The sequence below is a fragment of the Desmodus rotundus genome, chromosome 11 (assembly GCF_022682495.2).
Source record: "Desmodus rotundus isolate HL8 chromosome 11, HLdesRot8A.1, whole genome shotgun sequence".
NCBI classification, from domain to species: Eukaryota; Metazoa; Chordata; class Mammalia; order Chiroptera; family Phyllostomidae; genus Desmodus; species Desmodus rotundus.
Genome location: NC_071397.1, coordinates 83,324,450 through 83,583,594, shown reverse-complemented (window position 1 = coordinate 83,583,594; position 259,145 = coordinate 83,324,450). Strand labels below are relative to the sequence as shown.

Sequence of the window (259,145 nt, the reverse complement as noted above, 5' to 3'; positions counted from 1 at the left end):
ATATTTAGGGCTGAGCACCTACTGTGGGTAAAACTCCATGACAGCTTCGTGTGTATTATGCTAGGTGGTCTTTGTGGGCTTCAGGCTGTTTGGGTGAACACACTCGGAGCGGCTGCTGGAAGCAGCAGATCTTGCAGTCCAGCCACTTGACAGCTGAGAGGCACAAGCTACAAGAATAAAATTATAACTTGTTCAGAACTGTACTCTCCAGTTCCTTTTGGCAGACTGTTTGTTTCTCAGTATAATTTGAGGTATTGACTATGCACCACAAAAATCTAGGTGGTTTTGGGTACCAAGCTGTCTTATGAATTACCTTTCTCTCTAACTTCCTGGTAGCCAAGATTAGTAAGCATCATTTAGGATTGTAATTGCTGGATTTAAACTACAGGAAGAGTGTTCTTTGATGAAAGACACTCATATTTTGTAAATGTTCTGATTTGATACAACTGTAGTCTCCTTACCAACAGGTCATAATGGATATGTAACTTTTTTTATGGCTGTAATAGTTTTTTAAAAAATATACATTGTCTGGAAGGGAAAATCCTGGAGGAGGCATATTATTTTGATCCTTTATGGCCACAGATTCTTAAAAATCTGGTTGTTTCTGTGAAGTCTTAATTAAAGTTGACTCATTGCCAAGTTCTCCTAGTTTATTAGGAAATGAGTTATGATTATATTATGAATAGAAGTTAAAAGATAATAATTGACATCACAGTTGGACTTATTTGAATATTAAAATGCCATTTTTTTCCAAGTTGTATTTCCATATTACTTTAAAAATAGCCTTTATAAATGATCCACATAAGCACACATTCTTTCTCAGTCTTAGCAATTAAAATGGTATCTTATAGAAGAGCACTGTTTTGCTGTAGTTACAGTGTTAATTTGGAGAAAGATAAACTACCATATTGCTTTTCATTGAGATGAGGCACAGATCCAGGTTCTATGCAGCCTGAAGCTAATGCAGTTTGGGGGACCCTCTTTGAGAAAAAAAAAATCAAACAATTGACTTTTGCAAACTTTACAAAAATATGTGACCTATGAACCCGTTGGTAAGGTCCCTGAGGCGTTAGCTTCATTATCTTCACAGTAAATTCACCTCTGACTAAGATATATTATTGTGGAAATTTCTGAGAATACTCCAGTTTCCCAAAGTAATAAAAAAGCTCTTTGGTTTTGACCCTTGGGGGTGGGCAGTATTACAAATAATCAATTACCTGCACAAGATGATAAATTATTCTGTTATTGACAGTGTTTTCTTATCATTTATTTATTCAATCATGATACAACAATGAAAAATTGTAACATGTTGCATTTTTCAAAAGAAATAGCCAGAATTACAAGTAGCCCTTTTAAGAGATGTGGGGAAAATGGAAACAAAGGGTTATACATATCTGAAAGCATTTTTTCCTGCAGTGTAGATTTTTCTCCTAGAGACTTAATAAGTAAAGAAATTATACCTTGCTTATATTTATATAATTAACTTTCTCAAAGAGTGTTATATACATACATTAGGTTTAACTAGTGGTTGAAAATGAAGGGAAAAAAGGAAATCAAGGAGCCTAAACTTAATAACTTCTCCATAATGAGGAAAGAAAAAATTTCTCTGACCATACCTTGCTTAGGTCTCCAAGATGAAGAAGTGGACAATTCAGATGTTGACTGTAGGGAATATAAGCAAGCTCTATAGATAATTCTAGAACTTTTTTTTTTCAGAGCTTCCTGACATAAGAAAAGAATGTCCTCCACTGTGGGACAATGGAGACAGATTGGAATGATGCTTTCTCTGTAAGCCAAGGACCACCAAAGACTGTCTTTTACCTTTTGGATTATCAAGAAAATAATTATCAAGAATACATCAACTATACATCTTCTGGCCAGTTGACATAGTTTGCTTTCTCATTAAGAACGGTTCTTGTTCTCAGTTCAAATAACTGTAAGTCATTCTTCTGACATTTCAAATTTGGTGCCCCCTTTTCTAACGCTCCATGTTCTTGCCATTTTCTCTTCTAAACCTCCACAGCCACTAGATGTTCTATTGGGCCTTCCCAGGACTGCAGGGTTGCCATTCTCCCACTGAACCCAGGCCATTCATTGACTCACTTTTGTCCGCTACTCTCGTTCCACCTCATACTTCATAGTCAGCCTTTAAACGATAATCTTAATCATGACCTTGATCCACCCTCCCCACCCCCGAAAGTTTCCTCTGTGTTAATTTGCAACCATCTGCTATGTGTTCTGGGGCTTTTAGAGAACAGGAAGAGCGAGATCCATAGACCTCTAGCCCCTCCTTACTCAAGCTGTCCGCCTTACTTGAGCCTCCTTCAGTAATTCTTTCATTCACCACTTGTTGAGTCACTAAGAAATTCCCCACCATTTCCTCTTTCTTGTATCTACTTCAAACCGATGATTCTTCTGCTTTCTCCTTACTGAGACCTAGGACACTCGGTAACTTCACTTGTGTTCTTGGTCTCTTCCTTCCATTTTCATTTACTTCCCTCCAGAATCTTCGATCCCTTGGTCATCTATTACTTCTCCTTATAAATCCCTACATACATAAGTAAGTACTAGAAAAGCCCTATCAACAGGAACTTAAACTAGTGCTTCTCAAACGAGAATACATGAGTCCGCTGGGGAGATAGTGGGGGCTGAGACTCTGCATTTTTCACAAGCTCCCCAGTGATGTTCATGTCCCTGGGTCTCCAGGCCACAGGATTTACACCTTAAGTACATGGAGTAATCTTAAAGCGTAAGTTCATCGATTGCATGGTGTTTGATTCTCCTGGTCTGCCCTTCTTGGTCTCAAGATCCTGGCGCAGCTTCAGACATCCCATCCTCACTGAATGCATCCAAAGGCAGGAGGCAGGGGTCCGACCGGAGAGATGGGAATGAGAGAGCCTCTCTCCTCTTCTCCTCTGATCAAGGGAGGCGAACATTTCTCAGAAGCCTCCCACTTCCCCTTATAATTTCATTGGCTTGGAACTGGGTCACACTTGACTCATCACTGTCATAACAGAATGGGGTAGGTGAATTTAACTCAAGAGGCTAGCTATACTGGTTCACAAGTTGAGTTCTGTCAGTAGAAGGGAAGGATGGGCCCAATAGGGTTGGCAGGTCCAGCCATACCGGGTTTTCAAGCACTATCTTGAGCTAAAAAATATTTTTTATAATATTGCTTTATCTAATTACTTTTTGAGCTTCTTTGCATGGCAGTTTTCTCTATGAATGTTCCAGTTCTATCATCTGTATACTCTTCCTGTTCATCACTGAAATCTGGCTTCTGCCCCCTCTGTCATAGTACAAGTGTACTATGTATTACAATTGCACCTTTGAAGGTTGCCAGTAACCCCGTCCCTGCTTACCTCTCTCTGCCTCTATTGACTCTATCTTAAGTCTCTCTAACCTTGGGAGTGATGAAAGTGACCATTCATTTCCTCCTCTTCTGTTTCCTTCAGTGCTCCTTTCTCCTCCACTTGCCCCCTGCTTGGGGGCTTCCCCTCACTAGGGCCTTAGCTCTCTGCTCATCCATCCTGATACTCACCTATTAGCTGTTCTGTGGCTTTAAGTATCACATCAGTGGCTTCCAGTCCTTACCTGAATTGCACTCCAGATCTTCACCAGCCCCAAAGACACTTCTAAACTGCATGCCACACCAAACCTTTTTTCTGCCAAGCTAGTTTCTTTTCCCACTTCCCTTAACTTAGTAGGTAGCTTAAATTCTTGGAATAAGTTGATAGAATGTTTGGTCCTGTTTTGTATATTATTTTGCAGGATGCTAAGTGGGAAGTTGTGACTTATGTACCAAGAAATGACATATATCAGGTACCAAAATGAGTTGTGATAAAGAGTAACTATGGTGTGGAAATTTCAAATGGTTGAAGACTAATTAGATGCTCACTTGTACAGAGGGTACAAAAGACTCAGGGGACTGTAAGAAAGGCTTTGGGAGGAGGATTTTTAGATAGGAGTGGGAGTCCTGCCCTCACTCCCCAAAATGGGCTAGGGCACTGTCATCAACACCAAACCCAGGGAGAAGGGCTTCCTCCCCAGATCCAGCCAGAGAGCTGGATGTATGCGCCTGGCCCACAGTGAGGGGGCAGGGGCCAGACTCCCACACGAGGAAGGTACTGCAACCTCTGGAACCTGTGGCTGCAGAGTAGAGGCCTGTGCCTGAGAGGGAATTATTCTGCCTTTCTTTTTTTCCTTTTTTGAAAAAAATTCCTTACCCAAGGACATTTCTTTCATTGGTTCTTTTAGAGAGAAAGAGAGAAAAACATCAATGCAAGAGAGAAACACTGATTGGTTGCCTCCTGTACACACCCAGACTTGGGAATACATGCACCGGGACCAGGAAACCTGCAATCTAGGTATGTGCCCTGACTGGGGATCAAACCCGCAACCTTTAGTTATAGGACGACGCTCTAACCAACTGAGCTGCACCAGCCAAGGCTGTTCTGCCTTTCAACCATGAGCTTTTAAAAGGTATGTGGACCTCAGAGAACATATGTGTAATCTTCAGTTGGATAGTCGGTCCTGGATCACTTTAAAAGGGATTCTGCTTAAAAGGTCTTACCTAGATTGTTGATAGGACCCCAACAGTGAGAGTCTGTATGGAGTGGGCAGAAGGAAAACCAAGACTGAAGTAGTATAAACAGTTAAAGAGAATTCATTGCTTGTGTCTTGGAAGTATGGTCAAACATTCCCAGTAAGGGACCATAAAAGTGTTTGTGTTTGAATGAATCAGCTTCAAACATCCCCTGGCCCAGGGAAAGTGATGCGACTTTGTCAGAGTACCAGTCCAGCGCACACATTGCTGTCATCTCCTCTTCTTCCCCATACCATGGCTACCAGCCTGGTGGGGGAGGGTGAGATGGAGTAGGACCAAGCCCTTCGCCCTGACTTCTGACCACACAGGGCCCCTGCTGGGGAAGCAGGCTGGGTCTTAATTATGGACCGTCCCCTACTTGTAATTTTTTGAATGTACAATGATTCAAAAACATTACATGTTCAATAGAAACCATACTTCTAATTTTGACCTTTTCCTGGGCTAGCAATATACTGTAGGACGTTCTCTCATAATGCAGGGAGAGTAAGCCATAGCTGCCAGTCATCCACACCAGGAGGGTAAGCAAGCTGACACTCTAGAGTGCAGTATTAAATGCATTTTCAACTTACGATATTTTCACTGTAGGATGGGCTTATCAGGATGTAACCCCATGGGAAGGCAAGGAGCATCTGTACTGAATTGAGAGCACGTCTTATCTCTTAAAGCAACAGTAGGGTTTTCTATTACCTGGGAGAGAACAAAGTAGTTATGGGAGTGCTTGAGTTGCCATTCAGTGGAAGAGGAAGAATAACCTCATTGCACAGGTTCTACAAGAGAGAGTGGGCAACAAAAATTCAGTTGCTTTTGTGGGTACACACCATGAATCCTCTTTATTCAACGTTCTGGTTACATATAGAGTTTGGGTTCAGCTTCTGGAGCAGTGAAATCATTTTATCAAAAAATTCTATTCATTGTGCCCCAGGATTACAAATTTATAAAAAGTCCTTGCTTCCTTTATACTGTATTAGTTTATGTGGTTAAACCATATTTCTTTTCAGATCAAGAAGACAGTCTCAAGGGAAGAGGAGGATGAATGAAGAACAATGCTGTTGAAGCAATTAGTAAGTAAATGTTATACATGACAAAGGATATGTATGTACAATATAGAAAGACCTATTACAACTTAATAAAAGACAGTAATTGAATTTAAAAAATGGGCAAAAAATCTGAAGATATTTCTCCAAATGTATGCAGTCATATTCCAAAGAAGATAAACAGACAGCCAATAAGCACATGAAAAAATGCCCCAAATCCTTGCTCCCAGGGAAAGGTAAGTCAGAACCCCGATGAGATACCACTGTTCAACCATCAGGATAGCTGTAGTCAAAAAGACAGGCAACGACAAGGATTGGTGAGGATGTGGGGAAACTGGAGCCCCCCACATGTTGCTGGTAGGAATGAAAAATGGCACAGCTGCTTTGGAGAATTCTGGCAGTCCTCCCAAAAGTTAACCATAGTTATAATGCAGCAATGCTCCTAGGTATGTACTCAAGGAATGAGAACATGTCCACATAAAACGTGAGCAAGAATGTTCACAGCAGCAGTATTCATAATAGCCAAAAAGTGGAAACTCAAATGTCCATCAGTGGGCCTGATGGGCGGGGCTCAGGGGGTTGGGTGTCATCCTGCATAGTGACAGGCCGCTGGTTCAGTTCCTGGTGCGGGAACATGTCTGGGGTGCGGGTCCTGTCCCAGGTCAGGGTGCATACGAGAGGCAGCCAGTTGATGCTTCTCACATCGATGTTTCTCTCATTCTCCCTCCCTCCCCCTCTCTCGAAAAATAAATAAATAAAATCTTTAAAAAATATCCATCAATGGATGAATGGATAAACAAAATGCGGTATATCCATACGACAGGATATTATTCAGCCATAAAAGGGCTGAAGTACTGATATATGGTACAACATGGATGAACCTTATGCTCAGTGAAAGGCAGACACCAAAAGGGTACGTATTGTGTGATTTCCTTTATATGAAACGGCCAGAAGAGGCGGATACATTGAAACAAATAAACAAAAGCAAGTGAGTACTACGGAGAATTGTTTTTTGGGGTGGTAGAAGGTGTGATTAAAATGTTCTAAAACTGATTATGGTAATGTTTACATAACACTGTGAATATACTAACAACCAGTGAAATGTACCCTTTAAATTGGTGAGTTGTACGGTGTATGAACTGAAGATTGTTTTATGCGGTCCACCAGACTGGCAGCCTCACGATGGCAGGGACAGACCCAGCCAGCTTCGCACGTACCTCCAGCCAGCGAACAGCACACTTTTATGCTGCGCCTGCTGTGTACACAGTGCTGCATACATTCCACAGCCCTGTTCTCACTGATGGCAGCAGCTCCTTCGGGCCTCCTGACGACCCTGAAGGCGGTCAGAGTGCCCATGAGACCAAATCCGCCCACAGTGGGAACCACGACTGGCTGCACAGTGGAGGAAAGACCAAAAACCACTTCTCTACCAAATGTGTGGAGATGCGCTCTCTCGCAGGCCTGTTTGTCTTGCATTTCTCGTGAGGGAATCCACTCCGCAGTGCAAGCAGCACCGCTCCAGACACCGGATTCCCAAACTGCAACCCACCTGTGCAGCAGTTCGGCCACTTGGGGGGCAGAAACCAAACAAGAGCAGATTCCTATTCCGAGCAAACACAGAAATGAGGCCAGCGGGACTTCAGCTTCGCGGTACTGGTCTCAGTCTCCTCACATACTTCTAGCCAGAAGGTGTGAGTGAGTGGCCTGTCCAACGACCACGCTCTCAACAGCATTTAGCCGAACCATCTTCCAGGCACCAGCTTCGGGGTTCTAGGTTGGGGTTCCACCCCTCATCCCGCTCCCACGTTTGCAGGGCAGAAACCCACATTCGGCACATTTCAGCTGGGGCCTTTCCAGCCGGGCGGAGGTGGAGCCAGTTTGCTAAGAATAAGTCTCTTGAGCCCCTCGCTCCCCTCCCCAATGCCAGGAGAGGGTTTTTTCGGTTGGGAGGACTCCTAGTCAGCTATAGAACCCTTAGTTAGCTACCGGAGGATTTAATGTCCTCTTTTAGGTCCACCGAAGCGACCAGAAGCTTTGGACTCCTTCCAGAGCCGGACAGGGAGAGACCAGGTAGACCCACTGAGGCCCCCGAGCGTTTCCCGTGGGGCGGGGCGCGCCGCACCAGCCTCCCGGGCCCCCGACGACCTGAGCGCAGGTGGGCAGCCCGGCGGGGCTCGCCTTGGCCGTCCCGGCGCCTCCGCCTCCGCGGCGCCCCACCCCTCCTCGCAGCGCGCACGGAGGACGGGCGAGGACTCGGCCCAACGGCCGCTGGGGCTTTGGAGGGGAGCGGGGCGGCGACGCGGGAGCCCCCCGGACGGTGTGGCCGAGCCCACCCCGGCAGGGTGCGCGGCGGCGTGGGGGCCACCACCTCCCCCGGGCGCGGGGCGCGGCGGCTGCGGGAGCCGCAGGTGGCTCCTCGGGCCGGCCCTTTTCTCCTCCCCCTTTCCTTTCTCTCGCCTCCCCTCCCTCGCGCCCGGTGTCGGCGGCACTTCCCCCGCTTCCTCCTCCCTCTCCAATCCCGAGCGAGGGAAGGAGCTGCCGGCTCTTTCCTGCCTCCCTGCAAACTTCGGCGGGACTCACGTCTCTCCGCGCCGCCGCAGCCCCCGCCCGGGAGTTGCTCCGGGAACTTCCTCTCGCCGCGCGGCCCGAGCGCCCCGGCGGCCGCGGCTCGGACCGCCCGGAGCTCTTTCCCGCGGCTCCCGGGCTGCCGCTGGCTCCCCCGCCTCGCTGCCCCCTTGCCCGCGCGCCCGTCGGTCCGTCCTCCCCGGCCGCCTCGCCTCTCCCAGCGGGCGCCCCGCCGCTGCCCGGGACTTTTCTTTGTGTTGGATGCGGACCCGCGCCCCGCGCCGACGGGGGGCGGCTTGAGGGCTTTGCTGGCCCCGGGCGGCCCGCGGCGCCCCGAGCCCGAGCCGCCCGCCCCCGGCCATGCCCTTCCACCAGAGGACCGTGGAGTCCGCGCGGCTGCGCCGGCCCGAGGCGGCCGGGGCCGCGGGCGCGCCGCTTTTCCGCTCGCTGGAGCAGGTCAGCTCGCACGCCCTGGTCTGCCTGCTGGCGCAGCTCGCCGACCTGTCGCGCTGCGCCGGGGACATCTTCGGCGAGCTCGAGGGCCAGGCGGTCGCGCTGGGCCGCCGCCTCGAAGCCGTGCACCGCCGCCTCGACGCCCTGCACGCCGCCGCCGCGCGCCTGGACCACCGGCGAGTGAAAATCCGTGAGTGGCAGGCGGGTCGGGGGAGGGGAACGAGCGGGGAGGCGCCCGCAGAGCTGCTCCCTCCCGCCCCCTGGCGGCCCCAGGCCGCCTCTGGGCTGCGCTGCGAAGCCCTGGAGCTCCGCGCCTGTCGGGCTCTTGGGCGGAGACCGACTGACCCGAGACCAGGTGGCCGTGCAGGTGGCCGACACGTGCAGCGCTCTCCGACTTTCGGGTTCCGGGAGGTTCTTGGTCGCCTAGATGGAGTGGGACGGAGGGGGAGAATTGGACCCGCCCGGTCCCACTGTCCAGCTTCTCTCAGTGTAGGAAGGACACTGAGAGGAGACCCTGGGCCTCTGTAGACAGAAGAGGAGCCACGGGCCTGGGAAAAGGCTCAGGGGAAGGTAGCCTGTTCCAGAAGTCAGGGTACGGTGTAGATATTGATGTATAATGCTTACAGTTCTGGAGACTTCAGGATGTAAAAATCTCCTGGGATCTTATCTAGCGTTGGGGCTGCTTGTCTCCCCTCTTTGCCCACCAGATACCAGTGTTCTTACCTACCAACAAAAGTATGCAGACTTCTAGTTGAGGCTTTTCTTTTTTGGTGCTAATTTTTGTCTCTCTCCCTGACCTACAAGCTCTTTGTGACTCAGAGGTCCTTGACCTTGAGCTCAGACTCAATCCCATTCATCTTTGTCTGATCTCCTCCAACCCCGAAAAGCAAGTCTAAGTTCCAACGCAGTGATCTCTCCAAGCACCCATTTCAGCAGCTTAACTAGCTCCAGTGAATGAAGTAACTGGAATTTCCTGCTGGCCCCAAACAGAGAAACTTTCAGTAGGATGCTCGTGTGTTTTCTCCCCTTTGTAATACTTCATCATGATCCTAAGTGTAGAGTACATTGAAGCTGGTTGATGGGTTGCAGGTGGGAAGGGAGGTGCAGGTGTGAAACCCTCGGAGATTTCAGCAGCTCTAGACTGTCGTTCTTAGCACCACTTCATATTCGATCTTGAATCGCTGGTTTTCCATGTTTTTCCTTGCTAGAAAAACTTATCTCTACTTTAACTAATTTACAGCTGGGAGAGTTCAAGTTTACAGTACTTTAGTATCAGTGAGATTACTTGCTAGAATACATCTTTCTTCCAGTTGTGAAGTTACTGCTTGGTGGTTTTACATTTTTACAGTTCGTCTCTTTGATTGTGCTGTCAACACTTCCTTACACCAGGAAGTTGTGGACAGTTCCCAACTAGGGAGAGTTTTGCTGTCGGTCCCTCCCCCTCAAAAAAAAAAGAAAGTCAAAGAGGAGAAAAAATCAAAGTGGTTTCACAAAGTTGTTGGACATGAACAAAATATATCCGCTTAATGTGAACAATGATCTCATGCATGGGGATGCTGTCCTAGGGGAATGGTGTGGCTGTCTCGGTGATCACTCGTTGCTTCTGTGCTTTTTCTGTGTAGAGCGTCTGTGTGTGTGGGTGAAGGAGAATGTCACCCTTGAGCAATGAGGTGATGAGGCAGGTCTACTAGGTAAACTGATCTATTGTGGGAATTAGGAAACAAGAAGAAACTCCCCGAAGGTCATGAACTCTTTCTTTTGCCAGTGTTGTTTCACATGTAAACATATCGCTGTTCTCTCTTTGTGTACATATGCACCAATAGCCAAAATCCCCCAAATTCCCTAAATTAGTTAAGGTTGTCCTAAGGGACTGCAATAACTCTTTTGAAAACTTTTCACAAGTTTTAAAATCTTTTGAATCTTAAATGGCTTTGATTTCTTACCACAAAACCTGGCTCATCATTTTTTTCTTTTTTATGATTGAGGAAGAAGGCTTTTATTGAATGTAATTATGTCTGAGAGTAGAAATATATGTACAGAGAAGAAAGTTGAACTATAAAGACCTAGTTTTTGTGGTTTTACACTTTTTTATATGCTAAAATGCAGTGAAACACATATGTGTTTGTTTCATTTAGCTTCTGTTAGGATTCTTTTTAGAAGATGCGTCAAACCCTGTTCCTGTAAAAGCTAGATTTTGAAGTCATTTTGGTGTCTTTTTAGGCAGGACTTCAGAATAACATACTTCTTCATTAGAATGGACGTGCAGAATTTTAGATTTGGAGTTGTCTGTAAAGATCATCTAATTCATGAACTCCTTTTACAAATTTTTAGTTTTCAATTACAGTTTACACTCCCTGTTATTCGGTATTAGTCTCAGGTGTGTATTTCTTGCACTTTTAACAAGAGAGGAAACCGAGTCTGAGAGAGTTGAGGTGATTTGCCCCAGGTTATGTGGCGAGGCTGGCTCTCCGGCTGCCCGTTGCTTCCGCCCCTTCCCTTTGGAATGGTGTGGAAATGGGAAACAGAGTTCAGATGCATTTAGTAAACAGTCCCAAGGATAACTGCGACTGTTAACGTCACCCACCCCTTCTTGTCAGGTGGACTTTTTAATAAGTCTCCTAAGGAGCAAGCAGCAAAACCGAGCAGCTTCCAGAAGCCCGAGTGCAGCAGGAGACTGTGTATTTCATTGCTTGATGGGTTTCTATGAGTAATAAAGGACGTGAGGGGAGCTATTTAAAAAACCTATGGACTTTATCTTCGCAAGATAGAAACAGCATTTAGTCCCGTGGGCCCCGTGATTCTAAGAAGTATTTCATCAGGTTTGCCATTCCTCAAAATCACATGGATAGAAAGTCATTCAAAATACTTTTTTGTCTTCAGTTGGGGAGAATGCACATTACTGTTTTTCTCCTACTTACCCTTAAAGCCTCCCGTAATGCTTTCCCTGAACCCCAGATTGGAGGGAGTGCTCCCCCCCAGACCCCCAGCATGGGCATCACACATGTACCTCTATGGCTGCATTTACCAGTGTGGACTGAAATCATGTATTCACTTCTGAGGTCCACCATGGCGGCGCCTTTGTTTTTCCAGAGCTCACAACAGTGCCTAGAATGGGCTAGTTCAGTAGATAGTGGAACGAAACTAATATATAATTTCTTAGTGCTCAGTGGAAGGAAGAATGACTACAAAAATTTTGGGGAGAGCCCTGGCTGGTGTGGCTCAGTGGATTGGGTGCCCACCTGTGAACCAAAGGGTCGGTGGTTCAATTCCTAGTCAGGGCACGTGCCTGGGTTGCTGGCCATGTCCCCAGTAGGAGGCACTCAAAAGGCAACCACACATTGATGTTACTCTCCCTCTTTTCCCCCTCTCTCTAAAAATAAATAAATAAAATCTCTAAAAAAATTTTTGGGGAGGAATTACTATACTGACTGTTGAAAATCTAAGTGAGCAAGACAATTACTTTAAATACAAATAAAAAAAAACTTTCCACCTTTAAAGTTTTTGTGCTTAACCACCACTCTGCTCCTTTCTATAAAAGTCAAACTTCATTTATTTTGTTGACACAGTAAGTTCTCACTGAAAGTAGTGACAGTAGCCAGAAATGTAGATAGTTACATCTTGGTTCTGTAAACGATCCAAACAGACTTTGCTATGTAGAAATCAATAGACACCCAGCCTGAGAGCACTGTTTGATTTTCCAGCCCCGTGTGATTTGTCTCTTTTTATAATTAATAATAACACTATATTTATGTAGTGCTTTTATGATTAAAAAATATTTTTCATATTGATTAGTTGACTCAACCACCTTGTATGGTAGTGAGGCCAGGCTGTGTCATATCCATTTTACAGACAAAGAAATGGAAGTTCTGGAACCAGGAAGAGGCATACATAAGACAAATACTGAATTTTCTGATTTTTAGGCCAGAACTCTTTCCACTTCATCTTAAAAGCATTCACCCACTTCTTGGGTGAACATGAAATGTAATTGTTGAAAGAGAATAGGAGAAAAGATGACTTGTTGGCTTTTTTTTTTTTTTTTACAGTGCCAGAAAAGCGGAAGATTCTCCCCCCTAGATTCTAGAAGTGTTCCAAGTTTAGGGAGGTGTGTTTTGGTTCTGCTAAAAGGGGGCACCATTCACATGTTAGTGAGTGTGAATGGCACTCCTATAGAGTTGATAGGGTCCCCCCACCCCCACCCCGTGCACCTGTACATGACAGCTTCGGGAGAATGTGAACAGTTTATATAGGTGAGATCGGTAGTGTTCAAGACAGCTGGCTGGCAGTCCAACTGTGTGGCCACTCTCTGCATGAGCAAGGCAGACACTGCAGCCTTAGCACCTCTGGGTCGTGCTCAGGCTGCACTGTTGGGCCTCACAAGGGGCTGTCCCTTGGCGGGTCCTGATGTCAGAATGTATTTGCCTCTTCCTCAGAATGAACCTATTATGCGAGGTGCTTGTCAGCATTTCAAAGACAGAGTGGAGACTTCACTGCACTTCCAGAACAGGTTGTGCCTCCCTGCTGATAAATGTTTGTATTTCTGCTGAAATTGGCACAAGACTTGCTTTCATTGAAACATACCACATAGAACGGAGGAGGTTGGTGTTTGAATATGGTCTCCACCCTCCTCTAATCCCTGGAAGGCCCCTAAATGTAGTAACAGAAACTGACAGCTGAGCACTGCACCTCAGGTTAAGGAGGCCCCATGAGATGAAGCAGTGTTTCCCGAACTTGCTTGACCTTAAGAATCTCCTGGGACTCGTGTGAAAGGTATGGATTCCCAGATCCTTCTAAAGCCCTGCTAAGCCACAGCGTCCAGTCTGTGTAACAAGTGTGGCCACCATCGCCACTGCATTCTTCCCGTCATTGGCTTGAAAATCGGGAGCCTTGAGTCTGGCTTCACGCCTGCCATTTTCTAATGCAGATTTCCAGCAGTTTATTCACCACCTCCAGGCCTGAATTTCTTTATCTGTAAAATACAGGCTTTGAGTAAATTCTCCTTTATTGGCCCTTTTAATTTTGGCATTTTATAATTCTAATGAGGGGTTACTATTTGATAACAGCAGTAGCTCAGGTGACCTTGTATATATGACTTTGATCAAGAATCCCTCTCTGATTCCTATAATTAAAAAAATTTCTGTGTCTGAAGTGAGCTCTTCGTGGTCCTGTGGCCTCTTTCGACTCACATTTTTACCAACATGGAGTGCATGGGTCGTCATGTCCAGAGGGGTTAGTCACTTTCTAAATGGAGCGGGCGGGTGCTTGTTTGTGTATAGCCTGCCCACAGTCCACTCACGCCCTCCTTGTCATCTTTAAACAGTGCTAACGTCGTTACGAAAAAAGAATTGTTTAAATTCAGTGCCATATGTCAGACGTCCAAATATTGAGAGTTAACTTTTTTAACTACAAGAGTGTATCATTTAAGCCAAAACATCAATTTGCTCATAGGCTCTTGGGTACTGAAATTATTATTGCCCAGTGTATAATGCTACCTACATTTGTAGCATTATACTACCCAACCTACATTTGGGTTGAAATAACTTATCTAGCAGTAGTCTCATTTTCCTTTACATCAGAGGAAAAGTCAATATTAAAATTTCATCTGTGTGTATTGTTTTAGGATTGAAATTAGCAAATGAAAAAAATTGATGAGAGATATTTGAGATTCTTAATATTTTGGAAGAAAATTCAGAATCAGAAAAATAGTGCTGTGATTTCTTTCCTATCATTTGAATATCTTTTTTAAAATTAGGTTTTAAATATAAAGTAAAATGATTTGCACCAGAGTAGACACCTAGTAGTTGATTTAATTATTTATTTCTATTTTTCCTCAAATTGGTTCATGTCCTGGAATGAATTAATTCTGCAGGCTTTGAAGTGCAAAATCAACAGCATGGTGCTGATGGCTATCTTGCTTTCACATGTTACATTTGTTAGCAGCCCTTGAGACAAATGTAGCAAAAGAGATGGAGCTTCTGTTTGAGTGAAGGCTCTTCTAAGAAAAGGCCCTGGAGGTCCCAGCCTTAGTAACTTTCCTTGTAGATTAAATGACATGTCTGTGAAAGCATTTAGTATCACTCAAAAAGACAGTGACATTACTGATATCAATATCTGGGCAGCAGGACATTCCAATTTTTGACATTGGGCTGTGTTTTTGGTGACTTTATAGTGCCTAATAATACAGACAGCTAATGAGCATTTGCTATAAGCCAGGTACTTTATAGTGTGTAACAGCTCTATGAAGTGGATACTGTTATTATTTTTGTTTGACAGATGATGCAACTAAAAATTTGTTTGCTCACATTCACAGCTTGTAAGCAATAGAGGTGGGATGCGAACCCAGGTGGGCTTATGTGCTGACCACCCTCTGGTACTGTCTCTTCAAATTATGACATTCCGTAGTCACACAAGCAAACCAATGCCAAGAAGATATGGCACAAGCCTGTCAAATATATATATGAGGGGGAAAAACCTTAAGTCTTTTGGTCTTTTCCCTTTTTCTTCTCTTTTTGTTTTGAAACCTCTCAAACTACTAGCAGATGGCCAAGAAATTTGAGACATACATCTAAAGTAGTTAGCATAGTGCCTGGCTCATAACTATCAGACACTTAACGTACACTGTTGTTTAGATGACAGAGAAGGCTGAGTTAACATCTGTGTGTACATTGATGTCCATATATTGCCACAGATGGCCCCGTCTGTGTAACGCTGCTCAGCTGAAGCCTGGAAGGTGAAAGCTGACCAAGCGCAGAAGAGAGCTTGTACCAGACCTACACATAAAAATACTACCGATTTGAAAACTGGACCGTTCTGCCAGGGGTCCTAAAGTTTATCCACAAAGTCTGTGTCGTTCCTGACAGGAATGTGTGAAGGGTGGTTCCTTCTACCTCTCAGGGGTTTGGCTTGCAGGGGTTGGGGGAACTGGCCCTTCTCCTGGGGTCTACATGTAGATGTCCTCTTTCTCAAAGCCCTTTGGGCCTCCATTGCCTCCTGTTGTGAGAACTGCAGGCCCAGGCCAGCTCCCACTTAGCTTCCTAGGTTTCCCTTTTGCCTCAGTTGTCCAGAGGGCTCTCAGAGCCTTAACCCTCCTCCTGTCTGATTTCCTGTCCACCTTCAGAAGTGAGCTCAGCTTCGACCTCAGCTTTCCTTGGCCATCTTGGAACTCGGCAGTTGTTCGCACTGTTCATTCATGCTGTGTTTCCCACAGTTGCTGAGTCATCAGATGCACTGGGGGCTTGTTTAAAAACAGATTCCCAGAGATTCTGGAGACTGTGAGTCAGCAGGTCTGGGGTGAGGCCACAGCAGGCCTGGCTAACAGGTACCCTCCGGTGATCCTGATTACCTGAGGTTTGGAAGCACCAGTTCGTGTTGTGTGTGAGGAATCCTGTGCGTTGAGGGTCACAGGATTGTCATCCGTGAAGTATATTTTGGCTCATTCTGCTAGTGCTGAGTTGTGAGGATTATTGGGTGAATAAAACAGGGTCGTTCCTTCAGGTTCTTTACAGTTTAACGATTAAATACATAAATAAACGTTTATTAGAAGGAATCATCACTCATAACAATTTTAGGACAAAAATCTTCTGAATTCCAAATTGCCACTTTAAATTGGATTTTTAGAAGCTATCTAACTTCTGAGACCTACCTGTAAGTTTGTGGGACAGTGGTAGTTCCACACATATGAAATACTGATTTTAAATGTTTAGAGCATATTTCATCTACAAATTAGGTTCTAAAAAACAAATGTAATCATTTCCGGAATAAGACTTTTTTCCTCCTGTGGGATGGTAGAAATTTCCTTCTGTTAATATTGCTTTATTTTCACTTATTATTCTGATTTGTTTCACAAGAAATTTCCCTCTTGTAGAAAGGCAGTGTCTTGCCTTGGGAGGACAAACAGCTGTTTCAGGTTATTCCTGTAGGGAAATCCTCTATTATGCTTTCCCCTGGCCCCCGCCCCGCACCCCAACTTCAGATGAAAGGCTGGTAAAGGTGTTTTCTGTAATATAGAGAAGACTGTGTAATACTCGGTTGATTTAAATTTCAATAACACGTGGTAATACATAATGGGGGCTTTCTGTCTGGCAGCGTTAGATATCTGATGTGTAGCAGAGGAAATTGAATTAAGCAGGGGCTGTGCTATCTATGCATAATCCAGTTATGCCTGATTATGTTGGCAACTGAGAACTACTGTTGAGGTGTCCTGCAGTTTCCCAGCTGATGGCCTGGCTGCCCTGACTACATCCAGGCCAGGACACTGCCCTGCATCTCTCAGGGTGTAACAGTTGTACTTATCAGCTGGTTGGCGGCGTCTCAGAGAGCTCCAGGTGGCCTGGCTGCACAGCCTGGGTTCGTTACCTGCTGGCTCTGACGGAGCCCATACCACTTAGCACACATTTCCGTCCACTCTGTTGGGTAGGCAGTGCATTCACATTGTTAAAAAAAATAAAAGCTGTGCAGAGAAGTCTCATTTCTGCTTCTGTTCCCATAAGCTTTGTCCTCTGCTTCCCCCAAAACACCCACTTTTATCAGTTTCTCCTCATCCTTCCAGAATTTCTGCATGCAAACATAAAAATACTAATTTATGTTATTTACCCTCCACTTGTTGTATATCCAATTTCTGATTATTCTTTGCTCTTCTTTATTTGTATATATTATCCAAAGTGATTATATTTTTATTTTTATTATTTTTCTGTGTTTTTCAGCCAGTTTCTTTCCTATTTGCCAAATCCCAGTTAACTTTTATTTTGCCCAAGAACACAGTGGATTTCAGAAAAAATCAGATTAACTAAGACTGAAGTAGATTGTTAATTAACATTTTCTAAAATTTTTTATTGCTAATGCTTTGATTTAGCAATATTTAATTAACTTATTTTAGATTTTATTTATTTATTTTTAGAGAGGGGGAAAGGAGGGTGGAAGAGAGGGAGAGAAACATCCATGTGTGAGAAACATCGATTGGTTGCCTCTCATACGCGCCCCGACTGGGGACCAAACCTGTAACCCACGCATGTGCCCTGACTGGGAATCGAACTGGCAACCTCTCAGTTTTCAGGATGATGCCCAACCAACTGAGCTACCCCTCTCAGGGTGATTTGGCTGTATTTTAAATCTGAGCTACCCAAAGTATCATTAAGCCTTTTCCGTATTAAAAAAAAAAAAGAAAATGGAGGGGTATTTCTATTAAATATCTGTAGTAACACAGTGTAAGTTGTTTATATAAAAGCTGGTATTTTCTGTGTTTTGTCTGGATATCCTGCAAGCCGAATGTGAATTACTTCTTGACTTGGGCTGGGGGCATTACTGAATTAGGGCTGCTTTTGAATTCTAGTGAGGAGTGTTTTACTCTGAGATGGTGACTTCATTAGCTAAGTACATGGATTGGATCATGAGGTCAGCTTGGCATTTTGGTTTCACTGGGTCGGTCATAACCACAGTGACTGCAATGCCAGCCATGCTGTGCTAGTGCTGTGCCATCTGAATGGCACAGACATCTGAATGAAGCAGCTGGAGTCATTTGAGTTATTTTTTTTTTTTCCTGCTTGTTACCTTGCCCAAGACTAAAGGTTGGTACTAAGTGTAGAAATGACTAAGGAAAGCATTATTTGTGAATGTAGACTCACAAATGTACTCACTGAATTACACACCCTACGGTGTAAGTTTTATGTAAATAAAAGTACATTAAAAGGCTTTCAGTCTTGTCCTGGCTGGGTGGCTGTCTTGGTTGGAGCATTGTTCCTATAGACCAAAAGGTCGCTGGTTCAATACCTGGTCAGGGCACATACCTAGGTTGTGGGTTTGATAGCTGGTCATTAATGGAAGGCATATCATCACTGTTTCTCACATAGATGTTTCTCGCTCTCTCTCTCTCTCCCCCCCCCCCCCCACACACACTTCCTCTTTCTGTAAAATCAGTGGAGGGATAGATCCTGAGGTAAGGATTAAAAAACAAAAAAGAAAAAAGGTTTCAGCCTTACAAAGTATGTCATAAAATTATAAAATTAATGTATATTCATCCTAATTTTTGAACTTGTGGGGAAAAGATAAAGTATCATGACCTGGGGAGTGTCCATTTCCTCCCCCCCTCGGTTAATCTATTGATAGGTCTGGCAGTATGTATGTATTGTAAGTATGGTAACAGTGTTTTTAACAGAATGGGGCACATCCTTCTCTGTATTTCATTTTGTGTCTTGATGTTTTTAAAACTGAGTGCATATTGTGTGGTTTCCCCCCAGGTCATAGACATTCATTCAGAGGCATTGGGTGTATCTGTCTGACAAGCTCTTATTTTACTTTGGCTCCCAAACAAAGTTCTTTCGATGTTTTTAGGAGCCTGTGAGCTCACAAGAGTTATCACGTGGACAGAAGTTTGTTATTCTGGTGCTTCCTAGAGCTTCTTCTCTGTGTATAGTTATTTGTGAATCTCAGTTGCACTCACAAGGTGGTCTAGGAGAGGATGTGGGAGTTCTCTCAATTAGTCTAGTAGATTGCTAAGTCTTCAATATTATTCCCATCTTCTGAAAAAAATGAATCGTATTTTATATCTAAGATTGTTTTCCCACAATGGCAGTTCTCTGTGCCTTTACAGCAAACAGGTCACTGAGTCAAAAGGTAGTTGTCTCCTTCCTTATTTAGTCTTTAGTTGAGCAGTGCACCTGTTATACTAATAAATTATGTTCCTTTTTATTCTCTGAATTTATATTTTTGTTTTGCTTTAAAAACAAATAAACCTTTCCCTCCCCCTGCACCAAAATGGCAAGCAGACATCTATCTCAAGATTTCTCACCTTGGCAGGTGCCTGCCCTTGGCAACATCTGTTTAGATTGAGCTCAGCAAGCTTTCCCAAACAAAGGTCTGCCAACTCCCTCTTGCTGTAGCCGTGGTTCTTGTGGAAGGATGAAGATAAAGTTTATTCCTTTTATTCTAAATGTTGGCTGGTTTGATTGAGAACTAGATAGTCTATGGAAAAATTGGGAGACTGGGCAAATTTGTCCGTCGTAATAGTGCAGCAGAGGAAGGTGTGAACTTGGGTAGGAGAAGTGTCTTTGAGTGCCACTAGTACTTTTTACATAATCTGAATACACTGTTTGCAAATTGCAAGGTTTGCTCAATAATAATCTTAATAATAATTCGTTAACATTTATGGGATACTTACAGCTAACATTTATTGGATAGTTACTATGTGCAAGTTTCATTTAATCCTCATAAAAACTGTATGAGAGACATACTATCACCCCATTTTTACTGATTTTACCGAGTGGCCCAGAGAGGTAAAGTAAGGGCACACAACTGGTAAGTGGGAGAGCAAAATATAGTATAGGTGAGTTCTGTGTTTAAGCGCTTTATTTGTAATTGTAATTATTTTCTGTGAATTTTTAAGTTCATTTAAGATCGAAAATTTTCTGAGTTTGGCTAGGGGTTGATAGGCATTTCCCATTTTATTCTGGTTATTTTAAATCATGTGCCACCAACCCAATAGCATGGCCTGTGGCAGTGAATTAGCCGCCCATGTGACCAGGCTATTGTGAATCTGTAGAGAATAATGTTTGTCTGGTTCTTTGAGCTGCACTGATGAAAGGTACTCTAGTTGCTGAGTACAAAGTCTTTTTGTTTGCACGTTCCCATCATTCTGGCCTCTTTTCCTTTGCCAGCCACTCAGATCAGTGTCAGAAGATAGGTGATAGAGGACCACATTGAATTTCTGGCTTATTTTTATTTGATGTGTCAGGGGACTTTTTTTCTTTTTTTCTTTTTTTCTTTCCCCTCTCTCTCCAAGCTTGTGGTATTTTAATACTGTGACAGTGTAAAATGCTATCCCAAGTGTATACCCCCAGGATATTGCTTAGTTTATCAATACTAATAAGAGATAGAGGATGAGAAGCAGTGAGGAGCCGAGCTGGCTGGTCATCCCCTCTCTATATATTTTTACCTTTATTGATGGGGAATACCTTTGACTACTGGTGCTGGTCAGCAGCACCAACCAAGACGGCTGTGACCCATAACATTAACTTAAATCAGCAGTTCTCAAAGTGGAATACGCGGGCCAGCAGCATCAGCATCTCCTGGGAACTTGCTAGCCCTGCAGAGCCTTGGCCCCACCTCCACCCTACTAAATCAGAATCAGTGGAGGGGGACTCAGTGGTCTTTGTGTTAAGAACCCTCCAGGCGATTCTGACGGGGAAGTTTGAGAACCACTGTCTGCAGTATCAGCTGGCCTGGGGCCAGAGGAGTGCGTCTGCTTAGAGACCTGTAGCCCGTGTTGTGCTTGTTGGTGGCTGGGGCTGCCAAAAGGAAATTCCCAGAGGGTTCTTTAAAAAGCTCCTGCCTCTGGTTCAGGACAATACAGGTTTATGAACCAATGCTTCATTACCGCACAACAATGAGAGTCTGGCTGTAAGAGTCTCTGAGTCTCTGCCAGTTTGTGCTTTAGAGACACACTTGCTTGTGGGCCTCCGCTGGTTGGAGATTAGTAACCTGGCCCCTGGATTGTTCTCATCCTCAGGGCTAAGAGCAGCCTCTCTGATTTCCCTTTTCCCAGGCACTTTAAACAGCATCCACAGAGCAGGGAGGTGACTCACCACAATCACAGGGTAGGGGCATACATTCTAAACAAAATATGAGGAGAGAGAGTTATTTCTTGTAAACACTGATTACATAAAACCCCTACTTTGACATTTTAGTGAGTGCCTCCTAAAAATGTAACTAGGAAAACTTGAGGCAGACATGGGAAATTTTACTTGTGGATGGGACATAAACGTTTAAATAAACAGGAGAAAAATGTACAAGCGTGAATGTACTAAGTAGTTGGTGTTCATCTGAATCCTGTTTTTCTTTACCTGTATAATTCAGCTTTTCAATTGGTTACTTTCTTATTTATGTAATCTACCCATAAAGGAGCTGTTAGTACACTATCATTCACTATAATTTGGAGAAGTCAAAGATAATTGAAGTAGGTGATAAAAGGCAGCAAAGCATAGTGGTTAAAAGGCAAGATTTATTAGTTATGTGAACTTGAATAAATTACTTCTTTGTGCTTAAGTTTTCTGTAAAATACACACTGAACTTACAGTTGTTGTGCAGATAAAATGAGATACATAAAACGGTGGTTGGCCCATAATGAACAATAAGTATTAGCTGATAGATACTTTGGAATGGCCCTTCCTATTAAAAAAAACAAAAAAAGATTTTTACTTTTTTCCTTAGTACATATTAAAATCAAAATGTAAATGACGTTAAGACCTTGGAATAAATGATTGGACTTAATCATTTGATTGGACTCTAATAGTGTAAAATTTCCTAATGAGTATACTTGTGTTCTGGTTAATTTAATTTCTAGATAGCTGATGTTAGGTTTGATAATTGGGTTTATTATGGACTTCAGAACATTGTTTTGAGCATCATGCTAATTCAGTTATGAAGGTCTAGAATATTGGGTTAACTTTAATCAGCATGCTCTCTAAAAACAGTGTTTTGATCACATCTCCGATATGAGTTTGTTTTGATGTCATTTTCCTCTTTTTAAATTGATATTGGATAAAATCAAGTTAGGAATTTTGGCTTATTGAGTTCCAGTGAGTTGGTTTAATCACACATGTAATCTCTCATTTGAAACCTGTCAAGTTATAATAATATGTAAGTTGTTTTGAATTTGTAATGCATTTTTTCTTATAAACCATGTTTCTAGAGCATGGCCAGGTGCAGGGTAGCCCCTCAAAGCCTGTCCAGCCTGAAATAGAGGTCCCCAGACCTATAGGGCCACAGGGCCTAATCATCATATAAGACTTTGCTGTAGGAAAATGGCTGATACATGACAGCCAGGGTACAAGATCACATTTTTCTGTCCTCTCAACCCCTTCCCTAAGCTGTGTGATCTGGCTTCATTATAGCTGGATGTGTGAGTAGAAAGCTTTGGACCTCCGGTCCAGATGGAGGCACAGGTAAACATGCTTCTTCTCCCACAGCCATAGAAAGAATTACAACTAGATCTCAAAACAAATACACCCAGAACCATCAGAAAAGTGAGCTGTATGGAAGTCTGACAACTAAGGATTTAAAGAAACAACATTCATCCAGATGGGTAGGAGGGGTGTAGTCACAGGGATGGGTGAAGAGCCGGTGGTGGCAGCCGAATGGAAGATCCCACATTCATGTGTGGTGGATAAAAATTGTGAGGGATACCTTGGGAGTGAGCAATCCTGGCCCCAGGCCAGACCATACAGCCCAGGTTTCCAGAGCTGGGGAAGGTGAGTTCCCATAACTTCTGGCTGTAAACACCAGAGGGGGTTGGGGTGGTAGAAGAAACTGCCAGATCTTTAGGAGACTCTGTTTAAAGGGCCTGCACAAACTTAGAACTTAGGCAAACCCACCCACTCTGGGATTCACCACTTGGGCGACAGTTGGAAGGGCACCAGTCATATATGGGAAGTGGGTGAAGTGACTGGAAAGGGAGCAAGTGCTGGGCAAACCTCCAGAATTCAGGCAGCAACATTGCCCTCACTCTGAGCCCTCCCCCAACGCAGAGCCACAAGCAGTGAAGTGGGTTGCCCCTAAGCTCCACCCCACACAATTTACAGGTACCTTTTCTACAATAGGCCTTGCTTCTAAGGGAGTCAAAGCAGCTTTACCTAGCACACAGAAACAAATACTGTGAGGCTGCCAAATTGAGGAGAAAAAGAAATATGTCCCAAATGAAAGAACAGAACAAAACCCCAGAAAAAGAGCTAAACAAAACGGAGCTAACCAACCTATTGGATGCAGAGTTCAAAACATTGGTGATAAGGATGCTCAAAGAACTCATTGAGTATGGCAAAAACATAAAGCAAGAAATGAAGGCTACACTAAGTGAAATAAAGAAAAATCTACAGGGAACCATCAGTGGATGGGAGGAAGCCGGGATTCAAATTACTGATTTGAAAGATAAGGAAGAAATAAACATTCAACCATAATAGCAAGAAGAAAAAAGAATTAAAAATAACCAAGTATAGTATAAGGGCCCTCTGGGACATTTCCAAACATACCAACATCCAAATCATAAGGATACCAGAAGGAGAAGAGGAAGAGCAAGACATTGAAAACTTATTTGAAAAGATAATGAAAGAAAACTTCCCCAATTTGGTGAAGGAAATAGACATACAAGTCCAGGGAGCACAGAGAGTCCCAAACATGTTGGACCCAAAGAGGACCACACCAAGACACATCATAGTTAAAATGCCAAAGGTTATGGACAAAGAAAGAATCTTAAAGGCAGCCAGAAAAAGCAGAGAGTTACCTACAAAGGAGTTGCCATATGGGCTATTTGCTTATTTCTCGAAAGAACTTTGCAGGCAAGAAGGGGCTGGCAAGAAGTAGTCAAAGTGATGAAAAGCAAGGACCTACAGCCTAGGTTACCCTACCCAGCAAAGCTACCACTTAGAGTGGAAGGGCAGATAAAGTGCTTCCCAGACAAGGTAAAGCTAAAGGAGTTCATCATCACCAAGCCATTATTACATGAAATGCTAAAGGGACTTATTTAAGAAAAAGAAGATCAAAACTATGAACAGTAAAAGGGCAATAAATTTGCAACTATCAACAACTCAATCTAAACAACTAAGCAAATAAACAGAACGGGAACAGAATTATAGATAAGAGATCATTTGGAGGGTTATCAGCTGGGAGGGGGAAGTGGAAGAATGCAGGAAAAGTGCAGGGATTAAGAAGCATAATTGGTAGGTACAAAATAGACAGGGGGATGTTAAGAGTAGTTTAGGAAATGGAGAAGCCAAAGAACTTATATGCACTAACATAGACATGAGGTAAGGGGGATGGGATAGCCGGAGGGAAGGGTAGTACCAGACGGAGGGGTGCAAAGGGGTACAAATTGGGACAACTGTAAGAGCATAATCAATAAAAATGTCTTAAAAATAGCTTTGTAAGCAGGGGGACAGGAGAGTGTCCAGGGTGAATGAGATGAAGCTCTTCAGGCCCTGCACTCATCAGAATCTTGGCTGTGCATATTCATTGCAGGTGAGAGCTCAGGGGAAGGGGAGCCACCAGTGCCTGTGGTTCAGTCAGGCACTTTGCAATTGTGTGCCGAGCACTTTTATCTGTTGTAAGTAGTGGGCTGCTTATAGTAGTGCCTCTTTTAATTTTTTTTCTAGGAGAGTTTAAATGGATGCAGGTCAGCAGTGTTACCAGTTTTAAAAGGCCATATATGTATAAATGTATAAATATGTATATACATTTAGCTTTTAGTTATCTCTGTTTTTATATGGGCATGCATTTACACTTGATTTCTGTTCAAAGATTGTGGGTTTAAAAAAAAAACAATATGCAAAACATTAAAGATCCTTTCACTTCCTCTGTGTATTCTCTGTAAAAAGGATCTGAATTGTTTATAGAATCCAACAAGCTTCTGGTCAAGTACATGTTTTTAAATTGTGTTGAACATGCAAAGAAAAGACAGACTTGAGCTTGTTGAAAGTTATTCCTGTCAAGTCCCATGTAGCTTCGCATGTCAAACATGACTTGAAAATGTTTTCCCCAAGTGACCATGTCTTAACAATTTATGTTCTTGAGGGAGTTCCTTGGAAGGAATTAAATTCTGTGGAGGTCACATTTTTCTTTCAAGTTTGATTTCCAAAGTGAAAATGAACTTCTGTTTTTTAACTTGAACTTTGAAAAAAATTCAATGAAGAAGTTTTAGAATTATGCAATAATTGTGTTATATAGAACTGGGCTTCCCCATCTCTGCAGCCAGAAATGGATCTTGACAGCTTTCTCTGTAGCTGGAAGAAGGAAAAGAGAATGAGAAGAAGAGGTAAAAAATGCTGAGTCTGGGAAACTGTTCTAGTCACTTAAATCTTAGTGACATAAATGCCTATTTGTATTAATGGAGCAGGACCAAATAACAATAGTTTTTTTTTAGTTAAATATTTCCTCCCCTGGGAAATCACTTGCAAATTCCTCAAGATTTCTCACTGAAAAATATGAATGGCCAAAATTTAACAGCATAATTAGGAAATACATGGTTTTTACAGTGAAATTCCAATCAAGATGGTATGTTTGGTTCTTCTTTTTTTTTTCTTGATTATTTGGGCTAATGGAGAAGAGGTAATAAGAATACCCTAGAAATATTTATACTATACTAAGCCTTTGAAAGGAATATATTTCACATTTTGAGTCATAATGCAGTACTTTAAGTTGAGCTATGGTGAATATCTGTTTCCAAAAGGCTTGGAAAATGTGTTGTGAATTACCTATTATGTCCCTTCTGTTCAGATCTCTCTTATACCCCATTTCATATTGGAAACAGACCCCATCACCTCTCAGGTGGCACTGTGGATCTAGACCAAGTTGAAGTACTCTTTTAATATACCACGGTTTTTATTTTTCTCAGTCAGAGATAGTAAATATGTTAAGTGTTACTGTTGAGTGATGGGTGGTCAAAGGAAAAACTGTAAAGGGGAAGGAAAATCGAGGAGACAGTGACAAAATTCTTTATTGACTAATAGTCATTGTAACACATCGAAAGGTAGTGTATTTTCCTTAGCATTCCAAGATGTAACTGCTAGGGGACTGTCAAACTACCCGCTCTGACTTTTCTTTAATGTCTGTAGAGGCTTCATGGTGATTCACTTCATCTGTGTGCACTTTCCTGCATGAGGAGCTGGCTTCATGGCCTTGGAAATGAGCAGTGGGGATTGGCTCATGTCAAAAACCTACAGACATGGGTTGTCATTTAAAAATTTTAGCTGGTTTTTTAAGAAATTTGCTTTCATCTCTCTAAACATCATGCTGGTTTTGTTATTCATGTTTTTTTTTTTTCTAAGTTTTAAGGATTATCTATTATCTAAATTCTCAAGTTGAGGCCTTTGCTCTTTCTCCTTCTCTCCATTACCCCCACCACACACACACTTCCCACCGCACATTCCCCGTTGACAAGACAGGGTACCGTTCAGAGCAGAGCCAGCCCGTGACTGCTTTCTCCGTACTATAAACCTTTTGTTTTCCCTGACATTAGGTTTGTTTTTACAGATCACTATCTCATCTTCCAACTCTGACCAATTAGTACCTTCTTTTTGTCTTAAGAATTCTATCAATTTCATCTTTTTAGGAGAGGTTTCTCAGAGTGTTCTGCTCTAATCTAATCTAGATTCCCACCGCTCCCTCGCTCCCTCCGCCCAGGGCTAGTGTGTGATCTCCTTTATTATCATCCTCGAGATTTCCTCTCTTCTGGTGTTTGTCTCCTCAAACACCTTCCTCTTGTTGGCACCGTTTGGGTGGAGCTCAGCCTCTGGGCTGATTTTAGGGTCAGCTGTTTGATCCCAGTGGTCTGAAATTTGAAATATGAAATGATATCATTAGGTGTATATGTGTATTTTAATTAATATTGCTGGGTACTTCATGAGCTTTCTGAATGTAGAAACTTTTTTCTTTAGTTCTGAAAAAAGGTTTTTGAATTAATTCTTAATTTCCACTCCTTAGTTTTCTCTTCTTTGTAATTTCAGATGTTAGATCTTCTGGGCTGATCCTTAAACTTTATGTTTCCTCGGTGCTTTTTCATGTCATTGTCTCATATTACTTTCTGAGATATTTCTCATACTTTTTCTTCCCATCCTTCTATGGAGCTTTTCATTTCTGCCATCAGGTTTTTAGTTTCCAAGAGCTCCCTTGTTGCTATTCTGACTGCTTTTTAGGTAGCGGCCTGCCCTTACTTCATTGCCATCCTGTCTCCTCTCATCTCTTTGAGAATATTAGTGAGTTTTCTAAGTTGTCTTCACCTTGGATAGTGTTTCTTTCAAGTTATTTTTCCTGTTTTGTTTTCCGTTTTAGTGATTTTTTTCTGAGGTATCTGGTAGTCTTCAGTTGTCTACTGTTTTCCACGTGGAGGCACAGAAAGGTTGAGTAGGAAGATCTGAGTGTTTGGACTGAGCTTGTCAGGTGGGTGAGCAGATTTTGTGGGGGGCCCCTGCTGCTGGTAACTTTAGGTCCTCTGAGGCTGGTCAGATCTTCTGGAGAAAACTCTTTTAATAACTTAGTTGGCGGGCAAATCCTGGCTGTCAGCTTTCCAGGGACTGGAAAGAAGGTTGGAGTCTGAGCATTTAGAATGCATTTATTTACTTAATCCCTCTGCTTTTGGTAGTTTCTCAGCTGTGCCTTGTATTCCCAAACCAGAAGCCCTGTTCAAACCTCTTCTGAGAATTAACCTCCAGTCTCCAGTCCTCTGCTGGGCAGGTGAGGGATGGTCACGGTGCTTAGGAGAGTGGGATCGGGGGATGTAGGGTTCAGATCGCTTAGGCAGTTTTCAACCAACCGCGGTTTTAGCTCTTCCCTCTTTCCGGGAAAATCAGTTCACTGCTACTCCAGAAGTGCTTTTGGGCACCAGTGCCTGCACTTTGAGAACTCTGCAGGGTAAATTGTCTAGGTTCTTAGCTTTCCCCCAAACTGGATTAGAATTGGTTTCTCAAGTCTTCAGTTGGATACTGCTAATTATTTTCCTATTCCAGCTTCTAAAATTTTTCCTGTTTTTTCTTTTCCCATTCTCTCCATCTTCTTAAAAACAATTCCTTTGTTGCAGTGGCACTTTGAGAGGGTTCTAGATTTGATGCTTGTGTTCAATTCATCCCCTTTGCCTAGAGCTCCTGGACACTTATTTTCCTGTCTTTTCCAACAGAACATCCTTCCTGCCTGCTTCCTTCACCTTCCCTATTCTGATGGGGAGAACACCATCCTTCTAGCCACCAGACTAGAACGTGGGGTCAGCTTTGTCTTTTCCATGTCCCTTGCTTCCCCCATTATATTTCCAACCAGCAAAGAATTTCTTCCTGAACAAAGCGTCTCTTTTTCTGTAGCCATAGGGCCACTATGTTCCTGGAAAGATCGTAAGAGTAGCAGAGTGGACAGCAGCTGGATTAACAGCCTGTCCTAGTGAGCCTTAGTCCATTCCTAAATGAGATGCTTTATTTCAGGAGTGTCAAACTCATCTTCACCGTGGGCCACATCAGCCTCACAGTTGCCTTCAAAGGGCCAAATGTAATTTCAATTCCTTAACAGTTAAGGAGTAGTTACATTTATACAGTCCTAAAATTACATTTGGCCCTTTGAAGGCAACTGTGAGGCTGATATGGCCCCCTGTGAATCTGACGCCCCTGCCTTATTTGGAGCATCCTGTCTGGTTCCTGGAGGAGAGAGAGAAACTGGGTCTTCAGGTTCTCTCAGTTTTTTCTCTCAGGGTTGAATGATGCGTTTTGGGTGAAGTGGAAACTCCACTGAGGGCTGATAGAAGGGAGGAAACAACCCTGTTTCTTTACTTGTTTATTTTTTCCTGCAGTTCGGCCATGTCACCACCAAGACTAGGATACCAGCTGCGTTTCTGACGCCAAATGCGGGGGTTTCCCCTCACATTAGGCAATTCAGACACTAACTCCCTGGAGCTAGTGAAGACCCCACAGGTTAAGGGCTTAGTCTTACAGGGCTGCCCCTCTACTTCAGGCACCAGTAGCAAGTCCCAGGTAATCGCCTGTATTTCTGACCACCAGCTCTAAACTGGGGGTTCTTACAGCTCCCTCCTGATGTTTGATAATTTGCTATAAGCTCACAGAGTTCAGCGAGATGCTTACTTGACTTATATTGGTCTATTAGAAAGGACGTAATAAGGACACAGGTGAACAGCCAGATGAAGAGGTACATGGGGCCAGGTCCAGAATAGTCCTGAGCACAGGAGCTTCCGTCTCTGTGGAGCTGGGGTGCGCCACCCTCCCGTGGATGCGGTCATCAACCAGAATCTCTCGGAACCCCTCATGTACTGTTTTTAATGGAGGTCTCCTACATGGGCAGCATTAATTAAGTCATCAGTAGTTGTTGATTGAACTCAACTGCTAGTCCCTCTGTCTTTCCCAGAGGTTGGGGTGGGGTGGGGCTGAAAGTTCCAGACCTCAGATGACGTGGTTGGTTCCTCTGGTAACCAGCCATCTCATAGAGTCACCTCATTAATGTAAATTCAGATATGGTTGCAAGGGGCTCGCAGTGAGTAACAAAGGGTACTCCTCCTCTCCCCTTTATCAGAGGGAATTCCAAGGGTCCTGGAAGCTCTGTGCCAGAAACCCAAACCCAGTGTGTGTGTCCTGGTTTCTTCCTCTGCCACAGGGGAGGGTTGTGGTGTCCAGATTCCAGCGTTGGGTGAGGATCAAATGAGGTAAATCTTGAATGTAACAGTTTTATGAGCTGAACATTTTACAAAGATCTCACTTTTTAAAAATTTAAATTAGTAAGCGTCAACGTTTATCTCCTACTTTTCTCTGGCATTAACCTTTTTTTCCCTTAGCTAGGCTAGTTTGTAACAGTTCTCTGCATATAACTTGCTCATTTTTGCCCCTACACTTTTTCTCTATGGCAATATTTAGAATTGATAAACATCTGGGATAGTAATTTACACCATGTCAGTAATGTACAGTGTCGATTTAACGCTGACAGCTGCTCTGCTTGGTCAGGGTCCCAAGCGTGGAGTCTGTGCTGAACGTGTTGTTGAAGGTTTCAGTGACCCTCGAGGTTACGTTCTCTCCCGGAAGGATCTGCCCTTTGTACTGTACTCTCTGAATCTGAAATGGTACCTGCATTTCTGGGCTGAGTTCAGAATCCCTTCATTTCCAGATGTCTTTCTTTACTACTGAAGTAGTGATGCTTAGAAGATGGTTTGCACTTCATGTTATATATGTCTGAGGTCCAGTTAAAATACCAACTCCTCCGGAATGGGGGCTGCCGGTGTTTCTCACGATTCTTCATGTGCACACGTTCAGCAGTATGCAGACAGAGATCCAAGTGTAGTGACAACCGGGGATGCGGAGAGTTGGAATTTTGAACATTTTTACATTCTAGTGTTTGACACTGTGACACTTGGGCAAGTCATGTCCCCTCTCTAGGCCTCTGTTTTCTCATTTGAAGCATAGGTGAATGAGATGACAAGATCTCTAGAATCCCCCCCCCAAAAAAGGTGTTTGTTTTTAAATTCCTGAGCAGCTGCTCGGTATGAACTGTGATCGCATGCGCTGATGTCATATAGAATGGATGGGTAGGGCAGGAGCTAGATTTCTGGTGAGTTCATTCTGTAGCATGACGTTGGTTACTGCATGCAGCTGACGTTACTCCATTTTGGGTAATGAAAGGGAGTTTTTCCTCAGTGTCCTGCTTAGAGACTACCTGTGCGAGTTTAATATCTGGATATGTGTGTCCATTTAATGAGTTCTTTCAGAGTCACCCTAAGTTTTTCACACAGTCTGTAACAAAGATAATAGAGTATTTGTCTTCCGACTTCAGAGGAACAGTCCAATATTAAGTGTTAAAACTGTAGAACTACATAAGTAAAGAACATTCTCCAGAGTCCTGTTTCACAGCTGTTAACTACTATTGGCAGATGGTGTATAACAGAAGGATTTGAAAATTACAGATGCTTGCCGGTTATCAATTCCTCATTTGATACTTTCCCTTCTAAATTAAGGTTAATGAGTAATGGTAAGGATATGAAAATAGGGAAGATAATGACCAAATGAAGGTATACATTCCTTGAACAGGCAATTAAAGGGTCTGAAATTTGTTCTGTTAGCTGTTCTGCATTTTGACTTACTTGGGATTTGGTGAGTGAATGAAATTCTAGACGAGAACTGAAAACATTGTGGTTGACCAAACATTGACATTTTATCTGCCTTTTCTTCCTGTTCTTCAGAATAATGTCTCAAGTATATGCATTTGCATTCAGTCCTTCCTAAGAGAAATTACGGAGTGTTGAGTGATGATCGTGCTGGCCTCTTTAATTTTTATATACATTCACCTGAGTGTGTTTTGCATTTCTCAGATTGACATAACTTGAAAATCCAAAATTTTGGTGTAGACTACAAGATAGACGTATTGAAGTTTTCTGCTATTTCAAGCTATTTTTAACAATGCCAAAGGCTCCTTCCTTGTTTTTTTGTTTTGTTTTTTTTCTTTTGGTTTCTTTCCTTCCTTTTACTTCCTATTGACCTATTGTAGAAAGAAATATTCTTTAAGTTCAGTAAAGACATTGTTATATGGCTGAATATACCTTTTACTGCCTTAGAAAAAGCCTTCAGCTAAAACATTGATGCTGTAAAGTGGTCTTGGATTTGAAACACTGAAACAACCCAGGAATAGGCATTTTTAAAATTCCACCTTGTTTTCTCTTGTTATGCTTGTGCTATTAATTAAGTTCAGAGACGAGACTCTGCTTGCCTGTTCCTGCATATTGAGCTCTGACTGGGGCTGCGCTTTGTCGGGGAATTGCCATATTAAAGGGATGTTGACAGCAGTAGTAATGAGGGCCCCACATTTTCCCATGGGACACAGTCTGGAACACTAATGGTTGCAAATAGACATAATTTGACATTTAAAAAGCCCGACAAAAATATTATTCTATACATTTCAGTGAAAGCATTCTTTTCATAATAGTCATGTTGAGAGAGTATGTGTTTAACCCAGTGTGGCTGATGGTGCTAGAAACACTGTTGGATTAAAAATAAATCGGACCTGGAATGTGTTAGTGCGTTTAGATTTTTGGTGTGTAATCATGCATTAGCCACGTGATTAGATGTGCCTTCAAAGGAGTCCAGCTCCATAGCACTTTGCTCCCCACACTCACCAGCCCCACTCTCCTCCTCGGAGTTAAATAAAATAGTTAGCGTGTTTGTGTCCGTCCTCACAGCCCCAACACATTGTTTAACCCTCCTCCTGCGGAGAGACAGTGGGTTGTTTCTCAGTTTTTACTGCTCCCCACTCACTGTGTTGCAGGGCTGGCCATATCTGGCATTGCTGTAAAGCTGCCCTGTGAAGAGCATGGGTTTGGTTTTTGCCAAAGTTGTATGGCAAAAATCTAGTGATGGAGTGTGTGCTCAAACTCTTCAGGTATTCTAATTTTAACATAGAGTGAGAGTTTCCAGACTTATTCCTGGAATAAGGGATTCAAGATCATTAATTTGAGAGCTGATATTGGTCTAGATCAGCGATTTTCAACCTGTGTGCTGCTAGAATTTTTAAACATGTGTTACCTGACTAATTTAGTCAGGGGCACTGACCTCTTTTCCCTTAGATTGTCAAATTAAAAAGAAACAAAACAGCTAACACAACAATAGCTATCTGGTGTGAATGGATCAAAAATATACCTATTTTTTTTGTCAGATAGGCAAAATATATATTTTTTGGTGTGCCACCGAATTTTAGTAATTAGTTTGTATGTGCAATGAGATGGAAAAGGTTGAAAATCTCTGATCTAGATATATCAACTTCTTACTTTCTAATCAGACAATTATAGTATATATGGCTTTAGAATTGTGTTTAGTTCTAATAGATGATTTTTCTGAACCTTTAGTGAAAGAGATGTATTTTGATTCCTCATTTTCCTCAGTGACCCCCCCCCCAAAAAAAAAAAACCTCTTTTTTTTTTGGCTGTCATCCTGGCTGAATCTACTGAGTCTTCTTAGGAAGTGGCAGTTGAGCTATGCTGTGACCTATTCCCTGATGCCTCAGCGCCTCCTGCGTTCTCAAGGTCACCTCATACCTACCTGTGTGTTAGCATCACATTATGTTGTGTTCACTCTTTACTGTTCTGTCCTTGCAGACCAAGTGTGTTTGAGAGCTGGTGTTGATCATTTCATCCCCAGGTAGACATAGTGTATGTTAAATACATGTCTGAATACAGTAGTGGGAATACCTGCAGAGAGAGCCTGAGGCTTCATTGGGAGCGACCTGGTCACTGAGTAGAAAAGCCTGGCGCTGAATTCAGTGGGCAATGAGATATTAAAGGTGTTGGAATAGAGAGGCGATAGGGTTATAGCTCTAATTAAGAAGGTTGGTGGTAGTAAAGTATAGGATGAAATAGAAAATTGAGACAGGAGTTGAAAGACAAGGATATGGTTAAAATTATCTGGCTTGTATTTGTGTAATAATAATAGAAAAAGAAAGGGTGATTTTTGAAATAGAATTTACCACAATTGACAGTTCACTGGGGACAACATTTATTCATTCACTCATCTTCTTTTTGCATAGGAGCTGTGTCAGGCACTGGTGGTAAGGTGCAAAGGACAGGCACCAGCCTAGGGTGCTAAATGTGTTTGGAGAGCAGATGACCTGGAGAATAATGATGGTGGCTACAGACCATTGTAAAGCCAGGAAAGAGGAAATGGTTTTGTTGGGAAGTTTTGTTAGCTTTTGGACTCGCAGAGTTTAAGCTGCCAGAGGACATTCAGCAGAATTTTGCAGAGTGGAGGTGATAGTTGAAGCCATAGAAGTAAAAATTACAAAGCGCTAGATCGTGTGTCTTAGAAAGTTAAGTTGATCTATGGTATGGTGTGGCTCAGAGGCCAGGGTTTTGGCAAGTCCTCCTTCTCTAACAGCAAGGTCAGTAGACACCAGGACTTACAGAGATAAACACTGAATTTGTGTGAGAAAAAGGGAAGATGGGAAATAGACAAAACCGAATTGAAGATGAAAAACTGAAGAGAGCTCCTAATCTTACTGCATCTGTCTCTTACTCTACTTTTGTGACTTGGCTTTTGTGATGGTTGATTTTTGTGTGACAACTTGACTGGTCTCTGGTGCCCACATGTTTGGTCAAATTCCAGTCTGGATATTGCTATGAAGGTTTTTGTTTTTGTTTTTGTGTAGATATGATTAACATTTAAATCAGGTGAGTTTGAGTAAAGCTGGTTATCCTCTTTATTGTGGTTGGAAGGTGTCATTCTACCAGGTGAAGTTCTTAAGATAGGAAAAACTGAGGTGAGGAAGCAGAAACTCTGCCTTCTTCCTGCCTTTGGATTTGCGCTGCACCATTACCTCTTACCCGGGTGTCCAGTCTGCACGGACTGGACTTGCCAGACCCCCACTGCATGAGCCAGTTCCTTAAAATAAATGTCTCTCTCGATGGATAGACAACCCCCCCCCCCCACACACACACATCCTATTGGTTCTATTTCTCTGCAGAACCCTGAGTAATACAGATTTCAACTTAACTGGAATCAAATTGTGTTTTCTATTTACTGAGCTTGTTCTTAAGGACTTAGCTCCATCCAGATTCTTTGAGTCTTTTGACAGACAATTGTCTTCCCAGGCAGTTATCTGATTCTCCTCTTGCTTAGTAAGTACTCTGTAAGTAACTTGCCTGTGCCATTACATTGCCATAATTGTTGGCACGTGTGCCTGTTTCTCCACAGGACTCTGAGCTTCTTGCAACCTGAGACTTGCTCCTACTAGCTCGTGTAGCTTGGGCAACTCACCTGGTTAGCATGGAAGAGTTTATCACCGCGAGTCTGTTGAGCAAAAGTTCAGCCCTGACACTAAAAAGAAGCTGAAAGAAGCACTAAAATGGGAAGTGTGACCCCAAAATGCCAGGAGAGGTCGGCAGCCTCTTCCGGAGAATAGTCTTTTCTTGGTTGGCAGGTGTGAAGTGTGTTTTGGTGATTGGGACACCACAGTGGGCCATTATCTAATCAGTGTTTGTTTGTTTTTTATTAGTGCAACATTTATTCAGATGTGACTTCACCAGTCACGGCCAGATAAAGCTATACTTTAAAATATTTCATGGAGAAGTTTTCAAGGCAACCCAGAAGCATCAAGAAGGAAAAAGAAATTAGTGTAACCTTATTACCCACAGATATCTGAACATTTTTTGTGTAGATCTACCTAGAATTTTTAATATGCTCAGATGTAAACAATGATAGCATATCATATATATATATATTTTAAAGATTTTATTTATTTATTTTTAGACAGAGGGGAAGGGAGGGAGAAAGAGAGGGAGAGAAACATCAGTGTGTGATTGCCTCTCACTCACCCTCTACTGGGGACCTGGCCTGCAACCCAGGCATATGCCCTGACTGGGAATCGAACCGGAGCCCCTTTGGTTCACAGGAAGGCCCTCAATCCACTGAGCCACACCAGCCAGGGTACATCACAGGTGTTTTGTTAATTTCTTTTTTCAAGTAAACATGTCATGACATCTTTTGCTGTTACTCATTACCTGCAGAGTAGGTAATATTTTTAATACCTGCAGAGTATTCCATTATGAGGAAATATATATTACTTAATCCCCTTATTATTGGACATTTAATATATTTTTTTCCTTTTTGCTATTTTAAATACAGGCTCAGTGAACATATTCTCACAATGACCCCTGTCTAGGTTATTTGGCTATTGTTTCCTGAGAATAATTGTTAGAAGTAGAATCTCTGGGTCACAGGTAGCCAACTTTATTTATAAAGGAGTTTTTTGCTATGTGTTACCTAAGTGCCCTCCAAAACTGTTTTACCAATATACATTAATGCCAGTGGTGTAGAGAGTGCTGTGAAATGCATTCTTAAAACATGTACTAGTATGTGAATGACTGATTTTTCTTTTTTCTTCTAGGCCAACTTGCTTTTTCTTAAATCTTGAATATTCTACATAAGATCTTGCTCAACCTGTTAAGCCTATTAGTGATTCTATCAGGATACATTCGCAGTCATCATATATCCATGCTTGTTTGAACAGAATGTTCAAGCATCCAAAATATGAGTAGCCAGTCTTGCAGCATTCATGTGTGACTCACTTGTTTGTTTGAAATGAGAAGGATGGGAGGAGGCAGGTCAGATCACTGAATCTTCTTTAAAGGACCCATGGTGTAGATATTATGTAAGAGCAGAAGACTTGCTCCAACCCCAGCCCTCGGGGAAGAGAGTATAGCACACGCAATCAGGCGTATTGTCGTAAATTTCCAAATGTGACAAATGATGTAACTACCAGTTACAAAGAATGCTTTCTGAAGGACCAGGATCGTCACATTTTAATTCATATCTTAATGTGTCTTTGTAAGAAATGTTAAAAGAGTAATATTGTAGCCTCAAACTGAATCGTATATAGATTCCAATTAAACTATACTTGTAATATTACTTAAAGATACTCCAGAAATCTTTTAGAACAGAAAGGAATCAGTGAAAGCTATGGTACTTATTCCTGTTTTTTGTTCGTTTGTTTGTTTATAAAACTAAATTTATTTAATGTATAGGATTACCATTTGTTCTCAGATTATTTTGTTGGAAAACAGGTTTATTCTAGGAGTAATTTGTTTCCTTGTTTAAATTATTTCAGACTCTTTTTTTAAAACCTAGATTTCATTCTCCATTTAGTTCAGGGACATTCTAGACGCTTTGGAATTCTAGCCTGGAAATGAAGACACGGTTTCATGGGATCGGTCCTGGTTTATTTCATATTTACTACTGTCCACTAATGGGGTGAGAGTTAAATCTGCAATATGAGAAATGAAATGTAAATTTTCACATGTTCAGACATTTTTATTTTTGATTAAATCCTACTAAACAATAGTGGAAGTTTGAAAATGTATGGACAAGTTTAAAGTAGTTCCCGTGGCACTTACAAATTGAGGGGGCACGTGGGAGTGAGTAAGTCTGGCTTTCTGTGTCTTTGGTCGCAGTCGTGTATTTTTCTCAGAGTTCAAGGCAGGAGTATTTTTATAGAAACATTTTAGTGTAATCAAGTTTGTGTGTTTGATTCCATGAATATTCAAATGGAAGCACTAAGACACATGTTAACCTGAATCTTCTGTGCCCTGACTTTCACAGTAGGTCACTGACACCTTAGTTGTTCCAGTACAGCCTCGTTAAGAGGTAGAGGGAGTGTAGAAAGCGAACAAGTGACTGGAAAACACAGCACTTGCTGATTGTGGCCGGGCTGCTGCAGAATGGGAGCCCTGTGGGTGCGGTTCCTACTGCGCCTCGGATTAACTGCTCTCTTCAGTTCCCTGGGGCTCCTGGGTCTTCAGTTGTGCAGGTTTTTTACGAAAGATGTAGTACTTTGAATCAGCAAAGGAATAAGGCTAATGGGAGGTGTTCTGTGAAGGAAGGACATCAGACAAGTTATGTATTTTAGAAAGGGTGTGGTAGGGGAAAATAATTCTTGCTCTCATAATTATTACTTTATGTTAGTTGCCTGACTTTAGATTATATTTAATTAATGTAATAAGTCAAAATGTCATGAAATGTCTTTACTGCTGGGTTTATTTTATAATTCCTGTGCTCTGAAACCCTCAATGAATCAATTGTTAAATGTTAGAACATCGTTCTCTTAACTCCAGATCCCTAATTTGGTAAGAGATGCCCAGGAGTATTTTGGCTTTTCATTGGTGGTAGACAAATGCAAATTCTTTTTCACAGCTGCCATTCAGTCAGCAGATGTATGAGAGTTAATTTTATAAGATAAAATTTAAGGATTACTTAGTAAGTATCTCAAGCAACTTAGGCATATGCCACTTCCCGTCCTTTATCCCTTTGTCAGTACGTGTGAGTGTTGAGTACGGGTTCCAGTCCTGTCTCGTGTAAGTGCAGCTCAGTTTACCAGGCTGTAGATGCCATCTGCGTGTAAATTACAAACCCAACAAACACAATTGTGTAAACTCTGGTCTCCCACAGAACAAAACCTGCCCTGAGTTTTCACATATCTTGATTTAGGTACCTTCCTGTTGTTTCCATAGCTTGGAAATAAATCATGCAACCGTCTCAGAGAAGCTCGTTCGTGGGTGAGATTGACTAATTACTCACGAGCATGGTCAGCATGGAAACGCAGTCCAAATAGTAGAAGAACATCAACTGTGAGATGCAACGTGTGTGTGACCGGGAGTGGGACAGGGAAAGGGAGAGGGAAATAGTTCATGGGGTAAAGGATAAGGCATGCAGGTTAAATATGTAGTAACTAACGCAGGCTGAAATCCACTATAAAATGAGAATTGATTATTGCAGCTGATAAAATGTGGAAATGGGTAATGAAAACATGGTGTGTATGAAAATCTAAAGTTTTCTTCATAGATATCTTTTTAGGATAATTTATGATGTTGAGAACCTGCCTCAGGTTTCTGAAAAATGTTTTCTTAGGCGGTTAATTAGGATGTGGTGCTGCTGACGTGATCTAAAAAGTGTTTGTTTCCAAAAGAGGTTGCCATAAAATGGGAAGCCTTGGTGTACACAAGTCTGGGAGTGGAGTTTGGATTTTATTTTGGGGTGAATGGCAGAAGGTGATCACCGGTGTGCTTCGTACGTATCATCATGGTGTTCGTTAGCTGCTTTGTCTTCCCTTCTTATTTGTATATGGTGTTATTCCGGGTCTTCTGTGTCCCCATAGTATCCTAGGTTCTCTTGCAGTCTCATCAGCACGATTCAGTGCTGAGTGTGGTGGTAATTTTCCCCCCATAGACAACGTACCACTAGGAATGCTTTTGTCTATGATGGAAAACCCCTGCGCTGGGCTAAACAGACATTTATTTTTCTCAAGTAGCAGGTCATGCAGGTAGGAAGTCCAGGGTCACGCAGCTACTCAGCGATGTTGTTAAGCACCAGGCTCCTCCTATATTTTTTTGGTGGTAGGCGAGGCTGTTTGTCACAGCAGTTCCTTTTTAAATAGTTGCAAGTTGGCTGTTGCATCTCCAGGATTTATTTACAGCAGAAAGAAGAGGAACAGGGGAGGGTTTTCTCCTGGTGAGGCCTGGCGAACACTGTGTGGCCAGCACTGGCTGCAAGGGTGCTGTGTATTTGCCTGGGCACGTGGCTGCCCTTGGAAGTAACTGGTGCTGTGTTAGAAAGAGGGGGACTGGGCACCGTGTGCCACAGGATGCTGCTCTTATTCCGCTGATTTTATTGGGGTTGATCCTTTTGAATAACTGCTCACACAAAATTGTAGTACTTCATGTAGCTTTGCACAATTCTTGTCATAGTTTCAAAGTTATTAAAAATGCAAAAATCCTTAGTATTCAGTGTATCTAGAAGGACCAATTGTAATTTTGTAACTGTTTTCAACCAGTGCTATCAAATGTGATCCATTTTTTTCCTCTGACTCATCTCATCACTATAAACTAGTTAAAACACGTGCCAAGTTAGGTATTTGTTTCACAGATTGTTAAAAACAAAACATCATTTAATAGCCATTTACTGACAGCAGCTTTTAGAGGGAAGGTGGAGAGTGATCAGTGGATGGGCCCCGGCCTCTGACCCGCCTTCCGCTCTGGTGGGGCAGGCGGGTAGACCAGCTGACTGGAACACGGGAGAGCATGCAGTACAAACTGGGTGTGGAGGGTAGAGGTGATAATTTTACGTGCACTGTGGAAAGAGGGAAACCGTTGGGGCTCAAACCATAAGTAGTGTTGCTGTTTAATTTCCACATTTTAAATTCTTTTTATGCATGTCAATTGGTGTATTAAAGAAAGAGTTTATCACTTTTATAAGGGAGGAAAAGAACTTTTATGAGTCAAGCAAGTCATTAGAAACATGTCCATTCCTCTTATTCCCTCTCTTTCTGTGTTGCATAGCTCTTTGAATAGGCACTGCTCTATGACGGTTCTCAAAATACCCACTTAAGGTTTGTGAATATATTACGGATTTTAGTTTCCCCAAATAAAATGTTGTTAACCTAATAAAATTTAACCACCAGTACAGAAAGAAATAGTTTTTGTTGTTGTTGTTGTTTTTTAATCAAACAACATCCTTACCTGGCAGGGGAGATACCGTGATCCCGAAGGTAGTTTTCCCAGGGCAAGGCTTATTCATTGCATTCCGGATGTACTGACCCTGCGATTTCCCCAAGTGTGGGAAACTCGACTGCGTAATTTGTGGTAGTGGGGGGCTGCGCTTGCACTCTCCCCTGAGGAGAAAAACAATCAAACAGTATCAGAGCTCACAGACCAAGACTTGTAAATCTCTCCTCACGTGTCTCCAAGCTCACTGCATTTGTGAGCACACACACCAGAGTGTGGCTGATTTATTTCCTCATAATTACCGTCATACTACGTGTATTGTTCTGCAGCTCGCCTTTCCCCCCTGTAACAGCTTTTCCTGATTGTTTTCTTCACAGCACACATGGAGTAGTGGTTTTCTCAATCAAGGATGCTACCACGCTACCCCAGGGAGTATTTTTATTTTATTTGTTTCAGGTAGTGCTTAGTAAATGCTCTTTAATTACTGCTCCAGATAAAAACAGTGCAATGACCTGGCATTTGTTAGGGACTTGCCTACTGATGGTCTTTTCATCAGGTTAGACGGATAACTTGTTGTACTGATAAGTTTTGTCAAGGGTCCTGTAAACAAACAAAAAAAGGTAATAATTATAAATGCTCTTGTAATGGAACATGGATGAAACTCTTCAGCAGAAATGGAGAACTCCAAAAGATGTATTTATTTGTCTGTTGGTTGGTTGGTTGTTTTATTTTTGCCAGATTCTTCATATATTGAGGTCTGTTGACATTAAAGTCATACAACAATCAGAAATTACCATGAGTAAAAATCCTTTCTTCTTTTATAGTTTGGTAACCTGGAACCGTGAGTGCTGGAATACTGTTTTTCCCAAGGTCCTTCTTTCATGGTGCTTTGGTCAGAAAAAAAGAAAACATTTGAGAAAAGCAATTTTGATCACGTGTAGCTTCACCATTAAGTATATCTTACTAAGTCTTTTTTTTTTTTTTTGTCCCAGGGAGTATTTTTAAATGCGAGGGGATTTTATGAAGAAGTCTGCTGCTCAAAATGCCAATCGCGTCCCAACAAGAAACAATGATATGGAAATACCTTGTCTTTTCGACATTTCTTTATATAACTTTAAAAAAATGTGGTCGTACTATAAATAAACATTTACTCTTTAGACACATCTCTCTGTGTGTCTGTAAAAGCCTAGGATAAATTATTAGAAGAACTGCTGGTTTAAAGGGCATGTGCATTTAATATTTAGTTACATGCTCCCAAATCCCTCTCCAAACAGGCTGTACAAATTACAATCCTAATAACATTGCACACATTTTCCCACATCCTTTTCAACACCAGATATTATCAGTTACAAAAATTCTGCCTACATAGTAAGAAAAAATAAAGTCTTGTTTAAATTTCCATTTTCCTGTCCAAAAAGGCCTGTTACAAAGCACTTTGAGTATAGCGATAGGGGCTCATGCGCTTGTAGAGCCGCGTCATCAGTGCTCATCTGCTCTGGGTATCCTGCTGCCTGTCTCATGCATGTTCCAGAGACAGGCCTGTTTCCACATCAGTCCCTCTTCAGAGTGTCTGTGTAGTGTCATCTGCAGGGGGTGTCATACCAACACTGATCAGCAGGAGGGACTTTCTTATAGAGAACTAGGAATTGGTATTTATATAGAAGGAGCTGTGTTTTCCAAACTTTGGTTGCTGCCCAGTTAGTGGGTTGGTGAAACCAAATTAGGGGTCATCAGAGCATAAAGTAAGAAATAGAATAGAAAATAACGGAGTGTCTCATATTGTTAAAGGTAAGACATAGTTTGTGACTTATTTCATATTCATTTTTGTGTGTTTATGGGTATGTATGTATGTATATATGCAAAGAATGTCTGAGGGGTGCATTGGGGTATAAAATATACCTCTTTGGGTTGAGAGGGTCACTGGTATGGATAATCTTAGCTTTAATATTTTATTCAAAGCATAGTTTATTTCTGTCCTAACTGCGGCAGCAGTTTCATACTTGGTTGTGGGATTAAAATAAGAAAAATTTCCCAGAGTACCAATATTTTGCAAAAGGTTAAAGACTAAGGCTTTCAGAGGGGCTGAAATGCTTAAAGACAGATGTCACCTAATTGAACTTGGAGATGTAATGGGTGTGGAAACCCCATTTGGCTTGGGTGCAGGGTGAAGAAATGATGTTACACCCTACTAAATACAATTTCACCGAGCGATGTAATTTATCTGGGCTCCAGTGCAGTCCCCACACTTGACTCTGCAGTAGCTGTGTTGCTGCCCAGGCAGGAGAAGGTGGAGGAAATCATGATTCGCCCTTTCGGCAGGCACAGGCACAACCGATCATCCAAGAGCCATGGCTGAACTCATTTCAACGTCTTAGCTCCCCTCAGTTCCAGTGCTGATCTTACATTGCTTAGAAAATTACCTGTTGGTGATTATAATAAATGATGGTAATTAAAAAGAAAGGCCATGGAACACTGCATGTAGGTGTGTTTAATCACCTGGCAGGTGTTCATATTTCTAGAGTGTGGAACTTATGCATAAACAATGGCTTTTCTGTTAAAAATTCTGCCCACACTTTTGTGTTTCTTCCCTTTTATAGTCGGGTACTTTCCATCACGTAGAGAGCAGTAGTGGTGAGTACGCCAGCTAATTTGGGGTGTACTGTGTGCTTCCCACATTTGTTTTACCTCAACCAGTTCTAATTTTCTTACTTCAGGTATTCTTATTGAATAATTGCATCATGGTAAAATATGAATGGAAACTTACAATCTTCTGGATTTGTAAATAACAATGTTGGAAAATGTGTGCTTTTAAAGTTCTATGATGTAAACCATAAGTTAATATCTTTAAAATTTTATAAGGTATTACTGATATATTTTTTTGGTAAACATAAACACTAAATAATAAGTATTATTTCATAGAGCACAGGTGGCAAACACAGAGCCTGTGGACCGAATCCGGCCTTCCACCTTGTTTTATCCAGCACGGAACCTTCTTTCTACCTGGTGGCCGCGCGGAGCTCTTGCTTAACTGTTAAGGAGTAGTTACATTTACAGAGTCCTAAAATTACATTCAGCCCTTTGAAGGTAACAACGAGGCTGATGTGGCCCCCGATGAAAATGAGTGTGACACACCTGTCATAGACCAAAGATAGAAGTGCAAGGTTTTTGAAGATGGTCAGGCACCACAGAACATTATTGGGTACAAATATTCTATATTGTTAATATGAAGCATAGAGAGGCAGTGTTGACATTGAGTATACTTACCATGCTACTTTGAACTCAGGTAAAACTGTTCTGCCCCTTCTTCCCCCCGCAAAGTTTAATTTTATATATTCTCTAGTCAGTCTAATTCTATGAGATGGCATTCTGGAGACAGGGCATGAGTTTCTCTCTTCATCTCAGTGTCTGCTCAGTGGTACCAGGTTATCTGATGATGTGTTGTGATTTTGGATCAACATCTCCTATCTATCCATATAAAAAGTGCTCTTATGCAAGTACTTTGCGTTCTTTGCCTGTGGTGAATATAATGACTGATAGTTTTGTCCAGTGTCTTATGGAACTTAGTTATGTAAGCAGTGATCTTTCAGATTTGTTTATAGTTATTCTCTGCATACATTTTATTTCTCTTCTTCCTCCTTGAAAAACATTCCTTTCCATTCACAGTTGGTCTAAAGAAGCTGCAGCCTCAGGAAAGAGGAGGCACGGTTTAGATGGTTTCCGAGTGAGTGCTGGAGCTTCACTGTTTCTACTTCAGCCTTTCTGTTTTGTGATTCTGAGTCCTAACTTAAAATGATGTCAATGCTAACTCAACCAATTGACTCAATGAGAGAATCTTGCATATTGCAGAAAGAAAGTGTTATTAGTGCATCTTGGAAATAAAAAGGAAAGCTAATGGTGTAGCACTTGATGCTCTATATGTTAAATTGAGGAAGACATATTTTGTGAGTTTCTTTGAATGGAATTCCTTGTGTTCCTCAACAACCTTTTTGCTTTTCCTCTTCTTTTTCTAATATATGCCCTCTCCAAATTTAAATAATTGATTAAAATAAAAGGACTAGTCAACATTTAGAAAAAAAAACAAAAGCAAGTAAAAGCAATGTCAATAAAAGTCAATTTTAATATACATGGTTTAAGAAAATATTAGATATTGCAGTAAGTTGGTTGGCCTGTGTTGTTCAAGATTAACAGATGAGTTTTATGGCATGTTATCAAAATATGAGGCAATTTAAACAACTGTGTTACAAATCTAACTTGTTTTAATTAAGCAAGACCCACACAAAGCCTTTCAGAAATAGAATTGCGTGGTTTCTTCCATGGCCTTGTAGAAGAAAATAATGATCTATATAGGTCTAATTCATGGAAGGTCCCTAGAGTATCAAGTCTCAGAATGGCTTCATTGACTTACTTGAAGAAGTAAAGCAACTAAATAGAAATGGTGTATGGAGTGAGGGTCTAGAAGAAGTTTGCAGAACCCACACCCTCCCAGAGCCGTGGTCAGTGAGTTTGGGATATAAGGTTAAGCCACTCCTTGCTATTTTCTCCCCACTAATTCTGCTTGGTAGCCTGACAGTCGTTCTAATGACCAAAGAGGGTATATGTATACACCTTCCTATAATAACCTGGTGTATCATTCTCCTTGTTCAGCTTCTTGAGGGTTGCCTACATGGTACATGATAAATAATGGCTAAGCTTCTGTGTAACTCCTTCTTAATTTTACCAATAAACAATTTAACAATTTTGAAAACCCATATATTTATGTAGGTACAGATTTTTTACATCAAATCTGTTTAGTTATGTTATTTTGTGGTTCATTATATTCATTTTACCAGTAAGGATTTTCTCCTTCCCTTCTACCCCACTATTACCCCAGTCTATTACCTGTTTGAAATTTTTTACCTGAAAACTCTTTTTATTCTTGCCAGTTCCTTGGCACTACCCAAGAAATACAGTGTAAGTTAGGAAGGTCGAATATAAACTGCCCTCACGGTCTGTTCCTTTGAGGAGCTCCAGAAAACTGCTCCACCCAACATTTGCACCATGGATGGATTGTGTAGGCCCCTCCCTCCGAATGTGGGTTGGGTCTGAGAGTTTAACTGACAGAATCAGCAGAAGTGACACTCTGCAAGTTCTAGGCCTAAGCCTTAAGAAATCCAGAGAGAGAGAGAGAGAGAGAGAGAGAGAGAGAGAGAGAGAGAGCGCGAGCGCGAGAGCGAGAGAGCGCGAGCGCACTTGCTCGCCAGCTGAGCCTTGCCTAGATTGCAGAATTGTGAGCAAATAAAACAATTGTTTTTGAAGCCATTAAGTTTTAGGGTGTTTTGTTATATGTGATAAATGAAGCCACCACCAGATTAATAATGTACATTGACAAATACATTTTACTAGCTATTTAGCACCAATTCGTATTTACAAGGGGGACCCAAAAAACCCCAGAATCTCTTTATTAAGAATTGTGTATTTATTCTTACATGTTCAAACTTCAGTCACCTTCACAGTACTCTCCATGTGATGCAATACACCTGTTGAGACATTTTGTCACTGCTCAAAACAGTTTTTGAATTCGTTGATTTTGATGCCTTTTAGTGCTTCTGCCATTTTTTCTTCCCTCTTCCACATCTGCAAAACGTTTCCCTTTGAGGACTTTTTTCATCGGGGAAACAAAAAGAGTTGCTGGGAGGATGATCAGGTAAATAGGAAGGGTGGGGCATGGGGGTCGAGCTGTTTTTGGTCAAAAACTGCTGAATACTCAGCAAGATATGGGCAGGTGTGCGGTAAGTCACCCACCATGAAATGGGCAAAGCACTGAGGCTTCAAAAAAATTTACTGAAACCAAACGCAGCCTCTCACAGCAACGCCAGCTGGTGCACTGATACAGATGGGCTAATAGAACACTCACCTAGTGGGGGAAGCCTGTACTACAAGGGGCCCTCCCTCCAGAAGATAATTTCAACTTTTTGGGGTATCCCTCCTCGTATGTGCTGGAAAAGTAACATATAAATTACTGCTAATCAGATATTAAAGTTGATTTATCAATGTATTATGTACTATCTCCTAATGTAGTTATATTGAGAGGGAAAGAAATAAAGTGTAGCCATTGAAAAGATTTTCTATCACAATTTCATGAAGTAGTGATGACTTAAAATTCTGGCAACATTTTAGACCCAAACGTTGGAAGAGAAATGCATGTAAGAAAATAAAAATATTAATTTTTGATGGGATGAGTTTTTAAGTTCCTTTTCCTCCCAGAATGTTATTTTTCCTTTTTTCAATGACATTTCGAGCTAAATGCCTCTGTAGGTTGACTGATTACAAATGTTTTCACTCAAGCACACTAGTTTCTAAATCCATCTGTAAGCTGCTTTCTTAAAAAAGTGAATAAGCTTAGGAAATAATTATTCCTTAAAGTACACAAAACTCCCGAGCAAACTTTTGTTCTGCAGACGGATCTGATTCATCAAGAAACATCAAGATAATTGTCACGATTTAAATTTTTAAAAGAAACCAAGAAGCCTTTGGCTCAAGAATAAAACTTTCTGCTGCTTTCTTGGCATGCTGCCTTGAGTTGAATATTTTGTGCTGTACGTTGCTCCATTTTTTGTTGTGTATTTTTGCCCCCGGGACAGGAAACTACTGAACAAAATAATTCATTTTGGTAACCAATGCTGGTCCTTTGGTGACTCACTATTCTTGAGTGATTAGTACAGAAAGGAGAGGCTGACACTTGAATGCTGCTCCCTAGTGGATGCAGATGATGAGCCAAGATTTTATTCTTTCATCACTGCTGTTTTGTAAAACTGAGGATCACTGTTTTGACACAAGGAGGCCCACATTCACATTAACGTACTCTTCCGTCTCATAGACTGTTTCTTTCAGGCAGTAGAATGCTCTGTTTAGATGAAAGTTCTTAATGGACTCAGACAGCTTGCACATAAATACGCCAGTGTTCCCTCCCTTCGGAGATTAATTTGTGTGATCGTGTAAAAGTAATTTTATAGAGAAAAACGAACATTTTCTTCTATGACTGTGATCATCACAAGGGCAGAATCATGTCTTACCTGCTCCAGACTATAAAACCCAGAATCTAGGACGTGTCTTTGTTTTTATGAGTCCACATTCAGAACAATTTTTGAGTTAATGATTGTAGCTTTTAATCAACAACATTACGGTATTTTCCAAGGGTGTTGCCGGTCAGCTAGAATGTCCACGATTCTCAGATTGGCAGATTATGTTGGAGTCATGTTTTCTGACATCTTCCTCACTTCCTCATGGATACTCACTGATTATTTTCCTACCCCAGTTGTATGAAGTATTGTTGCTAATTTTTAATTCAGTGATCTATAGTATGCTGAATCTTTTCAATATCTTATTTCTGATTCTTACAACAGTTTGTTTGGAGTTAGTTTAAAATATTGGTGTAGTTGATTTTCTTTAATTCCCTATTGAAAACTTGTATAACAAGGGATTTGTGTGGTATGCTAAGAATGTTTAGATGTTCCTGGCATTACTGAGTTGGAAGATGCTTGAGTGAGAGATGCAGTGGAAGGGCTTTTGTGTTCCTATAAATGTATGAAAAGAGAAAGTTCTTGGGAACTTTACTAAGATTCTGTGGTAACTGCTCATATTTAAATTTTTCCCTTACCTGAAAGGATACAAAGAAATCTTAGATCTAGGTTTATCTTTTTGCTCAGATTATAGCACCTCTATTTTATGCATTCCTATGAAACTTGTGTCATAAGCTAAAGTGGCATAAAGAAGCTGTTACCATTAATTTGTATGAAAAATTTGAGCATTTCCAGGTACACCCCCAAGTAACCTATGAAATCATACCAAATAACACATGAACCTGAAAAAGACACTAACATAGTAAAAGCAGTGCCACTCTCGCTGCTCGAGGTGCCCCTGCCTTTATAATGGGTCCCTGCAAAGCAAACCCTGAAAGCTACTTCTGCAAAAGTGAAAATCCTCTTTGGATTTCTTTCAGTTAGCAAAAACAGGTACCTGTGTAGGTCTTTTGTAAAAGCAAAGTGGCATAACTTGAACTTTGGAAAAGTGGGGGGTGCCTGTTGTTTATAGTGAACGCTTCTTTTATGCTAGATACCTCTGAACTTTTTGAGGTACCTCAGGGAACAAAAAGAGGCCAAAATTCTTGCTTTGGGAAAGTTTGCCTTGCAGCATAGGGAACAGACAAACAATAAAAGTAATACCAAAAGGTAGGTAGTATGTATAGTAGGTTATAGGGTGGAAACAATAAAAGAGGGTAATGGAAATCAAAGGTGAGAAAGTGGGTTATTTTAACTAGACCTTGCAGGCTTCATTAAGAAGGTGACTTTTGGGCAAAGCTGGAGGAGGTGAGGAAGTATCAGGAAGATGCTTGGAAGGAGAACCTTCCTGGCAGAAGGAGGGAGAGGGGCAGGGAAGGGGCAGAGCAGCGTCCAGGTCCTAGGCTGCCTGCTGCCTCTGAGGAATGCTTTGATGGTTAAACTTGGTCCAGATTGCTGCTAAATCATTCTGATGTTTGTGAACTTTATTGGATGATCATTGTGTATCACTGTTATCTTTTTACCAAATCATAAAATAACACCAAAAAGAGAAATTACTAGAATAGAACCACATAATAAGATGTGACCTTGAAACATTTCTTTTGTCCTTTATGGTTTTGAGGGCCTACAGAGGCCTTTGAGATGTTGAGGGTTCAAATCTACTGACTTTGCAGTCAATATTAGAGACCATGTAAATCCGATAATTAGAACAAAAGGAGTTGGAGTGTGTAAAATTCCGTAAATCTGTAGGCACTCTACAAATATTAACTTTAATTTTCAATTAAAAAAGTAATCTCTGTTTTACTCTTATCACCTGTTTCTTTATATTAGTCTCTGCTTCTCCAAATTAAAATCAGAGTTTGAAATAACACAACAATGCTTCTGTCTCCTTTTGAAAATACTGTTGTATTTGTGATGCATATTTTCCAGCTTTTCAATACAGATGGATTTTTAAACTGATTACCTGACACTTTGGGAGGAATTGGTTTTTACTGAATATTATAATATGGAAATAAGTGTTTTTAGATAATTTTTTTTGCTGTCTTCTTGTTCTGTGATTTCCTCTTTTAAATGACTAATACACATAAACTTGAAAAGTAGGTTTTATCACTAGTTGAAAGTGTAAATTCTCTGAATCTGTTAAAATGGTATGTAATTATACTATAATTTTGATGACCCAGATATATTTATTTAGGGCAGACTGTGTGCCAGGTGTTCCCTAGGTGCCAATACAGGTTTAATCTCCCTCTTATGCAATACATGCAGTTTTTAAAGATATGTAAATGAGGGTGGGTTTGTAAATATGTAAATATGGACGCTGCTGGTTTTAAAGATGTGCCTTTACTCAGGTTTGTTACTTAAGTCAGTTTCCCCATTTAAAAAACAGAGCTAATATTTACATCTTCAGAACTGTGAGGAGTAAAGATGATGTCTGCAGATGCCAGCATAGGACTTCGTACAAAGTGAGCCCTCAATAAAAGGTAGCTGCCGTTCATCTTTAAAAAGATCATCTTATTAGCTTGTGTTTTGGATTGATTTGTTTTCACCTTTGAGATGTCTTCTACCTAAATTACAAGCTTACCTATTCCTACTCAGTCCTTCAGCCTTTTGAAAAGAACCACTTCAGTGTTTGATGCACATGATTATGAAGCAGATCCAATACTTAAAAAAGAATCTGAGAGTAAAATACTTTGAGAATGACTGCCCTTTAATTATAGTGTCTTCTTTGAACTCTTGAGTTCCCTTTTTATCATCATTTTTCCTGTGACCCACAACCCTTATCTCCTTGTACTTGGTCTCCTTTTCCTTTTCCCCTCTAATTACTGCCTCCCTCCCTCCTTCTATTCTACCCTCTCCATTGTTGCCAAACTAAATTTTCTAAAATGCTACCATACCCCTTCTTTTATTTTCTTAAACATTTTTGCATTGGCCATTTGTATTTCTCCTTTAAGGGAGGATCTGTTCAAGTTTTATGCCCATTTTAATTGGGTTGATGGCTTTTTATTATGAGTGGTAGGATTTCTTTATATTTTGGATATAAGTCTTTGTCAATGGTATGACAAGGAATATTAGCTCATATTAGCTTTTTGTTCTTAGCAGCTCAGGAGGCAACAATTCTGGAGAGCCCCTGTGGCTTCAGACGTGACATCTTCACAGGACTGTGTAAAGGCAGGAATTTGGGGGGAGGGGTGGAGGCCAGGCAGCCAGAGAGAACTTCTATCATTTGTTTTCTCCTTTTATCTTCTAAGAAGTATTTTTCTTTTTCCCAAAGACCCTCGCCCAAGGCCCTCCCAGAAGACTTCTGTGTCTTGTTAACAAGAACTGAGTTATTTGGCTATTTCTACCTTCAGGGAAGGCTGGAAAAGTGTCTTTAAAAAAATTCTCAAAAAAAAAAAATTTCTCTCTGGTGGTAGGTGGATGAGCGAGAAGGAGTTAGAGTGCTTGAAGTGTGAATTACTTATATGTCAGGGTCATGGGGTCTCGGGAAAGGACAGCTCACAGAGGCACGAGAGTGTAGCCTATTCAGGGAACCAGTGTTATTTTGAGAGAAACACGAAGTTATTTCTTGAAGAAACTTTATGAGTGTCTGTTTGAACGTGTTGGTAGCCAGTAGTCAGAACATCCGAGCTAGGATTTTGATTTGGAAGCACTCAGGGAGTAAATGGTACTTGAAGCTATGGTGGTGTTGAGATTCCTTGGTGACAGCTGATAAAACTCCAGGAAAAGGCAGACTGTGGGCCCTGGGGAAAGCTACTTTCAGGGACAGTCAGAGGAAATGGGTCTCCAAAGGCAGACTGAGAACCAGAAGAGCAGACAGACAGTGGTCGTCTAGCCATGGGAGGTGGTTCAGGGAGGAGAGAGGGTCAGTGAAGTGGAAACCCCAGAGAAGGCTTTGCCAAGGTGTAACAGATAGCCATGTGGGTTTGGCAGTTTGGCAGACATTATGAGTGTTTTCAAAAGCAGGTATTTGGAAGGAAAGGAGTAGAGGCCAAATTGTAATCAGCTGAAGGAAGTTTGGAGGTGAGAAGGTGATGAGTTACAATTTAATCGAGGAGCTTAGCTGTAATTTCATTAAAAAAAACATTTTCTATGGAAGCAGCATGAAATGTTGATAGAGGTTTATGATGTGGGAGAAAAGTAGGAGGTGATGGATGGCCCACCTCCCCTTTGGAGGTGGGAGCAGGGAGAGGGGGATTATCTCTTTTTGGATAGAGGAACTTGGCAACTAGTAAGGGACACTTTTTTAAGGGCAGAGGGAAGGATGGGTGCACTTATTTGGGGGAAGGCAGTGATGGGTGATCATGGTTTGGGTGGATCCATTGGAAGCAGAAGTTGCTCCTTTGACTGCCACTGTTTTCTTTCAAATAAGAGGGACAAGAATGGCCATCGGCTGAGACTGGGTTTGGGATAGATGGGAGAACTGTTTTATTTCCCTTTTGCTTTTCATTTCTGTGTTTGACCAGGTCTACAATATTTTGGAAACATTACTCACCAGTTAGAAACATTGCCCATTGATGTCAGCAAAGCTGATGGTGTGTATTCGGAGAGTTTAGTCTGGTAATACCTATGTCATCCCATGAGCTTAAATGTACTTAAGCCTGAAGGTGGCTTTGGTTTTATCAACCAATAAACATTTTTAACATGGCTACCATATACCATGTATTTTGTAGGTGGTGCTATGAAAATATTAAGGAGTACTAAGAAGTTACAGAGTAATTCTGTAATTCAGTAATTCTATATGCTATTCTCTAGCCTACAGGTTCTTTTCACTTGTTAGCAATGCCACTTTGAAATGCAAGGGAACTTCTGGGCCTCAGAATTTTCTTACCTATGTAATGGAAAGTGTGCACTAGATGAGCACTTAAGATGCCATAAGTAGTAAAAAAACAAACAACTAATAGCTACTTAATATAGACAATAAGACCTGTTAAGACAATAATAGATACACAATATAAAACAGTAGGAGCTGCAGACTGTTAGAAGGGAGAATGGTTACAAATGTGTGTACTCTGTCAATTTGCATGAAAACAAAATGTCAAAGGTAGGACTGCTTAGAGTTCTCCATGAGTTTACGGTCTGTGTAGCACATACAATGAGTCTTACTACCGAGAATTTTGGAATGCTGATAGGACTCTGTCAGATATTTATGATGAAACAGCATTCTGGACAAAAAGCTGAGTTTCTTAAAAATGTATAAAACTCAAAAACTGTGTGTAAGGATAAGAAGGTTGTTTACACTAGTGTTTTAAGCAGCTGATGAATAAAAGTTATTATATGGCAATTACTTATTTTGTGGTGAATAAAATATACTTACGCCCAGTTCTCAAGTTTTTATATAATGTGTTTTATCCCGAAGATATTTTCAGGAAATATCCTTAACTGCTCCCAGGAGTCAGTGGAGAGAAGGAGTAATTTGACAGTTTCCAGATGTCCATTAAGAAAATAATAAATTTTCTTCAAGTTCCTGATAACTAACACTATGAATTTTGTTGTATCTCCTCTCCAGACAAATCTGATTGAGTAGGAATCGGCTGTAACCCAGATTTAACTTTATTAAAACAGATGGTCCGAAAGAAGAAGAAAAGTCTTTTACCATCCCCTGTGGGCAAGACTCAAACTTATTTATCCTCATTCAAGGGCAGTTTCTCTCTGTTTTGGCCTGACTTCTGGGAGCCCAGAACTCTTAAAGGATGTTTTCTTAAAAATAGTGAGCTCTTTTCTTGTCTGTCCTAGTATTCTTGGCTGAGCTTCCTATATTCCGGCTGCTTTTACTCATTAATATTCAGCTTGATCCCTCGTGACTTGAGAAGGCAGCAAAGGGCTGGAAGTTAGTGCATGAAAGGCCTTAGGAGTGCTTTCTGAGGAAAGATGCAAATGTCCCCAGGAATAGTGTAACCAAGTTTCATTTTCTCAAGTAAGTTGAATGCTTAAGGCTTTCAAATGATTTAAATAGAAAGTTTTTCTTCCCCTTTTCCTTTTGATGCAGGTTCAATTGGGACTTAACTTTTTTCAGCCTCCTTTACAGTAAGTATGCTTTTCGCCTAGAAAATAAAATAATGAACCAGATTAAGATAAGCATAACACGTTTTTAGCTCAAGTGTACTTACACAGATTGACAGATGTGACGTTGTTTAACAATTGCTGTCAGCAGTGTGGCTGCGATGCAGTTGGTTGTAAAGATGGAAAGCGTAGCACCTCAGAGTGAGTTGTTTCCCTTTCGGCGTACTGAAAACACATTTAGCCATTCATCCAAGGGAATGATTATTTCTTTCAAAGACAGCTTTGAAAGGAATAATCAACATACATCATTTATAAAGTTTTACACTGTAGAATCTTTTAATAGAGATTTTGGTTTGTTTGTTTTCAGGAGAAAGTGTGTTCTGTTGAAGGAAATCTGAAAAATACATAATTAAGGAGTATGGTCGTTATTTCTCCAGACCATACTACTTTTTATGAAGCCTGCTTTCACACAAATCCAATTGTACCTGTTTGCTTATTAAGGTTTGATACTTTGTATCAGGTTGGAAGGCAATACTGTTACCACAAATGCTATTGTAACAATTCCCTCTACAACTAAATGTGTGCCCTTAAAAAAAAATCTGGCAATTGCTTCTCTTAAATTTAATGCAATAATGATGTAAAAATTTGGGAACAACAGATAAGTGTGGTACTGTTGAGTCATAGTGGGATTGACCTTTTTTGAAACAATGAGGGATGAAGACCTGCTCCTTCATTTATAGTTCAGTTATCCAGCGTGGCAGTAGCTTCCGGGCAGGGCGCGGATAAGGGGAGGTGGGAACCATCATCTCCCCCGACAGAGCCTGGCTTTCTTCAATATTTATGAGGAGAACATTCCTACAGGTACAGGCTCCTTAAGATGATCTCAGTATTGAATACTGGTGTTTGACGTTGCTGCCAGGGAAGATAACTGTGCTTATGATTACAGTTCTGCCAGTGCCTCTCAGAGGCTGATGTGGGACGATTGGAAGTGCTAGAGCTCCATAATGATGTGTCTAATGTTTTCTTCTCAAACCTGTCAATGTTTAACAAAATGTTGAGTGCATTTAAAGGATTAATTTGAGCCCCGGCCAGGTGTTTCATTTGGTTGGGGTGTTATCCCGTGCACCAAAAGGGTGTGGGTTCAATTCCTGGTCAGGGCACATACCTAGGTTGTGGGTTTGATCCCTATTGGGGTGCTTAGGGGAGGCAACCAATCAATGTTTCTCTCACATTGATATTTTTTCCCTTTCTCTTCTCCCCTTCTCTCTCCCTTCTTCTCTCTCTAAAATCAGTAAGTATGTCCTCTGGCAAGGATTAAGAAAAATAAAAGATTAATTGGATATGATTGCTGAGTGGTAATTTTTAAAGTCATTCCCCACTCCTCACCCCAGCTATATCGTTAGTGTATAAGAATACAGTTGGTCTTTGTGGATTTGGAAAAATTTGGGAAAACGTACTAAAAGCTAGGAAAAGCCCACATAGCTCCACAGGGACAGAGAGGGAATATTTATTACATAGACTTCAATTGCCAAGCCTGGAGAGTAGGAGATAGAGCCAGAAATAGGGACACTCCACTGATTTCTGGTCTCCTCTCTCTCTCTCTCTCTCTCTCTCTCATTCACACCCACACATGTACACACACACAGACTCTAGAATGGAGAGAGACGTTTGGAGATTGGAAGGAGTGCACTCAACATCTGGCTGCCCCTTGTCCTACCAGGTTGTCAAATGCAGGAGGGAAAGAGGACTATTTTACTCAAGAGGCCCCTTTCCTGCGGGGGTCACAGAGCAGAGAAGCTGATGCTGAAACCCTAGAGGGCGACTTGTTACAGAAGAGGACCTGGTTTCCCATTTTAATGTGCCCTCAATTCCAAGCGGCCTGGAAAGGTGTTTTTATTTTTAACACTTAGTTAAAGCTTTGCCTTCACAGGTATGTCTAGTATGTCAGAATCAACCCTTTTACCAAGTCGGTTGTGAGAAAATGACTATAGCTGTGTGTGGATTTTGCCTTAAGAGGGAAGAGATTCCTGCACTAACATCCTACCTAAATGAATTGGTTCTCTAAGCAACTCTAAGTTGGTTCTCAGATCAACATTGATTTGTTGGCTAAGAAGTCAAATGGGATAATTTGGACCCCTCAGTGCCAGGGATCATGTGATCAATGAAAAGCAGACTGGAGACGGCCTCCTGCCCAACCCCGATTGTAACAGCGGAGTGTGGCAGCGCCGGGGCCTCTGCCGGGACAGGACACAGGACTCGGCATGGGTGCCAAAGGCGGAGGGAGCCTCCCTCAACAGTAATTTTCCATGAAGGTGAGATGAGGAAACAACACTCATTCATCAAGTACTTCTGAGCTCCCACGGTGCCCATGGCACTGTCTTCTCCAGAAATGCGGGGACAGAAAGAAAAGCCCTTCTGTCAGGAATGTCTTAAGCCATCCCAACCTGAAGGGATACAGAGCAGTTACACGTAAGGCGTGATAAGTTCTAGGTGGAAGTGTGGAAAAGACATGAGCTCTGGAAAAGAAATGTCAGGCTATTCTCCTGGTCGTTCATGCACACTCATCTGGCAGACCTTTAGGAAAACCGGGAATTCAAAGTAGGAGAGGCAGGTACAGAGATTGTAGAAATTTGGTCCTGATGAGAAATCCTTCTAAGGGCTTGCCAGAGTTTGTGCAAACATCCCTTCTGCTGCCAGGCATGGTGACAAGCGAGTTAATTCACTCGGTCCTCCGAACAACCCCATAAAGTAAGCAATACAATGAAGGTCTCCCTTTCCTCTGTTTACGCAACTTGAAGGCAGCAGTTACTATTAACTAGGAGTGGTGACACTTGGCATCCTCACCTTGCTGCTGTGCGTGTGTGTTTTGTGGCTTACAGTATTTCTCTAGGAGGCTTGAGGGTGACTCTGGGTTTGAAACCTGTGACGTCAGCACCTTTAGACAGACTCTTGCGTCGCTGCATCGCTGTTTTCCTCCCCCGGGGTTTGTTTTCTGCACGGCTGGCGTTTACAGTCTCCTTGCCATCTACTAAGATAGGTGCTGTATGATCTGGAATCTCTCCTGTTAATGTGAGAATTACTGATTAGTAGTAGTTTTAGATTTTATTTATTTATTTTTGGGGAGAGGGGGAGGGAGAAAGAAAGATAAGGAGAGAAATACCAATGCATGGCTGCCTCCCACACCCCCCCAAGAGGGGGCCTGGCCAGCAACCCAGGTGTGTGTCCTGACTGGGAATGGAACTGGAGACCCTTTGGTTTGCAGGCTGGCACTCAATCCACTGAGCCACACCAGCCAGGGCATGATTGTTATTTATTTGTAAAAGTCATGTTGAGTTTCTAATCCTAAGAAAAAATTGAATATGGAACATAATTTTTCTGACAATATTTGGGATCAAAGTGTTATTTTCTCCTAAGTTAAATTAACATGTCAGCTTTATATTTCATCATAATTTATCTGATAGGTAAAGTGATTATATATTAAATTAATTTGGTGTAGAATGGGATTTGAAAAAGTGTACTGGTATAATACTGGAACTGACTATTTGAAATTAAAACTATAAACATCATAGGGGTGACTTGTTTTTTAAAGATTGTCAGGTTTTTCAAGTTGAAATTTTCTTGGGAAATGGGATTTTCTTAAATTTTAAAATTTCTTCTTTTTAATATAAATTTTCTTTCCATTTATCAAATTCAATAATGTATTTTCAACTCATGTATATTTAGTTATAGTTTTCTTCCGTTTCTTCTTTTTAATTTTATTTTGTTTATTCTTCTTGGTTTGAAAAAAATCTATTAACTTTATTCATTGATTGTTAATTTTCTAAAGAATCATCTACTATTTTGGGTTGTCAGTGGCATTACATTTTCTTTCTTGCTCTGTTTCTTCAGTGAGTTTGCCTTATACAATTTTATTTGAAAGGTTTGTTACTTTGTTGCTTTTCTAAGTTCTTTGTCAAGAGGCTTGCTTTATTATGCTTTTCTTTTTTCTTTTAATTTTGTTACCAATTTAATCACTTAGCCTTAGAGCAATAAACCCTCTTTAGTACCGCTCAGCAGTTTGTCACACATTTTGTTGTCATCTCATCTACTAAAAAGCGTTTTATTACAGTCTGACTTTTTCCCCCCTGGTTCAGTCTTTAAGATATTTTGTTTTTAGTTTGCATATATTTGAACATTATTCATAACTGTTGAATAATTTGAAACATTATTCATTTTAAAAAAGCTTTGTTATAATAATTGCCAGTGTAGGCCACATTTTTCCTTAGTACATGGTCAGTTTTTGTAAGTGGTTTGGTTAGAATGAAATACATTGTGTTCACTTATCCCTGTGAAGCAGTTAGATTATTCAAGGCTTATCTCATTGTCCCCATGGACTATCATGTACTGTCCGGGGCCTTTCAAGTCTTGTTCTTGTAGTTCTCTGTGGCCACGTCATCCCAGCCCTCCCGCTTTTGTTTACATTGCTGCTAGCTTTTCATTTGTACATTTATTTATTTTCTGGTAGACCAGAACATGTAAAAATAGATTTGCTTTAAAACGCTTGGAGGTTCTTTGTTCGATTCTCTGCTAGATAACTGTTTTGAGCACCCACTTCCCACTATGGTGTCACTTTTACACGCCTTATCTCATTCAGTCTTCACAGGATCTCCGGCCAGTGGGGTGGTGTGATTCTCAGTTTGCAAAGGAAGAAGCTGAGGCATTTAGAGGCTGGACATGTTTCCTGAGTCACATGCCTTGTGGGAGAAGGACCCAGCAGACACAGGGCTGTCTCTGCTGGAGTGAGTCCAAAGCTTGGCCTTGCTGTGAGAAGTGATGGTGTTCCTGTGCCTGCTTTTTGTGTGCCTGGGGTATGTCTGAGAGTATCACCTCACTCCTAGTAGGCATGCATTTTTAGGGGGGTAATCAATTACATTAAAAAATTAATAGTACTTTTTTGAAAACAGGAAGTTCTTTCTGTCTGTATTTTCTTTTACATTTGAGACAGTTAATAAGATAAGGTACCAGATGTGATGGAGACATTTGTGCTATCCTCCACCACTCTTGTACTGCTGAATCCTTCTGGAATGGACTTGAAAATTTTGTTTCTCCATGGAACTAAATTGGAAGATGATGATACATGCTTATTAAATATATATGCAGCTCTGAATTTTTCATATATTTGACTTGCATACCACTTGGAGTGTAGTTAACCCTTCTCAACAAGCTTTTGATTCGCACAAGATTCAGTCCTCTTCAGATGTCTTGACTCTGATGTTAATATATCAGCAGTGACTTTAGGGGAAAGCCTGGGAGAGGGTGGGGGTAGGCACTCCTTCTGGTGTGGCTATGGCCTCATCTGTCCGACACTCCCCTCCTTCTCACTGCTCCCTTCTCACCCCAAAACTAGCTCCTTGGGCCAGTCCAGAAGGGCTGCTCCTATGGTGGCAGCCCCCAACTCAGCCCATCTGTCCTCCCCAGTCGTTGCTTGTGTGTGGAGCCAGTGGGAATCATCCTTCGCTCTCCCGTCTCTGCTCCGGACTTCTGCCCTAGGTCCCCAGAACATCAGATGGTATTTGAGAATTGGAGGCTGGCTCCCAGGGCTGTGAAGGGTAGGGCCCTTGGGAGGGCCCCCCTCTTGCCTCTGCAGCTGTCTCTCACCCTGAGGCACTGGTCAACCTTGTCACCAACCGCCCAGCTGAAGGAGGCTGTGATTGCTGAAACGGTGTTGGGAAATATTAATACATGTTTTTTGGTTCTAGAATCCACTCCCCTCACAATTCAAAAATGTATTCGTTCTAATATTAGGTGTTTGTGTTTCGGCATACTTTTAGAATAACAGTATAAACAGAACAAAACAAAGCAAAAACAAAAGAAATGCTTATATTTCCACTTGTCCCATTGGCATTTGTAGTAAAATTGTTTAAGTTAATTCTTATTTTATATTCATAGCCAGCATCTTGATCTCTTTTCTGGAACTGATGTAGAGCTTAGCTTTTTGAGTAAGTCGTATTCTATCATTACAATAACGACTCCTTTGTGAAGTTTGGTTGTCAGCCCTTCTGAAAACAGCCTACCGCTATTATTAGTAAATACAACATTTTGCTGACATTAACTTCGTTGGGGCGGGGCATGAGCGTCTTCCATTAACTCTACCTCCTCTGCTGCTTTCGCTGTGACCTCAGATGTCGGGCAGGTTGGTGAATTGTTTCAGATCTTTCCGGTCATGAGACACTGTCTTCTGTCTTCAGAGGAGCCCAGGGTTTGGCCTCAGTTCCGGGCCTGTGGTGATCATTTCCTTGGTTCACAGTTTCTTTCAAGCTCTTCTTTCTTTTCACTTAAATCTGAAGGATTCTTCTCTTTGCATCTTAAATGTTATCTCATCTTCTTCCTTGGCAGATACTAAGGCATATCTTGTGTTGTGTTTTTTTGTCTTTTTAAATACGGTTTAAAAACTTGACCATTAGGCTCTGGTGGGTTTTGTTTGTTTAGGTGGCTTTAACCTGAAGATTGCATCTTAGTAATTTATCTAATAGTCCCCTTCAATTTTTAGAAATTTTAAAAAATATTTCTGCAAGTTTGGTTCACATTGTCCAGTATCTCAAACCTTTCCAGTCTCTGTGGTTTTCTTGGTCCTTGAATTTGTCTTTCATTGTTATCATTCATTTGTGCACATTGAAGTAGTATATTTTCACATCAATTAATTCCTTGAAGAGGGACATGGTTTTGATTTTGTCAGATCATTTTTACCTTTAGTTTCTTTCTGGAGGAGTAGTTCTTAAACATTTTGGAATAGTGGACTCCTTTCTGGACTGAAATGCAATTACTGACAAGTGTCTTACCGAAAAACCGTGGACTCCTTCCCCAGAGAAAGGGGAATATCGAAATTCAGAGCTTCCTGGATCCCAAGTTTCTACAAGACTCTCCCCTCCTTTTAAAAAGCTTCATGGAGAGCATGGTATATATGTACTACTTGAACTTGCTTTTTCGCTTAAACATATATTGTGAATGTCTTCGGGAAGTCTTTCAATTAGGTGGGAATGGTGGATGTGAAAAGCAACAGCCAGTCAGTCCCGTCTGTGACTGCTGGAGTCAGTGATTTTTGTTGTAGTTCTAATTCAATCAGCTTTTAATAATCACATCTTTATGTTTTTTTTTCTGTAAATATATACTTACCTTGGGAAAATTTTGGTGGACCATTTGGTATTTACATATTTTTCATTTCATTTTTTAAAAATAATCTGTATCCTCCTTTCTCACTCATAGACCTGGACAATGCAGAGGAAGTGGGAGGGGCTCCTGAGGCAGGTGCAGAGTCACCCAGGCCCAGGGTCTAAGGCAGGCCACTCCAGAAATTGAGAGGGTCAGAGCCCATGGACACTGGATTCTTAGCTGATGATTTATATGTATCTTTATAATTTATTTAAAGAATGTCCTGCAGCTTTGAGATATAATTGGCATGTGAGATTGTGTAAATGTATTGTTAATATCAAACATTAAAAGTTAGACTTAACACGCAGCCAGGTGTCAAATAGGCCTCCTGATTCATTTACATGTGATTGGAGTGGTACCTCCTTATTGGCAGATCACCCTGGGCAGGTCATTATTTCTTTCCTAAAGAAGTGTCTTAGAAGAGCATAAACTCTGTAGAAGCAGAAGAAAGAAGGAAAATATCCCTATCATAATAGTGTTTCTTCAGTTCTCTTTATATCTTCTTCTTCTGAGTATTATAGTTAAATGTGTTATTTTTTAAATTTAATCTTTATTGCATTTTTTCCATTACCATTTAGTGTCCTTATACCTCCCCCCCAGCAATCACCACACTGTTGTCCATGTGTCCTTTTTCCTTTTTGCTCAATACAGCTATATGGTTAAGTATGCTATTAAAATGATTTCATATCTTGTTGTTAAATATCCTGTACCTTTTAAGTCATATTAAGCAGGTGAGTGGTTTCTCTGCAGTGATCTAAATGGCCAGTCAGAATAGAGATTCAAGCAATGCTTTACTCTCAGTTTGCTATGTTATTATTTGAAAAGTGTTCCCTCTTTGTATTTATTTATTTAATTGTATTTATTTACTTTTTAGAGAGTGGGGGAGGAGGGAGAGAAGGAGAGGGAGATAAACATCAATGTGTGGTTGCCTCTCTCATACGTCCAACTAGGAAACCTGGGCCACAACTCAGGAATGTGCCCTGACTGGGAATCGAACCTGTGACCTTTTGGTTTGCAGGCTGGCACGCAATCCACTGAGCTGCACCAGCCAGGGCGTGTTTCCTCTTTTAAATTGGACAGGGCTTGAAGACAACTACTGATGAAGGTCCTACAGATTACCCAAAGTGTTATAAGTCATTCAAGAGCATGGTTTGGAATAAAGGTTTTACCTATGTGTTGGAACCAGTTGAAGGAACTTTTCCAAAATGTGCATGTCTGAACATCACTCCCATCCCAGTGAATCAGAACCTGGGGGTGGGGCCTGGCCATGTCACTCTTAGCAAAATCCCTCTGGGTGGCTATTGTACGCCCTTGCCCAGGAAATACTGATCTAACAGGTGTTCCTCCTCTGGCATTACCAAGAATGCTTGCGTAGCTTTTCCCTATAGGAAGAAGTGTCTGTAAACTAAGTTTCTGTAAATTAATGCTTATTCAATAATGGCATACAAAACCACATCCATCTGAAAGTATCCATATGCCCCTAATTAATGAACTTGCTAATGGGTGATTTCTATTGTTAGAACTTCTCCTTTGTTCTGCCTCTGTGTACCTACAGAGTTTTAGTCAAAACCTGAGCGTGGCGCAAAGCTTGACTAGGAGTGTTTGGTGGCCAGAGTCCAAACCTGTGTAGCAGCGATGGCGCAGATGTGAGCATGAGGCTGTCGTCGCCTGCAGTTCACTGCGCTCCACCGGGCACTGGGCAGTTTGAGCAGCGTGGGGCTGGGCCGAGATCCATAGTACTCGACCTGTCTGTCCTCTGGGAGGAACCTGAAGGTGACACCTGCAGTTCTGTGGAGTTCCTGATGTACTTGGAAGCGCTGTCAACCTGAGCTAATAGCTGCCTTGTATCTTAAAGACAATTTTTTTCATTCTCTCTTTGTTTCACCAGCATGACTTTCTCTTCCTAACTGCTCCCAGCAGGCAGACCCCGTGCTAGAAAACAGTGTTTTCTCTATTAACAAAGAGTGAAGGGAGGGAGGAATGAGTAGCTGAATGGAGGGATGGGTGAGTGAAAGGTGAACTTGAGGTCTCTGAGTGGAGAAGGGTGGCTCTTTGAGGGGGAGGGGAAAAAGAAGGGGGAGGAGGTTGGCTGATTAACCTTTCCAGGGAGTCTGGGAAATATATGGATTTCATCAGGGTGGGGTTTGCACTTTGTCTTGTTTCCTGTGAAGTTCTTGTAGGAAGCCAGGACATGAACTTTACTTCGTGTCCGAGTTGCCTGTGCTCCTTCCCACTGCCTGAGAAGATCTCCTTTCCTGCTCTGATTAGCCAACATTTTCCATTGTAGTTAAGTCTCACCATCACCAGGCTATCATCCCTTCCTTTAGAGTCCCTAGCCTTCCTCCTCTCCCCTGAGTTACTGTAGCATTTGACTTGTCCTTCCCACTTTTGCATTTAATTAGAGTCTCCCTTGATTTGCTTCTTGTTTTATGGGACTGAGGTAATTTATCTTCCCAAACAGATGGTAACCTCATGAAGAGCAGCGCTGCATTTAGGTCACTTCTGCCTCCCTGTTGCACCTCGGAGAGCAGTGCTTGTGCTTCTAGGTCCTGCACAGACCCTCCCTGAGAGCTTGAAGGATCACTTCCTTTCCACTTGTGGCGTGATGGATGATGGATGGATGTACCTCTGCCCCCCAGACTGGGTCAGCCCTAAGAACAGTGACTTATGTGACTTAAATTCATCGTGTTCCTTTGACCTGGTTCTAGCTGACTAGACTGTTTTCCTAGAGAGTTCACTCCCCTATTACTAATAGTATTGGTGGGAGGAGGGGGAAATAGAGACTGGCTCCAAAATTCTAGCAAGACCTGTTCTAGGCCCCTCCCCTCGGGTTCAGGTTTTTGTCAAGTGGGCCCTATGGTCTGGCTTGTCCAGACTTGCAGTGGCACCTGTGCACTTGCTCAACATTGACCCAAATACTTGGGGTGGGAAGGGACACTGAGTGAACTTTGCCCTCTCTTCTGCTTTCTCTTCTTCTCTGTCTCTCCTTCCCTTATTCCTTCCCTCTTTCCCTCCCTTTTGCTCCAACCTCTCTCACTAGAGAAGTTATAATATCAAGAATTGGCCTGCAATGCCCTACCGTGAGTTTTGCTACTCTGTAGAGTATCCTCATTGACTAGTATGTGGGCGTTCAAGAAAGGTGGTATTGGAATTAAGTGTCCACTGTTTATGAGATTACACTTGCAAGTTTTTAACCTGAGGTAGCAACTGTACGGTAGTAACAATAGCTGTGCTGTGATGTGTGGAGTCTGCCCGTATTTCTTCAGCATGTATTTCAGACACAACAGTGACAGATAAACCTTGTGTATGAATTTGATTATTCTGCTTCAAAAAAAATAGCAAATCAGACTTTAGATTCATTATTTCTGGGACTTTGCTGAATTTGATTAGAGCAGATATTTTGAAAGAGAGTACTACGTGTGCCTCCCCGTCGGTAGAGACGTAGCCAGGAGCTTCAGGGATCGGCGTAAGCTCGGGCATTGCACTTCAGGCCGGTGGACTTTAATGTGAATTTACATATTCTGTCTCCTCTTCCTCTTATTCTTTAAAAAATTCTGAATTTTATTATTATTTTAAGAACCTGACTTGGTTGCTTCAATTATTGCTATATTGTAGAGTTTTCCTAAACTGGCCATCTCCATTCATATATAACTTGAATGTCTTTTTGTAGCTAAAGGTGATTGGCAATATGTTTATGAACAGAAACATCATTTTCACCAACAAAATAGCTCCATTGATAGGAAGGGACTAGACGGTGACATTCAACATACAGAGAGAGGACCTCGGACCACGCAGCAACATGGTTTTTGTCAGGTTGCTGCCAGGAGGGCACGGGCTGGAGGGCTGTCCTCCTGAGTGGCCAGAAGGTGTGGGCGAATGTCCCTGGCCTGGCCACACCCTGCAGTAACCAGTGGGGTTCTGCAAGTCGGGAGGCTGAGATCTGGGGAGGGCTGTGCTTTCTCAGTTTTCCCAGAGCTATTCCGTCTGAACTCAGGTCCCATCTTGGCCATTTTCTACATTTGTGATTAGGGGATACTATTTAAATTGACTGTGTCTCATATGCCTCAGCTAGAAATGGAGATGTGGATAGATAGTAGCCACTTCATCTGGTAATTGAGAAGATTCAGTGAGTAACTCATGTCAGAACCAGGCCTGCTAAATATTAGCAAGCACTTGTTTCATTTAGTCGTCATTCACCTACAAGTAACAGATCCCAAACAATGGTGATTAGCACATGTGAATGTTTATTTTTCTCCTGCGATGAGAGGTTCAGGGCTGGTGAGGTGGTTTTATGAGGCCGTCATCAGACTCCAGGATTTCCACTCTGCCGTCAGTAGTGTGTGTGGTTGTCACCTCACAGTCATAAAATGGCTGCTTCATCACCAGCACCTTTCTTAGGTTCCAAGCAGGAAGAAGAGGAAGGGCAAAGGGCAAAAGGTGATCACCAGCGCAGTTGCCTCATCTTATTAAAAGATTTCCCAGAAGCCTCACCCACAGTTTCCAACTATATCCTCTTGGCCAACATTATATCATGTGGCCTTATCCAGATGGGAGGAAAGGAAATGAAGCTTTTTTAAATTGGGCACATTATGATCCCCAACAACATCCAGGTTACTGCTGGTGGGAAGGAACAAGTAGGACACGGATACTGGACAGGCATACTGGCAGTGTCTGCCACAGCACTCAAGAAAACGTCCTTGAGTGGGGCTGTCCCCAGAGAAAGGAGCCTTGGAGGAAGAGGGTGTCAGGATGCTGCGTGGAATCAGGGAAACACGCAGACCTTGTGGAATGAGGCAGCAGCACTCATTTCCAGCCTGTCTCAGGTGCGAGCCTTGCACTGAGCCTTGCACATCGTTCTCCTGCTGCCCCCCCCCCCGCCTTGTCCGCCTCCCTCCCCCATTACTTCTCCAGGGACTTCATGTCCTTATCAGACATTTTCCCTTTCTTCTATTGCCCCCAAGTTCCAGGCTGCTTGGGGGGATCACCTGGAGACAGTGGCAGTCTGGTGGCCCCACCAGCACTGAAGCCAGGATGCAGGGCAGCTGGTCGTTCATAAGGGGTGGGGAGAGGGCAGCAGCGTGCCCTTGGGGAATTTTTCAGTGTCCACCTGTCTGCTTGCTTTGCTCTTTCCTCCTCCCATTGAATCCATAGGCCTATGTACTTCCTTGGTTTTATTGGCATTCCATTCCCATGCTAAGTGCTGGTGAAATGGAAGAAGGGCCTTTGCCTGAATTCGTCAGCAGGGGAACACCTGGCTCATGCTCTTCGGACCCGGGCATGGTGTTTCCCATCTGTGGTGGCCGTCCCCGGAGGGCCATGCTTACAGCACACGCCAGTCAGAAATAATAAGAGATGTCGCAGCCCTGGGAACAGCGACGTCAAGCTTAGGCTTGGGCTCCGTTACAGGCTGTTTTATTAATAGCCAATATTTTGGCCTGCATTTTGTTAAAAGCGCAATACCAGCCAACAATTCAACAGCTTTCATTACCTGTTTGCGGCACTCTCACTTCCCCTCTAGAACCAGTAAACTTTTCATTTAAAAAACAAGGTGGTGGTGGGGGGTCGTGGTGTGGTGTTTTCTAAGGATTTGCTTTGAATCTACTCCTAATTCCATGGGCTCAATAGAGAGCCAATGCAAACACAATTAAGGACGGCTCATTATGAAGGCATAAACATGCTTTGTAGTCTGGCCAGAACTAAAAGTGGCATCTCCAGTGCCCTCTCCTTGAAATAGGAGATTTCATTTTCTCAGTCAAGTGGCGTGTACATGCGGTGGATCAGCAAGGGAAGACAATTTTTTAAAAGTGTGTGTTTAATTTGTTTAATGCTGTTTAAATTCTGCAAACCAGCTCATGTAGTACAGGGAAGATATATTTACAGTCCATAAGTGGAAGGTAAATGCTTCTGTGTCAGAGTATGTAAAAGGGACGATGACCGAAAGACTAGTATGTCAATTAAAAATATATTTTTTGGTATATTGGAACTTATAATAAATCATTCAAACATTACAGTTCTCCTTGACTACCCTACCCCCACATAGTACCCTACTCAGAGGTAAACACTATGTATCTTTACTCTTTTATACTGTGCATCTGTATTTACCCCTGGAAATTATCCTTAAAACTGCACATAGTAGTACAGTATACGTTATACAACTTCCTGCTTTTATCAGAACAACACATCTTTTTAAATTGAAATATATTTGACATATAACATGTAAATTTGGGGTATACAGCATTTATATATATTGTATTATCATAGACACTGAAGTAATAATTAGCACCTCTATCATATCATATAATTATCACTTCTTTTTTTTTTAAGGTTTTATTTATTTACTTTTAGACAGAGGGGAAGGAAAGGGAGGGAGAAAGAGGGAGAGAAACTTCCATGTTGCCTCTCATACACCCGCTACTGGGGACCTGGCCTGCAACCCAGGCATGTGCCCTGACTGGGAATTGAACCGGCAACCCTTTAGTTCACAGACTGGCACTGAATCCACTGAGCCATACCAGCCAGGGCTAATTATCACTTCTTTTTAGTGGTTTAAATAATTAATTTCTAGTCTCATTACAAGTTTGACGATTAGAACAATATATCTTGAGGATCATTACAAAGCAGCACCTTTATACTTGTATCTCTTTTTTATTGCTACATAATAATCAGCATTTTAGATGTAGCATCGTTTCAGTCATTCCCTGCGGTTGGGCATTTAGACGGTTGCCAGTGTTTTTGTTTTGGGCTTTGTTTGGGGGTGTGACAGAGTATGATGCAATTCCTTGATCTGTCTTCCTGTACATGAGTGAGTTTCAGCAAGACAGATGGTGAGAAGTAATATTTGAGCCATAGAGTGTGCACACTTAAAATTTTAATAGCTCCTTCCAAATTGTCTTCTAAAGTGGCTGTACTAGTGTCCCTCCCAGCAGTATGTGGTAGTTTCAACATATTTTATTACACGGCATTTTTTTCTATGTTTTTAGGCAGCCTTTAAAGTTTAGCTTTTATGTACATTTTTATTTTATGACATATGTTCTGCGGCTACAATTAGTACATATGTGTATTTAATAATGGTTTGAATTTGAAATGATGGTAAATATGAAATCACTCTTATTCCAATGAAGCAGCAGAAGTACCCTGAAAAATTGTATCACTCTTAACTCTATTTTAGTGATCTCTTTTAGTAGTAAGATGCTACCTGTTGATTTTTATGTACAGTTGGCATTGTTTGTGGCCCACCAAGCATCTATCCTCCCTCTACTTTCCTTATTAGCAGAACCTCATTTTTCTTTTTATTCTTCAGGAAAGTGGCCCTGATTCAGGAGTTACTCATTGAAATTATCTTTCTTGCCACTTGAGCTAAGTGCAAGCGTATGATGTAGTTCTAGCCTACAGGATAAGGCAAGAACCTTGTTGAAGGACTTCTGAGAAGGATATCCTCTTTTAAAAGAGACACAGGGAGAGAAGAACTCTTACTTCTCATGCATCACTTCTCACTGTGACACCACTACGGCTGGTGGCATCCTCTGGTAAGAGCTGCTGTCTGCTGATAGAACGTGATGAGGCCACCTGGGGAGATGTTTGTCCTTGGTCTGCCAGACCAGTTAGGCATGCTCTCAGCTGCACGTAGCAGACCTTCAGCTGAAGCCACTTCAGTTGCAGTTTTCTTTTTCTCATTGATCTTGGCTCAGCTTCTCAGTGATGTCATTGAGGCTGAGGCTCCATCCATGGGCTGACTTCTCCTTATGCCTTTACTTCTGGTCTCAGCTCGAGAGAGGAGCCCCATGTAGAAGAAAGCAGAGGAGCCTTGGAGGCGTGTCTCTCTCCTCTCATTGCCAGCACTGGGTCTGCAGCGTCTCTGCCCCCAGGCTAACTGGGAAGTCAGATATCAAGTGTAGGGGAGAACGGTTTTCAGGACTGGCTTATTACACCAGTCCTGATTTATGTCCTCGTGCACTAGTCACGTAACAAATTATCTTTCAGTTTGAGCCATTTTGAGTTGGGATTTTTTTTTTTGCCATTTGTAGCCAAAACAGTTCTAACATATATTTAAACAAATGGGAATATAATGACAAAATTACTGGGTTTCTTTAAGGCATGAACCTAGTTCCTTGTTCCTTTGATGGCTATGTACTTCTGCCCCTTTCCCAACATTTTTTGTTAATGTATTTTCTTTTGGGAGACTTCCTATCCTTCCTCCGTGTGTGTTGCTTTGCAGCAGTGGTGTTAAGTGAGGGTACTTGCCCCAGGCCTAGGGCAGAATTAGCATCTGAGGTTCTCGGAACCAGCCAGAGCCCACCGTGGGTCTTGGGCTGGAACTGAGGAGAGGATGAAACAGAGGAAAGTAGAAAGAAAAAAGACTTTTGTGATCTCATCTTTTGAGCTATTTCTCTCTGGACACTTCCCTTTTTGCTCATGTCTTTAAGCTGTATTTCTAGTATTTGCTACTGTGTGCCTGACTAGTACAGCCTCCAGGCCAAACTCTTTGTTATTCTCAAGTCTTAGTTGGCTCGAAGCCTTGTTTTGGGCTCTCTGGGAGGAGATATTAGTAGAATCCTGTGGGGACAGACAGCCCACTTGTCTCTTTTGTCCCAGTTTTGAGTACCTGGGTGAACCCTCAGGTCAGATGTAAGGGAGGAGGATGGCATGACGCCAGAAGCCTAAGGTGCCTCGTGCAGCTGGGTACGTCTCTCCCTCTCGGTGGACGCTCCTGCGGGTGGTGCGGTGCTGGACAGCAGTTGTGATATTGGCGAGAACAATGACAGTTACTGAGCATCTCTGTGTGCCAGGTGCTGCGCGCAGCACTTTATACCCGTTATCTTCGTAACAGCGTGTGAGGTAGGTGATACCAATATCACCATTTTACGGAGGAAAATGAAATTAAGAAACTTGGTCAAGGTCATGCGGTCAATGGCAGTAGTGGGACTCGAGCTCGGGCGGTCTGACTCTTGGATTGTGTGTAGCCCTTGTGTATTTCCAGCGGGCCTGAGTGGCCTCCACTGTGTCCTAGGTACTTCCTGGCATTGACGCGATGCCAGTTTTGGCCCCCAGCTCCCCCAGCCACCATCCAGAAGTGCACCATTTCTATTAGCGTTGGCCTGTGAAGCTCTGCCCCCTTTGAGGCCAATAGAAAATCTACTTCCTCGTCCGTCTTTCTCGGTCACTTTATTTGGAAGTAGCATATTTGTTGGGAACTCACCAGCATGTATTGTCTGTATCAGCAATTTTTCATCTTTTGGGGATTGTGCACTCTCTAGATAATCTTTATTTTCCCTACAGAAAAATGCATATAGGTATGTAAATTTGCAGAGTTTTGTGGGCTCATAAGTATTCTGAAAAGCACTGTTTTTACATGTCTGGCATTTAATGGTCATGGACAGAGCAGATGTACCATATTGTGGGGATGAGTGAAATGCTTCTGTCATGTAAATGTCTTTCCTGTGTTTAAGGTTTTTTCCTAATCCCCTGGAAGGCACTGATAGTCTCAATCTTCTACTCAATGACGTTGTATATTATGATGTAACTAACACAGTTATTTGTCTTATAAGCTATAGAGTTTTGTTGATAGTGGCAGTTGAAGGAGACCCCTCTGCTTTATTTTTTGCCAAATTATCCTGTTTCAAGTAGTAACTGCAGTCTCTAGTTATAGTAATGGACCAGGAATTTTCTTTTTTTCTTTCTTAAAGATTTTATTTATTTATAGTGAGAGGGTAAGGAAGGGAGAAAGAGAGGGAGAGAAACATCAGTGTGTGGTTGCTTCTCACATGGTTCCCACTGGGGACTTGGCCCACAACCCAGGCATGTCCCTCGACTGGGAATCGAACTGGCAACCCTTTGGTTCTCAGCCTGCACTCAATCCATTGAGCTACACCAGCCAGGGCCTGGACCAGGAATTTTCTTTAAGGAAAGTTAGCTGCAATTAGAAAAGTTATTAGAAATAAAGCTTTCACTATAGGTAACAAGTTTTATCAAACCTAATAGACTCAAGAAATGAGTTTGTGCTATAGACCTATCATATTATTAACAATGCCTCTTTTATAGAAAAAGTAGGAGTCTTGGATACATGTTGCCTTGAAACTTATATAAAACTTCCAATTCTACTCTTTTATCAGTTTAAGTTGATTTGCACTTATGCAACCTGAAAATGAGCTTTTGTTTTTTTAAAAGACCAAATTGCTGAAATTCTGTTGCATATGTGAATATAGTTTTTGTGTTGGATTATTAGTGCTAAGACTTAAAAGTCTTGAGACTGTTTGCTGTTGAAAACGGACTTCCTTTATCTCAGAAATTACTTGGTATGAAAAACATGTTATTCAAAGTAGTTTCCATGATTTTCATGTAGTTTCATGGAAACTACATGTTAGTGCCTTTCAAACAAACTTAAAGCCTTCGTTTAATATGATTTTCACTCTTGTGCTTGGACAAAGCAGTACCTTGGTCCAGAATTCTTTTGTTGGGGCTCACTGTTGCAGAACAGACTTCCCTGCTGAGCCGCTGCTTTGCCCTGCCGCTGGATAGTGCATGAGGCTGGCAGGGTTGAAGGTCAGTGTCGGTAGCTGAGGAGGAGGCAGCTCTTGTGTTAAGATGCTCAGGTAGAACCACAGCATTGCCAGGAGGACCTCAAAAGGAATTGCACCTCTGAGGCCGAAGGATGCATACAGTTGTCCCCCATTATCCACAGTCTCCCTTTCCATGGCTGCAGTTACCTGGGGTCAACCACAGTCTGAAAATATTAAATGGGAACTTCCAGAACACAATCCATGAGTGTGCAGTTGCGCCCTGTTCTGAAACTCTGTGATGAACTCGTGGTCCCGACCTGTCCTCCCCGGGAGGTGACTCATCCTCTTGTCCAGGGCACGTTGTAGACGTTCCCGCTTGTTAGTCACTTGGTAGCCCTCTTAGTTTTTAGATCGACTGTATCACAGTGCTTGTGTTCAAGGCACCCTTATTTTACCCCATAATGGCCCCAAGCACAAGAGTAGAGATGCTGGCGATTCGGATATGCCAAAGAGAAGGTGTAAAGTGCTTCCTTAAAGTGAAATGTATGTATATGTAGGAAGACGCATAGTATATGGAGGGCTTGGTACTATCCACCGTGGCCTTGGAACTTACCCCCAGTGGATGCGGGGGACTGCTGTGCTGCCTTCTCTTGTAGTCACTTCCTGCTAGAGTCTGGATTGTGGAACTTTTTGTTTATTTTATAGAACGTATGAGTTTAAAGACATCACAAAACATCCATTTGGGTCTCCCGAGTATGTCCCTTGAAGTAGCTGTTCTTCAGAAGCAGACCTCAGCATTTAACTTGAGAGCCATGCAGGGCGGAGGGGGCACAAGGGATCCCCCACTGTGTGGTCGGGACCATGGACTGTCCTCGTGCTTAGGAGGCGTCGCCACTGCTTTTGTTCTGTGCAAAGTGACTTGTTTTTCTTGGGTTCCCCAAGCTTTTGTACACTGAGGCAAGACCCAGAGCGTCAACATTTTAACCCGGGCTAGATTCCATCTCACTTCCAACTCCATGTCAGAGGAACTTGCACAATTTTAAAGTTTAATAATACGTAGATTGAAAATCATTGCTATAAATAAGAGTTGCTTAAAAATAAGATTTTTTTTTTTTTTTGCTTCTTTTGCTTATGGACCAGATGAGGTGTTTTTGTCTTCTGATCTGTTTCAGGGCTGATCTGTGTGAACACTTTCTTTTACTTTTGGTTGGTTGTGTCAGGTGATGGTGTATTTAGAAGTGATGTTCACTGCTGTAATGTCAAAAACTTAAAAGAGAGACTATGGCAGATGCATCTCTGTTCATAACTTGCATTAACGCTGTGGCTTGCATTCAGCGAACAGATGAATGTATTGCTTTAGTGCTCACTGAGTGCCAGGCGTGGTGCTAGTTTCTGGAGGTACAAAGTTAAATAAGGTACTATTGTTTTTTACGAGACGGAAGAGAGAGTTAAAGAAGAGGAAATAATTCCTAAACAGTGTGGAGCATGGCAGGCCAATGTGCAGGGTGCAGGGAAGCCCTGGAGACTATTTTATCCAACTCTGGGGCCCCAGGTCTGGGAGGAGGTCCTATCTCAGATGTTCCAGAAGTAGCACAGGCCAGCCAGATGAAGGTGCAGTCACAGAACACAGAGGGGCAATAAACAGCATCACTCATGACAGGGAATACAGGCGTTGGGGATGCTAGCCAGCTGGTGGCAAGAGTCTGTGAAGAAGATGGGGCGCTGAGCATAGGAGGGTTTGGTCCCAGCCTATAGAGTTGACCTGAAGTGACAAGGTCATTATGCGGAGTAAGTAGGTGACTCTGTAGGCATTTGAGCAGACATTTAAAACATCCATTGTGATGGATAGATATTTAAATGAGTAGACATTTAAAAACATCCATTGTGATGGACATTGTGGTGGCAAGTATCATTTTGTTGTTTTGAAATTCTGTGATGATGATTGATAACATCAATTAATCACAGTCTTAGCAAATGGGAATGAGGCAGTGGTAACAGCTCCTTCTCTGCAGGGAATGAAGTGTTTCAGCTGCAGGAGGGGAAAGAGGGGGAGGGAAAGGAGGAGAGAGAAGGTACAGCCTGTTTTCTTCTCTTGGCCGGAAGAGGACTCCGAGGAACGTGCATGTGTAGGTTGTGATTTGTAGGCGGGATTGGGGGTGAGGGTGGGGGGGTGGGAACGGAGGGCTGTGAGAAAGTCATAGGGACTTGCATTCCTGAAGCTCTTTGCTGCTCTGTGGAGCCCTTTCAGCTGTGTTACTAATTTCGAGCTTGCCAGATCTCTGTTTAAGAAGCAGAACAATAATACTTCTCTTTGAGTTCAGAGAAGTTAAGTGAATTGCTTACAAATATGCAATTAGGAATTGAAAGGTATGGCATAAACCCCAATTTCTGGCTCCAGAACTCATATGCTTTCTACATTAATGCACTTCTGTCCTGCTGGGTGGCAGTGCAGAGTCCTGGCCCTTTTCCTCCCAGCTTTGCAAGCAGCTTCCTTCAGCGGAGAGAGTACGGTGTGGACAGATCCCTCCCAGCGCACAAACCTGCCTTCATCAGAGGAAGGTGGTGTGGAGCTCACTCTATGTAAGTGTCATTTTGGTTACATGATGGACATTTGCTTTGTGGTTGTGCCTGATGTCTTAGAGGTACCCTTCTAGTCAAGTAATAAAGTCAAGGTGGCGACTCGGGGTGAGTGTTGCTGGAACGGTGCCAAGAGAACTAACACCTTTGTCTTTTTTTCCCTGCTCAGTATTTCCTTGCCATGTACTCAGGGCTGATAAAAATCTGTTCTGTTTTTGGTCGCTGCAGTATTTTAATTCTGGAAAACTCTTTTGAGGTGAGAATATGAGTGTTTATATTTTGGTTTATACAAAGGTTATTAGATGAGCACATGCAAAAAAATGGTAACATCTAAGTTAGGTCTGTGCCCATCAGCTTCCTGCTTCTGATAATGTGCTGTCGTTTTGCAAGATCTCACCATGGGGAAGCTGGGTGACGGGTGCTCTGATCTCTGTGCTATTTTTGCAAGTTCTTGTGAGTCTGTAATTATTTTAAAATAAAAAGTGAAAAAAAGGTAGAGCGGATGTGTCAGTGAAGTTAATATTAAGAAAATCAGATATTTTTAGTACTTTGCAGCAGTTTGCCATGACTAAATCATAGTGCAAGCAACATGATCATAGTTCATTCATTCACCAGTTCTTTACTGAGAGTTCTTAGCGTCCGCATTGTCCTTGGTGTGGAGTAACAGAGATGGGCCCTTCCACAAGGGCTTAGCCAGGAAGAGCACCCCACCCCCACTCCTCTCCCAACTGCTTCCCTGCTGTAGAGCTGGGGTTCTTCACCTGAGGTCCATGGATTTCATGGGTAATATTTGTGTGTATGTACTTTCTGTGAAAAGTGTCCTTAGTGTTCATCAGATTTTCAGAGGTTAAGGACTGGTGCCATGGATTATTGCTTCTCTTGTGTGGATTTTGAAGAGAAATTTCAGTGTATAGGGACATCCTGAAAGCAGTTAGCATCCTGCTCAGTCGTCTCTGGGGAACTGTGTAAGATTTCTAGCAAACCTCTCTGTATTTCTCTTTCGTTGACAGAATGGGGGAGGCGTCAGAGTTTTGGAAGAGTTTGACTTGCTAAATTGAAATATTTAGTGCTGTTGAGTCGATCGGCACAACTATGATTTTTGGGGCGGTCAACTCAGTTAACAAAGTGTACACCGATAAAGAAACTCCCACAATCCTTCCGAGGGAGCCTGTGTTTGATGCCTGATCCTGAACACTGTTGGCCCTGAGCAGCTCTCTATTGCCCTCTGCTCCAAGTGGCGAACTTGCCTACGTATCCACTATTCCGAATCTGTGTGGTCTTCTAAATTAGTTCCGGGTTCAGCTTAAAATGCACAACATGTTTTACATGTTCTCTCTTCTACAGGCAGTTGGTACAGTGATGCAGTTTTTCTCTCAAAGAAAAATTGAAATTGATCAGGAATTTGTATCCAGCCAGACTTCACTATGTATCTTGGTAGCATTTAATATGTATGCCATGTTTCCAATTTAAGGGGTTGAGATGTTCATAGACTCAGATTCAAAGTGAGAAAATGGGATTTTGGACTAAAATAGATGTGATTATACCTGTAAGAATTTACAACGATGATTGTTAAGTTGGTCTCCCGTCTTTAGACTGTGGGCCACCGAGAGCAGGGGCGCCACACCTGTTCATGTTCCTTCCTCAGCTCCTCGCGTGGGGTCTGGCACACAGGCATCCAGTGACTAGCCGTCTGGAAAGAGACCTTCTCACAGAAGCACTGTGTCTGCTGTGCAGGTCCCGCCACGCTTCATCCGAACACTGTTCACCGCACCCTGCGGGCCAGAGCACTGAGTGCTGTTCTGTTTTTAAAATGCTCAAAATCCTCAAATGGTTTCCCCTATAAATTATTGTTCTTCTTTCAGCAAAATATTTCATTTCAAAAGCTTAAAACTAATCGTGACATTTTGGTCACTTGCTTAAGTAGTTAATTTTGAGAGTGGAAGGCATCTTTCCTCTTTTCATAAAAGGAAACAGAGGCCGGGGAATACCAGTGTGAGCTGAGCTAATTTTTGTTCATGTTGGCAATTTCTTTGTCTTTTTGGAGGGATTTCTCTGTGCTTCACATGCTTTACCATGATGACGTCCACTGTCTAGGGAGGAATTCTGCTTTAGTTTCTCACAGCACAGCAGTGTCTTGAATGCATGGATTCTTAACACATCTCAGGACGAGGGTGGATTCTGAACATTAACACATGCTGTCGATGAAAGGAACAAGGAGCACGCCCTACTCAGCTCAAGTGCATTCTCCTTGCTACGTCACTCGTGAAGTGATCAGTGCCCCAAATTGTTTGGATAAAGCTGAGTAGATTGAGTTAATATTTTAAAATAATTCAATCAACATGCAGAAATCATTTGCATTTCTATGGAAGCTGAAATTTTAAGTGCAATGCCCTTATTTGCTCTGAAGAAAATGAGATAATAAATATAAACATGTATAGGATCTGTGTGATGAAAATTATAAAACACTGATGGAAGAAATCAGAGAAGATCCAAATACCTCCCATGAAACATGCTACGACTCAAGAGACATACCCTGTCTATGGATTGGAAGATTCGCCGTAGTAAAGATGTGAATTCTCCAAATTGATCTTAGATTTAACATAATTTCTATCAGAGCCTCAGCAATTTTTTAAATAGAAATAGACACATACTGTAAAATTCATATGAAAAGGGAAAGGCTATAGAATGGCCCAAACAACTTTGAAAAATAAAAATAAAATGTGGGAATAATCACTATTCCTGACATTGGGGCCGATGTAACTACAGTATTCAAGACGTCGTGGTATTGGAAATGGGTAGACAGTCGGTCAGTGGGACAGGATAGAGAAGTCAGCGGTAGATCTACCAAGTGTGCTTAATTTCTGACAAAGGGGAAAAGCAGTTGAAAGCAGAAGAGAGTCTTTTCAATAAATGATGCTAGAGTAACTGGGCATCTATAGGAAAAAAAGAACCAGGATCTAAACCTTACACCTTATACAAAAATTAGCTCGAAATGCATCATGGACTAAAGGTAAAACATACCACTATAAAACTCCTAGGATAAAGACACAGGAGAAAAATCTTCAGGACCTAGGACTAGGGAATGATATGCACAGCACTTCACTAAAGAGGATATACAGAAGCCAAATGGCATATGAAAAGACGTCCACCGTTGTTAGCCATTAGAAAATGCAAATTAAAACCGAAATGAGATCCCACTACATACCACTCAGAGTAGCTACAGTACAAAATCACACCAAGTGCTAGTGTGGGTATGGAGGAGCTGGATCAGCCCTGTGTTGCAGTATAGCCACTCTGGAAAGTAGTTTGGCACTTCCACTTGAAACTAAAAATGGTGTTGCCATATGACCCAACAGTTGCACTCTTACACACATATTCCAGAGAGATGAAAACTTGTATACGATTTTAATAGCAGCTTTATTTGTAATAGCCAAAAGCTAGAAAGTATCCATATATCCTTTAGTGGTTGAACAAACTATGTCAAATCCATACCATGGCATAATACTCAGCTCAGTAATAAAAAGAAATGAACTATTGATGCACAATACAGAAATGAACCTCAGATGAACCTTTGGATGAACCTCAAAGAAGTACTGAGGGAAAAAAATAATATTCATGAAATAGCGTAATTACAGAGTTCGGGAACTGATTAGTGGTTGTTGGGTTAGGGGTGGGGTGGTGGTGGCTATACAGGTCTTAGGGTGACGAAATACTGATTGTGGTGGTGGCTCTGCAAGGTGACACGGGGAAATTGCACAGAACTGTGCACACACAACAGTTCCATATACAACTGGCGGAATCTGAGTAAGATGTATGGATTGTTCCGTTGTCAGTTGCCTGCTTTTGATACTGTGCTACAGTGATGTAAGATGTCGGCATTGGGAGGGGCTGGGTGAGGGGTATGGGACTCCCTGTACATTTCTTCGCACCTTCTTGTCAATTTTTAATGACTTTTAAATAACAAGTTTTTAAAAAATAAATCTGATCATTTATCTTCACATTTTGAAAAAAATGCAGTTCAATTCTCAGTTATGTTTCAGTGTATGTGTGTTGCTCTCTCGTAGCCAAAGGAATAGTGACACATTTATGGTGCTTTAAGGGCTTGTGATCTAACAGATCTTAAGAAAAAGTTAAAGAATATACATTTCCTTCTTTTTTAACCTCAGTTTTGTTTCTGTTAAAAAAAATGAATTGCAGAGTTTTTATTGTGCTATTGCCTGATTTAAGAAAAGCTCTGTGATCGGTATTACTCATCAGTTTCTATGTATCAAAGGGTAATTTCTTAAAGAACAGTGTTCTTCAGGTGCGTTTTTCCTCAGACAGGTGCACTTGAGAAATAGCAACATGTGTCCAGGGAGGGAGCTGGATGTGTGACAGAAGGTTACAGTGTTTTCCAACAGACTACAGAGAATGTTGTGTGTTTCCTTAACGACCCAGGTGTTGGTTTAGCTGGAGACTGGGCATACATAAAGTGAGAGGATATAACATATTTTTAAAATAACAGTGGATATGGTTGCTGTGTTAGAACGAAGGAGTTAAAATCAGGCAAAAGAATATAATGAAAAGATGCCTAACAATCCTGGTGAGGTTCACTTTAGACCAAAGTTCCAGGATAAATGGTTTGGATGTATAAAGAAACAAGATTTTATGGTCGCCCCTTTCCAGGCCATCAAAGTTATGCCCTATACTCATAATCTCTTAGAAGTTAAATAAAGACACGATGTTGGAATAGAATTCTTTCTCTTCTATTGAATTTAATGTTTTCCTAATTATGACGCCAGAATACTTTCAGGTGGTTAACAAATGATTTAAAAACAGGGGCAGCGTTTTCTGAAGACAGTTGTATTGTGATGTACAGTGGTGTGTGCGGCCATACCATGCTACAGAAGTAAATTGACATTTTTTTTGTGGGGGATGAATTTTCTAAAAACCTTTAAAAATATTGGGGTTTAGGATTATTGTAAACATAATTTTCCTTCTCACAAATTAAAGTTTTTGGTCCTCATAATTGCCAAATATATAAATTGTAATGAGGATATTAAGATCTAAGTGTCTGAATTCTGTTTACCAAAACCATTAAGATAAAATTTTAAGTAAAATTATGGATTTTTAAAGGCACCAAAAATTATTTTTCCATTAAAATTTACTGTACTTTAACAAGAAGCAAATGGTCTGAACCCAAGAGAGCATGGATTGCAGTTGATTTTGCTTAGCAATATTCCCTTTTGATTAAAAAGTAAAGTTTAAAACCATTTGGGAAAAAAGTTCTCAGGATTTTATCACTGAGCCACCTAGAGTTTAATGACCCTTTATAGTGCTGGTAAGCACTGTTAAATTTTTGCACTAGTCTCTGCTAATTCAAGTTGAAAGAAGGCAGCAAGAGAATATCAAAACACCTCTGTATTACTTCGTTTAAAATTTGCTATAGTTTCGTCTAAGTACCCAGAGTATTTTAGCCTGAATTCTTGCAGAACCAAGCAATAGGAATGACATGTAGGTGACGTTGGAAAGTTACTTTCTGGTTTTTTCTACAGGTACTACTAACCTGATCCAACCTGAGACCTGCCTTGAGATCAGATTGGACCAAACCGAACCTCTGTCATTTGATAGTCTCAAGGTATCTCAAGCACTCGATGAGAAACTGGAGGTTTCTAGGGTATCTGGGTTACACACTTGATTAGATAAGCCAATTTTAGTTTCTTTAGCACCGTTATTTCTGCGTTTATTATAAAAGAAAAAAAAAACAACTTTAAAGAGTTCCAAAATCTCTTTCATACAGGTTACCATAAAGCACCATCCCGTGCAGAATTTGTTTGAAAACGGTATGACAATTCAAAACAGTTAGGTAGCTCAGAATGTTTTATTAGGTTATACGGTGTGCCTGCGTTGGGAGGTAAACAAATCTGATCCTGGTTTTACAGCCGGATAAACTTGAACACACAGAGAGTAGGTGAGCTGCTGCTGATCCAACAGGACCTGACGGGAAAGCTGGACTCTGAGCTCTGAACTTTGACTCCTGCACCTTTCGCAATCGAGTGATTGAAAACACAAGTGTGACCTGAATTAGAAAGAAATGTGCAGAAGGTCATTTACTGTAATTTCATCTTCGTTATAGTGCTTAGGGGGTGAGGATGCCGTCGTCCTAGAAGGAAGAGAGGCAGGCTTTAGCACTGGGGGAGCCCTGTAGTTTCCCCCACCCTACCACAAGAAAAAGCTGCTGTCCTTTCAGTCTGTTCAGTCTGGATCTGTGAGCGTTGCAGAGAAAGCGTCCACCTGCAGGGATTTTTTAAAGTAGAACTTAGAAAGACAGATGATCTTTAGATGGTTTCTCCCTGTGCTGGGCATTAGGAGTCACCAGCGAGGTTCGGAAGAGTAGGGTAGGCAGGCAGCTACGCTGAAGGGTTAAAAAAGTGAAGAGATGATGGTCCTCATTAGAGGATTTTAGGTATGTGATCAATGATTCACTAGCTCAATAAAATAAACACTACTTTGTTTTTGTATCTGGAGTTGGAAGACAAAGAAATAGGAACTCTTAAGTTTATATTAGGTTTTCACATTATTAGAAATGTTGTCTATTATCCCTTGGCTTTTGGTTACAAATCTGCATTTCTCTTCATTGTCTTATTTGTGACCTAAGATGACCTATTGGGAAACCTAGCAGATACCTTTATAGTTAAGTGTAACTTTGTCAAATTGATACAATGATATACTATGTATTACATGAGAGAACAATGTTATATATCCTTGATTTCTTTTAAACTTTAAATTGAAAGTTAACAAGTGTACAGGGAAGTACACATACTTAATTGCTTTTTAACTTACGGATACCTTTGGTATTTTGAACAGTTTCACAGTAGACTTAGTTTGTCCAGCTTCTTGCACTGACTTTAATGGATCATCCTGTTCCTTTGTGGGTTTCACTAATGTTCAGTTGCTAATGGAAGGAGGGTAATGTTGACATTAAAATACCAACACAGAAAGGAAATGTATTGACATAGGGCCTTCTAGAAGTGCATATTAATTAGGGGGGGAATCCTGTGCACTGGAAACTTTCCTTGAGGGATTTTTATTTTCTATTTTTGAAGTTAACTCATGCAAGGTAGGAATGATTTGCTGCTGCTTCCCCTAGAAGCTGTTTTAAAGGGTTATCTCACTGAAGCTCTGAGAACCTCCCTCTCCCCCTGCCACCTTGAATCTGGGACCTTCAGGAGCAGCTCTGCTCACAAACATTAATTGCAGCAAACTCTTCGGGATGTCCTTTTGTGGTACAGATTCTTTCAAGAACGTTATTTATTTCACCAAGTGTATATCACTCCTTTATAATCACGAGCATTTTAACACATAAAATACTATTCGGTTTCTTCACTTGATTTTAAATTTGTTGTGATAATTCAGCAATCCACTTAGTCCGTCAAAATCCTGTTTTTACTTGTCCACATAATCCCTTTAGTCTATTTTTAGGTTTATTACTGCTTTTCATTAGTTGATGAAAAAGCTTTCATTTAAAAAATGATTTCCACATGACCCTGGAGGCTTCCCATGGTAGTTTGACAAAAGTGGAGATGTTGCATTGTTTGTTGAAAGCACGAGGCAGTCAGTGCTGGCCTGTCAGGGAAGCCTGGACTTGGAGCTGGGGGAGCCTCAGGGGCGGTGATTCAACCTTTTCATTTTACATCCGGTGCCCGGAGTTTCAGCAGCTTATCCCCACTTTCCCCACCGGTCAGCCCATGTCAGTCCCGATTCCTCGGTGCTGTTCTCTGGCCTTCATCAGATTGACCCTGGAATACCTGAAGACTTCCAGGCTTTTGCCAGAGAAATGGCTTTCTACTTGCTTTCATTAGAGCTACAAAGGAAGAGGTACTTTTGTCTGAATATTTTTGGTTTAAGCTTTCAAAGAGAAGTAATGACCTCCCCCCCCCCCCCCGCCCCCCCCCTTTTTGGGAAGAAGGCACTATTAAAAAGAAGAGAGACCCAGCAACGCCACCATGCTGTTAATAAGGAGCAGAGAGGCGGACCATGCCGGAGCTCTGTGTCGACCACATGGATCCCTCAGCACGAGTGTGCGCAGGGGCTGGGCAGCAGCCCGGGACCTTGGCTGCCTCTGCGCTGCGCTTCTCTTGCCCGACCACTTGTCAGCCATCTCTTCATGCTGGACTCTTCTTACCCACTTAATGTGCGTGGGCACCTTTTCTGCTGATTAAAGAAATTCAGAGAAGAAAGCGGGAGAGATTCTTTTTATAATCTTTTCCAAGGTTTCCTATTATAGTGAAGTTGGCTCTTTAAAACATTAAAAAAAAATGTCTTCAATTTTAACTCTCTTCTTCCCTATTCTGACATGCTCTGCTTAAGGCCTGTGTGTATAAGATAGGTTGAATAAATTTAATTTAGGAAGAGAACTGGTTTTCAAAAATCACTTTTTATCTTACGCCTGTGATGGCCCTACTTATGGGATGGCCCCCTCCCCACTGCAGAGGCCTCTGCCCTGCGCTGTGTGTTATACAGCAGTCTCAGCTTTAACACAGTGGGCATTTCTGGTTTTGAGTTTCTCAGGTGACCCCCACAGGTTCAAGACATGTAACGAAATGTTGAGTCCCGAATGAGGGTCATGTGCTGGGTGGGCTATGTAGGGGAACTAAGGCTTAGCTCCTGTGTGAACCAGCAGGCACCCATTCCCAGCCATCTGACCTTGAATGAGTTTTGTGGAATACTCTTTGTTCTAAGTATTTCTCTCAAAATAATACATTTTTATTTCTTTGTAAAAATGGCCTACAAGAAAAAGAAAAGGCCACCTGCAAATGCTACCGATTTGCCTGGAAACTTGGGGACTCACAGAAATCTTGCCCTGTAGCCCTTATCTTATTAATGTCAGTGTGTGCGATTTACAGGACACGCACGATTAATTACTTGTCTGTTGACCTCATCTTCCTCGGAAGCAGAGCAATGGTTTTGAGCCCTGGCGGCCGCTCCTTGGGAATTGTGTTGGATTCTGTCGGTCTGGCGTGCGGCCCAACATCTGTAGAGTTAAGTGCTCCCTAGGTGATTCTGATGTACAGCCATGGTTAAAAGCCACTGAAACAGACTAGAGCACGTAGATCAAAGAGTTCAGGGAAAAAACAGAGCTACTCTGAGTCATTCTGGAGGGACAGGTATAGGGACTAGTTTTGCTTAGAGCCAGGCAGCGGTCTCGGAAGCCCAGGGGGATTGGTAGTGCTGCTGGCTACAGAAGTTGAATTTTCAGGGCCTTAGCTCTGTTTAGACTTCTCCTAATTCGCATTTGACTTAATAGAGACTTCCTCCTTATCCTGAAACCATTGCGAATGGGAGTCTGACTGTTCCCTGCTACTGAGGAACAAAAGTGCAGGATGCTTTCAGAAAAGCCAGTCAGTCCTCCGCTCTGCTGCTTGGAAGCTACTGGACCAGCATAGTGTGTTGCTCATATTTATTCCCAGCCCCCTTGCAGAAAATAAATGTGATCAAATAAACTGAAATTTCCGTGCTTGGAAATTTACAGCCTCGTTAGCATATCAAAGGCTGGGAAAGTCCTGTGGTTAACAAAACAAAAAACCTTTTAAAAACTTTGTTTGAGTTAAACAAGCTTATTTGCATAGGAAGAGGCTTTTTACTCCCATACTTACAACTGAGCCTTTTTTTTTTTTCTCCCTTAAGACCATTTTGGGAAAGACTGGCCAAGTCAGTTTTTGATTCAGTAATTTTCTTAGGGTTAATTTCTGACAGCTGAACCTTCTTTTAAAATCCTCTTTGAAGTTGGACTGAATTAACAAATGGAAGGCTTGGCAGAGCGGTTTACTAATTCATAACTACATCCCTCTGCTTTCTTTGTGTTGCTAAGTACTATAATCTTTGACCTGAGAGGAAGAATACTGCTAACAAGTAAATATTTAAAAGGCCCCATGAAGTATAATGTGCTTGAGTTTGCGCCTGGGGAGCCTGTCTGTTGGATGAAAGAAATGACTCACTTTTCATCTCCTAAATAGGCCGTTGTTTTACAGTAGGTTGAAAGGAAGTATTTTAAGTGCTAAGGGTGAGATTTCTTTTTATTTTTAGATTTAGTTAGCCATTGGCTTCGCTGACTTGAAGGTGGCGTGTTAAGTCATAATTCCTGTGTCAGTTCTGTGTGTGAGTGAGTTAGCAGTGTTGTGAATGAATGAACTCTGTGCTACCAAAGACGACTTGGAATAGTGCGAGGAAACGGAAACATGACTCACTGATGTACTTGAAGAGTGTCAGGGGGGGCCTCACTAACTTCAGAGCTGGCCCTGAAGTGTGGTGGAGGAGGCAGAGTCCAGATGGGGGCCGGGCACCCAGGGTTCTAGTCCCCAGAGTGCCACTGACCACCTCAGGGACGGTGGTCTCATCACCAAATGAATGTGCATAATGGGAGGTGTGAATTATCTGTTCCCAGGATAACTTCCAGCTTGAAGATTAAATGAGTCTTTGAATTCTCATTTTCTGGTTTGTGTGGAAGTGGGTGTGTGTGGCTTAATGGGCTTCAGGTGGGATTTATCAAGGATCCATGAAAGGAACCTTTATTTTTAAAATTGGAAGCGAACTGCTGTGACAGTTTTGCTCGGGGAATCCATAACAGAAAGTGAGGAAACAAGCAAACTTTGATATTTAAAGCTGCGGGGACTGATTCCCTGTGGCTGAGCCATTTGCTGTATAGAACGATGTGTATGTAATACTGTTGGGGAAAGGTTTGCTATGGTCTGTAGGCAAAAGTTTCCCTCTGTATCTGGATTTCTTTTCCAAAGCTATAAAATAGCCCCTGGGTGCCCTGTTTGATATGCTCTACTATTTTTAAAGAAAATATTGAGATCACCCTATGAAATACCTCCACAGACATTTTTTCTTGAGAACAGCAACCTGCATACCTGATACCTTCCAGTTTTTAGTTTTTGCACAAAAGAGTTTTAGTTTTGGCACTAAAATAATTTTTAGTTTTTTATTGTATAGAATAATCTTGTGTCCTAGTATTTTCATTTGGCGATCTCTCACATAAGCTGGATTGACAGGTACCTTGAAGTATCAGTGATCTGCCTATCAGAAACTACCTATGCATTTTTTAAAAGTGAGATTCTGGCTTATTTAGTTTAATATTTTGGGGAGCAAGGGGGTAGCACAATTTTCTTGTGGGTCATGATTAATTTGCTTTAGTTTTATTATGGCTATGGAAACACATTAATTGTCATGAAATAATTGTAGAAAGAAACCAAAATATTTTCAAATGATAACTTTCAAAGTTAAATCATATATGAAAGTGCTACCAAATTTTATCCTTTTTAAAATTTTATCCTTTTTAATTTAACTATTATTATTTTTTGTTTCTATCCTTTTTAATTATATCCTTTTTTTCCTGCAGCTTAAGCTAGTGTAAGATTTACTACCAGTGTTTTTATTTCTCCTTGAAAAACTGGCAGCAATAGCCTCTTACCTAGTCCTTTTTCTAAGTATGAAGTGTTACAAATTCTCAAGTTAAAAAAAAAAAAAAAGTTTGACAAGAATAATTTCCAGGCATTGAGAGCCTCCTGCAGTGCTACATGATTGACTCATAAGCCCACTAGGTGGCAGTATTGCTATTCTTGTTTTTTGTGTGTGTTCTCTCTGTGGTTCAGAGAGGCTTGTCCAGGATCAAACTGTCAGTAAATGTGTTGAAATCAAGATTGGGACCCAGCTCTGCCTGATTCAAATATTTGTGCTTTTCTCTGTCTTTTGTCAGCATGTTATTTTTTGGTGGTGGTGGTAGGCAATGATAAAACCTTACTACTTACATTATCTATTACGTAAATATTTAGTGAACACCCACAGAGTCAAAATTTTTCTTCTCAATGAATTCCTCATCATAGGCATGCAGGAGAAGGGATAATCTGGGTGGCTAGACTTCCTAAGTTACCCAAGGCAAACTAAGGAATTTTGTATGACCAGCTTCATGGCACCATGCAAGTTCTCAGGGCAGAGGGAGTAAATATGTAAACAAATATATTTGGTTGGCCTCCACTGTGGGAGCCTGAATTGAAGGCTGGGAGGCCTGGCTTTGATTTGCAATGGTGGCTGGTGAGCAGGGTGGCAGGGTCAGGCTGTGGCAGGTCAGGTGGGTGCTGAGGCAGGACATGTAGCCAGAAGGAAGTGCAGAGAGGAATCACTTGGAGGCCAGCTGCTTCTGGAGCTTTCCTGGGGAGAGGGAGACGTCATGACTTTTCTTAGCTTTGTTCCAAGGGAGGTTATTGTTGAGTCTGAGTGTGAAGGTGGGGAGTGAGGCTTAAAGGAAAATTGAAAGGTGTGGAACAGCCAGGACAATGTGAAAGGTGAGAACAGAAATATGTGGGGAAAATGAGGACACAGTAGGGATGGGCACTCAAACTGTTTGGCAGGCTATTTTCTCCATTTAGCAGGGGTTAGGTTGGAACAGAAGGGTTAGAGTGAATGCCAATTTGCAGGGGCCCAAGGAAGTTAGTGCTGAGCCGGGACTGTCTAGACTCCAGACAGAATTTGTGCTGAAGACCAGAGCGACTAGCGGGAGGCACTTTGTTTGAAGCCGAGGGGATCAGAGGAAAAGGAACACCATATCTAGACAGAGATTGAAAATGCAAAGGGAGCCCGTTCATTCATGCTGCAGACAGCAGTTGGGGGGCAGGAATGAACCAAGAAGGGGAATATGGGAGAAATGGGGTTTTGAGGAGAAAAGGAGGGTCTGGTGTTGATTGGGGCGCCTTGAGGACCCCCCAGATGACCGGAAGTCTTGCTGGGCAGTGGGGGGGCCTGCCCTGTGCTGATCGGTGAGAGGTTTATTAGTGACATTCAGCTCCTGGTTGCTTACCTGACCAAAGCTTGGGAAGTGGTTTCTCACCTGAGGGCAGGTAACACCAGTACCCATCTCACATCACACATTAGGTGGTAGAACCCGTACCCTCCAGGTAGTTAATGCATAGCCACTGGCCCCTAATCTTGTCTGATAAGTCCCCCAGGTGACTGATTCCCCGTTCCTTTGAGGCATTCTGTGCATGTGGGGTGAGGCCCTGGCCTCTGTATCTCAATAAGCACCCCCAGATCATGTCACTGATCGGGCGAGTTTGGGAACAGGCTGGACAGTGCCCTCTGCAACACTTCTCTTTTATCCCACCACCCTTGCCAGCACTTCTGGATTTTACCCTGTAGGCTATTTTAGGGAATGGATACTTGACTTCTTATTTTATAAGGTACCTTTCAGGATCCTTTGCTGGTTCCTCCTCACCCAGTCTTGGCCAGTGTCTGAGTATAAATACTCCTGGTGATTCCCCCAGGGATGAATTGTTCTGTTCTGCCACCTGCTGGTCAACTACAGGCAAAACTGTGCACTTGAGGATGGCCCCAGGTCTGAGACAGGATTTCACACACAAGTTTCAGAGGAACGTAGGTGAGGCGAAGCTCTTACTTCGATAGAGCCATCTGCTCTAAGCTTAACCTTTTACACTTAACATTGCAAATCTGACAAAGTTAATTTCCTCTTGTCTGGGCCTTGTTTCCAGCCCAAGTGTGAAAATGTTGATAACAACGTATTTTGAGAGATCTGTTTGCCGTGTTAGTCTCTCAGAGGCTGTTTTTTATGTGCCTCATGTCTATCCTATGGACAAATGATGCTGGCAATTCCAGGCAGCAGTGAGGACGGGGGGATTCAGGCTCCAGGGAAGATGTGTGATCCTGGGAAATGGCTTTATCTCTCTTAGGGCCTGTGGATTTTCAGTGCGGTTGCCCCACATCATCATCATTTCATACCATGCATGGCTCTGGGTCCTAACTTTGCCAGTGACCTAGACCTGACAGTTTCTAGAAATTGTGCAGAGTACCTGTTAGGCCACTCCGGGGTAGAGTGCTGAGGTGTGGCTCCTGCGGCCGCAGAGCCAGCAGCAGGGGCAGTGCCCAGCCAGCCTCTCGGGCTCTGTTTCCCCGTCCGTGGAATGGAAGTGCAGGACAGGTAATCTCCAAGATCTCCTTTGGGCCCAAGTTTTTGGAGCTTCAACAATCAGCATGAAGTAGGTTTTCCTGACCCATCGTCCTTTTGGGCAGTGCTAGGCCATCAAACCTTTGGGAACATACGTGAACACACAGTACAGTGCTGTGCCTTGTCGATGAGCACGCTGGTGTGTGGGAGAAGAGTGACGGGGGTGTTTGGGAATGATGCGCAGCAAATTCAGAATAAGGGTGACCGCTGGGAGACTGGGACAGAAGGGAAGTTTATCTGTAACATTTTATTTTTAAAAAACTGAAGCAAATATAGCCAAAAGCTAACTATTTGGTGTGATGATTTCTCTTCTGTATGTTTAAAATAATTCTGAATGAAAATTAGACATTAAGTGACTAAAAATTTTGGTGTAGGCTTAGCATACACATTATGGAAAAACAAAGGCCAAAATAAAAAATAAAATAAGTGTTATACCCTGCTTGCAATATCCACTGATAATATTTTCAGTATATTATCCCAGTCTATCATTATTCATTTGGTGTTACATACTTGGGATATAATGTTTGCATTTTTAGTGAAATTATGAGTAGAGATAGGAACTCTGCATATCTACTTGAAATTGTAGTATAGTGGTGTTGAAACTAGTGATTCTCAAACCTTAGTGTACCTAAGACTTGTCTGAAAGATTGTTTAAATGTGGATTTCCCGGTTTCTCACCAAAGGTGTGTACTAAGTAGGATTCCAGAATGAGCATTGTTCGCAGCCCTCCCCCACCCCAGTCCAGTGTTCTGTACAGGTGCCCCTCGGGACACGTTTTGGGAAGCTGGTTTGAGCTGCCCGTGCTGTGTGGTGTGCACAACTCTGCACACCCTGTTTACTCTTCCTAAGCCAGGCTCAGTGAACTGTGGTCTACGGGCCACATACAACCAGCCTACCACCTGGTTTTGTAAATAAAGTTTTATGGAAACCCAGCCACCCTGATTTGTTTGCATGCTGTCTGGCTGCTTCTATGCCACAGTGGCAGACTGAATAGTTGGGTTGGAGACCATAGAGCTGGCAAAGCCTAAAGTGTTTACCGTCTGGCTCTTTCCAAAATGGTTGCTGACCCCTGCATGTAATCCAGCAATTTGTGTGCGAGAAGATCAAAGAAAGTTCAGTGAAGAGACTGGAGTGCCTTTAACAGGGGAATTGATTATGGTGGTGAAGGGCATATCGTTGACTGGTTCAGCTGGCCGAGCATTGCTTTAGTCCTTACTGTGTGCCAGGTACTGTGCACACTGTGTCAGAAGCCTCAGTTTCTCCCCTTGGGCAGTTTACAATCTTCAATGGCACATGGCGTGGCTTCAAATGCGGTAAGGTAAGGGCAGCATCTCCCTGTTCAGGGCGCTAGGGGAACATGCGGCAGGGGCAGCCAACACAGTCTAATTCCTGAGGTCTGGAATGGAGTCCTGGGGGTCTTTAGTGAAGATACTGCCCCGCCCCAGTCATGTTGGGCATGACCACATGACTTGCTTTGGCCAATGGAACGTTAGTAGCTGTAATGCAGAAGAAGCTGTCCAGGTGAGCTTTGCTCCTTTATGCCATTGCCATGAGGAAGATAAGCTTGCATTGGCCTGCTGGTGCTGGGGGAATGGGGAAGGAGAAACCTAGAAATCGCCCTGGTGTGCTCAGGACTGTCCCTAGTTTAAGCAAGTTCCATGTCCTGGGAAGTTCCTCAGCCTGGGGCAGGGTGGGACAGCTGCCTTAGAAGAGAGCAACCCTGAGCCTGGTCCAGCCTTAATTGGCTGACCTCCAGACCACCCACAGAGTTGTTTTAAGCCACTGAATTTTGGGTTGGCTTGTTACATAGCAATAGTTAAATGATAGAGTTTCCAGTAAACATTTGCTTATTTGAACTAGACAGCTCCTGGTAGTTTTGAAGGGCGATGAAAAGTTAAGAAGATGAGAAGTGTTTGGGCAGGCGGAGTTTGGGGCCGAGGGACTTAGAGTGTGGTGTGAGCTAACCTGTAGAGGGCAGCTCTGATGGGGCACAGCCGAAAGCATGGTGGCCCATTTCCCAGGGGATTGCAGTTGCCCAGGCGACAAAACCAAAGTCTGTGACTGTCACCACAGACAAGTTTGGAGAGTTGGACAGACCTTCATTCAAATTTCAGCTGTGCTACTTTGTAACCTGGGGACCTTAGAAAAGTGCTTTGATCACCTTATCCACGGCGTTTGCATCCACACAGTATGTAGGATAATGTACATGTCACAAGATTTTTGGTAGAGGTGAGAAACTAACAGGAAAGTTTGTGCTTTCTTCATTCTGACTTGACGCTTGCCAGCCAGCTGCGGTGGTGGCGCGATCTGGCTGGGCAGTGTATCTAGAAGCAGGTTGGACATCGTGACTAATTTGCTCACTGGCTCCCAAAATTTTCAGTTTTCTTCCCTTCACTTCTTTTTTGTGCTTAAATTTCTCATTAGTTTTCACTCAGTTGTGCCCCTTGGGAAAAGGGATACTTTGAGCTTAAGGAGGTAGAATATTTTGAAATAACTAAAGATTACTTATTGCATTTATCGCCATATGCTGCTCAATAATTTAAAAATTTCTTTTCAAATTAATGCCACTTTGGCAAAAAGAAAAAATGAAGTACACTTTTCATCACGTCATGACCTACCTCACAAAACTAAAAAGATTTTTCTGTGTGGGGACAGAGGGATACGGGAAATCTGTAGCTTCCTATCGATTTTGTTTAAATCTAAAACTGTTAATAAAGAAATTCCATGAAAGAGGGAAAGAGAGAGAGAGAGAGCTGAAAGTAATTTCCAAATTATAAAAAATTTTTTTCCCCCAAACAACCAAAGCAGAAGTGGGCTTAGAATTGGATTTTTATGAAGCAGAACCATTAATCTTTTGAAGCTTTTTTTTCTTATTATGAAAGCAAGGTATACTAATGACAGAAACTAAATGGTTCGAAAGTGAGAGCATAAGGTCTCACCGAGTCACCAATTCAGTGTCAACAACTCACACTCGGTGTATGTACTTCCAGATCCTTATTAGGTTTTTTCCTTCTTTTTTGGTCAAATATTTCAGTGTCATCAATTGTAGGCAATTTAGGCAGCTCCACTAATCACTGATTAGGCCAAGTTTTTCCAGCTTTTGCTTTCATGAACAACACTGAATACATGCCTAAAAAGAAGTTAGAAATTTGGAAAAATGTTAAGATTACAAAAAAAAAAAAATCTCAGAAGAATGCTTACAAAATGAACAGAAATGCTTAAAAGTGTAACAGATTGCAAACTCCCCTGGGTGTCCCCCTGCATTAATTTCCTATGATTGTGTAAAGAACAACCACAAACTTGGGCACCTAAAACATTGAAAATCTATCCTCTCACAGATCTGGAGGCCAGAGGTCTGAAATCAAGGTGCTGGCGGACTGCATTCCCCCCAAGACTCCAGCGGGGGACCCTGTTCTTTGCCTCCCTCAGCCTCTGGTGGCTGCCGGCATCCCTTGGCTTGAGGCCGCATCACTCTAGTCTCCGTCTCTCTGATCACGCTGGCTTTTCCTCTTCTGTCTGAAGCCTCCCTCTGCCTCTCTCTTAACAAAGGACATTTATAACATGCATTTAGGGTCCACACAGAATAATTGTGTGGACCCTAAAGTCACATCTCCATACCCTTTACCCATAATGTTTACAGGTGCCTCCCCACCCCCATTACTAATACTAAACAAAGTTAGTGATTATGGAGCTATTAATTTCTACCAGGCCATTGTTTTTACCAGATTTTCATGTTGGCCCGATTCAGTGGTATACTGGAGCCGGTGTGTTTAGGCTATGAGAGCCAGTTATTAAAATTTTAGGATTCCAGCAGGCTGCTTGTGAAATTGTTGCTAGCTTGCAATTTGGCCTCAGTGGGGAGTCTTTATACCATGGAAATGCTACGAAATCATGGCCTCCCTCACCTTGACCCCCACCCCAGGAAGCTGGTTTACCAAGACACCATTGATTGGCCAGACTTCCCCGGAACTCTAGGAAGCTCACCTTAGAGTTTTCGCTCCCTGAAGAACCCTCCAGTACCCCAGAGGATTGGCTGAAGGTCCCTACTTGATGCTTTTCTTTCCTTTTTTGTACTTCCTTAAAAATAGCTCTGTGCACATCTGTGTCCTACAATAAAATTTAAACTCCTCATGGTCAGGGTCCTGTCTTTTGTGCTTTAGTATCAGCCTGCCTGGGTGGTTGCCTGGATCAATAGATGTATACTGATTCCTTTGTCTGGGCGCTCTCCCCCTTCTAGGGATGCTTGGGGGGAATTGCAACAATTCTTTCCTTTCTTTCTTTTTCTTTCTTTCTTTCTTTCTTTCTTTCTTTCTTTCTTTCTTTCTTTCTTTCTATCTATCTATCTATCTATCTATCTATCTATCTATCATTCCTTGTTTGAGGACATACTTGAATTTGGCTACTGGGTACCACCAATAAATGCATTTTAAGTACTTTATGCCCAATTCTGTTTACTCATTTCTTTTTTTTTAAATTTTTATTGTTATTCAATTACAGTTGTATGCCTTTTCTCCCCTTCCCTCCCCCCCACCCCAGCTGAACCCACCTCCCTCCCCCACCCCCACCATCCCCCCCCCCCCATTTTGTCCATATGTCCTTTATAATAGTTCCTGCAATCCCCTCTTCCCACTGTCCCCACCCCACTCCCCCCTGGCCACTGCTAGACTGTTCCCAACCTCAATGTCTCTGGTTGTATTTTGTTTGCTTTTTTCTTTTGTTGATTATGTTCCAGTTAAAGGTGAGATCATATGGTATTTGTCCCTCACCGCCTGGCTTGTTTCACTTAGCATAATGCTCTCCAGTTCCATCCATGCTGTTGCAAAGGGTATAAGCTCCTTCTTTCTCTCTGCTGTGTAGAATTCCATTGTGTAAATATACCATAGTTTTTGGATCCACTCGTTTGCTGATGGGCACTTAGGTTCCTTCCAGTACTTGGCTATTGTAAATTGTGCTGCTATGAACATTGGGGTGCACAGGTTCTTTTGGATTGGTGTTTCAGGGTTGTTAGGGTATAATCCCAGCAGCGGAATTGCTGGGTCAAAGGGCAGTTCCATTTTTAGTTTTCTGAGGAAATTCCATATTGTTTTCCACAGTGGCCTCACCAGTCTGCATTCCCACCAACAGTGCACTAGGGTTCCCTTTTCTCCGCATCCTCTCCAACATTTGTCTGTGGATTTGTTTATGCTGGCCACTCTGACTGGTGTGAGATGGTACCTCATTGTGGTTTTAATTTGCATCTCTCTGATGGCTAGTGATGCTGAGCATCTTTTCATATGTCTCTGGGCCCTCTGTATGTCTTCCTTGGAGAAGTGTCTGTTCAAGTCCTTTGCCCATTTTTTAATTGGGTTGTTTGTCTTCCTGGAGTGCAGTCGTGTGAGTTCTTTATATATTTTGGAGATCAGGCCCTTGTCTGAGGTATCATTGGCAAATATGTTTTCCCATACTGTTGGTTCTCTTTGTAATTTGGTGCTATTTTCTTTAGCCTTGCAGAAGGTTTTTATTTTGATGAGGTCCCATTTGTTTATTCTTTCCTTTATGTCCCTTGCACTCATTTCTTTTTTAAAAAAAATATTTTTTCTTTCCTTGATTCTAGAAAGAGGGGAAGGGACGGAAAAAAAGAGGGAGAGAAACATCAATGTGAGAGAGAAACATCAATCAGTTGCCTCTTGCATGCGCCCCAACTGGGGATCAAACCCACAGCTTTCTGGTTTATGGGATGCCCAACCAACTGAGCCACACCAGCCAGGGCTGTTTATTCATATCTTTACATGTATGATTTGTCTGGTTCAGTGTACTCACCGCAGGTATCAGCAATTTTAAAAAATTTTGTATATTGGTTTCGGGTGTACAGCTTAGTGGTTAGCGAATTACATACTTTGCATGGTGTTCCCCTAGGTATTTCCAGCACCCCCGCTGGCACCATACAGTTATCACAACATTATTGACCGTATTTTTCTATGCTTTACTTACTTCCACGTGACTATTTTGTAACTACCAATTTGTGCTTCTTCAAGGTATCAGCAATATTTAACGTGTTTAGCATGGAATGGTGGTGCAATAAAGGTTGGCTGAATTGATACAGTGTCTGTTGAAAAACATGTATTCGGTGTGCTCTACAGAGCCATAGTCAGTATAGTTTCAAAGAGAGCTATATAGAATAAACCCTTAGGAAGATCACTTAAGGTTGACTAAAAGAATTTTTGTCTTAAACATGTGCCAGGAAAAAGTAATGCAAGAAATATTGCCATAGAACAACTAAATTCACATGGTGGAACCCAGGAGGTCCCAGCCTGTCTGTGTGGGTGACCAGGTAGAATGTGGGCCACTCCTAACTTTGGTTCACTGTTGATTGCCCTCGGATCTGAGCTAGATCGTTGGATTCCGGGGTTTGGGGGATGGAAACAGTGTAAGATGGCCTAACAATTTTTTTAAAAAAAATATACAGCTTAGCAGTTAATATCCCTCTTTCTTCTCTTTCTAAAGTAAAGCACTACAACTCTATGAATAATGGAATTTTATGATTAGGTTTTTAATGCAGACTTAATACACATTTTTTTTAGTTTACAAATTTTACTTTTCCCTTTTGGAATTTAGCAATAAAGAAATGACTGCTATAAAAATCTAAGTGTCTCCTTTTCCAGAAACATGTTAAGATCAAAAGAAAGAGGTAACTCTTTCAACCCACATTTGCCCACTGCTGATTGTGTGGTAGGTACTGTAAGGGATTGCAGGTGACAAGATGGGATCCCTGTCCTTGGGGAGTGTAACAGTCCAGCACTGTGCTGATTCAAAGGTGGCCTGTGGCCTGGCGTCGCCGGGCCCTTAGAGAACTTTGGGATTGCGGGACCTACCACAGACCTGACTTGGCCTCTGCATTTTAGTAAGATCTCCTGCGATTTTGTGCATAACCAAGTTTGCAAAGGACTGGTGGGTAAGTAGAAAAAAATAATTTTAAGGATCACTGGAGAGGCCATAGGAGAGACACCAATAAATTTATTTTATTTTAAATATCTTTTATTGATTATGCTGTGACATTTGTCCCGAGGTTTTCCTCTTTGCCCCCTTCCACCCAGCACCCCCATTCCCTCCAGCAATCCCCACCCTTAGTTCATGTCCATGGGTTATGCATGTAAGTTCTTTGGCTTCTCCCTTTCTTATACTGTTCTTAACATCCCCCTGTCTGTTCTGTACCTACTGATTTGCACTTCTTAACCCTTGTACCTTCCCCCCGCCCCCCATTTTCCTCCTCCCCCGCAACTGATAACCCTCCATGTAATCTCTATGATTCTGTTTCTGTCCTGCTTGTTTGCTTAGTTTGTTATTTGGATTCAATTGTTGGTAGTTGTGATTTTATTGCCATTTTAATGTTCATAGTTTTGATCTTTTTCTTATATAATTCTCCTTAGCATTTCATATACTAAGGGTTTGGTGAAGATGAGCTCCTTTAGTTTTACCTTGTCTGGGAAATACTTTATCTGCCCTTCAATTCTAAATGATAGCTTTTATTTTTTTAATTTGTAATTTTTTTTTGAATTGGAGAGTAATATCAGAAGAATCTGAAAGTCATTGCTCAGTTTAGGGGACCTTCTCAACTGAACCCCTTGGATAGGCAGGCACATTTTCATTAAAGGTTGGGATCGAGTTTGGATGCTTGATTATTAACTACTCACTAAGCCTCTGACAGTCCAAGGTCTCTGTCTGTGATGGCCTCTGTACCAGGGGCAGCCTTTCTCCCCTCCCAGCGTGCCCGCCCTGGGGAATGAGAGCAGTAGCACGCTGCCATATTGCTCCCGTATCCGGTGATCCCACGGGGACAGTGCGGCTAGGGCTTCGAGTGTCAGATCTGTTCAGAGTCCTTTTCAGACATGAAGACACTGAAAGGTGGGAGTGAACCGGGGATCCTCCATAAATACAAACGTTTGTACTTCATCTTTCCATTTAGGGAAACACCGCTATGAAGTCCATTGAAAGGGACCTCCTCTGACTCTCAGTGCTGAAGCTTAGTGAAAAGGCATGTTTCCTTTCTTTTGAATATTGAAGCAGTGGCAGGTGAGGGAGGGGAACCCTGCAAATGGCCCTGCTCTGAATAGGTGATAGGCTGTGTCTGTCTTGAGTCTACAGTTGTTTAACTCCTTGGGGGGTAGGCGGTGGATGGGGAAGTAGGATTTAGTGTACTGTGGGAGGTGGCTTGCTGTGGCCCTGAGGGTAAAGATACTCTTCTTTTTCCCTTTTTTAGTTTTAAATGCCTGGCTCAAACTGTTTACTTCTGGATGTTGAAATAAGCTTTCATTATTAGTATGTACAAATTATCTCAGAGAAGGATTTCCATTTAAATCAACTCTTAAATTATTTATAAGAGATGACAGTTGGAAAACCTACTGCTCCCTGTCCTAGAAGCTGAAGGTCCCTGTGGGTCGTCTGGGTGATTCAAGGGTAACCGGATAGGGTGTACACTTCACTGCTCCGGCCCAAGCAGGGCCGCCTTGGAACAGGACGCAATTTAGAGGGACTCTCCTCTGACCATATACAGTAGGTATATGTTTTTTTCTTTTCCCACTTTTGTCTCTGTTCATAAGTGTTCTGTCTGTGGGCCCCACTCCCAGGCACGCCAGCCAGCCCCACCAACTCTGAAGTGTATGTAGAGCACTGTTCTTTGGTTTCTAACTTCAGGGTTTTGCTTCTCCCATTCTCCCTTCCAGATTTGAAGGGGGAGGGTCCAGGCAGAAAAGGCACACATGGAAATTAAAAGCCACAGTGTTCGTTTGTGGCCTTTGAGGCCAAAAAACTGATGGCACTTGAAATTGGTTCCCATTCTTGGCTGGCATTTTACACAGATGGCAGGTGGGCCAATTACATGCCTGAGTGGGCTGAAGGGTTTGTCTGATCCTCTGTCCTGTCATGTTTAACAGTTTTTATTAAATCGAAAACTTCCATTTCAGCTAAACTCCTTTTTTAAGGATGGGTATATATTAAAACATGAAATATTGTGTCTTTTGGCAAAGACCTTCCAAATGAGTTCAATCTATCCCTTTGACTCTTGGTAGAAACATAAATAAATCTTTTAGTTAATGGGTATTGACTCATTAATTCCCAAAGAAGGTGATTCTAGAACTTCCCTTAGTAATATGTTCTGGTGCCTCCCAGTTCTTATAGTTAACTTTTCTTTAATGTATTACTTAAATCATTCCTGAAATAATATGGGTCCATTTCTTGTCCTGCAGAGAAGTGTAAGCTTCTCACCACCTTCAAGTGCTAATAACTTCATCATAAAGCTGGTATATAGGTCCTGCAGCCATTGCAACCCTCGGGCTTCATCCTGTAAGGCAAAGGACAGGGTGCCAGCCGGGAGGCCGCTGCAACAAGCCCCACTGGTAAAGCTGTGCCTTTCGTTCCGCAAGCCCTCCCGGCTCCCACTAAACGTGTCATGTACACAAGGTTATTTGTCTGATTTCCCAATGCCTGAAGCCCCCATGTGGCAGGGGGTAGGGAGGGAGTGGTTTCTGGCCTGCCATGTGACAGTAGAAGTTCAGATTTGACAGCCTGACAGAGAGAGGGAGGGGGAGGCACTGCGCAGTAAGGGATGTGGGCAAAATCTGTTCTGCGGGCCTGGTCAGAAGGTCTGCGGAAAGTGTGCTGTAGTGTAGATTTCCACGGGAAACATGGTTAAAGTCAGATGTTTCATTACATTGAAGATTATAGCTGAAGGTATTTGAAAAAAAATAGGTTATATTCTAAAAATCAGGATTTTCCACCGCAGGGTTGTTGTAACCATGAGCTGTAACAGTATACACGAAACGCACTGCACAGGTTAGCCGTGACCTGGCTGCTGGGAGGGCCCCTCGGGTTGGTAGTCCAGATAATTAAAATGTGTGGTTCATTTTAGTTGCCAAGTAAATACAGTTTTTTGAATGAATTTTAATAGCTTTTTAAGGAGCCCACTTAACGATGTTCGAAACTAATTGGAATATGCTCTAACATGGGTAGTTAAAATCTCCATTTCCTCCAAAGCTGATTTAAACCACTGTAGTCTGTCTGGTCACATGGGGACTCGGATCCAGTTGGAACAGTGGTTAATTACCTGACCTTCTTTTACATAAGTGAAGGAATTGGTGATCGTGGCCTGGTATAACAGAAACGTGGGAGAGTTAGTAGATGGAGAACTGGTTGTTGTGCAGATGCATCCATGGGTCTTGCGAATGAATGATGGGAAATCCAGTGAGTTTTTCAGAAGCCCAGCATCCTCTCCATCCCTACTCGGAGGGAGAGTCAGGAGCCTAGTCCCTGAAGTGACAGTTATCCTTCCCAGCTGCTTGGCAGTGACTCTTCCTCTAGCCCGTCCCTCAGCTCTTTCCCAGGCGTGTGTAGGAACAGGAGGTCCCAGAGGAAAGCACACTGGTCACTAATGACACCAATGCGTCTACGCCCTTGTGTGTGATCGTGAGCGCACTTCGGTGTGCCTGCGCTGGGAAGCGCACTCCACAGCACTTACTGTGTACAAAGAACAGCACAAGGTTCGTTTCAGAGCTTAGATATTTCTAAATTAAAAGTGGAGCTGCAGCATGCAGACTCGAGAAGGAGACAACGGTGTTTCTGGTTTGGGCTCTGTGGATCCTTGGCGAATGCAAGCATGGATGCCAGGCTGCCAGAAACCTCTGAAATGGTGAGCAGCAATGGGGTTGAGTATTTTCTGGCATGACGGTTCTTTTTTGCTTTTTATGTTTTGATTCTCAAATATGTCTTTGATTCAGAAAGAACACTGGATGCTTGAACTTTGATGTTAGCCACTGGTGCTGTATATAATTTATACTGTTTTTGCCCTCCTACTAGGGATCAAAGTAGAGAGATCATTCCAGTTTAATAGCTGAAGCAGGTCTAGAGTGTTTGGTGATATAGGCGGCATTGCTGGTGAGTGGTGAAACTTTTAACCCAGTGGTGTCTGACATGACCTGGTTCCATTGCTGACTCCTCTGTGTGACTTTGGGTATGTAACATACCTTCTCTGGGCCTGAATTTCCTCATCTGTAAGTTGAGGGGTTTAAATAACATCATCTCTTGAGGGCCCTTTTAGCTTTTAGTTTAGCTTTTAGTTTAAAAGCTAAAAGGGCCCTCATCTGTGCTATCTGGACTGTTTTGTGGCCTCTTGCTTCAGTCCTGGGCCTGTCTTCCATTGTGGTCCCCGGGACAGTGTGAGCTGTCCATCTCGGGAACACTTGGCAGCAGCTCTGTGTTTTTCTACAAGTGTTCCAACCTCAGCTTGTAGAGCCCCTTTCTTATAAAATCTCAACGAATTCTAGATGTATGACGCAAAAACCTGCTTTCATAATTTTACATCAAAGTTTATTTTTTTATTGCAATTTGTTTTAGTATGTTTGCTCAATTCTGGGTTAAGGAAAGTGACCCAGTTCTCTACTTGTTGCTTATTAGCCTTACTCGGAATGACATTTTAAAAAATGTAGTTACTGATTTGGGAGGGAGAGAGACACGGATTTGTTGTTCCCCTTATATATGCGTTCATTGGTTGATTCTTGTATGTGCCCTGACTGGGGATTGAACCTGCCACTTGGCGTTGTGGGACAATGCTCTAACCAACTGAGCTACCCTGCCAGGGCCTGAAGAACATTTTGTGGGGAGGATGCTAATTCAAGTGTCTGTGATGGAAAGTTGCAGGGACTTTTTAACACTCCTCAGACCGTGAAATTATGTTGGCCATGGATGAAACGCGGCACCCAGATCTGGCCCAGCCTCTGGCCGTCGGCATTTTGCCTGTCATGATTAAGGGTTTACACAGGAGTCTGGGGACAGAGCCTGCAGCTCATTGCTACTAGCATGGCTCTCAGGTGATGGTTCTCCCTGATAAGATGGCCTTTCAGAGGTGGGGAGGAATGACCTGAGGGTGATGGCTGCCAGGGGGCAAGCCTAAGGGGCCGTCAGCGCCACACTGGCTGCTGGTGGAAGACAGGAGAGGCCACAACAGGTGCAAGAATGGCTGCATTCCTTCCAACTTTGCCGAAAGCCGGGAGTGAGGTAAGACTGCATCCGATTTGGAAGCATGTTGCCTTAGATCGTGACTTTCCTGAATCCACCTAGGGAGGCTGGATGCGCCTATCACTATATATCCTTTGAAAACCCCTTCTCAAAATCCCACTTTCAGAAGCGTGGTCTGATAACAATCAAGTTGTTTTCATCCCGAAGTCTGTAGTCTGTGCAGACTTGCATTTCTGTAGGTTTGCTGGAGTTCAGAAGTTTGAGCTGCCACTGAAGTACGGGCTGTGCAGAGGCGGGGTTTTCGGTCTCCAATGAGGCGCCTCCAGTCCCCGGCAAGCCTATCGTCTTTCACAGGGAGTGCTGGCTCTGTAATCCAAGCAATAGCCACGCAGCCCGTTTTATTGTTTGTGGAGTCCTGTGGATCCCGAGCGGCTCCCAGCTGGGAAAGAGGGAAAGAGGGAAAGAGGGCAAGTGGGCGGTTTAGGATTCTGCGCTGGGCTGCGGCTAGTGAGCTGAACTCTGATTTCTCCTAAGTCACCTGTGCGGGTGAACTCGAAACTGGGCACCTGCGTTGACGCTGCATCTCTTTATCCAGGCTGAGGAGTTCCTTCTGTCTGCCACAGACGGCTGGCTCTCTGCCCTTGCTGGGAAAGATGCCTGGGAGAGGAGTAGGATTACAGGTCGGGATGCTAGGTGCACACCAGAGAGTTGGAGTGCCTTGGTTCTCTTCTTCGCAAAGTCCTGACAAGTATTCCTGAAAGGAACACCCTGCTTGATTTTTAAAATTGTACTTTTATTTATTTTTATTTGTGGGAGGGCCACGGCTACCCCTGATCTAGAAACCAAGTACCACAATGTGGCTGGAGTAAAAAAAAAAATTCTTTTTGTTTTTTTTAACCCCTCATTTTCCTTTTCTTTGTAATTGTGTGCATAAAGCTGTGCCTGACTCTCAACATTGTCTGAATAAGTGGGAAGTCGCAGGCTCGTTGGGAGGACCTGGACCAATTTAAAAATACAAGCTTTTTGTTTGCTGGGCTGTCCTTTGTCTATAGTGGATTTTGATGTGAAAGAAGATGAAAAAGGAAGGCTCTTCAGGTTCCTTCAGACTCAAGTCAAATTCGGGCTCTCTCTCACGTGCCGTAAGTTGGATAAATTTCTCCTCCTTGTCCAGGCAGACAAAGAGGCTGTTTCGCAGTGACGGAGAGCTCTCGGTTTGCGGGCGGCAGGTGGAAGCGGATGATGAAAACTGGACATACAGAACCCAGCCCAGAAAAGGTGACTTGACTCTTTTTGAACTTAAACGTTTTTTTTAGAAGTTTGCCATGTAGAATTCTTTGTTTCTAGTACTGATTGCCCTTCATGATCTTTGGCCTCATTAGGAGTTTTTGGTTGTTTTTGTATTGGGATTCACTGTCATCCATGTGTTTACGTATCTAAAATAAAAGGGCTCTTCCCACTAGATTCAGCTTGAGGTTGTGTCCTTCGGAGGATAAAGTAGCTCTTATTCTTCCGCAGCACACTCTCTCAGCCCATCGGATCTGCATGCTCCTGTGGCTGGTGAAAAGTTCAATGGCAAACCATGATCGCAGAAGGCATCTTCTGCTCTTACAACAATTCGAGGGTGGGACATGGAGCTCTTTTCTGAAACAGTGCACTGAGAAAACTTCGGCAATCGTGGACAGTCCCCTTGCATCTTTTCATAGAAGACTGGTGAATTAGATGAATGCTTGAATTAAACAGGTGTTGGTCTGGCAGCAAGGAAAATTAACACACGAAGGAAGGGTTTGGCCAAAAGGAGTTTTTGGATTTCTTTCAAGTTCCTTTTCAGACCAATGTTGGTCTCTGTTTTCAGGTTTAGCATGTTGTGTCTTCAAGTGAGGAAACATATCAGTCCTGGCGGGAGAGAGGGAAATATTTCAGTATTTCTTAACACACCCCTATTTTCTATTTAGAATCGGCGTTCTTCCTCTTAGAATGTTTGCCATAGACTGGATTGTTAAGCTCTAAAACGGTTTCTCCATTGAGTGCTGTGGCAAAGCCCAGCAGGGGGGCGCTATTTAAGTATTACAAAGGAGCCTAGTTCAGACATTCCGCATGATTGTGTTTGCTCTGTGCCTCACGTTTTCCCCGTGCCTAAAGAAACCGTGCTGGAGTCTTTCAGGGACCCGCTCGTTCCCTTCTCCGGGGAAACAAAGCTGCCGGAATATGAGAGAATAAGCTAAGTTAAATATGTACAGTAATTATACTCCATGGACCGAGACTCAAACCCATCCCTACTTCCTGGACCATGTGTGCTAAGTCATTTGTTCTTGTCCGTTCAACTGTGGTACAAGGGCAACTAGTTAATGCTCCTTGAAGATGACAGTTGTGTATCGTGTAAGGGAGGCGGTCAGCAGTGGGCTGCCTGATCCTGAACCTGAAAGTGCAGGTTCTCAGCTCAGATGCTGTGTAATTGCCAGGCGTAGACAAGACATGTGTGCCTTCCATCTGGAGTTGTGTAGTTGAGTAAGTCCATGAACTTTGCTTTTCTAAATCAGGCATAAGCTGTGGTTTGGTAAATGGGTGGGTTACACTGTTTGAAGCAAACACATTTGAAGGGCGGATACAGTAGTGCTGTGGTTGCAAGAGGGTATAGTTTTGATTCCTTTGGACATTGCCAAAGGTTTTTTTTAATTACTTGTTTTGTTTTAAATCAGCCCCTGTCAAGGTTTTGTCGAAGATTGTATACATGAGTATGTGGCTTTGGGATTTCTATCATAGATGCTTTATCTCAGTTAACATTAATGGGGCAGAGACTGTGAATTTGCATGTGTTCATTTTAGTTGGGACATGAAACAAATATTGTACAGTTGACTTGCGAAAAATAAAGAAGTCGTTGTAAGGAACAGGGGTGACTTGTAAAGGGAAGGGAGGACTTGTTTATGCAATAATATAAAAGATTATTCCTTTTCTCCCTTAGTGTAACAGGGGACACAGCAGCCACATGAGGAGAAATGGAAGCATAATACAGTGTGTAAATTTATGAGGTCCTTAGAAATTATTGGGCAGATAATATTATCATTTTTGAGGTATGGAGTTGGGGGAAATTGTTAAAAAAAACCTGCCTATAGATTCACATTCATGATACTGTATTCTATTTTCACGTTTGTCTCACAAAAGAAAATTGACTCCCAACTCTGACATACTGCCTCAGAGGCCTGTTGTAACAGTTGGTGTTTATTCCGCATAATTCTTTCCTTTGGAGAAATACAGAAATGACATTTGTTTATACTTGCAGATCAAAAGAGGAAAAATCTTTCAGAAAAAGTATGCACGATTGGAGTTTTGTCTTAGCATCAAATGAGCTAAAACTCTAGCAAGAATTAGCAGCCAGGGCTCAGAATGCCCAATGGCCATATTAGCATTTGGTTGCAAGTGAATATGCGTTGAAGACACATTGATCTGATGGGAATTGTGTAGTAGCCTTTCTTCTGTATCTGCATAGACCGCACGCATCTGAACCCACTTTCCTTTCAGCCTACTCGCCACCCCTGTACATCATAGAAACATTGTTCGATTCATATAGGTTTCTGAAAACCTGCTTTCCCTCCTCCCCTCCCCCCCACACACTACCATCAAGCAGTGACAACTAGAGGAAGGACAGTGTAGTTTAACAAGTCGACCTCACTGCAGCAGTTGGTCTCCCCTCTCCCACCCCCGCAGCAACGAGTTCTTTCTCCCTCCCTCCCTCCCACCCTGCCGTCCAGCAGCTGCTGCAAGGCCAGAGCGCTTGCCTGCTCTCTCCCACTGGGTCCAGGTCACATTGCTTTGCACAATTAGCCCACGGAATCTCTGCTGTCAGTGTGGGTGGTATGTTGTGTAAGATTTACAATCATTTTATGAAACAGTTCTTTCAAGTTTTGTTAAAACCAAAGAAGTTCTTTTTATAGTGACTCTCCATGCTGGATTGCTCATCAAAAACCTCAACATAAAGTGTTTAGGGGATTACCCTTATGGGTAGTTAGTACACACGCCTTATAGCTTTACAGTTTAATGTTGTCACTTGTACTCAAGAAGCTAAGGATAAAATTACAGTTCTAGAGACTTCTTTGGAGAAACTTTTTATAAGACTAACATGCTACTCACAGGCATCTTTCCAATTATACTACTTTTCCTGAGCCTCAAAAGTACCGTATTTTGCCATGAATAATGCATACTTTTTGCCCAAATTTTTGAGGGAAGAGTAAGGACGCGTATTGTACATGGGTAGTACTAAGAGCGTGCATTATACATGGGCAGCACTGAAGGTGTGGGTGTGCGTTATACACGGCACAACACTAGAAGATACATACTGATGTGTCAAAGCAATTACAAGTAAACACCTGTCTGTTTTCTTTCATTCCAGCACATGGCAAGTTTCAAAACTCTCTTACATTGACATTTGTGCTCAAGAAGGTAAAAATGAACTGGGTAAACAGCAATGATCAGTTCCTATATTCTTAGTGTGACATGACCCACTATAATAGCAGATGATGTTTTGACTTAGTTAGCCATAAAAATCAAGTGTGGGAATATGTATCCTCTTGGGTGTTAAATTTAGTGAATCATGAGCTATTTTGTTAGGTGCCTGTGTAGTAAAAAAGCAGAGGTCAGTTGTAGATGAGACAACAGTAGCTTTTTGTGTGGAGTTGTGAGAGCAGAGTCCTGAGAACTGTGTGTGGGACACAGAGAAGAGCGTACACACTCTGAAGTAATGGAGTCCATATTCTAATGGAGAGGACATTTAAGGGGGAAGTAAAGAAAAAAGTGGAGGATAATTGTGGAAAACGGCAAAAATGAATGGCTTAAGATGAGAAGGTTGAGGTAAAGACATACTAGCTGGAGCATTTTCCTGTTTTGCATGGTATTTTGGCTGTTAGCATTGGTTTAAACAATATTGAAGCAGCTCCTGCTTTTTTTTTTTAACATTGGGGAAGGTTTTCAAGGGAAACTGGTGGCTAATAGTATTTGTTCTGTGCTCCCCCTATCTTTCTCACTTCCCCTCTCTTGTTAACCAAAACCAGAAGAGGTGGCATAATAATGGAGCATCCTCCCATTGGGCAGAGCGTTCGTTGTATTCTCAGCCCTGTGTTCAGCTGGGCAGAGGCGTGATTGATGGTTGCAGTATTGACAGGTCAGCAGATAGAGAGGGTAATTGACATGCAAAGCCTCGGTTTAAACAATGCTTTCATGCTCTTCTTCTGGACTTTATCATATATATTTGTCACATTACCAAATTTGAGTCATTTGAATTTCAGTTCCTACCCTTCCCACAGACTACAGAAATGGCCAGAACGGCCTTACTAGGGATCAAGGGTAATGGATAATCCATACACAAGATAATCAATTATTGAAGGTGGGATTTGGTTATGTTTAAAGTAACTTCATTCCAATGTCCTCCCTAATAAAATTGTTGCAGAAAACAGGATCCATGTGCATAATTAGATTAGCAATGACTTCAGCTATGACAATGGAGAAAAATGGTGTGGAAGACCCAACACAGCAAGGTCGGCATCCTGCTTCTTTGTAAATAGCTGGGATTCATTTTTACCATAAAATTCTTTCAAATTATGGGAATTAAGAACACTTTCTTCATAGCATTAAAAATACCTACCAAATATTGGTAAATAATGTCAAGGCAGCACCCCAAAGTTGAGAGTAAAACTACATAAATAAGCAATATTTATTTTGAGGGTTACTACATACGTTGGAAAAATAGCTAAGTGGAGTCTGTCTTCATACACGAGGTGAAGAAGAGTATTCTCGTGCGATGAATGTAATGTTTTCTGCATCCTTTCTCCTGCAGCTGCCCTTCTGTGAAGGGGACCCGCAGTGGGTGCCACTTAATAGTTTACCTGGCTCGTTGAGACCGCTCTTTCGGCCTTTGATTATTTTTCCTGTTTAGGTTGGCAATCTTTATCTCACTGCCTCGTTTTGTTGCAAAAATGATTTAATTTGTTATTAAATTGGTGAAGTTCTCTTGAAATGATGTTTCATGTAATACTCATTTACTTATTTTAAGAAGTTTGTGGATTTGGTTTGAGAATTAGACGTAGATTACTAAAATGTCGGAGAGAGATAAAAGAAGGGGCGTACTGTCAGAGCTTAGTTTGAGAAGTGAGTCACCTGTTCGTTTGTATGGCAGTGTCTGCTCTGGGTTTTGGAGACGTTTTTGAAATTGTTCTTTTTAAAAATAATTTAAAAATCCCTGTATATTAATTAGGATTAATTTTCATAAGTCTCTTGCAGCTGTTGTATCTGTTACACTTATACTTCCATGTAATTTCAAGGGTTTTGGGTTTAACTATAATGTTTTCTATCAAAGTTTTTTAAAGTACAATATTTTCTTTTTTTTTTTTCAAGGTTTTATTTATTTTTAAAGAGAGGGGAAGGTGGGGAGAAAGAGGGGGGAAGAAACATCCATTGTTTGCCTCTTGCACGCCCCCAACCGCAGCCTGGCCTGCAACCCAGGCATGTGCCCTGACCAGGGAATCAAACTGGCAACCTTTCGGTTTGGTGGATGATACCCGACCCCCCGAGCCACACCAGCCAGGGCATAAACTACAATACTTTCTATGAAACACTTAAGTCTTGTCAGTTTTATCTGCTCAAGGTCTGTTGTGTCTGCACAGGGTTGTCCATGGAACCGTAGTTCAGGCCCTCCTCAGCGTATACCTTCCAAATACTCTTCTCTCTCTCTCTTGCTATCTTCACTCTTGTCCTCCTTGGAGCCGTCCTTGAGTCCACATTGCAATCACAGCCCTGTTCCTAAAACACAAATCCTGTAATTGGGTCAATCTTCTGTGGCGCCCTGTTGCCTACAGAATGAAGCCCTTATCACTTAACATTGCATGAAACCCTGCCCCATCAGACTCCAGTCCCCTCTCCTTTTTAACTCTAGAAATAACAAACAGACCCATTGCTCTTTCACAACTCCAGAACTTTCCATTTCCCATCCGCTGCCTTTTGCATTCCCTGTGACAGGATGCTCCAGTTCCCTTCTCTGCCTGTTGACTTCCTGTTTAACCTTCTAGACTCCCTGCAAAGCTCTGAAGTCTTCCCTAACCCCTAAGGGCAGAGCTGATTACTCCCTGCTCTATGTTATTTCTCTACCTTCTACATACCTCAGTAATTGCTTTTATTATACACTGGATTATACTTGTTTGTTTACTTGTCTGTGTCTTTAGCTAGACTGTAACCTTTTCTAGGACAGAGACCAAGTCTTATTTATCTTTTTTTATCCCCCAGGCTAAGTGCTCAATAAATGGTTGCTGACTGGGTGAACATAACTCATTTGGGACACTGTTAATAGTGCTGTTTGCACAGGCCAATGGGCCAAACAAATATTCTCTGAATTTGCTTAAAGCCTGTGGGTTCTAGGTAGCACCGTGTGCTTACTTTGTTGATTATACTGATGAATGTAATCTTATGAGTGCTTCCCACTCTGAACTTTTTGAGTGTAGCAAAAGAAAGTCCGTGGGCACATAATTTTTTTTTATCCTCACCCAAGGACATTTTTTTCATTGCTTTTAGAGAAGAAGGGAGGGGGAGAGAGAGAAACATAAATTGGTTGCCTTCTCATACATGCCCCGATGGGGGACGAACCCATAACCTAGGTTATGTGCCCTGAGTGGGAATTGACGCTCCAATTAATTGAGCCGCACCTGCCAGGGCAGGCCCATAATTTTGGTGGCGGTCTGTTTTTTCCTGTTGCTCCACTTAAACTGTGCATGTAGCAAGGACTTTGTAGAAATATTTGACTGTGACTGTTCTGACCATTAGTAAAGCTAAGTGAAGAGAGATAAGGATGGGTTGGATGATGCTATGCCTGATAGGGAGAGGCAGCTCCTGCTACTGCAGTCTTGTCTTAACCAGTTTCCCTGCTTTATCCTTTGCCCTCCCCCTCCCTTCCCCACCCCCCACCCCAGGCCCACTACAAATCAGGCTAAACTTGACACAGGAGCCTCAGTAATCCTGTAAAACAGTAAACATGAAACATCAGTAAAACATCAAACATAAGTCATGTTGTGTAACTTCATTGCCTAAAACCCTTCACTGGCTTTCCTTTTCAGACAGTTCAAATACTAAAATCTTTACTGCGATGTACAAGGTCCCACCTGATCTGCCTCTGTCACCCGATTGCTTCCCTCGCCTTACCACTTCTGCTTTCTTCTCCCTGTCCTCTCAGTCTCTTTGCTGCTTCTAGAATACGCCTGGCAACTTGACCTTCCCTCCACCCAGAATCCCGGCTGCGCACATGTTCCTTCCCTGTCTTACTTCTTTCAGATCTTTGCTCGAAAGCCATCTCAGTGACCCTATTTAAAATGGTCACATCTTACCCTCACCCCGACCTTCCTGTCCCTATCTCAATTTTGCCCCAAAGCACTCTACTATATAAATATGTATATTATGGCACATACTTCATATACTGTATACATTATGTATTTATTTTTGGTGCTGCCTGTCTCCTCAAACTAGAATGTCACGTCTGAGACAGGAGAGATTCTTTGTACGCTTCGATAACCGATGTTGTCCCAAGCCTGGCCCGTGGCAGATGTGCAGCAAGTTTTAGTTGAAAGAGAGAATGAACGCCGCAAAGAGCACTAGGCCAGGAAATCTGGACGTTGTGCTTCTGTCACTTGCTAATTGTGTGACCTGGAACAAGTCACAATCTGCTTCAGCTCTAGTTTTAATTTCTGTAAAATGGGATAATACCTATGCATCATACATATGGGTAGCAGGTACAGCTTCTTTATTGAATAAATGAGTATGTATTTTACAGATACTCTGTCAGCCTACAAGTTGTATCCAGTTTTGTTTGATGGAACTGTCTGTGGGAATGGCGGTCTCCTCACTACCAGTAATCAATGGCATGAGCAATGTCTTTTTTGTAATATAGAATACACTATTCTGTAAACTTTTCCGTACAGAAGTAAGTGCTTTTAGGCAACCCAAGTGGAAGCTATCACTTCCTTTACATAGTTTCCACTTCACTTTTTATGTGAAATCTTGAAATGATTAGAGTAAACTGAAAGTCATGTCAAAGCCAGTCAACTCACCCATGCGCATTAACAGTAGCTAACACTTAACGAGTACTTGCCATGGCTAGACACTCTTAATGACACATGACATTCATTAACTTGTTTAACATGCTGTCTGGGTACCACAATTATTCAGTAAAAACAGTAGTCGGTTGATGAGTAAGGAAGGGTTAGATCATCAGGGAGAACTGAACACTGGGCAGGGAAATGGAGGTGGGATGAGGCAGGGAACCAGGTGTCATGCTTCAGGAAGAGAGATGGTGACATTGAAAGCATTTCAGGCATTTTGGGGTCTTGGACTCAGCAACTTCTGGTTCTAGGGCAGATGTTCTGCTGTGACACTGTGTGGGAATGTGCTTCCTTTCACACCTCACTTCCTTCTCACACCGTTTGTTTGTTTGTTTGTTTTTTGACATGTAGCTTGTGTCTTACCCAGTGTCTTGCACTTTGCAGAGAGGAGGTAAATATTTGTTGTGCGAAAGCACACCAAGGCGATGTTGAAGGAAAGCTGCTCTGGTTATGGCTCACAGAATGGGTTGGAGCATCAGGGACCCTGACCTTGCTAGGTCGTGGTTGTGGAGAAGAGACCAAAGGCTGGGTGAAACGATTACATAGGCACCTGGAAAAGCAGTTATGAAATTTTCGTAACAGATTTTCATGTTAGGCTGCCTTTATTAAGGGAAGTCACAGGTTTTAATAATTGTTCCTGTAGCAACAGCATATGTAATATTAAAAAATATAGTAACTTTTTTTCTAGCTTTATGAAATGTGGGTAGTTTTCACCTGGCATTTCTAATCTTCCTAATTAAAGATGATATTTATGGTGATCACTGTTTTAATAAATGCGATTGGAAAACTTACGTAAAATCCACACACATATTGTTTATTTATGAGATGTGTGAGGCTGGGGGAGCCACAAGCTGGCTGCATTGATGTCTCTGCCACCTGCCCCTCTTCAGCCCTTACAGAACCTCTGTGCCTTTAAACTCAGCATTGCAGAGTGTTTTCTGTCATTTATGGCTGACTAGTCATCAGAGACATTAAACCAATAGCCATTTACTTAGCTCTCTCTAGAACCCATCACTCTGCCAGAAGCATCATAATTGTGACCGTTTAAACACGTAGGATACGTGGCGAGTGCTCGCTAGCTGAGCGGTGGTCTGTGGCTATCTCCCCAGGGGCAGGGCTTGTTAGGTGGGGTTCCCAGCTGTGCTCCCCTCGCTGGTACCACCATTTACTAGATTCATTCCCAGGATCCAGGTGCATGTTGTGGGTTCTTGTGTTCTGCAAGCTCCTAATGTTTAGTAGACTTTATATAAAGCCACACCTCGAGAAAGCCACCGGGAGGAGCAAACCTCTCTCTAATGGAAGGTGAAAATGGCTTGAACTGGGAGCGACCCAGCCCAGAGAGCCTTCCCTAGAGCAGGCGCTCATTAAGGGTGGTGGATTGGAGGGTGACCACCACCCTGCCATTTTCATGGCCTCCTGTTCTAGAAAAAAGCTATGTTACAGGCAGCGAAGAATGGAAGGTAATGGAAGAAGGTGGCAATCAACTGGAGGAAGAGGAGGGGTAAGTCCTAGGGGAGAAGAGATCACAAATCTCCAGGCTTCTCTAGTCTGCCTTCCCTTGGCTAACAGTTTTCTGACCCTCTCTCCTAACTCAGTAAAGTTATGGTAGTCTCCTGGGAGTCAAGTTTCTGAATATGCTGCTTATACAACTAATTGTGTACTTGTAATAAGTTAGACCTGTTTGTTTTTAAGACATAGCTAAATAAAGTTTCTGCACATGGTTGGAAAAGGCATGGGGCAAGGATAAAAACTAATTTATTAACTGGTTAAAATAATGGAATTTTTAGTGGTACAAGTAAATTGTCAGATTTGGGTTCCATATAAATTTATCTTTCTCTAAGAAAAGCCCATTTATAACCGAAAGCCACAAGCAGTTGAGGTTTTCATGAACTGTATCACTTGATTTTTGTCTTTTGAGTAAAATTTAAAAGAGAGAGTGAGAATAAATATATTTATTGTTGGTACAGTTCCCTTGCCTCTATTCCCGAAGGTTCTCTTTCACTTTGTAATTCTAAACACCTCAGCTAAAGTAGAAACTGGGTATCTGGTGTTTCAGGATTACATTTGGAGATAAACCAGAATTCTTACCTGAACAGGTGTGTGTTGCTTAAGTCTGGATTGGTTTGAGATTCTTTTACAAAGCACACAAAAGACAATTTGAGAGTTTTTCTTCGTGGGTGGTTGTGGCTGGTACTTGGCATGGTTGCTGTGGTTATCTTGACTGGTAGTTATTTATTTACATAATTTTTTCACCCATAGAAAGTACAGAGAGTGCTTTGACTTCCTGGAAAAAGAACTTTGATTGTTACTTTAAGTTAATTTTACTACAGAGTTAATCAACACACTCTTTCCCTACTATAAATGATCTTTTAACTACTTTTTTCCCTTGCTGGTTTTCCAAGCCCGATTTTTGTCCTTGAGTATGAATGCCTGACTGTCGCTCTGTTGAGACACCTGGTTGCATCTGTGCTGTTCTTGTGCGCTACGGACACTTTACGAAGCTGGAGAGGTTGGGGTTTCTCCTCTACAACTTCCTTTGGGATCGGCAGACCCGTGGATCACGTCCTCTACACTGGGACTGTGTGAGCTGATGCCATCATCTGGGTTCTCATGTCCCGCAGCCAGGGGAAGATTATGTAACTGTCTTTTGAAGATTAGGTTTCAACTCTAATAAAGATTTGAACAAAAATCCAATTAGTAAATTTTCCTTTAGTTTACAAGAAAGTTGAGATAGGGTGTTTTTTTTTTTTTACAACAAATGCTTGTTTGGAATGGGAGAAAGAATCTTCTGGAGCGGATTGGGGTGTGAATGGTTTGGGTTTTACAGTGCCCAGGAAGTTTAATTGTATTTAGTTTGTTTAAGTCAGTGACTTTCAAAAGTTTGCTTGGGTCCAGATTAATAAATATACCACATTTGTTCCTACACAAGATGCATGCACACACACTTATACACACATACACACACTTACACACACACACAGTAAGTCCTCATTTAACATCATGGATAGATTCTTGGAAACTGCGACTTTAAGCAAATGACGTATAAGAGAACCAATTTTACCATAGGCTAATTGAAATAAACAAGAGTTCAGTACCGATGGCATATTTCTGTTCACAAAAATACATCACCAAACTTTTAATAAAGACCCCAAACTCTTTTAATATTAAACATCGACATGTGAGCGCTACATACATTTAAGAAGTATGGATAAAAACAAGGAAGAGAATGATTTTCTAACCCGCTGATCCAGGACAGGGTCGTGGTGGTTGGAGCCAGTCCCAGCAGCTCAGGGAGCAAGGCAGGCAGCTGTGCCGGGCAGGATGTGCGCACACACGCACCCTCACTCAGACTGGGGTAAGGCTGGCACTCCGTCCAGTTCACTGCCGGTGCGGCACGATGCTGGGGTGTGGGAGGAAACCCACGCAGAGCAGGGAGGACCAGGGAGAGCGTGCAAACTGCACACAGACAGCGGCCCTGGCCAGGAATTGATTTTTTTTTTTTTCTCATCAACATTGTAACGAAATGACACTGAATGAAACGAGGTTATTTGAGGACCTGCTGCGTATAAACTAAACAAAAGCCTTGTGAAAATACTTACCTTTACTGAATGTGTGCATGTGATACTTTTAATTTTTTCTCCTTTTAAATTTTATGAGACAGAAAAGGTCAGTTCTGACCCAAAGTGGTTTTATAACTCCCTGTTAGGCACTCATTCACCATGTCTGTCCTCGTCCAGGTTCCTCTCTGCACTCCCAGCCCAGGACCATGTCAGTGGGTAAAGGGGATGCCAGGAAATGAGCAGGCAGGACTGAGCGATTTCCAGCACTGCCTTGCTCCCTGCTGGAGCACAGTGGTGCGGAGCCTCGCTAGTGCACTCGGAGGACAGCTTGCACCTGCTAACCGGCCCAAGGGAAGGCTTGTGAATAGCATTGTCTGTCGAATTTCTGCCTAATTCTGGAGATTTCTCTGTCATTTTGCTTACTAATCTACTCTTTATTCCCCAGAGGAGAAAAATTAGTTGACAAGTTCAGTCCATTTAACTTTTGCTTGTACGTTGTTGGACTCTAGCCTGTGTGTATCAGAGATCCTGTCTAAACTGGAAGAAAAGCTGTGTGGTTTTTTTTAAACAAAAAGTTATTTGAAAACATGATGATTGGTTAGGGATACTTTTCTAAATTGTGATCATATTAGTTTATAGAAAATGTTAGAGGAATAGCCCTGGCTGGTGTAGCTTGGTGGATTGAGCATAGGCTGCGAACCGAAGGGTCGCCAGTTTGATTCCCAGTCAGGCCACATGCCTGGGTTGCGGGCCAGATCCCCAGTAGGGGGCATGCGAAAGGCACCCACACATTGATATTTCTCTCCCTCTCTCCTTCCCTTCCCCTCTGTCTAAAAATAAATAAATAAAATCTTTAAAAAAAAAAGAAAACATTAGAGGAATATGCCTTTTTATTTATTTGCATTTCCATATAATAGAAGCTGGCCTCGTTCATCTTTAAAAATTTTTTTAAATTTCAAAAATTTTTCTATTTATAGAAAACCTTTCTAAAGTATACTCTGCAGATAGAGTCTTGCTTGCAGGTCTTGCTTTACCCAGTAGTCACACATGTATGGTCTCATGTCACTGTTACAACAGTCCTGTTAGACGGGCAGGACAGGTGGCCTTGCCTTCTTTTGTGGTGAGAAAGCAGTCTGGGAAAGATTAGTGACTTGCTTGGAGCCATGAGATAGTAATGGTACAGATGGGGTTTGAATGCACTTTTTGGGACTTAGTCCCACACTCTCTGTAAGACACTGTGCAGCATCTCTGCTCAGTCCTCGGAGCACAGTTAAATCTTGTCTTGACACCATGGTGTCACCACAAATAGTCACTGAACCTTGTGTTAACCTAGCGATGGCCTGGTGGCCGTGGAGGTGCATGAGGGTCTCCGCTTTGGTGCGGAGTGGGTCTCCACCGCCTGCCTCTTACTCTGCTAGTGCTGTAGGCTGGGAGCTTTTCCTTTTCACCTGTGTAGCTCTGCCTGCCTCCGGTAGTGCCCAGCACTCTCTGGTTTGGTGTTTCTAATTTGTTAGCTTGTGTGGAAGCCCTGGGCAATCCAATTTATGACCACCGTATCAACGGGAAGTTTAGAATGAGGTCTTGAGCCCCAACCCTGGGAGCGATGCTGTCTGGTCAGAGACCGTTGTGACTTACTGGCCATATTTTCAATGGTGGGTTTGTCAGAACAGTGGTCTCTCGATAAGTGGGATGCTACTGTACTGTGCGAGTATGTATTTTTTTTAATGTTATTCACTGTTGGCTTCTCTTTTTAGTTCAGTGAAATAAAGGATATGTTACCATTAATGTTATAGAATTGTGACTATATTTGAGCATCCCAGTTCTTTTTGTAAATGTTAACTTTTAACACTTGCAGCACTTGGGGTTTTCAACCAGAATTACTGTGTTGTTTCACTTATCAAGCATGTATAGCTTTCAAGGTTTGGTCTCATCGAGCACTTTCTCTAATAACTTGTTAAGCTCCCACTCTCTTCTCTCTCCCTCCTCTCCATCTGGTATTTGGATACCAAATATATTTTCTTGTTTTTCATATGGGTGAAATTGCCTCCTCATATCTTTGTATTTTTCTTCACGTTATCTGCTTATAGAAAAGTCAAAAAATTGTGAAGACAAAGCATATTTCTCTGAATAACTTATATTATCTGAAGCCAGTTCTACTCACTACATATTTTTGGCCAAACACTTTAAATGACTTTTTATCCTCATTGACACAAATTGGAATTATATAAAATGTGACTGAAAAAGCTGATTGGACTCTGCCTTTTTTTGTGATTTTTTTAATAAGCCATTCTATCACAAAATTCAGAATTAGCATGATCTTTTAATAGTCTGTGTTGAAATGCTATGGTCCCCATTTGTGTCCTAGGCGTATAGTAGTTGCTCAGTGAATACTTTGATTCACACGCAGGAGCGCTGCAAAAATGTTTGCATGCAATTTGAATAAATTGAAAGTAGACATTAAAAATATTTTTAAAATTTTCTTATTGCATTTTTTTCCATTCCCATTTAGCCCCCTTATACTCCTTCATCCCCATCACCACACTGTTGTCCATGCCCATGAGTCCTTTTTCCTTTTTGCTCAATCCCTCCACTTTCAACCTCCCCCACCCCCATAGCAGCCATCTTGCTCTCTATCAAAAATATTTTTTTATGTGATTCAAGAAATGAGGCTCAGAGAAAAGCAACAATTTCAAAAAGCACTGTTACCCTTTCTCTCCTCCAAACATTAGAGAATCGATAAAAGATACTCGGTCCTGATGTCAAAAGCTTTTGATACCCAATGTTTACTCTCTGTTTTGGATGTAAAATCGCAGGGATGATGCCATTGTAATGATGCCTTTCTCTTCAGGTGAAGCACATTTCAAAGAATTCTGTTTCGTGTATTCCTAATCAGAGATACCAACTTTAGCAGTTATGTAGAGAGAGAGCTTGTTGAAGCACTGACCACATATATTTCTCTCTTGGTGCCATTTGAGAGCACCTGAGTAAATACTTGGATGTTGTCCATAAATCGGAGTTTCCTCAACAAAACTAGGCTAACTTGTTAGGGCTGGAAGGAACCTCAGAGAGAGGCCTGTCTGATGTCTTGTGTGACAGGTGGGAAGTGGAGGTCTAGGGAGGTGAGTTTGCCTGCGGAAGGCCTCCCAGCCAACAGTGGCCCAGTTAGGCTGTGCTCTTAACGACCCTTTCTCCTCTCTTAACCGGTATTGGGATTGTGTTTTTATTCGTTTCTTTAATTTGGACGTTCCTGACTGCCCTGTGATGGTCAAGTGACCACAGATTCCTTTGCTGACCTTTCAGAGCAGGTTTGGGAAGCTTTTCCTTCGCTTTGTGCCACGCAGACGTTTTCTAAATAGATGTGCCCCAAGACAAGCAGCTTACTAATGAGACTGCAGACGAAGAGGGACATCAGCCCTGAAAACAGGCTCTCTGGTGTCACTTTGATTCTACTCACAAAGCAAAATCCATTCTGCTTTCAAAGAATTGAAGGGAAAAAAACCGAAACCCCCCAAAACAAACAAAACCCCAAGGGCCCCAGGCCGCAGTCTTTCTTTTGTAGGAACTGAAGTCCTTAGAGATGGTGAAATAACTTAACAGAGCTCTCAAAAGCACACCTGCCTCGAAAGCAGTAAGTGCATCTTCAAAGTTTAAACTTAGTGTTCTGTTTTTGACATGTAGCGTTTTTCTTTTTCTTTTGATGGGCTGTAGATTTATGATCATTAATAGCTGAATTTGCAGAGATGCATTAAATAAAAATTGGAACAAAAATACCAGTCATTACCATCTACAGAATTGTAGAGTTTTATTAGAACTTAACTGATGTTAAGCAGGGTGTGTGTGTGTGTGTGTGTGTGTGTGTGTGTGTGTGTGAGAGAGAGAGAGAGAGAGAGAGAGGGTGGGGGGAGGGGAAAGAGAGAAGAGGGCAAGGGAGAAAGGCAAGGAAGGTGGAAGACAGGAAGAGGTAAAATAAGAAGGAAAAAGGAAAAGGCTCAGATCTGTTTGGCATCAAAGCAGAGGATCAGAAAAGAGCTGTTTGGGTGGAGAGCTCTGTTCTCTGTGGCCCTCGCAACTCTGTGATTAGCATGCACTGTGGAAAGACGCCTCCCTGAAATTGGTCTGCCAAATTGAAGAATCATTTTCTTGCTTATTTTTAAACTGCTAAGAACAGGGAAAAAGACCGAATGAGCCTAAGTGCTGTGGGTTCCTCAAACCATTATTGTTGTAAATCCTATGGGTCCCGAAATAACTCCTTGTGCCTGGGAAGCTTCAAACTGCCTGGCTGCTCAGAAAGAAGAAAGGGAAATGATCAGCTCCTTCCTTTAAGCGTTGTCACCGAGGTTGAAGTGGGTCAAAAGTTGGAGAATGTGGTGATGTCAGAAATAAACTACCTTATTATGGAAATTCTCTAGTTCTTTACAGAGCTTTGTGTTTTTCAAATATAGAGTTGGCTTAAGCATAAAATATTTTAAAAGTATAAATGTAATGTAAGTTAAATATGAGAATAATAAATAGTCATCAGCTCGGGCACTTCTTGTATGTCTTCCTTTTAGCCTATCTTTTTGCTTGATGATTCAAAGTAATTGCAGTTCACTTACTCTCTCTGGTTATGAGTTTATGTTTTATTACCAAGTAAATTGTGGGACAATTCGTGTTGCTCCTGGTTGGCCGGTTCATGATCTTGAATAATTGTGACCTGTAGACTGACTTATCTTTAGAATGGGTTAGGATGGGGATTTTGGGAGTGGAACAGTTGCATCTGTTTCTATAGTGGAAGGTTGGTTATTGTTTAAGTTCCTTAGATTATGCAGATGTTTAGGAGAAAATGATACAAATAACCTCTTTATTTTAGGTTAGTTGCTTTTTTTGTTGGAGAGGATTGCCATTGATCTGGTATATTAGGAGTCTGTTCCTCAAGGAACACATTGATGAAAGATACAGCATGAAAGAATAGGAAGTGTTTTTTTTTTTAAGATGTAAAACTTTCTTTATTTATAGACAGTGTGATGGTGTATATTGAAGATAATTCCCCCTAAAAAGTAGGGCTGCAGGATATGAGATCAGCATATAAAAATCAATTGTATTTCTCTATGTTAACAACAAATAATTAGAAAATGAAATTTGGATAAGTCCATTCACATGCAAAAAATATACTTAGCAATAAATGTAATGAACAATGTGACAACTACAAGATACTACAAAAGGAAATTATACAAGACCTAAATAAATGTGTGTGTGTGTGTATCTCATTCCAAGGGTAAGAAAACTCAATGTTGTTAAATAGCAATTGAAATGAAGTTATTTTGATGTACTTTAACCTAGACCTTCCAAAAGACATTATATAAATATATATATACGTATATACACATACACAGGGTCTGGGAGAATTAACACCTGCTTGAAAGTGGTTGGTAGGGTAATAGTATAGATCTAATAACTTACAGTTTCAATTTGAACATTTCACCTAAAATGTCATATGGTGTGCTTGAGTGTGATATTGTTATGTTACAGAATTACATGCTTATGATTTTGTAATAAAAGGTTTTGTAATCAAAAAGGGGATGCTATTTGTGCTGGACCCTGCATATTAGACCTACAGACAATGGCGGAGCTTCAGGAGAATTAAATACAGACTCCAGCAGTTTTACAAGGGAAAAACAAAACCACCAGAGGGGATTTAGGGTCATCATTATGACATCTTTGGTATGCTCCCTCCAGCTGGACACACTGATGTCAACATTGTTATATGGATACTTCCAGAAAACTTCTTTCTTCTCCTTAGGAAACTACTTTCTGTATTTGCTCTGGCTCACTTGCCTTGAGAGAGAATGGTACCAGTGTTTGTGGGTTTGAAAATGAGGCCTCTTTAGACTATTAATTGTTTTTTTAAAGATTTTATTTATTTATTTTTAGAGAGTGGGGAAGGGAGGGAGAAAGAGAGGGAGAGAAACCTCAATGCGTGGTTGCCTCTCACGTGCCCCCTACTGGGGACCTGGCCTACAACCCAGGCCTGTACCCAGACTGGGAATCGAACCAGTAATCCTTTGGTTCTCAGGCCAGCACTCAATCCACTGAGCCATACCAGCCAGGGCCAGACTATTGTTTTAATAATATATTTATTGAGAAATAATTGAAACATGTAACATTATATTGGTTTCAGACATACAGCATAATAATTCAATATTTGTATATATTGTGATAGAGTATTAGTCTTTACAGAAATTATGATTTATAAACATTCCATCATAAGTTTAACTATTAATTGTCAGTAACTATAATCTAATAATGAGTTTCAGTACAGTTTTATGTAGGGAAAAATAGTATCTATTTAATTGTAAGTAATCTGTTAAATATTTTTATTACTTTTCACAGGAGTCATTATGCTATTGGATAGATATCTCATCCAGGTTTTATACATACTCTTTTAACTATTTGCCTTTGGATGAAATATTAAAGTGATAATAATTCTGGTTTATGCTGAGAATGTTGTCTGTTATGTTCCAGGCACCCCACAGGGCATTGAATGAGCAAGTCCTTACTTTGCAGAACTCCCACTTTCGGCGGGCGGACGGAATTGTGACTTGATGATAGTTGCATCTATAAAGGACCATGGTGATGTAGTGCGAGAACAGGCTGATTCTGTGGGGGGGAGAGGCATGAGGTCAAAGGAGGCTTAGAAGTAAGAAAAACAAAAACCCGGCCTACGGGGTGGAGGCTGCATTCCTGACAAAAGGAATAATAGCCTGATCAAGGACAGTGGAGGTATGAGACCATATGGAAGGAATATGGCACAGAGCCTCCTGATGGGGCCACTTAACGGGGGATGTGGCCAGAAAACGTTGGGAAAAGAACTGAGTCCAAGACCAGAAGGGCCTTTATTGCTCGATGGGGACTTTGGGATTTATTCTGACCTTGTGTTTTCTACTTAAGTTGGAAACATGATTTTTTTTTTCTTAAGGGAGAGAATGGAGCAATTGGAGCTCTTTTGAAAAGCTGTAGAATGTATGAAGATAGATTAAGAGGTCGGTCAGCCTTGGAAAGAAAAAAATTAACAACTACAAATGTATAAAGGAGTATTGTAGCTGAAAGGAGCATCTCAGCCACAGGCTCTACCTTTTGAAGCTACGTCAGGGCAGGTGAATGGAGCAAGACTGCAGAGCAGACTCCTGCCTGCTGCTGTTGCTTATGCGGGACTGGGCTTCTAAGCCAGTGGCAGCAGCCCTGGAGCCTAGAGGACAGCAGTGGCGTCAAGGCCCATCTACAAGAGCTCGAAGGGTCTGGGAGATGATCTAAGCTGAGGTGGTCTTGGAAAGTCATCGTTATATTCCCTGAGAAATGGAGCCAGGGTGGCTCAAAGGCTCTTTAAAAAAAATCAACTCATTTAGGCATTGGGACAGTGAGGGTGCTGTGGATGAGATTAGGGGCCATTTCGTGATAAGGGGCCCACACGAGGGCTGCTTTCTTGGATGTGATGTCAAGAAGTCCAGGCTTGGCTGTGAGGAGAAAAAATAAAATGGAAGTAGCCTTAAGAACAGGCGCAGCGAGCATATACTAAAATGGCCAGTTAGAGCAGAACTCCCCAGATTCTGGGAGGAAATGTAGTGACGTGAATGAAGCTACCTGGAGCCAGGAGCCAGTGAAGAATTGCAGTGAAATATTTGGCAGTTGCCTGGGAGCTCCACAGTTGGCTTGTGTCCAGCACAAAATGAAGTGTCCCTTTAACAAGCCAGGATTCAGACATCTCCTACAACTGAAGTGACTGTGAAGAGGATGAAGGCTGCCCTTGGGTTCAGAGTGCAGGAAAATTGATCGGGATACAGGGGCAGATGGTGACAGGAGGAGGAGGAGGTGTCTAGAACAAAGGCCTGTATTCCAGACTTTCCTGTGATGAACTAATGCTGCTGACAGTGGTGGCCAGAGGGGGGCACTAGAACCAGGACCGGTTTTAAAGTAGCCGGGGAGAACATGTAATTAGCCAATGTGAAGTTATAGTGCTGAACTTTATTTCTTCTTTCTCTGTAGTAATAAAAATATATATAGGAAAACCCCGACAGTCACTCTCTTTCCTGAGAAATTCAGAATATCCGTGAAAACTGAGTTATTCTAGAAGAGTTTAGAAAACTGAAGTATTCCAAAACTTGGGTAAGGTGTTCAGATGGTGTCAGGCATGAAAGTCACAGGTGTGATTCAGCCTTGGCCACCACCAAGGTGACTTCTTTTCTGGGGAACTGGCTTAACTTGGTCCTTCTACCCTTAAAAGTATTGAGGTGTTTCGACACCTTCCGTCTCCTGTAGTACAGGGAAAAGGGAAGTGGTGATTGGGAGTATGTCTGCAGTCTCCTCTGACTTTGAAAGCAGGACTTGCCTGGTGGAATACTTTCCTAGTTAATGTGAAACATATTCTTGCCTGACACGGAGAAGGGTCTTTCCATCTTTGCCTACTTTGTTGGTAAGAGTCAGGATGCATAGGCAGAAACTATAGTTGGCCTGTTTTCCTTGTGCAATTTTCTTTTGTGGTTTGCCAGGGACGAAGTAGACTTTTGAGCTCTCTAGACTCACTGATTCTATGCATTATGCAAATTAATTCCTAATTAACCCACATTCCCACTATTTTATTGAAACCAAAAGAAAATTTCTCAGTATGTAAATTTCACAGCACTGGAGTGGTTTGGAGGACTTAGTATCTAAAAACTTCTGGCTAGTTGTGTGGCTACCACTTCCTCTGGCTGAGATAATAAAGTTCAGTTTTCACGTGGTGCTGGGTGTTGTAATACTACAAGGGAGAAAGTGGTTGCTGCTCTAAGGTCATGGTTGGCAAAGACCAGACCTTGGTCCTGTCCATAGGGATGTACGTTCTGGGAGCATTTGTCATCCTGGGCGCTCTCCCAGGCGTCCCAGGGTTTTTTTTTTTTTTCCCCCGAACTCAGTAACAATGATTAATGGTGGCAGATAATAATAATTTTAATGGGTAACTCTTTTTTTCTAGTTTGAAAAAATTTATTACAGTGTGCCTTTTCATGGTTTATTTCTCAAGCGTATTCACACTTGTTTGATAGTGCAAATGAGGGGCTTAAAAAATGATAATCTTGTATTTGATGGTAGTAAAAGCCTATTCTATTTCCAATTGCCTGAGTTTAATGCTGTGAACTTTCCAGATGGTGGTACCTATAGTTTCACTAATTTAATTAAAGATGGTATTTATGTTGTTCTTTTTAAATGAGTGTTCTAGGAAGATTTTTTTTCCCATTGAAAATTTAGCCACAGTACGTACAGCAGTAGGGAAAAAACAGGTTTTAAGCCCAATTTGAAGTTGGTTTAAAAAGAAAAGAATATCATGCCCCCTTTCCTATAATTGTTACCTTACTAAATGTGTTAGTGTCCTCGGGCTGCTGTAACAAATTCCAAGTGGGGCAGCTTAAACAACGAAACCTTCTCCCAGGTCAGGGGCCAGAAGTCTGGATCAAGGTGTCGGCAGGGCCACGCTCGCCCCCGGGGCTCTGGAGGGGGAACCCTTCCTGGCCTCTTGCTGCCTCCTGGGGCTCCAGGGGTTCCTTGCTTTGTGACCACAGAGCTGCAGTCTTTGCTTCCATCTTCACGTGGCCTTCTCTCTGTGTCCTTTTCTGTCTCGTATAAGGACTTCTCGTTTTCCTGACCACTCCCCTAGTGCAGGACCACCTCACCTTGATCCTGCCTTAAGTGCATCTGCAAAGACCCTATTGCCAAATAAGATCACATCCTGAGGTTCTGGGTAGACAGGGGGGAACTACACAACCTATTATCTTAAATTATAGATGTTTCCCCTGGTTAGGAAGAGCAGCTTAATTAGGTGGTAACAGATAAGCTATTGTTGATCACTATTAATTTTGTGCTTTCTGTTATATGTTATCACATTATTTATTCACCCACCTACCTCTTGCACTAAATCATGAGAAGGCAAGGATTGTCTTTTTTCTTGATACAATAATGTACCTAACAAAATGGTTATATATATTATATTAATATACATATCTATATATGTCAAAGCAAAAAGTTAATGGAGTGAGCTGGAAGGAAAGAATCTGAGTTCATTTAGTTCCCACACTCAGTGCCGATGTTTGCAGGTCGTGAGCTGCTCTGAGTCCATCTAAGTAATGCTACAGATGCAGCCGCAATCACCTTCTCCTTACTTCCCAACTCAGTGTTCTCTCCAGTGTCTAAAGTTATCTATATATTAAAAGGTTTAACTGTGGGTGTACATAGAGAAACATACAACTACTCAAACCTTGCATACTAACCTGTGTGCAGAAATCTTAACTCTCCAAGTTGTAGAGTTTCTCTCTGTGGGTGCAATTTCAAAAGTTATACCCAACCCGTAAGAATACTTTCAGGAATACCTTTGGCAATTCATAGCATTGCATGGAAGACTACTCAAGACAGGAATGCACAAGGTATGACCCCAGCCATCCGTGGAAGGTCACGTGGTGAGATGGAAAAGGCTGAGTGCGTCTTTGATCTTGATGCAGCCGCTCGTTAGTCGGGCAAGTTGTCTCGTCTCTGAACCAGTCTACCAAATGAGATAAGCTATAAGCTTCCTTCCAGTTCTCCTCTAAGAGTTAGTATCACTGTTTTTCATTCCACAAGTAAGATGTTTGTTTGTTTGTTTGTTTGTGTTTTTATCTCAGTGACCTGCTGGCTAGGGGTCTCTGGTCTTTCTTTGCCATCATAGCCACTAGGACAATGACTTTCTCATGGTGAGAAACGTATTGAGCCAGAGCTGCTGGGGAAACTGGGACATAAGGAGCAGACACCCAGCGAGGGTCTGCTGCACTGTATGTTGAAAGCAAAACATGGAGGGAGAGCATCCATACTATGTAGCAAGGGCTGCAGCCAGCCCCCCAGGACACAGACAGACAGATAGATGGGTTCCGTGAGTCAGTTTCCTGCATCCTGTGGAGTCAAAAGGAAGATCTGCTCCCAGCAACTGGCCCTGTGAACAATGGCCACTTCCTGTGACCAAGAGACTCGAGAGGCTGAGGGCCGTGGGGCCACTCACTGATTGCCCTTCCAAGCAGGGTGCTCCTGTGGCCACATTTGTAGACCGTTTCTCTTCAGATCTGCAAAAAGTTTTCTTCTTTTGCTTTTTAACCTTGTTAAAGAGTTTATAAGTAAAGTAGCCCTTAGCTCGCCAGAGTGAACTTCGCTTTCCAGGGGAGGGGGAGAAATGTCGTGATCTGCTTACGGCTGCAGTAGAGTGAGAAGTTCACATACTCTAGTGCCAGCAGAAGGGTATGTGTTTTTGTGTCCTCATCTGAAGACTGGCAGTGCCATAGAAGTAAGTGTAGCATGCTTCCCATTTTTATCCTAACGCTCAAGTTTAGTAGCAGCGGTAATAATAGTAACGACTGTCAACGCCTGCACAGTGCTGACTGTGAGTCCAGCGTTGTTACGAGCACTTTGCACACATTCACCCACTTACGCAGACCCAGACAGCTGTGCGCAGAGTGTAGTCTCATGGTGGTTAGTGCTAATTATGTACCAGTACAGGGGTTGTCCCATAACCAGAAAAAAAAGCTAAAATGTGAGTAGCAAAGGAATAATGAAGTCAAAGAATAGTCATAATTAATAGCAAACAGTTAAACTGAATCCAGTGATTTTGTGTGTGTGGGTGTGTGTGTTGTTGATCACATGAGCTGGTCCATCTGCTGCAGTGGAAAATGCTGATAGCTAGACAGACAAACGGCCTTGCCCTAGCACTGTTCTCCACAGGACTCTGTGAACAGTGACTGCTCACCCCCGCGCCCCTCACTTTCCAAGCTGATCCTGGCTGATCCTGTGGTGTGAAACAACCCGTGAGAGATAGGGAGGTGTCAGCAGCTCAGCCCAGAAAGCTGGGGATTGGGCAGTGGCTTCCTGTAATCGCAGGCGCTGGCCCGCTGCCTTGCTCTCTGGCAGTGCGCGCTGGGGAGGTGGGCTGGGAGACAGCTGTGCCTAGCACCACAGGCTGCATCGGCGGCAGAGCACCAGCCCCTCCATGGGACTGCCTCAGCATGTTCTGTCTGAAAGGTGAGGGGGCTTTGGGTCCGCTTGGGTGGTGAAGTTCTAGTTACAAAAATGGCCATTTTGCATCAGAGTCTAAATCACATGGCTAGTTCTATTAAAATCAAAGTTTGAGGGAGTTTTTTCAAGTATGAAAGTGAAAAAGTCATTGTTCTTTTTCTGTTGCAAACAGGAAGAAAGACCTCCTGCTGGGGAGATTGAATGGAATTTTCTTTTAGGTGGAAAGGGTAGGTCTCCCTTTGGATGTGTTCCCTCTGTGTTTTGTCATAGACAAAAGTGGTTAAAAGTTTAGAGTTAAAGGGAACTTAATAAAAGTAGGAATAGTTTGCGTGGTAGTGTGAGTCCCAGTAGAGAAGTTTCTGTGTGATGAGTTGCTTGTGGGAAGGATCAGAAGGAATGTTCTCTTGCTATAAGCTTTGACGTGTGGACTGAGGGGTGAAATCAGTTTTTACTGTAGACACGGCTCCTACCCTAGGCACGCATGGGTCATAGTCCTTCTCCAGCACTGGGAGATGGTGGACATGTGAGTGCATGTAGTGATTTCCTGATGAACTGTGGAGTCTTTTCTCTTGTTAGGCAATTATTTTTTCTTCCAGCTCTTGTCATAATGTAATTAATTTAGGCATTTGAGAGAGTGTTTGTCTATGAGATTGCTGGAATGGGGGAGTTAAAATGAATTTCCTTGCAACTGAAATAGATTATTTTGTTCATTTCTTTCAGTGTATGTCATTCTGCTGATGTGAAATTCTTGACAGCTTTTCAATTTTGGGGGAAAAAAAAAAGTGGTCCTGGCTTGCTTTGTTGATTGCTTCTTTGTCCTCCCTCCATTAATGCAGAATAGACATAGAGTCTCTGGTCTTAACCTTTACAGTGTTAACCCTAATTTGACACCTTAGACACCACCCAAGACTTGAATAGTAAGCTGAGTTCCAGATATTTGTTTATACAGTTGGTACAACTTTGATAAAATGAGAGGGTAAGAACAAAAAAGAACATCCCATCTTTTACCCCTAAGAATTCAACTAATTTATACTATAGAGATCATCTAGATGCAGTGGATTCTAAGGAACGCATGAGCCTGAAATGACTTGAATATTTCTGAAAATTAATTTTAGATGAAATGAGTTATGAGCTCTCATGTTGCTGTTTCTTAAAAAAGTTGTCTCAGAAAAGAATGTACCCATGAAGAGCCAGCATCCAGTACCGTTGGGCGAGGGTGTGTGCGAACCCAGTGCAGTGGAAATCACAGTGATCTAATGACCGCTTAAGGGTCAGGGTTTCTAATTGGATGCAGGTGTGGGGTTGTTGCCGGGTATGACTTTTGCAGCTTCAACATATTTGTCTCCACCCATTCCCATAACAGCAATTTCACTTTATTAAAGAATCTATCAATTTCATGGACTCTTAGTTTCCGTGGTAACTTAGGACATTTCAGAAAGTCAAGTGAATGGCATGTGATGACAACTGAGTGCTTTTATGCTGAAGTGTGTGTTTTAATCAGGAATCCACCATCCCTTTTAAAGCCCACTTCTGATCTCCCAGCAGCCAGGACAAAGAGTTGACATTTTGCTGTTTTCCTGTGATTTATAGCCTCTTGATTTACAGTAATGATTTTTAGGTTGCCCTTTGTGCTACCTAGGAGGCAACCCCATGATAAGTAAAGGTGAATGAGGTTCAACACAGGACTATTACGGGCTCCTTGTGGTGCTTTGTGTCCTTACTGTGTCTTTGCTACCCTCTGTGGGAGGTGTTTTCAGAGGCTTCATTAAATGGCCTGTTTCTGCGGCTGGCTGGGGTTCTAGGAGCTCTGGGGTCTGTGCTTGTGATTTGCATTGACTTTAAAGGAAACATGGTTGCCTTACCTTTAGCTTTAATCATGTTCCTGTTATTTCTTTTAACTGTTAAAAGGAAACGCTCACACCAGGCAGCCTTCCACATTGATGCAGGGCTTTCTTTTCTCCATTTGGGCTATTTTTTTCTGAAGTAATGTCTACTCAGCTTTTGGTGGATTGGGTGCTAGAAAAAGAAATGCTTTCTTGTAAGAGAGGTGGCATCTTTGTCATTCTTGTCAGTCACGGTTCATACGGTTCCAGTCACTCTCTACTATGGCCATTGAAGTAGCTCAGATACACCCACTCCACCCAAGTTTGTTTTGTATGAGCAGCGTCTGAGCTCTGGGGTCTGGGACGTTCTCTCAAGTCCTGCCAAGGGCCCTGTGGTTAACAAAGCCACGGTGTGTTGTCCCTTCACGTGTGCTCAGTGTTCCGACGTGGTCTGGGAAGCGAGCGTCCGGCTCATCAGATAACACATGTAACGGCAAACTGCCGTGCCCATATCGCATACCATTCATGGATTACATCGTTTAAAAAGTTAGAATGAAATAGTCTTGCCACTAAAGCTGCGTGGAGCCTACTTAAGTTTCTTTGAGACAATTCAGAGTGCGAATTTCTTAATTGCAGTATACCAGTTCATCTTTATGAATACTAATTGTCTTTGTAGGGTGTGTCTAACTGAAGACTTCTCTTTTTTAAATTTCTAATCCATCACAGATAGACATATTGTAAAATATAAAATTATGTGCTGTGGGATATTGCCACAGTGTCAAACAGCTATAAAAATTCTGAAACATTTAATCTCGTTTGCTTTAGTAATCTTCTTGTAGACTGGTAAGCAAAGCATTGGCCAGCTGGCACTGGTTAACCTGTATTAGTTTCCCAGAGCTGCTATAACAAATTACCACAAAGTGAGTAGCTGAACATAGAAATTTCTTCTCTCATAGTTCTAGAGGCTGAAGTCCAAAGTCAAGGTGTTGGCCAGGCCATGCTCCCTCTGAGGTCTTTAGGGGAGAAGCTGTCCTTGCTCTTCCAGTTTTGTGGCCTCAAGTGTTTCTTGGCTTGTGGCAACATCTCTGGCTGTGTCTTCACGTGGCTGTCTTCCCTGTGTCTCCCTGTATCTGTGTCACGTGGTTTGCTTATAAGGACAGCATTGGATTTAGGGCTCACCCTAATCTAGTGTGTGATCTTATGTTAAGTGATTACATCTGCAAAGACTCTATTTCCAAATAAAGCCACATTCTGGGGTTCCTGGTAGACATGAATTTGGGGGGAACACTTCACCTCATTAGAATGGGTCATATGTAAAAGCACTAACTGAAGGTAGCAGGATAGCAGGTGTATTTAGTGGACAGCTGTTAGAATGACTGTTGGCATAGCCACTTTGATGATGCATTTGAAACTTATGGCAATGCAGGTGTACGACAAGTCTACCTGTGTAGGTACAAGGGGTAAAAATACACTCACTATCATCAGTTATGCAAAAGCAGAAAATGTTGCTGTTTCTGCCCCCCCCCCTCAATTTTTCATATTGATTTGAGAGAGAGAGAGAGTGAGAGTCATCCGTTTGTTGTTCCACCCATTTCTGTGTTCGTTTATAGATTCTTGTATGTGCCCTGACTGGGGACAAACCTGCAATTGTAGCATATCAGAACGATGCTCTAGCCAACTGAGCTATCCAGGCAGGGTGAAATTGTTGCCTTTTTATTTCCTATAAACAATCCGGTTTCCTTCATGAACTCTCATCCTGCTGAGAAGGGGAAAACAAAAAACAAAATTGAACTCAGTTCACTGCAGTCAACTCAGTGTGAGCCAAAAATTTAAACAGTTGCATTAGATAGCTCAGTCTACTGGGTGACTCAGTCTTTCAGAATTCTCCTATGACCCTTCTCTCCAAAGTAGATTCTGTTGCTCACTTTCCTCCTTATTAATAAAGCAGAAGTGATGCACGCTAAATTATATCCTTTTGAATCACTGCTTGATCCTTACATAGTTTTAAAAAAATTGTAAAACAGGATACCTCTCTGTAGTTGAGTTTAAAATCATTGCTCTTATGGAAGGATTAACAAATACGTTCTTTTGTGCTCTAAGAATAATTTTAGCATGTTTTATGATCATCATGGACCTTAAGTTTCTGAATTGAATATTGAATTTTACCTGGCTAGCATTCTCTCCAGAGATTTAAACCTGGCCTTGGTGAGGGACTAGAGACTTTCCCTTTCCCTCTTTATGTGTCATCCAAGATCTAGAAATGTAGTTTCATGGACTGGAAAAGCGGCGAATTGTGTGGAGTGGTTGTGCCCCGGCTGCCTGCATGCTCAGCATGGTAGGGTCCTGTCTCCATCCTTTTCTGCTTCACAAGCTGCAGAGTTGAAGGAAAGCCTTTAGGTTGTCTAATAATAGCAGAGTTATGTTTGAGATTACAGCTCAGAACTATCTCAGGCATGTGCTTCTGCTCCCGCGAGGGGAGTTCATACTAAAAAACTCAACTCTCCTTCCTTGTTGTGAACCCTGGAGCCCGTCACAGGCCTCTTTCCAGTTGTCTCGTGTATGTTGTGTATGTAAAAGAATTCCTTAGATTCTTTTCTTGGCAGCACTTGGAAAATAATGCCTGGAATCAGAAACAGATTTGTTATTTCTGTGCTGAAACAAGTGCATTTTTCAAGTCAGCTAGCAAGCAACCATTTGCTCTGGCAGGTTCCCCACCCCTGCTTAAATCCAGTAATACACTGTCAAGTAAGCATTGAGCAGAGTTTATGCTATTTTCGTCCTTGATCTACACATCATTTGAAAAGACTTTAACAACTAAAATGCAAGTGACCCTGAAAATGTTGCATCTGCGTAAATCTGGGCATTTTACTACCAAACGTTTAGATTTTGAGTTTTACTTAAACTAGCAGCAGCTTTAGAACTGTAGTCCTGCAAGTCTTCCCTAATTCTTTCCCCCTCCTTTCACTTAAAAATTGCAAACAATTGTTAGTCAATAACTTACTGCTACCAAGGGGAATTCACACTTGCTCAATCTGCAATTTAAAGTAGCACTTTTAATAAACACACTGGTGATATCATGCATTTTTCAAACTGGCAGGCAAAGCCCTTGAAATTTAATAAACCAAACAAAGCTAGCCCTTTATTTCCTTTGTCTTTCCCTTGAAAACTTTGTCATGCCTTCTAGTTCCCTTTCTTCCTTCCACCGCTCATCAAAATCTTGCTTTTAAATATGTTGCAGTAAAAGCCAGATCACCTTGTTGAACAGATGATTTAATACACACTAGAGATGCTATCTTTAAGGAACGAAAGAGCAGTTAGCAGAGCCCTGCTGCCTGAAGCGCTCGGAGCAGGAGGGCTGCTTGTTTCTGGAGCATGCTCCATGCAAGGGCAGTGCCCTGGGTTATTTGGCGGGTCTGAACCAAATGAATTACCAAAGCATTGGCAGAGGGTTCAGTTACATTCTTTGTTTTAATATATCCTGTCCCATATTTCACCCATGTTTGTTTCCTATTATTTGCTGGTTTTCGTGTCTCCCTCTTTTAGTTTTTTTCTTTCCTTCTCCTACCCGCTGGTTGCCCGTTGGGGGAGCTGTGTTATACCTAAACCGGCTTGAACTCCCTCTAGTTACAAAGGTGTGATCAGTAGTCTGCACACGCGTCAGTGAGCGTGGTGGTTAATAGGCGAAGGCAGATGGACCGGGGTGATGCAGGCAGTTCACCACTCAGGACGTCCTGTCACCACCATCAGCCAGGCACAGAGGTGTGTCCGGGTATGTATCTTTCTCTTTCAAATATCAGAGGAAAATACTGCTGAAAACAACCCCAGGGGCTTGAAGCAATTAACTGCCTTTGCATGACTAAACAGCTTGGCAAGATTTTGTATCTGGACTCTGGGTGGGGAGATGGATAGTCTTAAATTGAAAAAAAAAAGTCAATTATTTTATAAACGCCTACATAGCGCTTGAGTTTGAAATCAGGAGATTTAATTCGACAGGCAATATAATGACAAACTATTTGGTCTGATGTTGACAGGATTCATCCCTCATCTGCTAATTACATGGCATTTATCAGGTTTTGTTAACTTAGATTGGGTTTAGAATTTTTATCGTTATTGTCAAAATGCACCTAATACTGAGAACCATTGAGACAGATAACCATGCTAACTCCAACTTGGGTTTAATGTGTTGGGGGGCTGGGTGCATCACAGGAGCAATGTGAGCACTCATAGCCACTCTCTCTTTGGAATGTCGTGTAACAAAAAGGTATAAATAGCATCAAGCGAGCTTTAGGAACCATGGGTGGAAATGTGATTTAAGTGAATTTCTATTTAAGTGGAGAATGTTTTTCAAAGGTCGGGTTCTTGAGAAATTTTGCAAGACAGCATTTGAAAGCAAAGGAAAAAAGTCTCTCTTTCGAGGACCAGAAGAAGACATGTGTGTTCTTTATTGTTTTATTTCACTGGGTGAAACTGTGCAAGGTTCGTTGTCCCTGAAACTTTTAGAATGAAAGTTGGGGCAGATGCCTCAGCTCTCCTGAGGGAGCTGCTGTTCAGAGCAGGGGTGAGGGGAGGGTGTTCCATGCCGTCTGAGGGGTGTTCTTAGGACGGAGGCAGAGGGCTTCCAGGTTTCAGTTTACGGCAGCTTCCTGGGAGAGGCAGAAGCCCAGGAGATTCTGGAGTTGCTGGAAGATCCGTGGGGGAAACTGATTCACACCAGAAGTTAAGAGGAGTGTCTTTTCTGTTTTCAGACAGAAAAGGTTCCTTGGTGAATAAAAAGGGGGCCTCAGAAAATGCCTCGAGGTGAGATGAGATGGCAAAAGAAAACGAAGCAGGTTGATGCACCTAGTAGCGCCTGTGATATTCCGTCTCTCCTCCCTTAGCTGTCTCCTACAGACTTGGGGTTTTGCTTTACCCATATCATTTCCTAGTTTTAAGAGGGCAAAGGAAGCTCTAGTCCTTTTTTCCTGGAAAAGTGTTGCTGTAAGGGAAAACCCAGGTTTATGCAAAGAGAAGAAGGCCAGTATTATCCTTAATTTATATATCTAGAGTCATACAAAATTTGTTGATATTACGAAATACTTATGAAGTTCATGAAATCTGACCAAAAGGTTTTGGGAGAATTTTGTGTACAAGTGTTAATTCACCAGGTATTGGTGGACACCTACCATGTTGCAGGCCCGCCCCGACCCTAGGGATGCATCCCCGGGCTGCGGACCCTGCACTTCCCCCAGGGCTTGGGGCCCTTGTGCTTCCAGGACCTCTGCTGCTTTCCCGGCTACTTGTGCCCACTTCTGTGGGGTTCTCCCTCCCCAAGATCCAGTTTGAGAATAAAGCAAAGCCAAAGACTTTTAAAAGGTTTCCCTGCTAATCATGACCCAACAACAAAAATAATTGAGAGGTTAGTGAAGCGAAGAATATTTAGTAAAACCCAACTCTGGCTATTCATGTGAACTTGAGCAAAGACCTCCTTAGCTGTAAGAAGAGAATCCACCTGATAAAATAACTGAGTGTTTTATCAACTTTTGTAAGCTTCCAGGCACTTTCTCACAAGTATGTCGTCACACTATTTACTTATTTATTAAACTGTATTTTTCAATTACAATTTACATTCCTTATTATTTCGTATTAGTTTCAGGAGCACAGCATGGTAGTTAGACACGCATCTACTTTACAAAGTGTTCCCTGTGATGTTTCCAGTGCCCGCCTGCCCCACACGTAGTTATTCCAATATTATCGGCCATATTCCCTATGCTGCACTTCTCATCTCTGCGACTGTTGGTTGCTACCAATCTGTACTTCTCAATCCCTTCACCTTTGTCACCCGTTCCCCCCAAACGTCCCCTCTGGCAACCCTCAGTCTGTTCTCTGTATCTGTGTAATGGTAATTAAATTTGACCTAAGTGCTTCATAAAGTTACTAATTTGACTTACCTCAGGCTTGTAAAAGTAAAGACTAATTTGTGCCATGAGTTGTAAAAATGGTGTAACTATATAGTGAGAAAGGCAGATAGACTTCTTGTTTTTTTCACCACAGCATATTTGTCCCAACTTCCGTGACGGGTTCTGGAAGCACAGTTGTGTGACCACACCCAGATGAGTAAAAGGCACCGTAAGTCACGCAGGCTGGCAAACGAGCGTCGCAGCGACACAGGTATTTTGAAAGCTATGGAAGCCGGCGGGAGTATCCTGATGTGTTCTAACTGCCCCAACAGAGGTGTTTGCTGCCGCAGCAATTGCGGCAGAACCTTTCCTTTTCGGAAATGTTCCTGGCGGCACAAATGCTGGATAAAAATTCAAAGCAAGATTTGGACTTCACACATGGTGCCTTTTATAAAATTGTTTTATTTTCACGAAATCTATCCCTACCAAGGAATGGATGAGTGAGTAGTTTTATCCTTACATAGGTGGAAAAGTCCTTATTTTAAGTTGATTGCTGAAGAATTGGTACTGAGCTCTCTCCTTGAATCACTGGGGTATTTTCTTCTCTATCCTGTCTTAGCTATATTCCTTCTCTGTCCGTAACTGGTAGCCCATTTGTCACTTCAGAGAGAACTGGTTAGTGAGTTTAAGAGTTGTCCAACTGAATTGTACGTAAATTACAATGAAAGCTTTTTAAAAAGTAGCATACTCAAAAGATGATGTTATATGCTCATGTCTCCACAAATACAGAGTCCCTAAATGCTGAAAGGACTTGAATGCAGATGAGTGAGTTTTTCATAGCTATAAGCATGCTTTAAATACAAAACATTAGTTTGATATTTACCTTCCCTTTTAGGTTTGAGTTTACAAGACTCCTTCTGTAGAGACTGCGTCTTTTTAGTCACCCACTGAGAACATCTAGAAAGCTTAAGCATCTGGTGCCTTTTTTGCTTCCCACAGAAAATTAGTGTTGGTAAGGCAGATATTCTAAATCTTTATTTATATGGTTTTGGCTCATGATAAATTTGGCTGAAAATGAGTTTGTCTTAGTTCATCTTCTCCCTTCTCCTACCTTCCTGAAATTGATGAATAGATCCATTGTTGGTGTTATCTGCAAAAGATAACGTATCTGCAAAATGGAGGGGAAAACAGGAGCCCCCAAAATAGATGAGATTCCTCGGGCACATGACAACCAAAGGGCTCTCCCAGACAGCTGCTTTGGACTGTGTCTGACTAGGTGTTCTTTAAATTCCCTCTCCCTCATTTCACCATTGGACAGTGACCTGCGTGCTCTGTGGGTGAAGAGCAGCTACCTGTCTCTGCCTCCCGCTCTGTGCGAGGTCCAACATTAGGCCAGACTGTATGGATGATCCTGGAGAGAAGTGAGAGAACAGGCTTCCCTCTGCCAAAGTAGTGCCTCCCTCACTGGCAATGACAACTGTCACTCTAATGCTAAGAGATTTCTCCTCAGTGTCAAGAGTCCTTAGCTGAATCTAATATTTGTGATATACTGATAATTCTTGAATTTCTATCTCCAGCAGAGAGCTCTCCCCTAAAGTTTAGATATGAATATCCAGCTGCCTACTCCATATTTTCAACTGGATGTCTAATAGGCTTGATGAGCATCTCAAAACTCCTTCCTGCCCGCCCCCCTTTACCCCCATGTCCTGTCCCACTGTGGTCTTCCTCATTTCAGTAGGTGGCAAATCCATCTTTCCAGTTGCTTGGACCAAAAATCTTAAAGTCCTATGACTCCTTTTTCTCTCAAAACCCCTTTTTGATGTGTTAAAAAATTCTATCACCTCATTTTTTTAAAATCTTTTCCAGGATATGACTCCCTCTCACCACCCCCACTGCCGCCTTCCTGCCTGGGTCTTACCTGGACTGCTCTCGTAGCTTACCTGTGCAGCCTGCTTTAACCCAACAACCAGAGTGAACCTTTAAAAACACAAGTGAGATCATGCCACTATTTTGCTCAAAACTCCATTTTACTCAGAGTAAAATCTCAAGTCTTAGCAATTTATCTTTTATTTGGAGGTGTGTGTCACAGGCCAAAGCTAAACCATAGAGGAGAGGGATGGTTGTCTATGCCACAGAGCTCAGAGCTTTGTCAAATCCTGGAGTCTGGCAGAAAAGCAAAAGGCTTCCCTGTGAAACTCCAGTCCCACATGAGTCGTGTTCTCATCCAGTGCGCATAGAAGGTATGGCTTTTAATGAGACTCCTACATCTTTTGTGCCGTGGGAATGAAGACCTTCCTATCCTATGTCATTTTGCCATTAAAGGTAGCAATCTGCATACTTAACTAGCTACTGTGCTGTACCTTTAGTCTTTATTAAATAGTTTTGATAAGAGTTTCTGTCGGAATTCTAGGAAATTGATTCCCATGGCTTTTATGATAGGACAAAACAGTAGGGATCCTATTCAAATTAGAAAGCTAACTTACATGTTTAATAAGCGGCTCAGTTTTTATTCTTCGGCTCACATGGATTTTGCTGAGCTTTGCTGTGTTATAAGGAATAGCAAACAGTTCTCCCTGACAAGTGCAGGATATTTTACTTTTTTGTGGTACCCTGACGTTTTCTTTCTGGGAATTAATAAAATGGATGGCGGGATCTGACCCCATCCCCACCCCGCAATGAGTGGGACTGGAACGTTCTCCGTGTACCTGTATTGTGCGTGGTAGTGATGAGTTCTAGATCCTAAGGTCCTTGAGGGCATAGCTCATTAATGCCACCAAGAAGGAATTCTTTAATATTTGTGGATTGAAGGACTGAAATGCAATATTTAACCTAGTTCACATGAAAATGACTTTAGCTATTGGTCTCTGTGAAAATAAATAGACTTTTCTGAGGATAGCTTAAAATATAAAAGTAAAGTTTTCTACTTTCAATGGGACTGAAAATATGCAGGCTGTAAGCAGAGCAAGAGAGATTTTTAACCTTTGGAGTTTTATTTTCTATATAAACCAGACAGAAAAATCTAATGCAACAACTTCAATCCTTAATGGCTTGTAAGAGCGGGAAGCTGATGGAAAAGGAGAGGAAGGTGGATGTGCTTTCAGAAATCCAAACATTCAGAACAAGTGTGTCTAGTCTTAGTGGTGATGGGAGGGGTGGGGGAGGTGCACTTCTCAGGTACCTTTTTAGTCTTTGAAGTGGCAGGTCATCACCAGGGAAATGGCCCGGTACCCACTGGCTCCTCTCAGCACCCGACTGGAGTGGTTTTATTTCTCTTGACTAAAGGATTGAGGATTTACTCACCAAGGAGAAACACACTCTTTATGCACTTTTTTCCCTCTTGGGTCTTCAATTAAACACACACACATATATGCACACCTCCAATGCATAGTCTGATGAATGGGTAATTGAGCATAGACAAAAAAACAATAATAATAAAAGTGATAAAATTATCTATAGAAATATGGGATTATTTTCTCCTAGCAAACCATTATTTAAACATGTGAGTTTTTCAATTTCTATAGAAATTTTATTCCATTTGATCCTCCCATTCCTGGTTCTAAATTTTCAGATACACTGGATTATTTTCTCAGGTTTTCCTTTATTCATTTCATTCTATTTCCATTGCAACTCTTGTTCCCCATTTTCTCTTTAAATATGCTTTCAATTTGGTCGCTGTACTTTTCTGTCCATATTAGGCACTATGAGAACAAGCTGGTTATTATTCAGGACCTCAGGTCAGAGAACACCTAGAGGTGCTCTATTAGTACCTGTTGAGTGATTGCATGCTTAGCCGCACTAGGGACTTTATTCTGTCTCTGTTATCTCTCTGCACTGTTATTGTTATTAAAAGTTACAGGCACTCTGACCTGTAGGTTGTCTTTTTCAACTAAAAAAATGCAAATGATGGGCCCATCATTTAATGACCAGTTGAGTTCTTACTAAAATGCACATTCAGGATGGTGAGCCTGAAATCTTGATGATGTGGTTAACTGTGAGTAAAATTTCTGCCCAAGAAGCAGAAAGGCCCTTCACCTAGGAATCGGAGAGAGTTTATGCTCCTGGGTCTACCGTTTACTAAGTCTGAGGGAGCTCCTGGACCACTCTGAGACATTTCCCCATCTAATAAATACAAGTGACTGCTCTGGCTACTAGACGCGGAAATTGTGTGGGAATCATTGAAGTAAGGTGCCCCGAATATGGCAGGAAGCTGGCGATCCTCTCTGCCTCCTCCTCTCCCATTTTCCTACACTTCCTGTCAATTCCACCTCTTTAACAAGTACAGGAACCTCTCTTTCCTCTCCATCCCCTGGGCCAGCACTGCCTTGATGTGGTGACTCATAGCATTTTATAATTTTATTGGCTCATCAGCCTCCTAACTCCCTGAATCTAGGCTAATTGCTCTCTAATCCCTTCTCCAAACTCTATCCAGATTGTGAATAACAGACCTCATCATGTTTCTTCCCAGATTAACACTCTTCATTCCCTACCCTCAACCCCCACCATCCCATTACCTTCAGGATCAAGTTAACTCCTTTAACATAACACAGAGGCGCCCTGCATGAAAGCGTGCCTCCCTATCTTCTTCTTCAGCCCCAGTTTTCACTAGCCTCTTCCCCATCTGCATTCACTTTTGTTGTCTTTCTTTGCATGGTCCAGGACCCTCAGCTTAGAATGAATATCTTCTTCTCCCCTCGTCTACCGAACATTTAGATTTGACCACCACCACTCGGTTCAGATGTTCCCTCCTTTTGGAAGCCCTCCATACCAAACATTTCAAAGCTGGTGTTGAACCCCTCCTCTGTGCCCGCTCACAGGGCCACACAGCTGTTTTCTCTTGTGCTAATCAGGAAGAACCTAGAAGGCAGGGAGTGTGTGTTCTTCCTTATCCTGCCAAGGATCACATAAATGTTGGTTGAGTTTTTCATTAGTATTTGAAAAATATGAGGACAAATTCTGGTGTATCATTCAGCTTAGTTTTGGAGGCAAAAGAAGAAGTATTCAATGTTACCCTGCCCTTGTATAAAGTTTTAAAAACTGTTCACACCTGGGAATTCTTTGACTCATGCCAGCTATTCTCGCTAAGAAATTTCTAAATAGTTGAATTTCAAGTAGGATTATCTGTCTTGGAAAAAGTAACTATGCCAAGAAATCCTATAATAATGAAATTCTATCTGGGAAATGGTGTTTGGGATGCAGTACCACAACATTCTGTAGGCGTAAATGACATGGATATTGTCAACCAAAGCCAGGTATTCAAGACGAGGGCTGTAGTATTCATTGCCTGGAATGGAGTAAAAATATTACTCCGTTCAAGAAAAGCACAGGTAAACAATTTAATGATTAATTCATGATTGATTATCAAGGTAAAATGGTCTTTTTGAGGAATTTTGTCATTTTGAGGAATAGTGGTCTTTTTTGAATCGAGGAATCCAAATAATGGAAGATAACTTCTCCGCTTTGCCAGCTGTGATAGTCAAAATTTTGGCTCCCGTGACTTGCAGCCCCTGTCATCACGCCTGTCAATGTGTTACACTGTACGCACAAGGGCTTTGCAGATGTACTTAAGGTGACTGACTGCACAGTGACTTTAATATCGGGATTAGCCTGGCTTACCCAGGTGGGTTTGATGTGATTACACAGGTCTTTAAGAGCTAAGCTTTCTCCTAGCAGATGGCAAAGGGGAAAGTTGGAGAGATTCTAAGTGCGAGAAGGATTCATCGCTGCCTTGAAGATGGAGGGAGCCACAAGGAAACTAAGAAGGAACTGAGTTCTGCCAAAAACCTGAGTAATCTTGGAAGCAAATTTTCCTCCACAGCCTCCAGATGAGAGCCCAGGCCAGCCAACACCTGGACTGAGGCCTGTGAGACCCTAAGCAGAGAACCCAGCCAAAGCTGCTGGCCTTGGGGCCCAATCAACTGTGAGATGATAAATGGGCACTGTTTTAAGATGCTCCCTTCATGGTAATTCGTTACAGAAGGAGTAGAAAACTACTGCACCAACACAACAAAATGAAAAAAATGGGATTGGGATACAGGAATCTTTGGGTTTGGGAACTTTTCTCTCAGGAAGACTTGGTTTCCAGTGTACCTTAATACTGAATGCACTGTGTCTGACAAACACTCAGATTGAATGCCCTTTCCGACAGTTGTGAGAGGTCTTTATTTCTGGCAGGTCCATGATCTGTCCCTGACCTCTGGAACGTCATAGTTGACCCAAGGCATGCCTCTGAGTGTGTCTCAGACTTCTTGGGGCTCCAGTGGAAAAATCAACCAAGGGATCTTTCATTATTATATGCTGACTTTGTGCAGGAAAGATTAACAATAATAAATTGGAGGAATGAAGATTGTTTTTGGTAGTAGAATATCAAAGGCTCATTCTTGGTTTTTCCAAGTGTTGTGTAAAAGCAGGACATTTGAGATGCTCACTTCTTTTTAGCACTGTTTTTCTAACGTTACCTTTTTGAGAGCCATTCTCTTTGTCAAAGGCCTCCTCAAACCCCAAATGCTTGAAATACACTAATCTTTTGTTAATGAAAAGAGAGGATTTGCTTTTGACTTCACTTAAGAAGTACTGTACTCTCATTGTAGTTTTAAAGCCATTTATTTTAGTTGTGATATACGGGACAAAGACTTAAGTGGGAGCTGTGCTTTGTCAATGTGGTGAATTTGGCCATATTAAAATTAAAACAGTTGACTTAGTATCAAGATAGAGAACAGTTGTGTCTGCATAGGGTGATTGGTAATAATAGCAGAGTCAGAAATTACTGGAGTTGATAACATACCTAATCACTTACCTTGGTGGAAATTGACTATTGCCAACATCTTTCTAGAGAACAAATCATGAATTATAACATTATTTTTTTCTCAAAACACAAAATAAGAAGCTTATAGGTAACTTTTTGAATGACTAGTCAAAGAATGAAAATTAGACAGGCTACTGACTTGATGATGCACCATCACCGCTGCCATGAAAATTTAAAAACCTGATGCTTTTTTTTTTTTTTTGGCTTGCTTTGGTTATTTTATATGTGTAATGAATTTGAGATACAATCCTTATTTTGGAAATGAGACTTTTATTTGACCTACAGCACACTCATTTCATCATCCAGGTATTGTCTACATTTTCTTGCTTTTCATAGCCAATCTTTTTTCTTTGTCTCAGCATATTTATTTTCTCAAAAGAAACTTAGGATGAGCAAACCTACTATGGTGTTTGATGGCCAGCGTGGCTACTAAGTTGTCACTATCCCTTTCCTTTCTTCCTTGATGCTAACACCTGGCACAATTGTTAATTCACCTCTGGTTTTTTTTTTCCTGCTAAATGTGTTCTCATCTCTTCCTTCTGACTAGAAACCAGCTCTTTACATTTTACTACTCTCCGGTACTTCTCTCTTATTCCAGTTCTCTGAGTATTGAGAATATATCTTTCAAGTATTACAAGAAACAAAATCTTGGTATTTTAAGCTTATCATGTAATCATCTGAAGTTATATTTACTTAAAAGCCTTATAATTATGCCAAATAACTTGCTTTCTCTTCATAATTTTATCATCTGCTTCTTACATATGCTCTTTACCAGTTGGTTCCCAGTGAATTACAAAATATGAATTGGAAAATGGTCCATGTACCTCAGAGGGGGAATGGAAGAGGAATAAATAAGAAGGAAGTTTGGCTTCCGGTTCACAGGCTCTTGTGTGGGGCTTTCAAATCACTGATGACTTGGCTCTGCCAGCCGGTGCAACTCTGTGACGATGGGGCAAGTCACTTACCTGCCCTGGGTCTCAGCTCTGTCATCTCTAAAACGCCTAACTGCAAGATTTTCATGAACTTCCAGTGGGATAACGCGTGCAAATCTGGAATGGAGCCTGGCTAGACCTGATAACTGTTAACTGCCAAGTTTCTCCTTGTCATTCGTGTGTGTTCAATGCTCCATAGGCTCTGCACCTTGAAGGGCATTTGTCACACTGCAGCGTCCAAGGTTGTCTTCTCACTTTGGGTTTCAGTTCCCTGTGTGGATGGGGAAGGGCTGTAGTGGGTGCCCACTTCCTCCTGTTCTCACATAAGTGCCCTCAGCCGGCGCCTGCCCACCACTGGTCCCGCACCACCCTGACCTGCCAGTTCTCCCAAGCTGTAAGCTCAGCTGCTGTTCATGGATGCCAGTGGGGGGATTTGTGTGCATGTGTCATAAGCCTGAGCCTTATTACTCTTTGTCACTTCAGATTGAGATTTAAAGAAAGAAGAGAGCACTTTTGCCTTTTCTGTGGCACTATCCCAGATTGCTGTTTATGTGCAAAATCAGAATAATCCTCTAAAGGTCTATATGGTCTTTGGGGTTCCATAATTTTTTTTTCCTGTGCACTTAATTTCTATTTCCAAAATACGTGTTTACAAAAGAAATCATTGTCTGTACAAAATTCAGGGCAGCCTCACGGCGCTGGCTTGGCCTCAGATGTCAATGAGGATGAAGAGGAGGCAACGAAGAGAGATGACGAGATTTGTGGGCTGCTTAAACAGCTGGCTTGGTTTGCTTTCTTGTCTCAACACTGCAAGGCAAAGACAAGCTAATGTTACCCACGTGACAGGATGTATCCCTTTATTAAAGCATATCCAGGTGCAAAGAATAAGGATAGATTCTGGGAAAATTTCAAAAACATACCAAGCATGACGGACTTCTTATGGATACTATCAAGATGGGTTTTATTCAACTTAAGACTATGTCAGTTGACTTTAAACTTTATTAATTGGTATTGCAGCTAAAACGAAATAGAAGGAAACCATACAAAAGCAGACTCTTTGGAAAATAGTGGCACAGAGAAAGTTAAATTTCAAAACTGATGGGATGTAGCCAAAACTGCATGAAGAGGAAAATTAGTAAACTTACATATTTTTATTTTTAAACAAAAAAGAATAGAAGTCAAGCTCTGACTCAAGGAAACTATAAGGAACGTAGTTATTGAGAAACATAATACAAATAGGAAAAGACACGCTCACTGGAATGTGGTTCATACATTACAGGTGTTGTGGCTGAAAGGGAGGGCAGGGACGGGCACGTAGAAGAAGAAAGACAGCTGGGGGCTGTATATGGCCAAATGTGGTGTTTTAACATTGTGACTTGGGAACCCAGGAGAACATTTTAAATTTTATTTTTAATCTTGGAATCCTTTTGGCCAAATATTTTTGGATCATATCCCACAATATTCTCCAACACCGGTTGCCCTTAGAGCTCCCCTGCATTCCCTCATGCAGCAGCCCAGTAACCTCAATTTTATTTTATTTTTTATGTTGTAGCAGAAGTACGGCTACGGTCTTCTATCTTCTCGGTTTGGGTACATTAAATAGGAAGCGAATAGGACTGAATTTTTGCTGTTTCTGACAGGCCAGCAGCATTCTGTCTTTTATCTGTATCACATAATTCTGTACCCAAGATAGAACGTAGAGCTCAACGGGTGCAGGCCTGTCACTACAAATGGGGAAAGTGGAGCCCCAGAGCCACTGAGGTTCCAGGTCTCACACCGCAAGGTGAGGACTGGAAACCGCAGTGCGGACCGCGGCTCCTCTGGCTCCACCCCCGTGTGTAGCCCGCCCAGGTACTGTGTGCACCAATCCTTTCCAGACCCTTTCGATTGCTTTTCTCTTTAGCGCTCATTCCACGAAGTTTGACAGGCCTGACTCCCGTCATTCAGACGATTTTCCAAGACAAGGACAAACTTTTTAGTGTTTCTTATGTTTAAGAATGACCATGTGATAATTTTTACGATATCCTTCAGTATTTCAAAATTCTGTTTTTACTGAAATGCCCATTTGCTATGGGAGAAAACCGTTCAATCATTCTGCTAGTCTTTTCTCTTTGGAAAACTTCTTGATAGTATCTACTAAAGCTAAATCTACACATGCCTATGGACCAGCAAATCCCCAGCTAAGAAGAAACCCAACATGAAGGTATAAGTCTGTTCACCAAATGGCATGGATGAGACTGCTCATAGCTGCACTCTTCAGAAAGGCCTCAAATTAGGAAAAAATGTCCACTAAGAATGCCGTGGATAAGTAATTATATTACCATACAGCAATAGTGAACCAATACTTCTGCTACCTACAACCCTCACACAGAGACCCTCACAAACATACTGTGGAGTGAAATAAGCACAATGCAGCAGAGTGGGATTCCAGTCATAAAACTAAAAGCCGGGCAAAACTAATCTCTGGTGATTGCGTCAGGGTAGTGTCACCTTTGGGGATGGGGGCACGCGGGGGTTTCTGGGAGCCAGTGACCGTTCTCTGTCTTGATCTGGATACTGGTTACATGGGTGTTCACTCTGTGGCATTTCACTGAGCTGCACGCTTATCATTTGTGCACTTTTCTGTACCCAATAAAAGGTGTACTTAAAATCCAGACTTAATTTTAGCTTTCAGTTCTGTTGCTCTGTGTGAGTATATATGGGGCTCAGCTCTCTGTCTGCTTCACTAAGTGCTCAGTCCTGCCATAGCTGTTCCCAGAGGTCCTATGGAATGCTGGGTAGTTAGGATCCTGCCTCCCACATCCTAGCTGGGTTTGAATTCACACTTTACCACTTGGAAGCTCATATAGCCTTTGAAAGTTACTTAGATTCATCCTGATCTCCATTTCCTCAATGTGAAAAATGGGCATAAGGATAGCTCGAACACCTCCGGGCTATGATGTGAGTTAAATGAGATAGTGAACATGAACTGCTCAGTTCACAGTAAGCACAATGGACTGCTAGCTATTATTTTTATTTTGTTTCCATGAAGACGATTCTGCACTTACTAAATGCAAAGCAGTCTTGCCATTTGGCACCAGGCTGGACCTACAGCATAGACACGGTTTGGGCCTCCTGTTTGAAATCCTCGGAGAAGTCTCCATAGTCTCAGTTACTCACCTCTTCCAGGACTTCCTACTCATGATGATTGCATTTCAGCAAACCAAGGAAGAATTCCCCTGTCTCGGTCCACTGTCTCCTGTTCCTGGAGCTGTTTGCTCCAGCCTTTTTATCTTGACCCGTTCTCATTAGTCCATTGCCTCGCCCATGCCCTCCCCTCGGTTATTGTTTTCTTCATAAATATTTTTTTAAAAAGGCAACTGCTGGATGAGCTGTAAGGCTCTGTGGGTCTGACTTTCTGTAATGTCCTTGGTGAGCCCAAATGAGTGATTCTTCTCAGGAATGTTCTGGAACCTGAATCTAGTCATTGTTCATTGGTGGGGAAATGATGACTGCGACAGTTGTACAGAGAGATTATGAAAGGGTGAAAATAGGGTGGGAGCTTTTTTTTTTTTTTTTGATTAATGTCATTAATTTAGGAAACAATTCCCAGCCTTTCTGCCTGAAGATTATTGTTATTCATTAACCCAGATTGTTGAGTCTTGTTTTGTAACATGAATCTATGAAAGGCTCTTCAGTAACCTGTGCACTCAGAAACAAATTAAGAGGGCTTGAAGAGGAACAAACCAAACATTTTTTGAAAAGGGAAGTCACAATGACATTTCAGTTTTTGAAATTACTTTCTTGACCTCACATATCCTTCAGTGCCCACCCATTTTTCGTTTAGGGTAAAACGTGTTAATCAAGCAGGTGGTCTCCATCCGGTCTCCCCACCTGCCCTCCTCCTCTTCACTTTTTCATCTCTCCAAGTCTGGGTTTCCCATCCTTCACCGTGCTGTGCGTTCTCCGCAGGGACAATAATAGCTTCTGTCTTTGCCTTGTTTAATTTACAAGCCTATTCTGTGGAGTTGACCACTACTCCCCACCCCCAGATATTGGGTTGGCCATAAAGTCCATGTAATAAGAGATACATTTTTCATTTTCACCAATCACTTTATTGATCTGGATATTTTGAGTATGCCAGCTATCTCCTGCATGGTATAATGTTGATAGCTCTCGATTAATGTCTCGATTTGATCGCTATCAATTTCAGCTGGTCTACCCAACCAACCATGGAGCATTGTCCAGTGAGAAATCTCCAGCATGAAACTTTGCAACCACTTTTGACACATTCGATCGTCACAGCATCTTCTCTGTACATTGCACAGATCTTTTTTTTTTTTTTTTGCATTTCAGTTGCAGTTTTACCTTTCGTGAAAAAATAAAGCATAATATGCCAAAAATGTTACATATTTTCTCCCATCTTCAATATTAAAATGGCTACACAAAAATTCACCAATTTTGATGTTTTTTAAATGCACAGTGATATGACAGCTGTCACAGTACAATCTAACAAAATTGTTTTGAATAAAGTTAAAGACAGCTAAGCGCTACTAGAGCCTTAGTTGTCTTTTCAGAAAAACTAAAGGAACTTTTTGGCCAACCCAATAGTTTCCTCAGTTGCTCTTTGTCTTTCTAACCCAGAGACTTAAGCTCTAGTCCTCTGTTTTCTTCTCTGCCTGCTTTCTTTCTCTAAATGCTCTCATGTAGTGGTTTTGAACCTTCAATATGCTCATTTCCAAGTTGTATTTAATCTCCAGCTCTGGCCTCTCCTCTGAGCTCACCTGCAACTACCCCTTTTCACCTGCACACCCAACAGGTGGCCCCCATGTAACATGTCCTGATTGTTTCCCCTCCAACCATTCCTCCTTCAGGGTTTCTCATCTCAATAAATGGCATCACCAGCCTCCACCCAGGTACCTGACATAATACCTAGAGTTATCTCTGATTCCTCCCTTTCTTTCCATCTCCAATTTAATCTTTCTGTTCTGTCTCCAAAGTATATCTGTAATCTTCCTATTTCTCTTTTTCCACACGAGTTCAAGCACCCATCACTCCATGCAAGTTCACGATAATAGTGTCCTACTTCTGTCTACTCATACACGGTCTGTTTTTACACAGTGTTCAGAGAGATCTGGTTGAAGCTCATGTATTTGTTTCAGGAAGTTGAACTCAAGGTGGAAATGGCCAACTCTTCACTCAGGCTCTGTCACAGACTGAGATAGCTCTGACATGGATCTTTTTTAAAGACAGAACATTTCAGCAGTATAAATCTGAAGCAAAGAGTTGCTAACCAGCCCTCTCTGAATCCTGAAATGGGGGGCACAGGAAGTAAGTAGGCCAGTGCAAGTATTCTGGATCTTTTATCCAACTGTGCTGCCAGAGACCCCCTAGCTGGATGTGGAGGGGTCTCCTTTCTGATGCACAAGGAAAAACAAGCACCAGATTACAACCTGGAGCCACTGTGCTGTTTTCAGAGATTGCTTAAGAAGTTGTTTCCTGCTCCCCTGCTGATCTTCTGATAGGCTCTATTTATCATGGACAATAGAAAAAAACATCTTGTATAAATGTCATATTTACCTTGCAAAATTAAATTATTTATGTGTAGAGATGGCAGCAAATTACTTTCTTCACCCAAAAGGATAGCTCTCTGGTTTGTTTTTATTTTAATGGGCTAGGAACATTAATATTTCATGCTTTTATTATGATATCTGGATGTTTATGAAGAAATAAATATTTTTCAGTAGTGAGATATGTATAAATTCCATTTGATTGCATTTGTTTCTTGATAAAGCCTTTTAAAAGCCTTCACTTTATCAAAGAAAAATTGTATAGCAGAATAGAATTTTTGAAGGTTCAGTTTCTATTGAACTACTACCACAAATTATACTTTGAAAAGATACTCTGAACATAATATATACACAGCAAAGCCTTTTTTTCCTGCCTCATTCAGAGAAGGCTTGTTTGTGAGTTGTGCTGAGAAAAATGAGATTTTTCTCAATAGATGCTTAGCTGTGGGATGTTTCTTTCTTCAGGGGCGTTTTAGAATGTTTAAGGGTTGGAGTTACTATGTCATTGCCTAGGTTATTCACTGTCTTCTCCACGAGAGCATATTATATAATAGAGAATTAAGGCCAAACATGAACTCTTCTAGTTTTTTTTCCCCCAATTCTAACTACATAAAATAATTGGAAAAGTAAATTTATTGAATTTGTTCTTTTAATTTTTAAGTCAGGTTGGGGTATTCTGATTTCCTGAAAACCATTCCTGTGAACCTTACCTCTACTGCCATTATTTTTCTTATGTGTATTTGAGTGTCTTTTTAAAAAACCTGCTATACATTTCTTAGTTCTCAAGAAGGGGATCCCCATCCATGGAAAAAGCCACTCCTGGACTGTGTTGAGTTGAGCCACTTAGTAGGTGACAGTGTTGAATATTACTTGGTGAGTTCTTGTGGCCTAGTGATGCAATTTAAATAAAATAATTCTCTTTCTCGGCTTCTAATTCAAGAAGTTCAGATGTATATCTGGATTTGAATCAAAACAGATAAGGTGCTACAAACCCCAATTGATCTTGGGCCATATTAGTGATTATTCTTCCTGAAGAACTTGGCTGCGAATCCTGCAGCAAGTTCTGTCATTGGCTTACTAAACTCCCATCTACTCCCTGTCTGGCCTGACTTCCTCTTCGCTAAGCTAATGCCTTCACTTCTCAGACTCCCTTGCAGCTCGAGTTCGAGTATGTGCCCTAGGCTCTGTTGCCCAAACCTACTTGTTGAATTTGGATGCCAAACCTGAGGAATGTTAGGCAGTAGCTCATAGGTTGTTTGGATCTACTGCTAAGCCCAGCAGCACCGGCCTCTTGCTTATCTGTCATCAGCTTCTTTAGACAATTGGCATCCAGACTTGCACATGATCGGTGGTGACCAGCAGGTGGCAGCAATAGCAGTGTTTCACTGTGACAGCTTGGCTCTGTGGATGGTAAGCATACTGTGGCCCTCCTGAAGATTCTGAAAGCTCCTTCATAAATCCTCTTTGCTCAGTAATATAATGAGCAGATCCTGTTGTTGGCATCTAAGTGTTCTGGTATTGTTTTCACAACTGCTTTAATAAGGTATTGGTCGTCTTGTTTCAGTTATCTGAGGTTCCCCGACTAGTACACAGTGGTTAGATGTTCTTGTGTGTTCTTTATCAGAATTTATGCACTGTGTCAGAATCATAAGTAATTAAGATTGGGGCCGAGCCAGCCTTTAAAAAGTAAATACAGGGAACATGTTATTTTTCACACCTGGGCTTTGGTCATGCCCACACAGTTCACGCAAACCCCGCTCTTAGAGGGAATATCAGTCTGTCAAAGTAGGAAGTAATCTGGAGTAAAGTATGCACTGAAAATTGCCCAGCAACACGAAAGCAAACAACTGGTGAGACTAGAGGCTAACCCGAGCCAGAGGTGACTGACCGTATGCTTCCTACCCCCGGACAACCGCAGCCCTACCTGAAACAGATGAAGCATTTGAGAGAGGAGGGAAGGTTAGGCATGGGAGTAGTCATTAACAAAAGGAGGATAGACTGTTTTCATTCCTTCTTTCAACATTAGTTTACCTTGGATTTGTAGAAGTTGCCTACTTTTTCCATTCAGTATTCCTTTGCCCTTAAAATTTCTTTTAAACCACAGATCGCTGTCTCGTATGAAAACTTTTGGTGATTAACCATTACTAACTGAGTGAGGTCTCACCCCTTGGACTTGATAAGCAAGGCTCCTCACAACCGGTCCTGACTGACTCTTCCAGCCCTGTCTCCCACCACCAGCCCTGCACAGCCCCTGTTGTCACCCCTTCAGGACAGCCGATGGTCTCAGGCAGGTTCAGCTGCAGGCAGTGATATAAGCAGAAGGGGATTTAACACAGGGTGTATGGGACTTACAGGATCATTGGAAAAGCTTGGGAAATAGGTCAAACTGAACTCCCAGGAACGACTCACAGAACACCCCCTCAGAACTAGCTCATCAAAGGAGCCGTTATCAATGCTGCAGTCAGCAAGCTGGCTCCTGGTTTTTGACTCCAAGACCACACGGCCTCAGCTGTGTACCGGACCAGCAAAATGCCATCCACCTACCCTGCCCATCACCCCCACGAGAGTAGGGACTGGACACAGACTTCAGTTACACTTCTACTGAAATGCCTCATCACTTAGACTCAGCAGCAGGAGTGTGGACTCAGGTCCTCAGCCAGGTTCACCAGGTGCACCAACTTGCAAATCAGAAAGCCCAGGGCTAAGGGAGTCTGGGAAATGTGGTTTCCAGCTAACAGCCACCCACACGCAGTGCGCTCTACAGGGCTGTTTGGGGCTGTGAGAGGCGATGTGAACCATCCGTGACACACGTGACTCAGTATTCCCAGTGCACAGATGACTTGTTCTCTTTTTTATGCCATTGCTGTTGCTCTTTTATCTAGTTGGAATGTGTTTCATATCCTTCTCCATCCAGCAAACGCTTTTTCAGCCATCAGGGTCCAGCTCACATGTCACCTCCTTCTTCATGTTTTGTCTGGTATTTCCTTCCAGCCCCCACTAGAGAGCACCCTCTATTTTAGAAAGTGTTTTATCATCAGTTGATTGTGTCTGCCTTCTTCCATCCAATGGCATTCCTTACAAGCAAGGAGTAGATTATTTATTCATTCACTTTGTCATTCAAACAACAAGCTTACTGGCGATTCCAAAGCCAATAAAGGCTGGGTTCCTGTCCTCAAGGAGTGAAGGTCCTAGTAGAGGAGACAGATAAACACAATTATGGGATGGATAAGCCACCATGGAGTGGATAGTCCACTCAGCTGGAGGGGGCGTGGGAGATGAAAAGGTCAAGGGAAGGCTTTCTAAGAGAAGGTTGTGTTCGTCTCAGTATCTTCAGTGCCTAGAGTAGTGCTTGGAATAGTGTCTTTCACAAACAAGTCAAGGCTGGAAATAAATGATTTTTTTGAATGAACTTTTTCCTCTAGTTAAAAGCTCTCTGCCAGTACTGTAATGCTTTAATAGTACTTAGTTTTTAATACCATCGAACAAAGCTAATTTCTCTAGAGCCCATTTTGTTTAAACTGTTTCTTTTCTTCCTGTAACTTATCCCTTCAATGATATTAATTGCATGCTTACTGTGTATCAGATCTGGTGCTCAGTCCCTAGACCCTGTGGATCCAGCAGGCCGAGGCCGTAGGTCTGTGGTCCAGATTGCATTTCTAGTGGGAGATACAGACACTAAACAAATAGCTACACGAACACAAGGGGCAGTCTGCGGAGGAAAAGTGCAGGTCTCGATGAGAGAAGCAGGGGAGGCATGAGAGGAGTCAGCAGGCCAGGGGAGGTTGGAATGCCTGAAGACCTGTAGTGATGGGAAGGGAGCAGGTCAAAAGCCATCTACAGGCTCTTCGGTCTCCCCCTCCCTCCCTTTTAATGTAACAACCACAAGTTCAGTCTGTCAACTGTTACTTCCCCCTTTGTCCACCAGCTCCTGTAATCGTTTGATTGCCAATACACTTATACTCAAGAAAATAAACTCAATTTCAACATACAGGGAAGCTTTTCCAAAAATCACTTGCATTCATGAGGTTGAAATAGCTATTACCTATGTGAAAATTTTTGCTTAGTATTTGCAAGTTATGTCTTAAGGAAAATTTTCGTAGAGGTTAGACAATTATGTCATCATAAGACAAATGCTTTTAAATTCTCTGGTCTTTCCCTCCCTCACCCATGTCATAAAGGTGGGTGCTAATCCCTTCTCTTTGAATGTGCCTGTCACGGTTATAGGATGTCCCGCTGTATCAAATTATGGAGCAACTGACCGTGTGGCCCCAAGGTTGGCACTGTGCAAAGCCAATGCGGGGATGTGGTGCTGGCCCTCCAGGGGCTTACAAAAATATCGAGGGGGGCTAGCCATGTGTAAGAGACACAAAGCATTAAGCCAAACAATTCCAAAACAACCATTTAAATTACCCTAAGAATGGATAATCGGTGACAGAACATGAATAGATTGGGGATACATACATTTTATTAGAAAAGCAGGAAGAAAATAAATTTCTTGTGGAGAGTGGAGGCGACTTTAGGGAAAGGCCATCTCGACAGGGCAGGCGGAGGGGAATTAGCTGATCCTTCTTTGATCACTGTGGGAATCTTCTGAGACCAGCCTGTCGCCATTTGCATGGACCTGAGAAGAATTTACAGGCCACCGAGGAAAGCACTTCTCCACCCTAGGACTTCCAAATAATGCTCTTTGCCACTGTGATGTTTTTAGGACATGCTACACATTTTACTTCTTTCTGAATGAAGCATTCACATTGCCATTCAACATGTCTAGTTGGGGGTGCATTTTAAGTCAAACTATACAAGAAGCTGTTTGTGGCATTCAGCAGCTGCAGAGAGAAGGGGCCGTTTGGGGGAAGGGAGGTGTTGGTGTTAAACACAATTGAAGTGAAGCTAGAAAGTTCAGAACATAGAGTTAGTCTTCGCTGTTGATGGGCAGTTGTGAGGATCCATGAGAGGAAGAGGGAGGTTCCTGGGTGAGGAAGTGAGTTTTCTCCTCCTTCAGCATGGGCTGAAATGAGCTCCCCATTGATGCTCTTGGATTTATTCTGATAATGAATGTAATATATTGTCTGGAGTCCGTGGCTGATTCCTCTCTCTGGTGGGGTGCAGTTGGTGAGTATTTCTCGTTAGAAAACAGTGCTAATAGTTAAGTTCTGGTTAGGTTAACGCTGATGGTGCATGAACATAAGACAGTAAGGCCAAGTGTAGATCTTTTAGGACTGCCCTTGATCGCCGCGATGTAAGCTTCAGGTTGCAAATGCAAATTGATTGTGGCAGCTTCATTTGAACTTGTTTTATCCATAATGATGAGGGGTGCCGCTCTTGAAGAGAGAAATGTTTCAGATAAGGTGCTAAAAATGAATCTAGCTGACTATCCCAAGTCTTGTTATAAAATTTGAGAGAGTTTTGAGAAAATTATTTGATTTTGTAGGAACCTATTGATTTTCTTTTTCTCCTCCAATATCTGACTTTTCTTTTTATTCTGTCTCAGGAAAACAATGATTGCCTATGTCTTCATTGTCGGTAAAATTCCTCTAGTGAATTCTCCCCCCTTCACCTTTTTTTCTGTAGTGAAAAAAGCAAAAATTTAACAAATAATGAAATATTGATGCCTGTCTTTACAATTCCAAGCTTCACATTTTTTTTTGCTGAATGTTAAAAATATCGTCAGGTATGTGAAGAATACAGCCGATCTCAATTCTTCCTAATTTTATTTTTTGCTAAGGTGTGAAGAATTCCCTTACTATTTTTTTGTTGTCTGTTTCAACCCCCCAAGATGCAGAAGGGGAGGAGCTAAGCATGTCAGTGTTACTCAGTGGCCAGCCATTACCTAGGATTGGCATTGTTGTTTTGGTCGCCCTTTGATTTTTCTCGGATTCTGTGAGCCTAATTACGTAGGCTCTGCGATTACCATGCCTCCCTTCCCTTCCAGCTGTGCCCCGGTTGTGTTGCCTTCTCATACCAGGAAATGCCACGAAGCATGGTTGCACCTGCCCTGTCAGTTCAGAAATCCACACTGTGAAGTCCTTGCTCTAGAAATACGGGGTTTCTAGAATTGAGCGATAGTGTACAATATGTCTCCATATAGTAATCAGTGTTTTTATTCTTGTTGCTTGTTCTCATTACTCGTTTACTTATTAAAAATCCCTTTATCTTTCTGAATTGTAGAAGAAAAATCAGTGAAAGAATATGAGAGACTGAGTTTACAGGAAGGTTTTATTAATTTCAAAAGTCTCCAACAGCCTGACTTTAACGGAAGTTCCGTCCTCTCTGGGCTAATTCTGAATATCATTTTAGGCCAGGCTGACCTTCCCAGGCTCCTGCTGTGGCACCTCCAGCAGGATGACAAAGCCTGGGCAGTGCTCCTCCTCGATAAGGAGCTAGGGTTCTCTGCTTGAAGAACGTGGCTGCCGTTTATTCATCTATTGAAAGCAATGTACAATTTTTTTTTGGAAAAAAACCCAAACCAACCACTAATCAGATAAATATGATCCTCGCCTACATCAACCTTTACCATTCCTAGAAAACCAAATAGAGTTGGCGACATTTAACTCTGAGTGTTGCTGTCAGTGCATCAGCAAACCAGAGCAGTCTGTCTTAATTTCTCTCATTATCATTTTGCATGAGAACCAGCTGGCCTCTTAACAAAAGCAAGGGCTCACCCCAGCTTATTAACTAGCGTTCGTGTTAGCCATATGTGAAACAATATAAGACAGCACAGGAGAGAGAAGCAGCAGCTAACAGTTCATGAGCTTGTTCTAAAGCTTACAAAATAATTAGCTCAAATGATCCTTTTCTCCAAATCCTTATACTCATGGATCATTATTTGGAAAGAACTTTGGTGATAATACATCTGATTTCCCTTTTGTCACTTCAAGTATTTTTCATATTTATGGACAGAGTCGTTTCAGAATCATCTGTCCAAATGAGAAACACTTTCCTTTGGATTCCTTTATTGAAAGATTTTACCTTTTGGTTGTAAGTTGATGGGAGCCTCTTTTTGCTTAGCCTAGTTATTCAGATACATGTAGCTGCCCCCTTATTGGTTCAAAAATATTTTATATAACTTAGGGGGTGCTTCCTTAATCTGAGCTTGGTTGAAGATACTAGGTAGTTTATGAATATTTATATATTTTTCTGAAGATATGAGATCAACTTTATGTAAATTGTGGCTCAGAGGGGCACAGAGGTTACAGCGCCTTTCTTTGGTGGGACAAGATGAGGACATTCTTTTGAGGCAAGACCATGAATGGCAGTGTGTTAAACCAGAGCCCTTTCTTCCAATCCCTTCTGTCTGGAGACCTCAGCAGGAACCATTCTCCAGAGCCAGTGTTTCATTGAGCATCCAGCGGCAGCTTCCTGTAGGTGGCGCCCTTCCACTTTATTTTCTCAGTTTTCCCTTGGTCGTCTAGATTAGGAAGTCTCCTTTGCTCTCCATTTTTTTTTTTTCTAAGTAAAAAATTCTCCTCAAGTATGGATTCCATGTAGGTTTTGTAACACAATCAGTCAAGCAGGTTTTTAATATTGTCCAATTTAAAAAGTACAAGAGAGCCCAGAATATAAAGCACTTTAGCTAATCACAAGACTCTCTTAAATTAGATTTCTAAGATCATCACATTATACTTTGGCTTTTCATTCTACAGTGAGATTTTTTTCCTCTTCCCTGAAGACTTTAGAAGACAGGTTGCATTAATTTTTTTTTATTTTCAAATTTTAAGTTTCATTTCCCTTTAAATTATTTTTATTATAAAAGGCTATAATTATGTTAAATTTAAATGGCACAGAAAATATATTTTTCAAGTGGTTGAACGTTATTCTCTTCTGCATGATGTGCTAGATTCTTAATATGCATTCAGAAAATGTGTTTTGAATACCAATTGAATTGAGAAAGGTAAAGTGGGTTAACTTTACAATTGAACTAATTGATATGTAGCTCTACTCATATACATTATTTCTCTACTGAAATGAGCCTTTATACACCCAATAAAGGCTAAGTGGAATGAAGTAGATGAATCAGTACTGCTTAGGTGGATGGATTAGGGCTCTACAACATACTATGAAGAATAACAAGTTCAAGTGTAAGAGGCTTATAGTTAATGAAATTCATTCTCTTTCTGCAAAGCAGATATAGTTCACTTTTGAGGAAGTTGTCCTTGCAGTAAAAATGACATGTACTTTTGGGGGGAAAAAAAAGAGTTCCTGCAGCTGTGTCAAGGAATGCTGCTAAAGGAAGTTCAACATTTGACTTACCACTTGAAAAACGAGTAGAGGCATGCCAAGTGGACATCAGGGATCAAGTGCAAAGGCTTGGAGGCAGGAATGAGTGTGGACAGTTGGAACCCTCACCCCACCAACCCTCTCCCAGTGAAGGCAGAGGTAGCATTGTGTATTAAAAACTTGAGCACAAGATAAATTAGCTCAGATGTTGGGTAACTCAGTGATCTATTGCAAGTCACTTACTCTGTAAAATAAAAGGAGTGGATTTGGCACTCCTTACTATTTTTCAGCTCTAACTTTTAGGAACCTATGAAATCTCCCCTTTCCAACTTGTCCTTACTGTATCCCTACTCACCATTATGTCCAGCATCAGGGTGCATTTTCACAGAGCTCTCCCCTGTCTGGCCCACCTTATATCCATCATCTCCGGAGAGTCTCTGGGCTGTCACATTGTCTGCATTCAGGACAGTGCATCCCTCCAAACCTGGAGGCAGGGTGGGACTTCGAACGCTGTGTCAGCTGGCCTCCGTTGTGTTTTGCACTTTTGATTGGGGTTTGTCTTTTTCATAGTGTGTTTTCTGTCTGCCTCACCTTTCATTTGTTCAGTGCTTGTCACATGAATATTGTGACTTGACTCACTACAGTGATAGCAGATGCTTTGAAATTGACCAGAGCAGATGGTAGCAATGGTTTTTGATTAAATTATTAACTAGGATCCACAGCAGAAGCCTTTAGCGTCAACATATGCAGTTACGGGTGTTTCCTAGCATCAGAATTAACTGGGAGAGTGGGTGTCAGATCGAGTTTCTTCTAAAGAATTGATGCACATGATCATCTCTTAAGGTTTCCCTTTCTACCCCCCACTTCCCCCACTAGATATTGAAGAGAGCGATTTCCATATCACTTGCTTTCAGTATGACATATGATTCATCATTAAAGATTAATTCAGAAGCAAAAGAAAGGTCATTATACTGATGAACTTCTAGAATATGGGTGATTTTCAATGAACTTTTGTGAAATAACATGATTAATGGGTCAGTGAAAGTAATTCTTCAGCATGTGTTGCGAGACATGTTTTCATTCATTAAACCCCATGTGTGTGATTTTAAACTTCATGATGCAGTTACAAAAAGAGTAAGGTGACACCTATACATTCGGATTGCCCCACTTGTCCAAAAAAAAGGCTTTTCTTTACACCTGGCTTATTCACAACTAGGATCCCATCCACAATCTTTAAATCTCTTTTAATTTGGCACATTTCTATTATTATTATTGTTATTATTATTATTATTATTATTATTATTAAACTTATTGCAGAGGCCAGACCAGCAAAATGTTTCCCTTTTAGTTTGGTTGCTTTTTGTTTTTTTTTCTCTACCTCTTGTATTCTCTGTAAACTGGAAAATTTTAACGTCTCAAGAATGTTTAGCTTGACTTTACCATAGGTGATGTTTATTCTTGGTATTCCATCACATCAGGGGCCCGCAATACCGATTGTCCCATAGTGTCTGCTGGGTTAGGGAGAGGGCAGGCTGGTCCTTCCACTGAGCTATCGCTCTAATGTTCATTCCTTTTATATTCATTTCTTCCCAGCTAACTGGGAAGTAAATTAAAAAGAAGTAGAACCCTTATTTTATTTTTATTTATTTTTTTTCCGGGGCTGAATTCTTTATTGGCAGAATCAATCGAACATTTGCGGCAGAGGAGACCACAAAGACCCAACACAGCACGCCTACTAAAGACATTCAAGTCAGACCTACTGAACGTGACTCCTCTTGACTGCCAATTCCATACAGTGGTCACCTGTCCACTCAGCTTTTGGAGTCAAACAACTTGCTCCAAATTTTTTAAATGATAGGCTAAAAGACAAACTAATCAATTGAAATAAGCTACTAGGCCTAATCAAGAATAGCTTAATATATTTCATTTTCTTGAACATTTTACTTAAGTGCTTTACTAGAGCTACCAGCTCAGGGTTCCCACCAAGTTCATCAGTTTGTTTATAGGCTTTACATTCAAGCTCTTTAAGAGTATTCTGAGTGTGTTCAAAAGAACCTACATTCTCAAGATAATGTACACAGTATTTTTTAATATCTATGTTTTCGGTTCTCTAGCACAAGATATTCTGCACCTGCGTGCTTTCAGGCCTCAACCAAACAGCATGAATAGTAGGGAATGAGAACTTTCCCTCTGTTAGATGATCACAAAAGCTTTTTTTTTCAGTATATTCTTTCGAGTGTAGATTAGCATAATCATCCCTAATTTGGAAAAAGAGCCCAGGTGTATCAAGGATTGGCTTTAAATCTTCTTTGTAATCAGAGAACAACTGCTTGAGACCCACTGCTAACCAAAGAGTCCGCCTGTTTTCTGCAGCACCATAGCTTTATGTTCTTCAGTGGGACAAGTGTAGTTATCCCTCCAATAGATATCTAGGCCTTGGCCCTGGTGGAATTCCGAAAGCTGGCAGGTGAAAAGCTTTACTGCATCTGGGTGGTCGAGGGTTAAGACTTTCTCTAGGCCAAGAAAATATACGTAATTGGCAGAATTGATGACAGATGGGATTCCATAGATGCTGTGAGCCACAGGAAAGCCACGTCGGAGTTTTGAATTGTCTTCAACATCATCAATGAGTAAACTGGCATTATGCAACATTTCTGTCACTTTGATGATAATCTAGCTAGTCTTCTGGGACTTTTAGCCAATGATTAAATGCCTGTGGAAGTCTGGATCTCACTTGTTTAGCTGGTAATTGAAGCAACTACTTGTATGGTTCTAGAAGAACCCTTTGGACTTTTTTCTTGAGTCTTTTTCTTGAGTCTTTTGAAGACTCAAGAACCTTTTTTCTTGAGTCTTCTCCATTGTTTCTGAATTTCAAAGCTAATGGTTCAATGCTGAGATCACAGCTTTCGTGGTGCCGCTCCTGCTCCAGGAGTAGAAGTACCAAGCATCAACTTCCCACTTTATAGTTCAAACCGAGGCTCCTCCTGAACCTAGAGAACCCCTCCCTCTATTTCATCACTCAACTCTCTGTCCTCCTCAGCCACCAGCACCACCGCATTACTCTGTGCAAGTGAAGTAGAAGTTTTAAATGCTTAGGATCTTAGCTGAGAGATGAATAGTAGTAATTTGTTATAAAAATGCCTGATGTGAAAAATGAGATTGATTCTTCAGTCATGAGTGACCAACTCATCTTTTGGTTTGTTTCTAATTAATTAAATGCCAAACAGCAATAACCTATAGTCAATTCCATTTGTCTTGAATAATATGAAGTATATTTTTTCATACATTGTGTCAAATTGTTAAGGCTGTTTTTTAATACTGTAAATTACAATTGTATTAACAAATGAATTTTACTGTATTTTTTTTAGAAATTTTTAGAAAGATTTTATTTATTTCTAGAGATGGGAAGGGAGGGAAACATCAATGTGTGGTTCCTGCTCACAAGCCCCCTACTGGGGACCTGGTCCACAACCCAGGCACATGCCCTAGACCAGGAATCCAAATGGCGACCCTTTGATTCCCAGGCTGGCACTCAACCACTGAGCCACACCAGCCAGGGCAACTATAGATTTTTTAAAAATTTCTTAATCATGAAATTCTGTCTATCTGAAGTTCAACTTTATCTAGGCATCCTGTGTTTTATCTGGCAGCCCTGTTTTAAAAATTTACTCTTATTTACACATTTATGGATTATATTAATTCATCTGCTTATATTATTGGCTTGCTTTGTAGCTTCAATGATGTTGTTATTTTGATAGGTATTATTGACTATATAATTTCTCTCAATGTGAAAGTGTTTATAAAAACATGAAACATAAACTTTTCCTCTGAAAGTTAGTTATAGGAAGACTTTGTTCCTTAATAAATAGAGGATAAGCCTAAATTATCTATAAGCTTATCTATTACTGAATCATTATTACAAGTTTTTATTAAGTAGATTATGTTGCTAGTTAATTTTTAGAAATTCATACTTAAGTTAGTTAAGTGTGTATGTTTTATAAGACCAGGGGCTTCTATTGGATACTTTCTGCTGTGATGTTTTCCAAAGCTCCAATGAGCCTGAAAAGCACAGGAAACAATGGGTGATTGTGGATTTACAAATTATATTTCAAGTATTTTAACCATGCATAAAAATAATGAGTATACCTAAATTAACTTAGTGATGTACAACCTTGTATTTCAGATGTTAAGCACTATTTATAGATAAGGTTGGACTGAGAATTTTCTATTTTTGAAGTTAAAAGTCCTTTGAGAAGTGCTTAAAATTATCATTTAGAGACCAGAAAAGAGCTCTGTTATGTCTGATTGTTATTATCCTTTCCTCCTCTTCCAACTTAGAAGACCGCAGTGACCTTTATTGATGATATATTCCATTTTCAGTTGAGCAAGGGTTTGATCTTGTGCAGGTCAAATGTCTGTATGTATTATATGCTTTCTTTCTGCCTATAACTGTGTACAGTATTTGAAAGTGTTCCTTTTTAGTAAACACTGTTTAGCAAAGTTTGTGAAGATTTTTGGACTCAAAGACTTAATACCCTAGCTGCATTTAATGCACCTAGGAAGGCCGGGCTTCGGTGTAAATGGGCATGGGAAAGCGGGGAGGGTTCCAGGGGGATGGAACCCTCATCTAAGAGTCCTGGGAGCCCGAGACAGCTCTGTTCTTATGGAGGTTTTAGGTCTAAACGTGTCATCTTTAGTTTCTAATAATAACAACACTGACTATATTTTACGTTTGTATAACAGATGAGCCCTGAATGGTAACAGTCATTTATAAGTTGGTGGGGTTTTACTTTTTAGACAGTTATACCTTAAATATATAATGGCTCCTGAACTGCAAACTGCTAAATGCAGGCTGATAAGACCAAAGGAGTTGTAATAAGTAACCCTAAATGGGAATTGGTTTTGACCTCACCGGTAGCGTGGGTTGCTGGGCCGTCCCCCAGTTTCTCTCCTGGCCCCATCAGGCCATTCAAATGCACATGCGTATCATGCAACACTGGTTTCCGGTTTTTGTCTTTAAATACAACACTGGCCCTACAGCTTTCCTTCTTAAACTCCTTTGCTGAGTCCCTAGCCCACCAACGAAAATCCACCCCCTCATCAAGCAGGGCCTCCAGGGTCTGGCCCCTGCTTCTCTCTCTACCTCCTGCACCACCCTTGCCCCACACCACCCTCCTGTAAGCTTCCATAGAAGCTTTCGCAGGCTTCTACCTCTGTGTGTCCTGTGACTGTGCTTTCCCTGAGTCCTCTCTTCTCTTCCGCTAACAGCTGTTTGCTTTCTAAATGAGGTGGTGCCCTTTGTCATCCTCCCCTTTCAGAGCCTGGTCTTATCTCTCTCCCCACGCTTGGTCATTACTTTATTGTGTTTGTCTGTTTGGGTGTGTCGTCCTCACTGGACTGTGGAACCTTCCCAAGGTCAGAGATCGGGTTGGATTTACTTTTAACCAGATGCCTAACACAAGCCAGCTAATAAGTGCTCAATGTAAAACCGCTGAGTGGCTGAACATAAATGCATAAGTTCAGTCCAACTTTTTAAAATATGTATTACTTCACAAAGTATTCCTATGCCTCTTTGCTGGTATATTATATACTTACTCCTGGGAAGTAATCAGATAACTGTAGAAATAACCAGATGATTCCTAGAAGAAAAAAATTAGAATTTGGTTAGAAATAAGATTTCACTTAGGGAAAGATTAAGTAAAAATGTTGGAACGTTATGAATAAAGATGCCAATATTTATACAATAGCAGTGGTAATAGAATTTCAAAACCCTGGACCAGAGCATGTTTTTCTTTGTAATATTTAGAGAACTATGATGCACTTTAAATATCTTTAGTATGGTACTTGTGTTTTTAAAGGACTTCTGTGCGAGACACACCGCCTTGGATGTACTTGCTAGAGGTGTCTTTTCGAAGCCCAGCGCCCAGGAAAGGGAGGGCTGGGCGCCCAGTTCCCGTCGTAGCTGTGGATCCCAGTTTTCTTACTTCGAGCCGGAAAGGAAATCTACCTGTCTGGTTCCCTGAGAAACGGACCATTGCCCTCACAGAAATGGGAATGTTCTTGATAAGCAGGTGGGGTTTGGGGGAAGCAGATGGGTTTAAACTAGACATCCGGTTTGAGATAGTGTGAATATGAGGAGAGGCTGGCAGTACGGAACTGAGAGACAGACAAATAATGGACAACAGGTGGAGGTGAAGGTTGAGCAGGGGGTTTAAACGGCAGAAGCATCATCCATGGATCAGTGGTCTTTTCCTGTAAAGGCCCCAATCAGCGATTTTCAACCTTGTTCATCTCACGGCACACACGAACTAATTGCTAAAATTCTGCAGCACACCAAACATATGTTATATCTTTTGCCTATCTGACAAAAAATAGGTATAATTTTGATTCATTCACACCAGTGGCTATTGTTGTGTTGGCTGTTGTCATTTTTCATTTGACAGTCTAAGGGAAAAGAGGTCAGTGCCCTGACTAAATAGTCACGTATTACATGTTTTAAGAATTCTTGTGGCACACGGGTTGAAGAATCGCTTGTCTAGGTAGTCACTGTTGCTCGCTTTAAAGGCCAGACCGTCTCAGCTCTCCGTTGCGTCCAGTCTGAGAGCTGCCGAGACGTTAGACAGACAAATGGGCGCATGACACTGCATCACAACTGTACTGCTGGACACTGAAACCTGGATTTCATACCACCTTCATGTCAGGAAATGCTCTTCTCTTTTAGTTTTTTACCCCAGCATTGACGGATAGGCCAAGGGCTGTGATTCGCAGACTCCTGACTTACACCAGCAAAGTCGTTGAGGCTTCAAGGGGTAAATAAGTACATAGCATAGGACACAGTTTTAAGGACTGACTCTTTGAAGTTGTTAAGAGTTCATCAGAATCCAGAGAAGGAGCAATCAAATGTAGGAAAGGAACTACACAGTTGGCCTGGGCATAGGGGTGCTGAGCCCCGTGCAGTCAAAAATTCACTTTTGACTCCCCCAAAAGTTAACTAGCTACCAGTAGCCTGTTGACCAGAAGCCTTACCAATAACACGACTAATCAATAAACACAGATTTTTATTTACTATGTAGTATATATACTGTATTCTTCCAGTAAAGTAAGCTAGAGAAAAGAAAACATTAAGAAAACGAAAGGGAAAACACATTTACAGTACTTACTGTAAAAAACCTGCGTAAATATGTGGACCTGTGGGGCTTAAACTGTGCTGTTCCGTGGTCAATGGAGTGTGCTTCGGGGGGAGAGGAGGGGGGCCCACGCCCTGGGTCATCCTCAGAGTGCGATTCAAAAGATAAATAGAAGCATGAGGAGAGGGGAAAAGACCATCGGTACTAGTTAGTTCCCTGGTGACCACTGAGAGGTTTTTTTTTAAAATAATAATTAGAGATAGAATTTTAGGCTGTTGAAGAAAAGTGGTACCGAGTGCATGAACGTGGCAGTGGCAGCTTGGGAGCTGCCCTTGGTGGAGCTGGCAGTGTGGCTGGGAGACAAGTCGAAGGACAGCTGAGGCCTGTGTGGTGTGGCCTTCTATCTGGTAAAGCACAGCTGACCCTGGTGAAGCTGAGGCCTGCTTAGCTGTCTCTTAAGACTTTATTCATCTAATAAATACTTACACGTGCTTGCCACATACCAGGTACAGTTCTAATGACTGTAGCAATACTAACTTTCAGTTCTTATGATAACCTTCCTGTATAGCTACTGTTATTTACCTCCATTTTACAGATGAGAAAGCCAAGGGACGGAGAGGGCACGCTGGGCAGGTGGCGCCCACTCCTGCGCTGAGCTGTTGCGTTTCCAGGTGTGCAGCATTAGAACTTTCGCTTAACTGCATCTGCTGTTACAGGCCAGCACTGGAGTAGGGAGCCCCACGGATGTAAATGTTCTCTGCCGAAAGGATAACATGTGCAGCATTAGAACTTTTGTTTAACTGTATCTGCTGTTACAGGGCCAGCACTGGAGTAGGGAGCACTGTGGATGTAAATGTTCTCTACCAAAAGGATAACGTGTGCGGCATTAGAACTTTTGTTTAACTGTATCTGCTGTTACAGGGCCAGCACTGGAATAGGGAGCACCGCGGATGTGAATGTTCTCTGCTGAAAGTATACATTGAGCAGTTAAAAATTACTAGACATTTCCATAAAAATGTGGCTCGTCAATAAACCAGGACATCAAGGCAAGGCAAATTATAAGATGAAAGCAGTTCCCTGTTCTCATGCCTATATGCAAGATATGAAGAGGTGATAAAATTATTGGGGAAATTTTTACGATTAATAAGCTCTTTGAAAACACAGCATAGTATGTAACACAACCAAAATCCTAATATGTTTGGTTGCTACCTGAAGATCTGGACTGAGGGAGCTGGAATAGTGCATGGAGGATGGAGAGCCTGCGATGCTGGGGTGGTCGCCTGCTTGCGACCCCTGGGCTCTCCACCGAGCAGTGTTTAACCAAATAGCGGTGCTGTCTTTACAGAACTGTGGCCCCTGAATGTCAAGCTTAATGTTGAGTGGGAAGGGAGAGTGCTCCACACGTGACTCTGACTACTGTTCATCTTCGGAGAGTGCTTCTCTCACTAGTCCTGGTGGGTGGGGAAAGCCTCATTACCCAGCGAACAGATTTGTGTTTTATTTCCATTGCTTCCTCAAACTTTTTACCCAAAGCTCACCTTTTCAGGGAGGTCTACCCTGATGCCTATTTCATACCGCAGCCTGGCCACCTGCTCGTCCCCAGAACTCCTTTCATCCTATTCAACTTTTTCTTTTGTCCATTGCACTTGCCAGTGCACCATGTAATTGTAGTTTTTGGCCAGATAATGCAAGCTCCATGAGGGCAGGGACCGCTCTGATGTGTCCCAGATGAGTGGCACTTAGTACGTGCTCAACATTTATCTTTTTAATGACTGGATCAGTGTTTGGATGCCATTGTTGTATACATGAAAAGCTACTACTAAGTGGGGGGTGGGGTTGGGGGTACAGGGATTGAGCAAAAAGGAAAACGGACTCATGGACTTGGACAACAGCGTGGTGATTGCTGGAGGGGGAGGGGGTATAAGGGGACTAAATGGTAATGGAAAAAATATACACTACAAAAAACAAGCTACATGCCGTTTTCAGTTGCAAGTATGCAGCCCATGGATGGGAATAGGAGTGCTCCTGTCCAGAACACGCTACTGCCTGCCTCGAGCGCGGTGAGGGTTCCAGGCAGCTCTTGCAGCGGAGTGAGGTCACTGTTGCTTATAAATTTGTTTTCCTAAGGGGAACTTTGCTCGCTAATTTAAGGCAGCTATATAATTTAACTTGTAGTTTCCGTTGTTTCTTATTTGCCATCTGGCCATCTGATTACTTTTAAGTAAAGCTACATATAGGATGAAAGAATACAAATTGGAAATCTGTAATAATATGTATGGTAATATGATGTGGTTTTTTTGTTTGCTCTTCTTTTGTTATTCAAAATTTAAGATTAAGGGGAGAGGAGGAATCATTCCAAAACTTTCCCTAGAGGGAGCCCCTTATATAAATTTTATTCTTTGACTAAGAGCTTTTGTTATAAACTAAACGTTTTGAGTTAGTGGATTATTACATTTTTCCATTCAGTTGTAAGTCTGGCCCAAAGCTATGAAATAAGAGGTTGTCTAACGTCGTTCAGAAAGTGTTTTGCCATGAAGTGGAATTGGGGGAAGAAGTGAGGAGCATTATTCTCCTTTGTTTTTATAACATTTCCCGATCTGTGTTCTTTTTCCTTTTTGTTCCTGTTCCTTTACCCAAGAATATATTTTTCTAGCGCCTGCTTATACCCCATTTCTGATTCTTCTCTCTCTGTTTCCTCAGTTCTCTGAGGTTAATTGCTAGTGGACAAAAGAACCAGTACAGAGGAACACAAATAATGTTTGAAATTACTCCTCTTCTTCCTCATTGGGGAGGGTGTGTGTGTGTGTGTGTGTGTATAATTTATTTAGCCAGGTGCTTAGATGATAATTAAATTTAAAATACCTATTTAAATGATTAGGATGCTTCATCTAATTTCTCCTTTGGAGTGGGTGAGTTGGGGTTTTGCTGGGAGGAGAGAATTGCAACAGCTAGGTGCAAATAAAATCAAACTTTGGAATAATTACAATGCTGATTCTCAATCACTGGCTAAAAAAAAAAACTGGGTGAGAAGACTGGGTGTACTAATTTGCACAAAAATGCAACCAAGTCATCACTTACAGCTCTGTGGAGATTCTATTGTAAAGTTTTCCTGCTTGTAACCGCTCCTTTAGTGCGGGAGGCAGAGCCTGGGGGCGTGGTCAGGGAAACAAAAGTTGGGCTCTTTTCCCCCCTAAATCACTTCCAAAGCCTGAATTAACTGGAGAGTCAAAGAATCAACACAGACTTGCTCTAAGACTTGTTGGCTCCAGTAAAAAGATGTGGACATTCATCGTGACCTACTGAAAATGGGGAGCGCATTTGCTTCACCTTGACCTCCGTAGAGGAAAACCTGCACTAGTTTGTGGACTACAGAGCGGAGACACTTCTGATCTGTTGGAGAGAAAACTGAACAAACGAGCCCCGAGGCAGAAAGACTGAGGTAGCTATCATGCAAATAAGAACGGTGATTGGCTTTCTCTTTCTGCACCCGTTGTCACTGGCGGCTCTCAGCCTTAAAGATTAGGTTTCAGTGGGAGATTTTCAGGTTCAAGGACTGTTAATGGTTTGTAACTGCCTGACAATAAGCTCAGCCTCCAAGTTACATCAGCCTGGGCAGATGTCTAATGACTGGAGAACAGAGCAAGAAGTTAGAATCTGGAGCAGAAGGATGCAGCTTGCCACCTGCCCGCTGGACTGAGCTTTGAATGTGATTTAAATTTCTAAGCCCTGTGTAGGCATCCTGGAAATGGTGGTCTTCATTAATGCAAAGCTCAAGTCTTTAATAAAACTTTTTAAGAAGAAAAGTAAGTAGTTTCTTTTCTCCCCGCTGTGTATGTATGTGTGTGTTTTATGTACTAGTTCATCCTTGTGAGGGGCAGAACGAGAGTGCGAAACAGCATAACTAACACAAGTTAAACTCCATTCTCTACCAGGTTGTTCAAATACCTCTGACTTTTGTGACTTTGGGGCAGAATTATGTGATCTCAGCATGCCTTATTTATTTATGGTTCAGATTTCAGGTGAATTTACTCCTTCCATGCTTCTCAAAAGAAGCCTTTTGAAGAAAGGGAAGGGAGGAACCTTGTATTTACTTTATGTCCACCCTGATGTATGGTGTTTTGATTTTTTGGCTTACTGTGCAGGGACCCTCTGTGCACGGTGTCACATATTTGCGGTGGAGATGACCCTCTAACCCCCCCGGGCACTCTCTGTTTTGTATTTTAGGGCTGGAGGACATATTCTGTCTGGACTGATCCGTCATTGTAAAGTGCATAGCTTTTGTGGTGGCTTCATTGTGTACTTACCACTGGTTTAAATTTCTTTTATCTAGGTGCTTCTTCATTCCCTGGAAAAGTATAATTTTTACAAATACGTGGTTTATTTTTACATAGTTATTGGTCTGTCTTTATGTAGTTTGGGGACCAGTGATTTAAACTGGATAAATGTGCATGGGTAGGAGCCATTGGTAAGAGGCACTTAGGAGAAAGCAACAAAGAACTGCACCCTGGGATTGCTTTCTGCAGCTCTTTCACTCGAAGGCTGTCTTCGGATGAAGTGATTAAAATCTGCCCCTGCGAGAGTGAGCTACACCAGGGAAGAGACAACTGCTCTTTCATAGGAGTCAGTTGGTAGCTTAGAGTAGAGCTAATGGTGTGATTACATAGATTCAAATACCATCACTTGGATTTGATTTGTAATTGCAAATAAGAAGAGTTTCAGTTTTCAATATTTTTCAACTAGGAAGGATGGTAATTCAATCTTTCAAATAAGTGGCCATCAGCACAAAACACTGTAATTAACTAGGGCTTCTCTTTGGGGGACATATGGTGAGTTCCGCACTGTGCAAGACTTTCAGCTACGTGAGTAAGACTAAGTCAGATGTTTGTGGATGTTATGTATTAAGATTGATAGCTATATGCACCATGCAAAACATTTGTTCAGCCAGAGGATACATGAAATACCAGGTGCCTAATTTACATACTTCTTTGTCAAACATTAAAAGCAGAAAGCACACAGGACATTTTTATTTTTAACTTGGCATCTAGTTCTCAGTGTTTATTTTTCCACTTAGCAATTGGTGGAGAAGGCGGGGTCACTTATGAAATGAATTATTTGGGGGCAAGGCTTGCAGGGTTTACCAGCTGTAGGAAAGGTGGCACGTGGGGTGAGAGCTAACCTGTGGCTCGGGTCCCCTGGGTGCTGCGAAAGGCCCGCTTCCTCCTTCATGATGGTTCTAAGGTCGGGGCTCCTCTGGAGTCATTTCACTGCTCCTGCCACAGCCGTGCTTTACGTGAGTCATTTCGTGAGCTAAGACTTTGCACGTGTTAGTTCACTTGATCTTTGTGATAGTTCTAGTAGCCGTGCTCTGGGGTCCACTGTGTTAATTTTAAATATGTTCAGGTAGCTCACTAGTTCACTTATGCTTGTGCATTTTATTTTGAGAATCTGTTTCATGGTCTAGTTGCCTATAAGAGACACATTATTTGTAGAAATGGGTGTGCCCAGTGTGCACTCTGTAACATAGGCCAGAGTTAGGGAAGGCTCGCCCCTGATCCCCAATTCTAGTACCTACTGATTTTGCAGGTATTATACTTGTCACCTCCTGTAAATGACTCAGCCCGGGGTCCTTTCCTCTTACTTCTCTAGTCTGTCCTATGCTTGGCTTACTGTGGCAGATGCATAATTGTTGATGAATTTCTTTGGTGCTCCAGTGTTATGCCAGTTTAGGTTGTGTCTTCAGGGAAAGTGAAATAGAAAAGAAGTCTCAGCCCTGCAGGGAATAAGGGGAAACGATTGGAGAGATTTAGCATTGTCTCGTGATTACCTATCACCTCCCCCCTCACCTGCAGCCTAATGGTTTCATTGTTTTTTGTGCTGGGAAAACTCAGTTGAATTGGATTTTGTTGGGAAAGTAAATGACATTGGAATTAAAAAAAAATTTCAATATAAAAGTATTTCATGAAAGTAAGAAATACTGAGAAAATTTTATAGCACAAATTGATTTCTACTAGATATGCAGTTTAAATGTATTATTACACTGGATGTTTATGCTTAATTGTTTAACTTTGAGTTTCTAACAGTGATGTTTCAAAATAATGCTTTAGGGAGGAAATATTTGGTCTCAGACTCTCATAGGAAATTTGTTTCTGTTTGGACAATCTAACATTTACTGAAGCAATGGCATTTTATAATGCAATAACAGATACCTGTCGTGGTGGGCTTAAAGTAGGAGTTTGAGGTCTCTATCAGTTTTGTTAATCGTTTTCTAACACTGAATTAGAAAGAGGGCCTAATATGCTAGGAAGCAACTAACTGAGTAAACAGTTCTACCAAAATGTGATGGACAGTTTCACCAGTTCCTTTGGAGACAAACTCTAAAGGAACTGTGGGAAGGACCCCTGGAGTCTCAGACTGAAGCTCACTCAGAATTTGCGCGATTTCCCTCGTGCCGGTCCTTACCCAGGAAGGTGTTAGGCATCAAGAATCCGTCTTGATGTAACCCATTTGGAGCCAGTGAAACTTAATTTGACAGCTGAATTGAATCTGTCTCTCTTTCCACAGCGGTTTCCAACCTAGATGAGGAGAGCAGATGGACAGTCCACTACACTGCTCCGTGGCACCAGCAGGAGAACGTGTTCCTTCCCAGCACAAGACCCCCCTGCGTAGAGGACCTGCACCGCCAAGCCAAGCTCAACCTCAAAACAGTGCTGAGGGGTAAGATGGTGCCCTGCAAGCTCGTTGTTCTGGATGACTGGCCATGAGAAGGGAAAGCATAAGTCTGATTGTTGCCTATAAAAGAAGACTTGTTTACAATGAACATAGAGTATGTGGTGTCTCTTTGACATACCCTAATACTCTCAACCTACATGTCTAATATGCTCTGTAGAAACCTGCCTGTTTACAGGTGTGTCCTCAGAGAACCCACACCAGCCTAGGAACCGCTTAGTGAGTGTAAACCACCAGTACCCACTTAGTCCAGTTCACCCCCTGCTGACATGGGCGATTTTGCCGCTGTCTTTTTGAAACCACTGCAAGTATTCAAAGCACATATGTTAAAGCTAAACTTTCTACAGGTTTGTTCTGGGTAGTTCAAGTGGGGAGGAAAGGGGACCTTCAAGACCTTCAAGACATTGTTTGATTTGTCAGAACGTGGGCAGCACCCACGGGCCCCCAGGAAGCGTAGGTTCTGTCAGCTGGTGGACAGAGTACGCTGCGGTCAGCAGCAAATACAGAAGAGCGTCCTCTAGTTTAAAAGTCTCATTTTTACTTCGACGTATCGTTGGTGTTAAAGAGCATAAATGTGTGACAAGGAGGGCTTCCTAGAAGTGGTAAAGAAGGGAGGAGTTTCTTTAAAGGAGGAAGGAGTGACTTTTAAGACTAAGAGACTTTTTCTTAAAACAGCAAACTAACGTTCTTATTCTCCTAGATACTGCTTTACCAGTTCCCTATTACCATACAATATTGGGACATGTTTATACTAAAAAAGTACTTTTTGTTTATCTAAAATTTACTTTATTTGAGTGTCCTGTATTTTAATTGTGAAAGATTTAAATCTGAGAGAAATACTGTCAAAACCCAGTATGAGGCCCGCCTAATTTTCATGATAGTTTTTACATGTGTATCAGTCATTTATTAAGTAATTCATTCACTAATGTGCTGTTACTATGACTACTGATTACTAGTGAACATTCATTAAACACTTAACTATATGCCAAGCGCCATTCTAAGCCCATGGCAGGAATCATCTCATTTAATCCTCGCAAGAATCCTACTGCTTACGATTACAGTGGCAGTTTTACATATGAAAAAAACGGAGACACAGAGATTGGAAACTCTCCTTCCACCTCAGAGTTAGTTGTAGGTCCAGGACTTAAACTTGGACAGTCTCAGGCTGCAGAGCTCATGTTCTTAACTACTGCACTATATTGCTTTTCACAACCATTTGTGGGAAATCTGTTATCCTGGCAGAAGTGCAGAATACAAAGGCAGGGCCTTGGCTTTCAGGAATTCATATTTTTATTTATAGTGCAAATCACAATGTGAAAAATTCTCGAGATGGGCCAAAAATGCTGTATGGGAGTTAGAGAAAGCAGATAATTTCCGTTTAGAGAGAGAAGGAATCGTTATCAAAGGACTCACAATAGATGTGGTATTCTGACCAGAACTGTACAGACCATAGGTCATAAAGCTCTTTTTTGTTCCTCGAACCTTTTATGATACTTAGAGTATCTCGTGTGTCTTATTACTCTATCTTGTATCTTATGGTCTTGGCATTTAACTCTCCAGAAATGAGGACATTATTGGATTCTCTTTCTCATTAACCAGAGGAACCTATATACTTAGTGACTGCAAGCTTAAATGAGAAGAATGTCATTAGTTGGGCTCTTTCGTATGGCTTTGGATGCACTTTGACCTTTGCCTTCCTGATGTTGGTCACGTAATACACCTAAATCCACCCGCAATTTCTTCTAGATCTCTTCGGTTCCTAGTGATTATCTTTAATAAATTTTGACAAGGAGTTTCTCTACTTGTAGCTCACCTTCCTCCCCCAAATAATTAATAAGAGTTTTAAATGGCACTGTTCCCAGGACAAAGCCCCGAGACAGGGCCGTTGTTAGCACTTCTCAGAGCTCTGCACCACCTGGTCTGGCTGGTAGAGGGTGCTTTCAGAAAGGTGTGTGTGAGTTTGAATATTCAGGCCCAGCTTGTTTTGATCACTCTCCAGGAACCTGTGCTTCCCTATGCCCTTCAAGAACCAGATCAGAGCTTCCCTTTTCATCCCTCAGAAAACTAGACATTTGCATGTAGATTTTCCTGGTTTTACTTTCTTTTTGACTACTCAGTAGGTCCATATGAAATATCATCACCATTGATTTTGCCTTTACTTGGATTTAATTTTGAAAAGATAAATGCTTTAGTAATTGCCTTAATGCCCTAAAATGATTCACTGGAGGGATTTGTCATTAACAAAATTAGTAACTTCAGAAAATTCTTGGAGCTCAACTTTTAAAGTCTGGATTTAAATGAAATAACTCCTTAAGAGATTGTAGACAATAACTTTGAGACCAGCGGTTGGCAAAGATAAAGTAAGAAAGAGCATCTGAACTCTTTTTTCCTTCATTTATTTACTTTTAATCACATGTACAGGGCTTCACCTTGCATTTTCCCTACACCGTGTTAGCAACTGAGGTAAACGGAAGGTGAGTGCAGGGTTCTTTTGGTTTGCGGGATGATGCCCAGCCAACTGAGCCACACTGGCGGGTAGTGCAGGGTTCTTATTGCCTCATTACCAATGAAGATTAAAAAGAAAAAGTTCAGCTCCAGAATATATGGCACTATGAAGGCATAATGGGGTATAAGGTTATCAGTCTTAAGTTCATTTGACCTCCACATTCTTTGCTTAAAAATCTGTTGTAGAAACGTAGCTAATTATTCACAATGGGAAATCTATTTTCTTCCTTCTATTCTTGCTAAGACCTTGACCCTAATTTTAAGGAAGGAATACTCTTTAGTGTTAAACAGGTTGGCGCTTTTTCATAGGCATTAAGTGCTCATTGTATGAACTGTTGTGTCCGTTTTTATGGGCAGGTCAGCTCTCTTGAGGATCATAAAATATGGAGGGGAGTGATACAGTGGGTAATATCAGCTAATAACTAAGTGTTGTAAACGTTTGCTTACTAAAGTAATGCAGAAATGCTTAGTGGTCAGTAGAGTGAGTGAGGAAGGCATCAGGTTTACCGAAAATGTTATTAAAAAACTAAGTTTGAGTTACGACAGACGTAAGGGCAATTTAATACGTATTCAAGCTTCAGCTCAACTCTCTACCATGACAGGAGTTTTTAAATGAATGATTAAAGCCTGTGGGTCTTTAAGGGGCCGCTCTTGCTGCCTTGTGTCAGGACTGAGGGAAGCAAATAGTGGTGTTCTGGGGCCGTGTGTGTGTGAGCTGCTCTGGGCGCACAGGGAGGGAAAGATCCATCCACTGGCAGAGACGAGGCATCGGGGACCCCCCACCCCCCGTGGGAGAGGAACCCGGCTTCCGTGGCATTGAAGATGGCATGTGGAGTACCCAGAGTAGGTGTCTTCCGTGTGCAGTTTCCCCCTCTTCTGGTTCAAATAGAGCAGAAATCTTCAGTATTTATTGTTATTGGCTAGTCTCCGGAGAATTTGATAGAATTTGGTGGTCATGTCCTTAGATCAAATGATTTGGTTTTGTTGATTTGTTACTAGAGGGGAACAGGTACAGTACAGGAAGTTCTCACTAGGAGCTACAGCATAATGGCGTATCGTAACACCAATATAGGCTAATTGATAGACACGAGTTACTTGTCTGCAGGATTTTACACACACTACAGTGAAACGCTGTTGAAGGAAGCGACGCTATTGGATGACCTGCTGTGCCTAGAGATAAAAATAGTATTTTGGTGTTGGCTCAGCAGGACATCTGGCTAGCAATGAGGAGCGAATTTCTGAAAATGGATCCCACTATCCATAAAGAATTCACTCAGCTTTTTCCTGAATTTCCAGAAGAATTCTGCCCTTTAAATCTCCATAGTTGTTTAAGCCCTTCATGAGCTTCATCCAAGTTGTGATGATGAGTAACCTTTACCTAACTGATTTTTATCTGGATGACTTTTAGCTTTATTAACTTGGAAACGGGGAATTGAGGGGCGGGGTGGGCATGCCCAGGCTCAGTGAGAGGTTTAGATTTTGTTTCTTACAACCCAAAGACCTCATTTGAAAATTTAGAGCATATTAAAGGCTGAAATAAAGCCATGCTCTTTTCTCAGGCTCCATCCCCCAAAAGCCCAACTCGGGAGAGGGATAAACATACTTTCCCAGTATGTTTAACAGGCAGTTTAGTTACAGTGTCTGTGTATACTGCTGCCTGAATTAGTTCCCAGAACATCTGTTGCTGGTATCAGAAATGTTCTTTAGTCACAGCTCTCTTTCCTGAAGAAAACCGTTTTAGCAGGTCAGTCTGCTGTGTGGTTCTGGAACTGGAAGTGTAAGAGGAGGGGGGAGGAGGGCTGAACCTGGCCTGCGTTAATGCACAGTCAGAGCCTTGCACATATTATATCTGCAGATACGGGAGTTGAGGATTTACAGTGTGAAAACATGACTATTTGCTCCAACTGATTAAAAACAGTAGTGTGTGTGTGTGTGTGTGTGTGCGCGCGTGCACCAACCTGTTCCACATTAGAGAACGATACACCTTTCTTAAAATTGTGGGCAAGATGTCCAAGTCGTGGTCGCCAGGCCTCCCTGACAGTTTCTGACACGCAGACCGTCTCCAAGGCTCACTGCTTCTACCCTGCATTGGGGAGAGGCCTCCTCGTGCCCCGTTTTTTTGTTTCTGTCATTTTTTGGGGAAGTCAATTTCAGTCTCCTGGCATAGATAGATAACATGCTATTAACTAAAACAATCACCACGACACACTTGATTCAAAATAAATGTTATTAATAAATATGGGTTAATTCATTTTAAAAAAACATGAAGAAGAAGAAGCCTCCTAACTCCCTTCTGTTTTGGATTTGGTGAGGAGCCTTGGCTGTCTTATCTCTCTTCCTTGAGCACCTGGGCCCCTGGGGGATCCCGGATGCCCTGTGGTTTTGGCTAGTCCCCTCTTGGGGGCCCTGAGGCACTTCTCACAGGACCCTCTGGGAGACGCCTTGCTGTGTGTAGCCTGTGGCTGTTGACTGAGAGCTTTCTCTCCTGGATGGTTGTGTCTGCTCACCCCTTCACACAGACTCCACATGAGTAACTGCTTGGCCCACCTCGTGCTAACAACATTGAGTTCTTCATCTTTTTCCCCTGTCACTTTAAAAAAATGTGACAGACAACACAGACAAATACCTAAAACATGTACAGTTTAACAGATAATCATAAAGCAAACCTCTGTGTAACCATTGCCATTATGGTCAGGAAGTAGAGTGCGGCCGTGGTGATCGCTTCACAAGGCACATCAGTGTCTGGTCACTGTCGTACACCTGAAACTAGTGCAATGGTGTGTGTCAGCTGCAGTTGGAAAGTAAATTGGAAAAAATAGACCCTGACCTAAGCTCCAGCAACCTCCTGCTGTCCTCGCTGCGTAATAGGAAAAGGCACGTGTAGGTTCAAGTCCCAACTCTGTTCTGTGCTAGGGATGTGTGGTTTGAGCTTACTCTTGAGTTCTTTCCACCATTTGAGCTTCTCTCATCTGTAAAATAAAGATCAGAATATCTGCTTACATGGGAATAAAATGAACTTTTATGTACAGTATCTCAAAGTGGAAGCAGTCTGTGGAGGGAAGGAAGGGTGCATTTTAAGTAAGTGCAATGGAATCCAGATGAAATGTTTTATCAGTCTCCGCCCTCTTTCCCAAATGGCTATGGTGGTTTAGCTGGTGCGTCCTCTCCCACCCCTCATACTGCAGAGATGTGCGTGGGGCAGAGGGATAGAGGAAGACAAGGCACATCATCAGATGACAGGGACAGCCACAGACGGTTTACACTGGGATTCGCTTCCACCACAGGAGCAAGGTGTCTTTCTCCCCACTCACTGTCCACCTCTGGAGGGTGCCTGGGATGCTGGTGCAGGAAGGGACTTTCCAGGTCCTCTGGTGAGTAAATCCCCTTTTCCCTTTGAGGGTGAGTAAACAAGGCTTATCGGAGTTACGGGATTAGTTTATGGCTACTGTGCAGCTCATAGATGACCCTGCCAGCGTGGCGTCAGGGTTCTAGCCTCAGCCCATGGTGGCTATTGTGGCCTCAGGCCCTGAGGACCTGGCCCTTTGGTGCCTCTTCAGTGCCCTCAGGTTTCCAAAAGGTCACAGGCATAGGGCTCACTCTGGGAATGGAGAGGCCCATGGCAGATTTGGTTTCTTCAGGTAATTAACTTAGGGAATGCAGAGTAGCTCTTGGATACCTAAAGGTGGTGGCTTCACTCTCTCCTGATTTCATTAACATCCAATTAAGTTTAAGAGAAATAAAGAAAGGAAGCTTCATCATGAGACATCATTCCTTACTAATATCTATAAACATGTTTCAGTTTAATGACATTTAGTGCTTATTATTAGGGTTACAATAGGTCATTAGTACATCAATGGATTAAAAACAAATGGCCACCAGTTATAGAAAGGAAAAGTAAAAGAAAGATGAGGGTTTGGAAATAGTAAATACATCCAATGACTTAATTCTTACAGCTGAGTTTATTCTTTGTCTAGTTCATTACTTGTGTTCTTCCTGAAGAATCCTTCCACAAAATTGATTTATAAAAGGAGAAGGTGAACTTACGCTTTGTTTTAGTTTAAACAAAGGTGGTCCTAGAATTGGGTTGGGGTTGGGGGGGTGGGGTTTGTTATTCTGAAAAAGCCACTGAATGAGGAAGGAAATACAGCTCTGATCCTTCCTAAACCATAGCAGCACTGACACCTTGTCCCGTTGTTGCCACCTGTCCCAGAGGATGCGATTCCAGTGCTGCCTGTGGGCTGCTGGAAAACCATGTCCCACTTTTGTACTTGCTTCCTCTTTTGGGAAACAATTTGTGATCCCTGAGTTTCCGTCTAAGCTCTCACATTCTGATTGGCCCCGGTGCTTAACTGCTTAAGGGTGCTATGTGTGGAGTTTATTGACACAAAGATATAATTAACTGCCGGGCATAAGTCCTGACAAATGCGTTGACATAAGAATTTCCTGAGTGGTTCCTACAGTGAGGCACTGGGCTGGATGTTGTAGGTGAGTCAGAGAAGAGGCTTACAGCGGGCTAGGGAGATAAGATACAGGTATGAGTAACTCACTGTGAAGTTGGTGATAGTGGTATCATTGAGCCTCACCCTTGACCCTGGGTGTTGTCCCCACAGACTTAAAACCTAAGTCTGATCATGCCTCTCCTCTGTTAAAAATTCTTCACCAGCCTCTCTGTCATCACTGTCACCAACAGGATAAAACCTCACTTCCTCAGCATCCGATAGCCTTTATGATCTGACCCCTGTTAGCCCAGCTCCATCTGCCAGTTCCCCCGTTCCCCCCATGCTTCTCAACCCATTCAGCCAAGCTCTGTGTAAAGATAAGGTCCAATTGGAATGCTAGCTAGTCCTGTCCACACTTTCTCTCCACGGCAAGTCGCAGTCCATTCCTCCTCCCTTCTGAACCACAGCTGCTCACACCTGGCCAACTCCTGTAGCTCCTTTAAGAAGCCTGTGGGTGCCCGGGTCCCCACTGAGCTTTCCTGGACTCCCCAGGGCAGACCCTGGCATTGCTTTTCCACTTTTCCACACATTCCCATGGAACCTTGTACCCCTCCATTAAACTGCTTGTACTGAGTTACATAATTGTGTTTTCATGTTTCTCTCCCCACCTGATAGCAAGATCCTTGGGAGCAGGACCTTTGCTTGTCATTTGTGTGACCCAACACAGAGCCCCGTGCATGGCACTGTCAATACTGCTGGGTTTGTGCAGGTCCTGGAAGGTAATCCAGAACTTAGGAGAGAGATGAGAGCCGAAGCCGCTGAAAAGCTGGCGGAAATGCAGGAGTGAGATTAGGGATGGAGGGAGCGCGGGGCTGCATCGGGAAGGCTTTACTTTAGGGGGTTGGGGCGAAGTTGGTAAAAGTCGCTGGGAAGAGAAAGCAAATGAGGCGATCATGGTACTCACGGACAGCAGAGTCTGAAGGGAGGCTCCAGAATGGATCATTCATTGGAGCAGTTTCAAGGAAGTCTTTGGGTTTAAGAAGTCAGATTTTATGAGATAACAATTATTTTTACAAGCAGAAAAATAATACAAATAATATTTAAGAAATAAAACAAACACTGTCAAACAAAGAGAAAAGGAACAGTACTTTGAGGTGATGCAGTGTAGAGGTAATATTGCTTGGTTCAAAAACTAGAGCCGATTACAACACATTTGTAATCAAAGGGAGCCATTGGAGGGGCAAAGATTTTGGATACAGAGAGAGAATGGGGGGATGCTCCCTGAGTAGGTGGCAGGCAGTGGACTCTGGGGCACAGGTCAGGGTGGGTTTCAACTTCTGTCTCCTAAACTGAGAGTTGGAGAAAGCTCTTTCTGAGATGGAGCAAAAGAATGTTCACTAGGCGGCATTGGAGGCTGGGTGGAAACGGGCCCCCACTGAATTACTAAGCCTTTGGTAAAAAGGATGACTTCACTTGGTGCTCTCTTGTTCAGTGCTTGTGAATTTAATTAGGTTGACTTTTCAAAGACAAATGGTAATGCTTTCAGAGACTTTAAAAAAGAAATATAGGGATTTCTTTTGGAATTTATGTCCTTAGGGAAAGTCGCCCAACCTGATGAAACAATGGATTAAATTCTCTATTGAGCAAAGAGAAAAATGAGGACTCGACAGACTGGGAATGCTACACACAGCGGACAGTTTAACTTGTCATATCAGACTTGATGGCTCACCAGTTTTTTTATAATACTCACTACTGAGCATGGTAACCCTGGAAGGGTGGTTCATAACCTAAGAGAGGAAGTCAGATGCAGGAGCAAAGGGAAAATGGACACCCGTTGCTTTTACGGGAGGTAGAGAGCCATGCTGTCTTTTTCTAATGGTAAGCAACACACAAAAGATAGAATAGCAAGGACAGTCATTTAAATGATCCGGGTCTTAACAAAGCACTCTGGATTGTTTGAACAATAGGCTTTTTGTTTTGTTTTTTTTGTGTATGTGCCTGTAGCCAGTCTGCTGTTTCGGCAATTCTATTTTAATTCCTGATAAAGGGAGTAACTTGAGTGGCCTCTATATTTCACTCAGTGCAGCATAAAAATGCTGCATTGAGGGTACTGTGGATAAGGTTCGTTATCATTCACTGTACAACTGAAGTCTCTAGTGTTGGGTTAGAATCTCTGCAGGCTATTTGATATTGAGTAACCTTGGTGATGCTCCACCACTGCCAGCGATAGGGCTCTTTCATTCAGAAGTGAAATGAGAGCGCCTCCAGTTTGGCTTCCCTGGGATGTGCTCAGCCAGGCCGCGCACACCCTTAGCGCACTCGCATTAGTCAGGGGCATCAGACAGCTCTCAGCTGAATTTCAATCCCATTTGCTTTGCACGTCTCCTTAAGTTAATTTGTGTCTATGAAGAGAAGAAATGTTCAACTTTAGTTAAATGCACGGCAAATACCATTTTAAGAGTCATTCTTTCCATCGTTTGCAATGAAAAACAAAGCTAACAGTTTTATCCAGCCCCTTAAGTTTGAATATTTAATTCTTAACTTTTGGGAGAGGATTTTATTCCACTCTATTAAGGAATTAGCCATAGAGGGAGACTATTAATCAAAATGACTATTTTTTTTTCCTCTTCTACATAAAATGAGATTGCCTGATGGTATTTGATACTGATGTCACTGGCCCCAGGCTGGGGGGGGGGGGCAACTCTTTCCAGTGTGTTAATACATTAGTCAGCAAATTCATTTCCTGTTTGTTAAGCCAATGACACAATTAATGTGTATTTTTTCCTCTAATACTTCACCTTCTCCATCCTGATCACTTCATTTTGCCAAACACACTGTGTAAACTGAGTAAGAAGTCATTGGAATTGTGTTAAATAACTTTTGGGCATGTGAATTTGGAGGTCTCCTTATCGTTCTTTTTTCCTCTTTGGGCAGAGAAACCCATTTATGTCAAAGGTGGCCTTCCATCACCATCTCCACTTTTCTGCCTTACTCCTCCCCAAAACTTTTCTGGGAGGTTTCTCTGTAACCGAAGCCTTCCTGTGACATGTCTTCTACCTGAACAGAAATCTTCTGGGAGTTGCCTATCATGTAGTTAGTTTTTCCATGCTGGATTTGGTCAGTTTTCCTGAAATTCTTCTAAGACTAAACTTCCTTGGATACATAACCCTGGTACAGCACTAAACATTACCTTGCCTATTTCGTACTCTCCCACCTGCTCTTCCCTCAGCCTCTTATTTCTTGATTGGGGCCCCTCTCCCATTAAATTCTGTGTTGATGCTGGTCCCAACCCCTGCTCTCCAGTTTTGCATAATTAACACTGATGACATGGCTGGTGCGATTTGGAGAACCATTGCTCCATCAATTGTCATGTGAACTTCTTTATCCATCATCTGAACTGTAAGCGCCTGGAAGGTTGGAATGCATCTGTTAAGCACAACTAGCTCAATACAAGCTGGGATTCAACCACGCAGCTATCAACTTCCAGAGTTTGAGCTCTTGACGGCTGCTGTTCATTACCTGGCTGATAGCGGGTTTCTTGAGCAAACTGAGACTTCTCCCTTTGGAGGACCCCCTTTTTCTTGGGTGATTGTTGGCCCTTACTGGCCCTCTCTTTCTTCCCCACAGTGGAGCAAATTATACTCTAGCAGCTGGAACATTTTGTTTTATATGCACCATTAAGAGAGGAGATATTTACTTTCAGAACTTTTAGAGAGACTTGGGCTTAATCATTAAAGCCATACATTTTCTCCTTATCCTTTTATGTTTTATGGTGCTTTGGATGCTAAGTATCACTGAAATGATGATTGATGAAGAAGTGGTTTTATGGACTCAAATGTGCATTTATTGGGAGATAAATTTGGATTTAATACTTCATATATAGTAATGTTCTTTTATGTCATTGTAAGTATTCTTATATAACTATATATAAACTCTTACCCTAAAGGGGAGAGGGGAGAAAAGAAGGAATCATTAATGTAATACTCAATCAAAAGGGTGCATTTATTTGGAATCTGTCATTTAAAGTTGTTATCGAATTATCTAGAAAAATATCCCCTGAAAAGATCTATGTTAAATCCATGGTGTCTTTAAGATTTAACATAGCTTTTCACCCCACTTGATATGTCCCAAATAACTAAGTTACTTAAACATTTGACCATTTATAGTCTCTTAATTATATTCTGATTTGTTGATTCTTAAAGACAATTTAAGTACATTGATGTTCAACTTGTTCGAAGAAGTTAGGGAAAATACAGATGTAATTTTAGAAAATCCAGTGTGTAACCAGCAAGGCAGAATCTTAACTACAGTATTAGTATGGTTTCTTTTTCTCTTCTAGTATTGCCAAACTCAATAAAATAATGAACTAGAAGGTAAATGCCTTCTATTTTAAAATGCATTTTGGTTTGATTTTCCTTAAGAAAATAAGTCCTCTAATATTTACAAAGCATAGTATTTGAGTGCAGTAAATTTTTCTCGTGTGCTTACTTGAAAGCTTAAACCTGATTCTTTAGCTGTGCAATAGCCGATACAGCTGTTGAACTAGAATTGATTTTCTTCCAAACATATATGACTGTAGTCTTACGTGCTCTTAGTCTTCTGATCCTGGATAAAGATATGTAATAGAACTGGTCTTCAACTGTTCTCGATAATCTGGTAAATAGATAACTGGGATAGAAGTCTGGAAACCTGGATCTACCAGAAACTTGACACCTGGGTCTCATAATCCATAGACAAATATAGATCTGCTCTCTCATGGCCAAAGCTTAGAGCATTGTGGGAAGAAACTGCTACGGGAATTGGGCATCAAAAGACTCCTGTGTGACTCCTGAAACGCTGTGCAACCCTGGACACGACACATCTCCTTCAGCCTCAGGGACGAATCTCTAAGGTCCTGAGAAAAGTTACCCTTTGTAGTGGGGAAAGATGAGATGTGGCAACAGCTCCCGCAGACATGGCAGTAACTACTGCGTATTGGTAACATCCACTGTGACTGAGGGCTCCCCTCGAAGGGGCCACTGATCTAAGCACTTTGTGTGCAGAAAATTATTTACTCTTCATGATGACTCGGAAGAGTTGGGGATTGTAATTGTCCACATTTTACATACGAAAACCCAGAGACACAAAAAGAAACTTGCTCCTAGTGGTGGAGCCCAAATTAGAATCCAGGCGTTTTGGCCCCAGGGCTGGTGTTCTTTCCTGAGGGTAAATTGCAGACAATTACGGTGCTTCTGATGAAAAGCCACCCTCTGCCCTATCTCTCATCTCAGTACCACACTTACCAATGTCTCTAATTAAACACCAGCCTTTATCTAGCAAATCAATGCATTCAGTTTGGGGTTTTACAGCCCTTGAACTCTTTCCTAGAAAGAAAAGATACTAACCTAGTTCTATTATAGTTTTTTTCCTGCATTTACATTTTTATAACCAAAAAATGAATACAAAATGAAATAATTAAGTGAATGTTCACCTTAAGGAATATTGGTATTTAAGGTCTGTTGCACAGATGGCAAACACCAGGCCCACGGGCCGAACCCGGCCCTCCACCTTGTTTTATCCAGCCCGGCACCTCGTTAAGCGGTAGCACCGAGCTCTCACTTAACTGTTGAAATTCAGATTAGAGAAGGACTCATCTCCTCCTCAATATGGGCTAGTGCAAGTAGACTCGGTGTTTTAACGTGGAAAAGAAAATCCTTTGATCCCTTCTGGAAATTCATAAATTCTCAAATTTACCCTAATTACACATAATAGTATATAGTGCTCACCGCCATCACCAGTTCCCGAGCACTCTTCAGGTGACGGCAGTGCGGGCTCCACTGGCCCTCGGGCGCCGCGGCCGCCACCCTGCTCGCTGGGAACCCACCTCACTGCTGTTTCAAGACAGCTTAATCAAAATGCCACCCTCCTTGGAGGTTCACCTCAAATCCTCTCTTCTATAAAGCCTTCCCTAGTCCCTCAAACCTTCCATGCTACCCGAACTCTTCAGTATGAGAAACCACATCATATACTCTTTCCTTAGATCCTCTTCCGTGCCTCTCCCAGTGAAGGGGTTCGGTGGATGTTTTTAAGGGAAGACTTGTGAAATAAAGCAGTAAGGAGGTACAGGAGCGACTGCTGCCAGACAGGCAGGAACATAGTCACAAGAAGTCGTTAGCCCCTAAGACAGTTCTCTATCCTCAGCTGCTCACACACTGTGACTCCAGAGCAAAGCTTCCCATCCCACATTTACCCATTAGTTCCCAACCACGTGTGAAGCATCGGCTCCCTGCCAAGTACTGTTAGAGGCGCAGGAGATTCCACAGTGAACAGAACAAACAGAAATGCCTGTCTCCATAGAGCTGTGTCTTAATGAGGGCACAGACAACAAGCAGAAAAAGTAGTCAACTGCATACATGTTAGAAGGACCTGAGTGCTGAGGGGAGGGACTAGGGGCTGGTGGCATCTGCGGGGGGCGGTGGTTTGGGCAGAGCGAAGAGGGAGAACAGGAGGAGATGCGGTTAGACAGGCAAAGGGGGGCCAGTCAGTTAGGGTCTGGTAGGTTCCTGAATGGACTCTGGTTTTCGCCAGGAGGCTGGGAGGGGTGAGTAGCTTCTGACGACTTTGACCAGAAAAGTGACACAATCTGACTTCCATTTTTTACCTTGTTCCTGTTCACCCACTTCCCCAAGATGCTAGAACTCAGCTCAAAACTACTCAAATATAGAATTGACGTGTTACCAATATTATGTATTCTGATCCTTGAATGTAGGATATCTCTTGATTTATTCAGATCTTTTAAAACTTTGTGTTTTGAGGTTTTCAGTGTACAAGTCTTATATATCCTTTGTCAGATATATCCCTAAATGTTTTATATTTTTGATACTATTGTAAACGATATTACTTTTTAAATTTTAATTTCTAATTGTTTATTGCTGGAATATAAAAATACAATTGATTTTTATATATTGAGCTTATTTCAAACTTATTAATATATTCCATACAATTAAAAATATTTCTGTGGGAATCAAAGATCCTTATGAAACTTTTTCCACATCGTAGCATATTCTGACTCCATACTATGTTAATATCTATGGCTCGTGACAAAGTACCACAAATGGGGTGGCTTAACACAATAGAATTTTAGCATTGTCTCACCCTCATTGTTTCACAGTTCTGGCGTCTAGAAGCCCCAAATCAAGGTGTTGGCAGGGCCAGGCCCCTCCAGCCTCGAGGGGAGGATCTCTGCTTGCCTCTTTCAGCTTCTGGTGGTCCCAGGCACTCTTTGGCTTATGACAACATAACTCCAGCCCCCACCTCCATCTTCTCATGGCCCACTTCCTCGTGTCTGTGCGTCTCTGTTGCTTTGGAGGGTGGCATAGAGAAGTGTTGTGTGTGATGGCAAAGCTTAGCACACTCGAGTGCCGGGCATGGCCTGGGGTTGAAGCCTCAGGGACAGATAGGTGAGCTCTGCCGAGCCTGCCGTGGCAAAGAAGGTGAGGAAGGTTGACCATCGAAGAGAAGAGCTCAGAATGGCAAGGGGAAAACTGCTCCTGGAGAAAGGACTCTTCATGTTGTCCTGGTGTCTGTGTTTTCTCTTGTGCTGCAGACATCAGCCACGTGGGATTAGGGCCCGTCCTCATGGCCTCACTTTACCAGGGTTCCATCTGGGAAGACCCTATTTCCAAATAAGGTCACATTCGCAGACCCTAGGGGTCAGGACTTCAATGTATCTTTCAGCTCCTGACATGTGCTTTCAGATTAAAGAACCTGTCCTTCCCTTGCTTTCACAGTTATGGTAGATTAATATAATAAACACATTTACCAAGCACCTGGCTGGTTCTGTTCCAATATAAAATGTCCCTACATAGGGGGCTTCGAGTTAGGTAAAACTAATTAAGTAACGACTATAAATTCCGCACTTACACCAGTGAAAATATTTTAGCTGTGTTTCGGGTTGAGAGGAGTTAGAAGTAAATATTCAGGCCATTGACAATGAGAGAGTCGCAATGTGATGTGTTGCGCATACATAGGAAAAAATACAGCCTCATGATATTTTGGTAAAGATGGAACCAGCAGCAGCTTTGTAAAGTAGTAGAATCTTAGAGTTGTGCAGCCAGTCTTGTTGTGGAATTGCTTACTGGCTTTTCAGAGTGGGGGAGTGCGAGGTGGTTGTGGTGTCTGCGGTCAGTTCTACCAGCGAGGGCCGAGTTGTGAGCGGGCTCCACGTGGAGGGTTCTGCTCACAGTTCCGGCGCAGCTCTACCTAATCTCGCCATGGAGCACGGAGCACTCAGACACAGCTGTCGAATGACTCTCACGACAGCCTCCCAGAAGGAGTAATGTCCCAGCTTCACAGAGGTGGACCCCGAGTTTCCAGGGGGTTAAAACGCTGTCCCCGCGGTCTCACAGGTAGTAAGTGGTGCCAGGTCTGTCTGGATCCCAGACAGTCAGCTGCTCCTGCAGGCAGCGTCCCTCCCACTGTCAACTCCTGTTCCTGAAAGGCAGAGGGGGAGCTTTTCAGTGCTGTTGCAAAGTTCACATCAAAAGCCTCTCAACCTCATTCTCGGGTGGAGGTAAACATTAGGTAAGCGTTGGGAGAATGGTAACAGGAGTATGGAAAATCTTAGGTTTAGTGTTATCCCTCTGTTTGGCAGTCATTAGAGCTGTTTTTGGATATTCTCATTTTCTCCCTTGCTTATGAGGTAGGATTGCCCTTGTCCCCTTTGAAGTTAGTTTAGGCCATGTGGGCTTGTTTTGTCTAACGAAATAGTAGCGGAAGTAACCCCCAAGTTCCAAGCACCGGTGTGAAATGCACCACTTCTGAAGCACTGCCTTTTGATTGTCCATGCACAAGTCCAGGTGGGCCACCCGCCTGTCTGGTCCCCGGTGCCCGAGTGACGGTGAGGAGCAGAGCCCGTGTGGCTCCGCATGGACGAGGAGAATGTGCGGCAAAGGATCTGCTGGTTGTGTTAAGCCACTGAGATTATGGAACTCTTTGTAACTGCTGTGTATTCTAGCTCACTGTGACTGATTCAACACATTCAAGAACAAAACATAGAAAGTAGAGAGAGATTCACCCAAGATTTCCAGTAGAGAAAATTATTTTGAAAATAACTCCTTAAAGCTTCTTGCAGGAGGCTCTCTTAACGTGTCTCAGATATTAAAATGGAAAGCCTAAAGAATAGCTTTAATGCATGAAGCTTTGGAGGCCAAAGCAGTATTAAATTCACGAGATGGTTAGATAACCATTTAGTGCTATGACATTATTTTTTTCTTCTATATTCGAAACTTTGGTCTGCCAAGAAATGTTTGTTCGTTGTTCTTGCACTAAAGAAAACAGTTTGACATGCAAGGAAGGAGGAGGAAATTGGCGGTGGGGAAACCAGAGGACACGCAAACAGTGTCACCTTTATCCAGGCAGCACTGTGAGAACAATGGCAGGGTTTCACTCTTAATTTCTGTCGCAAGAGGCCCGTGTGTTACAGACAGATCTGTTACATTTAGGATCTCGTTTCGAGCCTGTAGCTGCCGGCTTCGCCTGGCCGTAAGCTCTGCTTTGCCTTGCAGTTACTTGCTCAGTGTGGTGTCTTTGTTTATCCGTGACGGCTCACCTCCTGTGGACAGTCCACTCGGTCTGTGGTCAGAAACGAAGCCACCGTTTCTGAAGCCGAGAGCTGTTGCAACCTGACAAGAGAAAATCTCCTACATTTCCCTTAGAACTGGAATAAGATGAATGTCACTGGTATTGAGGAGTATATGAGATTTCAGAAAATTTGTAAGAGTCAAAAAAAATTGGCCATCTGCCATAAATTTAGACTGCCTCGTTTAATCTTAGATGTGGCATCTTCTTTCATTTGATCTGCTCCTCTTTGTTATGTTACTATTTAAACATTTCTGTGACATAAACTTCATTGAGGAAAAAAGAAGCATTTTCTTTTAAACGAGGGTCAAATGGTGATATACCATTTATTATTAGAAGTACTAATAATTGCAAGACTTTTATGCTTTTAATATATGAATAGTAATTTTCCAGTATTTTAGTCTTTTAAGATTTAACATGTATCAAATCATGTGTCAAGAATATCAAAACTGCCCTGGCTGGCACGGCACAGTGGATTAAGTGCGCGCCTAAAAACAGAAAGGTTGCTGGTTCAATTCCCAGTCAGGTCACATGCCTGGGTTGCAGGCCAGGTCCCCAGTTGAGAGTGTGGGAGAGGCAAGTGATCAATATATCTCTCGATGTTTCTCTCCCTCTCTTTCTCCCTTCCTTCCCCTGTCTCTAAAAATAAGTTTAAAAAAATCTTTTTTTAAAAAAAGAATATCAAAACTGCCCTCATTGGTGTGTCTCAGTGGATTGAGTGCAGGACTATGAACCAAAAGGTCGCCGGTTCGATTCCCAGTCAGGGCACATGCCTGGTTGTGGTCAAGGTCCCCAGTGGGGGCCATGTAAGAGGCAACCACACATTGATGTTTCTCTCCCTCTCTTTTTCCCTCCCTTCCCGTCTCTAAAAATAAATAAATAAAATCTTTAAAAAAAAGAACATCAAAACTAATATCAACTTTAGAGATGATCTAGTTCAGGAGTCCTTATGTCCTTGGAGATGAATCGTTTTCAAACATCATCTGACATTGCATCCAATACATAATGCAGATTCTTAACATAAAATTTTATAATTTCAGACATACTTATTATAGGGTCAATTAGTGAGAAGGAAAATACTATTTTGAGCAACATAAAGACTTCATTTAAGAGGGCCTTGGCCTTCACTTTATAACTACTTTGTTTCATTTGGCAAGTATTTGAACATACTGAATTACATAGTAAGTAGCTGCAAGTGGCAACAGTTTTTATTAGTTTGTTTTACAAGGTTCACTCTGAAGCCTTGGGAGACTTCAGTTTTATAGGACCGCAGAAAAGTTCATTTAGCGGCACAACTTAATGAAATGTAAAACTGTTGAGCTTGACTGTTATTTTTTAAAAATCTAGCTTTAAGGTAATTAAAGAAAATCAAATAAAAAATGTACTGAATCCCCAAACTGCACAGAACAGCATTTGAAAACTGCTAATGATGCTTTATGTAACAATATCTCTGTGGAGTGACAGTATAGATTCTGTTTGTACTGTTTTTTTAAAGCAATTGTCAAATATGGTAGAAAATGTGAAAATAGCTCTCACTGAAAAGGGTTAGGTTAGCATGAGTAAATCCTCACTAAAAAATAAGTTGTGTTGTGCAAGTTTCAGAAATTTTTTTAAAATTTCCATTTTACACAATAATGAGTGGTTGCCAGCCCAGCCCGCAAATTACCTATCCCATAAATGACTGAGGTAATAATAGTTAGCTGTCTTTTTTTATGTATGCACTTTTAAGTTAGTTGGCATTCTAAAAGATCCTCATGGCAATTTCCATGGGAGTTTTAAAAATCTGATTTGCAGCTTTGGCTGCATACTCCTTTGTATAATATACACCCACATTTTTGGCCCAAACTTTCAGGAAAAAAATCTTTCGTTCTAATTTTTGAACTCAATTATTTATTTATTTATATTTAGAAATAAAACTGATTATCATATTCCCTGGTATTATTTTGCATGCCGATATCGCCATTGCTTTCTAGAGTTACACCTTTAACACATAAGCATAAATAAAAGAATTAAAGACATTTATATAGATACGGGATTAGTACCACCCATGTATAATGTGTATCCTTATTTTTCCCTCCAAAGTTTGGGCAAAGGAGTGCAGATTATACACAGCAAAATACAGTAGTTGGTTGGAGTATTGTCCAGATTGGCCAAGGTTGCGATTCGATCCCTGGTCAGGACACATACAAGAATCACCCAATGCATGCATACGTAGGTAGAACAACCAATCGAGTTTCCATCTCTCTCTCCCTGACCCCCTAAAAAAATCAGTTAAAAAAAAAATCTGGTTTGTAGCCCTGGGTTGGAACCTTTCTCTATCCAGTCCCACTGTGTGGTAGCAAGGGAGCGAGGGACCCCACTCCCTTTATTTTTTTATTCCCTGGTTGGAGAATTTTTACCCCTGCACAAAAGCAACTGCTGCCTCCTCTTTGAAGAAGAATCATAGATCCCGATGTTAGAAAGGAAATCTGAAGATGCCCTACTTAGTTCTGTGCCTTCACGTGAATGGTTTTGTAAAGCTGTCAAAGAGGAAACTTTTACAGAAGCAAACGCATTTTGCACTACTTTAGCAAGCTGAATATTTAAAGGAACCCCGTGGCAAACACTTTTGCAAGACAAGTGCACCTCTAAGATGGTGTCTGGGTAAAAGGAAAGCTCCTGGAGCTTTAAAAAGCCTTAAGAAGTCGACTGCACTCCCCACACTGGTGAGAGTGATCAGTGCAATGGGTCCTCCATGAAGACAATCCCAGTCTCGGCACAGCCAGCGGCCCCAGCCCCCCGGTGTCTCCGGACACCATGCACCCTAAATACCTGCCACTCAGTGGTGCCAGGCGTTCCTCTGTGGACTGGCAGGCCTCTCAGAGTGCCACCGGCTTCATATTAAATTCCCTACAGTGATTAGAGGCTGTTTGGCACCAAAGTTAAATGGAGAACTAAAAATGTGAGCATAATCACCTTTGATTTTCTCATGCCAGTTCCAACTGATGAGAGCGGGAAACAAGCACAGCAGAGGATTGCTTGTGGGTTTTGATGTGGAATTACATAAGCAATTGTTGTGTGAAAAATTATAGTAAATAAGAAAGACCCTGGGTTCAAATTCTGAACCCACTGCTTGCTTGCATAACACTACTGAGAGACTAAATTAATTGATTACCCTAAGCTTGACTCTGAGGGTTGCTGGGAGGTGTGAAGGTGACCCCTTCAAAGGGTGTTACCATGGCAGGTAATGTGTAGTGGGTGCTTAGTCATTTTTATCACTTTCATTTTTAATATTACTATTATTTTGAAGTCTTATTATGCCTAGGGAATATGACCAGATAAGGTTAATAAGGAGTCGTAAGAAATTCTGGCTTCTAATGCCCTTTCTCCACCCCCGTCCTGTCCCCTCTGCAGAATGTGACAAACTGCGGCGGGATGGCTGCCGGAGCTCCCAGTACTACTCCCAGGGACCTACCTTCGCCACCCACTCGAGTCCACCCTGCGACGAGGACCAAGATGAGGACGAAGAAGCAGATCAGAAGGTAAGGCTTCTCAGCTCAACACGGGACCCTGGATTGGATCCTAGGACAGAAAAAGGACGTAAGTGGGGAAACTTGTGAAATCAGAACAAAGCCCGTTTTTTGTTTTTTGGTTTTTTTGACTTCTTAGTTTTGACAAGTATACCATGATGATGCAACACGCCGACACCAGGGGAAACCGGGTGAAGGGTACACGAGAAATTCTCACTCTCTGTGACCTTCACCGCCATTCACCGTGTCGCGGTGTGGTGCTGAGGCTTCCAGGCTGGGCAGCCATCAGTGGTCACTGTGTGGAACCAGGAACATCCCTTTATCCTTCCTCAGTGTGTTCGTCAACAGAGCTACTTCAAGCCCAGAAGGATAATTCATTTTTAAAACATGTATTTATTAAGTACCTCCTGCATGCCAGGAACTATTCGAGGTGTTTGGTGAGACACCAAGGATAAAGAAGCAATGATGCTTCTTTATTAGAAGCATTAGAAAATGGCATGTGCTTTGTAGTAAAATCAAGCAGAAAAATACAGAGGGGAGGCTGCGACTTTAAATGAAGAGGGTGTTGTCTTCCTGAGCAAAGAGGTGATTGGGATTAAAAGGGTGAGCCATTCAGAAATCTGGAGAAGAACATTCCAGATGCAGAATCAGTCAGTGCAATAAATGTTTCTTAAGGATATATGCTAGGTATCGGATTCTGCAACATGCAAACATTAATATCTGTACTGCCTCAAGGAACTTACAGCTCTTATGTAGGGACAACTAACCAGAATAAAAAGACTTTATTGTACCATGCAGGTATGCTTTTTTTAAAAAAAAAAAAACTTTTTTAATTAAAGGTTTGTCCAACCCTGCCTCAAGCAAATCTATTGGCACCATTTTTTCAACGGTATTTGCTGACTTTGTGTCTCTGTGTCGCATTTTGGCCATTGTTGCAATATTGCAAACTTTTTAATTAGTGCTGTGTGACTCGTTATCAGTGATCTTTGATGTTTCCAGGGCAAGAGCCTCCAGCAGCAAAAAGATCACGACTCACTGAAGGTTCAGACGATGGCTAGCACTTTTTAGCAGAAAGTGTTTTTACATTAGGGTGTGTGCATTGTTTCTTATAGAAATAATGCTATTGCACACTTAGTAGACTGTAGTATAGTGTAAACATAACCTTTATTTGTACTAGGAAAGCAAAAAAGTCGTGTGACCTTCTTTACTGTGATATTCGCTTTATTTTTGTGGTCCGACACCGGGCCCTCTCCGTCTCCGAGGTATGACTGTGTGTTGCGTGCAACAACAGGTAGTCATCACGCAGTAACACGGGGAAGAGAAATTCTTCTGACTCGGGCAGTCAGGAAATGGGGGGAGGTCTGAGAGAGGGCAGGGTATTGAAGAAAAGTAGTTGGAGGGCTATTGCAACAGGCAAGACATAATGAGAACCTAGGCCAAAAGAGTGGCTGTGTGAGTGGTGAGGAGGGGGGGGAGTTGAGAGGCGATGGTGGCACTTTCGCAGGTAGGAGACAAATTTCGAGTCTTGGCCTGCCACTTGCTGCTTTCTTTGGATGTATCACTTGGCCCCTCAAGGCATTCATCTCCTTATCTAGAAAAGGGGGAATGAAATAAGATCTCTCTGGGAGATCTTTTTGAACAGGCTGTTGATTCATTCATTTACTCAGTAAATATTTATTTAGCGTGTCCAGTATGCCAGGCACCATTGTTAAGTCCTGAGAACATGTCAAGTGAAAAAATCAAAGTCCCTGCCACCAGAGGGAAAATGATGGTAAACAGACAAGTATACTGTAACACCAAGGGGTGATGAGTGTTATGAAGGAAAAATAGAGCAGCGGTAAGGAGCCTTAGAGAGTGACAGGACTGCTCTTTTAGACTGAGTGTTGGGGAAGGGCCCAATGGGGGTGCCATCAGGGCAGACCCCAGAAGGAAGGGGAGGCAATCGCACATGAGTATCTCTGGGAAGAGTTCTCTTGGAAGGAAAGATAGTAAGTGCCAAGGCCTGGAGACCGCAGTGTGGCTATCCCGTGGGAGGAATAGCCAGGGACCGAGAGGCAGGCGGTGAACAAGGGGAAGAGAGGCGGTAATGATTTTAAGGAGATAACCAAGGGCCAGATCCAGGGGACCTAATCAGTCACAGTGAGGGCTTTAGATTCGTTATTCCTGGATGAGACGGGAGGCACTGGGGGACTTGAGATGGAAGTGGCTTGACCTGATTTACCATTGAATGCACTTAGTCTGCCCACTGGCTGGAGACCAGACCGTAGAGAGCTGAAGAGGGAAGCTGAGGCAGGTCAACAGCTATGGCAGTAGTCCGGGCAAGATGTAGATGGTCGGGGCTGGGACCCAGGCAGCAGTCGTGGAGTCTAGCTTTCTTTTAATAGTACATTCTATAGAACTTGCCAAAGTTATGAGAAAAAAGCTGAGTCAAGGATGATTTCATCGATCTTCCTAGCTTAATTGCTCTAGAATCCCATTACAGAAATTGTCTGACCCCATGAGGAATTCAGACCCACTGGCTCCACCCTCTTCATGGCCACAGTCATTCTTCCCCAGCTCGTACTACGCTGCCCACCTTTTGTCCCCTCTTTGTGCACACAGTGAACTCTGCTGGCTCCTCTCTCCTCCTGCCATTTTCCTGGAGAAATCCCAACCCCAGTGTGATCCAACTTACCCCCTGCTCTGCCCAAAAGTCTTACTAACTACACAAGGCTAGAGAAAAACACCAGGTTATGTTGGCTAGTCTCACTGTAAATCTAGAACCTCAAACCTGAACTGCTGCCCATGAATCCTATGTTAACTCTTTCATCAATTTACTCTTCCTCTTTCCCAAACTAGTTTTGCACCTTCTTCCTAAATCTTCAAACACCACTTTGCTTCACTCTCAGATTACTGTCTTAGATACTGCCCTGGGGTGGGGGTGGGGGAACAATCAGAAGGCATAGTCTTTCACAACCAAACCTATTAAACTGCCCGCATCTGTCTCTATGTCTACTCACCTTGTCCTGCCGTGGCAGTGGGTGGACAGTCCTGGCTTATTTCCTGCCCTGTTGCATCCCAAGTGCCTAGATTAGGACCTGGTACATAGTAGGCACACATTATTTTGTCAATGGAGTGATTCATACCTACAATTCACCTCTGTCTCTTTTGCCCAACCAATTTTTGGTCTTTATTTTATCCTAACCATCATTATATAAACATGCTGTATTTTCTCTCAGCTTGAAGGGACCCTCCTTTGACCTTTTACGCCCCCCCATATTCTGCCACATTTTTCAATTCCTCTTTTTAATAGAACCTCTCCAAAGAACTCTCTAGACTTTCTGTCAACACTACCTTTTCTCACAACCTCCTTTGAACCCCTTTCAAACACACTTTTATCCCCCAGCACGCTACTGAAACCACTCTCGTTAAGTCCACCCATCACCTCTACCTCGCCAACTCTGATAGTTAATTCTCAGGCCTCCTGTTACACGGCCTCTCAGCAGCATTTGACATAGTTTATTATTCTTTTCTGCTTAAAATACTTTCTTTACTCGGCTTTCATGAGACCACACACTCTGGGTTTGCCCCCTTCCTCACTGGCCGGACATGCGCTTTTCGGTCATTTGCTGGTGGCTGTTCCTTCCACGCCTCAGACATTGGTGTAACGCTGCACCTCTGCTCCTCTAGAACAGACTCGCTCCTTGCATGATTCCATTGAGTCTCATGCTTTTAAATTCCATGTGTTGAAGTTTCCTAAGTTTCTGTCTCTGACCCAGACTCATGCACTTAGCTGTTTGCTATCCATCTCTACTTAAATGTCTTATAGGTATCTTAAAGTCCTTCAACCCAAATGTGTGGCATCCTTCTTCAAAAACATACTATACATATCCGCTCCTTTTATACCTTTCCCCATCTCACTAAACCACAACTTCATTCTACCAGATGCTTAAGTCAAAAACTTGGATGCATTCTTGATCCCTTGCTTTTTCTCATACCTTCTGCAAATTCTCTAGGGTTACTAATGATTGAACCACTTCTAAAACCTCAATTCAGACGTGTAATGATTAAGGTCAGCGTGTGTCCCTGAGGGTGGGTGGCGGAGGCATGCTGGAAGTGAAGGTGGGAAGGGTCAGAGCAGGTGTTGGCCAGAGCACCTCCGCGGCTGTTGAGTTCATCAAGAGTTTTAACAACAGTCGAGGTGAAGGGTCTCTGCAGTAGAGTCACAGCGGGGCTAAGTGAAGGAGTTAGCTTTTATTGCACAGCTAACAGGAAGTCACTAACACATTTTTCAAGTAGAGATTTTATGATTAGGAATAAATACTGAATATATCATCTTTTGTTAGATGAAGATACATAGATAATGTTGAAACTGATTTTCTAAATTGCGTAACACATCAAACTTGACTCTGGAACTTTTTGCAAGGGAATATTTTAACAGACTGTTAGAATTCTATTTAAACAAATGGAGAAATCTTACAAAAATTACACCAAATAGATTTTTTTCAGTGGTAACTATGTGAAGCGATGCATGTGTTAACGAACCTTATCGTGCTGATCATTGTGCAGTATTCATATGTATCAAATCACTGCATTGTGCGCCTTAAACTTACACAATGTATGTCAATTCTATCTCAGTAAAGCTGGGGGGAAAGTGGAACATTAAAAAATATACATTGAGCCAAATTGAAAAAAACCCCCAGCAACCCCAGATGGTTTCATAGAGAGAGAGGGCTTTACTAAAGCTTTTAAAGAGTAGGTTAATCCAATGCCCAACTCCTGGGGTGGGGCAGGGGGGGAAGTAAAAGGTGTGATTTCTTTTTTATTAAATTAGTTTAACGCTGGTGCCAAAACTTGACAAGACTGTACAAAACAGATCAATCTCACTCATGAATATTGGCATTAGAAGTCATAAATGAAACATTAGGAAACATAGTCTAGCAGCTCATTCCAAGATGAATACGCCACATCCACCTGGATTTATTCCAATAGTAATGAAAGGATGTTCAGTTTTAGGTAATTCAGTCATCTTTGATCATGTTAATTTTTTTTTATCCCCACCTGAGGACATTTTTTCATTGCTTTTTTTGAGAGAGAGGAAGGGAGAGAGAGAGACAGAGACAGAGAGAGATAGAGAGAGAGACACACATCTATCGGTTGCCTTCTCATACACACCCTAACTGGGGATTGAACCTGCAACCTAGGCATGTGCCCTGACCTGGAGTCAAACCCACAACCCACTGGTCTACGAGGCATTGCTCCAACCAACTGAGCCACACTGGCCAGAGCCATGTTAATTCTTTCGAGGTGAAAAATCAGATCAAAACCATAAATATTGACAAGATAGTTGATACAATTTAAGTCATTCTTTTCTTTTTTGGCCCTGAAGTTAAAAAAAATTTTTTTTCAATTACAGTTTACATTCAATATTTTGTATTAGTTTCAGGTTTACAGCATAGTGGTGAAACAATCACATACTTTAAACAGTGTTCCCCCTGATATTTCCAATACCCACCTGGCACCATACATAGTTATTACAATATTTTTACTATATTTCCTGTGTTGTACTTTACATTCTCTTGACTATTTTGTAACTGTCATTCTGTACTTCTCAATCTCTTCACCTTTTCTCCCAGACCCCCATCCTCTCTCTCTTCTGGAAGCCATCAGTCTGTTCCCCGTATCTATGAGTCTTTAACAGTCATTCCTGACACTAACACCCAATTATATGGGAACAAGTGGATACTCATAACATAACGGAATTTGTTTCTATTCACCAAACCTGAAATAATTTTTAAGGGGCCATTCTCATTAGAATGAGGCATAAAACAGGGGCATTCACTGTTACTGTTATGATATTTGTGGGAAGAAGTAGCTGGCATAGTTAGAAAAGCTGCAGAATAAGAGGTTCAAAAATAGCAAAGATCGAGGTTATATTATCATTCTTTGTATGTGGTAAGTTTGTATACTTGGTGAATCCAGGAAAATAAAAATGTGAAACTACCATCAACAGTGGATGTCAATGATATAGTAAGGTATAAAATGAAGATATAGAAATCAATAATTTTCATATCTACAAAGGCAAGTTAGAAGATGTAATAGAAAAACATATTTAAAATATCTATAGTTGACAAAGTAACTAGGCATAAATTTAATAAGGAAAGGATAAGATCTATGTGAAAAAAATTTAAATACTGTAGAAAACCACAAATAAGATTTGAATGAGTTGGAAAAACCATGTGCTCTGAGGTTAGAGGACTCAGTATCAAAAAGCTCTCAATTCTGCCCAAGTTAATTTATAAAATTAACACAATACAAATAAAAACTTGTAGTTGTTTTGTTTTGGTTTGGAGTTAATCAGGGGATGGGAGGAGGAGGGAGAGGTCTAGAGAAGCTGAGTCTAAGGTTCATACCTGGTTGAGCCGTGAGATGACAGAGCAGTGAGGAAGGAAAAGTGGCCAGGTGCCAAAACACAGAGTTAGGAACTATTCTAGTGTGGCACCTGAATGTATAGATGAGTCGGACTTACCATTAAAAACAATAAGTAGCCCTGGCCGGTGTGGCTCGGTGGACTGAGCGCGGGCCTGCGAGCCAACGGGCTGCTAGTTCGAGTCCCAGTCAGGACACATGCCTGAGTTGTGGGCCTGGTGAATGTGCAAGATGCACCCACCCACTGATGCTTCTCTCCCTCTCTTGATCCCTCCCTTCCCCTCTCTCTAAAAATCAACAAATAAAGTAAAATAAATTTAAAAACATATAAAAATAGTAAATAAAGTTCAAAACTAGACCTGAATCTTTGTGGGGTGGGGTTTAGAATGGGATCCAGCTGGCATTTGAAATCAGGTGGGGATCCAGTAACTGTCAAGGGCTCCCAGCCAGCATCTGACGGTCTCCATGTTCAGGCTGGGCCCTCTGTCTACAATTCACATTCTTAATAGTCGCCCTCACACTTGGGGTCATTCTAAACGCAGAGCTGCACAAGGCAGATTCGGGGGAAAATGCTATTAGGAAGACCCTTTTCTTTGTATTTCCTAGGTAGGTGGTGGGGGTGGAGTGAATGGTGGGGAGACCAGTGGACTGTGTAGAAGAGACACCTGATTTGAACATTTAGTCTGCAACTGCTCTGATATCAAAAGCAGTGTTAGATAAAAGCAGTATTTGCATTCAACAAATATTGTGTCGATTATGTGTTTTATGGTATGAAGAAAAGTATTTTGCTAATGATATCCACATATATCTTCCAAAGTGGTAATGTAGTGTACAAGAAAAAAATTGTTTGAAGTATTTCCAACTATATGTTTTGTACATCACCTAAATATTAAACATGCTGTGTATGAAATGCTGTCTGCAAAGGGATTTAGAAATCCACAAAATACCTTTTTATTCATCTGCAAAATCAAAGAGCAAGTCATTGCTTTAGTATTGTTCCAGTCTTGACATTTCGTTTTTGTTCTTTCAGTTTCCATTGTGTACCAGGTACTACCAAAGTGGTTGTTCAGATGCTTGAAGGAAGTTCAGTTATAGATGGCAAAATACATCCTGTGAGTTGACAGGGCGTTTCTCCAGCTGCCATTGTGGGCGGTTACATTTGATGATAAGTTCACTGAATCATAGGAGCATTCATAGAGGCCCCATTGTCTCAGCAGAAAGCATGTCAATCATGAGTTACTCAATCTCAAGTGTAAATTCGCCCCCAAACAGGCTAATGAGACTGGGATTATGGCAGTAAAACGGTTGGCTTTAATGGTATTGATAGAAACTGAAATTTTCTTTCCTATTTCCTGTTTTTCTTTGAACTGGCATCTCGGGTTCTGTTTTGGTCTTCGTTGCTAAGAGATATTTAAATCAAAGGAGGACTTTGAAGAAGACAAAAGGATAGCAGCCTTGCTCAGTAACTGCAAATGGCGGAGGCTTATATAACGCGATGCTTGAGAGCACCGTTTTGGGACAGCTTGCCCGCCTGTCGCTGCTGGTGGCCTTGGGGAGATTGCTTCCCTCTGAGAGCTTCAGTTTCCTCCACTGTAAAGAGTTAGAAACCACATGTTGTGGTTGGCTCAGGACAACCTGGTTTACAGCTGCTCTCCTGTGTAATTATTAATAGCACCCCTTCACTCTCAAAGGCATTCTGGTTTTGATAATAAATTGCATGACTACGTTCTTAGAGGGATATTGTGAATTGAAGTGAATTAATGTTTGTAAAATCCTTAGCATGGTGCCTGGCACATAGTATATGCTCAAATAATGATGAATGGTATCATTAAAACGCTTGGCTTTTCAAACCAGACTTCAAGGAAAATGACTCGATGGGCAGTTGCTATTTTTTAATGAAAATTTGGCCTCTCTCGAATCATTTAAGTCTTTTATTCCACCCCCATAGAATTTCTTGCCTAAAGCAATGAATTTGAGAGGTTGTAGCAACTACTAAAACTTTTCCTGATTGTTGTGTTTTCACAGGTTATATATATGTAGAACTACCAGCAGTTATACTAGTACTAACTTTATAACAGTACAATACTTAAGAGTATTTTCAGAACATTTTTACAAATTATATCTCATTTTCCACTAGAACTCCCATGAAATAGGTATGATAGTATTATTACTATCATTTTAATGATCTGGAAACTGAGCATCAGAATTAAGAAATTGCTTAAAAAGATCACATGGCTAGAACACATCAGGGAGGATGTGGACATGGGGCTTCTCACGTTGTATTTCATTTCGTTTCCTTGCTCCATGTTGGTTAAATAAAAGAGTGAGGTTGCCACGTGATCCAAATTCCTTCTCCTGGTGCCTGCTGTTGTCATTTTCATTCATCTTTGACCTATCTGCTCTTCATTCATGCATGCTGATTTTTCATGGCCTCGTCATATAGACACCGTCCCCGGCCCAGGGTAGCTGAAGGTCTAGAAGACATTTATGATGACTCTAGATGGAGTATTCTGTCACTGGGTCTCTGAGTAGTTTCAGGACCAGTGGAAACAAGGAGGAGTCAGAACTGCTCTGTGTGATTGCAGGTGAGGCTGAGGAAATTGGGGTCTGTCATTTCCAGGCCTTTATGCATTCAGGCCACTGAGTGCCTCAAGTATTAATAACTTGTCCCACTTCTTCTAGTCTCAAACACCCCATTACATGGAATAGGGCTCCACTCGTGCCTGCCTTCCCTTCTAGATGGGGCGGCAGCTTCCCTGTCTTGTTGATCTCTATATTCCCCACACGGAGACGAGCACCTGGCACTTGGGAAAGTGCAGGAGCCGAAGTCTGGGCTCAGTGCTGCATGTGAGTCTGTGTGATGCTTCTTGCAGCTGTGCAGGGTAGCTTGGATTGTGTTCATACCGTAGATGAGGAAACCGTGTCTTAGAGAGAGTGTATCACTTAAACAAGTAATATCACACAGCTTTTAAACACTGAAATTGAGATCTTTCTCTGTTTTAAAACAGTGTTCTTCCGGGATAATTTACATAAAAGAAACTCCACATATGTAAATTTTATAACTTAATGACGTTCGTCATATGTTTACACACAACATCCCATAACCACAGTCAAGACGATAGTGAACCACCCATCACCCCAAACATGAGCCAGGATTTAAATCTAGAGCTGACTCCAGGGCCCCTGTTTTCCCTCCAACAATCAGAGTATGAGGAGCTGCTCTCTTTGGGGAAGCTAGATAATATAAACATCATCTGTTACAACCCCATTTGTCCATCAGTAAAAGAATGGATGAGCAGTGTGGTGCTGGAGTGGAGCGCACACCACAGTGACACCAAGGGCTTAGAGGGTCACACAACAGCGGGGATGCCTTAGAAACATTAATAACGAGTAAATCAGTAACACCGTGAAGAGAATGATACCATTTCTACAAGAGTCAAAATAAATGTAAACGTAATTGAGGCATATTTATACACACTTGTAAGAGAAGTAGGGGAATAACTAACAGTCAGTTCAGGAGCGTGGGTCCCTAGGAGAAGCGGAGCGGGGGGGGGGGGGGGGCAGCGTGAAAGTCTGTGTAGTTATTGGTGATATCTTAGGCATGGGTTGGGTAGTGAGTTCTTACATAGTCATTATGTTCTAATACATTGTATCTACAATTAAATAAGAAATTACTACATCAGTTTAAAAATTTATGCTCTAATTACCTATTTTCATTATTTTAAGGAAAAGATCACTTAATATGGAATAGTTCAGATCCAAACTGTTTTAATTCAATACATGGTAAGAAAGTTTAGGGCCCTTGATAAAGGGTCTAGGTTTTGTGGTAAACTAATACACTAAATAAGAGAGAAGGAACAATTAGTTACTTAATAATGTGGCTAGGAAAACCACCTCCAAGCCATCCTCATGGAGGTGCTGGACGGACCGTGAACTGGGTGCTCTTGTATGGACGCATTTCCACCATGCCTGGGTTTCTTGGTTGTTGTTGTTGGGTTGGTGGGGGGAGGAGTAGGAGAGAAGGAATTAAGTCAGGACCTGCCAGGTGTAAGTGTACTGAAGGTAGGCGCAGCATCTAGCCAAGGAAGACTGCAATAGTTTCACACCCAGTAAAACTCTCTAGAATCTTGAAAACCAAGAGTCAACCCAAAAGAGATTTAATTCTGGGAGAAAAATCACTGAAGACTGGGGAAGTGACCTGCAGAAAGGACTGGAATGTATGGTGGTGTCCTCTTAAATCAGTGCTCTATGTAGCTTCATCTGTTATGCGTCCATTTTGGTGTAATACTTGCTAAATATATTCAAAATTTAGCTGTTCGTAATTATATTTGTAATTTTTAAAAGCTTGGCAGATTTTTTTAAGCCTGAACTAATCTGTATTTCACAGTTAAGCCCACCTTTTGGAACTTGGCCCTGTGCCAAAGAGACTGTGTTTCAGGCTCCACTGTCCATCTGGTGGGAGGCTGTCTGGCTTTTCAGCCAGGACCTTGTAGTCTCTGAAATGCAGGTCTTACAGCATCCAAAGTCTGCAAAGCGACTACAGGAGTAGCAGGTGATCTCCCTATCTAAATTAAGTAATTTGACACGAGGAACTGTGGTTCCTTAGGTTTCATTTGTGACTCTGTTCCTTCCAGGACCAGAGTATGGGCTATTGATGAACATTATTGACCAAATAAACAGCTTTAACAATTGCACTTAAGTTCTGAAGACAAGGCAACCTTAAACGCAATGTTTAAAAAAATGCCTTATACCAACGGTTCCCATTAACATGAAGCATGACTGTGCTATTGCAGTTACTTTGTTCTCCACACAGGGAGCTTGAATCGCTCCGAACCTACAGCTGCTAGGAAGTGACAGCACAAGGACGCTGATCCTTGAGGTTGTCCCTCCAGGTCAGGGGGCTACTTCCACTGCGCCGCGCTGCAGCTGGCGTTTGTAGGTTTTCCAGAGGGTTTGTTCTTTCTGTTTTTTTTATTTTAAATAATTACTTATTTTTCAATTACAGTTGACATATAAGTACAATACTATATTAGTTTCAGGTGTAGGTTTTGTTCTTATTTAGAGATGTAAATGGAGGTTTTTTTAGATCACAAAACCTAATTTATTGCAAATATTGTCGAGGTGTAATTTTACACTGTTTAACAGAGACTTTGGAGTCAGGTCTGGATTCTAATTCCAGTTGCCCACTTGTGAACTTTCTAGCAGTGAAGTTACTTTAGTCTATTTTCTTATGTATTACATAAGGCTAATGCTATGAAAATTAAATGAGGTGCCAGTTCCTTTAATGCCTGTCACCCAGGGAAAGGCACGTAGAAATCACTAGATGGTGACCCCCTTTTTAGCCAAAATTCTGAAATATCTCTCTGTACAATCGATTTAAAGTCTCCTGGAGCTTACATTCTCATGGGAGAGACAAACAAGATAAATAACTAAAATACATGTATGACAGTAATATGTACTAAGGAGAAAATAGAAAGCTGAGAAGGGGGATATAAAATCTTGGAAGAAGCTAAAATTTTATGTAGGGTGAAGACCTAAGACCTCAACAGGAAGGGGACTGTTGACTAAACTAAGCACCTGAAGAGTAAGAAGGTTCTACTTGTGTGGATGTGTAAGGGAGCAGCAAGTGCAAAGGCCCTGAGGCAGCAGTGTGCAAGATGGGCGTAAGGAATGTTGGAGGGTTTGAGAAGAGGAGTAACATGGTCTGACTTACATTTTAAAAAGACCTCTCTGGCTGCTGTGTTGAGAAATACACTATGGCAGGGGGAGGAGTAAGGGAGGTAGTCAGCAAGGACAGAAGCATGGAGACCAGCAAAAGAGGCTGACATAACAATCGAGAGCATTGCAGTGTCCATCTTCAGAGAGTAATCATGATGTGTTCAGCCACTGAGATGCAGGAGGTTTTTCCTGTGTTTGCGCTGTATTCAGAAATACCAGGAGGGATTGGAAATCCTACCATCCTGGTTTTTAAATTTTCTTTAGTAGATTGTGACACTGTACAAAAGCCACTTTGCGCATAGGTTTATCCGTGCCCTGCTTGCCTGGGAAATTTTCTTGCAAATGAAGGGAGCACTTTGTAAAATACATGATCTTTGTCAATTGTCATAGTGGAGCTGTCCCTGGTGATTGTCCCATGGCAACAGGGCTAACTGAAGTATGTTTCATTGTGGTAGTTATCGATTCTGACATCTAAAAGAAAAGTAGGTTACTAGGGCTGATGAGCACCACGGAGACGCATGCGGACCACAGAACAGAGCTCCTCCACCTCCCTCGGCAGACACCACACGGAAGCGGGAACCCTCTCTGTGGGATGTCACCATTGCTGTTTATTCTCTCGCTAGCTGAAACTATACTTTTCTTTCCTTTAAACCTTTTCTGTTAGGATTTGCTTCTTATGGCCTTTGAAATTTGTGTTATATTTCAAGGTTGCCTGAAAAATTATTTCTATGTGAATATATCAGAAAATTGAAGTGACCTTTTAATTTACTAGATTAAGATTCAAGTTTAAACATGTGACCTTTACACAAATTGTCATGAAATTCTCAAATGAAATTAGATTTGATTTATGTGTGTGTGTGTGTGTGTGTGTGTGTATCTGCACTGTAAGAGTAGAGAATTTGTACAATATTATAAATCAAACTTAACAAGAGTGTCACAACCACACAAGGGGCAGAAATAATTGATTTATGTCAGCCTGGCTTAGCTGCAGCAGCTGACTCAAAAATCCCTTTGTCTTTCAAGAATCTGTAGGAGTTATAACCAGCATCAGATCACACATGAATGGATATGGTATAATTTACTATCATAATTGAAATGTCAGTAACATATGCTCAAATTGAGTATGTTCGTCAGTTTAATTACAAACTTTTTATATGTTCCTTCGGTGAAACAAGAAACTAGATTATCATTTTACATGTTTTATATATTAAGATAAAATCAAAAAGACTGAGCTGTCTAGTTACATAATTCATTATATTTTTACTCCTACAATACCTTTATTATTATTAAGCTCTTTGTAATAAAAGAAAAAATAGGTGCTCGTCAATTCATGCTTTTGTTTTTGTAAAGTCACACTTGTATGACCACCACCTTTATGTCCATGGCATTTACCAGTGGTAGACATTTCCACAGCTATCATCTCGTTAGGATCTAAGGGGGACCTCTGATAGAATATGGAAGGTAGGCAGGATACTCAAACTTTACAGCAAGGGACTTCAACACTTAGGAACAGCCTCAAGGTCACTTGACTGGAAGGTATAAAGTGAATAGACCCAGGTCTTTTGGATTCTTGTCCTAGTACCCTGTCCCTTACACCAAACCATTTTCATCTCTGTGCGGCCTTTTTCAGATCTGTGGAGTACTGCTACTTGTAGAATGAATATAGATATTTTGCAGAAAAACTAATTCAGGAGCAGTGACTAGTGATGACAATGTTATTCTGTGTTTGAGATTTCTAACTGATGGGTCCTCTTAGAAACCCGCATTAAACTCAAAAAGGCATCAATACATGCTATTTAAAAATTGATAAACCCTCACAAAAATAGTGTTCAGTGAAAAAAGTCGCAATACAGACCTGCAGTATGGTTCCCATTACAGAAAGTTCCAGTGCGGGCCAATGAAGCTGTGATGTTAGAAGTCAGGACAGCAGGTTCCCTTTTTTTTTTGGTGGGGGGGAGTGTGGAATTGACCTGGGTTCTGTTATACAGGTATTCTTTGGGAAGGTTCATTTGACATTTTATTCCAAAGTAAAACTCTTTTAAATGCCTATTTTCATAGGTGGTAGTTCCTTTAAATGCCTTTGACTTAACAGTTCTTACATGTTTATTGTGGTTGTAAACGGCCATTTCCCAGCAAAAGTCACTTAGCCCTTTTTGTTGTAGTTCCTGAGCATGGTGCGTTTCTTTTGAGTTCTTGGGGCTTCCTTGTCACAAAACCAGTTGCTGTGGAGCCATCGTAAGACGCTTGCCAAAACATGCCCTGGCCAGTGTAGCTCAGTGGATTGGAACATCGTCCTGTAAACCAAAAGGTCACGATTCGATTCCCAGTCAGGGCACGTGCCTAGGTTGTGGGTTTGGTCCCTTCATTGGATTGTATACAGGAGGCAATCTATTCCTCTCTCTGTCCCTCTCTCTCTCCCATCTGTGCCTTCTCTTTAAAATCAATAAGCGTGTCCTCCAATAAGGATTTTTTTTTTAAAAAAAGATGCTTTCCAGAACAACTTTGTTGCTTACATTTTTAAAGATGTTATGGGAGGCAAGGTATTAAAGAAGGTCCCCAGTTAGGATGTTAATCTGTATCAAAACAGACACTGCTAGAAATGTTTTCATGGAATTCTGATAAGGCTCAAAGCAGAGCTTTAGTCAGCTGCTTATAATTTAATAATTTCACACTGATTTTATTCCATGTAAATGGCTTCAGAAGAGCACACGTAGCTGAACAACAATAGCTCTGTCATTTTCAAAATGTTCCTTGACGTCAGAGCCTAAAGGAAATGAGATTGAGGCTAGAAATTATTTTGAGCCAAACTAAATTTTAATAAAAATGGAAACTGATGGTCACAGCCATGATGTTTCTCGGGGCTTCTGATGTTAAGCTAAATCCACAAGCTTTCTGACCACAGTTACCAGGAAGAACTTGAGATTCTGTGGGTCAGCAAAACCTTTGCAGTCATGGCTTAACGACTCCGACCTCTGCGCGTCGTAGCTACCATGGGCCGAGCTCAGGATGATGGGCAGTTTTCTTGCAGACCATTGCTTCTGCTCCTAATGTGACTAGTATTTTTTGTTTGTTCGTTCGTTTGTTTTGGTGGGGGGAGCTTGCTTTAAATCAGTTTAAATTTTTTTAAAAAGATTGTATTTTTAAATGTTTCTGTCAGCTCTTTACACACGATGGTTTCTTCTTCCTTATTTCCCCTGCAGTGTTCTATCTCTTCGTCGGAAGAGGAAAGACTCGTTTCCATCAGGAGACCTAAACCGCCAACCTCAAGCGACTTCCCTGATCTTAATACTCAAACGAACTGGGCCAAGTCACTTCCCTTGCCAACGCCGGAGGAGAAGATGCGACAGCATGCTCAAACCGTCCAGGCTGATGTGGTTCCTATTAACATAACCGGTATGCTTTGCTATGCAGACAGCGTCCAGATGTCCTCAGGGAGAATGACCGTGGCTTGTTGTTGTTGCGGTTGTCCGCTCTTAGCATTTCATTTACACAGTGGAGGTAATGGCTGTGGTCTGGCGTCCTGGTCTTTGTTTAATGAAGAGACTACTAAAACATGTATGTGTGTGCACATGTAAAATAGTTCTTGCTTTTAAATTCAAAGACTATGTCACCAAAGGTTGGTGTCGAAGAACTCAGTAGTCTGGCCACTCATTTGAAGTGTATCTTTTTACTTTTATTTTTAAGATTTATTTATTTATTTTTAGAGAAAAGGGAGAGGAGGGAGAAAGAGAGGGAAAGAAACATCACCATTTGGTTGCTTCTCACACACCCCCACTGGGGACCTGGCCTGCAACTAAGCATGTGCCTTGACTAGGAATTGAACCTGTGACCCTTTGGTTCACAGGTCGGCCTGCAATTGACCGAACCACACCCGCCAGAGCTAAAGTGTGTCTATTTTAATCAATTTGCTTTTTGAAAGTATTTTGATTATATGGGGACATCTTTTAAATGTGATCTTGGTTAAGAAAAAAAATTATGTTCTAAAAGGCTGTTTTAAGTAAGAAATAACAATTTTGTGATATCTCTTAATGATAGATTTTCTAAAGGGCTATTTTAAGTAATATTTATGTAAATAAATAACAGTTTTGTGATATTTCTTAATGACAGATTTTATCTTGTTTTCTCAGGTGAATAAAAAGGGAAAAATTCCTTGAAATAAAAATATCAAGTGAATTAACAATAATAACTGTAAAACATAGTTTTAAGAAAACTCAATAGGATGGTAAAGTTATATTTTGATCTCTATAATATGAATTCTACAATCTTCAAATAAAAGTTCATTTCTTCTTAATATAAAATTTAGAATATGAACATTAGAAGCCAGATATAAAATCCCACTTCTGTCAGAATACCATACTCAAGTTGTAATCACCTGTGTCAAATAAACATGACAAATAACAAGGCACATGAGGCTCAAAGGTGGAATTTCACAAACTTAGACGAGTTATTAAAAAGTATCAGAATGTTCCTGTTTTGTCACTGTGGTAGCCTGCAAACAGGGCAGGCCAGGGCTTTGGGACACTGCACAGTGCAAAATAGTCGCCTTACAAGTTACTAGCTTCAGCCACTGGACCGCGTGTGTGAGAGAAACAGATTACTGGTCGTCCTCATTGGTAATCAGTCCACACGAAGCCTGGCCTGCGGGGCTGGGACCTAAGAGAAATCAGGTGACCAGTAAGGATGAGTGTTCATGGAAAACACAGACAATAAAGATTAAATAAAATTAAAAAAATAAGTAAATAAAACAGCGAACTCTGCAAAATAAATAAATAAAGCTATCTGTCTTAAAAAAAAAAAGAAAAGAAAACAGCTGTGCTGCTGAGGCTGCTGCTGTTGACTGCCACTAGGAAGCTTTTTGCGGTGGCATTGGTTAACTTTTAAGGGGCTAATGATATTTTGATAGTTTTTGGAGAAATTTTAAAAACCTTACAGGATATTTAAAAACTACATTTAGAACTCTATTTTGAGTTCCAGAGAAGTTTAATAAATAAGTGCATGAATTATTTTAAATTCCATGTGTATTTTTCCACATTTATTGTGCTTATGCCTTAAGAGAGGACAATCATGCCATTTTAATCCATTTTCTTTGCAGATAACATTTTTGATCTCTCAAATGTGATTCTTGTTCACCTAGGTCATGATTTTTTAAAGATTATTTTTATAAGTAGCTATGTTTCAAAGCAAAGTATAATGTTTATTGCTGAATGAAAGTAGGTGCATATTTTCTATAAGAAAATGTATTACATTTGATAGCTCAACTGCAGCGGAAATGTAATTATATATGATTAAATGCCTCAGGAATAATATTTTTAAAAGATTGTGCTATGAAACAGGACAATCCTTAATGTAATTAGGATAAAATGCATTATCATGAGATTAGTAAATTTAAAACAGAGTAACTACAGTTTTAGGAGTGATGAATTATTGCAATGAAATACATTGTCGAAAACATAGACAGTATCCTTTTTTTGAGCTTTAATTCTCTCCTGTTTGATGAGTAGGTGAACACGAATTACATAAAGTTTAAAAGGAGACCTTCAAAATGCCACTCGGGAAAGGTGAATGACAATAAAGAAATGAGCAATATGAGTTATATCCAAATGCAATTGATGTTTAATTGAGTGATTAATATTTTTTGAAATGTAGAAATTAAATATAATACCTAATTACATATTTATTGATCCATTTTCTGGACACGTGTGGTCACATATGCACATATATTTCATAAAGAAAGTAGTTCTTCTGATATTCTGGTATAAAAAAGCATTAAATTAAAATTTTTCACTTTTAGTGGCTGAATTGACATAGGTTATACAGCTTCCTGTTTTAAATGACATTTCCTAAAACCTAGAAGACTTCTGAGATAAAAACGTAGCTGCCTGTAGGGAATGGTCATGTGCTCATTTATTGGGGTAAACATTGACCCTCTGGTTTGATTTGCAATAAGTTTCAGCTGAGGGGAAAGTGCTGACAGATACATTATTTCACATCCAAAGTACAGCCCACCGGGCATAGAGGTAGAACATTAGCATAGTGAGCTGCAAGTTTGAAAATCGATTTAATCCCTTTAGTCATAGTTCTGTGGGGACTCAACATGTTCGAAATGTTGAAGAGAAAGAAAATGTTTAAAATAAAACGTATATATGAGTATGTTCCACAATCTGCAATGTAGGATAACGAGTCTTCCACCGGGAAGAAAAGCATGGGTAAACATACTTAAACAATTTTTACAAACTGGCTTTGTATTGATGTTTGAGCCAGCTACATTGATTTCTAAGTAGTAACCATGACTGACTAATGCCATTTTTCAATGAAAGAGAATGATTCAATTCCTCTCAATTCCACAGATATTTACTGAGTAGCTACTTTGTGTCAGGCATCGAGCTGGATGCCACAGGGGATGCTAAGTCCAGGGGACACAGTCTTTTTGGGTCACAGTGCAAATAGGAGAGTTTGGCCTCTTTAATAGTGAAGTCCATCCTCACAATTTACTTCTTAAGTTCCTTGGAGCTTGAAGGGTTTATCTTTTGTTTTTGTTTAGGAAACAAAACTGGAGACTAAAAGCAACTATTAATGTTTTATTCACTCTTAGTGTCTTGATACAAGGAAACCTTTTCCCTCTGCTTCAGGGAACTCACGGACCGCTGAAGTCGGAGCCTGCTCCCTACAAATGCCATACTCAGATACTATTGCACGTAGTGGCCCATTCATTACAGTGAGGGTACCTTTGGGTGTTTTGGGTCTTCTCTCCATCATTTCTGTTTTCCTCCGTTAGGAACAAAGTTTCAAGCATTTTCAAGTTGAGAGCATTTATTTAAGTTTGTGAAATGTATTTTGATCATTTAGATCTTTTATCTTCTGTTTTGATTAGATAAGGTTCTATTTACAACTAATTGCTATTAAAATAGAAAGTGTAATGTTCACAAAATACTCACTTTGAAAGTGTGTCAGTATTGCTAAAAAGAGTGATTTTTACTTTCCTTACAACGTAAGAATGACAGAAGTATATAATTTGTGTGTATATATGTATTTTTAACTTCTCTTTGAGGAGATAACCATTTGACAAGGTCAGTGTTATAAAACTCTCTTTAATGAAACTGGCAAGTAATTTAAAGCAGATCAATCAAAAACTGATAGTCTATTTTTTAATGTTTTCCCATTGTGTGTCAATCACACAAGCTCACACGCTAGAATGAAAAAGGTCCTCTGGGTCTGGCCTTTGGGGCTTGATTGCAGCCTGGCCTGAAAGGTCTGCGTCTGGATCAACTTTTACAAGTGGTTACGAAATAAAGAAGCAGTTCAGCTCTCCCAGCAGCAGTGCTCCCGGGTCTCGTTGTGATGAAGGTACTTTATCATTATAAGGCTTTTTAATCTCACACCACGGCAGTTTCCACTGTCTGTGCAAATCATTGGCCTCCTTGACTGGAAGGAAAAGCTCTTCACCTAGAACTCCTTGGTCACTTGTTCCGTCCCATAGAACAAGACATTGCAGTGGCCTCTGGAGCTGACTAAATGACCAAGAGACATTTATTGCCCCCCTCACACACACACTGACGTCAAGAGTGATTTCGGTGGCCAGAGGACCTCCGTGAAACGCTTCCAAATGACTCATTTTTTAAAATAATGCAGAATCACTCTTCTGGTGTGTTACGAACAAATTTGCATTTTCCACTCCAGCTCATTTGAAAATGAGATCCAGGTGCTTCCTTTGGAAGGACACACACATAGAAATTGGAAAAGAGCCTTATGATGATAATGTGCTTTCCTTCCTTTTTTGCCCTTAAGCATTCATTCATCATCATATGACTGGCTAACATCATTATTAATACCTTCTTATCATTTTATGACAAGCTTCTGGAAGAAAGTGCATGGTGTCAGCTTGCTTGGAAATAACATTGCTTTGCTTGTTCTACTGCTCTACATTAGGGGAGAATTTCGATCGCCAGGCCAGCCTTCGGCGGTCTCTAATTTACACAGACACTCTGGTAAGACGACCGAAGAAAGTCAAAAGGAGAAAGACTATTACAGGAGTCCCTGACAACATACAGAAGGAGCTAGGTATGGCTCATCAGAACTGTATTCTGTTGCCCCTCATTGCTGTTCAGCATTCCTGTGCTAACCTCATCTGTGGTGCTTATGGAATCGATACATTCTGATAGCCATTTGGTGCCCCAAAGGCCCAGCTTCCTTTCTGAATGAGGCACTGGGCACAGTGCCTCCAAGCAGATGATGTATTGAATTTTGGTGAGAAGATAAGAGGAGAAGTTTCTGTGAAAACTACTAAGTGGGATGATAGAAATTCACAGTTAGGTCATTATCTATGTACCTTGAACAGTGGGGAATTTTCACAACTAAATTGATTTTTCATTTAGATTTTAAGTTTTCATAAAACTGAAAACTTATTCTAGAGCTTCAAGTTATGGTTATGGACTTCATTAGTTATGCTGACAATATAACTAGGGGCCAGGCTGCTTGGATTCACATCTTAGCTCTGCCACTAACTCTCTGGGTGACCTCCAGCTGGTCACTTCACCCGAGTCTGCTTCCTCCCTTGCGGGAGGCTTGTTCAGCATTTCGTGAACTAATACAGGTGAAGCACTTGGTGTCCGGGACTACTGTGAACATACGGCTACCGTTGTAATTATCGGAGGGAACTTAACACTCCCTTTCTTGAAGTTTGTCTTTCTCTTCAGCTGACCTTTGGACTTCTTTCACGGTAGTTACTTTCACCTGATGCTTAGACTTTTATTTATTGTTAAAGGTTATACTCTAGAAACACAGAATCCTTATTTCTGAACTTGCCTATTAGTAATCTTTTAGTTAAAATGCGTTTATCCTAGCAATAGTGATACACCTATTATAGCACTTTGAGGTCACATTTCAGCTTCCAGGTGCTGTAGACACTGTTCCTACGTGTTTTTGCAACACCTCCGCTCACTCTTCTTTCCCTGGCATTTCCTCTTGCTGCCATTCAGTTCTACAGCACGTATGCTCTGCCTCCCCAACTGTAGCAACGTGAGACAAGAAGAGCAATCCTCTGCTTCGGCTCCTGGTAGCTCCAGTGACCCAGGTGGCATACAGGTGCTCGTCTTATCCCCTAATAGAAGGGCTTATTACAAACAAAGGCAAGATTCCGCCCACGGGATTTGGGAAGCCTGTCCTTTGTTCATGCCCCCACATGTTGCTTTCTGTAGTGGGCCAGTCCTCTTGGATCCCATTCTTTCAGACCCTTTTTTTCCCCCTCCTTTACCCGATAGCTGACTAATTTGAGGAACTAATATGTACATGTGTGTTCAGTAGATGCTTAATGGGCTAGTCTCTTCCAGCACTCAGGTGACATTTGTATTTGAACTGATCTTTTAGGAGATGGCCTTAATCAAAAGAAGTACCTTTAAAGATAGGTCCTTTGTAAGACAGCAAGGTTGATGTTTCAAGGTGAGCTACACTTTAAGTGGCTCTGCATCCAAAATAGGTAGGTTTTGGATGGCTTTGTGCAAGTAGTGTAAGAATAGTTTGGCCCAGATAAAGATACACATAAGTATTCAACATGAATTACCTATATATGTGTATAATAGGAGTTCTAGAACCTCCGAATTAAGAACTTTTATCACTTATCACTGAGCCAAGCAGTATGGCGTCAATCACTCAGTTGCCTCCTTGACCTTACTGGAATGATGTGGCCAGCTTGGTAAATCATATCTCCTGTAATTTTAATATTTTTTTAATGAATGTTTGAGCCCCTGGAGCTCATGTTTATTTCCCTTTGTCACGTGACATGGAACCACTACTAAGGCTTGAGGGAAGAAAATAGCTTTTCCCATATCATCTGTGTTGTGATTGTTGCCAGATGTGAGGCGGTTGACGTCACTGTGTGGCGACACGACCTGGATCGCAGCTGGAGGTCAACGGAGACAGCTGTATCAAAGCTCGAGCTTGGCCGGGGGGGGGGGGGGGGGGGGGGGAAACGGACAACTAGACAACAACTCTAGTTTTATGGATAGTCTAGCTGGAAGGATCGGTGGATAGAATAAGGGAAAATAACATTAAAATACTGAAACATTTAGGGAGAAAAATTTGATCATCATTTTCCTTCATTCATTTTAGGACTTCAGGTTGACTTCTCTCCCAATATTTTGTGCTTGTAAATTATCTAGTTTGGAAACTTTGTGCTACCTGACAGTTGAGTGCCAAAAATAGAAATGCATCCTGTTATCTGCAAAAAGAAGTCTTCTCTAGATAGAAAGCATAGGGTTTTATGGCCGAGTCAAATAAATTCGATTTTAAAAAGGAAATGATTATCTAAAGGAGAAAACATTGTCTGGCTGTGTCCTGCCCACCAAACACTGTCCCAGTTGTCAGGGCTTTGGATTTTTAAAAATCTAACCAGATGTGTTTCCAGAATTAGAGTTATATTATGCTTAATTATATGCAGCTTTTACTTCAAAACCCCTAAATAGTAGACTCTAGAGACTAGCTAACATACAACACTTTAAAATCAAATTATGATATTTTCTGTTTACTTCCAAAGTATATTTGGCAACTGATGATTTGTTTCCTTCCTTTGAAAGGAGTCGGACAAAATTTTGATTTTTAATCCTATTATCTTTAACATACATATAAACCTATTTGAACACCCTGTTGTGAGGTTTCATTTTTTTTAGACTCAGATAGGATTATTTTGTTGGTATATAATTATATTTGGCTGCATCTGGAACTTATCTCAATATGTGTTTCCCAAGCAGAAAAGCCTCATTTAAAGGAATCCCTTTCTGAATAATTTTGATAGTTTGTGCAAAGACCTGAATTACTTTTTAAAATTTATTTTTCAATTATAGTTGACATACAATAATATATTAGTTACAGGTGTTGTTAAGACTTTTAGAAAATACTATATAAACCTTAAGTAAATTAATTTGTAGATTTCTATCTTCTTTTTTTTATTGCATCTTTTTTTCAAAATCCCTACATAAGGCTATATTTATTAATTTGAGAGAGAGAGAGAGAGAGAACATTGATTGAGTGCCTCCTGTAAGTGCCCTGACTGGGGATCGAACCCACAACCTACATGTGTGCCCTGACCAGGGATCGAACCTGCAACCTTTTGGTTATGGGATGATGCTCCAACCAACTGAGCCACTTGGCCAGGGCTCGATTTCTGTCTTTGATTATGTGTTCTTTAAAAATTGAAAATCCCTTGTAATACTATAAGTAAAAGAAATATATGTATAATTATTTCTTTACATTAGATTTTAAAGTCAGATAAATCCCATCAAAATTTTTAGCAGCGTCTGAGTGGTTTATATTTGCTTGTAGTTCTCTTTTTGTAGTCTGTTTTTGTTCTTCAATTCTAATCAATATAGCATCTGTATTTGTAATATTATGACACTTTTTGTACTGTGAAAATATTGGAAGATCTGTTTTGGGAATAGAATTTTGGTGGTCCCTGTGTTAAATATAAGAGTATTCCCATTTTTAAAGGTCTTTAGCCATGGCTGGTGTGGCTCAGTGGATTGAGCGCTGGCTTGTGAACCAAAGGATCACGGGTTTGATTCAAAGTCAGGGCACATACCTGGGTTGCGGACCAGGTCCCCAGTAAGGCGCGTGCAGGAGGCAGCCACACATTGATGTTTTTCCCTCTCTTTCTCCCTCCCTTCCCCTCTCTAAAAATAAATAAATAAAATCTTTAAAAAAAAGAACATTACCAATTTAAAAAAAGGTCTTTAAGAAAAAATATTGTTATTTGAATAAGAAATTCGTGCTGGTCTGTAGATGGTGAAAAATGGCTGTATTCCTGTTTTCAGAAGCCCTGAATGGTTTCACATTCAAAATTGTTACCTGAAAGAATCAGGACATTGTTTATGGCCCGCAGAGACAGTTAACGGACCCCGTGCAAAAACCACCACAATTCTGAGAGAAAAAGGTGAAAACCCAGTGTTGAGTGGAATGAGGCATCTTGAATGTTTAGAATCGAACTGGTACAAAGTGATACAGCCACAAAGTCAGCCTCCCACCTTCTAAACTACCAAATGGCAAAATGTGTATACCTTTTGTGTTTTCTTTCCTCAAAGTGGATTTTTCTTCTACTCTTGCCCTTTTGCCTACTGCCCCTCTCTCTGAGGGAGAACTTCATGTGTATGTGTGTGTAGGGGTGACGTCTTTAGTGAGTGGCTCGTTGGCTGAGGGGAAAGAGGAGGAAATAGGTCCTGTTGGATAGAGATACAAGTGCAGTGAAGGAAAGGGCGCGCTGTGGGGGCCCCTCCTCCCCAGGGTGACATCTCCTTGCAGTTTATACCAAGAACATTTTCGTTACTTGGATGAGCACGAGGCTTTAGATCCAGCCGGGGATTGCGTGGGGTATGAAGGGAGTTCTCCAGAATCCCCTCCCCACCAGTGTTACCAGGGTCCTGGGCAGGTGTCCAGTGAAGCTGGTAGGCCGCCCAGCCAAGCCCATACTGTGGTTTCGCTACTAGTTTTCAAGACTTAATTTGTCCTGATGATTACTATGCATGAATTGATTTTTCTCTCTCTACATTTTGAGTAGGTTCTTGCCCTCGTGATTTTGTTTAAAGCTTCTGCTCTTTCTTAGGTGAGCTTGAAATCTGTCGACATGTAAGGTGTTTTCTTACCCACTTCCCTCGCTGTTCGGCCTTCCTTGTGCTTCATTCTTTTCTAAACACAGTATTCTCGGTCTGCTTGCAAAGCTCTCTGAAATGAATAACCCTAATTTGAGAAAACGTTCACTGGATCAGTCCCTGCTGCTTTTCCCTACCACAACCCAACAGATTGCTGTTGAATTTTGAATGTCACTGACAGACAGATGACGATGGCTTGAGATGGATAATGAAATGTTTGAGACACAGATGGGCCTGTAAATCACTTTTCTTAGGATTTTCTTCTGACATAGAAATTAATGTAATGAGCACTGTGTCATACCAATATCCTTCATAAATGATATCTTTGTAGCCCTATTATTGAACTACTGCATCCATCTGTCTTTGGGAAAGACAGTCCCTGCTTGGCAGATTCTCTCTGCAAGCACCTGGTAGGTGACAGGCCACCTTGAAATCTTTACTGAAAGGAAGTTACTTGAAAGTACCCTTCCACCGAGCACTCAGCCTTGATCTCGGAGGGAGTCCCTGAGAATTCCTTACGCAGCACTTAATCTGTAGGAGGGTTTAAAGACCAGTTAAGAGAAGTGCATGAAATTCAGAGTAAGGGTTTTTACTTTAGGAGCTATTGGTAACTATTTAACCTGTTACTTAGGTGCCTACAGGAGAAAAAAAGACTAGTTTAAATAGAGAAATGTTTTTTGTTTTTTGTTTTTTAAGCCCGGCAGAGCCAGGAGGCGAGGGCGCAGGTGACGGATTAAGATACTGACTTTCGGGTAACAAGCCTCTCTCTGCTTTACGTGCAGCCTCCGGCACCGGCCAAGATGCTGGCGGCGGTCGCTCAGTGTGCACTCCAGGCCGCTGCTCGACACTAGGAAGGCTTGACAGCCATCGGTCTGCCGGCCAGCGCTCCGAAACCAGGGACTGCAGCTGTCAGACTGAGGAAGTCAAGGTGGTGCCGCCTTCGATGAGGAGAATCAGAGCACAGAAGGGGCAAGGCATTGCTGCCCAGATGAGCCACCTCTCAGGCTCCTCTGGGAACATGTCTGTGCTGAGCGACTCTGCAGGCGTCGTGTTCCCCTCTCGCCTCAGCAATGACGCTGGCTTCCACAGCCTCCCTCGTTTCGGTGCGAGGGCCAGCATGCAGTCGCTGGAGCCCCAGTTCGGGGCCCCAGGGCCCGCAGAAGACCTGGACGGCATGTTCTCCTACCAGAGGGCTAACCAAGCAGATGAGAACTTGGGACGGTTAGCACGTGCCCCCAGGGCTGGAACCCTTTTGAGGCCCAAGTCCCAGGAGCTGAGGCACTTTGAGAGTGAAAACAGGACAGGCCCAGCATGTGTGGTGTCCCCTCATGGGACCTGCTCCACCAGCATCATCCCCAATGCCACCCTCTCCTCCTCGTCGGAGGTGATTGTTATCCACACCGCTCAGAGTTCAGGGCAGCTGGACAGTAAAATGACCAGCTCCCCGTCATACACAAAGATAAAATCCAGGGACCGCCTCCTCCCCAGGCACTGTGGTACAGACGACTGGCGGTCTCCCAGTGGCAACTGGAATGAGGGTCACTCCACCATTGTTTCACAGGCTCTGGGTCCCCACTCCCCCAGGAGAGCCACACTGTTGTCCCTCTGTGATTCGGCAGTCTCTCTCAATACCCCAGCAAATCAGGAGAATGGGCCCCAAGCCGTGGTCTATAACTGTAGAAAGAACCTGAGCTTCCCAGCCGCCCCCCAGGATGTGGATGGCAAGAGTGAGTCCAGTTATTCAGGAGGCAGGGGGCATGGCGACGAGCCCTGGGAATACAGTGCCTCGGGGAGTGGGCGGGCCTCCCCACTGAAGCCTCACCTGGCCACTCCTGGTTACTGCACTCCTGTAAGTAACATGAGCAGCTGCAGTTTGGACCAGACTTCCAACAGAGAGGACAGCAGGTCCCTGTACTCAGAGGACCACGATGGCTACTACACGTCTGTGCACAGCGATGCTGCGCATGGGTCTGGGAGTCTGGGCAGCAGCAGCAGCAATGGCTTTGGGAACCCCAGGCATAGCGTGGTCAATGTTTTTGAAGGAAGAACTCAGAAAAACCGAGGGGACCGGTCAAATTGCCATGACAAATCTCTCTCTCGAAACATCTCTTTGAAGAAAGCAAAGAAGCCTCCCCTGCCACCCTCTCGGACGGACTCCCTGCGCAGGATCCCCAAGAAGAATGCCCAGGCCAACGGGCAGGTGCTCAACGAGAGCCTGATTGCCTCACTCCAGCACTCGCTGCAGCTGAACCTCCCGGGCAAGGGCAGCCTGTCGCCCTCCCAGAGCCCCTGCAGTGACCTGGAGGAGCCTTGGCTGCCCCGCTCCCGCAGCCAGAGCACAGTGAGTGCGGGCAGCAGCGTGACTTCTGCCACCACGCCCAACGTCTACTCCCTGTGCGGGGTCACCCCGTCGCTGAGTGACACGAGCAGTGTCAAGTCCGAGTACACGGACCCTTGGGGTTACTACATTGACTGCACGGGCCTGCAAGAAGACCCTGGGAACCCCGGCGGGGGCTGGTCAGCCTGCAGTGGGGCACCAACTGGCAATGGGCCAGTCCGCCATGTCCAAGAGGGCTCCAGGGCCACCATGCCTCAAGGGCCCGGTGGCTCAGTCAAACCAAAGATCATATCGCCGGAGAAGTCACATCGAGTCACTTCTCCATCCAGTGGGTATTCCAGCCAGTCGAATACGCCCACGACACTCACCCCTGTGCCTGTGTTTTTGAAATCAATGTCACCAGCCAATGGGAAGGGAAAGACCAAGCCCAAGGTACCGGAAAGGAAGTCCTCTCTGGTATCTTCTGTATCCATCTCCTCATCGTCCACATCCCTTTCTTCTAATACGTCCACGGAAGGAAGTGGAACCATGAAGAAGCTGGACTCGGTGCCGGCCCCTCTCCCTGCTGTTCCTCCTCTCCCATCTCTTCTGTCTCCTACTCCTGCCAACAAGTCTCCTCCTCTCCCTCCTCCCCCACCTTTAGCAGATCCCCTTGAGGGCTCTCCTCTGCCTCAGTCTCCCCTTTTCCCCCCTCCACCACCAGAAGTTCTTATTCCCTTCTGTCCTCCTACTGATGCATGCTTTTCTCCTCCCCCCACCGCCCATAGCCCCCCTCCAGGCTATGCCCCTGTGCTGTCCCCTCCACAGTCTTTACCCTCCTTGGTTCCCCCACCTGCCCCACCCCTTGACCCTAGCCTGATGAAAGATGCTAGGCCTTCTTTCAAAAAGTCTAGGCAGCCAGACTCCTCCCAAGAGGCCTTTAGACAGCCTGGGAGCAAGGAGGAGGGCGGCAGACCCCCCATGCCCCTGATAACCACGGAAGCATTACAGATGGTGCAGTTGAGGCCAGTGAAGAAGAACTCGGGAACCGAGGGAGCACTGTTTCATGAACAAGCGTCTCAGGAAAAACGAACTCCAGTTGTGCCCCAGTATCATTTAAAGCCATCTGCTCTCCTGAAATCCCGAAATAGCATAAATGAAATGGAGAGTGAAAGCCAGTCTGCCTCCGTGACAAGCTTGCTTCTGACTCCCGCCAAGATCATGAGTCAGGGTCACCAGGACAGAGCGGCCGAGCGTGGCTGCAGCCCGGGCGGCCCTGGGGCGCCAGAGGGTGGACCTGGGCCCGCCCCACAGCAGACAGCCCCCGGACCTTCGCCCAGCAGGAAGCCACCCCCCATTTCCAAGAAGCCCAAACTGTTCCTGGTGGTGCCACCTCCGCAGAGAGATTTCACAGTAGAGCCAGCAGAGAATGTGAGCAAAGCAGCGCCCAGCCCCACGAAGGGAGAGGCCAAAGAGAGTTGTACAGCCGGGGCTGGTTCTGATGAGACTGACTCCAGCAGCTCGGTTCTTGAGGGAGGAGCTGCGGGATCCATGTCCCCAGGCAGAGTGGACGCCAATGTCCCTATGGTGCAGCCCGATGCCTCGCCAGCCCCTGAGCAGGAGGAGCCAGGCACCGAGCCCAGTGGGGACAATGTGGAGAGCTGTCGGACTCTGCAGGACCCAGGGCGTGAGTCTGGCTTGCTGTCTTGTTCTCCTCTGACCCCATCCGTGCAGCTGAGGCAAACAGGGCTGGTGCACGTTCACGGGAAAGCCAGCAGTCTGTGCGTTTCCTGCGCCGCCTCTCAGCTAGGTTACCAACTTGGCATTTTATGATTTTTTTAAAAAAAATCTACATCTAAGGGTAGAGCTTATAGAAGGGCAGAAAATAGAGGGGTGGGGGTGGGGTCTGCAGCAGGCTAGGTATTAAATAGCAATGAGTAATCTCCCTTTTGGAGAGCTGCAAAGAAATGTTAGAACACAATTTAAGAGCTTCCTTAGGATTTCCAGACTGGAACAGAAAAGAATGAGCTTTGGCTGTCATGCTCCCCCATCTTCGTAAAATATCGAACTACAGACCCCACTGCCTGTCCCTGTGGGTGTCACGCTGTCAGGAATGACAGGGAAGACTTGGGAGCTTGGCTAAAGGCTGAAATTCAAGTCGCTTGTGAAATCGTGTGTTTGCTTGCTTGCTTCTCCATAGCTGGGGTTCCGGAGAGCGACACAGCCATCTCTTCCTCAGAGGACTTCCTGAAGGAAGAAGGGAGTGATGAGGTGATGACCCCCAGTAGACCCCGGACCACGGAAGACCTCTTTGCAGCTATTCACAGGTATCTAAAACTCCTCATATTTTCATATGCTCTATGTGTCCCCCTTGCCAGGTGGTTCCTCAATTTTTTTTTCTTTTTTGAGGTTTCTTTTGTCACCCAGGTAGGTTTCATTAACTTGATTATCACTCTGTTTTAGTGTGTTCCTATACTTTTATTTCCTCCGATTCCCAATTTCTCTTTTACTTTGTTCCACTGATATGTGTGATGACGTGGGGAGCAGAGACTCAGTGCGATGCCTGCTGGTTGGCACCGCTCTTGCTGGAGAGAAGTGCCCTGTGTCCGGCCTTAACAGGGCGTCCGGTCAGAGCAGCCCTGGTCCAGTCCGGGGCCAGGATGCTGTGATCTGTGGATGCAGACTAGCTCTACAGGAGAAGACCTTTCCTAAAGGTGTATTATTATTTTACAGAAAACCCAGGATTTTATAGTGTAATATCTTTGGCTACTTCAATGTTTCGATAAATGTTTTTGAAGCAGGAGCGAAAGGAGTTAAATCTGCTTGTTACTGTATGCTGCCAGTGCCATCTAGTGGCCTCAGAGGTTATTGGGGTACAACAACAAAGAGTAAAATTTTCAGAATCACTGCCAGTGAAAAACACTTTTTACTGGTGGTCACCTTGAGTGGATAGAATTTAACACTAAAGTTTCCTTTTCTGCCTCATTTTTTTCTGGTTGTGAATGGCCATGTACCCTCACAACAGTGACACTGTGAAAATCGATCAGACTGTGTGTGAGTGAGTGCTTTCCATACCAGCCCTCGCTTCCTTCTGGACGCCTTTACCACAGTGTTTGCAGATAACTCTTATGGATGCTCTCATGCTTCCAAAGTCTTCTACTGCCCTGAGTCAAGTTCTCCTTCTCCCCTTCTGAACCAAAAGCCCTGTAAAAGCATCTGATTGTGTAAATAACTCATGTTGTGACTGTTTTCCCGATTCTTAGAATATAACAAAAACTGTTTGTGGCGTGACATGAAAAGCATGTGCTCTCCCCCCCTGAAATTCCTCGCACAACCTACAAACGTCTGTCTTAGGAGGAGAAAACCAAGCTGGCAGATTAAGGTGTTTGTGAAGAATTGTATTTTTTACCTCTTAGCTCTAGTATTGGTATAATGTCCCATATGTCCCAAAAGACACAAAACACTGCCCCTATAACATTGCCTGTTTTATTTGATCTCATTAGGAATAAAAAGGTGGCTAGTTAATCAAATTGTATCTCGAAACAGGGAAACAAAAAATGCCGTATCCTTTGAAACCAACTTTAGTGGCATTTCTACAGGTTCACACAGCTGTTTCTAACTCTAAACATTCTAGACAGGCAAGCACTCAATAAATATTTTCCGAATTAAATGAAACCAATTGGTATTTAACTGTTCGGAAATGCTTTCAAGTCTCGACACCTTCCATTTAGGCCGGAACGCACAGGCTGGCCACATGCGCAGGCGTGCAGGTTTATGTGGCCGTCCACAGAGACGGTGCGCTGCCTGGTCGCGCTGCGCACGGAGCACTCGGTCTCGGGGAGGAACCCAGCTGTCGTGGCCCAAATTACTACATGCTTTTCCTAAAACGTGCCCAAGATTGCTTCTGCAGTTTATTTTAGCAACCCTCTTAAGGCACTGAGAATTTGTGGGTTCTCCTACTAGAGAATTGTATCTAGAGCATAATTATATCTACAGCAGATGCAGAAATGGGCCAGTCTGTATTATCCTGTGTACGCCTGGTGGCAGTGCAGCCTGAGCAGAACAGGGTGCAGAGAGACGGCACGGACACGTGCTAGTGTTCATTTTAGCGCTGATAACATTAGGCAGACAATAAAAATCCACCTAAAGTTTGGGATTTCTAGGGCTTTATTTTATACGCCCTTCCATACTTAAGCTAATACTTTAAAATAAAGAATATCTAAATTGAAACAGAGCTTTCAAATTTTATGATGCAAATTAATTCACTTCAGATTCCAAGCCAGATGGAAAATGTAGAACACCAGTTGAGGTGTGAAGTTTTTATATTTATTGAAGTAATTAGTTTTCAAGCCGGAGTTAACTGTTTAAGCCCTTTTTACAGCCGTCGTCTTTAAACACACACACATACATATATGCACACAAAGAATTCAAATGTTTAGATTTAATTCTCGTTTTAGGGGCAGCTGCTCTTGAAAAACAGTAATAATTTTATAAATTTCCACCCCACCTCTTAATTCTAAATCTACAGTAAAAGGCCGTAGCTTTGATCAGGCAGAGCTGTGGCTTGCTGGGTGGCTGTCAGCATGGCTTCTTCATTGAAAAACCAAACAAAAATTATGTCACAAACGAGTACTGCAGAAGTAAGATGAGCAACCTGCATACATCGTGAGGCCCTGTGCTGTAAATGGGAAAATGCCCCATCAGGTCCTTGTTCGTGTGTTCAGCTGTGTGACTTCACTCTTCGCTCAGGTCCCTTCTCTGGTCAGACCCACCCGTCTGAAGTCTTCCCCGGCTCAGAAGTCGGCAGTGCTGTTATTTCCATGGTTTCTGGCCGTCACTCATTAGCTACTCTGCAGTGTCGCATTTACTGACAGCTGGGCAGGACCGTTGGGCCTAGGCCAGGCTCTGTACCCCCAAAGGGGCTGCTGCCGCGTCAGGTCTGGCCACCCTTCAGCCTCCGAATTGGGTCCTTACTTTCTGTCTTTGGCTTTGGTGGCTTCTTTTTGGCCAGCAGCACGGAGAGGTCCCTGGGAGTACCAAGCCCAGGACAGCCATCATGGACCACCCTTCCCTGTGCCTTGCTGTGCGGGCACGTAAAAACTGTGCTGAAGCCTGGCCTAGTGGCAAGAAGGGAAAATTATGTTTTCCTAAATGGCACTCAAAGGGTTACTCAGCACCTACTCTGCCCCTGACAGAGCAAGGACACCTCTGCAGAGGGGTGGAACCCAGGTGCACGTGGCTCCTGGGGCTCTTTATCACGCTGAATCCTCCCAAACCTGGGAGGCTGGTATCAGCACCTCCATTTTACAAGCATGGAACCTGAGGCGCGGTAGAGATGAGGACTGGTCCAAGGTCGCTCAGCTCAAAGTTGGGAGTGCTCAGATTCAATGCTTACGCTATGTGTGCAGATAGCAGCCTTTCCCTCTGCATATTCTAGAATCATACAGCAGAAAAAGAGATGCCACAGCTGTATGTCATCAGAGGTGCTGGGTTCTTAGAGCAAGACCACCTGCGCTTCGCCAGGGGGTTCCTCGCACACTGCGTGGTTGTTATGAGAAGACCAGGAGGGGCCACTCGGCTCATCTGCTTCATTATCTCTGGTTCACGCTCAACAGCAACCACATGGAACAGGGAGGTTCTCAGAGACCAGGAACGAGAAACAGCACCAGGGAGCCTTTCACTTCTCCTGAAGGCCCCTCCTCTTTGATCCTCTGCCCATATCCCTCACATTTGCGTGGTCAGCTAGAGGGTCTCAGAAGTCAGTCAGGAACGAGGCCTGGGGTGGGAGGCTCACCTTTGTCTTCTGCACCGTGGGACTTCTAGGAGTCATCATATGGCCCAGTAAGAGCCAAGGAAGACTGGTTTTATGTCACACCCTTGTGGAATGTTCTAGAATCTGAGTGGGGCTTCTCTCAGCAGAGGGGCTGTTCTGGCCATTGGCTTATCTATTAGGCCTGTTCAGTGCCAGCACCAAACAAAAAGGAAAAGTAGAAAGAAAGGACAGCCAGCGCTGTGAAATCCACTCAGGATCAGTCTGCTATTGGACATTTAATAAAAATGGCAGTTATTAAACACTTTCGAGATGGTTCTACCCAAAATAAGTTAATTCGATATCTGAGATTTGTTTCAAAATAATCCAGGGAGGGTGGAGCTTAAAGAAGAGCGGCCATAAGTTAACAATCACAGATGGCCCTGGGCACACAGGGCCATCCATCGAACTGCCTTTGCATGAATGTTCGGAGGTTCACTTAGTAAAAACAATACGTGGGGACCGGAATGGGTGGAAAGATAAGCAGGGTGGCTGTGGCTGAAATCCAGTGGCCCACAGGGAATTAACCTTTATCTTAATGTTACTACATCCCAGATCCAAGAGGAAAGTCCTTGGCCGCAAAGATTCGGATGACGACCACACCCGAAACCATTCCCCCTCCCCGCCAGTGACGCCCACCAGTGCTGCCCCCAGCCTGGCCTCCCCAAAGCAGGTGGGGTCGATTCAGAGAAGCGTCCGTAAGAGCAGCACCAGCAGTGACAACTTCAAAGCTCTGCTGCTGAAAAAGGGGAGTCGGTCAGACGCCAGCGCCCGCATGTCCGCCGCGGAGATGCTCAAGAACACAGACCCTAGATTCCAGAGGTCAAGGTCGGAGCCTTCTCCAGACACCCCCGACAGCCCATCCAGCTGTTCCCCAAACAAGAACAGAAGGGCCCAGGAGGAATGGGCTAAGAATGAAGGCTTGATGCCTCGGAGCCTGTCCTTCTCCGGCCCCAGGTACGGCCGCAGTCGGACGCCGCCCTCTGCAGCCAGCAGCAGGTACAGCGTGCGGAACCGCATCCAGAGCAGCCCCATGACCGTCATCTCGGAGGGCGAAGGGGAGGCCTTGGAGCCTGTGGACAGCAGGGCGCGCCAGGCCCTGGGCGCTGCAAGGGGCTGTTCGCTGGGTGGCCTGGAGGGGGATGAAATGGGCGAGGGTGGCCTGCTCTGCGGCGGGGAGCCCACCACCTTGCTGCGGGCGCAGGCTTCCGGCCCCGCCGATGGGACAGCCAGTGCCCAGGGTGGGGGTCCCTCGGAACCGCGGGAGGTCCTCTGAGGGAAGAGAGTTAGGGGCAGGAACGGAGTCTCCCAGATGATGCAGGGGGTGTGCAACACATCGCTCTAGGAGGCCGGAGGGGACTCCCACTCCGCCGCGTCCGTGCGGTGGGCCCGGGCGCTGCCATAACGACAGTGAGCGAAGGAAACTTAGGACTCACTTGGCACTTGCCCTGTGGCTTAAGAGCAAGTAGAAGCTTAACTTCTGAAAGTGCTTCCTGGGGAAGATTTTTTTTTTTCTAAATGATGGGGGTGGGGGGCGGTGAACAGGTATGTGTGTGCGCATTTTGAATACTTTTTATGTTAAAAAATCCACACACACAAATAACAGATATATGAGGGGAAAAAACAGTTAAGCTAGGTAGAGTAATGGAGGCTCCTGGACTAGGAGGCGATGGCTTTAAACGTCTGTCTGTGGAGGTGCGTGTGCTCCAGAAGAAAGGAGGAGACCGTACTTCTGAGAAAGGGGTGGTGGATTTGCTGGTCGAGTGCACAGAGCAGGTGGGCACACACACGCTCAGGTGTGCTTTCGGGGCGAACCCGAAAGGCTGGGAAAGGGCTGAGTGACTAACTGGTTCAGGTACTTTTTCCGGGGAAAAAGGCTTTGTTTCTTTTTTGTAAAAATGACGTGTGGATGTGGCGACGCCGTAACCTGGGGCCTGCTGCTGTGCAGCCACGGACATGCAACTGTTAGCCCGAGGTTTGGAAATGGGGGTCATTTTTTACATGGGTTTCCTCCTTGAGTGGAGGGGCCGCTGAGAACTGAGTTGAAGGCGTGCACATTCAGGGGGTGGGGGAGAGGAGAGGGCAGAGGAGAAGGCGAGACACTGCTGGGATTTGTTTCCTGCTTAGTAAATGAAATTATTTTTAGAATTAAATTTGAAAACTTGCACTATAGAACTGTGGGTGGAGCGTTTTCTTTTACAACTGTTTTTTTTTTTTTTTTTTTTTTTAAACCAGACTTTAAACTTCCATTTGGCAATTTCTTACCACTTGCAATGTCAACATTTGCTAACTTTTGGATATCCTTTTGGTTACACCAAAGAAAAAGTTACAGCTATTTTTCCTTGAACTGCCTGCAGAATCATGTCTTCATTGAGAAAAGTTTATCAAAATCTAGCATATATTATCTGACTTTGATGAAAATGCTGAATAGCTCTTGTTAGGTTCATAAACTGGTAAAAATTGGCAGGGCTGGGCTATGAATTAGCCCTGGTAAATGAGTTTTTAGATTAAAAAGATTTTTTTGCATCATTTGGTTTGTGTGTTTTTATATTTTTTATAAATAATTGAGTTAGGTAATTACCTTCTAATCTTCTTTGGTTAGAATGTTAACACTTTTAGACATGGGAAAAAGTGTGTAAAGTATTTATTTTTATGTCATATTCTGGTAACCCTCCCCCCACTCCCTCCCAACTGCCGTGTCCCTGATTTATTGGTGAGTAAAATCCGAGTGGTCTTCATTAGGTGGACCGGAGACGGCAATCCTGAGGTTCTCGGGTTGCACACACGGCAGCTGCCCGTTGTCATCTTTTCTGGTATGAAAGTCTCACCTAGAAGTTGGACTGCGCAGGCCACATCGAGATAAAGTTTGTGCAGTAAAACTTCCCAGACACCCATTTCAGACGCGTCTTTAAGACAAAAAACAAATCTAAAGAATCAAGGCTCCTTCCGTTCTCTAGAGAAAAAGAGACACTTCTTTTCACACAACCAGAAATCAAGACCTGACATTTTGCCAAAAGCAAAGGACTTTTCTTTTTACTTTTTTGGAGCAGTTGTCTACTACATTGGGAACCAGGATTTTTTTTTTTCTTCTAAATTTTAGAAAACTGGTGTTGGCTTTTGAATATGAAATCTCATAGCTCCCTAGAAAATATTAGAATGTGTGTGACTATCAGAAAACTTTTAACATAATGTACAAATTATATATGTTGAAGGTAAAATAAGCAATGTCAAAACTAATGACAAAACTATTTTTTAAAAAACCCATTTTTAAAGGAAAAAATATATTAGGTTTTTCAATTTGCTTTGAATAAAAACAATTGTAAAGTAAGTGTTTGAGCGTTATTTCCTTTTGTTTGTACATGCACTTCTGAATAATGAGACAGATCTCCTGGTGCAGAACTGTTGAGCGCATTGCCAGATGTAAACAGAACAGCAGCGGAGGCCAGAAAGTCTGTGGGAGGTGGGGCCCCAGAGAGGAGCCAGCCCATCACAGGCGCTGAGGATGGCACCATCTAAGAGGATGCACTGGAAAACAACTCTAAATGTTGCCCTACAGACTTTCAAATAAAGTACAAATAATGTATAGAGTGATAGTTTAGATGACGTCATTTGGAGAGACGCAGGAATTTTTCCTAGGCATGGATGAAATACAGGGAAACAAGAATATAGACTCGCTCCTGAACCGTACGGCATCTTTAGCTCTGTTGCTTTATTCCCCTGTGTGGGGCTAGCTACTGTTAACATCATATGATATTTGAAGACTCAGTGAGGGTAGACTTCGTGACCCTTCCTTACACCCAGAGATGGAAGTGCCAGGTAGTCATGGACAGAAGCCACAGGCCTAAGTGATTTCCGCTTTATTGTTTTCTAAAAGTTGGGAGAGGAACATGCCCATTTGGTCTGTCCATTGGAAGCAGCCTTGACTTTGGTCTGATTTCCGCCCTCCTGTTTCTGAAGAATGTTGCCTGAAACCATTGCTTCTCGTGTGGGGATGAGTATGTATGTTTGGAGAATCGCAATGACAAGGAAGGAAAGGATGGTGTCCCTGCATCTCTGTCTTACCCGCACCCGCCAGCACCACACACAGCTCTGGTGGGCATCTGAGAGGACAGGCGGAGCTTGGAGTTGGCTTCACTGGTTCTGTTTTCAGTACATTAAATGAATGTGAATAATTATTTATATTGCTGAGATTCTGTCACGAAATGAGCACAACAGGATAATTTACTTTGGAAGATATTAAGACACTGGGGGGGGGGGTAAATAAAACGTGGTCCTGGTTCTTGAGGTCTGCTTCTCTGTGTAAGCGGTTCACTTATCGCTTATGGTGCAGCCTCTTTCAGTCGCTGCTGAATCTGCCTTCCCCTCAGGCCGGCCTTTATTCGCAGAACCAGGCGAGAGCAACCAGTGGTCATTTGTGCAGCAATGAAAGAAAAACCTCTTTATTAAATACTTCTCATGTCCTAGGTTAGGGTGCAGGAGTTCTTAGATCAAAAAATGTGGATGAGATATCATTAAGGAACTTCATACCTTGTTAAAAGACACACAGTGACTTCTCCAATAAAACATCAGTGTCAGAGAAGAGGAAAAGAACATTCTGGGCAAACCTTGCTGGGCTGGGACCCCACCCGATGTGTGTTCTTTATCAGCAGAACACCTGGAACAAGTTCAGGCCAGCGATGCACCCAAATCAAATGCTAGACCTTGTCCCGCCCTCCTCATTGGGAAAGTCGCTTTCCTCCTGTACGTGCCAGTGCTCCCCGGTAGCTTTCTTCCCCCTTTTCTCCCTAGAACGATGGGAGGCTGGAGGTGGGGCTAACCTCTGAAGCACCAAGAAGGATGGAAGCCCCACGGTGCCGAAGGCGGAGGAGAAAGGAGCCCGGTCCATGGAGAACATCTGGAGGCTGTCCTCCAGGCTCCCTGGGTGAGCCATTTTTCACAGGCTCCCCAGGTGAGTGGAGCGGTTCTCAGGGGAAGGTGGCACTGCCTCTGACTAGGTCATGGCTCTGGGGAACCTGAGCTAAGACTTTACAGTGAGGAGGGTTTCACCAAGCACAGGCAGCTGGCCGAAGTCATTCCAGAAGGAGGGAATAGCATGAGCTACAGCACAGAGGCAAAGTGGTTAGAGGAAGCCAAGTAGCTAAAAGAAGTTTCTAGTAAAACACAGCGGGTGTGAGACTGGAATGGTCTGGAGCAGGGATGCAAAGGGCCTGGGATGTCATTCTGAAAACTGGGGTTTTGCTTTGTAGTACTGGGAAATCACAAAGGTGTTTAAGAAGGGGGATGGTGTGACTTGGCTTGGTTCCTGCCTTCTTTACAAGCTACACTCTCCCTTGGTGACTACATCGAATCCTACCCACAGCATTACATAAATGTGATACATACTGGTAACTCCTGACTATCTCCTCTCCTGGCTTCCACCCTGAGCTTCAGGTTAGTGTATCAACTGCCTCCTCAGAGCCTGCCTTTCGAGGTGTTTTAACCTTAAAATACTTAAACCCTACTTCTCCCCAAGTCTTCACATTACCAGTTAATGGCATTACCACTCGCAAGTGGCTCAGGCCCAGAATCTATGCTCCACCTGCAGACTCTTTTCCACCCCATATCTAAACCATAAGCAAGTCGTTCCAACAATATTGCCAAAATATTTCACAGATCCAATCACTTCTCACCAGTTCCACTTCTCATCAGGTCCAAACTATCATCCTACCAGACTATTACAAAAGCCTCCCACCTGGCATTCTTCCCTTTACTGTGTGCCTTCAATCGTTCTCAATTCACCTCCCAAAATAAGCATTGAAAAGCGGTTCCTAGCACTCCCCTACTGAATCCGTTGGAGTGGGATTCTAAACTGGCTCACAAGGCCTTCAAGACCCCCACTGGGCCCTTCACTCAAAAGATTGGGCCTCATTCTCTTTTCTTTCCTTCCATAGAAGCTGCTTCCTGCCTCAGAGCTTTATTTTAAAACAGAAAAGGTCCTGTATTTCTATGACCGTTTCATCTCCCCAGGAAGTAGACACAGACGGGATAGTCAAAGGTTTTGTGGGAGTGTGACACCTCTGAGAGGAAAAGGGAGGAAGGAGGCAGGGAGAACTACCGGACTGGTCCTGAGCTTACCAGGCTGCCGGTGGGACAGGGAGAAGACCCCTCATCGGAGGAGTCCTGTGTTGGACAGGAGCAGCCGGGTCCTTCACCCCTGCCTTGCTTGGGCTCAGTCAAGAGCTTACCCCGAGAAAAACGTGCCTCCAATTTCCACAGCTTAGTGAAACCATTGGCTACCAACCCTTCCTGCCCTGAGAACAGCATGAGCTCGGTGTGAACGCTAAGGTGGGCCCTGATGAAGCCAACAGTTAGCAGCTGTCAGCTAACCACCCTCCTTGCAGCTGGGTGGCAAGTCTTTCCTTGAAAGGGGATCTAAGGGGCACATCTCAAAGCCTGTCCCAGGCCACCCCTTCTACCATGTAGATCCACTTCCTCTGTAAACCCTTCCAGGGCTCTGGTGGACCTCTGTCCCTGAGATTACGTTTATAAAGAACAGTTCAGTGGGGCCATCTAGGGCACTTTCCTGCCATTCGCCGGTGGTCTGCAGGCCACAAGTGGCACTCATCATCCCCTCCCTCTAACTACCTTTCACTCTCAGCTGTCACCTCTGTTGGTCTTGGTGGCTTTCCTGATGGTGTGAACCAAGCTCATTCCCGGGGGTTCAGAAATCCCGGAGGTCAAACCCTTCTCAGACTGGGGTTGTGGCTGTTGTCCATTCATAGTTACGGTTAGGTAAGGGGTACCCTGAAGGGGCGCCCTGAGTCCTCACATAAGTAACAGCAGGCTCACCCCTCTCTCAGTTCACGGCTGATTATCCTTGACATTATGGTGACTCTTCTTGCCTGTTGGTCCCTGGACACCGGGAGGCCAAAGTGCTCAAGTGGCAGTGGTAGGCTGCAGTTCAATGGAACTTTGCTGTGTTGCCTAGGGAGGGTGTCCACCTTTAAAAACAAGGGCCTCTGGCTCTGCAGAGCCCAGAGTTGTGGGGTGGAAGGTCTTACATCCCTTACTGGTTCGTTGGGAGTGATGGTAAGTGGAGTCCCTCCTCCTTCTATCCCTTGTTTCCCATATCCATGCGTCCTTACCATTGTGGACAGTGATATAGGGTCTCTGATTTAGTAGGTATACTGTGTCCACTAGAGGGCGCTCCATCTTCACATAGTATTGTCTCCAACCGCGCTGAAGCAGGTGATTTCAATGTTCCATTGGGCCAGCAGCTTCTAGGTGGTACAGTAAGTGAGAGGACCAGTGGATCCCAGCGCCATGAGCTAACTCTTCCTGAATGGGCGTTATGATGTGTAGATCATACATGCAGTGAACCCATGCCAGCAGGTCAAAGATTTTGTAAGTCTCTAGACTGTGATGCTGGTCAAGGCCCCATAGCAGGAGAGGAAACTGCATACCTAGAATAGGTGTCTCTCCTTGTGCAAATAAACTACTGGCTCTTACAGGAAAGAATGGACCTAATACAGTCAATTCGGCATCCAGGGACTACTTGGTCTTCTTAGGGTTTCAGTGTTGCTATCTATTGCTGGCAGGTTGGACATTTGGAGTTAGTGAGAATGTGTTTGGGGGGACCACTCACACCCCCCCTCTTCGCCACCGCTGCCACTGTATTTGTGTGCGCACTGTACCAGCCCTGGGTGGGGACCACAAAGGCTAACCCCAAAGGCTACCATTTTGTCCACTTACTTTAGTGTTCCTTCTGGCGGGTGCTTTCTGGGACACACTAACACATGATACAAGGTTTTTCAGGTTCTGTGTCTGATCCTATATATCCGTCCACATGCCTCTAACCCAGGACCTTCTTGTCTTAATCATCCATTCTTCGTCTTTTCTCAATTTGTTCCAAACTCCTGGCCAGTCGGCCAGGCCACTTGGCAGTGCCGTAATTCCATATATGGAGTGGGCACAAAAAACGCCCCTTTTTATTACAAAATCACAAGCATGTAATTCTGTAACATAACAATATTACACTCAAGCATACCATATGACATTTTAGGTGAAATGTTCAAGTTAAAACTAAATTATTCCCCTGCCAACCACACTCAAGCAGGCATTATTTCTGCCAGACCCTGTATATTTTACCTTCCCACCCTTACAAATTGAATCATCAGTCCATCACCCAAAAAGTCGGGCCACTGTGATTCCAGTTGTTCCAGTTTGATGCTGGGGTGGGCTCAGGAGCACAAAGGATGTTTGGCAAAGGTGTGCCTCTGAAAGGAAGAGGGAAAAGCAGGATTGGGCTTTTCCCAGTAGATCTGCAATACAGATCTGATAATGTCTCCTCCAGAGAAGACTCTTTGTTAGAAGGGTTCTGAGTTGGGCTGAAATAGCCGGGTCCTTGTACCACTGCCTTGCTCAGTCTTTGGCTGGAAGATGCCAGGGGGAATAAAAGCATCGCTATCAGCTCTCACTGCCTTGCTCTGGCATAGACTAGACACTCCCCCCCCAGAACAGTGTGTTGTTACCTTGAAGTCTGCAAAAGTAACAGTAGGAGACACCAGCTAGCCACACCCCTCACAGCGGGTCAGCAGGTCCTTTTTTGAAAGTGGATGTGAATGGCACACCTCCATATATTTGTCTGTCACAACTTCAAATCCCAGAAAAGAAATGACCCTTCTCTGGCCATAAAACAAATAAATACCAGAAACGATCAATGATTAGGCTCCTAAATCACACCAATGCACAGAAGCCACACTCTGGTGACTGCACCTCCACAGCTGTAGCTCCAAATCTATCCCTAAGTGCTTCTGAAAGTCCACTAATCCTTGAACTCGGTGCTTCCTAAACCCTGTACAAGGTCAGCAGTTTTCTTTGTCCAGGAAGAGCATATTCTGCCAGCACAATTCTCTCTCGCTCAGCAAACAGTACATGCAGGTTTTTGTTCTGGGTGCTGACCGAGGCCTTTTCCTCTGACACTGTCACCTCGGCCCAAGATGCTGTCCCCATCCCCCAGGCTTATCAGGCTGGCTCCTTCTCAGCATTCACGTTCCAAAATCCTCTGTGAGGCCTTGCCTGACCCTTGCACATGACATACACCCCGCTCAGCCTGGCCACACCCCATTGTGTGGCCTCATCGCACTTGTACCAACATTTGAACTCTCTCTAGATTAGAAACGCCATGAAAACGGGGGCCTTCTCTGTCTGGCTCACAGCTAGCTGTATTCTCAGCAGAAGGTGGACTAAACAGAAGAGCAAAAGACGTTGGATTGGATGATTTCAAAATCAACGACGAGGGAGCATTTCTGCTCACCACCATATGCCAGCTTCTGGAACATGGAGAGGACCTCCCAATGACTTATTTAAGAATGAATTTAAAAATAAATGACATTTCAAATGAAATGTTAACGGGGGGAAATGAGATTTGGGGGAAGTTAAGTAATGGCTAGAAAGGAAAATGAATGCCCTGAGTTTGAATGAATTGTTTTCAGACTCATAAACACATATAATCTTATGAAAAGCTCACTCACAGATAGACAAGTGTGGATGGCCCTGTGGGGAAGCACAGAGGTGGGGGACACCTTAAACCTCTGCCATGGTCCCTGGGGCCCCCTCCCATGTACGGCTGCAAGGAAACCCTTAGACAACTCTTTCCAGAGAAACTAGAAAGTCACTGCAATAGAGAGGTGGGAATTACTGTCCTGTAGACGGGTCTAGGGGTGACTGGGGTTTTATATTGGGCGGTGGGGGGCGTTGTGGTCAGGCAGAGTTGATTGAAGCCTGTGGAGAGGGAGAGCCTGAAGAGGACAGGAAAGGGGCTGATGGGTGGAGCAAGAATTAGACCAACAGTGAAGGCGGAAGGTATAGCCTAAGAAAAAGTCTAGGCATGAATTTCCTACAGATAAGAGAAGAGAACTCTCAAGAGAAATGTTGACATAAGGGATATTTTGTAGTTGATGCCAGCCACATAATTAAAATAACTGATTCTCTACCATGAGAAATACTCTCTGGATTGATCGATTCAGAGCTGAAAAATGTTTTAGTTCATGCATTATGGAAGAGGAGGGGAAAAGGGGACACCCTGGACTTGAATAGCATACAATTGATGTATTTTATTGCATATGCTTTAGATTCCAACTAAATCTTGGTAATCAGAAATATGCTTCTCTTACTTAAAGTGGGATTTGTTGCATAAGAGATGCCTGTTTGATATAGGACTGTGCAGGAGGTTGGAAATATTTATCTCTTGCCAGGAGAGGCCAGCACTGTGGACAGTTATCAGGAGGGCTGGAGTTGGGGTGGCGAACGGGCTAAACAAGTCAGTGTCCTTGGCAAGCATCGAAAGGCGAAGAAACAATAAAAATAGTCAATGCAAGCAGATACTTTTGGAAAATAATTGCCTGGGATTTTAAGATTTATGTCCATAATAATTTCAGAACCAGAAATCTAGCTTGTTTTATATCAAAAATTAGTCTAAAGGTACCTCTGGGGTTATAATCACATTGATTATGTGCCTGTGCTAGGCGAGAACACCCCCAGACAGCCCTGGCCCACTCTGGGTAGCCATTTGCCAGTGGGGCGTTGTGGTGAACAGCGTGGGCTGAGGAGTCTGACTGCCCAGGCTCGAATTAGCCTCTGTCCTTCATGCCATCTGGGGCAGGTGACCTCGCGTTTCTGGGCCCAGTGTCCTCATCGGTAAAATGAAGATGTTTCAGTGTGGCGCAGGCAGTTGTTCTGAGGGCCGAATGTGGCAATTCAGGGGAAGCCCTCGGAATGGCACATGTAGAAGGCTGTCCGTAATTGTTAGCTTTGGAAACCACTAACCATAGGTATGTTAGTCCACTGTATCCAGGTTAGGGAGGTTAATTTCAAGAGCTATTATATGATGTCGGGGTTGAAGGGATCGTAAGCACCCTCTGGCCCCATTCTCTCATCCACTGGGTTCTCAGATCTCCTATCTAAGAGACCATGTGGTCCTGCCTCAACCACACAGCGCTGGGAACTGGAAGAAGAGTCATTCGTGGGCAGCCCTAGTTGTTGGAAAGTGACTGAGCCCCAACCTGCTTTTCTCCCAACTCCCACAACCGTCACCCTGTAGGAGCCCACAGCAAACCCGATGCCCATCCCCGCAGGAGGCTTCTAGTATCAGAAAGTGACTGTCTTCTCTGGTCAAGCATTTTCCAACAGAGATGAAAATTTAAACTGCCTTGATTTTGTGGCCACCCGCTCTTTTATTAGTCATTTTTATACAACCTCCAGAAATACTACATGAAATTACATAAAAATTCACTTGAATTTTTATACTTTATACATTTTCAGGAAAATCACACCTTTACTGACTATCAAAAGAGGATGGGAATTTCCTACTTATACAAATGTATTCTTTGTCAAAAAATATTATCGATACTTTTGGGTACCGTGAGAGCTATTTTTGTGGGGCAGGGGCAGTGGGCGGACAGGGAAGAGGACTCAACAGACTGGAACCATAGCTGCAAAAGACATTAGGTTTTCTTGTGCAACCCTGACCTCACCCCCTGGGGCCTGATAGCCTCGCAGTTCCACACGGGAACCCTCTAACGTTTTATTGATGGCATCTGGAGGGGATAATGCCCGACGGACACAAACCCAAGTAGAAAAAGGCAACATGATTGTGATACAGGGAAGAAGGGGCAGTAACTTGATATTTCCCTGGAGCCTCATAGAACCGAAGACCACCAGGGTTATGACCAATGTACATGTTTACAAAAGATTGTCCCCTCTCCTCTGTGGATCTCGATGCCGCTTCAAGCATTAAAAGGCACATTGGAAATAAGCTCCATTCATATCAGCGCTCTCAGGGAGAAGATCCTAGACCTACATTTTACTTATAGGTGCGTTGGTGTCTGCATTAAACAGTTTAGCCCCCGGCGATGCTACTTTGCTTCATTTTCTCATTCGTTTTCTTTGGGCGGCTCATTTTTCTGAATCAACCACACTTCATTATTTCTGTCAAGCAAATTGAAAGGGCTGTTGTAGCCTGCAGTGTAGTACACCTTTTCATCGAAAACTTTTCCTTCTTCCCTCAAGATGCTGGCTAACGTCAAAAGTTGTTCTTGATTCTTTTGGGCACTAGAGAATCCGTCGAAAGACCTACAGAGGAGAATGTGAATAACCATGAATGATTTTAGTACCAATGCCAATGTTAGTCTGAAAGAAGCTGGAGCTGATACAGTGAAGCTGGAGAAAGCACAGTTTCAGAGCTCCCCCTGCTCGGCCCCTGAGCCGAGTGCTGCTTTCCTCTGGCTCACAGTCTCAGTGCGACCTCAGCACACCGAGGGCCCATCTGTTGGCAGGTAGATTTGGAATTTACACCATCCTGTCCTCTAACTCTGTGCTTCTCAGACTTTAATGTGCCTACGAATCCTGCCGATGTGCAGGTTCAGGGAGTCTGGGATGGGGCCTGAAGGTCTGTATTTCCCAATAATGCCGATGCTGCTCAGAGGACCACACTGAAACCTACTTAGAAGCCTCCCTCCCAGTTTCAACTTTCTGTTGAACATTTCCCCTTCCTTCCTCTCCTTGGGCAAAGGATAAGCACTGATTTATAGGTGAAAATAATATAGTCTTGACCCTATGAATTTACAGTCTAAAGCAAGAACCAAACATCTTGGCAGCTCTCTCTCTATAACCAAGAAGAGATTTAACAGAGACAGGCTCCAAGGGCTTAGGAACGCTGAGGGTGTGATTAAGTCAGAACCGGGGGGTGTGGCCTGAGTTGACTAGTTCTATAATTTTCAGCATGTTGACTGACAACAATTCTGAACTACATGTTCAGAAATACTTTGTCTCCTAAATTTATTATTTATTTCCTTAATAATAGCCAAATCTTGGTGTGTTCTGCCAAAAGGGAATTTGTTTGCAGATCCTACTTCTTCCTTGAAATCACATCTTGAAGCCCCTAATTAGAGATCACCTTCTGTTCTGTGAACACACATTGTTCTGCAATGATCTGTCCGTGCTTTCTCAGTACACAAACATATTGAGCCTCCCCGCACACACAGAGCCTCCCTGCCATGCTTGGAGCTGAAGGGCGATGCGCTGCCGTGTTCTTGAGGAAGTTACTGGCTGTAAGTAGGTCATTATAATTTAGAATAACAGAAGGACAGAGGGGTGCGCTGACTGCAGAGACTGAGGAGGTTGTCACAGATGAGGTGTCATTCTAAGTCCTAGAAGATGAAAGTGGGCTCTCTAGAGAGAGAAGAAAGAGGAAGCTAAAGCTGGGCAAAATATCACGTTCATGTTCTAAGTATTTTATGTACATTAACTCCTTCGATCATGGCAACCCTATGAAATAGGCAGGTACTGTGCTTATTATACACATTTTCCAGATGTAGAGATTTCAGCAAGGGAAGTCTAGCAGCTCGCCTGATGCCAGAGGCAAAACATGGAAGAACGTGGCCTGCTCAGCGAACTCCGTGGAGAGGGGGACAGTCAGTGGAACACAGCCAGTGTGGCAGACAGGGTCGGGCCACATCATAGCAGCCGTGTGTACAATGTGAATGAGCCACCTGAACTTCACGCAGAAGCAAGAAGAAGCCGACAAGTCGGGGATTGGTTGCTGTTGTACAGAAAGCACAGTTCCAGTGCAGAGGAACGAAGGGAGAGACTGCTGGGCAGAGGGGAGTTGGGAGGCTACTGAAGGGAACAGTCAGGATCTGAGATCAGTAGACGTGGGTATCGGGCCCATCGCTGGGGTGGACAAAGATGACTTCGGTGTGGTCTCCATCAGAGGAAGAAACACTGAGGTTGGAGGGAAGGGAACAGAATTACGATCATTTGGGGGCATAGGCCAGGTCTGGAGACCAGCTGTGAGAGCACAACGTACTGACAATGTCCTTAGAGGTCCTTGCCGAGGAGGCCAATAGGCTGCTGAGGCACTTTACTGAGACAGGTGCCCTATTACATCACCACCACCTAAAGTGGGAATGGGGGAAAGGCATGGTTTTAGAGCTGCTGTGTATGATCTCCACCCCTCCCCACATGGAAATGCCCACGAGCAGGGACATCGGGCTGGAGACACTAAATCGAGAGTCATTAGAAACGGGTATTTGAAGCATTGTGAACAGATCACCCGGAGCAAGTCTGCTAGAACGTGAGGGTTGATAACCGGCATCAACAGGGATTCTTGGGTTGAGGAGCTGGGGAGGAGGAGAGGAGTGACGAGAGGGTTACAGGATGGACAAGTGTCAGGGAACAGATTGGTCCACACGCAAAGGCTTCAGGGGCCCCTGGGAAGGGGCTGTTACGGAACAGACCAAGTGCACTGTGGACGGTGACAAGAGCAATTCCACAGAGATGGTGCGGCCGTGCCAGGCTGTGGTGGCCTGAGGAGTTCGTAGGAGGTGAGGAAGCGGGGACAGATTCGTTTAACAGATAGGTGGTGATGGGAGGGACAGAAAGGGAGTAATAAAGGGAGTCCAATATCAGACTATTATTATCATGTACTGTGTGTGTTTTCAATTTCAACAGAGAATTTACCATAAGGAATCAGGGAAACAGGTATTAGAAGTCAGAAAAAGTAAAAAGAGATCAGCAATAACCTCAGGAAGCAGCAGCCATCCCTTGGGCCAGGGAACAAACGGGACGAGTTTGGGGTTATCCGCACCTAGAAGTTGGAAGTTAAGGTGTTTTTGTTCAGGCTTAACTAGATGGCAGGTAAGGGCAGTCTTATGCTTTGGGGGGCAATACTTTGCATTGTGTCTGATCTGTAGAAGGCATGCAACGGACTGCATTAAATGAATTGATTGTATCACAACAGACCCTTGGTAACAAACAAAACTAAGCTGCAGATGTGCATTAGACCTGTTTGTATGGAAGGGTGCAAAGCCTACTGAAATTGCATAGGAGCGAAACGCTGAGTGCGGGCCAGTGAAACGAGCAGTCAGCAGGGCTATCAACTGTCTACCACTTACCGGACAAACACGGTCATTTCGGCTCTGTCTTCAATGAAGACATCGGACTCGGACGGCCTGGGCGGGTCAGGTTGCTGCTCAGAGGGGACGTACAGGGAAATGGTAATGGTAGAAGCACTGAATGGGCCTGACCCCGGCTCCACGAAGCTCACCACCGGGGCTGTCATCTTTATTTTCATCTCTGTGCCACAAACACGTACATTTAAGTACAGAGGAGACCGCGAAAGCAAATGTAGGGTGTTGATCACTGCTTTTTAAACGCCACCTATTATTTGGGGATCCGTGTTTCATGATTTACTTATAATATTGGCATAAACACAGGGAAGAGCAAAAGTAGGTTTACAGTTGTGAGTATGCAAAACAGAGTTTATTCTTGTGTGATCATATTTTTTTTAAAGATGCTATTTATTTATTTTTAGATAGAGGGGAAGGGAGGGAGAAGAGAGGAAAACATCAGTGTGTGGTTGTCTCCTGCACACCCCCCACTGGGAACCTGGCCCACAACCCAGGCCTGTGCCCTGACTAGGAATCGAACTGGCGACCCTTTGGTTCACAGGCTGGCACTCAGTCCACTGAGCCACACCAGCCAGGGCTTATTTATTAATTATTGTATTATTTTCCATACGAACAACTGTAAACCTACTTTTGCCCCACCCTGTATTTACCTTTAAGATGATTTTCATTTTAAAAAACAAGGCCAAAATGACTCAATTATTCACTGCCCATGTTAAACACTTAATATTTTTGGTTACTAACTTGTAAAGTTTTAGGGATAGCAGGGAAGATCAGAAATCACGTAGTCCAGTCCATCCTTTATTTTTACGTTTCAGAAACTGACGTCCCACTGGCAAAGTGACCTTCTAGAATATAAATGCCGTCAGAGCCAGAACCAGAGGTTGCGTCTTGAGACTCTGGATCCTGTGTTCTCTGTGCCTACCTGCCTCCTGGTGTCTCCCACCGGACTAGTCACCAACTAATCCCGAAGCATTACCATAAAGAGGTCTGAACAGTCGTTCCAGAGGCCCCTCATGCAGCAGAAACCCAGTCGGGGAGCAGAGGCTGCAAAGCCTGCCCGACACCCCGACCTCCAGACGGTGAGAAGGATCCTGAGCAGAACCCTCGTCTTCAAACAGCAAGTGCTTGCTGACCCGGTTATTTTTCCGTTCTAAAGGGTATTTCTTTACTAAGCTAAAACTCAAGAATAAGCCCGGGGGCTCAACCAGGATCTACGTAATTACAAAGTAAATTGCCTTCACCTTTCTCGTTCTTGCCTTGAATGTAGCTGTTCAGCCTGGAGAAACCGGTCTGGATGGCGGAGTCCCAGTCCATGGATTCGACGCAGGTGCTGACCCACTTGGCCGGTCCGCAGTGTCGGATCTCGTAACTTCCGGGCTACAGTGGAACAGAAAACTCGGGGAAGAGCGGCTGGCGAGGCGGGGCGCGAGGGGCGGCAGTTCGGGGCCTGCCTAGGGGCTGCGCCCCACTTGGGGCCCGGCCCCAGGTTCTGGCTCCTTAGGGCCCCGCGGGGTCCGCAGCCGCCCCAACCCGCCACCCCGCGCCCCCGCGGCTCTTGGACCTCCTCTGCCCTGGCCCCGAGTTTGGGGCTGCAGGGCGGCTGAAGGGGGGGCATGAGGGGGGCGTTGAGGGCGAGGCGGGGGGGGGGGTGAGGAATCAGCCCGATTCCTGTTAAGAGAAATGTTCTGTTACGTCCCCTCGGCCCTGAGGGTTCCACCGCGTGTTCTGGAACGAGATCGATGCCACCACCCTACCCCACTCCCCACCCTCGGCAAAGAAAAGAAGTTGAGATGTGGCTAGCACCTCGGGTTATGGCTAACCGACACAACTTTCCCGTTTTTGTAGGAATGGAGCTAGGGGCTCAGACCATTTAAAAATTGTACTTTTCACTTAAATCTGCGGGACCCTCCGGCCTCACTACAAAGCCTCCCGAAGAAGGCCTCCCCTCACCCCGGCCCACAGCCTTCGCGCCCGCGGGCGGCTCCTACCTGGGCGCCTGCATCCCCGGGAGCCTTCCAGTCCGGGGTCTCCACCGCTTGGGCCGCCGCAGTCTCGGGCTCCGGCTCTAGCACCTCGGCCATGGGCAGCGCCGGCGATCCAGGGAAGACCCTGGCGATCGGCCTCGGGAAGGTCGCACCCCGGCCACTCGTGGCCTCCCTGCCTGCGTGTGCGCGCCCTGAGGCCCGCTGAGGTCCCCAAGTCCCCGCCCCGGTGCTGCCCGGTGCAGGCCAGCGGTCCCCGGTCCCTCTCCCCCGCAGTGACACTGCCCGACCCTGGGCAGGAGGAGGGGCTGTGACCCACAGGGACCCTGGTTCCAAACCCTGGCAACTGCAGCCCGGGCCGCGCCCCTGCCGGGTCCCCTCTGCAGGGGTGAGGGCGGGGTACTGGATCACAGGGCCCGCTTGGGTTCGGATTTCTTCGGAGGTCCCTCCCACCACCGCCCTGGTGCCCTTGTTTTTGACGCAGAGATGTCTACTGTGGGAGCCGGGGCGGGCGGGGTGCGGGACAGAGCAGCTGGCTAGCGGAGTTTCTGGTGTAACCGGTTCGGGAACCTCTCCTGCGGCCCCACCCGCACTTGGAGCCGGCTCTGCTGACGGGTTCACTCCTGGGAGGCGGTGAGCCTGGGCTTGCACCTTGAGGGTGCACGCAGTGAAAGGCAGGAGGGAGCCTCTTCTCCCAGTGAGAGGGTGGGCACGCACTGGCGACCCTGAACTTGGCTGTCCTTGCTGGCACCCCTGTGGGCCCAGGGCTCCAAGCGAGGATTTGGATCCAGGAGTCCCGCCAGGAGTGAGTAGCTTTCCACCTAGAAGGCGCCCTAGTGCCCCCCGCAGGAGAAGGCGGATGGACCACAGTCATGCTTGGAGAGCATCTTAAACTGTCGTCTGTCTTGACCTCCCCTCCCCCAATAACCCCCACACTTTGGAGTCCTCCCGCCAGGTCTAACAGGCTGGACACAGGGAGTAGTAGAAGGGGAAGGGAGAGGGTTGAGCGCAGGGCGAGAAGGAGTAGGGACATAGGCTAGACCCTAGTGTTTTTTAAATTTCTGGGCTAGATTTATTCTTTATTTTTTGTAAGATTTATTGAGATATAATTCACATACCATGTACTTCATCCACCTAATGTGTACCCCTGAACGGGGTTTAGTGTATTTGCAGCTGTGAAACAGTCACTGCGCTCAATTCTTAGAACGTTGTCATCGCCACCCACCCCCACACCCTTTAGCCCTGGATCCCCAACTCCCCACCCCCAGCCCTAGGCAACTATCTGCCCTCTGACTCTGGACCTGTCGTGTAGATGACATCACACAGTGTCTTAATCCATAGGGCTGCTGTAATGAAATACCACAAACTAGCAGCTACTAGTAGAACAAACACGATGTATTTCTCACATTTCAGAGGGCTGGCAGTCCGAGAGCAGGGTGCCCACAAAGTCAGGTTGGAGCCCTCTTCTGGGTGGCAGGCGGTGGCACCCTTACACGGTGGGAAGAGCAAGGGAGCCATCTCTGGTCTCTTTCATGAGGGCACACACCCCATTCATGAGGGAGTCCTCACTCGTGACCTACTCACCCCCAAAGGCCCCACCTCTTCATACCATCATAGTGGGCACTAGGTTTTCAACACATGAGTTTTGGGGACAACACCAACCTGCAGACCACAGCATACAGCATGGGGTCCTTTATAGCTAGCTTCTTTTACTAAGCAAAGTATTTCAAGCTTCACTCATGTTGCAGCATATATTAGTATTTTATTCCTTTTTATGGCTAAACAATATTCTATTGGATAAATACTTTATTTATCCATTCTTCAGTGGATGGACGTTTGAGTTGCTCCAAAGTTTTGGCTACACTGAATAATGCCGCCGTAAACATTCACGTACGGTTTCTGTACAGACGTGTTTTCATTTCTCTTGGGTTAATACCCAGGAGTGGAATTGCTAAGTCAAACGGTAACTCAGTCTGTAACTTCCCGAGGAACTGCCAGACTGTTTGGTACAGTGGCTGCGCCGTTTACACTTCCACGAGCAGCATGTGAGCATTGTGCTGAGCACTTTTTTTTGAGCTATAATTCACGTAACACAAAAGCCACCATTTTAGAGTACAGTTCAGTGGTTTTCAGTTTAGTTCCTATGGGTTGCACACTCCCAATCTCTAACACCCCTCAGACCTTGGGAATCACTAATCTACTCTGTTTCTGTGGATTTGCCTATTCTGGACATTTCATATGAATGAAATCATATAACCTGTGATCTTTTGTGGCTGTTTTTTTCACTTAGTGTAATGCAAGAGTCATCCGTGTTGTAGAGTGGGTCAGTGAATGCGTCATTCTTTTTTGTTGTCGAATTACTATTCCATCGGATGGCCCATGACTTTTCAAGCAATTGCTGTCCTCTCTTTTCCTCCCCCTTCCCTGCCCAAGCAAGTGCGCGGTGGCCCGCAGCCACATGAAGCATTCCAGTGTTTCTATCAAATCAATTATTATGCAGAGCTAACTTTGAATTACTTAGTGAAGGGTAAATAGTGAATTTTGATTTTTAAAAAATTGCCTGTTATTTTAACTTAAATAACAGATGTGATTCTTTACTTAGTTGGCTGCAACATTAAAAATATAATTTTACTTTACAGAGTGTTTTTTAAGAGGAAAAGGAAATAATTCACATTTGTGTTGAAGAAGTCTATTTTTCTTTCATTTGCGGAGTGCAGCTGACAGTTATCAATGCCTTTGGGGGCATTTTACTTACAGAAAAACTGAGGCTAACTGATGGTATTCGTTTTATAAGGTGCGGAATATAGAATGAATGAAGATAATAACAGGTGACTAAGCTGAATTGTCTACATCATAAGGTGGTAAACAGTCATATGAAAGAACAAAAAAGGAAAGAAAGGGATTTATTTCAAAATAATAGAATTTGCGTTAGAACAAATTTAATGAAATTTAGAAGGCTCAAGTTTTACCCCCATGTGTTAAGACAATCTAGTTAGTTTTCTTGTTGACTATGGTAAAATTGCCCTTTCTATTAGCTCCTATTTAATCCACGTTTACATGACACTATGAAGAGATGCTTTATTCAAGCTCTGCAGCGCAGGTAGGTGATGGTGCGGCGTGGCACTTTACCAACCAGCCGGGGAGGAGAGCCCTGGAGTCCTGCAGCAGTAGCTGGGCCGATTCTCGTTATTTGCAGCAGCTATGTCCCATTAAGTCACCGTGAACATTCAATTAGTGAGCACTGAACCCTTGCTTTTAGAAGAATTACAGAGTTAGATTCCAGCAGGCCTCAGCATTTTGATCTACCAGTTGAAACATAAGCTTGTGTTATGTGTGTTATTGTGTAAAGATACCTTATTTTATACACACTGTTGCATCCTTAACAGTGAACTCACAACCAACAACATCATAACTCATGCCTTAATAAAGCTTATCTAACACACATCACTTCTCCCGCCTTAGCCTCACTAGACAGCACTTCAGCACTATGCATGGGGCCATGTCAGATGGCAAAATCACCAACAAAAAGCACAACAATGCTGAAAGCACGGCACTAAGTAGACTTCTAAAAGGATACCTTTTTTTACTCTATGAACACAGAAACTATTGGGTTAGCCAGAAAGTTCATTTGTTTTTTTCCGAAAGATGGCTCTAGTACTTAGTTGTCTTTAATTTCATTCATAACAATTTTGTTAGATTGTATTGTGACAGCTGTCATATCAGCGTGCTTTTAAACAAACATCAACATTTGTGAATTTTTGTGCAGCCATTTTAATATTGAAGATGGGAGCAAATATGCAACATTTTGGCATATTATGCTTTATTCGAGAAAGGTAAAATTGCAACTGAAACACACAAAAAGATCTGTGCAGGGCATGGAGAAGGTGTTGTGACTGATCGAATGTGTCAGAAGTCGTTGTGAAGTTTTGTGCTGGAGATTTCTCTCTGGACAAAGTTCCACGGTCGGGTAGACCAGTTGAAATTGATAGTAATCAAATTAAGACATTAATTGAGAACAATCAACGTTATACCATGTGGGAGATAGCCGACATACTCTCAATATCCAAATCAATAAAGCGATTAATGAAAATGAAAATTGTGTCTTATTTCACAGAAAAAAATATATGGATTTTTTTAGCCAACCCAATAGAAAGCAGAACTTTGCTTTGTTTAACCTCAGCTGGGAATATGTGCACCCAGTGGCTCAAACTTTTCAATGCTCTTTGCATGCATTTGTCCACCGGTGATCGAGAAAGTGCTGTGAGGGTTACTTTTGGAATGATAAATACATGCGAGCAAGCTGGTGAATTTGCAAACACAGACTATGAACAGTGAGGAGGCCCTGAGCGTGGGAAGGGGCAGCAACCACGCTGTGTTCTTGCACTCAACTGACACTCGAGTTTAACACTGGCATTTGTGGTCTTTAATCAAGGCTGTGCCTATTGATTTTAGAGAGAGAAGAAGTGAGAGAGAGAGAGAGAGAGAGAGAAACATTGCTCAAGGATCCAACCACAACCTAGTTATGCGCCGACCAGGAATGGAACCTGCACCCGTTTTGGTGCATGAGACGATGCTCCAACTAACTAAGCCACCGGGCCAATCCTGAAGTGCTGACTCCTAAAAACCCAACAACCGTGCTGAGGGTAAGCGCAAGCAGCTTCATGGAGAGCCCTGTGTGGGTTCCTAGCTGAGGTCCTGGCTGACAGCTGCATCAACCACCACCCACGTGAGTGGCCGAGGGTTCAGACGGCTCCAGCTCCCCACCAGGGAGTCCTCAGTTCTTCCAGGCAGAGGCCCCAGAGCTCCTGGAGCAGACACAAGCTAACCCCACAGAAGCCACAGAATCTGTGACCATAACAAAACGGTTATTATTTTTGATGCCACTAACTTTGGGGTGATTAGGTTTTCAGGAATAGTAACTAGAAGAGTATCTTCTACGTATAGTGCTATAGTAGGAACTGGTAGATAAAATTTGGTCCTGGTCTTCACACATTTTTCTATCAAATCATTGTTTACTCTGGGGTCATTCTTGTGCCCACCATGTGATTAACTATTTGGTCTTATTGTTACCACTATCTCAAATATGGTAACTGTAGCATTGGTAACTACTTGGAATTCTAACAGGAAATATAATCTTTTCTTGGTCTGGCTTCTCCTTTAGTGGTCTTTTTTTTTAGTGAGGATTATGATACTCATTCATTATTGAGACATAGAACAACCCATGAAGCCCCTTTTATACTAAGCTGCATTGCTCAGTGCCTGGTGCATAATTGCCTGATGAATGTTGGATGAGTGCCCGCCAGAATTCATCAGACACACAGATGTGACAGTGTTTTTAGGAGCACCTGTGGACCGCATGGGCCACAGAAAATGAAGAGACATTTGTTGAATGTGGGGTTGAGGGTAAGAGAGCTAAGGTCTAATGCTGGGAATGCCTTTAAAAATTAAAAAAAGAAAATCAGTTCTAATCAATATAAGACTTGATGTAACTTCTGAGACTGTGGGGAGTGTTTATGAAAAAGGAGAGGCTAGTCATATGATTTTAAAAGCATGATTTCATGCTTTTGAAGTAAAAGGAGACAGGCAATACAATACCTCATGACTAGACAGCTCAAATTTTCAAGAAGCTCTAAAAAGAAATGAAATCCTGGATGCGACTAAGAGGAAATGTTTCTAATAGGTCATTTGACTAAGGACCGTTGCTTAAAAATGATGTTCCCTTAAGCTCTTACGTATGGGGCTTTTGCTGTTGCCATAAATCATTGCATTATTTCTTGATTAGGACTGGTTAAAGAATTGGTAGGAATTGGACTTGACTGCCTGGTGACTTTTTTAGAACAGAGGAGTTACAGCGTTTCAGTGCCCCAACTTCTAAGAAGAGGAACCGCGTGACCCCAAGCTGTGAACCGGTCAGTTCTTAGCCCACTCATATGTCCTTCGCTGTGGTCTCCCCAGGCCATGCTACACCTGAGTTTGTTTGAGTCTGATGTTCGTAATAAGTTCCAAGAATGGGAGAGGTCAGTGGCAGGTGAAGAACTGATTCCAAGATGGAGCAAGTTCGGCAGTAATGCCTGTGACATCTCATCTTCTAGGTCAGTGCTTCTCAAGCTATAGGTAATGAAGGACACCCTCCCTTTAAAAAAATGTAGTGCATCATAAACCAACTTATTACTCTACTGCGCAAGACTGTCGGCAGCTCAGTACGCGTTTCTTAACTCCCAAAGTCAACTTCCCAACTTTGGGAATTGCTCTGTGTCATGCTCAGTGAGGAGAGTCTGCTGATGATGTGCATGATTTTGTAAGCATGTTAAATTTCTATGCAGTCTCTACACACTCACTGTCAACATCTTTAACTGCCTTGTCTCAGACTGGTGACAAATAGCCTGTGAGCCAGCACCATTTCAGGGGCCCTGCTCTGAAGAGCATCGTTGGAGCGGACCCGCCCAGCGCCCTGTCCAGTGGGAGCCCGAGTCATGGTCTCGCGCCCATTCTGCCTTGCAGTGCCTCTGGGGTCGACTCTGGATAGCTGGCTTGTGTTTAGACTTGGAAAGATTATTTGCATATTATTTTTATTTTATGTTCATAAATTCATACAAATACAGGTTTTACATGAATATAAATTCACATTTAAGTGATATAAATTTGTGTTTGGTTTTTATTATTTGTTTAATGTTTAGGAGCGTGGAAAATTTTTCCAGGTTCATATTTAGTGGACACATTGAATACCCCATAATGAGTTGACAGTAGTTTCCCCAGGCATGAGAACCCAATGGACAAGGTACAGAGAGGTTGCTTCACGAGAATCCATTCATGTGGCCTTCACAGCTGGAGTTCTGGTAAACCTTCACAGGGCAGTCCGAGCAATGCCTCTGTCTACACAATCCATTCTACTTGTGAGCGTGTAAGAGTTGGAATATTTTTAATACCAGTGACCTGGAACTGGGCATTAGTTTCTGGGCCTACCATAGTTTCTTTCCTGCCATAGACACGAATCCTAGAGCCTCCGCCCTGCACCGTACAAAGGCACCCCTACTCCAGATCAGGAGAAGCTGCCTCCTTTGAGGTATAAACCCATATTCGAGTCTGGCTTTGCATCCCAGCTCTGTACTTTCTGGTTTTGTGACCATGGACATGTAATTCAGCCTTACTGAATCTGTTTCTTCATTTGTACAAATGGATGGTGTTCACCTCAAATGATTTCAAGGATTCGGAGAAGTAATACCAAGTTATCTTTCAGCCCACTGCCTTACATGTCATATCCTGATAAATGGTAGTTATTAGTATGGTCTTTTGTGAAAAAAAAAAAAAAAACAACAACTCTGGACCATTTCATTAAGAACTGAAATCTGTTCTGCAAACACACCTGGTCCCCTGCCATTGAACACATGTGTTCTATTCTTGTACTTTTCACTACAGGAGACAGCTTATTAAGATCACTTGATAACTTACTGTTTTGTTATTGTCATCAGCAAAATGACAGGAAGGGAGGGAGGGACAGTGTGGCTAGAACCATTGGGCATGTGTAGGAGAAGAGAGAGAGAAATCAGTTCTTACTTCCCCTGGAAGAAAAATTCAGATTTCTCTTGTTTCTTTGCCAGAAGCTGGCTCGCTCTGGACTGGGACAGATTCCCTCCCAGGCCGCATTAGGATGGTGGTGGACCCAAGGCATTTTGCCTTGGTGGGTCCCTTCCCCTGTAAAAAAAAAAATACTACAAACTATATTTAACGAAGGTGTTTGTATAAAGATAATTATAATGTTAATTTTAATTTTTAAAATTCTGTTAATGTTTAAAATTCTGATTTTAAAAGAAATTAAGACATTTTCATGAGCCCCTAACATAATGTTAGCTCTGGGCACGGTGCCTGGTGTAGCTGATGCACAGGTGGGCTCTGGCCCCGCCCCAAGCAATTTAGGTGTTTCGGTTTTGCTACAAGAGAGTGGGAACACGTGATGTGTTCTTTGGGATGATAAATACAGAAAGGGCCTAGCACTTACTGTGCCTTGAGGACAGACACGTGTTTTAACATTGGATCCTTCCCACAACCCTCCGAGGCGGGTCTCATTAGTGTGATAAAGCAGTAAATAATGAATAATTCAGAACCAAGGAGATCCAGTGCTGAAAGTCGTCCAGATGGAGAAGATGAATGCTAACGCTTGTCCTTCCGAACACCCAACTACGTGTATTGTCTGAAAAGTTGTTGGAATTGGAGAGAAGAGGATAGGTTTTAACTCCGCGCTGCAGAGTATTACACTGTGCTGAGGAACACTCCGGGGCTCTAGGGGTTGTTGATGCGAATACTGCCTGATTCTAACCAGGAGAGTGAAAAATAAATACCACAAGTGGGTTATCTGGAGTAATTTGAGGATACAGTCAGTTCTTGATACACACTTCTTGCTTTTTAAAAGTCTCTGATTGTGTGTGTATGTTTATACGTAAAATGCTTTTGCTGCATCCTACAGCGTTTGAGAACTTGTTTTTCCTTTTAATTTAAGTTCCACATATTTTAAAACTTCTGAAATTTGAGATTTCTTCTCCGACCCATGAGTTACTTAGAAATGTGTTCTTCAAGCTCCAAGTATTTGGGGATTTTCAGCTGTTTTTGTTACTGATTTTTGTTTTAATTCCACTGTGGTCTCAGAGCATACATTGTATGATTTCTGTCCTTTTAAATGTATTACAGTGTGTTTTATGGCCAAGAGTATGCTCCATCTTGGTGAATGTTTCATATGAGTTTGAGAAGGGTATATTTTCTGCTGCTTTTGGATGAAGTGGCCCATACAAGTCCATTTTATCCAGTTGATGGATGGTGTTCTTGAATTTGACTATGTTCTTACTCATTTTCTGCCTGCTAGATCTGTTTGTTTCTGAAAGAGGGGTATTGATGTCTCCAACTAAAATGGTGCATTTGCTAATTTTCCTCGGGGCTCTCAGTTTTTGCCTCGCGTATTTTGGCGCTCTGTTGCTAGACATGCATACACTGAGGGTCATTACGTCTTTGGGGAACTGAGCCCTTTATCGTTATGTGAGCTCCTCTTTTTCCCTGATAAAGACTTTCCTTGCTCTGAAGTCTGCTGTGTCTGAAATTAATGTAGCTACTACTTTTTTGATTAGTGTTAGTATAGTATATCTTTCTCTATGCTTTTATTTTAATTTATATGTATCTTTGTATTTATAGTGGATTTTTTGTAGACAAAATGTAGGTGGGTCTTGTTTTTTAATCCACTCTGACAAAATCTGTCTTATAATTAGAACATTTAGACCATGGAGGTTTAAAGTGATTAATGATATAGTCGGGTTAGTATCTGTCATGTTAGTTACTGTTTTCTCTTCATGGCTTTTGTTCTCTGTGTCTATTTTTGTCTTCCACTCTTTCCCTGACTTTCGTGACTTTAAGTGAGCATTTTACTTATTTTTTAAAGATATTATTTATTTATTTTTAGAGAGAAGGGAAGGAAGGGAGAAAAACGTCAATGTGTGAGAGAAGCATCAATCGGCTGCCTCTCACACTCACCCTGACCGGGGACCGAACCCACAACCGAGGCCTGTGCCCTGACCAGAATCCAACCGGTGGCCTTTTGGTGTGCAGGGCGACGTGTGACCAACGGGGCCACGCTGGTCAGGGCTAAGCGAGTATTTTATAGGATTACATTTTCTCTCATTTCTTACATATCAATTCTACTTCTTCTGAAAAAACTTTTTAGGTGGTTGCCCCATAGTGATAACACACGTTTATAACTAATCCAAGTCCACTTTCAAGCGACATTCTACTGCTTCATGGGAACAACGAAATATTTCTAATTCTTTCTCCTGTATCATTGCTCTGTCCGCTTGTGCATGCGCTATGATCACCAAATACATTTTTGCTATTACTTTGAACAAATTTTTATCTGATAGGTGAATCGAGAATAAGAAAAATATAAATATTTGTTTAAACTTCACTTATTCTTTCCTTTTCCTTTATCAAGTTTCTGACCTATATCATTTTCTTTCTCTTGGAAAAACTTAACGTTTCTTGCAGGGTAGGAAGGTCTATTGGCAACAGATTCCTTTGTTTTTGTTTGTCCGAGAAAGCCTATTTCTCCTTCACTGTTGAAGAATAATTTTTCAAGGTACAGAATTCAGGTTGGTGGTTTTTCCCTCTGAACACTTCAAATATTTCACTCCGCTTGCTTGCAGGGTTCTGAGGAGAGGTCAGGAGTAATTCTTACCTTTGCTCTTCAACAGGTAAGATTCGCCCTCCTCCTGCCCTCCCCGCCATCCAGTCCCCCCCACCGCCGGGCCACAAGGCTTCTTTCAAGATTTTTTCTTTATCTTTGATTTCCTGCAGTTTGAATATTTGCCTAGGTGTAGGGTTTTGTTTTGTTTTGTTTTTTGTATCATTCCTGCTTGATGTTCTCTGAGCTTTCTGGATGTGCGGTTTGACATAATTTGGCAAAATTTGCTGTCGTTATTGCGTCAGGTATTTCTTTTTTAATTTTTAATTATAGTTTATTGATTATGCTATTACAGTTGTCCTGATTTTCCCTCTTTGCCTGCCTCCTCCAACACCCCTCCCTCCTCAGGCAGTTCCCCTCCATTGTTCATGTCCAAGGGTCATGTGTGTAAGTTCTTTGGCTGCTCCATTTCCTACATTGTACTTTTCATCCCCATGGCTACTCTGTAACTACCTATTGTACTTCTTAATCCCCTCACCTCTTCACCCATTCCCCCACACCTCCCAACCTCCCATCTGGCAGCCATCAAAATGCTCTCCATGAGCATATCCATGATTCTGTCTCTGTTCTTCTTGTTTGCTTTTTTGTTCTTTTAGATTCAATTGCTGATAGATACGTATTTTTGCCATTTTATTGTTCATAGTTTTGATCTTTTTCTTTTAAAGATTTTATTTATTTATCTTTGGAGAGAGGAAAGGAGGGAGAAAGAGAAGGCGAGAAACATCAGTATGTGGTTGCCTTTCATGTGGCCCCTACTTGGGGCTTGGCCTGCAACCCAGGCATGTGCCCTGACTGGGAATTGAACTGGTGACCCTTTGGTTTGCAGGCCAGCACTCAATCCACCAAGCCACAACAGCCAGGGCTGGTCTTCTTCTTTTTCTTACATAAGTCCCTTTAACATTTCATGTAATAAGGGTTTGGTGATGGTGAACTCCTGTGGTTTTTTCCTTCTGGGAAGCTCTTTATCTTCCCTTAGATTCTAAATGACAACCTTGCTGGATAGAGCAATCTTGGCTGTAGGTCCCTGCTTTTCATGACTTTGAATATTTCCTGTCTTGCTGTTCTTGGATATTCTATTTTTCGTTTTTTTTAAAATTACTTTTCCGTTTTGGAAGTTTCTATTAACATATACCTAAGCTCAGAGATTCTTTCTCAACTATGTCTGGCTTTTTAATAGGCCCATTGAAGGTCTTCTTCATTTCTATTACAGTGCTTTTGATCTCAAGCATTTTTTTTGGTTCTTTCTTAGAATTCCATCTTTCTGCTAACATCGCACATTGTTCTAGTAAGTTGTTTACTTTCCCATTAGAGCCCTTTGCATATTAGTCACAATAATTTTACATTTCTGGTCTGACACTTCCAACAGCATCCTGGCCACATCTGAATCTGACTCTGAAGCTTGCCCTGTCTCTCCAAACTGTGTTTTTTGGCTTTTAACATGGCTTGCGATTTTGTCTTGAAAGTCGGACTTGATGTACCTTTAATAATGTGGTGGCTAGGTGTGTGCTGGGAGAGTGCTCCTAGTCCTTTGATTAGGTGTCTACTAGGCCTGTGCCCCGGGGATGTGAACTTCACAAGTGCTTCTCTGGTTTTTCTCTTTCTCTCCCATCCCCTTAAGTGGAAACAGATGGCTAACGGGGCTGGAGTTGGGTCTTTCCTGTCTCGGTGTGTGGCTAGAGCCAGCTGGGCTGGGTAGTTCCCTCCCCCTAGATCACGTGGCTCTGATCAACACCCCGCCCTCCCCCCCTCGCAGGCTAGGCTCTGTTTAAACAACTTCTCCTGAAGGTAGGCCTTATTGAGAAGAGCAGAATGCTCTGGTGGATTTCAATATGTTTGCTTTCCCCCCTCCTCTTGCTAGAAGCGCCAGGGGGGTTTTCTCAGGCCTTCACTGTGAGAACCTGGTAGGGGTCCTGGAGGCAGAACTCACAAAGTGTGGGGCCTTCTGGGACATTTAATCCAAGGTTTGTCCTCTCTGAGCCTCCAGTAATCTGTCAATCACGGTTCAAGCTTCCCTGCCTGGGCCTGGGTCCCGAGGAGGTTCCTGCTGGTGGATTTCTGCTCCAGTGAATCGTGATCCTCTGAATCTGCCTGACTGTTCCTCCGGTTTGGGGGCAGTGGTTAGTGACTTCAGTCCTCTGATGGAACTAAGGGGAGTTGTTGAATTTTCGACTTGCTCAGCTTTTCCTTGTTGTTAGGCTGGAGTGGTGACTTCCAAGCGTCTTACATGCCAGACCAGCAACTGGACTCCTTTTCCTTTCTGTAAAACGGTGCATTAGTGACTTTTTCTCATCCAGGGTAGAGTTTGGTGAAAATAGTCACATTCTAGTCACTGTTTCTGTCATACTCTGTCCCATTTTTAATCTTTTTTGGCTACAATTATTTCTTCCAAAATACTTCTTAGCTGTTAACAATCTACTCAGTCCTTCTAGAATTGAATCTACTCTTCAATTCTACTCGGTCCTTCTTGGGTGGCTAACCACCGGCACTCCCCACATTTGCCCGTTGTCAACATCCAGACAAGGACATTGTATCGATTGCACGGTTGTCCTGCTGTCGTGTTTGCCAGCCCTGCTTGGAGAACTCAGTCGAGCGCAGACAAACGTTAGGGTGATGGCGGCAGGAAAGAGTTTACAGAGACTGTTGGGTTATAAAATGATGGCTCAAGGCTAGGTTTACGAATCTGGTTTTCTCTAAACCTGTCACGGTACTTCTGTCTACACTGAAGCTCACCTGCATTTGGGGCCCATTCCTATTACCTAGGAATGACTTCCAGCCTTGCCTTCGTACTGGAATCACTGGAGGTATTTCTATTTACTTGCTTTAAGTAGGTCCTGGCGTCAGTATTTCTAAAAGCTTCTCGAGTTATTCTACCATGCGTCTGGGGTTGAAATCCACTGCTCTATACCAAGGGGCAGCAAACTATTTCCTTAGAGAACCAGAGAGTAAACGTTTTGAGCTTTGAGAGTCATACAGTCTCTGTTGGGACAACTCACCTGTGCGGGAACAGCCATAGGCAAGTGGGCAATGCTCTGCTCCAGTAACTCTATTTATAGCTGCCAAAGTTTCATTTAATTCGTTTAAATAAAATTCATTTAATTTTCATGTGTCATGAAATATTCTTGAGTTTTTTCAATTATTTAAAAATGTGGAAACCATTCTTGTCTCGTACAGGACGTACAGTAACAGGTTGCAAGTGAAATCTGGCCTGTGGGCTGTGGTTCGGCAGCCCTGGTTAACAGTTTGTCTGCTCCACTGCTTCGGTTCAGTTTCCTAGGAGAAAACGTTTCCTTCCCTAGATCGCGAATAACACTGTAAGTGGGTCCTAGCCTTGACTACTTGTTAAGTAGTCTCACCAGAACATTTTAAAACATGGCAGCGATTTCCTTAATAGCCTTAGAAATGGTAGGAGTTGACATGCTTTTTTTTCTATAAGTAACATGCTTGGCCTAAATGCCTTAAAGCAGTAGGAAGGGTATTCTCTCATTAATATATAGATAGTTGCAGGGTTAACTCAGCTTCCCTACAGGGCCATCAACCCCAGGGTTTTCCACCTTTCTACTTTACTATGTTCAATATTAGTCCTGGCTGTTGCCTACTCATGGTTGCAAGATGGCTGCAGCAGCCCAGGCATCACCTGCAGACACATAACATCCAGCAAAGAGCCAAAATGTGTCCTTTCATGTATGTATTTTTAATATTAGGCAACCTCTTTTAGAACAAGCCTCTCCTGTATAGGTCTCCCCTTAGTCCTCCAAACCAAATCAGTCCCTGGTGAAGGTGAGATCACCATGATTAACTGTCACAATGTATCAATATATCCCCTGGGGTTGGGGGGTCTGGTCTGCCTGACATAGGCGGCCTCAGGATCCAAGAACTGAATCAGGGGTCTATGAATAAGAAACGGGAAGAAATGGCAGTTGGGACAGAATCAACAGAGTCTCACACAGAACTAGAGTTTTAGGATTAAAAAAAAACAAACAAACCTGAATAAAACTGTCTGCTGAGCCTCTCATTTCCATTTATTCATTCACTCCTTTTAAAGGCCACTCGAGAATTGTTCAGTAAAATTTTCCTGACAGAACTCTTATAATTTTCAGTCAAATAGGTTATATATTGCTTCAGTCCTCAAATCGATTATTTCTATCAGATTAAATGTAAAAAGAAGTGTATCCTATTTTAGATTATTTTATTTTCCTAAAACTGTACCACACTGTATATCTAGCATAAAAATGTTCACATAAAAAAAAGATTTAAAAAGCCAGCATTTTTTGTTCATTTTAAACCATCAAAGGGTTGTCTCATGTTGCATTTTGTACTGTGACAAAAGGGAAAATATTTTCCCAAGAAGTTATATTATGGAATAAGAGTTCAAGGACTATGCGCATCACACTGCTGCCGTCTTCCCAGCCTTATGGGTATTTGATTGGTCTCCCATGTGGCAGGTGACCCTCTCCACCTCTGCAGGTGAAAATCACAAAGGGAGATTTGTATCCAGTCCAGACTCAGCTGTGTTCATCCCACCGAGAGGCCTGACCCTCAGTTGGGAGCATGGACGGAAATTCCACATTCGCAGTTTCCTTGGGAGAATGTCCCACACCTCGGAAGGTGCCGCAGCCCAGGACAGAGAGGCCGGGCTTCTGGTCCCAGCTCTGCCTCCTCTGGGGTATTGAACATCGGACAGGTCAAGTAGCCTCTGAACTCTAGTTTTGACAGCTGTGAAGCAACAGTTTGAAGTATGTGACTTATAAGGTTAGAGCTAATTGCTGTTTCTCACGTGATCCAAAATTTGGACCTTTCCTTTCCAACGTTAAACTGATTTCCACTGACATGCTGCATGGTGCAGGGGCTCAGTCACAGTGGCCCCTAAGATAAGGTGTCAGAGCAGCAACTTCCTGCCGCAGCCGTGCTGCCCATCAGCCCTGAGGTTCCAGTGCCAAGTGTCCCCACGTCACTAAGCCAAATCCTCTCCTATTCTAGGAGCAAGAGCGACACAAAAAAGGAGATAATCTTGGAGAGATTTATTATTTTTTTGAGCTAAAATGTATGCAAATGTCTGCACTTTCATTATTAATATGGAGACCTATTTTGCCATTATTTACAACATAGTTGACCATGGCAGCTCCTTCTAGAACTCTCTAGCCATCTTGAAGCCCTCACACAGACGTGAAACCATGAGTTCCTGAAACACCTGTGTAGGAAGAAAAGTTTTATTTGGTGGCACAAGCAGCTACCTTTGGCTTATCAGAATTTTTCTGTCGTCTATCTCTTCAGAGCTAGTTCTTATGCTCACCAGTAATTCTAATGATCTTCTGTCAGTTCACATAGAACTTCCCTTTTTTCTGCATCAGGGGTATTATACATTTCAGAAGAGCCCAGCCATCTTTACAACCACCTGGGGGCATCTTCCTTAAGGAATGTGATGGGTTCCCTGGACCAACATTGTCCAGCCTTTCCCCATTCGTCCAGCAGTCTGCTTTTGGGCAGATGCCCTTCCCTGTCTGCCTCTCCCATGGGCTCCAGTAAGGGTTGACAGCTGCATTTAAATGGCTTCCAAGAGCAGTTTATACTGGTACATCCAGTCCAGGTGAGCCCTCTCCATACTGAAGGCCCACATCCCGGGCCTCTCCCCCAGGGGCATTCCGGGTGGCCTCCTCATAGGAGGGTGGTAAACACTCAGAGTGGGGGGCTGCCTCCCTGGGCAGAGGAGAGTAGGGGAAGTCCTGCTCACCACCCCAGGGTAAGCCTGGCAGGAAGTCGGTCTCCTCTCCTCCAGGTGGGTGCTCTGAGAGGTCGATGCTGAACACCTGGCCCTGGGGCCGCCGGGCCTTGCAGAGGCGGTACAGGAAGAGCAGCAGGAAGGCCAGGAAGAGCACGACGGTGGCTGGAAGTAGGATGCACAGGAAGGGCTCCACGTCTTCTTTGGCAGAACTTATCTTCTGGGTGCCCTGGAGTCAGGGAATGACATTGAGTTAGATGGCAAAGGAAGTCCCTGCATTTCTCCCATCTTTTATTCTTCTTGTCACTCAAACAAATCACTCATTCATTTACGCCAGTAAGCTTGAGCCTACATGAAATGAAGTGAATTGACAAGATAAAGTATGAATTTAGAATGTCCAGAATACACATTGATGATATCCTGCAATATTGTCACTAAAGCATAAGTATTAGAGTGAATTTTAGATGGTAGGTCCACCACGCATTCTTTGACTGACTTGTACTTTTTATGTATTTTATTTAGAATTAGACCCATAATGTTTTATTGCTACAAAAGGAATTGCATGGCACTTAATTTCTTTAATTGTGGAACAAAATCTGACAGTAGGTGCTCATACCACATGCAAATAACATTTTGAATCTGATTTGATAGCGGATTCTTATGATGACTGAGATTTTAAAATTTCTTCAATTTGTTTTTGCATTATTTGTAGGATAAATATGAAAAAGTTTGAGCTCTTTAAAGGAGAACAATCGCACATAAATTCTTAAGCAGCCGACAAGGTGTTGACTTGGTAGTATTCACTCAGAAGACAGTGATGAGTTCTGATGGGGTAAATACTATAATAATCACAAAATGACACTTCAGCAGCAAGATAGAAAAGTAATACAAAAAATAAATACTGTTCCGAATTGCAATGATGTTGCTGTAAATAAAGCTACTAAAAACACTGGAAATACTAAAATATTAAAAATGTTATTATATAAAGCATACAGCAACAAATGTAGATGTTTGTATCCACTAAGAGGAAAAGAAAAAAATTAAAGCCTTATTATTGTGTTTAAGACAAACAAAATCTACTTATTTAAAATAAAACTGAGAGCTGTGGTTCTCTTGCTTTTGGAAAGCACAGTCATTTTTCTGGGCGTGACCTGTTTAAATACTGGCTTTGCTAGTGTTGACTGTATAATTTTTACTTCTTAAAGAATTTTCAATTAACAGGGGATGGCGGTGTGGGGAAGGAGAGGATTGAATGTGGGAGGTGGGGGTGGGTAGGGCAGGGGGAGAGGAAGTTGGGGGGAAATGGGGACAACTAATTGAACAACACTAAAACAATTTAAAAAATAAATTAAAGAATTTTCCATTATGTGTGTTATTTTGACTGAAAATTAACTGGCATATTAAATATTTGTACTGCCAGATATTTTGTCTTCAGTAAGTTATGAATGAAGATATTTTAGATTAAAGTGCATACAAATCAAAGGCTTTGCTGGGAAGCAGTGTGTCATCTTTGGGTCTGAGACTCTGGCTCCGAATTCCGGTGTACCTGCTGATACCCTGTGACCACACACCGTTCCCTCGTGCCCTCTGGGCCTGGGTTTTCTTCTCTATGAAATGAAAAGAACAGATTTTTTGAACGGGTTGGCATGAGAATTTAATGAAACAATATGTATAAAGCAGTGGGTGAATAATAGTTATTTATGTATTTGTATCCTGGTGTCTCAAATAGTCAAATAATCTAGAAAATTAATGACTAAAAACAACCAGAAGCCATCTAGAAATTTATTGATAAGAAGTTATATAGAAACTGTGAAGGAAAAATCGGATATTCCTAAGTTTATATTTTAAGAGATATATCTTTTCAGAGAAAATATTTTAGCAACATTAATATTTTTATATGAAAAAGTATTTTTATCTGTGTGGTTTCTGAACTATGGATTCTTTCTATTGTTTCACACGTAATCCAGTTTATTATCAGAACTATTCATTTAAAATCTTTTGTGACTTAATAAGGGACTTTGGCTCCAAAAGCTGTAAGAGTAGATGGACTCATAAATAATTTACTACTATTATTAAGAAATCAAGATGGACTCAAAAAGCCACTTAACCGTGTTTATGTTCTCCTTCCAGATGGATCATTAAAAACGTTAAAGCTATTATCTCTTAGTACGTGAAGCAATCACTCTCTAATCTTGGTAAACACGGGCCACTTTGCGTGACTTTATCCTCCACCAATTACAGGGATGATCTTGGTTCCTGACCAGTCACGGGTGTCAGCATTTAAATATTCTATTACACCTGCAAGTTCCACATGCATGAAATGTAAAGATTCTTGATGTGTCATTTAAAAGGCTTGGTGTCATAAACCCTATTATTCACACTTATGCCACTTCCGGCATATCGATACTAGCTGCAAAAATCCGGGAACGGAGAAGCACCGCAGTGCCCTCCTGCAGTCAGAACTTCCATCAGCTGAGTTAAATTTGTCCAAATACTCGGCGCCACCGCTTAGCTAATTCAGCACCTGAGGACAATATCTCGAGATAAAGAACTCTTGTTTTCTTAGAGCTATAGGACAAATTTATGGTACCCTTAATTACTTATTTACTGATTCATGATATATGGGTTCAAATTGTTTTACTTTTTAAATGCAGAATGGATGTCTTTACTTTTTCATTCAAATGTTCTAATTTGTTTAGTTCTTTCAAAGTGGTTTCTTAACACTTAATATATCTCTGATGTGTATATTGATACAAAGGCTTTGTTGTTCAGGGAATGATTAAAGAAATATCTAGTTAAAGGTGTAACTGCTGAAAAATCTATCATTATGTATATATGTATAAGTATTTTTTAGTAATAGGTAGTTTTGCAGAACTTAACAGTCTGATGAGTTGATTTTTCCAGAAAACGAGAAAATAGGTTCATTTCCCTTTTTCCTACGGGATAGCTGTTATTACTCATTTCCCTGCTGATGATGAAGTGAATTGAGTTCTTAGGTTTCTACCAATATTTTTCCTCAATGCTATCTCAGATCAGGGCTTCTTTGGTGATTTCCCAGACAGAGCAAAGCAGCTGCTGCATTTCTTAGTAGAGACAGAACCTCCTTAACCCACCGCTAGCCCTTCAGAAGTAAGATGCTTGGCTTCCACCGCCTCTTAGAAACAGAGGCCATTATATAGCGGGAGAGCCAGGGGGGTTTATGTTGTATATGCAGACATGGCTTACTGAGCAAAGAACCAAGTTGTAAAACCAAGGCATACAGTTTTGTTGACTCCTAACCTAAGGTGTTCTTTGACATATTTGGTATAACAGGTGTTCTGAGAATATATTTGAGGCAAGTTTTACTTGAATATTACATACAACTTTCAAGTTTCTTCCTTAGAGCACACCGATCTGTGAAATCACATTTTTGTTTTACTCATGATGCCAAATGTTGCCACTAAGTTTTAAGATCCTAAACATACAGGCATTGTTGGTTTGAAAACGGACCTACTTTGGGGAGGAAAAGGCAGAAGTCATAGGTACAGACCTGCAGCTGGGTGTCCTGAGCAGGTAGGCTTGGTTCGCTGGTTAACCACTCGTATGTGCCCCTGCCGGCGTGTCCGAACTTCCTCCAGCTGCTGCCCCACAGTCCTCGCATGTTCTCCTCCAACCGGTGCGCCGTGCCCTTCCACCACGCCGCCCAGATTTCCACAGCGCTGCTTGCTCTTGGCCTGGATCCAGCTTGGGCGTGCAGGGCTGCTGGCTGCTGGTAAGCTCGTTTTCTAGTGAGTGACAACAGGGAGCAAGAGACCAACCAGAGGGACCTCTCAGGACTGGCTATTTAAATTCAGTGCCTCTGGAATTGCTTCTGTGGCCTTTATCACGGTAAGGATTGGCATCAAATGTCAGAATCAGAATGGATTTCAGGCAGAGGAGTTCTGTGCATTAGCATTACTCCAGTGCAAGGAATGGTGGCAGAGAATAGGAACTGTTCATATTTAGATGTAAACAAGACCCTCTCCCTTCCCTGCCCACATCCCTCTCCAGGGATGCAGCGAGCAAGAAAAACTATCCACGCTGAATTTCCTTTAATTATTTCTGGATTCTCTGGTACACAGAGAAGGGGTATTTGGTAGAGAAGCAAGGCTCATTAATAACATTTCAGTGAATTATTTAGTGAAAGATGCTAATGATAAAGTTGTACAGAAGCCAGACAGACAATTGCTCAGACTATTTGGCTGGAATGTTTGCTGGTTTCAATAAAAAAAAAAAAATCAAATTACTGATACCTAAATAGTCTTCCTTTGGGTTATCTTGTGAACTTTATAAAATTATTTGTATCAAGCTTAAACTGAGAAACTTTCACTTTGAAGCTTCACTGAGGTAAGTTGGGGATGTTTAATTCTATCTGAGACAATTTGAGAAAACATTTCAGGCATGGTGGTTGAATTCTCTTCCCTTTAGGAAAGTAGGCGTAAGCCTCCAACATTTACCCAAACTCTTGCAACTCAGTGTTGAGACTACCCACGTGCTCACTAGAGCGTCACTCCATCCAAGTGATGGCCACGATGCTGAAATAGTGTTTCTGGATGGGGACTTGTTTTCTTAATTAGGATTCTCAACCACCGGCCCCTGGGGGTCTATGCTGTAGGTTTTGGGGGTGGTGAACTAGGAACTTTGCAGGTATTTCCAGTTTTCTTGGAGGGATCCATAGTTTTCATCACCTTTTCAAAAAACAGCTGCTCGCCCCAATACAATTTGGCACCTTGCCAAACTTCTTACTGATGCTAAAAGTTTCTGCTGAGTTTCCCAGTGCCTCGATCAGCATCCTGTTGGAGAAGTATCTCCATTGTCATTTCATCCTTTTATTTCTTACTGTGGCGTTAAGTTGATTTTGTGCTTTCAGTTAATGTGTTGCCCTGTACCATCGATGTGTCCCTGTTTTAAGTCACTCAGTCTTGTATCTTCACGGGGATGCACTGGAAGCACCTGGTGACCAGGGCACTCTTTCCTGCATGTCAGTGGCTTTGCCAATACTATGTCCTCAACATAGACCGTCCTTCTCCACCTCATCTACTTATTTAAATATCTTCCAATTGGAGGTCTGGATCAGAAGCATTAAATATACATCTGTAATGTTGACTCTCCTCCAGCACTGAATAAAAAGACAAAAATTCTTCCTTTCATGGATATGCTTTTGGGGACATAAAAAATATATCAGAAGGTGATTAGTTCTATAGAGAAAAAGAGAAGAAGAAGCACAAAATAAATGCTGAAGGGAGAGGGAGAGGGGGCACCTTTAATGGAGAAACTCATTTAGGATCTCCCAGGGAAAGTGATCACCAGAAGCCATCACTGCAGGGGATTGAGCAAAGAAGATAGGAGGGAAGAGCATTGCAGACTAAGGGAACAGCCGGTGCAAAGTCCCTGAGGTACTCCCATGCCTGGTAAGTTCCCCGAATGACTGGTAGGTCAGGTGGCTGGAGCCACAAGCCAGGACGTAAGTAGAAGATAAGGCTGGAGAGGGTACGTGAGGGTGGTAGGGCAGCACCGAGGGCAAGGCCGATGGAACACCGGGGAGTGATGAGATCTGACTTCCACTTTAAAAGGATGACTCATGCCTCTGTGTGAAAAGGAAAGAGTGATTAAGGGCAAATGCAGGGAGACCAGTTAGGGGCTTTTAATAATTCAGGGGAGAAGTAACAGACCCAGAGTAGTAGCAGTAGAGGTGGTGAGATTCTAGGTTCTAGATGTATTTTAGGGACAGAACCAAGATCTCTTGAACGGAACATGGTGTAGAATGAAACAAAGATCAAGAAGGATTCTGTTTTAGGCTTCATCAATGGAAAGGATGACTATTGTCACTTACAAAGACGAGGAAAAACAGGAGGGGGCAGGTCTTATTTTTCTAAAGATTGGGAGTTGAGATTTGGACCTGGTAAGTTTGCAATGAGTTCGGATATTTGAATTTAGCATTTAGGACTGAGGACAAAACCATCAAGAATAGTTGGGACTCCCTGGCAGGGAGATGGAATTTAAACTATGAGATTAATTTGCAATAACATGGATGGACCCACTAGGTATTATTCTAAGTGAAATAAGTCAGATAGAGAAAGACAAATACCATATGATTTCCCTTATATGTGGAAT

At 42.7% G+C, this 259,145-nt stretch overlaps 3 protein-coding genes, 1 non-coding gene and 1 pseudogene across 6 annotated transcripts; 2 read left to right on the top strand and 3 right to left on the bottom strand.

Annotated features, from left to right (window-relative positions):
* Positions 1 to 40,151: 40,151 nt before the first annotated feature.
* On the top strand, positions 40,152 to 40,314 carry LOC112297433 (U1 spliceosomal RNA). The gene has a single exon (XR_002974017.1). It is a non-coding gene; the product is annotated as a U1 spliceosomal RNA (small nuclear RNA).
* A 59,483-nt stretch (positions 40,315 to 99,797) lies between these two features.
* Positions 99,798 to 223,459, top strand: NHSL1 (NHS like 1). Of its 3 annotated transcripts, none has more exons than XM_071219699.1 (8): positions 99,798 to 100,698; positions 167,032 to 167,184; positions 187,152 to 187,279; positions 202,594 to 202,786; positions 207,320 to 207,451; positions 212,808 to 216,029; positions 216,543 to 216,669; positions 220,707 to 223,459. In XM_071219699.1, exons 1-8 carry the CDS (start codon positions 100,497 to 100,499, stop codon positions 221,425 to 221,427), a joined length of 4,878 nt encoding a protein of 1,625 aa, XP_071075800.1. In that variant the 5' UTR covers positions 99,798 to 100,496; the 3' UTR covers positions 221,428 to 223,459. The 3 variants fall into 3 exon arrangements, with proteins under 3 accessions (XP_071075800.1, XP_024407675.2, XP_045044764.2); XM_045188829.3 differs by lacking the exon at positions 99,798 to 100,698 and adding an exon at positions 163,922 to 164,273 and having other exon boundaries at positions 220,707 to 223,458; XM_024551907.4 differs by lacking the exon at positions 207,320 to 207,451 and having other exon boundaries at positions 99,799 to 100,698.
* LOC112297193 (geranylgeranyl pyrophosphate synthase-like) lies at positions 155,100 to 156,146 on the bottom strand (annotated as a pseudogene).
* Positions 223,460 to 231,344: 7,885 nt separating the features above from the next.
* Positions 231,345 to 237,551, bottom strand: HEBP2 (heme binding protein 2). The gene is made up of 4 exons (XM_024551905.4): positions 237,088 to 237,551; positions 236,341 to 236,476; positions 235,085 to 235,265; positions 231,345 to 232,262 (listed from the first exon to the last, which is right to left on the bottom strand). Exons 1-4 carry the CDS (start codon positions 237,178 to 237,180, stop codon positions 232,064 to 232,066), a joined length of 609 nt encoding a protein of 202 aa, XP_024407673.1. The 5' UTR covers positions 237,181 to 237,551; the 3' UTR covers positions 231,345 to 232,063.
* A 14,607-nt stretch (positions 237,552 to 252,158) lies between these two features.
* SMIM28 (small integral membrane protein 28) lies at positions 252,159 to 256,932 on the bottom strand. Its single transcript, XM_024552198.3, has 2 exons — positions 256,543 to 256,932; positions 252,159 to 253,242 (listed from the first exon to the last, which is right to left on the bottom strand). Exons 1-2 carry the CDS (start codon positions 256,651 to 256,653, stop codon positions 252,859 to 252,861), a joined length of 495 nt encoding a protein of 164 aa, XP_024407966.2. The 5' UTR covers positions 256,654 to 256,932; the 3' UTR covers positions 252,159 to 252,858.
* Positions 256,933 to 259,145: the final 2,213 nt, after the last annotated feature.

Excerpts from the sequence above, each read along its gene's own strand:
- NHSL1 (XM_071219699.1), top strand. The coding sequence starts at position 100,497 with ATGAAAAAGGAAGGCTCTTCAGGTTCCTTCAGACTCAAGTCAAATTCG. Across the intron at positions 202,787-207,319 it reads GGTTCCTATTAACATAACCG|GGGAGAATTTCGATCGCCAG; the intron begins GTATGCTTTGCT and ends GCTCTACATTAG. Across the intron at positions 216,670-220,706 it reads CTCTTTGCAGCTATTCACAG|ATCCAAGAGGAAAGTCCTTG; the intron begins GTATCTAAAACT and ends ACTACATCCCAG.
- HEBP2 (XM_024551905.4), bottom strand. The coding sequence starts at position 237,180 with ATGGCCGAGGTGCTAGAGCCGGAGCCCGAGACTGCGGCGGCCCAAGCG. Across the intron at positions 236,477-237,087 it reads CCGGGGATGCAGGCGCCCAG|CCCGGAAGTTACGAGATCCG; the intron begins GTAGGAGCCGCC and ends GTTCCACTGTAG. Across the intron at positions 232,263-235,084 it reads GAAATGACCGTGTTTGTCCG|GTCTTTCGACGGATTCTCTA; the intron begins GTAAGTGGTAGA and ends TCTCCTCTGTAG.
- SMIM28 (XM_024552198.3), bottom strand. The coding sequence starts at position 256,653 with ATGCGAGGACTGTGGGGCAGCAGCTGGAGGAAGTTCGGACACGCCGGC. Across the intron at positions 253,243-256,542 it reads CTCAGGACACCCAGCTGCAG|GGCACCCAGAAGATAAGTTC; the intron begins GTCTGTACCTAT and ends CCCTGACTCCAG.